At 31.5% G+C, this 252,714-nt stretch overlaps 4 protein-coding genes across 5 annotated transcripts; 1 reads left to right on the top strand and 3 right to left on the bottom strand.

Moving 5' to 3' along the window:
- The first annotated feature begins 22,452 nt into the window (after positions 1-22,452).
- LOC145319135 (protein C-ets-1-like) lies at positions 22,453-28,578 on the top strand. The gene is made up of 4 exons (XM_080160998.1): positions 22,453-23,208; positions 24,494-25,138; positions 27,507-27,740; positions 27,944-28,578. The coding sequence occupies exons 1-4, from the start codon at positions 22,645-22,647 to the stop codon at positions 28,166-28,168; spliced, it is 1,668 nt and encodes a 555-aa protein (XP_080017124.1). The 5' UTR covers positions 22,453-22,644; the 3' UTR covers positions 28,169-28,578.
- Positions 28,579-37,709: 9,131 nt separating this feature from the next.
- On the bottom strand, positions 37,710-51,873 carry LOC145319134 (uncharacterized). The gene is made up of 6 exons (XM_080160996.1): positions 51,734-51,873; positions 51,225-51,364; positions 39,677-41,332; positions 38,943-39,046; positions 38,434-38,573; positions 37,710-37,819 (listed from the first exon to the last, which is right to left on the bottom strand). The coding sequence occupies exon 3, from the start codon at positions 41,330-41,332 to the stop codon at positions 39,677-39,679; it is 1,656 nt and encodes a 551-aa protein (XP_080017122.1). The 5' UTR covers positions 51,225-51,364; positions 51,734-51,873; the 3' UTR covers positions 37,710-37,819; positions 38,434-38,573; positions 38,943-39,046.
- Positions 51,874-73,603: 21,730 nt separating this feature from the next.
- LOC145319133 (adenylate cyclase type 9-like) lies at positions 73,604-105,724 on the bottom strand. Its single transcript, XM_080160995.1, has 15 exons — positions 105,672-105,724; positions 104,346-104,436; positions 103,778-103,890; positions 103,449-103,488; positions 101,571-101,662; positions 101,316-101,373; positions 99,801-99,924; positions 98,826-98,916; positions 92,117-92,204; positions 89,058-89,141; positions 88,574-88,711; positions 87,348-87,452; positions 86,786-86,873; positions 84,182-84,306; positions 73,604-76,368 (listed from the first exon to the last, which is right to left on the bottom strand). Exons 2-15 carry the CDS (start codon positions 104,352-104,354, stop codon positions 76,231-76,233), a joined length of 1,293 nt encoding a protein of 430 aa, XP_080017121.1. The 5' UTR covers positions 104,355-104,436; positions 105,672-105,724; the 3' UTR covers positions 73,604-76,230.
- Positions 105,725-108,213: 2,489 nt separating this feature from the next.
- On the bottom strand, positions 108,214-232,106 carry LOC145319131 (adenylate cyclase type 9-like). Of its 2 annotated transcripts, none has more exons than XM_080160993.1 (33): positions 231,825-232,106; positions 227,562-227,662; positions 219,776-219,853; positions 202,322-202,384; positions 199,285-199,365; positions 190,979-191,074; positions 183,577-183,679; positions 182,328-182,376; positions 168,753-168,799; positions 160,524-160,636; positions 159,022-159,103; positions 150,818-150,931; positions 146,022-146,091; positions 145,282-145,325; positions 138,664-138,740; positions 137,944-138,024; positions 136,308-136,372; positions 124,165-124,229; positions 123,988-124,039; positions 121,490-121,580; positions 120,848-120,948; positions 120,343-120,394; positions 118,852-118,906; positions 116,091-116,142; positions 114,758-114,815; positions 112,526-112,623; positions 111,373-111,437; positions 110,876-110,943; positions 110,290-110,438; positions 109,483-109,581; positions 109,166-109,209; positions 108,797-108,858; positions 108,214-108,358 (listed from the first exon to the last, which is right to left on the bottom strand). In XM_080160993.1, the coding sequence occupies exons 1-33, from the start codon at positions 231,888-231,890 to the stop codon at positions 108,229-108,231; spliced, it is 2,571 nt and encodes an 856-aa protein (XP_080017119.1). In that variant the 5' UTR covers positions 231,891-232,106; the 3' UTR covers positions 108,214-108,228. The 2 variants fall into 2 exon arrangements, with proteins under 2 accessions (XP_080017119.1, XP_080017120.1); XM_080160994.1 differs by having other exon boundaries at positions 112,526-112,620.
- Between the last annotated feature and the right edge of the window lie 20,608 nt (positions 232,107-252,714).

The following is a 252,714-nucleotide window of genomic DNA, read 5'->3' as shown; positions in this document are numbered from 1 at the left end:
CAGTTTTTATGACATATTCGCTATACTTTAACAATTGGTCAAAAAAATTTATAATTTTAAAAATCATATAATCATTAGATTTTCATGTTTGGCAATTTAAGTGTTATTCTTACTTCTTCTTTGTATAATACCTACACATTACAGGACTGTTCTTCACAGTTTTACCTCACCAAAAAAAACCTGAACCGATCGTTCCGCAATTCAAAGTTCAAAGTTCAATATTGGTTCATTACAGGTTTTAGGCTATTATTTACGTTTACAAACTCTCCCCATAGAATAATTGATTTATATATTGATATTATGTTACAATTTTTTTCCCATAGTTTAAACAATAAAATTTGAACATTATTGTTGAGTATAAATAAACAACACCCATTTTGATATTTTTGTTATTTTCTTTCATACGCTTAAAAATGCAAACAAATACAAGGATAATCATGTACTAAGTTTATGAAATGAATTACAACCTGTCACTACAAGCGTTTCTCTTATAGCGTTTTTTAACAGTCGAGCCCCTTTCCGCACCCTAATCGGTCGGGAGGGGGGGGGGGGGACGTTCAACGCTCCCCCCCTATTATCTCAGTTTCTAATAGAGCTTGAGGGCTAATTTTTTTTGTGCAAGTCCCCTGTTTGATAATGAATTTCCGACCTTAAGTAAGTCAGGGTTAAGTTTAGCTTCCTTCACTCTTTTATCTAACAACCTTTGTTTTTAGGTCCCTTTTTACTTAAAAATTTCAAACGGCTGTAATTTTCTTATTTTTGAAGCTAGAAGAACAAATTTTTTTGTAGGAACTGTTTATCTTTATGTAAATTTTATATAAAAAATATCAGAATATAAATTTTAGCGGCTTCAGCTGTACATGACAGCTGCCAGCCGGCCCCCCCACCCGACCGTTAAGGGTTAAAAAGTATAAAAGCTATTAGCTAGGGACATTTTCAATATAGAATTATTTTTTAACAATTAGTAGAATTAATAAAATAACACATGCAAACTTTGATAAATTACCTCATCATGTTAATGCAAACAATTCTACTGATTATGTTGATAATTATGACAATTAAACCAAAAGCAAATACCATTATATTTAATCAGTTTGTCCACACAACCTAAAAGTACACTATTTAAATTAAAGCTACTCTATAACTCACAATGGCCACCCGAAAGTCATCCAGGGTAGATAAATATTTTCTATATTTTCTCTAAATCAAGGTTCATCTACTTTATAACTCATATCGTTCGTCTGTCCGTCCGAACGATTATAATGCTATGAAAGAGATTGGATACTTTTATGGGAACTTTTTCAGCCACTATTTAAGATAAACAACAGTGAAGATTTCTCTTATGTACTTATATTCTTAGTATTGTGCATATAATTATAATATATTGCTTCTTACATCTTATAGAATTTGTTATCCATGTTCATAATAAAATCAATATTCATTTAGTATTAAAAACGTATTTGATACGTGATTAAAAATATGATTATTTTGATCAGAGATAGATAATAAGTCAGTGAATAAATCTACTTTTCAAAGCTTAATATATGGAATCTTTTTATTTAAACAAAAATCATGCATTTTAATTTAAAGTTTAGGATATGCCATGTAAATGTCAAAACATTATTGTTTTTGACTCCGCTTGGTATTTGGAGGTGCGGCAGCCGTGACAGACACTCTGCCAGAAAGGTCAGCTTTATTCTGTTCATTCTGAACTAGTGCCAACAATTTCGCCTCTTTGACGGTATGTGAATATAATGTCAGCTATAACCACTAAAATTAGATGCCTCAAATATAATTAGATATTGTCAGCATAAATCCTCGAAATTGTCGACAGTGTTTTTAATCAATTTAAGTTTATAAAGACAAAATATTGTTCTTTTAGGATTAAGGGAGAATTAATTTATCTTTCATATCCCTATCCCAATATCCATAAAATTTGTGTGTGTGCAGTTTTGAACTGATAACATAATTTTGATTACTATCTTTTCTTGCATTAAAGTTTCAATAATAAAAATAACGTCTGAGTGTAGGAACAAGGAATAAGATAAAGCATAGCTTACGGGATATAATAAAACAAGGATTACAACATCCATAAAAGCGAAGCCAAAAACATTAACAAACAAACATTTACACGTGTAGTGTGTCAAAACTCAGTAAGCAAAATATTGCATAAGTCCAAACCAAATTGTAAGTAAATTTGTTGCAAAGCATCCTAAATACAGGATACGTACATTTTTATCCATAAAAGCGAAGCCAAAAACATTAACAAACAAACATTTACACGTGTAGTGTGTCAAAACTCAGTAAGCAAAATATTGCATAAGTCCAAACCAAATTGTAAGTAAATTTGTTGCAAAGCATCCTAAATACAGGATACGTACATTTTTATGACTTGATTTTAGAAATTTTTCGCTTATAACATTGTACCTTGTGCAAATAGGAATCAGTATTCCAAAAATCAGATGAATATGATAATTATAACACACAGAAAAACCTATGTTGTCAAAAAAAGTAAAAAATCAGCAAAAAGAGTTGCTATTCTTCCTAAATCGTACCTATTTGTTACAGAAATCACCGTGTAAAGTTTGAAATCGATGGGACAATTCTAACATGCATAAATTAACGAAAAAAGGTATCCGTCCTATTTCTATGTGTCTATCAAATATTTCATCAATGTACTTATTAGAACAAGGATGACAACATCCATAAAAGCGAAGCTCTAAAACGGTAGGACAAACGGACATTAACACTTGTATAATGTCAGAACTGAATAATCAGAATGCGAATGTATAAGAGTCAAAGCAAAATTGTAAGTAAATTTGTTAAAAAACTGCTTGATACAGGAAAATGATTATGGACATACTTACATTTTTAGGACTTAATTATCGAGTTGCTTCGCTTATAATATTGTACTTTGTTGTCCCAGGAATCAGTATACCAAAAATTAGACCAATCGGATAATTAGGTCACATACAAATTTGTTGTTAAAAATGTTAAAAAAATCAACATGTTTAAAATGGACGTACGGACATTTTGGTAATGATTATAGAGTTGAACGCTTTCTAACTCGTACCTAACTATTACAGGAATCACCATGCAAAATTTGAAATCGATAGGACAATTTTAACATGCCTTAATTAACGAAAAAAGCTATTTAAAAAAGTAAAAAAATCAACATGTTTAAAATGGACGTACGGACATTTTGGTAATGATTATAGAGTTGCTACGCTTTCTAACTCATACCTAACTACTAAAGGAATCACCATGCAAAATTTGAAATCGGTAGGACAATTCTAACATGTCTAAATTAACGAAAAAAGCTATCCGTGACGGACGGACGGACGTACGGACGGACGGACGTACGGACGGACCGACCCTAATTATAGAAAAGCTTCGCTTTTAATAAATATTAAGAATAAATATTATCTCACAGAATCAGGTCAAATGTCTTCGTCAGGTCATAAACTAAATTTTTCATATAAAATATATAGAAGGTAAAACAAAATATTTCTTTCAAATGATTTTTTTCTCACTTTTTAAATGTCACTTTCTAGAAATACTTCCTATTAGACAGACATTCTATTTTGTGCTGAACATTACCGTGGAAATTCGTTTACTAAACTGACAACTATTATATAAACTCTCTCTGTCATTACAGAATCTACTCTATTTCAATCTATCTCCTTCACTTTCTTACCACCTCTCAAACTCAAGTCCCCCGTCTTCTCTTTATATTTCTCTATGAATGTCAGCCTTTCCCTTTCCTTTAATACTGGGAGGGAGAGTGATTGGGTTAATGGGAAGATAAAAGAGCTTTCTTTTGCCGGCAAATATGTATATACATATATATGTTTATATTAGGACTTTTACAAAAAATTAACTTTAATTATAACTAGAGTAAATGTTTTTTAGTTACTCTGTAATTCGAAATTTCGTCTGTCCATCTGTTAGAGATCAAAAGGGGGAAACATGATTTTCTCGGCTCCTATAAAAGATAGAGAGCTGAAATTTTCAGGGATGAATCATGTTAAAATTTTTCATATTTTCACCAAGTTTTATTAAGATTCGTCAATTGGTTGGGGTTTAAGATCGATTCCTACATTTTAAAGTTTTTATGATTTTCTCAACTCCTATTCAAGATAGACGGCTGGAATTTTCAGGGTTTGAATACTTTTATCAAGTTTTATCAACATTTGCTTATTGCTTCAGGAGCTAGTTTGATTCTTAGATTTTTAAGTTTTCATGATTTTCTTTACTCCTATTTGTGATAGACGGCTGATATTTTTAGTAGATATCCGGTGTGGTTGTATATCCGAAATATAATCATTTATTTTTTACAACAAAAGTTTCTGCTTTTTTAAATTTTAAATGGCTGTAATTTTCTTATTATTGAAGGTAGAAGAACATTTTTTTTTTGAATATTTTTATCTTTATGTAAATTTTATATTAGAGATATCAAAACATAAATTTTGGCGGCGGCAGCCATAGCCGTACTTGGCAGCTGCCAGCCTCAAACCAATGGTCGGCAGGTAAATGGCAACGGATTTTATGAAATTGTGATATGTCATGAATACATACAAGGTGTTTCAGAAAAAACTGCATTTTCCGGTTTTGGGAAACAACCAGTAGGAGTATGAAAAAAAAAATTATATATTCGTATTCTCTATAGAAATATGGATAAATTTTATAAAAGGTGTTTTTTAATATCTCTTGAAACAATAGCGCCTTTTAGAGCTTAAAGAATTCAAAATGTATGTGTGCTGCTTTATTCTTATAGAATTTAGGGCTATAACGTTCAACTAATTTCTTTTTTTTTACTTGAAAACGACATTATAGCATACTCAAAGAAATATTCTAATAATTACATTTAAAATTTAACTTAAAAATGCTTATTTTTACAGAACAAATGACTAACTTTATTTTTGCTTTAATTATAATTAAATTTGATAGTATTAAAAATCTTCATGTTCGTTCCTCAGGCCTTTTTAGCGACAATTTGAACCAAGATAACTTGCTAATTTTTAAAGATATTGAAATGAAATAAAAAGTTACTTGTTTTATTCTTCAATGCGCACAGTATTAAAAGAGATTCCTTACTAAAAATGACTTTGCCATAGAGAAATAGAAAAAAGTTAATTCTGAAGAACCTAAAAAGCTCTTTGCATGTAGCCAAAAAAAGAAAATATGTAAAAAATCTCAAATGGGGACATTGATTTAACCTTTTGTTACTTTAATATTGCACTTTTCAACCTATATGTTGCACAATAAATGAGTTATTTGATTATAATTGTTTTCACAGTTTTAACATCAAGCATTTTTACCCTACATGTACCTATCAGTACAGCAGCATTTTTAGAGATATCAAAAAAACACCTGAAGTAAATGTTATGCACATTTTTACAGAGAATATGGACATATAATTTTTTTTTCATGCTCTATCTGGTTGATTCACAAAACTGAAAAACGCAGTTTTTTTTAAATACCTTGTATAATAAAACCTAAATTTAAAATTTAAGTTAAAAATTGCAGTCACAGGAACTGTTTAAAGATTTCTAGAGACCTGGAGGTTCAGGACTTGCAGGATTATACCTGGAACTTGAAATCAACTTGAACACCTATATTTTGTATGATGATGTACAACTATAGGATATTTTAGTATTTTAGTAACAGGAAATGCTTTGTTTAAGAAAAAAAAAATAATTTTACTTTTTACCTGAATGACCTTGCCTGGTTTGCTGGCATTATGTGCCCACCAGGAAAAAATTCCAACTCTCAGTTATATGTCATACCCATATTTTGCAAGTCACTCAGTTATAGCCCTCTACCTTTCACCAACAGAAAATGAGATAGAAAATAGGAGGGAGGGGGGGGGGGGGGGGCAGGCGTTCAATGCCACCTCCATGCCCATCCTCCAACTGCTAGGGGTTAATATTACAAGTAGTAGTTCATTAGATTAATTGCTTAGAAGAAAGATAACCTTTAGGTTTTAGCCTTTATTGTATTTAACAACACACCAGCTTATGAAAAAAATTGTATTTGCTACTTCAATATCCGGTTATCTGGCATTTGAAATCAGCCGGATATCTGGTATCTGGCCAAAAAAAGTATCCAGTCCAACTCTAATTTTTAGAGATCAAAGAAGTTCACAATTACATATCCTCACGAATTTTTATTAAGATTTGCTTAATGGTTGAGGTGCTAGATCGATTCCTAGATTTTCACATTATAAGTCTTTTGTGATTTTCTAGTTTAATGTTTTTTAATAAAACTGCTCTATAGTTTATTTTTTACAGATATTAATCCATAATTTTTGAGCTTTGCTAATTATGAATGTTGTCATCCTTGTTTTTTAATTTAATCTTTCAAATAATAACACAAAATAAAGCCAATTGTTTGGTTTGTACAATAAAGTTTAATAAGAAAAATGTTTTTTTTTCAAATTTTGATTTTATCTACAATAATTCACTAATAATAATGCAATGGAGGAAGAGCGATTTTGTTGGCTGCTATTTAAGATAGTTTGCTCAACCTACTTGATCCGTCAATATGTCGGCCAGGTACATAAAAATTAAAAACAAAAATATTCATTATCATATTCTATCTATCTTTTTTCTTTTGTTATGACCTCTAAACATCTGCTTTATCAGTTTCTCCATCTATGATTTTTTGTGTTTTTCTAATTATTGATGTTGTCATCCATTTTAATTGTGCTCATAATATCAGAGTAATGGACATTTTATTACTTGGATCTTACACCAGATATTCATGTTCTATGATAAAGTCAACTTTGTAGTGGGCTAAAATAACGATCTTCCCCATTCCCCTCCTTTATCCCCTTCCCTCCCCTCCTACTTGATAAATGGCCCGACCAGAAACAGAGTTGAAACATAGAAACATTGAAAAAGTAAATAATAGTATTTTAAAAAGTCCCTTATTTTGTAAACACTCTAATACAAATGTATACATATATGATATGTACAATGTACATGCATTTCTTGTCTATTTACTATCAATATACATTAATTTATAATTCAAGTCAATCAAACAATCATTTCTTACTTTCAATAAATTATGAATTGTCACGACTGGAAGCTTATAAAAGTTTTACCTGGTTATATAATCTGTGTAGCATAAGGTTCCTAGTTTCCATTATATAAAGATGTTTTATATAATGTTTTGGCCAGGTATAGATACATAGGTATACTTACAGGGCTCGTCAGAAAAATGGTCTTTACTTTAAAAACTTAGATAAAGCCATAAAATAAGGAAAATTTTTGAAGAGACAATGGAGAATAATTTGATGAAAATCCCTAATGATGATAAACAAAATTAACCCCATCTGTAGATTGAAATTATTGATTGAAAACTATTTCGGAAGCAACCAATTACGAGTCTCATAAATCAGAGGGACTAACAAAAATTGACAAGCATAGATAAAGTAGTTGATCAAAATGGACATGGGCTCTCTTAATATCACCTAACTGATATCATTCATTGAACGCTAGAGGACAATTCTAACATATCAAAATCAACGAGTAGAGCTTTCCGTTGCAGACGACCGGACAAACCTCCCCCAATTGTAGAAAATTTGGGGTTTAATGAATGGAACAATTTATGTGGTGTACCCTGTATATTTGAAGAGGCCACATAATTATATAATCTTTGTGTGGAGCACCCTGTATATTTGTGGAGGCCACATAATCATATAATCTTTTTATGGAGCACCCTGTATATTTGTGGAGGCCATAGAATTATATAATCTTTGACACTCTGCACATCATGCAAAGGAAATCATGCAGAGAAAGAGTAGCAGCTTATAGTGCCTAATAAAAATGACGTCATATACTATAAATGACCAATGATAGTTCATTTTATCATAGGTCAATAAAAATGTATCTAGGCCTATCCATGGTCATTTGTATAGTATGACGTCATTTTTTATTAGGCCCTATAAGAATCAATATATAGAAGAGCGCTGCAAATAAGATAAAATATTGTTGTACCTAAGCTGAAAATCTAGGACTCGATCTAGCACCTCAACCAATAAGCAAATCTTAATGAAACTTTGTGGGGTTATATAAATAGTGAACTTATTTAATCCCTAAAAATATAAGCCGTCTATCTCGAATAAGAGTAAAGAAAATTTTAAAAACTAAAAAATATAGGAATCGAACTAGCACCCAAACCAATATGCGAATCTCGATGAAACTTGATAAAAGTATGCAGAATATGAAAGTTTTTAATCCCTGAAAATTCCAGCTGTCTATTTTGAATAGGAGTTGAGAAAATCATGAAATCTTAAAAATGTAGAAATCGATCTAGCACCCCAACCAATTGACGAATCTTAATGAAACTTGGTAAAAAAGAATGTTAACATAATTAATCCCTGAAAATTTTAGCTCTAGATAACCAGCGAAAATTTTAAAATGTTGACTAATTTTGTCCTCCAAATAACCTCGAATATTTTGTTATTGACCGAAACAGATTATATTAATTTCTTTAGTAATACTTTTTTTATACGCATGATTTCCTTGTATGTAGGTCCGCTAAACCGCTAAATTTTCAGGGAAGATTAGTATTGGCCCAGAAGGGGAGAATCAACCCTAAGTTACTAATAAAAAATTACTCGCATAAAAGGAAAAACAAAAAGTTTGCGAATTCCTACAGACCTAGTTTCTAAAGGAATATTGCAACTTTTACCATTTCCTAATAAAATGACGCCACTGGAGACAGCTCCTAATAGGCTATCGCTCTATACCAATCAGGATCGGCTTGTTTTGTATCAACCAATAGACAACTGGAGGCAGCCGATATAAAAAGCGCGGCATGTGAACTTGAAGAAAATATTTGAAATGGTCTGCTTCTAAGAAACAATAATAAAAGGTGTTATATCATATCAGCTTAATTATCAAATCTGCCCAGAGTTTTACATTTAAAAAATACCATATAGGAAAATCAAAAATAGAGGGATTATCTTTTGGAAAGTGGGTAGCTACGAATTTTTCATTTGGTAGTTTGTAAATGAAATGTTGTATTTTAGATTTTAAAGTTTTATACGGAATTTATTGAAACCCCTCAATGTACTATTATAATAGTACAAAAGTACTATAAAGTACAAAAAACATTATTCTTCTATTAACATGAAACAAGAAGAATTGTTAGAATGTTACCCAAGTACTTTTTAAATTTTACTAAATTTATTTATTTATTATGAATTTTAACAAGCAGTGATAAAATAAAATTCTCAAATAAAATTTGTACTCAATAATAAAAATGCAAAAAAGCAAACCCAATGATAGCTTTCTGAACAATTCAATTTACTAGAGTAAAAGATAAAATTTGTTTTGGGAGACATCATAAAAAACATCATAACATGATTTTAACAAAAGCCATTAATATATTTGTTTTAATATGTTTATTTTTACTTTAGACTAGCTACCTGAATTTTATTCTATACTTCATATTCTTAACGCTTATTTAGCTATTTTATTAGAGTTGATAACGAACTACTGCACCATCCCATAACTGTTTTTTTAGGCCTAGGATGGAAATAGGCCTAAAATGATATTCTCTTACGTTTCCCATCCCTTATCCCTGTTACATACGTGCAATGCACATACATAAATCTTACAAAATAGAAAAATAAAATTTATATATGTAGAACTGGAAATAAAAATTAGATAGATAAGCTGAACAAAAATTATGTTACTTATAATCCAATAAACAGATATATTGAGGTTTTTTGCTTATTAACTGTTAACCTAGTCTACTTTTCTTTAAAAATTGGTGATATCCAGTTTACTTTTTTCATCGAAATTTTCTTTTTTTTCTCATTTTTCCATTCTCATTAATTTTTTAAATGCGCAGAAAAACCTTCGTTTCATTTTTCGTATCCCAATTCATGGTTTACAAATTAGATTAATGTCGGTATAATGGTTTTAAGCTATAATCCTCATTATAATTTTAAAAAATCCACAATCTAAATGTTGTTAGCTGCTTTTTTGCTGCGTTAATTATATATAAAATTTTCCTTGTTGTATAAGAAGCACACACAAAAACCCTCTGAAATAATAAGACAGGTTAGGTTGTAAATTTACTTGAGTATACCATTGAGTTCAGTGTAACATCATTTCACCAGAAATAGCAACAGCTCAAATTGATGTTGTTACAAACAAGTTGTAGCTCTATTACACCTTGATTTTGGCGACTGTAAACCATTTTAAAATAATTATTTTATCTTATTATTTTTTTGTTGATTAAATTTTGTCTAATATGATCTTGAGGTAATTGGATGTTTATTTAATAAAATATCCTAATAATCTGTGTCATTTAGACTAAAATGGAACCGAGATATATTTTTAGATTTTTTGAATTAAACACTTTTTTTTCACTCCAGTGAATGAAAATTAAAATAATCTTTGACATTACGATGTCTGCTAGTCTGATTTTTGAGGTTCTACAACCTTTTTTTTTGTACGGAAGCTAGAGCACACTCACAATTGTTATTGGTCGTAATTACTTAATTTCACGAGCTTTTATCTCTTAATTTCAAGGGAACCTTGAGACCTTAAGAATTTGAAATAACTTTTTCTTTTTGTTTTGCTATTGTGATTTTTCTAAATGTAAATAGAAATGTAATAAACTGGTGGCTTTTATTGAATCAATTGACCTAGCTTCATAAGTAATATTTAATATGTTTAAATATTTTTTATGAAAAGAATAAGAATGGGGGGAGGTTAGAGGGGCCATTTTTGATATCTTACTTTGTTTAGATAAAAAAAAAACATTTTCAGAGTACCTTTAGATTTACTTGTAAGTTTTAACAAATTGTTAAACAAGTAAATAAATTCAAGGCTACAAATTATTTTTAATTAGGTATCATAAAAATTAACTTTGATTTTTCTCATATTAAATTTGGTTTGGTAAGTTAGATACAAAAAGAAACTGACATATAATTTTCATCAAAATCAATCTTTAATAGCAGCTGAGGAAATAGATTTTTTTCTACACTATATCTTTTATCCATTGCATCGTAATGTACATACAGAGGGACAAGGTCAGATATAAAACAGATACTGAATAGTCATAGGAATCTTCAAAGTAATTTCAGACATCCATAATTTTGTGTCAGGCAATAATTTCGCCTCTTTCAAACATTACTGTTGGACAGGCGGACATTTGTAATTGTAGAGTAGATTGGCTACTATAGAAAGACATAGTTTAGTAGATAGATAAAACAAATTATTACCTGGCCTAAGAAACTTGTGTAAAAATAAGTGTTTAATGAATACCAACAAACCAAAATATCATAATTTGTTTATATTATTAACAAACGCGGGGCTGAACAAATCTGTTATTCGAACGAAGTTTTATTACGACATCTTGAAGAAATCGAAGCTTAATTAGAAATATGGTCAAGATTTATTGGACATGATTTTAGTGAAGACTTGAATGTATGATTTGTTGCTCTTAATATTGTTCCTTATTGTCATAGGGAGCATTCCTAAACCAAGTTACTATGCCTGAATTAGCATCCAGAACTATACAGACGGACTAATACAGCCTAAATGTAGAGGACTTCGCAAAAAAAACTTACTTCACATTAATGGAACACTAAACAATTTAGGTGGTCTTTAGTCAGTACTTTCAGCTTCTGTATACACTATACATTCTTAAAGTTATCTTTAAACCTATTCGTGTAACAGTAAACTTTGTACTAAAATAGTTGAATGTTTATGTGTCTGTCTGTGTGTCCGTGTATTCTCAAAAACCGGGATGTCCACAATATTCAGAGAGGCTTCTTTTGGTCAAGTATTTTTGCATTTTCAAAAGTAAAGCTTTTCTATTATTATGGTCGCTTTGTCAGGCCGTAACGAATAGCTCCTTTCATTTATTTAGACAAGTTAGAATTGTCCTATCGATTTCAATCTTTGCATGACGATTATATATAGTTAGGTACGATTTAGGAAGGGTAGCAACTCTATAATCGTTACCAGAAAGACCATTTAGAACATGCTGATTAAGAGATATAAGTTTTCCGGAATTTTAATGTAGGGAGTAGATTTGAAATCTGCATCAAATTTTAAAGATTTTTTATAAAATTCGTTTTTTGTAAAATTCTTTATCTAAAAGCGGAAATACATTTTAAGTTAATTAATTTTGACCAATAGGATAGGTGGATTTTAAACTACCTGCGCTCTAATTGGTTGAATGATGTACGACATCCAATCAGAGCGCAAATTTTTTAAATTCACCAATCACGGATGCCAAAATTAATTAACTTAATTTGTATTTCCGCTTTTAGATAAAGAATTATACAAAAAACGAATTTTATAAAAAATCCTTAAAATTTGATGCAGATTTTAAATCTACTCCCTACGGAAAACTTATATCTCTTAATGCTGATAATTAACTTTTTTGGCAACATTTTTTTCAGAAAACGATTGTATAATTTTATAACAAAAGTTTTCCTTTCTTTTGATTTTTTGATTCTATATACTTTGTATAATTTGGCACTTTTAAATGGTATTCAGTACATATTGAGTATCGTGCAACTTAGGCAATTTTACAAAAGTTGCTTAGAACTCTCAAAATATTCAATATCAGGACGTTCAAGCTTTTTAGGGGGGGGGGGCTACAGATCTCAATAGATTTTCCCGATAGAGGGGTAAGAAACCAAAAATTTACCCCGGGGGTAAAAACTCACATTATGGGTGTGAAATGTAACACTTTTTGTTTAGAGATCCAAACCCCACCCCACAACTTTTGGGGGTAAATAGTTTTTTAAAAATTTATCGGGGTACCATCAATTTGTTTGGACCTAAAAATGTGAAAAAATTAACGGACCGAGTGTGGGTGGGGCGTATGTATAACAATTTTTAAAGAAGGTGTCCTATCTTTTGTTATTTTTTTAACCAATTCGTGACGAGCTCTCAGAGTTGAAAGTTTTGATTAAACGGGGTTCAACAAAATAGATTTTTTCAATAATTACTCAACAAAATTCAAAATGTAAAGTGTCAAATTAAAGAGGTTACTTTTTTGTTCATAATAGCAATTGTTTTCTTTTTTTGTTGCGTTTTAGTACTTTAAAACCAAATTAATTTAAAAAAACTTAAATTACTTCAAAAATAAGAGGTCTACAAAAAAATCGATTGCGTATCTAAATTCATGGATCATTTTACATCTACTAATTATTAAAAACACCGACTAGAATGATTCTATATCTAAATTTTGTAGATCATTTTAAATCTGCTAATTTCTATAAAAGAAATCCCAAAAGGTTCAAAGTTTTTTTTCAACGTGGTTTAATAAAATAGATTTTTTTCTATAATTACTCAACAGAATTCAAAAAGTATGGTGTCAAATAAAAAATCTTACTATTTTTGTTCATAATGTTCTTCTTTTTTTGTTGTGTTTTAGTATCTTAAAACCAACTTAATTTAAAAAAAAAACTTAAATTGATTCAAAAATAAGAGGTCTACAAAAAAAACCGATTGCGTATCTAAATTCTATGGATCATTTTACATCTACTAATTACTAAAAACACCGACTAGCTATTTTAAAAAATCACAAAAGTAAGGACACATTCTTTGAAAAGAAAATCCTCAGTGGATAACGCACGTTTTCTTTTTTGTTTGCTTTTTTGGGGACTAATTAAACTTTGATTGGTTGGTTCATAAAGTTTTCTAACGTTTCAACTACTAATTGTAATCTACAAAACATTACTTTTGTAGGGATGTACAAAGTACATCAATTTATCGGCAATTGTATTATCCTTTTATATTGGTGAGAGAGTCTGAATGAAGCATAGAACCCGTCCATATCAATATTACTCCCCTAATTATGACCACTCATTATACCAACAAAGTATATCAACACTAATTGCTGCTAATCACCACGGCGAATTTTTTATTAAGATCTTTAAAGCTAGCTCTGCTATTCAATAAGAGAAAAAAATAGTTTAAGAACAAAATTGAAACTGTTTGACCGAAAAACACAGACAGGTAGAAATTACTTTAATTTCCTTTTTATCAGATGGAAAGAGAAACAATATACCCACTTATTTCATGGAATCGCCAATTTAATAAAATATGTTAATAACTGTTACAAAAATTAGTTGTCAATATCTACATACTTTTGACAAGATCGAGGATGTACGGATTTTCTGGTTCGCCAGTTTTTGACGATTTTTGCCTTTCCCGAGGTTTTAAAGGGCTTTTAGGGTGGGTAAGAATTGTTTTATTAGGGTTACTCTGAATTAAATACTTTTATGTAGGCAATGAAATGTTCTAAATATAATGTGTAGTATTCTATAGTTCTAAGTCCCATCTTTCCCCTAGAGGCTAGGGCGAAGCAATAAAAAGTTTTACAATCGTTTTATTGTTCAATGTAACTTTAATTTTTAATTTTTTAATTCTATAGGAAGATTCTAACATGATTAAATCTGTGACAAGCAGGGAAAGAAGAAAATACGGACAAACCTTAAATGTAGAAAAACTTTGATTTTAAAAAGCTGTCTTTTTGTGTAATGATATTATAAAATTAGGTAGATGGCTGCTGTCTATTGCCCTTAGGACAAGTTATGATTGTTACAATGGCTGGCTTATGGTTATTTCTTACTGCTTTGTACAATAGATTTATTTTTTAAGAAGGCAATTACGTGTATTAGTGGCCCAAATATCAAATGCTAATAATGTTGTTCAAATGGGGGTGTCTTGACAAGGAAGCTTTACGTGTTCCCGAGCCATAATTAATTTCCTTACTTTACTGATTGATTGAGCGGCAAAGATGATATTATATTTTAATGATTGTTTACAACGCCATATTGGATGCTATATGTGAGAAGTTTGGTGCAGCACTTTTTCTACAACTATACTAGAGTGAAGATATAATGAGACTAGTACGAAGCTTTTTGTAAGCTCAAGGATTTTTTCTTTATATTAGTGTGTCAGGGGCTTTACATTTAACAGAATACTCTTCAGGTACTTTTAAACCCCCTTTGGATGTTTTTGTGTGTGTTATAAGGCCTAAATGAGTTAGTTTTTATCAACGGCATTTAAGCCATGTGAAACAAATATTTACATTATTAAGTAGAGCTTTTTATGAGACTGATTTAATTCTTTTATGAATTTTCTTTATGTCACCAAAGTTTTTAAAGATTGAGCTTGAAAGTTATTTATTAATATAAATTAAAGTTTTTTTCTACAAGATAGTTCATTACATAAAAATAATTATTGTGTATGTTTTAAAATATAAATAATTCATGTTATTTCAGGATATCTTTGATAGAATAAATAAATCAATAAATCTATACTAAAACCTGTTGATTTCCTGGTCCTGACACTGGCTGCTTGTCTCGAATTTGATCTCTGACTTGGAAAAAGTCAATCATGACCCACAACCTTATCTGGTTATGATAGACGGCTTTCGTCCTTGTTTTAATAATGTCTTGGTATACTTTGTGTTTTTTAAAAAATTATAAAGTGGAGGAAATTTTTTTCCAGTATGGCTTCGAATCCGATTAATATCTGATGGATTAGAACTGGTTCTCAGCCATACTGAAAAATCATGTATAGCATCGTGATAATCTTACAACTTTTCATTTTAACATCTGCGGAAAGCTATTTATAATACGATGCAATTAATAACTATTCCAAACACCATATACCTTAGGTTTACATTTATATAACAAAAGAAATCTTTTTGACTTTATACTATGTCTATTATTTTTCTTATGACCATTGGTGGCAAGACGACTGAATCGTGTCAAAGTCATAGACTACAATCCTCCTCCCTCCCCCTCCCCCCTCATCTTCACATCATAAATTTTCACAAAGGAATCATTATGTCCATAAGTAGCGCAACTAGCACCTGGACTATATCATTACGATATTGTATTTAAATATTTACACTATTTTTAATCAAACTTGAAGTGTAAGGGTTGGTTTAGGTTCAATAAGGGTTAGGAAAACCACTGTGGGGCCATATTATCCATCCTTTTCTACTTTTAACAAGTTTCTAGCCACAGCGGGATGCCCTTTCCCCGTATGGGTATCCTAACTTAAACTTACCCCTACCAAACCATATGTAATCATCTATAATACAATTTTTCAAAAAGTTTTTTAAATTTATTTTTTGTACATTGTTATTAATTTTTGCATCGTATCATAGACTTTCCTCGGATAGTAAACTGAAAAATGATAAGATTGATTGCAGTTTGGTATACTTGAGGAGCAACTTATACTTTTAAATGTTGAAAGGCTTGCGTATATGATTAATAAAGACAGACATGCTATGAATGTAGTGTAGGTGCGCTTGTAATAATGTTAGTCTGAGCCACAAGAACACTAAATACAAGTGATTGTGGTTTTAATATGGGGTAATATTCTTTTTAATGACACAATTTCATTCATTTTCATTTATGCAAAGACCCTCTTTGATTCATTGTTTCTTCATTTTATATGTCGTTATAAGATTTATATATCATTTATTTATGCAGACCCTCATTGTTTCACTGCTTCTTGAAGTGTCTTAAATAGGATTATGGAAAGAAAACGAAGTAGTGGGTTTCGTCGTATTTTCCCAGTAGAGTTTTTCCTATTTCCTTGCGAGAACAATTTCCGAACCCTGTGCAATTATTTACCTAACCTAAAATAAAAAAAAACTTATTAAAAGCTACTGTGTAAATATGACGAAACCCGCTACTTCGTTTTCTTTCCATGATCCGATTTATTTACTAAGTATATTTGCGATTACTTTTATTTAATGAAATCTTCCAATTTTTAACATTTACAAAATGGCCTGCTTTATTGCATCAAGATCCATGACAGATCTATATAGGAAATAAACGTCTATAAATGAGCTCGAGTCTTCCAATGGTAAAGTGTTTAAAACTCATAGTGCTCCAATAATCTATAATAAACTCTCATTGACCAAAGCGATAAGACCTTTATTCTGTTTGTTTATGGAATGAATTAAGTTTTTCACTTCATGTAGATATTTGAATTACATTGAAGTATTTAATCCTTATTTCTTAAATATAAAGTATACGTTAAAGGACGCCTGCAAGAAATAACACGCTTTAACTGCTGAAAGACTGCCACAAGAAGACCCAATACCCCAAATTTAAAGCCTTTAGCTTCAATAACAAAAAAGTTCTAGGCATTTCAAAATAGCATTTTATGTACAATGGAATTTTTGAAAGATTTCCAATGCTCATAAAAGAAAAAACAATATTAAATTACGTCGCCTAGACACAAAATTCTAACCTTATCTTTGTCAGAAACTTAGATTTCCTGTAACTGATTACATTTTTACAATAAAAACAACACATTTCATAGTCAAAATCTATGAAAAAAATTCGATTTAAATTGCATTTTTAAACGAAAATCATAGCGGAAACAAAGGGATAAACTAATACAAGCTTAGCTGTGATTGGTTGTTAAGCTGATTCAGCCTTCTGATTGGCTACAGTACATTCGGTACAACGCAAGTAAAAACTAATTTTTTTTTAATGATTTTGACTATGAAAATGGGTATTTTTATTGTAAAAATATAATTAGTTACTGGAAACCTAAATTTATACCAAAAATAAGCTTATAATTTTGTTTCTAGGCCACGTAGTTTAATTTCAAAGTTTTCAACATGAGCATTGCAATTCTTTCAAAATTTTCATTGTACATAAAATGTCATTTTAAAATGCCTAGAACTTTTTTGTTATAGAAGCTGAAGGCTTCAAATTTGGGGTATTGGGTCTACTTGTGGCAGTCTTTCAGCAGTTAAAGCGTAGCATTTCTTGCAGGCTTCCTTTAATAATAGAGTAAATCTAAGAAAACTCTATTTTAAAAGAATTCGATTGTGGCGACCCTTCCTTTGTGTTAAAATATTAAAACAAAAATTTTAATCATATTAACCCTTTGGTGATGGTAATGTGGAAAAAATATAATTGAAAAAATCTTTTTAAAATCATTTAAATTAATAAATATTTACTTCTTTCTTTTAGATAGTAAGGGCGGGGGAGGAAAATTGATTTATTGAGAAATAGATAAATAGATATGCACTTATAGAAAACTAGCCAATAGCGATATAGTTATATTGAGCCAACTCTAGTATATTAATACTCGGCCATTTCCTTACTTGTTTGTTACCTTTCTGAAAAAAAATAATATTTAGTTTTGCTAGTTAATAGATTATATTATACTAGTGGCTGTGATTTCAGGGGCGTCCAAGCTTTTTTTTTGGGGGGGGGGTAAAAAATTTTAGGGGGGGGGGGGTAATTCGTGTTTGGGGGGGGGGGGTAAAATGGCGCGCGAAGCTCGCCGAAATTTTTTTTTACCCCCCCCAAAACTTTTACCCCGGGGGTAAAATTTGATTGGGGGGAGTAATTACCCCCCTAAAGTCTGTTGGGGGGGGTAAATACTCCCCCCAAATCTGTTGGGGGGAGGGGTAATTACCCCCCCCAAACTAATTTACCCCGGGGGTAAAATTTTTGGGGGGGGTAATTTAATTATGTAAAAAAAGCACCTACCTAATCTATTAAGTTAATAAGTACTATCCTATAACATAAAGTGTTGTTAAAATGATTTATTCAACTTATGGAAAAAAATCATAAAAAATAATAGGAAAAATACAAACAATTAACTAACAAAATGATACACAGATAGCAAATAATCATTAGTACAGTAAGTTAAGAACAATGTTTAACAATCTCACAGTGAGTTAGATAGGTTCAAAAACGATAAATATGATAAGTTAGTTATGAGATTATTAGCAACATAATGTTATAACATATATAATATAATGACACATAGGTTATAATATGGTTAATATCATGATATAATAGTTATTAGATGATAGAGGTTAAAGTTTTAGCAGCTAGATTCAAATTTCCTCATTTATTGTAGATATTTATCCACTGACAAATGAAGTTTACTATTGTCACTTTTTACACTATATACATAATCCACAAAGACAAATGTCATTGCTTCTCGGTGCTGATTTCTTCTGCAGTATTACCATGACTTGAAATTTGAAGAGGAAGGTGTCAGGAAACTGCAACTCGTCGACAGCAAGACGCCAAAGTTTCAATTAAGAAACCCTTCATCCATAAATAAAAACGGCTGACGCCTGGCATGGATGTAACCAAGAGATTCATACTGAAAAATCAGGAGTTATGTCATAATAAATTAGTCATCTCCAACCTAATTTATTTTAAATGTCCAAGATTTACCCATTGTGTGAGTTGTAGTGTTATGATGCTTGGTTTCAAATTGCACGCCAACTTTAATTGCGCGTAGGTCAGGCTGGAGAGGAGGAGAGTAGGCTCTGATTGAGGGGTGTAAGTGAAGGTAGAGTATTTCTGTAAGGGGAATATTTAATCCCTTCTCAGGTGGGAAACAAGGATTTTTTTTAGAAAATGATAGCATTTTAACTAAAGCTGACGTTCATTGAATGGTTTTGGTATGTGGAAATTTCTTCTTGGTGGTTTAAAAAGTCTCACAACTCTATGCTTCACTGGGCTCTTATACATTTATTCAACCCATATCAACTTTGAGCTGACTGCATAAGAAATACTGAAAAAAACTCAGCTTTCATTGGAAATTGTCGGTTAGATCCACACTCCACCACAGCTGCGACATAACTGTCCTATAACATAAAGTAGTAAGTAAGGTTTATTTGACTATAGCTTCAGATTTCATTACTTTTAATACTGAGTTCTCTTTTTTTAGGAAAGCTTCACATAGATCCCATGATGGTTCCACACTATTATAGGTCAATCCTTTGAGTGGTTTTAGGCTATTTTTCTTCTCCCTTTTTACCCTTTAGAAAACACGAGTTCTTAGATGCTAAGGGCGCCATTACTATTCAAATATATAGTAGTATCTCATTCTTTAGAACATAAAAATGCAATAATTAACTCACTAACCAATGAACCAATATGATTATACTTTAAAGTGAAGCGTCTTATAGGTCCTGGTAAGTTTTATAACTAGTTTTGAGACACCCTGACATCCTCCCAAAAGAAATCGCCTATAGAAATTCTTTTTCATTATTTAATGAAATATTTAATTTAGTTAGGTATATCTATTTTATGGAATCTTCAGTGCTTTACAATTACATCATAGATCCCCCCCCCAAAAAAAAGTTTTCAGTAAAATTTTTTTTTAAGAACATTCAATTTGGGGGGGGTAAATACCCCCCCCAAAAAATTTTTTTTAAAGAACATTTATTTTGGGGGGGGGTAATTACCCCCCCTTAAATGGTTTTGGAGGGGTAATTACCCCCCCTTGAATGGTTTGGGGGGGGTAAATACCCCCCCCCAAAAAAAATCGTTGGGGGTGCCTACGGCACCCCCAAGGTAGGGGTAATTTTTTTTTGGGGGGGGGGTATTGTTCAAAAAATTTTGGGGGTGCCAAATGGCCCATTACCCCCCCCCCCCCCTTGGACGCCTATGTGTGATTTACTTTGTTTTTTAAATGAATTAGAAATCTTATTTCTTGTGACTATTCCCTTGACCATCGAGCACCTACTCTTTACTCAGTCTGTCTAAAAGTAGCTAAAAACCTGCCTTAAAGCAGTCCGACATGGATGCTCCATATTGATGACAAAAGTTTCAGCCTTCTATTTTTTATAGGAGCCGAGAAATTTATTTTTTTCCCAAAACGTTTCGGACAGAAAGACATACGGATCATGTTACTTGTCGATGCAGCGCTTATCACATGTTACTTGTAGATGCAGCAAACTCATACATGTTACTTGTAGATGCAGCAATATCCCCGCCCCATTCCCTACAGAGATGCTAATATAATTATAAATAGAAACAATTAAGATTAATTCATTAGCTAAACATTTATTAGTAATGGTTTTAAATATATGCAAAAATATTATTAAATAATTACACATGATATTAAATAGCAATCTGGTTGCACAAATTGTAAAATACATTATCATTATAGCGATCCCTCCACATGTATTCATCCAAATAACTTTGTAAGAAGGTTCAAGATGAAGGACGAAGGAAGTTGTTTGGGGTTTTGAAGTTCTTTAGAAATGACTAAAAAGCTTATTTTCAATTTAAAATATAACTAACATTGTCTGCCTAAATCCTTTTTTAATCTCCCTTTAACATGTTACTTGTAAGTGCAGCAAAGTTAAACATGTTACTTGTAAGTGCAGCGCTGCATCGACAAGTAACATGATCCAGACATACAATATACATACATAGTACATACAGAGGGACATTTCAAATCATAGAGTAGCTTTGTTACTAATAAAAGAGAACAAAAAAATAATAGTATAAAAGAGCGATAGAATAGAATAGGGCGTAGGATAAAAAAAGGATGGTAACATCCATAATAGTTTTAGGAAAATTATATTAAAGCAACAAAAACTGCTAAAAAAACATTTACAAAAATAGGGGACTTTTGGGTAATGATTATAGAGTAAACGAAGAAGTTTGAACTTAATAGTACGATTATCTCGATCCTAAATAACATACAAATGACGACGGATGGACTCTTATCGTAGAAAAGCTTTACTATTAAAAATACCCTATTGTAGAAAATGATAATGGAAATAAAAAACTAAAGAAAAGGATGATTTTTATTTCATCAACAATATTTTATATGGGGAGGGTGTAATCCGTCAATAGTGAAATGGGTAAAAATAGGCAGTGCAAGGGGTGGGAACTAGGGAACTGGACGAGGGGGTGTAGATGAATGTCATGCTGCTGGGTGAATACAGGCCTAAAGTCCCGGTAGGAGATGAGTTCAAGTCCGGGCTTTATTGTACATTAGAGTGTTTACAAAAATTGTGCCCTTTCGATAAAAAAATTTTCTTCGCTCATTGTTAAAAATAATTATCATGATATAACCGTTTTCATTTAATTATAAAACAATTTTTCGTATTTCTACTATGATTCATTAATTTTTCTACCTCTCTCTCATTTGGCAGCATATTTTTTATTTTATTTCCGAGAAACTGGCATATTATCAACATAAAGGTAATGTAATGTCAATATAATACGTATGATGAATTTAAAAATACACGAAATTTCTATTTCAAGTAATTGTGAAATCCTCTGATGTATAATGGAATCCTTATTGCTCCGACATACAAGGTTTGGTGGTGTGTTTCTTTACAACAAACTTTCGGGGATTTAGTTCAACCCTTGTGGCGCGCTCAAACGACCCGTTTTATACCCCGCCCTCTCTGAGGCAAGTTACGAAAGTATAGGAGACCTTATTTAAGGAAGGGGATTGATCTATGGGGAGAGGTGATTATGGGGTGAGTGTAAGGTGGATTAACTTTGGAAAAGGGAAAAATTGAAGCAAAATTGGGGAGGTTTAAAGAAAAACGGTCAAAATTTGCCTAAATTTTCCCCCTGCTGCACCACCCCTGTGTTACCCCTCACCTCTAGCTGACACAAAACACAAATGAATTGAATGAACGCATCTTCATTTTTCATTCAACAAACTTCCAGTTGTCATCAAGCTCTTGTTCTGGAAACAACCCATCTCAGTAATTCTGGACGATCTCAGATTTAGTGAATTCTTATACACATGAAAAACAGACATTTTAAAATTTTAGTGAATTTATTTAATTAAAACTTATTTCTTTTAATTTTGAAGTCATTTTTTATTAAAAATGACAGACATAGTTGTGGGAGGAAGATCCCTTTACAATATTTCTCCAAATTCTGATTGTTCCTCTGGAAGTACCAGTGGCCTATCTATGGCTGACCGCCTGGAGACAATGTACAGCAATAGTCCGCCACCGCCGTCTATACACACAGCCGCTGACTGTCCGCCACCCAAAAAGCGCAAGGTTAACTTTTCTCTTACACTGGATATCAAGCAAGAATCTGACGGACAAGACGATGCTTGTGTGCCATCAGGCGGTGTTTCCTCAGCCGGCGGCGATAATACCAGCGAAGCTGATGTTGAAAGCTACTACAGTGACTTACCCGCAATGCCTACAACGCCTCATGGCGGGCCTCAAGTTCCACCGCTAACGCCGGGAACCAGCCTCAAAGTTGGCGAAGCCCTGAAACAGACATATGCCTCGTGGAATGATAAAACGCGGCAGCTTGGAATTCCGCGGGATCCGCGGCGGTGGGAGAATATTGAGGTTATTGCCTGGCTAGATTGGGCTGCCAGCGAGTTCCAGCTATACAGTCATAATGTTACACAGTTCATTAGTTCTTTTAAGGTAGGGCTTTTTTATTTAATTTTTACTTTAGTAAATTAGTAATAAATTCTAAATTAACCTTTTCCATAAATTGAAATTTAAAATTTTAAAAATCTAGAATGTCACTTAATTCTACTAAGAAAATAAAAGCTTAACCTTTTTTTACTTCTTAAAGTATTATCCTTTTTATAGAAGGTGTGAAAATTTAGGGTGTTTAAAAAATACCTATTCTTTGTGTAAATTATTTAATTACGAAATTTTCTTTTTTATGTTTTTTTATTCAAATTATGTTGAATAAATTTTAAAACATCCTAAAAAGTATAGGTCAACCTTTTTCAGATAATACTTTTTAAATCCTTTTTTTCTGTTAGATATTTGATATGATTTTTATAAAAAATCTATATTTAACAAATCCTTTACAATTGAACATAATTCTTATAGTATCGTAACTTTAAAGTAAATTTACAACAGTCAAAAAAGTTTATCTTATTTATTGATATAGTTTCCAGATATGAACTTTACAGATCAAGATATAACAAAAAATCCAAATTTTAAACTTTATTTCATTCATAAATAACGAATGACTATTAAGATTTTTAAGAGATATAGACACGGCTCCTATTTTTGAGTGCATAGTATTTTTTGTTTCTGTATTACCCCCCACCAATTCATTTTTCCCACCTTTAAAATTGTATCATTGTGGTGATATACCATAATTTTAAATTTGAAACACTTTATTTTGGAACAATTTTAAAGACGGGAGATTGAAATACCAGAAAATGTTTTTTCTATTGTATACTATTATTATAGAACAAGCTACATCTAGAATTAAGATCACACAAATATAAAATTGTTATTATTTAACAGCTTTAAACTTGTTAAATAAAAATAAAATCATTTTAAAAACATCTAATTTATAAGTAGGGCCTATCCGAGTAAGTTAGAGACATATTGTATGTTTGGTTATTTAATTTTCTTCTTTTACCATACCTAATCTATAGAAAGCTTGTTATAGCTGCGCTACTTATGAACAATTTTGTCCTCAGTTAAAAAAAATTCATTAACTAAAATACCCATAACCCTTATTTCATTTACAACTACAGAAATTTGATATTTTGACGTGAATAGTATTAAATATCTGGTCTATTATTAGAAATTCATTTATCTTACAGATCTATTCATTATTTTTAGTAAAATCTGTTGGGAATCTATTCATATTTTTAATACCTGTTCAGTTTTCATGTTTCAAATTTATAATCCCTCATATAAGCTTTAACACATTATTGAATTAAAATTATATTTTCAGTTAAATGGTGCTCAGATGTGCGCGCTTAAGAAGGATGACTTTTGTTCCAAGGCGCCTGTATTCGTTGGCGACATCTTGTGGGAGCATTTACTTCTTCTACAGGCGGAGTGCGACAAAGAAGAGCCCCGAAGTACGCTAAAAAATGCCGCCCCAAAAATCAGCGAAACAGCTGTTGCCGAACTGCCAGTTTCTGCTCCTCGCAGCTACACTCCATACTCCCCGCCGCGCAATTACACAAATCTTGACTCCAACAAAGTATATTCCTCGCCGATGAAGCCTCTATCCACCCAAGTTTCTTCTAATAATACATATTACCAGCATTCTACAGAATCAGATTTGTACCGTATCGACCAGCGCTATCAGCATCCTGCAGCCGGTGATATTACACATCGTCCGTCACCGCCGCCGATGCATTCCTCCCCATCGCCACCTATTAAAACTGAATTTGACCAAAGCCAACAATCCCCCTATGGTGCCTATCCTTATGGAGGCCACTACTTTGCTCCTTCCAGCCGTCTGTATAGCAGCCACCAGTACCCTACCTATCCACCTCAGACCTACCACCAAACACCATATTTTATGCCTCCATCTGCAGCTGCCCTGCACCAACAACAGTTTGAAAATATTGAAAACCAGTCTTTACAGGTAAATATATTAAATTTGTTAAATGAATTGAACGAACATGTTTTAGCTATAGATTAGCTATTAAAATAGAAGTTTTTTTACACTTGAGAATTTGGAAAATGTTTGTCTAATCTTTTTTTTCTCTACGGACAAATAAAAGAGAGAAAAATCGGTAACATGCTGCAGATTTTCTCATAGATGTCAGTAAAGGGACTTAGTTTTTCTTATTTAAAATTTCAAATGGCATCTTTGGACTAACTTTTCAAGAGACAATATTTAGAGTTGAAATGTGTCAAAATAAAAACATTTTTTTGTTAGTAAGTGAACACCTTCACAAGTAAATTGAAATTGTAACATTATAGTTTAGGTCTTTGATATGTCTTTTTCACTTTCTTAGGTAGAGTTTATAAACTCAAAAATTGTAGTTTATATATAATTTTATTAAAACAATAAACAATTTGTCTATAAGGGGAAAATGTAAATGAACAGAAGTAAAATTGTTCTAGTCAACAAGACTAAGGGAAAGGGGGTTAGTTTTGCTTATTTTTAAATGAATGAATTATATTAATCTTTATGAAGGTTAATGGGGAGGGGATGATTGTTTATAGATTTCATTCATTTTTTGGGGGGTGGGGGGATATAATTTAGTGTCCCAGCATGAAAGGTGTTATTATTGTCAACCCTGTGCCCTTGCATATATTTTTATTTTAAACTATAAATTAAATCACCAATAAATCATTGAACCCACAAAACATGAAAATTATAAATTCAAATTTTAAAATTTCTAGTAAAAACTTGTTGGACAATTTTTAGGGTAAATTAGAAAAATATTAACACATTTGATTCATTTATTTGTTTTACATTGTTCAAAAATTTAGTTTTTTAAAGACTTAAGAGGATCTTTTTTAGGGGAATCTAAAGTCATTCATGATTTTTCTAAAAATATCTCCACCCCCTAACCCCTCACTTAAGATCTCAAATATACAAAGTCTTAACTCTACAACCCCTCCCACTGCAGCCCTATATAAATACACATTTCCCAATATACCTATAACCTTGTAAAAGTCAGAGAATTATGCAACAAAATCGAAAAAAAAATAAGCAAAATTAGAATATAATTTTCAACAAAAAGCTTGTTGGGCAAGGTGTTCTTTTACCATGCAAATTCTTAAAGCAATAAGCATTTTTAAAGCTCTTATTTTGCTATACCAAACCCTAACCCTAACCCTAGACTGATTTAACAGATTTTCCCTATATCCAGTTTACATTTAAGAAATATTAAGGAAGGAGGAGGGGGATTTAAATATATTTTTTAAATGGGGAAACAAATATCAGCTTACAACTATCAGTCATATTTACTTAGTTAAAGCTTCAAATTTCATTTTTGCAAGTATTTTACTTCAACAAGGATGATTAGGTACGTTCGATAAAAAAAAAACTTATTGAAAATATTATATAAATGTAATTACGTAATATAAAAGTTATTAAAAGGAATACTAAATAAGTTGGTAATAGCAATAATTTTTTATATTCTCAAATTGGATTGTGTAAATGTTTTCTAGAACTCACAATTTGAATTCACCCCTTTCTAAATTCTATTTTTAAATGATAATAAGTTCTATTTTTAGCTCTCACAGATTTGTGTACTTATTAAGAATACAGAAGGAGGGGTAATTTTAGTTGGGAGAAGGGGGATAATGTAGTAATAGGATTTGAAATTTGAGGAAAAGGTAATGTAGGGGGAAGGGGATCTTAATTAGACACCAAAACTATGTCTTCACAACTTGGGAAAGAAATCTACTCAAATATAAATAAATACCTTTAATTGACATGAACACTAATATATAGGAAACTATAAAGATAAAACATCCCTGAAAATTCATTATCCAATATTTATCCCTGTAGTTTTTTTTCTGACTGTTAATACTTTGCTTTGTTGTATTTACGTCCAACACCTGACGTTTTCAAACACTGCAGGCTCAATGTTGTAAGTTGAAAGGTGACCATAATGACAAACCCACCCTCCTCATATAAAAATGTAGAAAAAAATTAAGCTAAATAAAAATGTTAAACATTAAAATTTTATATATTTTGTCTCCTTTTTACAAAGGCCTTTAGTACTTTTAATGCCTAGAGAGAAGAATCATTTTACTGCCCCCCTAACAATGAGTTTAATCATTGGTTGGAACAGAATAGAATACCCAATTTTTAGAACTTAAAACATGCTATTTTTAGCAGGCTTAATTATTTTCATTAGTCATAACCTAGATTTTATATATTTGATGCGCAGCTATCTTATAAGTTATGTATGTCCGTCTGTCAAAAAATGCAAATTTTTTTTCTTGATTATTGATTTTATAGACAATTATATAATTAAATTTTATTTTAGTCACACCTTATGAAGTCTTCCCCTACACATTCTCCGCCACACAGCAACCAGATGCACTACATGCCGACTATCCACCAACAACCTCCAGCAGCAGCTGTCACACCCAGCCTAACGCCCACAGGTCCTATCCAACTGTGGCAGTTCATCCTGGAGTTGTTGTCCGACAAGACTTGCCAGGATTTTGTCTGCTGGACAGGAGATGGATGGGAGTTTAAGATGATCGACCCTGATGAGGTAATTTGTCTTCTTTTTATTTTATAAAGATTACTGTCTTTTATTATTTGTGGAATATTGGCCCTTATTCTGTAATTAAAATTAAAACACTTTATTGCTAAGTTGAGTTGATATCAAATATATTTACTTTATCAAAATGATATTGATATGGAATTAATAATATTATTTCTTTTAAAATTATAAATTTTTTGTTAACTTTTTAGGTTGCTCGTAGATGGGGATTACGTAAGAATAAACCTAAAATGAATTATGAGAAGCTGAGCAGGGGTATCAGATACTACTATGACAAGAACATCATCCACAAGACAGCTGGCAAGAGGTATGTCTACAGATTTGTGTGTGACCTGCAGAACCTGCTGGGCTACAAGCCACATGACTTCTTTAACCTTATTGGTGTCGTACCACAGGGCGCTGATGAGGATGAGTAAATCTACAAATTTTATCATTTTTTTTCCAAATTTTTAAAGACTTTTTATACTTATGATCTCTTACAAAAAAAATCATGTTTGATTAAAACTATAATGTACCTAAAATGTTAATTTAGTGTCATATTAATATAAAAAAATATAATTTCCACAGAAATTCATTCTTTTCTTTTTAAAATCTTTTATTTGTATCATTTTATGACATTGTTATTTTATAATTTTGTTGTTGTTATGGCTGTGGCTAATAATTGTGATAAACCTCTGATGATTGAATTACGCTTCTTTCATTATTATTATTACAGTGGAATGTGTATATATATACCCTAGTTAAAGAGTAGCTGTCCTAATAATTATTCAATATTATCATAATTTAGAAATTGTATTAATAAAATTAATAAAAATTTGTAAAAATATTTGATTTGATTTATTATTATTGATATGCAATAACAAGGATGATAATTGATTAAAGTAGCTTAGCGAATAAACCAAAAATAGACTTGTAAAATTAAATGTAGTAAATTGTAAGTTTTTTTGGTCTAAAGGACTACTGAAATTGCTGTTCCGAATAGGTTTTACTTTTCAAGGAAACTTTATTGGTTGTCTTTGGGTAGTTTTAATCTTTTTTTTTCTGTTTTCGCCCTTCCTTTGAGGCTAGGAGTCAGGCAGCTAGTTTCATAAATCGAAACGCCAATGAAATAAGCCAGAAATGTAATGATTTTAAGGGATAAGACAATGGCCTATAAATTGATGTAAATTAACCCTTCTGTAGATTACAATTAATGGTTGAATCATTTGTACACTCAATTTTATGAACCAACAAATTAAAAGTCTTCAAACGAAATCGTTATTATAAAACTTTGGGGACTAGTTTATTAAACGGCCCATTATCCCTTCTCTCCCTGGGTTTATTTAGTCATTTTATAAATATTTACACTTTAATTCTTACCGTTCAAATTTATTTTATGGTCAAGTTTTTGTATAGTCAAGTCATGTTTCTCTGTAATTACAAAAGTCTGTCAGTTTGTAAGCAAATTCACAGGAGTTTCAATTGTTCGCTGAGTTTTTTTTTTATCTTTTCCCCTTTGTTCAATAAAAGTTCTGAGCCATACTAGAAATCATGTATTATTGAAAATTTTCCACAATTTTTTAGACATCATGAAAATTAATACCAGTTTAGTTTACTAGACCTTCGTCCCCTCGGGAACAACTTAACTGGAATTAATTTTATAATTTCTTATTTTACTATCTTTATGGAAAGCTGTCTATACTACGATGCAATAAATAGCCATTCTTGATATGAGCTTCGCTACTTATGAATGTTGTAATGATTATTATTTTTGTAAAGTCATGCTACACTTTAAATCATTATTAATCGTTTAACCAACTAAAATGTTTTCCCAGATTTTTTTACTTATACATAAAATGACATTTAGTAAAAAGCAAACATCTTCCATAGCTCTAAGACCAAAGATATAGAAGTAGTTGGTTAAAAATTAGATTATTACTGAAGAGTAGATGCTTACTATCTATCCTAGATAGCAGCTTAGAAAAATTAGTTTCTCATAAGAAACAAGTCTTTTTGAATAGCTAAACGTTTGGAGTGATTTGTAAAGTATAGCCTAAAACCGTCCCAGGTACAATGTAAAGATTTCCAAAAAACGAAGAATTCAATAATTTCAGTAGTTGTTGAAAGAACAGCTACAGAACAAAACATCTTACTACTTTATACAATAGGATTTGCTATATAGTTATAGGAATCTTAACAAAGAAAAAATTTTCTTTTATAAATAATAGAAAGCAAAATGTTTCTAATATGAATAACGCTGAGACAAGATAAAATGAACTTGCATGAAGATGAAGTTAGCTAACAAGTGACTAAGTTGAAGTTTTTATGGTCAAATAACAAATATTTACTCTTTAAACTGATATACCTTTACAAACTTACACATTTGTCTCAAATGGACATTTTGGGATATTTTTAATTTTGTATTTGATAAGCATTATAGGTTACCCTGTAGAAAAAGGCAGGGATCTGAAGGGATAAGACAACAGCAGATTAATCAATGATGATACACAAAATTACTCCTTACTCCTGTAGATTGCAATTACCGATTGAAACGTTTGGACACTTAATGAACCAACCAATAAAAATTACCAAAGTTTTTAAGCCAAAGAATAAATAAACCTTAGTATAAAACTTTGAAGACTAGTGTAATAAACAGCCCGATGTCCCCTCCCTCCTGGGGAATATGGAAGAAAAAATAATTTGTCTTCAAAGTAATCTAATTAACTTTAATTAAATAATGTTAACTCTTAGACGAAGTAAAAGTTTAAATTTTGTTCCTTTTAACCTGTTGTGAAAATGGTAAGGCTACTCTAATGTAAACCAGACCAAAATCAAACACAGGGTTTCCTAATTTTATAGTGCTTAGAACAACTTTAGTATATTTGCAGAAGCAGCTTATATAATATTTCTTTCTTGACAACCATGTTTTTAAAATCTATTTTTACTGTATTTAAAAATGTATTTGTAACCAACTAATTTACAAGAGTAGAATATAATATTTGTAACAAGACATCCATGCATTGGTTTACATAAGGTTTTACTATCTGTTTGTAGATATATTTGTATAACCAACTAATTTACAAGAGTAGAATATAATATTTGTAACTTGACAACCATGGTTTACATAAGGTTTTACTATCTGTTTGTAGATATATTTGTATAACCAACTAATTTACAAGAGCAGAATATAATATTTGTAACTTGACAACCATGGTTTACATAAGGTTTTACTATCTGTTTGTAGATATATTTGTATATCCAACTAATTTACAAGAGCAGAATATAATATTTGTAACTTGACAACCATGGTTTACATAAGGTTTTACTATCTGTTTGTAAATATATTTGTATAACCAACTAATTTACAAGAGTAGAATATAATATTTGTAACTTGACAACCATGGTTTACATAAGGTTTTACTATCTGTTTGTAAATATATTTGTATAACCAACTAATTTACAAGAGCAGAATATAATATTTGTAACTTGACAACCATGGTTTACATAAGGTTTTACTATCTGTTTGTAAATATATTTGTATACCCAACTAATTTACAAGAGTAGAATATAATATTTGTAACTTGACAACCATGGTTTACATAAGGTTTTACTATCTGTTTGTAGATATATTTGTATAACCAACTAATTTACAAGAGCAGAATATAATATTTGTAACTTGACAACCATGGTTTACATAAGGTTTTACTATCTGTTTGTAAATATATTTGTATACCCAACTAATTTACAGGCGCTTAACATACAAAATTTAGAAAGATGAGTGGCAGCCAACCCAAGGTAGGGATAAGACAACCCAAGGTAGGGATAAGACAACCCAAGGTAGGGATAAGACAACCCAAGGTAGGGATAAGACAACCCAAGGAAGGGATAAGACAACCCAAGGAAGGGATAAGACAACCCAAGGTAGGAATAAGACAACCCAAGGTAGGGATAAGACAACCCAAAGTAGGGATAAGACAACCCAAGGTAGGGATAAGACAACCCAAGGTAGGGATAAGACAACCCAAGGTAGGGATAAGACAACCCAAGGTAGGGATAAGACAACCCAAGGTAGGGATAATAAAACCCAAGAATTTTTTTTTCATCTTTGATGATAAAAAATATTTAATTAGAGAAGAATATTATTAAAAATATCATAATATTTTCTCAATATATATAACGTAGAAAATGAAATCAAAATAGTTTTTTTTCTTTGGGTGCCTAGCGCCTGGCCTTTCAGAACTAAATTTGAATAAATTTTGTGTAAACTATATTAATAAAACAAACTAGAATTAAATAAAATATTAATTCTTTCAAGAATTATGGGAAAAACTAATTATGATTAGTGATAAAGACGGGTTTTATTTATAGTGAGATTTTAATTTTTAGTATGAGTTCTATAGAGATATCCTTTTCTAAAAGGAATTAGTTTTTTTGTCTACACCTTAAGATTTTGATATTTGTTTAACCGATTGAGTTCTCTATTTTAGAGAAGCTTCACATAAGTATCAGGATGACTTAAGGCTGTTTTATTTTATATTGAAGTCCTGGGATGGTTTCAGGGTTTATCGCTGACCCTCCCTTCACCTTCAATACAGATCCCCTAAATGTTATGGGAGCAACCACTAAAAAATCATATATAGCGGTGGGATTCAAACCCTTAGAGCGCTCTAAACTTAACAGACTGTATTGTATATAGCAGGTATTATAACTAATTTTTGGTGTTGTTGTTGTAGCTATCAGGAACTAATTTTCCACTTGCAACTCAAAAATATTTCACCACTTGTTTAGGCTTCCTCCAGAATTTTTATTTATGAATGTTATACCTTCCAGAGAGAGAGAGAGAGAGAGAGAGAGAGAGAGAGAGAGAGAGAGAGAGAGAGAGAGAGAGAGAGAGAGAGAGAGAGAGAGAGAGAGAGAGAGAGAAAGAACAATGGGGACTGGGAGTTTATTACACTAGTCCCCAAAGTTTTATAATAACGTTTTCTTATTTGTTGCCTGAAAAACTTTTGTGACTTTTATTGAAGGTTGGTTTTTTTTAATTGAGTGTCCAACCGCTTCAACCAATAATTGTAATCTACAGAAGAATTAATTTTGTGAGTATTTATTTGGGATGTACGTCAATTTATCGGCGAGTGTTAACCCTGCTCAGGACCACACATACCATAAGAAAGTAAAATTAACTATTCATGAAAATAAAGGACTATAGCATCCATATAAGCGAACCTCAACAAACGAGATAACAGGAATAATAGATATTTAAGAAAGTATATTAGGAGTAAAGTGTGTTGAGATGTCTAAAAAAACACTTAGATTTTAAACGAAAATATAAAAAGGCCTTACTTTTTGCCTTATTGTGTATGAATCATTGGTTTAAAAATTAAATCATTATAATAATGTAAATCATTATAATACATAGAAAATCTGCATTGACACTTTTTTCTGTGATTATAGAATTACATCGTATTTAAAATTAATGTTTATTATTACAGGTTTTATTATTAAAGGTGAAAAATTATAATTACTCTCATTAATGGCCTCCGTTATGAGGAGAGGTATTACGGACAACATCTACTTATATAAGGCGAAGGATACTGTATCATAATCAATGGCAAAGTAGGGTATTATAATATAACCTTTGAAATTAAGTTAAACAGATATAAGCAGAGATAAAGCCATTATGTAGATAGCAGGTTAAATCCAACCACACGGATAGAATATATGTATATAAGTTTTTTGAGTCATGTTTGTGCCTCATTTTCAATGAGATATTCGTAACAATCTTTAGATGAAAGTACTAGGATGTGTGTGTTTGTCTCTTTGTCTGTCTGTACCGAAGGAACTCAATTACCTCTGAACTGATATGGTTCTCTTTTACAATGTAGCTCAGAAGGACTCTTAAATTTAGTCTTTGTGGTTATTCAATATCAAAGCACAATTAATATGAATTTGTTAATGTTCGTTTGTCCTATCATCTGATTTGTCAGGATTCTCATTTATGGATATTTTCATATATGTTTTACATTCCTTTGTTGATAGTTCATGATAAAATTGATTGAATAAATATCTCTATTCTGAGTTATATGTTATCAAGACCAAAGTCAATAGAGATATAAACTAACAGTTAGGCTAGTCAAAATATTTCTCTTCTCTTAGGTAACTAAGATTAATATTTTAAGTCAAATAAAAAATCTTAGAATATGTCTTGGGTTATTTTTTTGTCTGCTTTAAACATACACAGTGAAATAAGAGAACTTCTCGTTTGAGTTGTACTCAGACGTCTATGTACTTAAAAGATTTTTTTTATGTGGGAATTTAAATACGTTCTGCCACCGTACCTTGTACATTTTTCAGTTTTGATCTGGAACAGATTATAGTTAATATGAAAATTCTCTGGACCGACATTAAAAAAAAATATTAACACATATAAACATACAACTTACTACTTTGTAAACAATTCTTATTGAATAAAATTTTAATGAATTTTAGGAAAGGAAAACTATTTTTATTTTCTCAACCTCCAAACAGACACAAACAAATATATACACAAGAATATAAAAACATATAAAGATTTTTTTTTGATTAAAAGGTACCCTTATCTCATTTTAAAGTTAGTCTTTCCGGACAGTGTAAGTAATTTATCAGATTTTGTCAGCCTGTTTATTCTATAATATAAAGTATTTTTAATAACTATAAAAACCGACTGAGTTCTCCATTTAGGGAAAGTTTGGCTTTGGTCATCTGGAAATGTTTTAAGCTATTTTAGAATTAAAACCTAAGTCTTTGGATGATTTTAGGCTATATTATACTGTTCTTTACTCTTTTAAAAATATAATTTCTAGATGCTAGATCCTGTTATATAAAGTTGTAAGGTTTCAAGCTTTTAAGATTTCGATAACATCTGAGTGGATTCCTAAAAAGCTTTTTGGTTCACTGCCTCACTACAATAAGTGAGACTCGTTTAAATTTTTTTGTGTGAAGAATCCTCCAAATTCGCTTTAAAAATGCTGTTTTAGTTCTACTTTTAGAAAAGCTTCATATAGGCCACGGGATGTGTTAAGGCTTGTGGTTGGTTTTAGATATTTTTTTATACCCCTGCCTTTCCCTTTCATGCCAGGGACGCTACCTTTATTATTTTTGAAGGGGCTCTATATTCAAAGGTGTATGGTGAGGCTTTAAAAATAGCCTAAAAACATTCCAAAAACTTAAATTTAGAACAAAAAGAGCGAAGATGATTAAAGTCCCTTAACAGACTATGACGTTATACGATAAAATAACCATTAAGAGGCCAGCATAAATTTTACCATTGTTCAATTACAGTGTATATATACTGGCCTCTCATTGACTATTCCATCGTGTGACGTCATAATCTGTTCAGGGACTTTAATCATCTTCAAAAAGAGCATATATATAAAATCTATAACAAATTTAATCGGTTCAGTATTTATAAAAATCTTACTTTTTATTTTAGAAAAGAATGTTTAGTATTCTAGAGTAGCCTCGCCAATAAATAATTGAATGAGAATCCCCAAGGAATAATTTCTCAAAAGGTAAATACAAAATTATATTAAATTAAATTAACATTATTAAATATTTCAAAACTCATCACATACAACCAAACCTTAAATTATGAACAGCGAAGTTTCTTGCATTAAGTGTAAGTCTGTTCGTTCGTCCGTCATATATATCTAAAACCGTTATTCAGACCTTACAGGATCTTCCCGGCAATCGATATTTGCATAAAGATATTAAAAACAATTCATAATACTTTTAAGTGTAGCAACTCTATAAAGATTACCTGTCCACGTACGTCTACAAGCGGAACATATCCTACAGCATGTTTAAAAATGTAATACGTCCTTAGTAAATCTTAATTTATTTTATGTACTTCTCAATACATTTTATTTTAACAATATAAAAAACCGCTATCGATCTAAACTTACTTTGTCTGTTTAAAGGACTGCCTGGTTTTATAAGTCTTATTGCAATAGTGGTTGTGATCCTTGTTAATATTACTACTCCCCTCCCTCAGACTACTAAACTTTACCTATTGTTTTTAAGTTTATGCCTTAACCCCTTCTCTTTTAGTAGCAATACCTCCCCCCCATTGCTATTAACCCTAACTTGACAGACTTTATTTTTTGTTCTCACGAAAAAGTAAGGTTGAATTACTCATTTAAATTTGGCCAAGGGTTAATTATGGTTTATAATCAATAAAATGGAAAGTTATAGTTAATGATTTTAAACATAAATTACCACGATCAATATTGAAAGATTTCAAATCTATCCAAATTATGAAACTTTTATAAAACAAGGAAGACAAAATACATGCCTATCTATGGAATCTTCACCAGAAAGTTTATACCTAAGATGAGTGAATCTTACTGTTAAATAAAATCTAAAAAAAATAAGAAGAATGGACTCCCACTTCCCAATTTTGTACTTTAATAGTTTCATCATCTTTCATTGATCTATTCATATTTCTCAATCTATTAGGATTAAGTTTAGTTAGTTCATTCCTCTGCCATTGAATTATCCCTGTTTCTCTGGTCAATTGGGATTAAGTTTTGTTGTTTTAAAATCTATTGTCACATAGGGATAAGATTTATTCAAAAGGACTGTCCTTACGTTATATTTGTTCATAGACTTGTAGTTGTTCGCGAATATGAATTATAAAACTATAGTATCATTTAATATGTTTGATCTGGCAGTATAAAGTTCAACTACTATTCATTTCATTGATGTTTCTGTGGGCAATAAAACTACTGAATATATTCTTAAAGGTTCAAAACTGGTTTTCAGCCAGCAGAAATTAATCGAATTTCCATAGAAATCGTAGCAAAAATATGTGATAGTTATTATAACAAGATTTTAAAACCAAAAAGTATAACTTAAGAGTAAAATAAAAATAACTCAAACCTTTCCTGGCCCCCACCAAACTTCCCTGAAAATTGTAGAAAGGTCTGTCTGTTATATAATCTTTCTTGATAAACACCCATACAATTTACTTCTTTATAATATGGGATATTATAAATATTTTTTTATGAAGACAGTCCGTTTACAACCTGTAAGTACCTGTAAAGAACCATAAAGCCCATTCATTTCACTTAATCCCTCTTTTATTCAATAAATATTGTTGAGGACGAAGCTCTGTACAATTAGGGCGTGTCTGCTCGTAGGTCTGTAACGACTAGCTTTGATGCTAAAATAGTCCTATCGATTCCATCATTTTTATGAGGAATACTGTTAAAATTAGGTAAAATCTTTTTAATTTTAATTTTAATCATCCTGTATTTACATTAATTTAGAAAGATTTCGTTCAGATTTTTAAATTATATTCTATTTATCAATATTTCCTTGTTGGTATTCTATATTTGGTATTTGTTTGATATATTCTTCTGTCTTTCTGGTATGTTAAGCTTCGCTTATATAAATGTTGTCATGATGTCATCCTTGTTGAGAGTATAGAATGAATAATATCGTAAATCAAACCGACGACTCTTATTTCTAAGGACCTTATTGTGATTATCATTAAGGTCGTTTTTATTGTTTTGATCGCAAATTATTTTTTTATTGCCTCATAAAATTATTCATGCATATGTTTATTATTATCTGTACTATGCGGCTGCGTTGCTATGCTCAGGGGAATTGTCCTAAAAGGCTGAATTGAATTTTAGATTGAAATAAAAAATCTTATGTCGATCAATCTACCTTTCTGAAAGTATAGCTTACCCATTTGATTCTTATAAAACCTTTGTGTTGATATTTAATCTACATAAACATAATTCTATTTTATTAATTCTTTAGATGGTTATAAAACCTACACAAACATCTCGTATTATAATGTAATAATTTCAATACAGCGATTGCCACTTTTCTTTAATGCATATTGTTGGGTTCTCTAAGCAGACGTTACTGAGAGTTTATATCAATGCAATTTAAAATGGGGTGGATACATAAAAATAATCAATAAGTTACAAATTCATATTAAAATACAATTTTATTCAATAAAGCATATAATAATAAACATATAAAATAAACGATAAAATGGTGAAGCTTCAGCAAGTGTGTTCCAACCAGTGGTGTTCGAACTAGACATAAAAGACCGTTTTAAGTATTAGACTAGTGGTGAAGCTGCTCTACAATTAATCATATATAACAAAATATGATAATTGGTAATAGCTAGAGATCTTAATTTTCGATTAGAACAAGGTGAATTAAACTTTTGGGATTACTGTTAGGTTTACAGATAAATTTAAGTATTGGACTCTTAGCAGCTTACAGAAACGGAGCTACTCTACAATAATTTAAAATGTAATAATCATAGACTAAACGAAGCGATTATTGTCTTTAGACTACACATGCTAAAGAGTAAAAACAACACAAAGCTGATGAATTTAAGTATTGACCTTATTAACAGCTTGTAGGAGCAAATCTACTCTATATTAAGTTAAATGTACTAGACATAGAATAAACGAGATATTATGGTCTTTAGACTATATATGCTAAAGAGGAAAGAAACAAGTTGTAAAGAAAAAAAACTAAGTAATGATTTCCTTAACAGCTTATAGGAGCGGACCTACTCTAGAATAATTTAAATGTGGTAAACACAAATAAACATGGAACTTGTTAAATATGTCTACCATACAAATCTGAGTACTATCCTTTAATGATGTTATAACATCACACTACTATCCTTTTTTACCTTCAATATGCTGGTTGCCTGTCGAGTATTAGAAAACAAGAGTTGAAGAGCAAATCTTCTTTATTAGACCAATGATGGTTTACCATGAGCCGTAGGGGTGAGAAGCAGTGCTTTCTGGTTATTCTTGCTTGGGTACAATCCTTAAAATATATTTAATTATAATAGAGTCATTTAAATAGATTATTCCTCTGGAGGCCATATCTAAATAAAATAATATAAAACCACAGAGTATCTCTCTGTCTAAACTGGCCTCGCCTGAATAAAGTTTATTAGGACTCCATACTACTGTGAAAGTTATTGTTTGACAACATGATTTTGTATTCTGTTAAAACAGCATGGAATACAAATTAAACCGGAAGAAAAAAAACTGTTATTTTGGGTTTCTATCCAACAAGCTTGAGACAGACCATAGCAGGGAAAATACTATACTTGAAATAACATGAAGAACTAAAATCTGTACTTGTTTAAGTCAGGATTAATCCATAAATTTTAAAATGTATTAATACTACCTCAAGACAGGCTTGCAATGTTGATAGAGAGGGTGTTGATAGAATCAGTCACTTTATACTGACCAATTATGCCTTTGCATGATCACAGTTAGAACAGAAATATTCTGAAATGATAGTAGCAATTATATCTTTAAAAATAAGAATAAAGCTACAAACAATATCCTATATTATAAAGTAATAAGGTTCTTAGTTTCAAGTTAAAAGATCTCAACAATACTGATCCTAATTGGTTGAACTTTCCAGGGAAGCAATATAAAAGCCATCGGTGGATTTAGACTATTTTCTCAAGTGCCCCTGGAGGCTTCTAGGGGCGTAGCCACTAATTTATATGTTTATATGAATCACTGATTTTTGTACGCTAATATGAAAATGACGATATAACAATATGTGTATAGCCAACGAAGGTGTAATATATACTCAATAAAAATTTCTGATTTTGAACTCCCTTGAAATTCCTGTTTCCCTGTTAACATTAGCGAACTTTTCCTTGCTTTTAATGAAATGTTTACCAACTTTTTAAAGAAATAACATTCTTTATATCCATTTGGATTTTAATCCATAATAATTGGTTTCTATAAAATGATAAAACATTTTTTAGGTATTTAAGTTTTAAAAAGTTTACAGGGTATCAATTATTCAACCCTTTACATCAAAACTATAAGAATATTTTTAAGATTTATGTAATACTTCTAGATTCACAAAACATTCCCCCAGCACAAGTTGCAAAATCTTACCTAAATATCATGTAGATCATGATGGGGGTTAATAAAAACCTGATTTGGGTGGACTTCTTCAGCTAGTTTCATAATTTTGTTAAAATTTCGAAAACTTCCAAATTTGAAGGCTTCAGGGTCATATCCATCAAGTGGGCTTGAATTAGTAATCCATCTTAGTATTATATCTGGCATCTTTGTCAGCTGTCTATTCAAAACTTTCCAGGCCAGACGTCTATCAGGGGAAATATAGTTTAGTATTTCAACCAAACTTTTAGACTCCCTTATGACAGAGTGTGAGGATTGTTCATTAACAACTGGCTTATCAAAAGGGGATTCCAGAACACACAGCTGCTTTACAAGTTCAGGATCAGGTTTATTATGAGATGACCAATCTCCTCTTGTGATGTAGTACAGGTAGCTAGGCCAAACCCTCTGTAGACTACTGGCAAGATTCGTCCTGAACTGTGCACATTCCAGTCTGAAACCATTTATGGATTTTTTTAAATCCAGACCTGATTCATCCCCACCACAACAGAATCTAAGTTTTGGTGGTGACAGAATGTACCTGATGGAGTCGAAATCTATGGTTGAACAGGCTTCTGTGATGATATTTATGGCATGTTGCAGAAAATATTTTGGTGGTAATTTAATTACATTGTCTAATGTGTCTACCTTTGAAGGAAACAATGAGGGTATGACAACAATGAAGAATAGTCTATACAGGTTTAAGAGGACCAAAAGTTCTGCCAATCCATTTGCAATTACATAATCTTGGCATTTCTCATATGGTAAGAAATATAAGTCAGACTTAACTGCTTCTTGTAGGTCTAGGGATAGATGAATTCCACCGACCAGGAACCTATATAAGAATTGTAGTGATATTTCACTCCGAGCATAACGTCCATATCTTACCCATAGAAGACTTATATCCAGAAATTTACCAATGTAGAAATCTTTTCCATTCTTCATGTTTCTAAATATTACCTGGATCTTATAGATAGTTTTTGTGCTGTCATAAACTAAGAATAGTTTTCTGGTTTCATCAGTTTTGAATAGGCTAGCTAGTGACTTTTTGAGTTCTATAGTAGTGTCCAGAACTACTTTACCTTCAACAGCTTTCAAGGGTATCAAAATCTCTAGACAAGAGCTGGCATTGCCAAGAATAATCTTTCCTGGAAGGCTTGGTACTCCTGGTGTTGTGTGAATGTCAGCTGGTATTTCACCTTGAAGGGAGAGGGGTATAACCTCTGGGTTGAAACCAGTACAAGCCTTAAAGTTATTTAAAAACTTGCTTATTTTTTCTTGAATTACTTCATCAGACATTTTCTTTAAATCGACAGAAAAGATTTCCACATTTTTGAAGGTTTCATAGGAGGGATTTCGTGTTTCTTTGATTTCTGCTAGAGTAGATTCAAATTCCAACCCCCAAGAGGTTTCAGCTGCTTCAGTGAGCTCAATTTCTGTCTGATCTAACAAAGGCTTCCAATTAGGAATATAAGTTCTCATGAATTTAGTGTCCACCAAACGTTTTGGAATTGATGAATAAAAGTAGTCTAAACAGACTTTTTTGTTTCCAGTGTAGGTACATCCTTCTTGGCAGTAGTGCCCATTGATTACTTCATTCTCAGGAATGAATCCATCTACAGGGTGAGATAAGTAGGTACCCAACTCCATCTAAGAAAAAATTTAAAATTTTATTAAGTGGCCCAACTAAAGGGTTAGATACTATTTACTAATCTATACAAATAAGACAAATTATCAAGAACATATATTTCAAAAATAATATTAATATTTTAGTATAAATATTTCAGCTGTAGGTCTTTCAACAGCTGCTGATGCATAGTGTCAAACTTAAGATCTTCCAAGGACATGATGATTGAGACTTCATCTATTGTACGATCAACTTGTCTAAAAACCTTCTCGGTAGCATTTCTGTACTTTATGGTGATTTTGTTGCATCTACCATCCACAAAATTTGAAAGAACTCTTCCAAACTTATAAACTACATTACGAGCCCTCTGATTTTCCTTTGCAACAAAGACTACTATTTCTCCAATAAGAGGTGGGGATCCGTCACAGACCTTTCTACCTGGCACATATTTGTGAACCATTGCTGCTAAGTTGGATTGCAATATACTTGTAATCTCATTGATGTTTTGAAATTGGGAATTCACTTCACAGTCTTGTAACTCAATAGGTCCAGCCGCAGATCTATTTTGATTCTTACCCATTAGCAAAGAATTAGGTGTAACTAGAAATATTGGATCATCAATACTATTTCTGTCAGAACAATGAGCTATAGGTAGATTATTGAGCATGTTTGCAACTGTTGAACCTACAGTCTCCCACATCAGAAAAGAGTGTTTCTTACCATTCTGAGCTGTTCTGTTTAACAATTCCCTAAGGAGTTTCACACGAATTTCGACTTTTCCATGGCTATGGTGGTTTAATGGAGTTCCAATTTCTAGAATTAATCTCTGATCTTTCCACAGATTACCCTGTAAGTCTTGAAACTGTACTCTTGCTTGTTTTAGACACAAAAAGGATGATTCATTGTCTAGAATAAGAAACTTTGGAATTGAATATCTATTTGAATGTCTTGTAATTGCTTGGATTATTGATTCAGTAGTTTTATCCTCTAACACACAAATATTTGTTGAGGCTGAGGTCAAACAGACAATCACTAAAAAATATGCTTCCTTTGACTTAGCATTTCTAGTCTCCTTTGCCATTATTTCATATGCAGTGAATGGACCGCAAATGTCCAGCATTGCTGCAAAAAAAGGAGGGCATTTTAACATTGCTAGTTTGGATTGATTTCCAGTGGCAGGATTGAGTCTTTTCTTGATAAGAAATCTGCATCTAGGGCATTGATTTCTTATTTTTTTGATAAGGAATCTCAAGTTTTCTACGTGCAAAATTTTAAGCATAAAGCTTAATTGCTGTTCTACACCTGGGTGATATAACACTTCCCAATGTATAAATACAGCAATAGCAATTGTAAGGGGACTGTTTACCAATGCAACAGGTGATGTAAAGTTTAATCTTGGGAAATATGGCAACTCAGGATTGTCAACAATAAGCTCATCATACATCATTCTACCACCTGAAACAAGAATACCATGTTCATCTTTATAAGCTGCGATTTTTTTCTGGGTCAGAGCAATCCTGACCTGGATTGTTTCTTGTCTGCAAAGCATATTCCATGCTAAATGAATCTCATAAGAGGTAGGTATAAATCCATGGTTTAATGGCAAGGTTTCAAGGTTATCCCTTGATTTTACAACATTGCACAGCTGACAATTAACTTTTGTTCCATTTCCAGTACCATGTGAGGCATGTTTTAACCTTGTTATGAATCTAAATAGTAGACCTAGTAAACGAATTGACTTTTCAAAGCCATAATATTTGAGATTGAGTAAGTCTGTAAGCAGATCTCTTTTCTCAGTATTAACAGTCAGGATGTGAGTATTTGCATCTTGGTTTGTTAATAGATCTAATTCATAATCAGCATCTAATAAAAGAGGATCATAACTGCAGATGCAGCAGGCACTAGTCTTGTTGCAATGACAATTCTGGTTAATGTCAAAGCTTTCACAACAGATCAATCCTAAAGAGTTTAGACTTGCATTTATCTCTGATTTAGATGGAAATTCTTCACCTAATATGTTAGGGACTGACTCACGAGATACTAATGCTTTCTGCTCTTTTGTCAAAGATTTTCTTATGTCTGCAGGTGACCGCATGGGAAATGTAGACATGTTACCTTTTAACCAAATTGGACCGGATTGCCAAGAACTTCCTAATTCCATATCTTTCATAGTTACTATGCCTCTAGTAAGGATATCACTTGCATTGTCTGCAGAGGAGATATGGAAGAATTTGTCCTTTTCAAGAAGACGGTGTATGTTACGGACTCTGTTAAAGATATAACTTTTCAGTCGGTTCTCAGGATTTGTAATCCAGAACAGAGAAATTTCTGAGTCTGTCAGGATTATGTAGTCTTGTACTTTGTCTCTCAACCTATTCAGTACCATGTGTAATGTTTGTGCGCCCATTAGTGCACTTTCCATTTCATTACGTGGTATTGTACTGGAGACGGTCCTAGACTTTGCAGTTAACAGCTGTGAGTCATAGGATCCGTCTTTGCATAAGAATCTTGTATATATGCAAGTCCCTGACATGTGAGTAGCAGCATCAACAAAGCAAACTAAATCAAATTTGTTGGGGTCAACTGCATTTGCAGGTACTACAGATCTATTCCATGTTAAATACCTAGAATGTTGGATCATCTTCAAGTTATCTTCCCATATATCCTTTAGGTACGGAGGGATTTCTTGGTCATAATCATAACCTGATAAGTTGGCAAGATTGATTTTAAGCTTTGCTTTAAGGGGTTCTACAATGCCCAGAATGTCAAACACTTGGAGTGTTTGAGATAGGAGATTTCTTCTAGTTAGTTTAATTTTGGTCAATAAGCCAGTCAAATCTTCATCGGTTTCAATAGACGTTGGGTTTGGTTTCTTTGCCCCTCTGATTTTCTTATTGAAGTTTATTTCTCCATGATTTAGAGATAGTAAGTCATCCTTCTGTCTCCATTCATAGCCAGCAAAACTTGTAGAACAACCATCTTTGCTAGCATCTTTATCGGGGTCTTCGCCACTGACATTTACCACCTTAATCTTAAAGCCACCACGTGGAAATACAGTTTTTAGCTCCTCAATCATTTTGGTTCTTTCTTCCACTGTGTTTGCTCCTGAACCACTGTCATCCATGTAGGTGGATTTCTGGGCAATAGTATTTGCTCTTGGGTATTCTTCTTTATTGAGTACAGCAACATTTCTAAGAGCTGTTGTGGCTTGGTTAGAAGCAGGTTTAAGGCCATAAATTATAGTAGTCATAACATAGACTTCTGGGGTCTCATTTGGATGAAGTGATGGAGAGAAAAGATATAATGAGTAACGATATTCAGATTCAACTAAGCGTAAGCTGTTATACATTTTCGAGATATCTGTAGCAAAGGCGTACAAAAATGTACGCCATTCTATACAGATATCATATAGCGAGTTCAAACAGTTAGTACCCTTTGCAAGTGTTAGATTAAAATCTGACATTTGAGGGTCACACACCATTCTTATAGGTGTCGAGGTAGAACCTGGTTTCATCACTACACGCCATGGAAAGTAGTGCTTAAGTTTAGCATCCTTTAGCTCAGCTTGTATTTTCTCACTCAGATCACACAACTTTACTGCATAGTTGTTCTTTAATAATTCGGAGTGAAATTTTAATATTCCTGATTTAATGTCTTGTGGTTTATTCCTTATTGTATCCAAAGTTCTTAGCGCCATGAAATAGTTGTTGTCTCGACCATTCCACCTTTCTTTTAAAAATGTATCTGGATCTACTATAAATGGGTATCTAGCCCAAGTAGTACTATTGTTTTGATCAACTTTTACACTTTCCTTGATAATGTTGTCTTCCAGATATTCCTTTATAGATATATCACGAGTTCGCTCTGAACTTTTGCAAGCCAGACAACCTTGACATGATGGGCAACGGTAATCAACTACTGAACCAATTTCTTCCTGGCATTTCAGCCCATTCTCTGCTTGGTTGGGGACTCTTTTTTTTGTTTTAAGTACCTGAATTTCAGTAAGATTCTTCCAGCTATCATTATGGTTGCTATAGCTTTCCTTTAATGGACAGGCACATTGGAATAAAGCGCATGCATGCTTTGAATCATTTAGTTTGACTTGATTTGCTTTTTCTTTGAATTGTATAACTTGGGGAAAAACAACATTTTCTTCAAAAGTAGGGATCATTTCATCATAACTTGCATAACATAGTTGTCTGACAGATTGTGCAAACATCAAATTGATAGAACTAGGTTCACTTACTTGGCTAGCTAAGCTGTGATGTGGTCCTGAAATGATAAGATTACTACCATGTATATCAGTGAATCTTGAGCGCCACACACTTACTCCACTAGGGAGAACAAGTAACAAGGTTGGAAGTAGTGCACTTTGTTTGACACCTATTATCATCTGAACTTCTCCCCCTCCAATGTAGGGGGGGAAGATCTCCTTACTCAATGGAGTACTAGATTGGTTTATTTTAATTTCCTCTATGATCTCATTTAGATTATAATGATTAATCTTGTTTGTGATCTTAGTCATTCCAGTTATTGATATCTCATGGAAATGACCATTACTATCTGGTCCTAAAGTGGCTGAATATATGCAGCCACCTGTTGACACAACCTTACCGGATGCTACTCTTATAAACTGTTCCTGGGGATTTTTTATCTCAAACTTTAATTTCTCTGCCAGGTCAATTGTACATACTTCACCACTTGCACCAGAGTCAAACATCAAGGTGATAATCTCACCTCCTATATTTAAGGACTGTAAAACAAATAGTGGATTGTCAAAATGAGTTTCTTTGTTTATTTTGTGTAGAATGTCAGTCTTTTCCAACAATGATCCATCAGTAACATTAAATGCGTTAAAATTTTTTCTATCCTTCTCAAGTGCTACTACTTTAGCTGTAGCATTAATATCTAGCTTAAGTACTTCTATGTTCTTAAGCTGGATAAATACATCATTTTTGTAACCAGCTAAGAACTTCTCTAAATCCTCCCTTCTTACTACAGATGTAGAATCGTGTTGGTCACACAGAAGGATGTTTCTTTTGTCTCCAATAGCAAGACATGCCTTACAGATTAAACTTTGTTGAATTGATGATTGGAATTGACAGCTGGTTCCAGATGTTTTCTTTTTACATTTTTTCATGAAGCACAGATTACAACGCTTTTTTTCTTCTGCTTTTAAAGACCTTTCAGCAGGCTTAGCAGTTAAAAATTTGGAACAAGCTCCCATTTGACAATCCTTAACACGTGTAAATGTTTGATCATGCATGAAACATGTAGCTTGGTGCCAGAGTCCATCATCAGAATATTTAAAGGCAGGCTTATTGTCTTTTGTTGTGGGTTTATCCTGTGCTCTTGCCGTAGTTGCAACTACAGTCATAGTACCTTCTTCTTCATCAGTAGAGTGATATTCATCATAGCATTGCTCATCATCATCAATAGGTTCATTTGAAATGGTATTGATAGCTTTGGTATTCAATCCTTTTTTATCAATGCTGGGGTCTACTTGAATTGTTGTAGCTATGGACAGATCTAATTTCCTTGACTGGCCTTTCATATATTTTAGGAGTAATGGAAATATTTTGTCTCCAGGAAGATCATCATTGTCATAATACTTACTGCTATGTTTGATGTATTCTCCAAGGAATCCTCCTTTGTATGGTTCTGCTACATATGAAACCAAGTCCATGATAGTATCATAGTTATATACTTCATTCTCTAATGTAGGTCTTCTATCTTTATTGTTGAGAACTAGGGACTCAAGCTGTTGTAAGATTTCTATTACTCTATTTAGGTAGCTTAATTTAACTGGTTTGGGAGATTTTGATGTTGGGAGTTGTAATTCCTTTAGAATTTGTTTTTTATCCTTTAAGAGTCTGTTAATTTTTCCATATTTTCCCAACAGAAAAATTCGCATTTCAACAAAATTGTGTCTGATATGTTTCATTTCCTGTTGTAATGTAGGAGAAATGTAATTGCAATATAAATATTCAGCCAATTCACTCTGTTTCATACCTTTACATACGAGATTCAATTGATGGAGAAACTCAAATACATCTGTATTTACAGAGTCAAATCCATCAAACCTTTCCAATATCAGTGGGGCTGCTACAGCATTCTCTGATACTATATGAAGCTCCTTTGAACGGATAAGTTTATCTATGGTAGCTATATATCTATAGGCAGCTTTCAGGGCATGGCCTGCGTCTATGACCATAGTTTTGTATTCTCTTCGCCCTGAAATTTTGTCTGCATTTTTGATAATTGTTGAAGTTAAATCTTTTAATTGTGGTACATCTCTATTGTCCATTGCTTTTAGGACACATTCTTCAGTCCAGGTACCTATCTCATGCTTAGTGATAAATGCTATATTCATCATAGCATCATGGATTGTTATTCCATGGATATCGGTTCCTGTATACTGATTTAATCTCCATGAACCATCAAAGGTACATTCAGAAAGTGTATCCGCTAGAGAATTACGACTTGCTACACTGCAATCGTCATCTTCCCTATGTATTTGATGAGTATTCATTCTTGCTAAGATAGATTCATGATGGGTTGGAAAATTTGGGTGGGGTGATGGGCGTTCCCTGTGATCTTGTCCTTGCCCAGGTGATAATGTATATCTATTTCTTTCTGTCAAAGTATCTTGGACCCTGTTTTCATCCTGTACAGGTAGAACAGAACTTATTCTGGAACTAGTTCTCTGAATAGGATTCCCACTCTGTTGGGGTGGTTGAGTTGGGCAGGTGGACATGAAATTTGTAAACATGGATCTGCTCTGACCTCCTGCCTTGTTTTTTATAATAACTCTGTCGGTAGTACTTATAAGTAATTCAAACTTTACTTTTAAGTCTGTCAAACTTGTGTCGAGCAACCCTTGGCTATCACTTGAGTCATCAATAACTTCTAATAGCCGTATTGTTTGGGCTTTAAAATTATCAAGGTTTAACAGTGTGTCAGGTTCTGGGTTCGATTCTTGCTCAATACCTTCTATTTCAGTGGTGGCATTTCTTAGGAATTCCGTAGTTAACGCATGAAAATCATTTGTGTGTCGGATTAGAAAATTGTGGTATGATTCTTTTGATATTTTAAAAAGTTCCCCCCATGTCACAGGTTTTATGGAAGTATTATGGGCCTCATTATCAGTTGGGTTTTCATTGGTGGGTGGATTATCAGTAGGAGCCATTGTTCCCCTTGGTAATTGGGGTGTTCTTGGGTTTGGTACGAAGGGGGGTATTCCAAGCCTTACATTTCTTCTGGCATCTGTCTCGTTATAATTTAAGGTATATTTATTCCTCAAATCCATAAATAAGTTTTCTTTTACTTACATACGCTAGTTTAATTTCATCTACACATTTTTTTTTTATTATCACTTTATTAGATTCTAACAAGCTTTTTATTTATGATCACTTTTTAAAAAAATAAAAAAAATTCTCTCATTCATGATCACTTTAAGACATTCTAATAATGTTCTTTGTTCATAATCACTTTAAGGAATCTTGTCTACGATTTCATAAACAAGTTTTGGATATACAAATGAAATATTATGTAGATTTTTAAAGGTCCATAAATAAGTTTTCTTTTACTTACATACGCTAGTTTAATTTCATCTACACATTTTTTTTTATTATCACTTTATTAGATTCTAACAAGCTTTTTATTTATGATCACTTTTTAAAAAAATAAAAAAAAATTCTCTCATTCATGATCACTTTAAGACATTCTAATAATTTTCTTTGTTCATAATCACTTTAAGGGATCTTGTCTACGATTTCATAAACAAGTTTTGAATATACAAATGAAATATTATGTGGATTTTTAAAGGTGTACTGCTACATAATTACATGAAATATTATATAAAATATCACTCCTTTTATACAAGGCTTTGATGTACCTTTCGTTTGTTTTAAATTTTAAACTATTAGTTTACAATTGTAAAGTAGTATAATCACTTTCCCACATAAATATATTAATTTTATAGAAAGGGTTTTCTAAGATTTTCTATTTTGTTCTTTATGATATGGCCAATCAGTAATGTCTAATATTGGTGCTTTAACTGCGTGCAAATATTAATACTTTAGATAGGAGTATTTTAATCGTTTTTTTTAGAAACAACTATAGTCCTTGATTATATAAAAATCTAAGAGGTTTTCAACGCTTTATGGAAGTTTCACATAGGTAGGAATATTTAGAATGTTTTTTCTCAAAAACAAACACAGTTCTCGATTATATAAAAATCTCTTAGGTTCTCAAGGGCTTATGGAATTTTCACATAAATAAGAATATTTAAATTGTTATGAAACAAAAGACAGTTCTCGATTATATTAAAATCTAAGAGGTGTTTTTAAAGCTTTATGGAAGCTTCGCATAGGTTTGGGTATGGTTTTAGGCCATTCTATCCGTAAACTATATGGATTTAAACTATTTTTCAATTACTTACCTTCGCCTTAGCGTAGCATGTCTCTAGATTTTAGAGGCGCAGCCGCTAATATTTATTCTAACAAATACTCAGTATTTAATAGGTTAATAGCTTTAATGTAGTTAAACAAGCAGAATCATTTTCGTGAGGACAGAGAGTGTATTTATACTATGTATAAGTTACGGAAATAATACACTTAGTTAATATGCTTATAGAAACCCTGCAACTATATAATTAGTTTTAACACAGAGGGGTGTTTTATATAAGCTTCGCCTATTTGAGTTAAGGATCTATTTACTTTGTGTGAAGATTAAGAATGAATTATAAACCAATTGATTTTCTAAATAGATTGTAAATAGACAGATGTTTTAAATATCACATTTACCCAATGATATTCGCTCCTTGCCAATATCTAGAATATCAATTAAAGCTACTCATAAAATCATATTTATCAAATGGTAATCGCGCTGTTATTTAGCACGCGCAAGGCGCTCTACACAACTATTCTTCCCTTACTATTTAGGAGAAATTTTATACTTATCAAATGATAATGGTTATATATTCATAGAGAGTTGGATACTTAAAACGTCCTATAATTTACGTTTTGTTTAGGTTATTTATATAGCTTTGAACACTAATATTTCTTTTTAAACTCTCAGTTTAAAAATTGAAGTTCGAATGTTGGGTTCTCTAAGCAGACGTTACTGAGAGTTTATATCAATGCAATTTAAAATGGGGTGGATACATAAAAATAATCAATAAGTTACAAATTCATATTAAAATACAATTTTATTCAATAAAGCATATAATAATAAACATATAAAATAAACGATAAAATGGTGAAGCTTCAGCAAGTGTGTTCCAACCAGTGGTGTTCGAACTAGACATAAAAGACCGTTTTAAGTATTAGACTAGTGGTGAAGCTGCTCTACAATTAATCATATATAACAAAATATGATAATTGGTAATAGCTAGAGATCTTAATTTTCGATTAGAACAAGGTGAATTAAACTTTTGGGATTACTGTTAGGTTTACAGATAAATTTAAGTATTGGACTCTTAGCAGCTTACAGAAACGGAGCTACTCTACAATAATTTAAAATGTAATAATCATAGACTAAACGAAGCGATTATTGTCTTTAGACTACACATGCTAAAGAGTAAAAACAACACAAAGCTGATGAATTTAAGTATTGACCTTATTAACAGCTTGTAGGAGCAAATCTACTCTATATTAAGTTAAATGTACTAGACATAGAATAAACGAGATATTATGGTCTTTAGACTATATATGCTAAAGAGGAAAGAAACAAGTTGTAAAGAAAAAAACTAAGTAATGATTTCCTTAACAGCTTATAGGAGCGGACCTACTCTAGAATAATTTAAATGTGGTAAACACAAATAAACATGGAACTTGTTAAATATGTCTACCATACAAATCTGAGTACTATCCTTTAATGATGTTATAACATCACACTACTATCCTTTTTTACCTTCAATATGCTGGTTGCCTGTCGAGTATTAGAAAACAAGAGTTGAAGAGCAAATCTTCTTTATTAGACCAATGATGGTTTACCATGAGCCGTAGGGGTGAGAAGCAGTGCTTTCTGGTTATTCTTGCTTGGGTACAATCCTTAAAATATATTTAATTATAATAGAGTCATTTAAATAGATTATTCCTCTGGAGGCCATATCTAAATAAAATAATATAAAACCACAGAGTATCTCTCTGTCTAAACTGGCCTCGCCTGAATAAAGTTTATTAGGACTCCATACTACTGTGAAAGTTATTGTTTGACAACATGATTTTGTATTCTGTTAAAACAGCATGGAATACAAATTAAACCGGAAGAAAAAAAACTGTTATTTTGGGTTTCTATCCAACAAGCTTGAGACAGACCATAGCAGGGAAAATACTATACTTGAAATAACATGAAGAACTAAAATCTGTACTTGTTTAAGTCAGGATTAATCCATAAATTTTAAAATGTATTAATACTACCTCAAGACAGGCTTGCAATGTTGATAGAGAGGGTGTTGATAGAATCAGTCACTTTATACTGACCAATTATGCCTTTGCATGATCACAGTTAGAACAGAAATATTCTGAAATGATAGTAGCAATTATATCTTTAAAAATAAGAATAAAGCTACAAACAATATCCTATATTATAAAGTAATAAGGTTCTTAGTTTCAAGTTAAAAGATCTCAACAATACTGATCCTAATTGGTTGAACTTTCCAGGGAAGCAATATAAAAGCCATCGGTGGATTTAGACTATTTTCTCAAGTGCCCCTGGAGGCTTCTAGGGGCGTAGCCACTAATTTATATGTTTATATGAATCACTGATTTTTGTACGCTAATATGAAAATGACGATATAACAATATGTGTATAGCCAACGAAGGTGTAATATATACTCAATAAAAATTTCTGATTTTGAACTCCCTTGAAATTCCTGTTTCCCTGTTAACATTAGCGAACTTTTCCTTGCTTTTAATGAAATGTTTACCAACTTTTTAAAGAAATAACATTCTTTATATCCATTTGGATTTTAATCCATAATAATTGGTTTCTATAAAATGATAAAACATTTTTTAGGTATTTAAGTTTTAAAAAGTTTACAGGGTATCAATTATTCAACCCTTTACATCAAAACTATAAGAATATTTTTAAGATTTATGTAATACTTCTAGATTCACAAAACACATATAGTGAAGATTTAAGATAATACGAAAATTGATGTCGATAAATGTTTCCAGTTTTGAAATTTTATCAGATTAAAATTTACACAAAAAGTTCAATATGTCCCTCATAGTCACCCATTTTGTTATTTTTTGTTTCTTAATGATTTTAACATAATTAAATTATAAAACTGTTTTGTTTATTTCTTTGAAAGTGATCATAAATCAACACTTGTTATTTCAAAACAAGATGATGGGGGGGGGGGGGTGTGATGAGTTGAAACCATGAGAATATTTTATTTCATTTAACTCTAATTTGCCCATTTAATTGGACATGAAAGCCCAACCCCCTTTCACAACTCTCCTCCCACTCTATGGCTCACACACACACATGCATAGATGGGAAGCCATACTATTCAACAAAACAACCTTTTAATAACGGCAAAACTTTAATTCTGTTACTGTGTCTTTCTTTCCTTTCTTCTGTCTGTTCCTTTTTTCTGTCCTTCATCTGTCCGTCTGCCCTTATTCTGTCTGTTCTTCCCTCTGTTTATACTTACTTTTGTCTGTAAGTCTTCCTTTTTTGTAGCAGCAAAGCTTTAATTCTGTTACTGGACATTTCTATCCTTTCTTCTGTCTGTTCTTCCCTCTTTCAGTCTATATTTCATTTTGTCTGTCCTTACCTCTTTGTTTGTACTTATTCTGTCTATTCTTCCTGTTGTCTGTCCTTTCCTATACTTTCATTTGCCTGTCCTTTCTTCTGTCTATACTTTCTTTTGTCTGTTTTTTCATCTAAAAGTTCCTCCTGCTTAATTTTTTTTGTTTGTTTCTCCTTCTTTCTGTCATGATGCCATAATGATGTCCTTATGTCGAAGACATTTAGGGTAACTTATATATAAGGGATCCTACCAAATTTGGTTTGACTGTATGATTTTAAAAATATTTTACATTGTTTGTATGTACACTTTATATATAATGAAAACAATACTCTCATCTCACCTCTCTCTGTCTCTCTACTCTGGAGTTAATGTCCCCACCTCGTTATTAATTAGGGTGCATCATAAAATAAGAATTATTTATTTCGACCTAAAATATTTGACAAAAGTGTTCATAGTTAACACACTAACAACATTTTCTTAAGAGCCGATTTCATTCATTCATGAAAATGACTTTAAATGTATGGTTTCAAAGGATTAGTTGTCTGTTGGAAGTTAGTTATCAAGAGCTCATAGGTAATAAAGTAACACGTTCAAGTTAAATTGAATGCTACACTATGCGAATACGTGAAGTCGGATACTAGATGGTCCATAATAACTATTTGAAGCCCCCTAACCACAAACAAATTAAATGGTAACCCCATAGATTTTGAAAACAATAATAATGATCATGTTATGAATTATATTCCCATTCATTCTCTCTCATAGCTACTATGGAGTGTGTACAACGTACTAATAGTAATATATTCCAGTATGGTTTCGAAACCGATTGATATCTGCTGGATTAGAACCGGTTCTTAGTCATAATGAAAAATTTTTATATCATCGTATTACAGTCAATTTTCTACGAATATTAAAATAAAACTCATAAAATTAATACCATTTTTGTTAGCCCAGGCCTTTGGCCCCTAGCATTTAACAAAACTGGTTTTAATATTAAAATTTTTGCTTTGATATTAGCGGAAAGGTATCTATGATATGATGCGATAAATAACTATTCTCTCATAACTACTATAGAGTGTGTACTAATAGTAAATACATCCAAACAATTTGGTACAAGCACAATTGGAACACAGTAATAGTATCTGACTGATTATGACGTAACAAAAAAATTAGCCAATGAGAGGCCGTTATTGACCAATGGTAAAATTTATAGTGGCCTCTCATTGGCTAATTTTTTTTTGTTACGTCATAATCAGTCAGACACTATTACTGTGTTCGCACAATTGTTGGAATATATCCGTATTTTAAAGAAAAAAAATACAGACATCACGAGTTATTGTATTTTATAGTTAGTGGGGTGATCGCGGGTTATCACTAGTGGGGTGATAACCTGCGATCGTGACTTAACACGTAGCGCATCCACTCGTCGCCGGGGCCGGAGGTGATAGGTTCGATTCTCGGGCCGACACTGCGTCATAACTAAAGACGTTAAAAGTGGTTCCTACTGCTGCTATGTCAGGTGCGCGACATAAATAGCATGAGTGGGGGAATGCCTTGGCCCATTAACAGGCGCTACCATGCACAGTTAGGACTTCTCAGATAAAGGTCGTGCAATCAAAGGGTTGGTTGTCTGATGGATGTTACTAAACCTAGTATCCTTGTGTTTTGGAGTATCGCATCCCATTACACTTGGATGATGCTCTGGATCCTCTAGATGATCACATAAATCGAAGGAGAATCCCGCCCTTACGCAGTAATGTAATGTAGAGGGGTGATATCCTTAGGGTGATTTGATGTAAATTGCTGCAAAAACATGTCTTTTGGTTAATTTAAATTTTGCCAAAGTGTTGGATATACAGCTTCTACACGCCTCTGAATTGATCTAATGATGGCACTGGAGAAATACTTGGCATCTATTCAATGGAATTCTTTAAAAGCTATAAAAAGCATAGTTCAATTGTTTAATACATCTTTCAGAACTTCCTATATTATCACCGACATTTCTCAAATTGAAACATAAAAAATTAAGATTCTTGTATTAGCTGATATAGAACAAGGGTCTGTACATTCTTCTCCTTTTCAATGTATAGATCTGATAGAAAATTTAGCTAGGTCAGAATCGTCCTATTAATTTCAAACATTACATGAAGATTTCTATAACAATGATGTATGTTGTTCAACAAAAGAAAGAAGCAAAATATTTCAAAATTTATTTTGTAGCATATTTTTAAATGCTATAGTTGTGAATTTTCATTATGAGATGATGATTCTCATGGCAATTTCGCATAATGTTTTTTCAAACGAATCAACTCTTTAATCACACCCTACATCTTAAAAAAAATGAACTACGTCACATAATGCATCCTTGTTTTACTATCATGCTCCCTTATGTGTAATAAAAGCTCAAAAGTCTCGCTTTCTTGTATTTTGTTCTTTTTTATTACTTTTTATGTCATCAAGTTTATTGAGATGGGGGTAATTAGACAATTACAATGCGGGGTAAAGTAAAATATATTTGAAAGGGGTAGGTATTACAGTAGTGGTGACGACATAATAACGTATATTATGGAGAGACCGAAATTTTTTGAGTTTTTTTTCTAGACTTTAATTTTCTAGATTTAATTAGATATTTCTCACTTTTTTTAATGAAAAAATAATGATAATAAGTCTTTAGTGTGAAAAAAGTCCTTTTTAATATCATTGCACTCCAAATATTCTGTCAAAAAAAAAACACCTAACCATAGAAAAACAAAAAATACTTTCATCTAACACAAATTAACTAAGACATTATGACCAAAATCCTTGCATTTAAAAAGATGAATCGATAAAAGTAATTTAGTTGTTGCCCTCACCAGAATGACCAATAAAAACTAATCCCTTTCAAGAACTGACCGCACGAGAGCTCAATTTTGTCACAATAAAACTAAACATAAAAAAATAACTGGTTGTCATTCATCCAAAGACGTACAGCTAAAAAAATGTTTTGGACAATGCAACAAGATAATATATTTTGTGTTTAAATCATCACTTTTTAAGATCTTTCTTCAAAATGTACAAGACAATTTATATTGATATTTTTATTTCTAATAATCTTTCTTTTTATTATATGAAGTAGTAAAGTTTTTTTTGTGTTTGAAGCTTAAGATCTCAATAACTACTGAACCGTTTGGGTTATCTTTTTTAGAAATGCTTTATATAGGCCCTGTGATGGTTTTAGGCCACTTTTCAGATTTAAATGGTTTTAAGCTATTTTTCTGGTACCTCTCTGTCCTTCAGACCCCCTAGATACTAGAGGCGTATCTGCTAGTATAATATAACGTAGTAAGGTTTTATTTGTCGTATCTTGATTTCAATAACTACTAAACTGTTTCAGTTCTCCAATTTAGAGAAGCTTCACATAGGTCCCAGGAAGGTTTTTAGCATCAAATCTTATGGTGGTTCCTTGGAATAGAATCCCTAGATGCAAGAGGCGCAGACGCTTGTGTTGAATACAATAAAACTAGGTAAGCTGTTATATGCCTTATTTTTTGAAACTTTTTTTGTATCTTGCTCCGGGGAGAAAACTGTTAGCTTATGATCGATTAATTTCTGCAAAAAATCTAATTTTGATTGATGGTGCTTCAGAATATTTTTGTAAATTTAAAGAAAACTTCATGAATAGGTCTAAAAATAATAATACCATTTGAACCTTATCATTTCTTATTAAGTTCGTTATTTTTTACGTAGCAAGGCTACTTTATGATTCCAGATTTCCGTATTTCAGAAACATGTTTGGGGAAACATGATCGATTATCTCGGCCGCTTTTAAGGATAGATGTCTGAAATTTCTTTTTGGTAATCCCAATACCTTTATAAAAAATTTGTTATTGTCTCTTGATTCTATTAAGAATAATTCGCAATTTTCAAAGAAACCAATAATAAAGTTTGTCAACTGCGGTTAAGATTTTAATCGTAATAGGTCATCTTATTCTTGGTTTATCCCACTTTTCTACAAAGAACAGAACGACTCTTTTCTACAATAGGTACAGAGTACATACATTCGATATTATATGAAGCGTAACAAATAGCTTACTGATTTGGGCATGTTAGAATTGTACTATTTTCTTCTTACAGCGTCAAAATTTCATTTTTTTGTCGTGTTATTTTATTTTATAGTAGTTACTTCGCCTCTAGCCTCTAGGGGTAGGCGAGGGGGGGGGGTCAGCAAAAAATCCTAAAATCGACCCAAAACATAGATAAAGCTTCCTAGAAAATTCAAATAATTTGGATCAGAGATCTTACTGTTATGTTACTTTAGAATCTAAAAAAAATTTTAAAAAAGGACAAGTAGCTATAAAAAGATTTGATTAAGCATGGTTAGAGAAATAATAAACAAATCCTGAAAAATTATAGCTAACAAGTACTTGTAATCCTGATAAAAATAAATAAATCTTCATAGGAACCAGCAATTATTAATTAGTAATTTCCTTCATTTATAATTATTTCCTCACCTCCCCCCCATTCCCTTCCTTCTCTGACCATTCTCTTTAGATAATCTTAACCTCAACCCTTCTTATCATCAAATCTATTTAAAGGGTCGATCCAAGGGTTGGAGGGATAAGTAATACAAAAGTAAAGATTCAAAATTGATTATTTCATTTTTTCTTTAAAATGCCATTAACTGCTAAGTATTACCTAAAGTTAAACTATGTTTGAGAAGAAAAAAATTAATTTTAACTTATATAGTACTTTCGGATCATGAAAAGAAAACGAAGTTTTGGGTTTCGTCGTATTTTCACAGTAACTTTTGATAGGTTATTTTAGGTTAGGTTAGGCAAATGTTTAATATTACCCCGCAGGATTAGAGAATCCGCAGAGACTTGAAAGCTACTGTAAAAATACGATGAAACCCGCTACTTCGTTTTCTTTCCATGCTCCGTCCTTTCTTTGATTGATATTATTTTCTAAATCCTAAAATATAATAATTTTCGTCTCAAAAAGGATAATTTTCCATTAGAATGAGGAGAAAACAATCCCTACATCTCTGGAAACTGAATCACTTTTTTGTTCTCAAACTCAGTCATCATATACTTTAACCCAAAGGAGGTAGGGGCAATGGGAAGTTTATTACACTAGTCCCCAAAGTTTTCCTATTCGTTGCCTTAACAACTTTTGGGACTTTTATTGAATTTTGATCGGCCATTGTCTTATCCCTTTAGAGATCCCTGCTTTAACCCTCAAGTCCAATCTCCAAATTGAACTCTTTCCCCTTTTTTTATCCCCCTCCTCTTTAAAAAGAGGATTATTTAAGATCTCCATCAGGATTCTCACGCTTTTTCAAAAAAAAAAAGATAAAACAACCCCTCTCCACTTATTGGCCTTGGATACCGGCAACCCCCTCCCTCACCTCCCTCCCTCCCCCTTTACATTTTCCTTTGTATTTGACCTGGTGACGGACGGTCACCTGAACCCAGTTGATGAGACTTATGATGATAATTCTTTGTATTTCAGAATTTATTATTTGCCCATAAAATAAAAATAATCACATGTCTTCTTTGTCGATAAAACATGCATTAGTACTAAATGTTTTCGAAATTACTTAATTTAGGAATTATTCATTTTGGTTGCAAAATGATTAATTTTGAAATTGAATATTGTGTCATCACTGGGACAAGGTTCTCTCTCTTCATGGTATGGTGTGCATTCAATTCTGTAAACATATTTTCCAGTATATGAAAATGTACAATAATAAGATTAAAACCAGTTTTTTAGCCCGCGCCTTCGGCATCTGGGAGGTAAAAATCTGGTTTTAATCTTATAATTGTACATTTTAATATCCGCAGAAGCTAATTGTAATACGATGCAATAAATAACTAATAAAAGTCATTTCTTTGTGATTTTCTTCAATATAACTTATTTGCTATTGTGTCTAATATACAACAAAAACAAGAATGAGAATGGTATAATTTGCGGGAGTTCATGCACACCATAAAAAAGAACAGGTCACTACTCTCCCTTGTCTGGCCAATTCCCACAACTCAGCCCCACAATACTACGCAAGGATAATTAGATAAGATTTAAAGTTTAAAAATTCAATAGTTGTTATATTATCCAAAAACCCTTAAATGAAGAATAAATGCGTTCTCTTCCAATCAATAAAAACAGTTCCCAATTCTGAATGACTTTAGACCAAACAGGAATAACTTGTTACCAATACCATTTGGAACATACAGATATGGTTCGATCAATCAAAGGGTTGATACGTATGCATTTGCTACGTTGTATACCCTTTCTACGTCCTGGGTGTTATAATAAAGTATCTGAGCTTTGTGCCAACTAGAGGGTATAATGTAAAAAAATAGCCTTGGCTGACTTTTAATTGACATAAAATCATTCTAATAAAATTATAACTACTCTCCTTAGTAGACAACACGACAATGCAAATATTTCTTTTTCATTATCCCCTCCCTGTACCCCTGCATGCCTAAATTCAGTGAATTAGGCTCACTGTTGTTAAAAAATAAAATTTTCCTTTCAAATCCTTTTTTAGCAATTTCCTCTTTTGTAAGCTAATATAAACAAATACATCCTGTGGACATTACAATCTATATAAACAGGTACTACACTACTAAATAACAAGGATCGCAACATTCATACAAGTAGCAAACCACATATTAAGAACAAAATTAATAAAAAAAACGAAGTTCCGCAAATGAAACGGAGGGTTAAACGAGAATTTTCAGGGGCTTCTAAACTTCTAAACTAATTTTATCTTCCAATTTCCAATAGAAGCCGAGTAAAGGCTCGCTGGCGATGCAAATGTTCACATAATGTTAGTACATTTATAAAATAACAGCGAAGGAAACCCCACAAAGCATTACGGGAGGAATATTATATTAAGTGAGCAGGAACAAGATATAGCCAACAAGCGAAATAAATCTAAATAATATTTTGGGGGCAGATAAAAAGGTCATCAACTTTATTAAGTATTGTCTCCTAACGACAGCTGAAAATCACGTATAGGTTTCGTAAATTTTTCGTTGTTGGTATAAGCTGTGAAGTGAGTTTTAGAGTAGCTTTACTATTTACAAATAACTTAAGCTTTGTCTTTCAACATTATTTATTCTATCTTAAATACATAAACAGTTTTCTAGTATATCTCCGAATTAATTTTTGGACCAAAACCGGCGCTGAGCCAAACTGGAAAAATTATATCGCCCAAATTTCCATATCAGTTAAAAGCTGTATAAAAAGTTAAAATAGTTATTTATCGCATCGCACTATGAACAGCTTTCTGTGGATATAAGATATAAAAATATAATACCAAGCATAGAAACTAGATCTTTATTTAAAAAAATCTTTATTTTCTACAATACTAAATTCTAAATAGAGAGGTTGTGTGATTTTATTATCTACATTATTATTATTATGTCCACATTTGTCGGTCCGTCCGTTGAGGCAGTTTTGCAACAAATTTACTTACAAATTTGTTTAAGATTAAACATTTACATTCTGCTTATTAAATACTTACACTCTACAATTGTTAATGTTCGTTTGTCCTACCATTTCAGAGCTTCACATTTATGGATGTTGACATCCTTGTTCTTCTTAAAATTATAAAAATGCATTTTAATAGTTAATTAGGTTTATCTCAAATAAAGGCAAAATATGATGTAATCCAAAAATATTATTGTTTTTTTTTTTAAGTTTTTCTTTTATTGTCTTGCCTTTAAAAATCGACTGGAATGAATTATTCTACTGTTCACCGCTATCTTTGTTTGCTGCAGATTAAGATCTTCAAACGAAATTATGCTTAGCATCCGTTTGTTATTATTATAGCGGCAGTGGCTACAACTGCAGATTTTAGCAAATTTTCCCTTCGACTGCGATAAACGGATTGCGTCAAAAAAGGTTGACTTAATGCGGCTACCGAGCATAAAGTTTTTACTTCTATTTTTTGTTATGCTATTTATGCAATTAATGCTTTTACTTTTAGACTAAATTACTTGTCATAGATTTAAATGTTTTTTTTTTGAGAAAAATATCCTTTATAATACGTTACCAGCTAATTTCGTTCAAATCTGCAACTTTGACGCGAGCTACATAATTAAATTTTCTTTACTTTTACTATAAAAATATTATAATTATATATGAAATTTCAACTGTATGTCTAAGAAGCATCATCATGTATATTTATAACAAGGATGACAATATCATATGTAAAGTATTTTAATATTAAAAGAAGGTGTATCAACTATTTTTTTTATAGCTAGCCGGTTCTTTTAGTAAGTAGTAGATGTAAAATTTTTCATAGAATTCAGATATGCAATCGGTTTTTTTGTAGACCTCTTATTTTTTAAGTAATTTAAGTTTAAAAAAAAAAAATTAAGTCGATTTTAAGGTACTAAAATGCAACAAAAAAAAGAAAGAAAATGGTCATTATGAACAAAAATAGTAAGATCTTTAATTTGACACCTTACTTTTTCAATTCTGTCAGGTAATTATTGAAAAAATCGATTTTTTTAAACCCACGAGAATAAAAACTTTGAACTTAATTTTATTATTTCACAAATAAAAAAATATGGGTTCATATATACCATTAGAATCAGAAAAATATTACGAATCCATTGTAAGCAAAATTGAAAAAAAAAGTTTACAATATAGTATATAAACTACAATAAAAGGAATTATATGAAAATATCATATTATGTTGTACAGGCAACGTCTTAATTCTTCAATTGAGTATAAAAATGGGAAGGGGGTAAAGAGGGGGTAAAGAGGGGGTAAAAAAGGGAAGACAATAGTGTTGTCTGAACAAAAAAAATAATTGGCCATTTCTGTAATTTTTTAATTTTTTAATTTTTTTCAATTTTGCTTACAATGGATTCGTAATATTTTTCTGATTCTAATGGTATATATGAACCCATGTTTTTTATGTCTGTTTGAGAAAATATTTAGGTCTAAAGTTTTTATTATACCGAGGTTAAAAAAATAGATTTTTTCAATAATTACTCAACAGAATTTTAAAAGTAAGGTGTCAAATTAAAGATCTTACTATTTTTGTTCTTACTGACCATTTTCTTCTTTTATTTTGTTGCGTTTTAGTACCTTAAAACCAACTTAATTATTTTTTTTAAAAACTTAAATTACTTAAAAAATAAGAGGTCTACAAAAAAACCGATTGCATATTTGAATTCTATGAAAAATTTTACATCTACTACTTACTAAAAGAACCGGCTAGCTATAAAAAAAAAAGTTGATACAACTTCTTTCAAGAAAATGTAGAAAAACAGAAAAACAAAGTAAGATGTGTAGTATTTGAATTATTTCTAAGGCCCTAAGAAGCTTCTTTTTATGTGCTAGCCCAAAAAGTTACATTATCAGAAGGGAATTATATAAACGAGAAATGTAAGTTGTAGAATAGACGTCGAACGGTCAGAAGAATATTCACGAAAAATCTCATCAGTTAATGAAAACAGAGGAACAAATTAAGTTACCGTCTAAAAAAATCTAAAAAAAAATTTCATCCGTTTCTTTATAATAGCAACAGAGAAATCTTGGTCTCCACAACAACCTTACAGACAAACGAACATGCGGAATTATAGAGTAGCTTTGCTACTAATACTTAGATGTTATAAAAAGGGCAATTTCTTGTGTTAGATGTGTATAATTAAGCATCTTTAACAGACTAAAATTACCGGGTTTCTCGTCTTACTCGATATGTAAATACAAAAGAGTTAACATTCATAGAGTTAACATTCGTAGAGTTAACATTCGTGGAGTTAACATTCATAGAGTTAACATTCGTGGAGTTAACATTCATAGAGTTAACATTCGTGGAGTTAACATAATCTAGCTGCTGTCTACCGTTAGTGAAATTATTACTAAGAGAAGGGTGAATGTCTAGTCCCTAACGCAGGTACAACTCATTATCATGCTCATTTCTTCTAGATAAACTGATATTTTTTGAGTTACCTAACTATTAATTCATTTTTAAACAATTTCATTTATATTTATATACAATATACATTACTGAACATGAGCCTTATTTTTCAATAAGCCTTATTTAGTTTCCTCTGGCAAATCAGATTCTACTGTACAACTCACTTTTTGTCCGTTGATCTAAAACGCTGAGCAATTGATTTGAAATAGAATCCCCTTAATTTTTGACGATTCTACTAACCCATGAGGCACAACTATGTAACTTACTTTGTCCTTCCATCTACTTATTTGCATAGATATAAAATTTTATTTTCATTTCATGTGTTTTGCTACTTTTATATGTTGTCATCCCTATGTTTTATCATAATTTTATTATGCTCTATTTAATTTTTGTTAACTCTAATATAAATAATATCTTAATTGTTGTTCATTTTTTTGTGTAAAAAAATGAAGTAATTACCCACTCTCTTTCAACATTATAGTTGTGAATTTAAATTGGCATGTATGTCTGTATGTAAAAACCTTTTCTTACATTATTTTTGGACACGCGATAAATGAATGAAGAACACAGGACAATTATGTCAAAAAGAAGTGTAGAAATTACTTTTAATAACAAGTGTATTCCTAGTTTTAATAACAAGTGTATTCCTAGTTTTAAGACAATAATCAAAACCTTGAACCATAATTTAGATAAAACATTTGAATATATTGTTAATACATAATTCATCTATGTAGTATGTCAGCAAAAAAGTAAATTAGCACTTAAAATGTGAAAAAGGCCTCTATTTAACTTTTTTCCATCCTACATCGTAACATGAGTGGGTGACATTCAGTCCCCTACATTTAATATTTGTACATTTATGCACATCAAATCAGGGATATAAGGGATAGGTCATGGAAAAAGCACAAAAGCTTATATTAAATGAAAATAAAGTTAAAACCTATCACATACAGTTAATGGCTTGTATAATATAACATACTAGCGGCTACGCCCCTAGAGGCCTCTAGTGGCACTTTAAATGTTGTTGTTTGTTAAAGTTAATTTTTTATGTACGAAACCACCTTATTTGACGTTGAAGTCTCCTCTAAATTTGAATTTTTTTGATTTTTTTGTCATTTCTCTTGGGAGGGTGGTGGTACCCTCTCCCAAAATAGTTATAAACCTTCCCGGGACTTATGAGAAGCTACCCTGTTAAGGAGAACCCGATCGGTTCATTGGTTAGCGAGATCCTTCGGTACAGACACACAGACATCCTGTTACTTTAGTATATGGATTATGCACATATTATTGTGATTCTTGATAAGAAAAATGTCCCCAGAACTAACCTACTCAAATAGTTAAAAATTCAAAATTTCTAATTCAATTCATTTTGGAGAGAAAAATTTTTTAGCACTGACTTATACCTCAATTATAACTTATTATAACTTTTAGGTCTTATTAAGGTGATTACGATTAATATACATAGTTTTTCAACAATATCATACAGGGCTCGGCAACCGCGCGTCAGCCGTGTCTAAGCCACAAATTTAGATCCATTTTGATGTTTTAAAAAAATTTCTTTATAAGAGGGAATGCCAAGTTGGGTCAAGTTTAAACTTTCAGTTGATTTTTAAAATTGTAAAGGGGTTTCCTGAGGCATACAGGCTGCCGAGCCCTATTATGCCATGAAAATAGAAAAAAATAGGTGATGCTGTTTATGATTTTACTTACGTTCTCAAATCGATAAACTGATTTTAATTCATGGTGTTTATAGTAAGAATATTCTTCAAATCAAATGAATCTACTTTAAATTAAGTGCTAGTGGCTGCGCCCCTTGAGTCAAGGGGCTTTGTATTAAAAGAGACAGAGAAGGGCTAGAAAAATACCCTAAAGTCTTAAATCTAAAAATGAAATAGCATGAAACCAACGAGGTACTAATTTAGAGAACCTAATTTCAGTATTTATTGAGATCTTAAGCTTCAGACAAAAAAAACTTTAGGTTATATTATAGGATATCTAAGAGTGTTGTTCTAGATCATATTATCAACAAAAAGTATTATAGCTTATGTATGTATATTATTATGATTTCTACCTAACGTTTTTTTTTATATATATGACTTTTTAAACATCTTAAAAAATATAACATATCAGTCCGTAACGCCATAGAAGAAATGTGATTTTCACAGCTGTAGTGAAGATTTATATACATTATTTTGTCCGTTTAACTGTCGGCCATTCTTCAAAAGACATAAGTCTCATTTTTTAGAGGTTTTGTGATTTTTTTTGAGTTTTTCCATAATCCCTCTCTCTCTCTTTTGTTATGACTGAGAGCTGGATCTTTAAAAGCGTAGCCGTGGCCGTAGTCGTGGTCAGAGTTACAGCCACCAACCTAATAGCGATCTTTAAATCATATTAACCACGCGTAATCGTGGCCACAAAAAAAAATGCGATCTTTAAATCATATTGACAACGCGTAGTTGTAATCGTAGCGTGGTTAACCACGCTAAAAGTGACCACAGTCCGTTGGTGTGGCTAAAGCGTTGCTAAAGCCACGAAGACAGCTGCTTTTGATAATTTTAACGTAAAACTATTGAAAACGTAAATTATAATTGTTAAATGAATGTATGAATAATTGTACGGGCATGGAATATTTTATTTAAAAACTATCATAAAAATATTTTAATTGTGGTTTTTATAAATAATAAAATAAAATTATAAAAGTTAGGATGTAGTTTATTTATATGATGTATAAAATAACGTACGGGCATGGAATGATTTGTTAATATTGAACCGTCACGTTTGGGTATTGGGTAATACTAATAAAGTATGTTGCCTGTGTTACATAAAGAGACAGTTTTTAGGAAATTAATATGATAAAACTATAAATATACTTAAATTAAATTAAATTCTTTTGGGGATTTATTACTGCAATATTATTGATAAGGTTGGAATATGATTACATTTTTTAAATTTTAGTAATTGAATGTATTTTTTTATTTATATTGAATTTATTGGACTCTCCCTTTGTCTTGTGTGTAGTGGCTGTCTGTCCAGCCGTGCTGGGCAATTGGCCGGGCGTGCAATGTCGTGCTGTGCCTTGCCCCGGCACGATATAGGCCATACCAGCCGTAGTACCAACTACATTGGCTCATGCCCTTAATAATATGTAAATATTACAAACATTTAAAATGTGTTATTAAAATAGTAATTTTGTATAAAATATAATTTCATTTCTTTGATGAAAATAATTTATTTTTAGGTGGGCCATAAAAGATTTTAGATATCCATAATTCTAGGATAGCCGGCATTGCACTTCTGTAAAATCATTTAAAAATCCATGTTTTATTAGCAGCACTGTGGCGACGACTACGGCTACAGCTACAACCACAGCTACGCCTACGACAACGACTACAACTACAACTACAGCCATGACTACGGCCACGGCTACAGCCACGCCAACGGCTACACATTTAAAGATCCAGCTGAACACCTGAGCTGGATCTTTAAATGTGTAGCCGTTGGCGTGGCTGTAGCCGTGGCCGTAGTCATGGCTGTAGTTGTAGCCACACTTTAGCCACACTAACGGACTGTGGTCACTTTTAGCGTGGTTAACCACGCTACGACTACGACCACGCGTTGTCAATATGATTTAAAGATCGCATTTTTTTTTGTGACCACGGCAACGCGTGGTTAATATGATTTAAAGATCGCTATTAGGTTGGTGGCTGTAACTCTGACCACGACTACGGCCACGGCTACGCTTTTAAAGATCCAGCTCTGCTCCACCATCCCATTTTGCCCGTTTGTATATTCCATTTTTTTTGTGCTTCGCTACTTATGCATGGATATTGTCATTCTTGTTATATTGTAAACTTTTAAAATTTTTCAAATCTTTTAAATGTTAAGAATATAAAAAGTTGGACGAACATTGAGGTAATAGAGTAAATGAAAGTGGATTATAAGATTAATTCCATTACATTTAGAGACCAATAGCACTTGATAGTTGAAAATTTTACCTTTAATATAATTAAATATTTTACACAGAGCTATATAAGAACAGACGGACAAAAAATGTAGAAAAAAGCTAGTTTGTCAGGCTTAGAAACCATGTATACCATAACAATTTCAGATAGGCAGGCAGCATGACCTTCATGTATATATATTAAGCTTGGCTCAAAAAGTATCATATAAAAATTATTCTAAACCTACTAAGACTAGCACAAAAATTTTATCTAATTGTCAAGCCATTTTATGAAAGATGACCGCTAGAGCATTACAGACATACTGACGTACCAATCAAGATATAGATATGAGGAAAATTATTATTATAAAAAAATCAGCTGTTTATTTAAAATAACAGCCGAGTAAATGAAATTTTAAAATACAAATCAATTGTCTGTCAGAGAATTAACAATAGACTGACAGACTAATTTTATTATAAACTGGCTGCTCATTAGTGTAGGGAATATTCACATTCATTTTCAGATGTCTCTTGAATAGCTGCTGAGAAATTCATGTTTCCGCCAATAACATTTCTTGCGTACAAATGGACAGATTTACAGACATACGGACATTATGATTTTTAGATTAGTTGTGCTAAAAATAGGTTTTTATCTTATTATATAAAGTAGTAAGTTTTTAAGTCTTAAGCTTAAAATTTCAATAATTACCTAACTGATTGAGTTCTTCATTTTAAGAAAGATTTACATAGGTCCTAGGAAGGTTTTAAGGTATTTTAAAACCTCTTCTCACTCCTTTATTACGAGCCATTAATTGATAGGGATGCAGCCTCTAGTAAAATATATATATTATATTAAACGCTTTCAAAGATGGTATTTTGACTTTATAATAGCACTTGATATATATAAATAAGATTAAGAATTGTTCATTTTTAAAGCTAATTTCCCATTTTGGGGCTACGAGGTGCCAAAAGTTATGAACTAATCTTGAATTATGAATACTTGAATTTAATCAGGGACTAAATAACTTTTGGCACCTCGTAGCCCAAAGTTAGAAAAACCTTTAAACGTAAAAAATACATGTTATTTTAAGATGCAATTTGAGGTGTTCTTGGATTTTAAATTACAGATTTATGACAACTTTTCTTATTTTTCTTGGCATTTTGAAGTAGAAACATCTGTCTATATCAATGAAATATTGTTACATATCATTTAATCAGATTTTTACACCAATTTATTCTAGGAAAAAGTAGGAAAAGCAATGTATGATGATTTTAATGAAAAAAATCACTTTTTAAAAATATTCCTTTGACCACGTTCAGCAAAACGGCTGTATTTTGCCTAATTTTGTAGTATATAAAAAAATCTGTTGTAAGGCAACTTTTGAATGGTAATACTAGCCTTTGGGACATTTAACTCAAATTTGAGGAAATTTTAAAATGACCAAAAATCCTACTGTGCCCCCCCCCCCCATTGGACGTCCTTGAAAGCTTCTCTATATATTTTGTGGATATCGTGATATAAAAAACTTTCTACTTTAAATACTAGGATATGTATCTTTTAATAACGTTTTAATGTTGGTTTATTCTTTATTAAAATCCTTAGAAATACAATAAAAAACTAAAATTAAAGGCAAATAATGCAACATTAAAGAAGCGAAACCGCATGTGTTTTATAAACCCGCCTGTGGAATTGGAAATATCCTTATAAAGAAGTAACATTATCTCTTTGCATCTGTATTCTGTGTGTCTCTTTGTTGCTAAATAAAAATGTGCCATTTCTTGCAACTCTGCCAGAAGGTCGTGTGGCGTCTAAACTTGCAGCTAGGCTGCATATCTAGATGCGCCTGCCAATCCCTGTCAAGACTCATAGTTATAATTTACAACTATCTATTAAAAATATTCTTTTGAATATGGGCACAATTATGGAATGGATTAAATACAATTTAACTAAATTATATCAATGTAAAGGCTATAGAAAAAAAATCAATAATAGTGTTGAAAAAAAATAAACAAAAAAAGGGAAAATTTTTTAAATATCAGGCTACAAATAATCTTACAATAAAGGTGAATACCTCTTAACCCTTACAGATCGGGGGGGGGGGGGGGGCTCTAAGAGCCCCCCTTCTAGTTTTTTCAATCTCACTTTTTTGTAGGTAAGATGGAGAGCTGTGACTTCATGACTTTTTAAATTTATTAATTATACACCTGGGCCGCCAAAGAGAAGTCACTTAGTTCATCATAATCTTTAATTATGTTTACTCGTAATAATAAAAACATACTAATATATAATATATTCATTATCATGTAATATTAATGTAATAATTAACATGTCTATGTGATTTGCTCATAACAGGATTGAAAGAGTTTGAATAAAAGTTCTTATTATTATTATTATTATGACCGTTTGACCGCTCCCTGACCGACTTTATGACCGATTTTTTGTCCGGCTTTTACTATAGACATATATCATGAATATCGTGGCTTCTATTACAGCTAGAGACCTATAAGTTTTTTGGTAAATCCTTGAGCAACAATAAACAGATACAAATATTAATTGGCGCCGCTAACCGCCGTTTTACCGCCGTAAGCGCCGAAAATGGCGGTTTCCGTTATTTGCCGTTTTTCGGCGATGATAAGAAAGTAATTTTTTTATTATGAAAAATAAAAGTTCGTCCTAAAATTTGGTTATCATTGCTGCAAAATTGGCCGCTCTATAGCTGTTTTAAAATTTAGCGGCTGGTTGCTAAAAAGCGGCTAAGGAGCAGTCTGACCGCTATGACTAGAAACAGTAATTTTCTCTAAAAATACACATAAACCACCAGAAAAAATTTTACGTCTTTATCTGTAACAGGAGCCGAGATAGAGGGGAATTGGGGCCCGAGCTGTAATGGTTAACTACTTGGTTTCTAACTGAGCTAGAGGGTTAAAAAAAATTTCATAAAGTTTTTATTACTATAAAATAGCCGGGTCCATTTTTTTTGGCTAAACTCAAGAACGCATAATCTTTAAAAACGTCTATCATAGAAAAACTTACCACTTTAAAGGCACGCCCTTCTTTATTGCCATATATGATTATTTTTTAAAATATGCGTTTTAATTTAGATGGCCTCATTTTAGTTCCATACTTTCTTGAAATTATCAGCATTTGTATTTTGGCGTTTTATTGCTAAAAACACAAACCAGTTATAAAATCTTAATGTTTTAGCCAACGATATTTTTTTAGGAAATTTTAAAGTAAATTTTGATATTTCGACAATATCCTATTGTTGCTAAGCTACTAAATTTGCATTATACTTTGAAGGTTCAGTTTGTAATTTACAATATATAATTATACTTGTCTCATAAACAACCGAATTATCTTTCAAGATGAAAGTCTTTGAATCAGGAATGAAACTTTTCCATGTTCTTGCTGTGGCAATCTTTATTTTGAAATGCAAAACTCCATAAGAAAATATATTGGTGAGCCAATAATTCAACAAACTTCAAGCAAAACGTTCAACAAAATACCTGCGCCAATCATTTACATGTGCCAAGACGGTCAGTTTCAATCATTCAAAAGCCAGAATGAATGGATATGGATCTATAACTAAATTGACCTTTGGGATGTTTAGCTTTGAAAATATTACAAATATAACTTGGAAAAGAAAACATGGAAATGAATCGTTCAATGATTTACAAAAGTTGTTCTTTGTTTCAAACTATTCTAACAATTATCAATTCCAAAGCCCTGATTTTAGTGGAAGTTATAAATAAAGATGTTGGGTATTGTCCTCTTAGAAATTTTTTTTTCAATTTTGAAAATTTGAGTACCTGGCTGTTTACCTCCTTGGTTTCTAAATTCTGAATGGTTCCTGTGTCAGCCAGACAAACATATCCAGCTACACCGACCAAAAACAAATGGAAAGAGTCCGCAATGATTTTGTCAACTTTGCATTTGAACTTTATTTGAAGTTATTTATAACTTGTTTGCCCCCGTGTGTTACAATTGGACTGGATTTCATTGATACAGGCAAAGCTACCTTCAATAATTTTACTTTTCTTGTCTAATGAAAATATAAATGTCAATTGTAAAATAATGTTAATGCCCATTTTTCTTGTTAAATTCTGAGAGGGGCTATTTATTGACCTTTAAGTTATACTGGACCCATAGTTTAATAGCCACGTAACTTACTTATTGTCTCAAAACTTTGGGAACCTCTATTGTATTGTAATTGGTAAAATCCAAATTAGAAGTGTCCAAACTTTTCAACCAATATATCTAATCTACCGAAGGGGGAAATTATTTATCAGCATTCATAATGAGCTTTGATTTATCGTTCATTGTCTTATCGCTTCAGGTCCCTGTGTTAAATTAATTTCTTAAGAAACTAGTAAATTGGTATATTCTGCCATTTTTATAAGAGCCTTGTGTTCTTTGATATCATCAAAAAGTCTTAAAGTGTAGTTTTTTTTATTTTTTTTGTCTAATACCCAATTTAGGGTCCTAGTAGTTTGAATTATTCTAGGTAATTTATAAATGAAGGTCATATATCAACCAGACAATTTCAATTTTCAATTTTCAAGATGAAATAATTCTTTATACAGATGTATATGCTTATGATATGTTTGCTCTGATAGTTGATCTTGGTTCTGCTCTTTGTCTCTGGCTAGGTCTCTGGCTAGGTCTCTCTGCTTTCACTATTATCACCACAACAGTTCAGTTTGTTAGTGAGATTAAAGAAAAAGCAATAAAGTTTAATGTAAGTTAGATAGGGATTTCAGTTGCCCCGGGCCTGAGATGCAAAGTAAAAGGGAATTTAAAATAACCCACTGGTTATCTGTAGCCAGGTTTTTTTTGTTAACCCATGATATAAAATAGAACCATGTCTGTCCGTCGAAAGCTTAAGATCTTAAGGTAACCACATAATCGATTGAACTCTACTCTTCAGGGTATAAAAAGCTACTGATCATATGGTGATTTTAAGCTATTTAATTCGGGATGGGACAAACCCACCCTTAAAAAAAGAAAAAAACACCTCAAAATATATAGTTTTTAATTTTTTTGTAACAAAAATAAATAAAGGGGGTAGGGAAACCCCGTGATTTTTTTCAAACGAACAAAAAAGGCTAGGGGCGAAGACTTAAATCTAAAATTAAAATAGCCTAGAAACCATCCTGGGACCTATGTGAAGCTTCCGTTTAATGGAAAACTCAATCGGTTCAGTAGTTATTAAATCCTTAAATTATAGACGAAAAACCTTACTACTTTGCATGGAAAAGTGTTGGTAGTTAACTTAGTATCTGTAAATATCTAAATGTCGTCTGATATGAATATATTTTAAAATTTCTATAACAATAAAGTATTTAGTAATCCTTCAGCATTAGTTTTGTTGTTAACCAGACATGAAATAAAACTAGGCAAACAATATTTTTCTGCTCCTACAGCCGCCATTATTTTATTATAATATTAGCCGGCAACACGTAGTGCATCTGCTCATTGTTGGGTAGCGGATATGTTCTACTCTTGGCTTAACACCGACATAAATAGTTTAAGTAGGGGAAAGGATTGACCCATAATAGGCGCAACTCATTACCATGCAAATTTAGACTTCTAAGACAAAGGCCGTATAAGGGTTGGTTGTCTATAAGGCGAATGGACACTTTACAGCGCAATTAAGACCTGGAGAGGTGCGTGGAGAGGTCTGAAAAGCTCGAAGCGACACCAAGCCCCTCATAAATCAAGGTCATCATCAACACAATTTTGTCACTTAATGGAGCGTATACAAAATTTTGTAAAAACAGACCTTATAATACATAGTAGCAGAGTTTTTGTGCACAAAGTTACTCTTTATGTAGATCAATATTATTTGTTTAAACGTTTGAACACTCAACTTAATGAATCAACCAATGAAAATTCACTAGAGTCCTCAAAGTTATTAAGCTAACGAGTAAGAAAACGTTATTATGAGTAAAATAAAAAGTCCATTGTCTCACCTCTTTCTCTGGTGCCAATTTTTATGATAAAAGTTTTATAAAGCAATGTACTTCAGTAGATTTTTAAAAATAATCATAAGCTACAAAGTTTCCTAGTTGAATAAATGAGTAGTCACTTACAAGATAAGAGCAAAATGTCAACGTGGAGGTGGCTCTGGTGGCTTTACACACACATTAGATAAAATTTGAAGTTGTTAACGAAAGTAGTATAATTCCATTTTGTTTCTAGATATAAAGGCAAAGCTTTATAGTACGGTGGAAAGTCCCAATTTTAGGCTAACTGCGCTCGCTCTAACTGTGCTAATGTTAATTAATATTTGTTGAATATAAATGTAGAAAAAATTCTTTTTAAAAATACAAAATGACAGGAATATCTCAATTTAGCCTGCTTAACCCACTAACCCGTGTAATTTGTAAGTTAAGCAGGACTACAGGTTCAGCCCTTAACCCTGGTTAAGGAAAAAGACTACTATATATGCCGTGTAATCTAACTTTTTACCTGTATATTAATTTGATATTTGCTAAATAAACTTATAAACTAAATAAATACTTAAAACCTAGTGTGCTTTATACTTTGGGAGTAGAGCACAAGTGACGCTATTCTTTTACTCGCAATCGTCTGCCTTACGTTTCCGCAGGATTCACGTCTCAGCAATGCAATAGATCACGTTTTAATTATTTTTAATAAATCATCATTTAGGATAACATTTATTTACTCTCTGACACTAGTTTTCAGCGTCGACAATCTCAATATAGAATATTAATACAAATCTTTTACATAATTTAATAATTAACAAAAATTATTGTCAAGCACAGGTAATAATTATTCACCATATCTGGGAAAACCAGTTTGTAAACTGTAAAATAAACTGTTAGTGTTGAAACATTTTATTGATATCAATTTTTGCAAAACTACTTCATAGCAAACTGAATTCGTTTTTTAAAACAAGCAAATTTGCTTTTTAACAACTTAAAATTTTAAAATCTAACATATCTCATTGGTATATTTTTTGTCAGATAGATCATTTATTATTAATTAATAAGAAATAAATCTTACTATGTCCAAACTCATTGTTACAGTTTCCAAACAGGTTTCACATGGAAAAGTGATTTTTTAACAAAAAATAAATTGACTAACAAACATCTCATGCACAACATCAAAATATTACAAAAATCCAATGTCAATTTGGGAAATCTTGTGGTAGTATTTTAGAACCATATTGCAAAAAAAATTCTGTTTGTATTAGTTTTTCATAAATTGAAGATTTTACCTTAAAAATATTGCTTTGTTTGAGTTTCAAAAACACAAATACTTCAAAAATTCATTTATATTTTTACTCTTTTGACATAAATACAACATTTAATCAATTTTTATTAAACATAAAATTTCATTTGATTTTATGAAAATGCAAAAACATGTAGGAGATTCTTTTAATGATTGTTTAAAAATAACAATTTGGTATCCAAGAAAAATGTGAACTTTAGTTGTGCATGTAATATCGAAGATGTTAACGTTTAAGAGTAGCAAAGAACAATTTAATTTTTTTGAGACTCATGTGAGAAGTACCTAATAAAAATGACGTCATACAATACAAATGACCTATGATAGGCCAGTATGGTCATTTTTTTTGTATGACGTAATTTTTTATTAGGCACTATGAGAGCTTACATATGATTACTGAATGACCAATATTTAGACTTGTAAAATGGCATTGCTTTAAGATATATGTATTTAGTTAATATTTATAAAAACTTTAAATGGTCATGATCTTCAGGGCACTTTTTCTTTCTTAAATCAATAAAAAAATACTTTATACAAATATAACTTATTCTAAAACCTTCTGTAAATAAAACTTAACTTAATTTATTATATATTGCATGATTTGGTTATTTCTATGTAAATTTGACTGACCCTTATACTATGACGTTAATAATTTGTCTTTTTTGAATTCATGATGCTTTTGCTTCTCTAGTAAGATTTTATATCCGGACCATTAAAGTAAAACTAATTGATTTGTGTATCTTTTAGATTTGTGAACATATTAAATTTTGTAATTCTATCTATCAAAGGTATAAAAAAAATTAAATTCTAGTGATAATTTAACGGCCTACTTTCGTAACTCGAGAAAGAATTACAAAATAATCATATAAATAAAATTTATCAAAAATTTTTTTCCATAATTTTAAGGATTGATATTTTCTATAAAATATATAAATTTAGTTTCATGGAATAAATAATTAATATTTTAACAATAATCTTAATTAACTTATTTTAAATTTCTATTAAACAATGAAAACAAAATTTAAAAACAGAATCTCAATAGAAATCTCTATCAACGTTTAAAGATATAAATAATTTTATTTATTAAATATGGATGAAAACAAATATTTTGTAAAATAAAGAAGAACAGGACAAATAAAATTATTAGTTATTTTCATCTTTTTATTTTTGTTGTGTTCTTCAAAATTTACAAAAAAAAACTTATCTCTACTTTTAATTGTATTAAAATCTTAAAGCAACAATTAGTAACAACATGTATCAAACATCTTTATCAAATAATAAAAATAAATAATCTCCATTCTTGAAAATATTATTTGTTATAACGAGTAAACAGACTAGCTTCAAATTATAAGATAATAATGATTATACTATTTTTAAAAATCTATAATTTTAAAATGTAAAAATAAAGAAAAAACAAATCCAGGCAAAGCTGCAAAAGTTTTAAAATTAAAAAATGGTAGACAAAGAATTATTCCAAATTTAGGATAATCTGCCCATTTTACATTTATAATAATAGCCATATTTTCTAAAACTAAATGAAAAATGGAGACATTTTTTGTGCGGATTTTCCGTAAAAGTGTGTGTTCAAAGACTTTAAAACATCAGAACACTAAAATTTTAATAGGATTAAACGTTCCCGTCAAAATTTTTTTTGCTTTTTCTCTTGTTATTTTTTTTGAAGAGTTCGTAAATTTTTGTATTATCCAAATTTAAAAAAGTGTCAAGGGCAAATTAAAGGTCAACTTTAATTGAAAATAATTATATTTTTCTTATATGATTCAAATAGATCTACTTTAACGAGAAAGGGCACAACAATTGTATAACGGTTATTGTTGTCAGCGGCGGTTTTGCCACCTTTTCTTCACAGTTCAAAATTACTATATTAAAGCAAGTGCTATGCCAAACTTTATTGTTCTACTCCTGTTTAAAGTCTTTAAAAAACACACACCTTTACGGAAAATCCGCGCAAAAAATGAATAACAAGGTAACTGTAAGCTGTCTTTTAGCGCGAATAATGTCATTTTCAAATTAAAATAAAACTTAGAACATTCTGATAGCATTTTCTTTTGGCCGTGTGAATAGGAAGACAGTCATGTTGTCCTTTCCTTTGACAAATATCTGTCCTCTCTCCTGGAACTCATACCATTGCTTTAGCACGTCCTTGGTACGCTCGTTTACCTGAATAAATTAACAAATAAATACCTAAAACAAAAGAAGCGCTTGAAAGTATTATGTATGACGTCATAAAAATACGTCTAAAAAGGAGGGATGAGAGGAGTATTGGGAAAGGAATTTCTTAAAAAAGAGATGGATTTAGACGTATTTTTTTGACGTCACACATGACACTTTCCAGCGCTTCAAACAAAAGCTTCTCTTTTCGGTCAGTCTGTCGTCCTGTCCGTAAAATCATTGTCGTATGTCAGGGAAAATTAAAATAAATTACTAATCAAATTTATAGATCTTATTGGTTGATTAAATTTGCGTTAGCTTCAGGGATAAAGGTATAAGACAATTCATAGTTAATTCAATTTTAATGGTCTACATCAAATATCTTGAAATCCTTATAATAAAGTAACATGGTGTGCAGTGGCGTGCGAAGCACTTTGTCTAGGGGGGGGCATTTTGAAGATTTTGTAAAATTTTGATTATATATACTAATTTTAAATAAGGGCGTTTTAAGGGGTGGGATTTTTTGATTATGGGCCTTCTAGTTCTTATCCCTTCTTCCCCATCCATTCCCCCATCCCTATTTCCCATTTATATCCCTCATCTCTTCCCCCCCCCCCATCTCTTCTCTCCATCCCTTCTTCCCACCCTGTAATGACCGAAGGGAAGGGAGCTAGAAAGCATCTTTGAAAAAAAAGTACAGAAGATAATTTAACCTTCCCCCCCCCCCCCCCCCACCACAAAACATTTTTTATGGGTGAAAGGAGAAGGAGATGTTATAAAATCTCAGCAGAAAGGATGAATAACCCCATTAAAAAAAATGTGGGGGGGTGGGGATATCAAAACACTCATTTTGGAAATAATTTACCAAAAATTAACCTAATATGTAAAACTGATTTTAAATATTTCTTTATTGTATAACAACAAGGATGACAACATCTTTAAGTAGCAAAGCACAAAAAATCATTAATAAGAATACAGACAAGTAGATTTAAAGAGCATCTGTTGAAATAAATATATATTTTAGGTAGAAAAAGTCACAAATCCTTTTTCCTGTATGTTGAGTGATGACAGTCAAAGTAAATTACATACTGGATGCTCGAAACAGCGAGAAAGTTTATTTTTTTTAATATTATAATCCACAAAAATTTATCGTACCATAAAAACCAAAGATATAAAGAACTATGTAAAAAATTACTTGTCCTTTCATCTACAGATATAAAAATCTCTTAGAAATATGAAAACTTTGGGGTATAGTCTCTTTTGTGGCAAGGCCTCTTAAGGGACATTTCGTCTTATTTTCATAGTAGCTTTTAATAGGTTATTCTAGGTTAAGTTAGGTCAGGTGATTTCCCCTCAGGGTTAGGCAATTGGCCCCGCAGGAGCTATAAATAGGGTAAAAACTACTGTGAAAATACGACAAAATGCACCTTAAGAGGCAATGTCACAAAAGGGACTATACCCGAAATTTAGAAGATACAAAAATGTCCTAAAAAGCAGTCTGACATCCATGAATTTTTAATAGTTAATTATACTCCATAATGATGGGAATGTTGACATTAAGTTTTTGCCTTCTATCTTTAATTGCAGTTGAAAAAATCACATTTCCCCCTTAGCATTACGTACTGACAGCCATAGTGAATTATAGAGAAGCTAAAAAGTTATATCAACATATCCTACCCTCTTTAAATGGCACTTTAAAACTCTGTTAATTTTTCATTAAGTGGTGTTTCCAAGGATTTATAAGGGCGGTGCGTGAAGCGCACCTAAAAATATTTACTCCCCCTTTGAACTAAAATCAATTAAAGACAACAAGAGTGGCGTATTTTATCAAGTTATGATAAAAAAATGATAAACTTATCCTGAAAATAATATGACACCATATATAGTTATTCATTTAGACAGACATACAGTGTTGAGAAAAAGGCTTAGATAAATATCAACGCTGTTTCTTTTTTATATAAAATAATTTTTTGATTAAATATTTGTTGTTTCCAAATGTTTTTATAGAAATAAAAACAAAATTTACAATGTGATAAAAAGCAGAAACCATTTGGAAGTGCGCGAAGCGCAAATTTTTTTTCTTCAAATATGCAGGAAGGGAGGGGTTTTTGGGCTATTTATTACACTAGTCCCCAATATTTCATATAAAATTTTCTTATTCGTTGGCTCAACAACGTTGGGGACTTTAATAGAATTTTGATTGGTTGGTTAGTTAAGTCGAGTTTCCATACATTTCATCCACTAATTGTAATCAATATAAGGGGTAATTTTGTGTATCATTATTGGGGATGTACAAAATTTCTTTGGTAAAAAGATTATATTATACAAAATAAAATACTTCCTATAACCTAGTTTGTTATGTTCAGTGAAAAAAGATTATAACCTAATTTATACACTAATTAAATAATTTGGTAAGGTTAAATGAATACCTAGTAACTGTGTGTTTGGCGCGAAGCGCCAAAATTTTTTTTTTAGTATTTCTTGATCTTTTTTTTGGAAACTGGGATAGTTTTGCTTTTTGTAGGGTAGGGGGCAAAAAGGGGCATTTTTTTGACCAGAGGGGGGCCAAAGTGTGTGTTTGTCTGTGTGTCTGTACCAAAGGATCTCGCTAACCGCTGAACCGGTCGGGTTCTCATTAACAGGGTAGCTTCTCATAGGTCCCGGGAAGGTTTATAACTATTTTGGGGGAGGGTACCACTACCTTCCCAAGAGAAATCACCAAAAAATCGAAAAAAAATAAAGAAATGAGAGACTTGCATGCAACATAAAGAGGTATCTTAGAAACTTGAACGCAACATAAAGAGTTATTGTAGAGACTTGGACAAAAATACTTTTAAAGTGCCACTAGAGGCCTCTAGGGACGTAGCCGCTAGATTTAAAGGTTTTGCAAGGGCAAATTTTATCTACTTCTAATAATCACTCTTATGTCCTCTATTATTAAAATATTTTTTTTTATACAAACTTAAAGCCTAGAACAACTTTTCATTTAGACTTGTATTACAACTTCATTTTAACTCTAATGCCTGCTAAATTACTCTTTTGTAGTAGAGATATATAAATATTATTCTATATACTTCTAATGATATAATTACATTTTTACCTTTGCGTGTTGTTACCGTTTTCGGCCTTGTTTAAATGTTTATATGCCCATTTAAGTGAGTAAAAGGTGATTAATAGCTGGGTAATTATCAAATCTCTTGTGGGAATAATAAATGTATACAAAGTTGTTCCGCTGGGGGGTATTTGTTCAAAACTAAAAAAGACTGTATCCTCCTTGTTTATTGATTTATTCAATAGTTGATATGAATTACAACAAATTGTATAAAATATGTGTAAGGAAAGTGTCCTGTGGGACGTCTTAAAAAAACGTCTAAAAAGGAGGAAAGAGAAGAGAAGTTGGAAACTCCTAAAAAAGAGATGGATGAGATGACAGTACCCGATATTTCGATTTTTTTCACAAAATTAAAAAAAAAACTATAAATATTTTTGCTAAAATGTTGAAACCTAAAACTGCTTCCCAAGTGAATTCATACACAGACATATTAAAATTATCATTTTCCATGTAAAATGTATTAATCTAAAATTTTAAAAAGACTCGGCAGCTGTAGTTGTCATGTATTTTTTTTTTCTAGGAAACCACTGCTTGGGAATGGAGGTAAGAAATCCGCAACCATGACTCAACTCGAGGCGCATCCATCGGGGAGGTGAAAGGTTCGAATCCCCGTCCAACAAATAGGGACGTTAAGAAGGTTTCTACTGCTGCTATGTCAGATGCACGACATAAGTAGATAGAGGAGGGAGAATGCCTTGGCCCGAAACAGGCGCAACTCATTACCATGCGCTGTCAGGGCTTCTCAGACAAAGATCATGGAATCAAAGAGTTGTTTGTATGGTCGGTGTTACCTTGTGCGATTGAGCACGTTACACTGCAATTCAAAATCATTATCAACAGCAGCTGTACTTTCATTTACATCAACTGGCCGCCTTTGTCACTCTTAACCTATTCGTCGCTACAACATGATTTACATAGAAACTGAGCATCAGCAAAAGAACCATTCAATTTCTTTTTATTTGATTTACAGACAATAATACTTATGACTAAAAAGTTTATAATCTTACAAAATTTTATTACTTTACCCTTACAGATGGAGGGGGGGGGGCTAAATATCCCTCTAGTTTTTTTTAATGTCATCTTTTTGTAGGTAAGATAAAGAGCTGTTACAATCATTAAGTTTAGTTACTATAAGTCGGCAAGAGTTAAATATATAAGGATATCTGGTCTGTGTCGGTCGTGGTGTCCGGTCAAAAACGGTTAGGTGGCACCAAAACTAGAAAAAATTCTAAATATATCTATATTATGACTTTCGTGTACAAGATAGAGACTTAAAATTTGTTTGGTGAATACTTAGATACCAATGAACACCTGAGAAAAGTAGTGTTATGACCGTTTGACCTCTCCTTGACCAATTTTATGACCGATTTATTTTCCGGCTTTACTTTATACTTATATCATGAATATCGTGGCTTCTATTACAGCTAGAGACCTAATTTTTTTTTTATGAATCCTTGGGCAATAAGGAACTTCCGTGATAAGGAAGGTCATGACCGTTTGACCGATTTTCTAAATAACAATCTGACAAATATGACTGGAAATAGATATTTTTTGTTATGAAAAGCACCTAAAATTTTGTAATCTTAGCTTAAAAATTGGCCGCTCTACAGTCTACGACTAGAAAAAACAAATTTCTCTAAAAATGCACATGAACCTGTAACAGGAGCGGAGATAAGATAAATAGTCAGACAGCTTTTTATGATAATATATATACGTTATCCAGTTTCTAAAAAATAAGGACTGTATATCAAAGTTTTTATTCAAAGTAAAATATCAAATTGAAAATGTATTCTATATCTTTTTTTCCATTGAGTTCATATTGGAGTTTCTGACCTTGGAATATATTAGCTACATAAATTCATAATATTTCAGACACAGAAAAACTTACAGAAAACTAGAACGGGACTGTAAAGGAATTAAGCGTAGAATAATGAATCAAATGTTATAAAGACGACAACCAAATTAAATTGAATCTACATCCATTTCTTGATACAAAGCATGATCCATGCTACTCAAGGAAGAATTTAATCATACAATACAAAAATGGGAATTGATGAAGACAACTGCATTGCACATCTTTCTTGAAGTGTAAATGGAAATCAAAAATGTGTGTCCTATAAGAAGAAAATAAAAGTTTTAGACATTTATATCAAGATTAAATCCTGAAATTTTCAAAATACTCCAACGAGGGTTTTTTGAGAAAATTAGATATGAAAATCTTAAATTCAATTTTCATCCCCTAGGAGTTACTGCATAATCATGACAAGAAAAACAAAGATTATTTATTAAAAATTTTGAACAAGTTTGCTTTATACAGTTCTTCATAAAACCACTCCTAAAGGGAGTTAATTATTGGCCATTTTTATCAGTTGCTTTGCTAAGATCACGGAAATTCAGCCTTAAATAAATCATATATAGAGAGGTTTTATGAAAGACTTCATAAAAGCAAAGCTGTTCAAAATTTAAAATAAATAATCTTTGCTTTCCTTGTCATGATTATGCGGTAACTCCTAGTGGATGAAGTGAATTGAACTTGAAATTTTCAAATCTAATTTTCTCAAAAAAACCCTCGTTAGAATATTTGAAAATTTCAGAATTTATTCTTGATATAAATGTCTAAAACTCTTGTTTTTTTCTTATAGGGCACACATTTTGGTTTCCATTTACACTTCAAGAAAAATGTGATTAAAATTCAATCGAGGTCAAGAATCAAGAAAAACAGAGTTCGACAGCTGTGCGCGTCAGCCATGGCTAAGTTTCAAATTTAAACCCTTTGATGCTTTGAAATGAGGGATTTCCATATTTGGATCATGTGTAGACATCCAGCTGAACTGTAAAAGATTGATTTAAAAATGAAAAATATATGTTAGTCTTCAATTGAATCAGATAAAGAAAAGTTAAGGAACTTTCATTATGAATAGTATAAAAATTGGACGCAAAATAAGCTTTTTCAGGAGCAATATCCCAGCCATGATGGAATGTACATATAGAGAAAGTTTTCTAATTTGTATGTTATGTGAGTAAATATAACAATTACAAACTTTTTTTTGATGTAGCAAAACTTTGCTACATTTTTTGTGTGTCGGCTTGTCAGTCACTACGTCCTATGTGACACACATTTGTTAGATGAAAAAATACTTTTTTTTGTACACCAGAGCTGGATCTTTAAATCACCGATCTGCCCGAGCCGAGCCACAGCGAGCAGATTTTGAAAGTGGCTCTCCTCATATCAATCTTTAAATCGAAATGGCATTGGTGATCCGGCTCACTAAGCGGCTCGCCCACGGCTCACTGGCAACACTCGTATTGTAATGCCACCGAGCCGGGAAGTGATCCGTATTTAACATTTTTCAATTAATTCTAATATTTTATCGCAAAACTATCGTGAAAACATTTTTATAATTATTGATTAAATAAATTATATATTGTTATGTATAAAATGTTATGGAGATTTATTGAGCTAGCGATCTGGCCACACCGAGCCGTAAATCTTTTAAAGATCAATGTTTTTTTAGCAGTAGCTGTGGCTCTCCTGTGGCTCACCTCGAGGCAGATGTGGCTCATCTCCCCACTAAATGATTTAAAGATCCAGCGCAGAATGGCAAGGAAGCGAAAAAATGGCGTCAAACTGGCTTTCCATTGGTAATTTAATATGGGTAAAGGCCTCTCATTGGTCATTTGTAATGTATGACGTCATTTTTTTTATAGGCCCTAGCTTGATATGTAATACAACAAAACAAAATTCAATGATATATAAAGTAGTGAAATTTTTTGCAGACAGGAGAAAATGAACTGTATATTACACTAGTTCCCAAAAATTTTTATTAACATTTGTCGTTATTCTCTTGAAAATATTTTTTTTTTACAATAAGGCTGTTATTTTATAGGCTATGGAGCCGAGACCCGCTGCGGCTAGGCAGACAAGGATGTTCAAACGTTTCAACCACTAATTTTATCTACAAAAGGGGTAATTTTATGTATCATCATTGGGGATGTACAACAATTTATCGGCCATTGCATTATCGCTTTAGATCCCTGGCTTTTTGTTCTGTCTGTTAAGATGTCGCTAACCGCAAGACCAATATGGCCACGCTATTACTGGAACTATTTTCTTGTTACTTATAGTTCACTTGTGAGTGAATTATATACTTAAACTACAATTAAAAGTTTCTTCATTTCTTTCTCTATCTTGGAAAATAAACATTTTATTTAAATGCAAACGATACTAATGTATTGATTATTAAGTTTGTTAACATACATAGATATAAAAATTTCTGATTATGGAAAGAAAATGAAGTAGCAGGTTTCGTCATATTTTCACAGTAGCTTTTGATAGGTTATTTTAAGTTAGGTTAAGAAAATGTTTATGATTGCCCCGCAGGGTTAGGAAATTGGTCCCACAGGGTTAGAGAATCTAATGAGCCGATTTTGAAAGCGACTTACCTAAATCAATATAGCGATCTTTATATGAAAACAGCAGTGGTGAGCCAGGAAACACTTTGAAAACACCCATTGGCTCACTGGCATCGAAAATGACCACTGTCAATGAGTTGGTGGATGTCTCCTTAGTTTTTTTTTCCCGGCTCACATTGACATTTGATTTAAAGATACATGTTTTATTGGCAGCACTGGCAGTGGCAACGGCAGTTACAGTGGGCAGTGGTAAATGATTTAGAGATCCAGCTCTGGTAATCCTGGACAAAACATTACCTGGATCCTTCCATTGACACCAGTAGTCTCCATCCTGCTGGCAATATTGACTGCATCACCCCAGATATCATAATACAGCTTGGTTGTTCCTATCACACCACTAGTTACATCACCATAATTCACTCCTTAAATATAATGTATTAAGGGTCGGACACTTAAAACAAGATATCAAAGTAAACAAAATAATTTCAAAAAAGCAAAACAAACTTTTGTTATCCCAATCGCACTAATAGTCACATTACCTTAGTTCACAAATTAAACAATACAATAAAAAAAATCTATGTTGTACCCCTATAATAGCACCAGTAACAAAAGAGAGAGAGGATATTGGGCGGTTTATTACACTAGTCCCCAAGTCTTAAAATAACTTTTTCGTATTCGTTGGCTTGACAACAATTAGGACTTTTATTGAATTTTGATTGATTGGTTCATTAAGTTGAGTGTCCCATCGTTTTAATCACTAGCTGTAATATACAGAAGAGGTAATTTAGTGTATCATCATTGGGAATGTACATCAATTTTCCTATCCCTTTAGATCCCAGACTAGTAACTTAAAAGTATTGTGTTTATAGTCAGATACTTAAAACTTCATATTTAGTTTACACCTAAAAAAATTACAGGGTGATTTAAGAGAAATGTCTTTTTTTTTAATCTTAATTATGCATAAAAGATAGATTAATTATATAAAATGCTTTATATATTTGGAAAACCTGTTCTTTGACATTTATGTTTCAAACATTTCAAAATGATTTATTCACATATGCCTTTAAAGCCGGGTTTTCCAAAGGCCTTTTTTGAAGATTTATAAATTTAAAGGTTGTGCAAAAATGCGCACATTCCTAAAATTCAAAATGCGCGACTTGTGTTAATAGTAGAAAAACTTTATGCATACCGTTAGAATCGTCATAAGCTCTAGTTTTTTAGATATATAAAAATCATTCCTGTGCTATGTATAGTATAGGACCTACTTAAAACTTTGAAACTTTTTTCTCGTATTCATTCAAATCCGGTGGATAGGAACCGGTTCTCATCCATACGAAAAAACTATGTCTAGCATCGTATTATATTCAGCTTTCTACGAATATAAAAATGTACAATCATAAGATTAAAACCAGTTTTTTAGCCCCTAGGTGCCGTACATTCTATATCCGCGGAAAGCCGTTTATAATACGATGCGAGAAATAACTATTCTCAGATTTTTCGACGTAGCTTCTCAACTACAAATATCGTAAAAACTAGAGTTTATAACAATTTTAACGGGATGCAAAATGATTTTCTATTATTAATAAAAGCCGCGCAACTTGAATTTAAAAAAATGTGCGAATTTTTTGAACAACCTTTAAATCCATAAATCTTAAAAAATAAGGACTTTGGAAAAATAGGTTTTAAGGCATAATTTGTTAAAAAAAACATTTTGACATATTTAAAACATAAATGTCCAAGAACAGGTTTTCTAAATATATAAAGCATTTTATATAATTGTTGGGTAATGGTATAGTCCCTTAGACTTAATTATGCATAGAAAATAAAACAATTAAGGAATAGTCCCTTTCGTGGCAATGCACCTTAAGGGGCGATTCTTCGTATTTTTCACAGTAGCTTTTCTCCTACTTCTAGCCCCTGCGGGGCCGATTACCTAACCCTGTGGGGCAAACACCTAACCCAAAATAACCTAACCTAACTAAAATAACCTAAAAAAAGCCATTTTAAAAATACGACGTTATCGCCCCTTAAGGGCGTTGCAACGAAAGGGACTATTCCTTAATTGTTTTATTTTCTATGCATAATTAAGTTTTAAAAAAAGACATTTCTGATGAAACACCCTGTATTATATAAAAAATCTGGTACTTGCTTACATGTGGTAGACTGGAGCACCGAAAACCCCCCCCCCCGCTTAGTTTTGACAAAAATCAAAAATAAGGGGGGGGTAGTTTTTTAATGTCTGGAAAATGGCAAGGAGGAAAAGTGCAGGGAAAGGCAAAGACTTTTTGTTCAAAACCCCCCCCTTAATTTTGAAGAAAATCAAAAATAAGGGGGGGGTAGTTTTTTCACTGTACATTACGCCAGAAAGTTGAGTGAGGTAAATCAAGTAAATCTAGTATACCAGAAGGGAAACCTTATTACAGGGATATTCATGTTTTGGGGCATAATTTCCTTATTTATTTATTTATTTTCCCAGTAAAAGGTTTTAATTTTGTGCGCACAAAATTAAAACCTTTTACTGGGAAAATAAATAAATAAATAAGGAAATTATGCCCCAAAACATGAATATCCCTGTAATAAGGTTTCCCCTCTGGTATACTGGATTTACTTGATTTACCTCACTCAACTTTCTGGCGTGTTGTACAGTGAAAAAACTACCCCCCCCCTTATTTTTGATTTTCATCAAAATTAAGGGGGGGGTTAAAAACTACCCCCCCCTTATTTTTGATTTTTGTCAAAACTAAGCGGGGGGTTAAAAAACTACCCCCCCCTTATTTTTGATTTTTGTCAAAACTAAGCGGGGGGGGGGGTTTTCGGTGCTCCGGTCTTCACATGTAAGCAAGCACCAAAAATCTTGTTAACAAGATTCTTTCTCTTGTGTGTGTGTGTGTGTGTACTTACCTACTCTAAGTATGAGATCAAATTCAATGAGAGATTGGTTGAAATCATCTACTACTCTGTTTAGACTGAAGGCAAACTCCATCAGTTCCTAAATTGGACAAAACATTAATTTGTTTCATAAATTGTTAATAATGCACATTATGCTTATCCAGTGGCGTGCACAGGGTTTAGTCACAGGGGGGCACTTAATAAAATGTACACACACCCCTTAAACTAAAATCAAACACACTTATAAATTATAAGTTGGTGTGACTTTTTTTAACTCGACACCTCTTGGCTGTTTAACGGAGTGTAGCCCCTCTCCAGTGGAATGTAGAGTGTTGGACTTAGAGGGGGACTATACACCCCCTACTGCACGCTTCTTTGTCCCTTCTAATTTCATTTAATTATTAAAACTTTCTAACTTATTTAAAAAATGATCTTTGGAACGGATCGCAAGCTCCTATTTTTGAATCACTTTTTGTCTGCCTTTTTCATCGTAAGCTTGATAAGCACATAAAAGAGAAAATCCCTCATAATACAGCGGCTGGGTAATCTACCTTCCAGTTTGCATGTTACTAACCTGTAAGTGCTGGTATTTGTGTTGATTTTCTCCTCGGATAAAGGGATTCAAACCCGAGGCCGCCATGAAGGTTGCACCGATTGTTTTAATTTTCTCCACATTTCTAAATGATGTATGACATTCTTTTTTATCAAAAAAGTAGCCCAAGCCTCTAAATTCTTGAGGGGGCTTATTCAGCTTTATTCACCACCTATCTTCCAAAGAAGAAAGGCTTATAACCATAATAGATTAAGATTACAAAAGAACAAAAAACTCTAATACAGTAATAATAATGAATATCAAACAATCAAGACAGATATTGTATGGTTTTTATGGAACCTTTGACATTATGATAATCAATAAATATAGTATAACCTATAGAATAGCTATGCAACATATTACTTGGATCAAGTCAAGCTGAGTGTGCCAATGGCAACAAGTAAAACAGAGCGTGCCAATATTCCCCCTAGTCAAGTAGAGTATGCCAATATTCCCCCAAGTAAAACATAGTATGCCAATATTTCATTAAGTAAAGCATAGTATGCCAATAGTTTAGCAAACAAAGCAGCATGACAAAAAATAAAAAAAAAGAAAAATTTAACATATTTTCCGATTTATGTTATAATAATTCAACCTACAAATTTGCTACTTTATGTACGTAAAATATATAAACTAGCAGTTGCGTCCCTAGCATCTAGGAGCTTTCTATTCCAAGTAGTAGAAAAGTTAGCCTAAAACCATTAAAATTTCAAAATAAAAGATCTCACTAATCGATGGACTGTTATGGTTCTTCTTTCAATGAAGCTTCTTATTGGTCCTTTAAAATACCATGATTTTGTTACAATAGTTTTTTTTTAAAACTTAAATGTAAAGGATATTTTCAGCTCTCTCCCTCCCTTAAATGCCCCTAGAGACATCGAGGGGGGGGGGGGGGGGTCGGGGATAAAGCCGCTAGTATATATACATAAATTATTTCAAAACTTTAGAAAAAACATATCTTGACAAGTAAAGCAGAGTATGCCAATATTACGCCAAGTAAAGCAGAGTGTGCCAATATTCCCTCTAGTCAAGTAGAGTATGCCAATATTCCCCCAAGTCAAGTAGCGTGTGCCAAAACAGGCTATTGGCATACTCAGCTTGACTTGATCCTATTACTTAATAATGAATCTATCTAATAGCTTTGACTTAATTAAATTCCTAATAAAAAATAAGATTTATATCCAAATTAATGAATGTTCTGCGTTCCTGAATTCATGTTTGTCCAACAATTCATCAAAGTCACTGATAAGCTCATTCAAGACGCGCAAATACTCCTTGCCACCGTTGTAAGACTCATCATACAACTCGTTAAAGTTCACCAGGTTCGCAAATAAGATCCCGACATCCTAAAAGAAATAAACATATATTGGAACCTAATCATCATGTGTGACTAAATAAAAACAAAAGTATATTTCTGCTAAAAGATCCTATTCAAGTTGGACGGATAATTATGACTAAAAGCAGGGATCTAAAGAGATAACACAATGTACAATGTAAATTACCCCTTCTGAAGAAAAGTACAATTGGTGGTTGAAACGTTTGGACACTCTACTTAATAAACCAGTCAATAAAAATTTAATAAAATTCCCCAAAGTTGTCATAAATTGGAAAAGTAACTTTAAGCAGCTACTAATACATGATTCTCATATTCAACAACTATTATTAATTTCTTAAATTATATCAGACAATTACCTTATGATTTTCTGAATAATGTGCTGATTTTTTTAGTTGATCTGACACATGTTTAGGTATGATATTATGTAGCAGCCAGTCAGCCTAGGATAGATAGATAGATAGATTTGACACATGTTTAGGTATGATATTATGTAGCAGCCTAGGATAGATAGATAGATAGATTTGACACATGTTTAGTTGTGATATTATGTAGCAGCCTAGGATAGATAGATAGATAGATTTGACACATGTTTACTGTTTAGGTATGATATTATGTAGCAGCCTAGGATAGATAGATAGATAGATATGACACATGTTTAGGTATGATATTATGTAGCAGCCTAGGATAGATAGATAGAGAGATAGATATGACACATGTTTAGGTGTGATATTATGTAGCAGCCTAGGATAGATAGATATGACACATGATAAGGTATGATATTATCTAGCAGGCTAGGATAGATAGATATGACACAAGATAAGGTATGATATTATGTAGCAGCCTAGGATAGATAGATAGATAGATATGACACATGATAAGGTATGATATATGTAGCAGCCAGTCAGCCTAGGATAGATAGATATGACACAAGATAAGGTATGATATTATCTAGCAGCCTAGGATAGATAGATAGATAGATATGACACATGTTTAGGTATGATATTATGTAGCAGCCAGTCAGCCTAGGATAGATAGATATGACACATGTTTAGGTATGATATTATGTAGCAGCCTAGGATAGATAGATAGATAGATATGACACATGATAAGGTATGATATTATGTATCAGCCTAGGATAGATAGATAGATAGATAGATATGACACATGATAAGGTATGATATTATGTATCAGCCTAGGATAGATAGATAGATAGATATGACACAAGATAAGGTATGATATTATGTATCAGCCTAGGATAGATAGATAGATATGACACATGTTTAGGTATGATATTATGTAGCAGCCTAGGATAGATAGATAGATAGATATGACACATGATAAGGTATGATATTATGTATCAGCCTAGGATAGATAGATATGACACATGTTTAGGTGTGATATTATGTATCAGCCTAGGATAGATAGATAGATATGACACATGATAAGGTATGATATTATGTATCAGCCTAGGATAGATAGATAGATAGATATGACACATGTTTAGGTGTGATATTATGTATCAGCCTAGGATAGATAGATATGACACATGTTTAGGTGTGATATTATGTATCAGCCTAGGATAGATAGATAGATATGACACATGATAAGGTGTGATATTATGTAGCAGCCTAGGATAGATAGATAGATATGACACATGTTAAGTGTGATATTATGTAGCAGCCTAGGATAGATAGATAGATAGATAGATATGACACATGATAAGGTATGATATTATGTAGCAGCCTAGGATAGATAGATAGATAGATATGACACATGATAAGGTATGATATTATGTAGCAGCCTAGGATAGATAGATAGATAGATATGACACATGTTTAGGTATGATATTATGTAGCAGCCTGGGATAGATAGATAGATAGATTTGACACATGTTTAGGTATGATATTATGTAGCAGCCTAGGATAGATAGATAGATAGATATGACATATGTTTAGTTGTGATATTATGTAGCAGCCTAGGATAGATAGATAGATAGATTTGACACATGTTTAGGTATGATATTATGTAGCAGCCTAGGATAGATAGATAGATAGATATGACACATGTTTAGGTATGATATTATCTAGCAGCCTGGGATAGATAGATAGAGACATAGATATGACACATGTTTAGGTATGATATTATGTAGCAGCCTAGGATAGATAGATAGATAGATTTGACACATGTTTAGGTATGATATTATCTAGCAGCCTGGGATAGATAGATAGATAGATATGACACATGTTTAGGTATGATATTATCTAGCAGGCTAGGATAGATAGATAGATAGATATGACACATGTTTAGGTATGATATTATGTAGCAGCCAGTCAGCCTAGGATATGTAGATTCATTTTTTTATTGCCGCGAGACAAAGATTTCCAAACATTTATTTCCAGTGTAAAATAATGGATTTTACGCATCCGCGATGGAATTACAATAATCTTTGCTGAATTTTAAATATTTGCATTCTTTTAAAAACTGGAAAAAATACTTCTTGGAACATTTTTTTAGGTGTTTTTAATATATTATTTGTGATGTTTAGGAAAGATAGCACTTTTAAATCTTGTGGAGCTATTTTAATCCACCTCCGCCCCCCCCCCCCTCCCCAAAAAAAATATTTTGCATAAAAGACCTGATAAGACTGACATAAAACTGTAAATGTAAAGTAGCTGCGCTTACAAAATTGTAAAAAATTGTATAAGAGTAAATACTACCTAAATATGTTTAAGAGTTAAGTTACCATAAAGCACCGTTTAAGCAAAACTAATACTTTTTATTACACATTTTAATGGCATAAAATAGAACTTACAAAAAAGCCAAACATTTATAAAAAAAATGTCATATATAGTATATACCCTTGCATAAAGGTTCTCACAAACTGTAGAAGCGATATGGTTCTCCCAAAATATCCCTTAGAAAACCCCCTCTATTTTTTCTCTTCCTTTTTTTAAATTCAAAATTGAAAATTGGTTGAGGTTGACTTCCATCCCCACTCAAGTTTTTATAAATAAAGAGTTGACTGTCATTAAGGTGTACCACTGTACATTACACATTAAACTTGTAAACAAATGTTCTTTTATTTTAGTTACAATTAAGAACTTTGATGAAACAAAAAAAAAACAATAAAATGTCTTTTTTTTACTTTTGGAGGATTATTTGCATTTTTTTTTTGCATTAAATCAACTTTCATATCTTACTAGAATGCATAAATGTCTTTCTGTTTATTCGCAGATTTGATTTTATATTCATAAATGGCTAAAAATGTAACACAATCAAATTATTGTAAAAATATTGCTTGCTTGTTACTGCTGATGTGCTTATGGACTTGATTATCTTTTTACTAAATCTTCCTAAAACCTTAACAAATATCTTTTCTTTCTCTTACCCCGATCTTTTTCTTTAAAAAAATTACCTGATTTTTTAGGTTAGCCATTTTCTTTTTATCCTTGGCAGCCAGCAAAGAACAATGGAAACTCAGCCTGTAGTTTATCTCAAACTCCCTAAAATAAGGTACAAGTCTCTTTGGGTTCAAGCCTTCAGTACGCGGATTCATGTATCATTATCTTGAAAGTTTTACATTGTAAAAATATAAAAAAAAGTTTATTTGCCATAAAAAATAATATATCTATTATTCTATTTGTTCTTAATATTTTATGCAATCTTCCATGTTTATAAATATAACATAATGTGATCAACACAGTTTAGTTAAACATGTTATTTACATTAAAACTTTGGGCTGTTTATAAAAATATCTCTATTAAGTTGTTGAAGGCTAGAAAGTACAATAATATGATTATATTATTAGAAGCATGTAAACTTGTTCGTCGTGGACTTTAAAAAAACAAGGATGACAAAATATATATAAATGTAAGGCTCAACAAATTAGATTGATAGACGAACGTAGACTAACAAATATAGATTATTATGACAAACTCAATACATTATTGAAATTATATAAAAGTTTAAACTAAAATTCAGAATATATCTAATATATTCCAAAATTACTTATACAGGCTTAATATGGATTAAATACTTATATTTTAAGAATTAATTTTATCATGCCTATATTAACGATAAATGCTAACCGTTACGGACGGATGTAGGGATAGACCTACCATAATATAGAAAAGCTTCTATTTTAAAACATCATTAAAATGCAGTGCGATTGTTTTTTTTTCATCCAAATATATAAAAAGATGTCTTTTTAATTACTTCGCATTGGCCTAGCCACTCCTTGACAAAGTTGTTCTTGTTATTTGTGAGAGATAAATATCTGTCTCTGACAGCGTATCAAAAAAGTTTTAGAGTTAATGAAAAGCAGCTAGAGATAATGGGCCGGTTTAGCTGATTTATACTTGGTTATTGATGTATTTTGGTAATGCCTTTCTTTAGATGAAATAATAAATAGTTTGATGGTGTCAATAAGAACCAACACATTATGAAAAAGGTTACAAATCTCAAGTAACAAGATGTCTAGCTTCGTGTTTGTCTGTCTTTGAGTCTGTGTGGTTTTGCCTTAAAAATCTGGGTATATTTAGGAGTAGTTGGTGGTTTCTATTATTTCACTGGGGCCTTTTTGTGTTTTTTCTTCTTCAAATAATACTAAATTTTAAGTGGCTTACTAATTTGTTTAGACCTCGACAAAGTATTTGATACTTACCTTACCACGTAAGGGCGGGATAATTCTTGGATTTTTAAGTGATCATCTAGAGAATCCAGAGCACCATCCACTTGTAATGGGATGCGATACTCTAACACCCAAGTATATTAGGTTAGGTAACATCCAAGAGACAACCAACTATTTAATAGCACGGTCTTTGTCTGAAAGTCCTATCCGTGCATGGTAATAAGTTGCGCCTGTTTATGGGCCAAGGCATTCCCTCGACTATAACTATCTTGTCGCGCACCTGAAATACTGCAGTAGGAATCATTTTTAACGTCTTTAGTTGTGACGCAGTTAAAAATAACATTAAAAACATGCACAATTATTTTGAAAATACACTAGAAAAGCTAACATGTTAAAATATATAATTGCTACACTAAATAAACATATAAAAAGTTATTTTTTTTTTATAAAAATGTTATTAAAGCAAATAGTATTAATATATTCAATTACAATGGTTGGAAAAAACATCTAGAGTTTTTTTTATGGTTCATTTCTATATAGTTTTCCTATATTAGAGTTTATGCTAAGGGCCAGAAACTAATTTATGATGGTTCGACTTAAATTTTGATTTGATTTTATCAAGTTTCTGTCAAACAAGGTAGCTTTTCGTTTGTTTATTTCTTTAGGTCAGGTATGTTAGGATACATTATGTACTTTAGGTCAGGTATGTTAGGATACATTATGTACTTTAGGTCAGGTATGTTAGGATACATTATGTACTTTAGGTCAGGTATGTCAGGATACATTATGTACTTTAGGTCAGGTATGTTAGGATACATTATGTACTTTAGGTCAGGTATGTTAGGATACATTATGTACTTTATAGCCCAGGAAAAAAACTTTACAAACGCTAATGTTAAAATCATCATTTTTTTGGCTTAGTAATTTTTGTCATAAATTCACTTCTCATAAATACACTTGGCATGAATATATTTGTCATAAAACATTTGTCATAAAGGTACGTTTGTCATACAAACATTTGTCATAAAAGTACATTTGTCATAAAGGTACATTTGTCTTAATGGTACGTTTGTCATAAAAACATTTGTCATAAAAGTACATTTGTCATAAAGGTACATTTGTCATAAAGGTGCGTTTGTCATAAAGGTACATTTGTCATAAATGATGGTACCCAAAGTTTTATACTAGTACCTAAATTTTATACTTATACCCAAAGTTTTATACTGGTATCCAAAGTTTCATACTGGTACCCAAAGTTTTATACTGGTACCCAAAGTTTTATACTGTTACCCAAAATTTTATTCTGGTATCCAAAGTTTTATACTGGTACCCAAAGTTTTATACTGTACCTAAATTTTATACTGGTACCCAAAGTTTTATACTGGTACCAAAAGTTTCATACTGGTACTTAAAGTTTTATACTTGTACCCAAAGTTTTATACTGGTAACCAAAGTTTTATACTGGTACCCAAAGTTTTATACTGGTACCCAAAGTTTCATACTATTACTCAAAGTTTTATACTAATACCCAAAATTTTATACTAGTATTCAAAGTTTTATACTGGTAACTTTTATAATAAATGGTTTTATGACAAATGTAATTTATGACAAACGTACCTTTATGACAAATGTATTATATGACAAACGTACCTTTATGACAAATGTGTTTTATGACAAACATACCTTTATGACAAATGTAATTTATAACAAATGTACCTTTATGACAAATGTACCATTATGACAAATGTTTTTATGACAAGTGTACCTTTTATGACAAACGTACCTTTATGACAAATGTTTTTATGACAAATATATTTATGACAAGTGAATTTTTGACAAAAATTACTGAGCCCATTTTTTGTATTAATATTTCTGTAACAATGAGACATTATCTGGCAAACGAAGTAAATCCCCGAAGAAATAGTTCTTAGTTTGTTAATTCAAAACATGTTTTTTTCTTCATGGTAACTTGAAAGCATATTCAAACATTTACTTTAATTTATTTGGTTTATTTATCTGATTTATTTAGCTTTGCTATTGTAAATGTTGTCATCCTCGTTAAAAGCGAAGCTTTTCTATAATTGGAGTCTGTCCGTCCGTCCGTCACGGACAGTTAGCTTTATTCGTTTTTTAAACAGATTAGAATTGTACCATCGATTTCAATTTTTGAGTGATGATTCCTATAACAATTAGGTACGATTTAGGAAACGTAGCTATAATTGTTATCAGAAAGTCCGTACGTCCCTGCCGTTTTTAATTTAAAAAAAAAATTTTAGTAGGTTATATTTATCATATTCATCTAAATTTTGTAATACTAATTCCTAATACCACTAGGTAGAATGATTGAATCATCTCTATAATCAAGTACTAAAAATATAAGTATGTCCTCAAACAGTTTTAATGTTTGTTTGTCCTACCATTTCAGAGGTTCGATTTTATGGATGCTGTCATTTTGTTTTCTTAAATATATGTCAGTCAGAAGCTTCTCTATTTCCAGATTTATAGTTTTCAATCTAGAAATGTGAAAAGAATGTTATGAAAATATATCAGAATTGAAATCAGGTGTAAAATTCAATTATGGATTTTATTCCACGGACAGTTTTTAGAAAAAAAGATTAAAGTTGAAAATATGATTCAAGGGCAAAATAGTAAATATATATATCGCATCGTAACAAAGACATTTTTTCTCTAATAATGAATTAAAAAAATAAAATATTATTTCCAGTTTTGTTTACACCGAGGGGCCAAACGCCCAAGTCAATAAAATTGGTATTGGTTATATGATATGATTTTATCATTCGTGGAAAATTGTTTATAATGCGATACAAAAATTATTTTTCAATAAGGCTCATAACTGGTTCTAATCCAGCGGATATTATTCTGATTCTGAACCATTGTACATATATTTATATATATGTACAATGGTTTGTAAGAGCATGATTATTACCTACACACAAAAACAAGAGGAAATCATGATGATTAATAATCACTTTATGACAAAGGCCATGTTAAAAGTTGTAAGGTATAGACTATATAAGAAATAATTGTGTATCTACTCTTTCCTCCTATTATAATAATTTTCAAATATAAAATGGTATTAATGAAATCTACAACATAACTTTTTCTTCTAATTCGCTTCTCATTGAAATAAACTTTGTTATACAAGTTTTAAGAAGAAATGTCCTTCCCTTGTATTTCTTTCTACTTTTAAACTATTTTATTTAAATAAATTTAGAGTAAATAAAAACTAACTTTTTTTTACACAAATTGTACCTAAAATGTCTATTTCAATAATTCTTTTCATTTTATGTTATACAAGCGGTTTCGCCCCTAGCCTCTAGGGGCTTTTCCCCAAGAGGTTTGATCAAACCAATTTTTCGTATTTTAGATTTAAAGGAAAATTTTTAAAAAATTTGGGGGGGAGGGAGAATTTTTTTTTTTTGGGGGGGGGATAGTCGACCCCACTATTTTTAGTTTTAAAAAGATTTTTTTTATTTTTTTTTGGGGGGGGGGGTTGGGGTTGTCCCACCCCCAAGAAAATAGTTATAAACCTTCCCGGGACCTATGAGAAGCTACACTGTAAAGGAGAACCCGATCGGTTCAACGGTTAGCGAGATTCTTCCCTACAAACAAACCTACAGACAGACAAACAAACAGACATACTTTGTATTATAGATGTAATAGAAGAAAAGAGAGGAAATTAAATTTTGACAGAAAAAATAATAATCATTAGATTGAATTTCTAACATCTATTTATTTTTGACATCTTTCAATAACATATATTCAGTTGAAACAAGGATGAAAACACCAATAAAAGCGAAGCTCAGAAACGGTAGGACAAACTAACATTAACTCTTGTAGAGTGTCAGAACTGAATAAGCGAAACATAAATGAATGAGTTTTGACAAAATTGTACGTTTTGTTGCTAAACTTCTTAAATACAGAATACTGTTGAAGAACATACTTATATTTTTGGACATAATTATAGAGATGCCTCGCTTATGATATTGTACCTTGTTGTAACAGGAATTGGATAAAAGTTGCTCTCAAAAAAATTTAAAAATCAGTATGTTTAAAATGTACGTACGGACTTTCTGGCAATGATTATAAAGTTGCTACGCTTTCTAAATCGTACCCAACTGTTGAAGGAATCACCGTGCAAAGTTTCAACTCGATAGAACAATTGTAATATGTCTAACGAAAAAGACTAACCGTTACGGACGGACGGACTGATCCTAATTATAGAAAATCTTTGCTTATAAAACGGTTCGAAGTAAAGAAAATAATCTACAAATAGAGAAAATTAAAGTAGCCTTAACAATGATTAAAGCAACCATAAACAACATTTTAAACAAAGGAACAAAAAATACTAAGTCCTAAGAACTCCATGTTAAAATGTCGTAAACTGGATTAACGTAAAATTTAATATTAACGAACTCTTATACAGAAATATATCAGATATTTAAAAAATAAATAAAAAAGTTTTCCCATTTTTTTTTCTCTTAAAAATAGCTAAAAAACAAAACATCCCTAAACTTAACGGACGACCCGCAGATATGGCTTAGTGGTTTAACGTCCGCTTATCTGTTGGGGAGGTGTCAGGTTCGAGTCCCCAGACCGCATCAATACTAAAAATGTAAAATTAGTACCTACTGCTGCTCTTTCAGGCGTTAGAGATTTGGAGTAAGAGTAGGGGGGAAGCCTTAGCCCTAAATCAGGTATGCATGGGTGGTCCTTGGCATGGTCCACTAGTGATCGAAAAACGCTGTAAGGTCATAGGTTGATTGAAAAGTCCTTGTCGACTAACATTGTGTAGTAGCTCACTAGTGTATTAGTGGCGTTTGTTAGTTCAACGACTAGGAGTCACGCTTAGATCCTAGGTTGCATTGAAAAGTTCCTAGGATTTGACGTGGCTTCAGTCATTGCTGATACAGCGTCATGTTCATGATGTAGTTGCATTAATTGTCGCAATGATATCGTGACCAAAAAATCACGAAACCTTAACTATCCACCCTTAAGGTTGAAGTGTAAATTACCCACAAGTCCTAGTTAAAGTGCAAAGGAAATTGATGGGTAGGATGCAACTCGAATCCGCGTCATACCAAAGACGTTAATAATGGTACCTACCTGCTTTGTTCGGCACAGGACATCAAAAAGTAGAGTAGGGGGAATGCCTTGGCCCCAAACAGGCGCAACTTATTACCATGCACAGTTAGGATCTCCAGACAAAGATCGTGCAATCAAAAGGTTGGTTGTCTGTAATGTACTATACCACGGGTATGAGGTGAAGGACCAAGAGTCTGGCCTTGAGTTGACAAGTTGACTATTCAGTCCAGGTGCAACTCACCCACACGACATTAACATTAACAATAACGGACGGCCTTAATTGTATTTTTTTTAAAAAGTTGTAATACTTTCAAGATTAAACCTAATTGTAACAGGAATGCTGAATCAAATGCAACCCACCTTTAAGAATAATCTTTTTAATTGTTACCTGTTTAGGAGCCAGAGAAGTATAAGGAGAAGAGTGAGATTGAGTGACAGCTCTCCAAGAAAATTATTGTATACTGGCTCACATGCCAACCCTTAAATTGATAAATAAGTATAGCAATGTCCACACAACCATGATATGATTTAAGGTAAAAACCCGACAGACTAAAGACCCTTTCATTTCAGGACCTTTGTCTGGAAGTCCTCACTGTCCATGGTAATACGTTGCGTCTATTTTTGGGCGATGACATTTCTCCCATAGTGTACGTGCTAGCGGTTGGTGCAATTTTTAATGCCTCTAGTATGTTTTTTGTTTATATTTTGACTAATCGGAGACAGCTGTTTTAGAGGGTCTTTGGTTCATGCAAAGGATGAAAAAGCGCTAACAATTATCTGAATTGGTAAAAAGGGTAAAAATGCATAAAAAAGTTTATAATATATCTTCTATAATACAAAGTAGTACGATGTCTGTCTGTCTGAAACTTAAGAGCTCAGTAACCACTGAACCGATTGGGCTCTATTCTTCAAGTAATATACCTACTGGTCCTGTTTTAAGCTATTTCCTTAGGGGGTGAGACACACCCCCCTAAAAAATGTAGAATATCCCCCCAAAAAATAAATTTTCGACTAACCTCCCCCTCCCCAATTTTTTTTTACTTTTTCTTTTTAAATCTGAATAACGAAAAATTAGGTTTGGAAAAAGTATTATATAAAGTTGTAAGCTTTTTTGTCTGGATCTTGCTTACTGCTGAACCGATATGTTCCTCCTTTACAGTGAAGCTTCTTATAGGTCCAGGTAAGGTTTTTAACTATTAGAGGAAGGGTTTCTCGACCTTCCCAATAGAAAATACCCCCCCCCCCTCTAAAAAATATTTTACTTTTTCTTTTAAAGCTCAAAATAAGAATGAGGGATCAGTCCACCTTTCCCCTCCCACTAGCCCCTACAGGCTTCCAAGGGCGTAATAAATACATATATTACCTTGACTAGAAGTAGTAATATTTTGAACAGTATGGTGAATACAGGAACATCCGGGGTAGACTAGATACGCCAGGAAGCTCACAGCAAATATTGTCGCCAGTATGCTCTTTACATACCAGTATACCTAGATACATATATATACATAGAAATATTGTAACCAGTATGCTCTTTACATACCAGTATACCTAGATACATATATATACATAGAAATATTGTTACCAGTATGCTCTTTACATACCAGTATACCTAGATACATATATATACATAGAAATATTTTAACCAGTATGCTCTTTACATACCAGTATACCTAGATACATATATATACATAGAAATATTGTTACCAGTATGCTCTTTACATACCAGTATACCTAGATACATATATATACATAGAAATATTTTAACCAGTATGCTCTTTACATACCAGTATACCTAGATACATATATATACATAGAAATATTGTTACCAGTATGCTCTTTACATACCAGTATACCTAGATACATATATATACATAGAAATATTTTAACCAGTATGCTCTTTACATACCAGTATACCTAGATACATATATATACATAGAAATATTGTTACCAGTATGCTCCTAACATACCAGTATACCTAGATACATATATATATACAGTATGACCCTCGAAAAAGTATTTTTTAGCATCTGCAGCCCATATTTATCAACGAATTATTAAAAAATGTATATGTTCTTGTTCTCTATAGATTTCCACATAAGTAGATATAAAAATACTTTTTTTACCTCCAATAACACCGGAGATTTTTAGAGCTAAAGTTTTGAAAAAGTATATATATATATCCATAAACTCAGTGTTTCGCGTTTTTAGGGCTCATCAGTATAGCTCAATTCATCAGAGGTAATTTTGCACGTGGCAGGGCTTGAACCGGGAACCCTTAGATTACCAGGTCAACACCCTACCCATTGCGCCATTACCCCATGACGCGTAAGGAATAAAATTTCGACCAGAGACCTCAACCAACTTTCAATAGAAATATTGTAACCAGTATGCTCTTTACTGGTTAAAATACCAGTATACCTAGATACATATATATATATATATATATACAGATACACAAACTAGGCTCCTAATCAAAATATTGAGAAAAAATCAAAAGTAAGCAGACAAAGTATGTAGATAAAAGTTTTGTAGTCTGAACTGCTTTAGGCCTACTTGTTCGTGTGTGTGTATGTTTTGTGAAATATTTTTGTGTGAGTTTAAACTGTACTAAAGGCCTCTTTAAAAGTTAAAAAGTTAAAGTTTTAAAGTTAAAATTTTTTTTTTTTTTTTGGGGGGGGGGGGAGAGGATGGAAAGACAATTTTCAATTGCAGAAGTTAAAGTAGCCTACCCCAAGAGGGTTTTGTTAAAATTTAAATTACAAAGAAAAAGCCAAATAGAAAGATATACAGACAGGCCAAATAGGTAATGAATCAACTTCCCTATTAACAAGAACAATCACGTACAAAGAGATAACATAACATAACAAATTAAATTTACCTGAGTAAAATTACAGAAGTGTATGATTGAAACTGTCACCAGGTTTAGATAATAATTTCTAAAAGAAAATAATATAATTAATATCATGAACTTAAAGAACTTTAGAATTCAAAATATAAATAATTACAGAAAATATAAAATGCATACAGGATGTGATTTTTATGTTACTTTTAGACAAAAAGAACGAGTAATGAAAAACATACTTGTTTTTTAAACTAAAAAAGAAACATTTGATTTTGTATTATGACTATTTACCTAGGTATATCTGTATAAATATGAATATTATTACAAGTCAGGTTCCCAATAACTGCCAACACAGGCAGAGAGACTAGAAGAGCACCAAATACCTAAGAACAAATAACTTGTTAATATTATTAAAATGCGTTGCTTTCTCTTTAAAAATATCTGCCAAGCACTGATTTCAACCCCTCTCCTTTTAGTTTTGAAAAAAAATTGTTCATATGCTGAACCCCCAGCCCATGCATGGCTATCCAGTGTCTAATATAACCTAATCTAACCTGTCTGTCCTATAGTAATAAACAAACAAAGGGAAAATAAACTACACTGATTTAGTGTTGCCGGTTCAGTTATTTATCTTTTAAACCCAGGCTCGGCGCGTATACACCTCAAGGAAATCGATCTTTAACAATGTTAAAATCAGCTAGAAGTCTACACCTGACCCAAATATGACAACACCTCTTTTTTAATAAAAGCACTTAAATTGGTTTAAATTTTATGCTTAGTCGCGGATGATGCGCGGCTGCCAAGGCCTGATTAAACCTGACTCAATATTAAACGCGATCCTTTAGGTTAGAAACAAAGAGACTTCAAAGATGGATCTTTAAATCATTTTATTGGTGGGCCGGATCGGGGTGCGCCAAAGGTGGTCCAGATTGGCGCACCTTATATCAATCTTTAAATCAAAATGGCATTGGCGATCCGGCCCACCGAGTGGCGCACCTCTGGCGCACCAGTTACACTTGTTTGGTGTAGCCACTGTGCCGGATCGGGGTGAGCCGTATTTCATTAATTAATATTTTTTCAACTAGTTTTAATATTTTCTTGGAAAACTATGGTGAAAACTTTTTATAATTATTTTTATATTATACATTGTTTTATATATAATACCGTACTGACCCGGTTTAGTTATAAAGTTGTACCAGCGCGGATTCATATTTCATTGAGTGTCCCCAGCAATCTGGCAACACTGTGCCAAAATTCTTTTAAAGATCAATGTTTTTTGGCCGTTGCTGTGGCTCACATTCGGCCCACCTCCGGACCAACTCTGGCGCACCCTGATCCGGTTCACTACTAAAATGATTTAAAGATCCAGCTCAAGTCTCTAGGATGATAAGCAACTACAACATTACAAAACCTTTGACAACTTATACCTAGCAATAATTTTATGGTTACTGTAATTCTGTTTTAATTTGGAAAGAAATGTAAGACATACATTCTTTTTAAATTTTCATATGTCTGTTGGAAATTTTGAATTTAATATCATTCAATGTCAGGGCAATTTCACTGTCAGACTAAAAAATATTTATTTTCACAAAAGGGTTTAATATTTTTTAACCATAGTTGGAATAAATCTTTTTTTTTAATTTTTACTAGCGGCTACGCTCCTATCATCAAGGGGCTATATATCCTAAGATATATGGAAGGTCAGAAAAATCGCCTAAAACCATACTTACCCATATTTATAAAATTTAATAGTTTAAAACCATCTCAAGACCTATCAGAAGCTTTACTGTAAAGGAGAACCATATCGGTTCAGCGGTTATTGAGATCCTTCGCTACAGATAAAAAAGCTACTACTATAAAATATGATGTCTGTGAGTAATGCTCTGACATTATCCACGTTCCCACAAAATTAAATGAACATAATTAAATTTAAATGAACAGTAGGTTGATTAAAATCAAGAACAGGACCAAAAACAGTAAAAAAATATTTTAAAAAATAAGATTTTGCTAAACGTTTTCTTGGCAAGATCGTATAGTAAATATAAAGTAAAAAATACTTGAAAAATGTAATTGTCTTTCAGTCAGCTTGAATTTTCACACAGGAAAACCTTTTTTAAAATTGAACTGCAATTGAGCTTGTACTATCTTTACTGCTGCCAAGGTGTTTACCTGTGAAGGATACCAACTTCTGCACCAGTTGTACAATTTTCTGAACAAAATAATAAGAATAGAAGCTATTATTAGGTATTCTTATGCTTTAATTTTCACCGCTTCACGTAAACGCAAAAAACAGTATAGAGTAATTTTTTTTGTGGGTTAAGAAAAAAAGATGAAATGACCTCTTAATTTGTTCTCTTCTCATTTCCCCCCTAAATAATCTTTTTCTAATTTAAGTTTAAAGTAATTTTAACTTGTCCCTAAATTATCTTTTTTTGTAATCCGCCGAATATCGTAAAATTTAGAAAAGCTATCCTACTAAATGATACCATTGTACTTACTTAAAAGTTGATCTATTTTGACTTGGGTGAAGAATTTGTTTGATACAGACAGCCACCACGACAAGGTGATACAATGCTGACACACTACAGATACACAGCCAGATTTTTCCAGGCTAAATATAGATAGATAGATATATAGACAGATAGACAGATAGATAGATAGATAGATAGATAGATAGATAGATAGATAGATAGATAGATAGATAGATAGATAGATAGATAGATAGATAGATAGATAGATAGATAGATAGATAGATAGATAGATAGATAGATAGATAGATAGATAGATAGATAGATAGATAGATAGATAGATAGATAGATAGATAGATAGATAGATAGATAGATAGATAGATAGATAGATAGATAGATAGATAGATAGATAGATAGATAGATAGATAGATAGATAGATAGATAGATAGATAGATAGATAGATAGATAGATAGATAGATAGATAGATAGATAGATAGATAGATAGATAGATAGATAGATAGATAGATAGATAGATAGATAGATATATAGATAGATAGATAGATAGATAGATAGATAGATAGAAAGATAGATAGTATACCTGATACATGATAAAGCAAGCTAGACAGGTAGTAAGAAATACCAGTCCAGATACCAGGATATCAAAATAAGCATTGAAGGATGAGGAAGCTGGATAGAATATATAATCAATATTTTTAAATAGAATATTTGAGAGGTTTCAGTTTCTATTCATAACTATCAATAGTATTAAATCATTCTTTATGTATTAAAACATCAGGATTATTTTATGTTTAAATTAACATTATAATTTTATATAATTTATAAAACGTAAGTATTAGCTTAGAGAAACAATTTTGTTATTTTTCAAAACATTGTTAAATTTATTTTGAGTGTTTAAATGTATCATTTATCATAAAATTTTCTTTTATTTTACTCTTTCTTAAATTTTAACCTTTTTAAAAAATTAGCAAAACATAATCATTAGCTCTACAGTATCTCTATAAAAAGAAATGATAGTTCTCTCTATTCATAGGAGATGATTTTTTGTTATTTTTAACCAGAATCATATAATTATTATATTATTTAGAATTTTTGTTTCTTTTCAAATAATATGAACATTATTATTAACCAAATCCCTGAATAATTCGTCAGACTGTCAGATGTTAAAAATACTTCTCTTCATTATGGATCTTTGGGGTAAAGTCCAGGTTTGATATTTTGAAGTTCATTCTTAATAACGATAAACAAGTACCCCTTTTTGTTGATAAAATCTATTAGTGAAAAAATTTAGACATTGTTAGTTTAAACCAGACCATTAAGATTAAATAAATGTACCCAAAATTAAAGCCAACATATGAAATAACGTGTTTTAAAACTTTGGCTATCATTATAAATTCAACTGAAAAATCAAATCCTATCATAAATTAAAATACTTTATGAAAAGAAGGTTAAAAATGAGTTGATTGATTAGCTAATGCTTCTCAGGGCAACTTCATTGTTTGTATTCTTTTTATTAACTTGTACAAAATATTAGACTTTGCTACATCTTTAATAAAATTTAATCATTGCTTTTGTGAATTTTGTGTAACTTGTTTCTATAGAATTTAGAAAGATTGGATTTTCTTATTAAAAGTAAAAAAAATCTATTGCTCTTGTATATTATGCACCTAGATATTTTTATTAAAAATAGACATCTACATAATTTCAAATTCTTTACATTAAATTAAATTCACGTAGCTTTCACATTATTTGAATGATGTCATCTAAACAAATAATATTTCAATCCTATTTTAAAAGTAACTGTATGTCTATCAGTGTGTCTTTATTGAAGGATCTCGTTTACAGCTGGATCATAAGGTTCTCCTTTACAGTGAAGCTTGTCATAGATTCTTGACTATAATTTCCTAGAGTGGTTTCTTCATGTTCACAAAGGTTATGGTTAGATTTCCACGCTGTCCTCCTATACACACAAAAAAAACTCATTTTTTTATTCATTTTTAAACTCAATTTTAAGTTCCTTTCGTGACATGGCCTCTTAATGGGCGTTTCGTCATATTTTCACAGTAGCTTAAATTGTGATAGGTTATTTTAGGTTAGGTTAGGTGATTGCCCCCCAGTGTTAGGCAATTGGCCCCGCAGGCGCAGAGCCCCCCGCAAGGACTATAATTATAAGAAAAGCTAGTGTTAAAATACGAGGAATGGGGCTTTCCTTAAAAGCGATGTCACGAAAGAAATTATTTCTTTTTATTTGATGTCTGATATAAAATGTTTACTTAGAATACCTAACTTTCAAACCTTGATATCTGATATCGGCCTAGGGGTGTTACACAAATATATAATATTTATTGGTTAGCAAATTTAAAACTTGTATGATCTTATAATCATAAAATAGTTTAAATAGATGATTATATTATCATCATGGACCGTGCATTATAATAGAGTAATAAAAAATGGTACACCATGCTGATATTAAGAAATTTCAATAGTAATAATATGAGAAATGTCATTGCTCTTAAACAGACTCAGTTCATTACCATGCCCAGTTAGGAATTCCAGAAGGAGGTCTTAGATTATCTAATCATCTAAAGTTTTACGCTAGATCTTTAAAGCTACAACGACATAATACCCATGGAAAGTGTCATGTGTGACGTCATAAAAATGCATCTATTATCCATTTCTTTTTGGGGGTTTCCTTTCCCACTTCTCCTATCACCATTCCTTTTAAGACGTCTTTTTTGACGTTACACATGACACTTTCCGCTGTATTTGTATTTGTATGATTGTATGGTACCCTCCAGGTTTGTTTACAGTTTTGCCAGGATCATGATAAATGGTTTTGTCTATCCTATATAAAAATATTTACAAATAGTTCCAACAGACAGGAACAAATATTTTAAGACTTTATTAATTGAAATCATACTAGCGGCTATACCCCTATCATCTAGGGGATCTATATTTGAAGAATATGGATAATCAGAAAAATAGCATAAAACCATACAATGACTTAGTTATAAGAATAGAATAGCCTGAAACCATCTCAGGATCTATAAAAAGCTTCACTGTAAATGAGAACCATATATGTTAGCAAGATACTTCGCTACAGACAAAAAAGCTTGCTACTTAAAATGATGAATAGTATTAGGTTATTTCTTTTTTATTCTGATATTTAAAATATTTTTATGGTGTTGAGGGGGGGACAACACATATTCTGTTATTTAATTTAAAGTAAATCCTAAGATTATAATCCCTTTAAAAAACAAAGTTTTTTTAAGCGCTCCTTAATTAAATATGTACAATCATATACATTTCATAATAACAGCTTAGTCCCTAGCCTCTATCTCTTTTTGCCTTTTAGATTAAAAAACATAATTTCTTCAAAGAATTGGCCCACCTTCAACAAAATGGGAAAAAAACTTCTGTGACCCATCGCAAGCTCTGGAATACAAAAATCAAACCTCTTTTAAGTAACAAGGGAGCTAACAAATAGCAACTAACAAAATGTGCAAATAAATTAAGAGGTTTTATTTAATATCCGCGGGTAAACCCGCGACCGTGGCTCAACACGTAGCGCATTCGCTCGTCGTCGGGAAGGTGATAGGTTCGAATCTCGGTCCGACACCGCGTCAAAAACTAAAGACGTTAAAAATGGTTCCCACTGCTACTATGTCAAATGTGCGACGTAAATAGTTAGAGTGGGGGGAATGCCTTGGCCCAAAACAGGCGCAACTCGTTACCATGCACAGTTAGGACTTCTCAGACAAAGGTCGTGCATCACAGAGAGTTGGTTGTCTGTAATGTACTGTACTACGGGTATTAGGTGAAGGACCAAGAGTCTGGCCTTGAGTTGACAAGTTGACTGTTCAGTCCAGGTGCAACTCACCCAAACGACATTAGCAACATAATATCCGCGGGTAACTGCGAGATATTTTATATTAGTTAGATATGAATATCTTTTTTCTTTTCTATTCATTCATTTGTCTTTAGTAATGTAAAGATTGATACAACATTTCCGCACAATTAAAAGCAACATATATTAATTTAAAATCAGAAAATCAACAGATTGGTAATATTATCAAAAGGGATAGTTGTATGAAGTGCATTTGAAAAACTGATTTTAAGCATAAGTTCCAAGTAAACCTTCAAACATATATAATTTTGTGTTACAATAAATACAAAATATGCAGTTCACAAAATTCAAGTTTTAATGCATTTTGTGCAACTACCCCTTTGTTTTTTTTAACAAATTTTTTAAACTTAATTTATACTTTCAATTGTTAAATTATTGAAAATTCAACCAAATCAACTGTCACGAGTAAGTGGGTTAATTTAAGCAATATATAAATAAATAACCTCAGTCAAACTGATATTATAATCAATCACAAATAAGAAATCGAAGTATATTATCTAGGAATCAAACAAACTTAATATATTAGTATTACCACAAATAGAATTATAACTGTGAATTACGAAGAGACAGATACTAAATATAAATAACTCGTTCGGAATCTATTTAAAAAGATCATATCTATATTTTTAATAAAAATTGAGTTTTTCCTGTATTCAGTTTCGACGCCTCTGTCTAGAAAGAACAAACTGAAAAAAAAGAAAAATTTGTATAGTACTTTTCCATTTGACAAATAAATAGAAAAAAATGAAGAAACTTTTTTGGCAATTTTGGAAAGATGATTTAATCCAAATGGTTTTATTTCTAAGTTTCCTATTAAACACTGAAAGCCTTTATGTTTGAAAAGGTCGAAAATAGGGTATTTTTCTATGCCTAACCCCTACTGGAAAAATAACCAGTCGGTGCTTATACCTGCATTGTCCTAAACATTCGGGGCCAACCAGTACCCAATATAATTATACCTAGCCTGGCTTAACTTAACAAACAAACAAACCAAAAACTACCCACCCTTCATTTCAATTTGTTTTAAAATATGCCGATCATGCCTTTCAACAGCCAAATTACCAGAAACTACATTAATGTAGTGGCAAGCGACTGAGCTAGATGCATGAGGAACTAATTAATACCTGATGGGGTGTAAAGGTGGCTTGGTGAAATAATGATGATGAGACGCGTCCTCTTGCACACTCTACAGTTCAGTAGTTTTTATCTTTAGTTACATATTTAGATCAATAGATAGATACACGTTGTTACGTTGTTGTATTTACAGGGGATAGGAGGGTGAGGGGACATTGGACTGTAAATCATACTAATATCTAAAGTATGATAAACAATAAACATGCTCTCTTATTAGTTGGCTTTAATAATTAGTGTAGTGATATAGAACCTGATTGGTTGGTTGATACAAACTACCAGTGTCCAAACTTTTAAACCAGGTAGACAGATATATCTATAGAGAAAGATAGATGGATAAAAATAGAAAAACTACAGGAAACCTTTATCATAACAAGATCAGATTGTTTTCTTAACTGCTCAAACTAGAAAATAAAATATTCTCAATTTCTCAATTTTTTACTTTTTTATTTTATTGCCATAAGATCACTGCTAATAAAACAAATTGACGAAGATATTATGTAATAATCCCTAGAATTTATGAAAGGACCATAAACCCTACATGAGTCTTCTTACTTTATGCAAACCTGCACTCGTCCAGAACCTAGCCTCTTGGCTAAAACATATTTTATGACTGATATAAATATTAAATTAAAAATTCATGAAAATAAAAGGATAATGTTGAGAATTTTATGTTCCTTTGATATGGATTGTGATATGCCCGGTTGTCCACCATTCTCACCAACGTCGCCTGACAGACCAGTAAAACTTACTGACGGACCATCTTCCAATTTGTGGACTAAATTTAGAGAAATTATAACATACAACATTTTATGAAACAAAAAACCACTAAAAATATCCTATTATATAAATATTTATATTTAAACACCAGGAATGAAATCTTCAGCAAGTGTCCACATAGAGACAAGTTCCTTTTTCCAAAGTACATGACATATAATATGTATTCATTGCAACTGCTAATGATAAATTATGACCTATTTTTTCTCTTTAAAGATTCCCTTTACACACCTCCCCCTTTTTATATAAGAATGCTAATCCCCCCCAAGCCCATATAGGATATAATTTGTAAAAAAAACCTGCAGGGGGTACAATTTTCTTACACATACTTCTTTCTTATTATTTAGTCTTTTAAAAGGATTCAAAATGCAAGGACATATATTTTTTTAACTCTTATTTTATACATCTTAATTGGAACTGATGATTTATTTTATAGTGAAACAATTGTATTCCATCAATAAAAAGTTAAAGAAATGGCCTGTGTTTATATTTATTATAATTATTATATAAAGTTTCTATAACTTAAGATTTTATTAATACATAATTTTATTAATACATAATTGATTGAGTTCTCCATTTTAGGGAAGCTACACATAGGTCCTGGGATGTTTTAAGGATTCATATTTCTTTATATTAAAGTATTTTTTGTTGTTAGACCAAATTAAAATTTATTGCTTAATATTTAATGAGAATTATCATGCTGTTCTACCTTGTGGATTAAGCTCATTATGATTGTCAGGTACTAACTGAGAATCCTCAGTGCAAGCTGCTTCGTGACAGCCGTCAGCCGCTGAGTAGCTACCGTAGGCGGCTCCATCATCCATACTTCTCTCTCCATTAATATAGTGGGCTGGCGTTCTAAACAAACAAATATAGTCACATATTTAACTATTTTTTTAATTGTTAAGAAGAAAAACACTCTTTATCGATTGTTCTTCTATTTGGTTATGATAATTATAATATTAAACATTTTAAAGGGGGGGGGGGAGGGGTGAGAATCCATAAGCTTTTATCTTTTCTATAATTGATTTTTTTATAACTAATACTTAATATATGGTTTTGATAATTTTTCTATAATCTTTAATACCACCAATAATGGAAAATTGTGTCTGTAATGGATAATGGATAATTCTAACAATTTATATGTGAGCTCCAGCTTTGGATAATTCACCAAAAAAAGGAATTTTTTTAATCAAAAAAATTTATAACACAATTCAATAGTAGAAACCATTTTAGTTTTAACTCTTTTGGAAAAACTGCACATACTCCAGATAGATAATAAGATAAATAGATACCTATGACCAGGAACTATTTCAAGTTCTGACTCTAAGTGAGCCAACGGACAGCTTTGATCATTCTCAGCCTAAATAATGTCTTTTGATTATATTTTATTATTTAAGCCAAAAATTACATGCATAAAAACTCAGAAAATGCGCATTTTCAGGATTTTGCAAGATTTAAGTGTGAAGCGCCCTAAAATTCTTTTAAACTCCCTAAAATATAAATTTTAAAGTGTTTGTTAATGTAAACTAAACTTATTTGGAATGTTTATCATACAAACATTGAAATTTTTAAATATTTTAAATATTTATTCATTATCTATTTTTTAAATTTTACATAAATATGGAGCTTTGCTTTCCTTACTTTTAAACTATAAAAGTTGCTATACTTACATAACCGTAAAAGGATGCATGTCTGCGTGTTTGTTTGTTTATATCAAGTGAAGCTTTTAATAAAAAAGTATATTTGATGATTTTATTTCACGTTTGACCGTATGTACGCTGTTTTCTACCTGTAAAAGCTCTTTTGCTTCCTCTTTGTTGAGACTATCATTGAGATCTCTAGCTGGCGTTGATCCTAGAGATAGATATATTGAATTCTTTGTTGATTTGAGATATTTGTACTAGCGGCTACGTCTGTGGGGGAAGGAAGGTAAGCCCCCAATTTTGAAATTAAGTTTTAAAAAGAAATAGTTTAAAATTTCTTTTCTATGAGTGATTTCTCTTACTAGGGTGGAGATTACCTCCCCCAAAATAGTTATAAACCTTCCCTGGACCTATAAAAAGCTTTACTGTAAAGGAGAAACATACAGGTTCAGCGGTTAGCGATATCATTCACTACAGACATAAAAGGTTACTACTTTATATGATAGAATAGATAGAAAGTTAATTAGAAATATCACAGGTGGATAGACGACATATCTATGTAAAAATGCACATTTAACATTTTCCTCTATCTAACAAATAGCTTTTTGCTTTTTTTCTATTTTATATATTGCCACTTTTAGTGTAAAGTGGATCTTATGTGAAATGAATTATTGGAAATTTGTTTATTGAAAATTCTATACTACACAAAATACCAGGGCTCGGCAGCCGCGTCTCAGCTGCGCACAAGCCTCAACTTAAAACCCGTTAGTGTGGGTAAAAAAAAAAGATGAATTGTTTGTGTGGGAACAGGATAAGTTATTCAGCTGAATTTTAAAGTTATAATTTAACGATTTCACTGAGGCTTACACGCGGCAAACGCAGACGGCTGCTGAACCCTGTGCAACAAACCCTATACAAAAAAAGAAAATTCCATAAACTTGCAGTCAGTTTTCCTTGTATTTGACATGCTAACAATAAACAACATGGATATTTTAAAAAAAAAATAGTTAGAGTTTTAATGATTTTTATTTTGGTGTTTTAACATTTTTCATATTTTACAAATAGTTTTTATGTTTGAAATAAATTGAAAAGACGGGGGAGGGGGGTGTTATGTCAGGTTAGGTTAGGTTATATTCTGTACTGGATAGACAGCCAGAGGTATAACAACCATACCCACGTATTTTCAATCCACTTCAAACATATGGGGAAAGTGGGGAGTGGATTCCTTGCTTACAGTTAATCAGATAGAAAGAACCATTTGTTCTAATTTGTTTGGTGGATGTCAATACATCTCCTTACCTTCACTCTTACTAAGCTCTGGTATGGGAAGGTACTTGTCAGAATTTGTGGAGTGGTTGAGAACTGGTGTACTGCTCCCATCTGTCGGCGCTGACCTACTTTAAATTCATTTCCGATCATTCCTTAAGGTCATTATACAGTATGTGGTTAGTTGATACAGTTAGTATCGATGCATAAGGGCTAAACAGATATGGGAGTTATCTTTTACACAGGCGCATTCTAGTACGAGTTGTGTTTCATATTTAAGGGTATATTATGGTATGCATTCACTTCCGCACATGAATTACAAGAAATACTCAATCAAAATTAGAATTTTAAAAAAATATTTAAATTAGTTTTGCTATAATGTATTGTTGCGAATACGTGCAACCATGCGGGTATGATATGATGCAGGAGTGAAGGCACACTCATTGGAGAACAGTTATAAAACTAAAACATCCAACAAAAAAAAACATTGAAAAATCAATTGAAAATATTTTGGAATATATAATTATTGTACTGTTTAAGTTCTCCGTTTTTTGGAAGCTTTACAAGAAATATTGGGTTTTTAACTTTTTGATACATTTTTTTATGTGATATGATTATCCAATATATATATGAGTTTTGGATTACTGATTCGAAGGACAACAAATTACCATATTATAAGCGAAGCATCTCTTTAATGAAGTCCTAAAAATGTAAGTATTTCCAATAGTATCCTGTATTTAACAGTTTGCAACAAATTTACTTGCAAATTTGTCAAAACTTAACATTTATATTATGCTTATTCAGTTCTGAAAAGTTAATGTTCGTTTGTCCTACCGTTTCAGAGCTTCACTATTATGGATGTTGTCATCTTGTTATCTACAAAAAACTTTAGGCATTTCTCAAATTATTTTTCGTTCACCCTGAACAAAATCTAAACCCTTGTATGAGCTAAAATAATAAAACTCTTCCAAAACAATAAGTTTAAATTTATATAAAAGCTGCGCTGTCGATAAGATAAATTAGAAAATGAAATAAAAGAAAAGAAAAGGGTAGAGATTTATTATTAAGACAGAAGGTCAAACTAATTTATATATAATTCAGTTATATGGACAATACGGGCAGGATATTGTAACCTTTATATAATTGTATGGGTCTCACATTAGATACTACAATTAGCCTCAACTAACCAATTCAACCTATCCCAATAATAAATTGAAATAAATTTAATAGGAAATATATGATAACAATTTCTCATAAGTATTATGTTATTTTTCATTCCCTCGACCCTTTGTAAGCAAAGAGGCTATGGACAAAGAATAAATATTTCTCATAGAGTCCTTTATATATTTATCCCTGATGATATAAGGGTCTAGTCTGGTATAAAATGCATTCAAATTAAATCAGAAGAACCAGTTCCCAAGAGATGCGAAGCTTTTCTATAAAGAAAGCTGTCTATAACTGTCCGTTACATATGCTTTAAACTTTCATAATAATTTTTATAGGTATTTAGGATTAAGTTAAGAATAAAAAACATTTTTTTATCCCAATAAATTACAAACGCTAAATAGAATGGGTCCCTTTCCTTCCTTTCCTATAAACTTAAAAAAATTACTCCCCCCCTCTTTGCAATTTTAATTATAGAAACATAAATCTTTGATTGTCCCATGTCTCTTTATTTTCATTATTCTAAACCCAAAATGGAAAACCATGCAAAATGTTGTTAGTTTACAAACACAGTGATACAAAGCAAAAAAATACACATTATAAAATACAAAAGAAGTAAAAGATCTTTCAGGTATTGTCGGTTTCGTGTCATTCCCTCTTAAGGGGCGTTTCGTATTATTTTTACTGTAGCTCTTGATATGTATTTTAGGTTAGTTAATGTTACGATTGCCCAGCAGGGGCTAGAAATAGGAGAATAACTACTGTGAAAATAAGTCGAAACGCTCCTTAATAGGCGATGTCAAGAAACCGGCAATTTTTGTTTGAATAGTAAAAAGTAGTGCACAGTTATATTAAATTTAAAATCTTATGCCGTTTTAAATATACAATTTCATAGTTTAAATTCTAACAAGAAGAAATATTTTGGACCATTTTATACATACATATACCATAGATTTTTTTCTCATATAAACACAATTTAATAATAAGACAATATAGTTTCTCAATCTATATTAAACTTTTCTATTTAACTATTTGATTAACTTTTTTTATATTCTATCATAGTAAGGTAAAATGACAAAAAGATATAATTAAATAAATTACCTTTGCCGCATAAATTTGTACAATTTGTTGATCACTTTTCCTTCCCCCTCTCCTTCTTCTAAATAGGAAAATTTTTACAATTTAATTAGCAGATTTTTTAATTTGTCTTTAAGATTTTTTAAAATTTGGGCTTGCAGGTGAAAAAATAGAAAATGTTACTATTGTCATAGGAATCACCATTTGATGAATCTGAGTACTGAGATAGATTTAAAAAAGGCAAATGATGGTTTTAAATGGGGTATTCCTGTCCAGTTTTTTGTTCAGGAATAAATATTTCTTACCCGAGGGAATAAATGATGGACCGATAGGTCATCAATTAAACCACATTTTAGCATAAAAAAATGAGTTTTTTTGTTTAAATGAATAAATGATGACCTATCGGTCCATCATTTATTCCCTCGGGTAAGAAATATTCATTTCTAAACAAAAAACTGGACAAGAAGATCATTCTCATTTAAACAAAAAACTCATTTTTTTATGCTAAAATGTGGTTTAATTTTGGTTTTTAATTTTCATTTATTTCCCGGCTATGATAATTTATATCCCTGATATCAAGTTTCTTTTAATAATTAATAAAAATTCTAAAATCTTCCCAAAAAAAATTAAAAATCTTCTAAAAATGACTACCTCCAGGAAATAAATGACTACCTCCGGTAAATAAATGAATATTTACATCCACTATTTAAGGGGTTGTCAAATCAATAAGGTGTGAATATATGATGACCTATCGGTCCATCATTTATTCCCTCGGGTAAGAAATATTCATTCCTAAACAAAAAACTGGACAGGAATACCCCATTTTAATTTTTATAAAAAGTGTAATGGCTAAATTTGACTAAATTAACAAACAATTACGTACCGCCAGACTTACCCTTATAATAGGAAAGCGTCGTATTTGAAAAATGTGTTGGTATCATTGATAAATTGATTCTATTATGAATATAAAATTGGAGTAATGATGAAACTCAAATGGAAAGGAATAACTCAGACTAAAGCAAAGGAACTACAAAAATTAAAAACAAAACAAAATCAAGAAAAGATAATGTAATTAATGATTTTATATTTATTTTTAAAAATGGGTCCTTAATTAGCAACCAATAAATTAGATTGAAGAGAACAGTGGAGTAGAACTATATTATATGCTTTATTTTCAAATATTTTTGCCTTTTTAAGTTGATAAATATTTTGAAATATTGTAAATAGATACCTTTAAATTCAATAATTATCATATCATTTTTAAACAATCTTTTTGAAATGCATCGGAAAGTACAGTACATCATAGTTATCTACACAACCATTTTTTATATTTTGTGGAACTGTAAAGTTTTGTTACCTAAGATTGGGAGTGATTTGGTTCCATTTGGCTGAATGTCCTTCATATACATCTAAAAGGAAACCATGAATAATAAAAAAGACTATATATTTCATATACATTAAAATAGAAAATTACATACTAAGATATTTTTCTTATAGGTATATGATAATGAAATATATCTAAAAATGGAAAAAAATACGAAAAATAAAATCTTATAATATGCCTAAAATTCTATTCAGATGAAAACCTTTATTCAATTATTGAATATGTATGTTTGGGCCAGGTTATTTACCTTTTTATCTCATAATATATTGGGAAATGAGAATCAATATAGTCAGTTATATATTTAATTCGATGAGCTCCCACATTAATTGGCCCTAGAGGATTCTAGGTGGTAGCCGCTAGTTTAAAATTATTTCAATACTACATACAGTTTTTCCGTACAGTTAAGTTGCCATAACTTTTCAACCAGTTATCGATATTATTATTCTAAAAATTATGTAGTCTGTTTGGCGTTTTTATAGACATTTGATTTATTGGGATTTGTAATACTACCGTCTTGGAAGCTATGTAAGAATTCTATGGATTATATCTTTTAGTGGATAATTCAAAGAGAGAGGGGACAATGGGCTATATATTACACTAGTCCCAAAGTTTTATAATAACGTTTCAACCACCAATCTAAAGCCACAAAAATGATAATTTTGTGTATAATCATTGGGGAATGTACATGATTTATTGACCATTTTCTTATCTTTTTAGATCCCTGGCATGATATATATTTTCTATAATAATATTAATATTTCCCTTTAAATTTCATATTTATATGTAGTTTGACTAAAGAGTAGCATTGAATAATATTTCAATTACATAATTGTAACTCTTCATTTCATAGATTTTTGTAACATAAGCATTTTTAATAAAAGTACAAGTATTCAACAAAAATATTATTGGTAAGGAAAATTAATTAAACTAAGTCAAATAACCCGAATTGTCTCGATGAAAAAGTGATACTCAAGTCTACACAACACCACGTCACAACAAAGATAATAAGAATATTGTCTACTTCTTCAGAAGTGTCACCATAATAGTAAGAATATGAAAAAATACGTTAACTCCTAAACAAGCGGAACTTGTTTCCAATTCATACAGATACATTTCTAATTCATACAGATACATTTCCAATTCATACAGATACATTTCCAATTCATACAGATACATTTCCAATTCATACAGATACATTTCCATTTCATACAGATACATTTCCAATTCATACAGATACATTTCCAATTCATACAGATACATTTCCAATTCATACAGATACATTTCCAATTCATACAGATACATTTCCATTTCATACAGATACATTTCCAATTCATACAGATACATTTCCAATTCATACAGATACATTTTCAATTCATACAGATACATTTTCAATTCATACAGATACATTTCCAATTCATACAGATACATTTCCAATTCATACAGATACATTTCCAGTTCATACAGATACATTTCCAATTCATACAGATACATTTCCAATTCATACAGATACATTTTCATTTCATACAGATACATTTTCAATTCATACAGATACATTTCCAATTAATACAGATACATTTCCAATTCATACAGATACATTTCCAATTCATTCAGATATATTTCCAATTCATACAGATACATTTCCAATTCATACAGATACATTTCCAATTCATACAGATACATTTCCAATTCATACAGATACATTTCCAATTCATACAGATACATTTCCAATTCATACAGATACATTTCGATTCATACAGATACATTTCCAATTCATTCAGATATATTTCCACACAAAGGTCGTACAATAAAAATGTTGTATGTGGGATGTTCAACATTCTTACAAGCTCTTTATGGTGCCTATAAAAATGACGTCATACAATACATATGACCAGTGATAGATCATTACATATTTTAATTGTCCAATGGCCAGCCAGTATTACGTCATTTTTTTATAGGAACTTTACGTTTTTAAAAAAAGACCTAAGAGGTTAATGCTAAAACCCATATGAGTAGCGTAATACATCTGCTCATTGTTGGGTAAGTAATGGGTTCGAATCTCGTCCTAACCCGAGTTTAAAGTTGTATCTGATATGTCAGGCGCACGACATCAATAGTGAGAGAAGGTGGAATAACTTGGCGTAACTAATCACCAGTTAGGACTTCCAGACAAAGGTTGTGCAATCAAGATATTTGCTGTATGCATTAGTTGGGATTGGGAAGTAAGTTTTTTGTGTTATGTTTATTATCAACAGTCCCAACAGATAATAGACAGGTATAACATATTAAAAGTGATCCCTGTTTCTCAAGTTTTTTTTGCAGTTCTTTGCAATTTGTGAATAATATAATATCGATTGAACAAACATTATCAGTAAAAATATTTAAATTTAGAATTCTCTTTTATACCTATAGAGAACTTTTTAATCAATACAAGAGCAACTGTATCCACGAGTAGGGGACAGCGGAAAGTTTCATGTGTGACGTTTTAAAAATGCGTCTAAAAGAAAAGGATTAGAGAAGAAGTGGGGAATTAAACCCCTAAAAAAGAGATAGATAATAGACGTATTTTTATGCAGTCAAACATGATACTTTCCGCTGTCCCCACGGTTAGCGAAGCAAATCAACGTCACAAAAAATAAAAGTTACAAATAAACACGCGTATGCAGTAATAATACTATTAAATATATGCAAGTTTTTAAATTAGGATAAATGAACAAGTTTTTTATTTTATTTTTACCTTTCTAGAATTATTATTTTCTGTCACTTTCTTTGGCTTCTTTAATTTCTCCTCCCTAAAAATAGAGAAAAAAATGATTTAAGTAACTTTTTTGTATTAATATCCAGTGTATAATTTTGTTTTTCTTTCAGTTAATTTCTCATCATTGGCGTGCGATATTTCATTTTGTTGTCCTTTATTTACAACAATTTGCCTAAGTTTACTTATTTTTAAAGAAATATACCTTTCATAACAAAACGTTTATACGTTTTAACTAATAATACATTCTTGGTATAGATTAGCTGTGCTACTAATAATCCTTATAATAGGGTACCACCACCCTCCCCAGAGAAATCAACAAAAAAACCGGACATTTTTGCAATTGGCTAAAACATAACTAATACCATCTATTAGAGAAAAAAAAAAATATTTTTTTTGCAAATAGATGATTTTAAAATAGATTGAAGAAGAAACAATTTTACGTGTCCCTAGAGGCCTCTAGGGGGCGTAGCCGCTAGTATTGATTAAAAGAAACTGTTTTTGTCAGGCGAATCTTTTTAAAAAAATTTTATCCTCTTTCCCTGGTCGATATATTGAGAGGTTTTCAATATATCTTACACAAATATCTCATTAACGTTAAACACACGTACAAGAGTTAACAAGGATTATAATATTCAAAAGATCGCAACTGTAATTGGTTAAATTTTGTAATAATACAAAATACTGTAGAGTCTAGACTTTGCTTATATCATTAAGAGTCTAGAATGTATAGAATATAGATAGTAAATAATCTAAAGGGACTACCTCACACTACAAGCGTACCTATAGTAGCTTAGACTAGCATGAGTCCAACTGACAGGAAGGTCTGTCAGAAGTACCAGAGGACGAACATACATACATTTATCCGTACCTTTGTTATAAAGGAGCTTCGCTACTAATATGAAAATGAGAGATGGGGGCTATGAAAAAGATAAAATTTGACAGATGAGTATCTAATGAGAAAAGTATGGAAACAAACTATAGTAAAGGGAAGACGAAGATCAAAAAGCTACCATCAAGTAGATGATCCAAACCTTTTCATCTACTTGATATTTCCCGAACATTTATATCTATTCCCTGTGAAGGACAGTTACATTGCCTATGACGTAAAAACTAGGGGGAAAGAGATAGGTCATTACAACATATTTTTTGTTCGAATACATATTATAAAATAAATTAGATAGGAAAGATGAAAAAAGAGGAAATGTTGATTTATAGCTCAATTGACTTTTTCGCCGTGTCCTTACTGAAACAAATTTACTTTTTGATTTCTGCAGCAAAAGAGAAAAAATACATTACGTTCAATATTTGAAATAAAATGAATGTAAAGGTTTCGAAAAAGTAATGTAAAAAAGAGGAATAATGCTGGAAAAATAAAAGAGGGAGAAAGAAAAAGAAAGAAAGAAAAGAAAAAAGAGAGAGGGATAGAACATTCCCTAGTTATAGAGTAGCTGCGGTACACAAATAACAAACCTTAATTGAACAGCAGAAGGTTTTCTTCCAGTTATAAAATATGTTTTCATTTCTAAATAATTAGAAAATACCTTAGAAATTAATTATTTTCTATAATTAAATTTTATTTTATATTTTCGTAGATATATGGCTGCTAAGAGGCTAAAAAAAATCAATTATTTTCTGTGCCAAGATCATTCAATCTTTTTTTTGGAATGGGGGGGGGGGTGAAGGGGGGGTTATAATTAAAGTTGGAGGGAGGGCGAAATATTTTCCCGGTTTGAAATTTATATGGGATGGTAATTAATCCCCCATCTAGACGTTTTACCCAAATTAATAGTATGAAATGACAAAAAAAAATTAAAGGGATTAGTTAAAAATATAAAGGCTTTCAACTACTTTTGTTTAAGTTTATACTTGTAATGAATAGACCAGTCTCAAAGTCGTCAGTGCAACTTCAAATTAGCACCTGCATCTTCTATTTCGGTTGAGTATTCCACCTCAAAAATTATACTAAAAAACTTACCTTTATATTCTTCTGCCTGTTCAACATAGTAATCATCTTTTAGGAAAGCATAGGTAGCATTACTTATATGTACCCGTCCGGGCTCTCCAGTAGACTCCATTCTAGATAGATAGATAGATATAGATAGATAGATAGATAGATAGATAGATAGATAGATAGATAGATAGATAGATAGATAGATAGATAGATAGATAGATAGATAGATAGATAGATAGATAGATAGATAGATAGATAGATAGATAGATAGATAGATAGATAGATAGATAGATAGATAGATAGATAGATAGATAGATAGATAGATAGATAGATAGATAGATAGATAGATAGATAGATAGATAGATAGATAGATAGATAGATAGATAGATAGATAGATAGATAGATAGATAGATAGATAGATAGATAGATAGATAGATAGATAGATAGATAGATAGATAGATAGATAGATAGATAGATAGATAGATAGATAGATAGATAGATAGATAGATAGATAGATAGATAGATAGATAGATAGATAGATAGATAGATAGATAGATAGATAGATAGATAGATAGATAGATAGATAGATAGATAGATAGGTAGATAAATAGATAGACAGATAGATAAATAGTTTTAAAAGCTGAGTTACAATGAAAATAAACTTACTTGTTTGCTAGTGTTACATCATTTGACCATACGTCAAATTTAAATATTTTCTTTCCAACTATTCCACAGAGAACTGTACCAGTATGAATACCTAGATAGAAAGATAGATAGATAGTTGAACCAAATATAAAAATAAAACCAACCATTAAGAATACCTACAGATATATAGTAGATAGGTAAATAATGAGTAAGATAAATGTATAAACAGAAAACCTGTTGTGGAAAGCTTACATTATATAAATATACATATTTTCATCTTTTAAATCTTCCTAAATATCTATGAATATTATTTCTATAGCTCCAAAATATTTGTAAAAATCCTTTTAATTATACAATTTCATTTTAAACTTAAGTTTTACATTGACATCTGAAAAGAGCAAACATGCTTCAAACAATTTGTAATGTCCAAATATACAAAAAAAACATCATATTTTGTTTGTGAGTTAACTTCTTATATTTTCGTATAATGTATAAAGTTAAATTTTGATTAAAATTATTGATTTAAAATGTAAATTACCAATGTAATGTTGAGATTATACCTTCTAAATATGTCATTTACTCACACAAAATTTACATACATTTAAATGACAGGAAAACAGGAAAAAATTTAGTTGTAAATGAACAATTATTCTATTTATTAATCTACTCATTACCAGCGATCGTGGTTTAACACGTTGCGCATCCGCTTGTTGTCGGAGAGGTGATAGGTTTAAAAATTGGATTAACACCGAATCATAACTAAAGACGTTAAAAATTGTTCCTACTGCTACTATATATGTCAGGTGCGCAACATTAATAGTTAGAGTAAGGGGAATGCCTTGGCCTAAAACAGGCGCAGCTCATTACCATGCACAGTTTTTACTTCTCAGACAAAGGTCGTGCAATCAAAAAGTTGGCAGTTTGTTTAATATTGCTTAATACCTAATATCCACCAGTAGGCAAAAGATTATTGCATCCCATTAAAAGAGGATGATGCATTTGGTTTCTCTAGGTCATTACTTGAAATCGAAGAAGAATCCCGCCCAAAATAGGTAATAGGTAATTAACGAATCTACTCTATTAGATATCGTGTCTGTGTGACTTTTAAAACTTTCCTCTGCCTTTCTTTTCTAATCTAATTATGTTTTTAAGTGGTGAATTTATTTTTTCTACAAGTGCAATATTCCTTGATTGCTGCATTTTAATATATTCAAAAAATAACCTTTCATGAATAATTTGGATTTTAATTATGGATAAAGGGGGGAGGCGGAAGTGACACTTTTTGAAACCAAAACTAAAAGTCAAAGAAACTCAACTAAATAAAGAGTTACAGCTCTGAGATTTGACATGAGAGTTGCTTTAAATAGGTATACTATGGAACTGTGAAGAAACGGCGGCGAAACCGCCGCTTCCGCCGATTTTTTTCGCCTTTTCTCGCCGAATGCAAATATAAGGAACGACATGAAAGTGGAAGGCTGCTAATGCAGAAGAAAAGTGTGGTTTTACTAGAAGTATGAGGCCAGTCAATATATTTGCACTTGGCACTTGCGATTTTGATATTGACATATTGACATATGAAATATTTCAAGTGTCAAGTGAAAATATAAGGGAGATTTAAAAAAAAATATCTCAGATATCATAAATCATAGCATACTTTTTAAAAATAATGTTCATTTATTTTTTGTAACTGACACACGATAAGATTCGCATTATCGCAATCTATAAAAGAAAAGAGTTTTTTGATATATTATTAAAGATTTAAAAGATAAAATATCATTAATCAAGTTTTGAAAGCATTTGTGAAACAAAATTAAAATCTTTCCCAAATCTTTTTTGTTCATTTTTTACAAAAATTAATGTACGTGTTTAATGGCGAAATTAAGCATGCAATTCTTAAGATCGAAACAAAATATTATGTCCCTTCGAAGCCGATTAATATCCGGTGGATTAGAACCGGTTCTCGTCCATAATGAAAAATTATGTCTAACTTCGTGTTATATTAAATTTTCTAAGAATTTAAAAATGTACAATTATTCGATTAAAACCAGTTTTTTAGCCCGTGCCTTTGGCATTATTTACAAATGAACCAAATCTTATAATATGAATCATTTGCTCGAAATTAAATTACTGAAAATATAACAATATATAATAGAGTTACTAAAGAGACAAACTGTCAGATTCCACCAATAGCAGGAGGATAAAGGAACACTTGTCATTGGTTATGGTAAACTGATATTTTCTACTTTCAAATTAATGTTATTATGGATATATTCTTTCAGTCCCTTATTTACGTCGTCACCCCCATAATTCATTCATAATTATTAGTTATTAATCGCTTCGTATTATAAACAGCCTTCCGTGGATATAAAATGTACAATTATACCAATAAAATAAGCCCCGAGATGCCGAAAAGTTGTTAATAATACGATGCTTTACATAATTTTTCAGTATGACTGAGAACCGGTGGTTCTAATCCATCGGATATTAATCGGTTTCGAAGCGATACTAAAAAAACTTACCAACTCTCATATTAACACTTTCATTACAGTCTTCATCAAAATCTTTGATTGCCTAAAATAATTCATATAAATGTTAGTTTGATTTTATAAAAGCATTTGATAATAGTTTTCTAAATAATGATTACCCGATGACTACTAAATATTTGCTTGAGAGAAAATGTTTTAAAAATAATTTACCTTTATCATTTCTAGTCCCATCTCTACACAGTTGGACGCGTGTCTTACAGTCGGCTCTGGGCATCCTAAATAAATACAAAAAAATGATTACACAAATTTTTTTACTAGTTAACCAAAGAAAAAAAATTGTTTATAGATTAGAAATATTTTTAAAACCTAACTAATTGCTTTTTTATGTTATCATTTTCATTTACGAATCTTTTCTACAATTATTTATTATCAAATTTACATCGCTAACATTTTGACAATGTATGAGTCTGATACTCCAATTTTATATGTATAAAAATATTAAGAATCCTGAAAGAAAATACTCCACATTATGATTCAAAATTTGTTATTAGATCTCTATCTGTCTATTCTATTATTAAAGTATTTTTTTTACTTTAGAATTTCAAGAACTAATGGAATGATCGAGTTCCCGATTTTAGGGAAGTTTCACAATATTATAAATTTTCTTTAAAATCCACTTCTAGTTTATATTTATATCCAATATATTGAAAAGTAAAATATTTTGTTTTCAAACAAAATTGTTTTGGCCGGAAGCAAAATATTTCCATAAGATTTTCTATCATATTTTCTGTAGTTTCAAATAAATAAAGGTTGTAAAATAAATAATTTCTTTTTAACTTTGTGTATGATTCTATTTGTCAAAATCAATTTCTGTTCATTCGAATGATGATTGTGGCTTCTGTTTGTCTGTTTGTTTGTATCGTTTTATGTCAATATGCAAAAATATCTCTAAGAGGATAATACCCAGAGTGTCTTATATTTCTCCAGTAAGATTTTATTCTTAACACTAATAAACTATGGATTATGAGTCATGCCCCGCGACCCTAGCCAGACAGGTGTGTGTGTGTGTGTGTGTAGCCCGACAGGTAGCGCATCCGCTCCAAGTTAGGGAGGTCATATGTTAAATTCTCGGCCCGACACTGCGTCATAATTAAAGAAGTTAAAAAATGGTTCCTATTGCTGCTTTGTAAGGTGCGTAAGTAGGGGGAATGCCTGGTCCCTAAACAGGCGCAACTTATTACAATTCACAGTTACAACTTCTCAGACAAAGGACGTGCATTCAAAGATCTGTCTGATGTGTGTTACTTAGTTTAATACCCCAGATTTTGAACAGAAAATGAGAGATTTGGCTCCTCTGAACTATGGATAATCATACCTGAGACACAGTAGTAACAACTATAGATAATCATACCTGAGACACAGTAGTAACAACTATGGATAATCATACCTGAGACACAGTAGTAACAACTATGGATAATCATACCTAAAACACAGTAGTAACAACTATGAATAATCATACCTGAGACACAGTAGTAACAACTATGGATAATCATACCTGAGACACAGTAGTAACAACTATAGATAATCATACCTGAGACACAGTAGTAACAACTATGAATAATCATACCTGAGACACAGTAGTAACAACTATGGATAATCATACCTGAGACACAGTAGTAACAACTATAGATAATCATACCTGAGACACAGTAGTAACAAGTATGAATAATATTACCTGAGACACAGTAGTAACAACTATAGATAATCATACCTGAGACACAGTAGTAACAACTATGAATAATCATACCTGAGAAACAGTAGTAACAACTATGGATAATCATACCTGAGACACAGTAGTAACAACTATAGATAATCATACCTGAGACACAGTAGTAACAACTATGAATAATCATACCTGAGACACAGTAGTAACAACTATGGATAATCATACCTGAGACACAGTAGTAACAACTATGGATAATCATACCTAAGACACAGTAGTAACAACTATGAATAATCATACCTGAGACACAGTAGTAACAACTATGGATAATCATACCTGAGACACAGTAGTAACAACTATGAATAATCATACCTGAGACACAGTAGTAACAACTATGGATAATCATACCTGAGACACAGTAGTAACAACTATGGATAATCATACCTGAGACACAGTAGTAACAACTATAGATAATCATACCTGAGACACAGTAGTAACAACTATGAATAATCATACCTGAGACACAGTAGTAACAACTATGGATAATCATACCTGAGACACAGTAGTAACAACTATGGATAATCATACCTAAGACACAGTAGTAAAAACTATGAATAATCATACCTGAGACACAGTAGTAACAACTATGAATAATCATACCTGAGACACAGTAGTAACAACTATGGATAATCATACCTGAGACACAGTAGTAACAACTATGGATAATCATACCTGAGACACAGTAGTAACAACTATAGATAATCATACCTGAGACACAGTAGTAACAACTATGAATAATCATACCTGAGACACAGTAGTAACAACTATGGATAATCATACCTGAGACACAGTAGTAACAACTATGGATAATCATACCTAAGACACAGTAGTAACAACTATGAATAATCATACCTGAGACACAGTAGTAACAACTATGGATAATCATACCTGAGACACAGTAGTAACAACTATGAATAATCATACCTGAGACACAGTAGTAACAACTATGAATAATCATACCTGAGACACAGTAGTAACAACTATGAATAATCATACCTGAGACACAGTAGTAACAACTATAGATAATCATACCTGAGACACAGTAGTAACAACTATGAATAATCATACCTGAGACACAGTAGTAACAACTATGGATAATCATACCTGAGACACAGTAGTAACAACTATGGATAATCATACCTGAGACACAGTAGTAACAACTATGAATAATCATACCTGAGACACAGTAGTAACAACTATAGATAATCATACCTGAGACACAGTAGTAACAACTATGAATAATCATACCTGAGACACAGTAGTAACAACTATGAATAATCATACCTGAGACACAGTAGTAACAACTATGGATAATCATACCTAAGACACAGTAGTAACAACTATGAATAATCATACCTGAGACACAGTAGTAACTGTTAAGTTTTATATAATGTCTTTTTATAGGACTTATGATACCAAGTATGAACCATTCCAAAGTGAGGTGTGTAGGAAGAGTTTCACCGTGACCAGTAGGAGGCTTCCCTATGAAGAACACATATGAAACTATACCAAGCACCGATACCAAATATTACTATTATTGTTTATTTATTATATTTTGTGTAAATAAGAGTTTAAAGATATGTCTTTCTATTTGCAGATTATAAATATAGTCTGGGGTTTAAAATATTACTTAATCTGTTCTTATTTTTTAGAGTGTGTGAAATGTCATTATGTGTACTGCTAAGGGTGCTTCCATAGCTGCGCTATTGTCTTAGGTAACTTTTTCAATGGCAGCAGATCTTCTGTAACGATCTACCCTCCCCTAAGCACACATTTCAGGACATAGAATCACATCTCATTAATACTTCCAAGGACGTTTGGATCTCAGTTAAGATCTCAATAACGGCAGTTAAAAACGTTAAATATACCAAACAAAAACGCTAAAACATACTAAGGGTAGAGCGAAGAAAAAAAGTATATGGATAAGGAAGAGAGAGATAGCGGTCTCGATGATAAGAAAAACAGTAAAGATAGCGGTCTTATAAATAAAAGTAATATTGAAGATAGCGGTCTTAACAACGATATCAAAACAGATAGCGGTCTTAACGATATCAAAAACAAAACCCCAGATATAAAAATGTCAGATGAAAGAGGTGAAAGAGAGAAAAACGTGGGGCGTAATTCGATACCACTCCCTTATATAGAGGATTTTCAAGATTTTGAATGTTGGTTAGATGCAGTCCGCGCGTGGTCGGATATAACAGATATACCAAAATCTAAACAGGGATATGTCTTGGCGTGTGATATTCCTGTCTCTTCGAAGCGTTTTGGGGCGACATTAAGAGAAGATCTTTACAAAGAAGTAAAACTAAGCACTTTAACAAACAATGAAGCGGGGGTTGAAGAAGTGCTCAAATTTTTAAAAGGGCGAATTTTTATAGATACGGACGAACAACTATATCAAACGTATAGCGATATCAAAACAATACGCCGAAAACCAGGGCAAACAGTTCATGAGTACGTCATTGAATATGATAAAATGCTACAAAAAGCCAAACAACTAGGCATAAATAATCCAAATGATAAGGTTTTAGCAATGGACTTAATGATTACGGCGGATTTATCCAGTACAGAATTTATGATGATTCGAACCGTAGCAAACGTTACAGAAGGCGATAACAAAAGATATTCAACCGTTAAGCAGAAAATGCGTGAAATTTTCTCAAAATTAGAGAATAATAATACCAATAAAGATGTATTATTAACAAATTCCAAAACCGAAGACGACATTCAAAAACAAGATGAAGCGTACATAGCGAAAGGCTGGAAGCCACCAAAGCATAACAAACAATACCAAAAAGGGCAAAATCGATACCAAAATAAGAAAAAGTACAAGAATACGCAAAATACACACAGCAACACTGGAAACCAAGATAAGAAGATGAAGATGAAGAAAAGAACGAATCCTCCAGGACCAAATGGAAAACCAATGAAATGCAAAGGATGTAAAGCTATCACACACCTTATAATAGATTGTCCAGATGCTATTGAAAATAGACAAAAGCAAAAATACCAAACTGTATATGTAACAAATCAAGAAACAAAACAACAAGAAAAAGTATTGTTAGAGATGCCAAGCGATGTATCTGATACAGAAACCGAGTCTAGCCAAGAAGGAGAAGGGGTATTCTGTTCAATTTACTGTGCGGATAATCAAGAAGATTTGAGTACATTTACAGCTGAAGCATTAAACAAGGGTGCACTAGACACTTGTTGTACAGCGAATGTAGCAGGTGAAAAATGGGTAAAAATATACCTGGAAACATTACCGAAAGAGTTGAAAAATAAAACAATTGGACCAATGGAAAGCAAAAGACAGTTCATTTTTGGCAATCAAGGAAAGTTGAAAGCAACAACAAAGTACAAATTACCAGTGAGGATTGCAGGTGAAGAAAATCTAATAGAGGTCGACATAATCAGTTCTGATATCCCCCTACTGATTTCAAAAGGAGAAATGAAAAGGCTTGGTATAGCTTTAGATATGAAAAACGACAAGGGAACCATAAACGGAAAACCTCTCACCTTAAACACAACTGCAGCAGGACATTACACAATAGATCTGATCAGTGAGGTTAAGGGTAACGATGAAATCCACATTACAGAACTAGAAAATGATGATGAAAAGGCACTGTACAAAGCCTTGAACAAATTGCATTTGCAATTCGCACATCGTAATAAGAAACAATTTGTGACCATTCTTAAAGAGGCTGGCAAATGGAAAGAGAATTTTTCACAAATAATTGATAAAATCATGGACAAGTGTGAGGGATGCATATTGAGGCGCAGGACGCCAGACAGACCAGCAGTAGCTCCACCTATATCAAGTGATTTTGGAGAAGTACTAGGCCTAGATCTCAAAGTATGGGATAAAAACAAAGGCATTTACATACTTTACATGATAGACACCTTCACAAGATACCAAGTAGCCACAGTGATCCATAACAAAGAACCTGAGACAATTGTCAAAGCAATGACAACCAAATGGTTTCCAATATTTGGAAAAGTAAACAAAATTATCACTGACAATGGCACAGAGTTCTGTAATGACAAAATGAGAGAGCTATTAGCAGCTTTTGACATCGTCCATCTGACAACAGGGGCTAACTCCCCCTATCAGAATGGGACAATAGAAAAGAATCATGGAACTACAGATTCTGTCGTAGTAATAGTCAAAAGAGATTTCCCTAACATGAGTTTAGAGGTAGCACTAGCGTGGGCAGTGACAGCAGTCAATGCAATGTCAAATGTACGAGGATTCTCACCCCACCAACTAGTTTTTGGAAGACAATCAAGACTTCCAAATATACTTGAAGATCCTCCAGCTGCGCTAGAAGAACCGACCAAGAGTAAGTCCTTGTTGGAAACACTTGAAGCCATGCATGCTGCTAGAGTAGCCTATACCAAGAATGAGCGTTGTGATAGACTGAGAAGAGCTCTCAGAGCAAAAATCAGAGTAGCAGACCAACTATATGAGAAAGGTGACATAGTTTACTTTAAGAAAGAGGGTGAAGACACATGGAGAGGTCCAGCAAAGGTTATATTCCAAGATAGCAAGGTAATATTCATAAGAATGGGCTCAGCATATTACAGAGTGAGTGCTAACAGGATAACAAAAGCTGGAGATGGATTAGCAAATGACATCAGAGAAAGAGAAAAGGCAGAAGAACAGCATGATAACAACAATGAGAAAAACGAGATTTCAAATATCAAGACTAGGAGACAGATCAGAGATCAAGTGGAAAAACAAGCAAATGAAGTCAATACTGAAAAAGATCCTCAACCAGACATAAATTCGTTAAGAATGGATGAGAATATACAAGAAGATGACGAGAACAACGACATTGATGATAATATGGAAGGAATGTTGAACGAGATAGACAACAATCAACCTAACAATATAGAAGCGACACCAAATGTGAATATAAGAATGGAAACACAAAACATGAACACAATGGAGAATGATCACAGACAAGGTGGAGTCAAGAGAAAGAAAGCTTACCAAAAACCAGAACCGGAGATTAATCAAGACGGAACAATAGCAAATGCAGCCATGGTTCTGAAGAAAAATGACCGAATAGAAATCCTAGAAAACGGAAAATGGGAAAAGGGAATAGTACTGGGTCATGGAGGTAAGGTTGGAGGTAAGCACGCAGGATGGTATAACATTCAGCTTGACAATGGGCAGGTATCTCATGATGAAATGTCGAGGAGAGAAGTGAAATATGATAATGACAGAACTGAAGAGGACGAAGCACTCATAACAATAAAGTTAGATTATGGCAAAACAATCTTTATCAAGGAAAATGATAACAAGAAGATACGATATGAAGATGAAGAAGAAAGCATTGCATTACTAGTCACTGAAGAAGTGCTTGCTGTACTGATACCAAAAGAGCTAAGAGACTCACCAGCATGTTTAGCAGCAAAACTAGTGGAGCTTGATAAACTTAAAGCTTTCGATACATACGACGTTGTGGATGACAATGGTCAAGATAGGATTACTACAACATGGGTGCTTACAGAGAAAGGAGATGAAGTAAGAGCAAGGCTAACAGCAAGAGGATTTCAAGAAGAGGGAGACTTTCCAACTGATAGCCCTACAGTACAAAAACATTCAGTAAGACTACTTCTTGCATTAGCTTGTAAATATGGTTGGGATATTTCAACAACAGATATAACTTCAGCGTTCTTACAAGGTAACCAACTAGATAGAGACGTATACATAAAACCACCAAAAGAAGCAAATATGCCTGGAAAACTCATGAAATTGAACAAGTGTTTGTATGGGCTAAAGGATGCCAGTAGACAGTGGTACTTCAAAGTACTCAACAAATTGAAAGCAATGGGCTTCAAAAAGTCTTTCTGTGACAAAGGAGTATTTTATTTTATAAAAGATAACAAGTTAATTGGATTCATAGCTTTGCATGTTGATGATTTCCTGCATGCAGGAGATCAGTTTTTCACAAACACTATCATGCCACAAATACTATCAATATTCAAAGTAGGAAAGTCAGAGTCAAGAAACTTTCTTTACACAGGTTTCAGGATAAGGCAAGAAAGAGACTGCATTAAGGTAGACCAAGAGAAGTACACCCAGAATGTACAAATACCAAGTGTTGATCTAAAACAACTTAAGGACAGAAAGAGAGAGATGAACCAAGAGGAGTTGACGCTATTACGCCAACTGACAGGGATAGTCAACTGGGCTCAGCGATCTACAAGACCAGATCTTAGTTTCGAAACAATCGAACTATCAACCAAATTCAAAGGAGGCCTGGTAGCAGATCTAATACAAGCAAAAAATGTAGCAGCTAGACTTAAGAAGCTAAACGTCGAAGTCAAAACATCAGATATAGGAGATTACAAGGACTGTGAAGTATGGGTTTTTACTGATGCAGCATTTAGAAACCTGAACAACAATACCGATAGCTGTGGAGGATACTTTGTGCTTATAGTCAATATAAGATCTGGCAATTGCGCTCCTATAGAGTGGAGAAGTGGAAAGATTAAAAGGAAAGTGCATAGCACCTTAGGAGCGGAAACATTGAGTCTATACTCAGGTATTGATGCAGCTCTGGCTATAAAAACTATGATCAAGGAGATGACTAACGGCGAAGCTGACATGCCTGTGAAAGCCATAACAGACAATGAATCAGCTAGGAAAGCTGTTTACTCTGAGTCGGAAGTTGGAGAGAGAATGCTAAGGGCTGACATAGCAATGATTAAAGACATGATAGAGGATGGAAGAGTAACACAGGTCATTTGGGTTCCTGGTAAGAGCATGTTGGCGGACATACTCACGAAACGATCAGTTAATAAGATACCTATCATGGATGTACTTGAGAACGGAAAAATTCCAAGAGAATTGATGAACTCAATCATAAATGCAAGATAAATATGAGGAATACATAAAAAGAGCAATTAAAATTGTCATCAATACCAAAATTTTGTACATATTTAGTATATAAGTAATAAAAATTCAATAAAAAATCACAAAAACAACACAAAACATGTAGAAAAATTCAAATAAAAATCATAAAAATCAAGAAAATGACAAACAAACTCATCATCAAATTAAAAAGCAATTTATTGTAGAAAAATGCAACAAGGCAAAAACAAAGAATTCAAAATCGCAAACAGAAGCGCCGTGAATTAGTGTGGTATAGTGTTCATTGAAGTTTTGGCAACTTTGTTTCAAGAAATTTCCAAGATGGCGCGTATAGCGGGTGAATTCAAGAAAGGCCATATTACGTTCAATGTGCAGACAATTTTCATTTTCTCACATTTTTTATTTCCATAAAAGTCTATAAAGACACAGTGAAAATCATAAATAATTAGTAAAAATAGTTTTAAAATACATGTACGTAGTGACAATTTAAGTTTTTATCGACGTTAATATAGTTAATTGTACTTAAAGTTACTCGTAAAAAGTTTTTTTTTACAGCAATACCAAAGTTGATTTTAATTTCTAATAAGTTTGTTTTGCATATCTTTAAACATACCAAAAATATTTTTTAACCGCATATAACATTCACTAAACATATCAAAAATTAATTTAATTCTTATTAAACATATCAAAAAGGCTTGCTTACTATAAGAAACGACATCGATAGGGCCTCGTTTTTAAAGAAGCAGAAAAGTAATTAGTTTTTATTATTAGCCCAAACATTGCAAACAGTTTTAAAAATTTTTTTTTGATTTGTAGATAAATCAATAAAAATACCAAAAGGAGATTTTTTTATTTCAGACCAATTCGAAATTAATCATGCCGTCTGTTAACTCCAAGTTCAACCACAAAGTGCTGGATCTAATGATCTCTAGCTTCAAAGTTCTAGAAGAGCTGTGGGATGAGGAAAAGTTGGGTAAGCGTTGGCTTAGCCTTGCCAATTATGATCTAGCCACCGCCGTGCAGGTGATTAAAGATGCAGTGATTGACCAAAATGTGGAGAAGCACATAATTGTGCAAGTCTTTCAAAAATTTATTGGGCACGTTGATGTCCAAGTACTTATCCAGCATATGAGAGACATAAGAGATTTAGTCGCCAAGCAATCACTCAACAAGCTGGCGTTTTCAACATGCTGGTTTCCTCCTGCAGAGGAAAGAGTATGGGGAGCCATTGGAATCTTCAACCGGGAGGCGCACAGGATCAACGAGGACATGCAGATACCTCGTGTAAATCTGCATCGAAGTGTAATGAGTCAAAAATCGAAACTAGACCAATCTTTGAGAACAAGACCAGGGATGTGGGCTGATCACCAGTTGGGAATAGGACTAGGGAAAGTTCTTAGCTACGAAGGCCAGGAGCACGTGGTGAAAACGGTGATAAAGGTATTTGATACAGCATTCGGAGCTCATTCTTACAAAGGGAGAGGAAGAACCACTCAAAAAGTGGTGCCGCCACCATTGGATCAAACAGTTGGTTATTATGACGACGAGTTTATGTACCAACTAATTGAAGAAAATAGGGGGAGACCGAGATCTACAGGAGGAGAAAGAAGGACAAGAAGGCTTCAGTACTCAAACCTAAGGATGCCAGGATGGAGAAAATGGCATGTTTTTAGAGAACATGGGGATCTTTGGAATATTGGCTGCAGGGAAGGAATATTCGAATCACTCAAGTTTTTGACAAACAGGTCAGATGAGAAACCAGTCTGGAGCACGGATGCTGAAGGAAAGGACAATGGGAATGAATACCTTATTGACCAAGTGGAAGAAGGAATTAGAGAAATTGAAGTAGTTGAGGCCAGCGATGAGGAATCCGTCTTTGAGGATGCTGAGGCAATGGAGGCAGATACTGATGATGATCCTATCTTCAAGGAAGAGGCTAAACCAGTGCCAATCTGGCGGAAATTAAAGGAGAGCAACAAAGAAAGCAAGGATTCTGTTGAAAAAGTTAAAGAAACATCCAAAGAGAAGGCTGAAGAGAAAGAAAATTCTATTGAGAGTGATACTGATGATGATGACAAGACTACAGAATTGTTAGAGCTAGCGAGAGATAAGATAAAAGAGAGTGAGAGGATGTTGACTGTTGCTGATGAAAAAATCAAGGCACTAAAGAAGGAAAGAGCTAAGAAAGATGAGACCATTATCAAGGAAAGAGCAGCCACTCGTTATTGGAAGGACATCGCTACTAATAAACAGGAGGAGTGTGAACAGTTACTTGATAAGCTGGAACAAGTGAATGACAAGTATGAGAATGAGAAAGCTGAGGTACAGAGGGTAAACAAGTTGTACAACAATGTACTGAAAGCGTGTGAACTGGCTAGGAATGAAAAGAAGCTCAAGAAACTCAGCAAGCGCAAACATTAAATCTCAGTTGGGCAAATGAAAACAATCACAAACACAGAAATCAAGAGATAATTTTATATTAGTGTTAAGTTTTATATAATGTCTTTTTATAGGACTTATGATACCAAGTATGAACCATTCCAAAGTGAGGTGTGTAGGAAGAGTTTCACCGTGACCAGTAGGAGGCTTCCCTATGAAGAACACATATGAAACTATACCAAGCACCGATACCAAATATTACTATTATTGTTTATTTATTATATTTTGTGTAAATAAGAGTTTAAAGATATGTCTTTCTATTTGCAGATTATAAATATAGTCTGGGGTTTAAAATATTACTTAATCTGTTCTTATTTTTTAGAGTGTGTGAAATGTCATTATGTGTACTGCTAAGGGTGCTTCCATAGCTGCGCTATTGTCTTAGGTAACTTTTTCAGTAACAACTATGGATAATCATACCTGAGACACAGTAGTAACAACTATGAATAATCATACCTGAGACACAGTAGTAACAACTATGGATAATCATACCTGAGACACAGTAGTAACAACTATGAATAATCATACCTGAGACACAGTAGTAACAACTATGAATAATCATACCTGAGACACAGTAGTAACAACTATGGATAATCATACCTGAGACACAGTAGTAACAACTATGAATAATCATACCTGAGACACAGTAGTAACAACTATGAATAATTATACCTGAGACACAGTAGTAACAACTATAGATAATCATACCTGAGACACAGTAGTAACAACTATGAATAATCATACCTGAGACACAGTAGTAACAACTATGAATAATCATACCTGAGACACAGTAGTAACAACTATGAATAATCATACCTGAGACACAGTAGTAACAACTATGGATAATCATACCTGAGACACAGTAGTAACAACTATGAATAATCATACCTGAGACACAGTAGTAACAACTATGAATAATCATACCTGAGACACAGTAGTAACAACTATAGATAATCATACCTGAGACACAGTAGTAACAACTATGAATAATCATACCTGAGACACAGTAGTAACAACTATGGATAATCATACCTGAGACACAGTAGTAACAATCTCCAAGAGTACTGATCATACCTGAGACACAGTAGTAACAATCTCCAAGAGTACTGATCATACCTGAGACACAGTAGTAACAATCTCCAAGAGTACTGATCATACCTGAGACACAGTAGTAACAATCTCCAAGAGTACTGATCATACCTGAGACACAGTAGTAACAATCTCCAAGAGTACTGATCATACCTGAGACACAGTAGTAACAATCTCCAAGAGTACTGATCTTCTCACACTGACACTGTATGCACATTCTAAAATAAAAACAAAATGAATCAAAACTGAAACAAATAATTCCACATACAATTTTTAACGATCACTATTTTGACATCATTTACTTTCTAATTATATGGCATGAAATGTTGAGAAATAAATGACAATTTTTATTTGAAAAGATATTATCGTTAAAATATATTGAATTTTCAGCATGAAATGAAAGTGGTCTTTGTTATTATATTATCGACATCACATGTCATTATTCAAATAGCTTGAATGATATTGATCATTTCTTAAAGTTAAAATCATAACTATTTCAAACTTTACCTCCCCCCCCCCCAAAAAAAAAGGGGTTTACATATGGTAACAGATATAATGATACATTTAAACTTATATTTTAAAATAATTTTCCAATTCTGGTTTTGCTCTAATCATGATAATTGAAGAAAAAAACTAACCAATTACATTTATGTATTTTGAACTCATCAAAGTCAATATAAAATATTATGTATAAATTATTGATACTTACAAGGAAACGGGCGTTTACGAAAAAATCATCAACAATCAAATTCAAACCTTCAAAATACCTTTATAAATGAAACGATTTCAATAGATTAAAATATTTATTTGTCAATTTGCGCAAGCATATTTTATAAATATCAAGGGATAAGACAATGGCCGGTAAATTGATGTACATCCCCGAAGATGATATACAATTTGTGGTTTGGACATTCACTTTACTGAATCAACCAATCCAAATTCCTAAATAGTTATTGAGCCAACGAATAAGGAAAACGTTATTAAAAACTTTGGGGACTAGTGTAATAAACAGCACATATGTTCCCCTTCCTTCCTGAATATCAAGTAATATCGAAATTGCAAATATCAGGGATCAATGGATAAGACAATAGACAATACATTTATACATCCGTAATGATTATAAACAAAAACACCTCTACTTTAGATCAAAATTATTGGTTGAATAGTTGGGACACAAATTTGGAACGGAAATAATTTTACAAAAGTAGCCACATTTTTTAGCCAACGAACAAGATAGTAAGATGATTAAACTTTGGGTACCAGTGTAATTTACAGTACAATGTCCCTTCCCTCTCTGCATAATATTTCAACATTTCTAACTTTACAAGGTAATTAATTTGGTTTTTTTATTTACCAGAAATATTTTTCCTTACTCGGTGCTGGAGATGATTTAGAGCAAGGAATCGAACTCATATCTTCGCCAAAAATGTATAAAGAAAACAGCAAAATTTGTAAAAATTCAATTTTCTTCTATTTTCATATCCCAGTATTTCTTTAATACAATTCTTTTTGATCTTGTTAACTTTGAAAAAAAAGAAATGTTCAAAATTGAAGTGGCTGTACATTTATACAAACAAACTATAAAGTTGATATTAAAGGTTAAATTTCCTTTTTTTAGATATCAAAATTGTCAAAACGATAATTTAAAAGTTGTTTTACATTATATATAAACAAAAATCATATCATATATGTATATAATATTACCTCCCTATCTTTTCTATCTGTCTACTTATTTGGCTATCTATCTATCCTACTTTCTATCTAACTATCTATTTATCTGTCAGCATACCTGTCAAACCTGCCAAAGAGATCATTGAGAAGACCTACAAGCTGACTGGCAGTCTTATTACTCGACATCTTTGTAAAACCTGGGTTCCAATAAATGCTCTTTAATCAATAAAACAAAAAGAAAAAAAGCATCATCACATCATACCTCGGGAATCATCTTTAAAAATCGGCTAGTATTCAATAAAATTATTTTCTATTTCACTTTTTTATATATCTTAATTATAATTTTATTATACAAGCTATTTTAAAGCTAATATAATCACTTTGAATTAAGAATATTTAAAAATAGAAAATGATTAGTTTCATTTTTGTGCAAAAAAAAGTTTATTTTGTGGTATTTTTGTTTTTCCCCTGGGCAAACAACTTTAACTTTCCAATCTTTAAGGTTTTTCAGTTTTTACAATTTTTATTTAGCTTTACTTACATTGGACAACATATAACCAAGGAATAAGACATAACCAACAAGCCAAATAAATATAAAATAATATTTTGGGGCAGATGAAGAGAATTCTACTACTTGTTGCCCCCAACGACAAATGAAATTCACGTATAGGTTTCCTGATTTTTTCCGAAATAATCTCGTTGTTGGTATAAGCTGCATTTAACCAACCAACAAATTTTAAATTCCCTACAAAGGAAATGATATTTTTACTAATTTTCTGATAACTTATTATTGTTGCGCTTTATTTTCAAATAATCATTTAAGAGCATTTTCTTTCCTACGATGTCAGCGAACAGGATTGAAACATTTTCCATTGCGTTCATGTTAAATGGGCGGAACATGGTTCGTATATCACCCTGAAATATAGAGATTGTTAGCTAATGAATTGTTACATAGCTAGATGGATAGATAACATTTTTTAATGTAGATTAAAAAGCAGGTATGAGGGTATATAAGTAGATAAAGGGACGCGTTGATAGATGTTAAGGTATTCATTCAGCTGTACAATTCATTAGGTGGCAAATAATTAGATAGAAAGATAAAAATTAAAATAGGTAGATAGTTAGTGGTCAGATGGAGCATGTTCAATATTGTAAGTTTGAATATCTGCTGGGAAATCAAATAGAGGTATCTGGTTTGCCGATAGACAAATATCAAAGAATAGATTAGATAGATTTTTTAAGAACAAGATGAATGTATTCATAATGATTGCTTTTCAATATTTAGATATTTTTAGAAGTTGACCTTTTTAAAAAAGTATAATAAATAATTTGTATGTTGCTCTTTACTTTTGAACCAATGCTCCCACGGATAACTGAATAAATGGAGCATTGTTTTAAATTTTAAATTTAATTATTGTAAAAAAAATTTAAATTGAATTTGGAAAAAAGGTTTTTGGTTGTAAACTAGAGGTAGTGAGTTGGGAAGAAAGATTTGAATTAAAGGAAATCTTCAATTTTAATAGCTGAACTTTTGCTTTGAGTTAGTCAAGATATGACCTTTCACCTCCCCAACGACGAGCATTTACAATTAACTTTGAAAAATCTTAAGATGATAGATTTAATTCTGGATGTTTTCATTTTAAATTTAATTTAATGTAATTGTGAAATGTTGTAACTCCACAGAGCGACTTAGTAGTTAGTTTAATGTTATTAGCTAATTATTTAGGCTAAAGAAAGATATATTTCGTCAATATTCATTTCATTAAAATGCCGATGAATTTTAAAGAGCTATTGTCCTCTCCCTACACTATATAATCTCTTCATGCGCTTATCAAATAAAATAACAGACAGATAAGATATTTAGAATATTTTGATAAAAAATCTCTTGTAATCCAATGAAATCTCCTTTTTTATGTTGTGTTTTTGTAATGTGATAAAATTATTTTTTTTTATCAACTAATTCTTCTTATAGTCATATGATGGTTTTGTTTGTGTCTGAAGTGAAGGATCTCGCTAACTGATATGGTTCTTATTTTTAGTGAAGCTTCTCATATGTGCGGTTTTATAACTATTTTAGAGATAGGCACAACCAACACTATTTTAGAGAAAGACACAACCAACACTATTTTAGAGATAGGCACAACCAACACTATTTTAGAGATAGGCACAACCAACACTATTTTAGAGATAGGAACAACCAACACTATTTTAGAGATAGGTACAACCAACACTATTTTAGAGATAGGAACAACCAACACTATTTTAGAGAAAGGAACAACCAACCTCCTAAAAGAAATCGGCCCTAGAAAAATTTTTCTTCTTACTTTTCTTTTTAAAACTAAAATTTGAATTGGAGGATCGACTCCCTCCAACTCCCCCTCCCCCCTCTCTTGCTTAACGCTGAATCGATATGGTTCTCCTTTACAGAGTAACATCTCTGGGAAGTACCACTACTAGGGGGCGTAGCCACTAGTACAGTCCGATACTATCCTGCCTACTACTATTTCTGAAAGCGAAGCTTTTCTATAATTAGGGTCGGTCAGTCCGTCCGTCCGTCCGCCAGTCCGTCCGTCCGTCCGTCCGTCAGTCCGTAACGGATAGGTTTTTTCGTTAATTTAGACATTGTCCTATCGATTTCAAACTTTGCATGATGATTCCTGTAGTAGTTAGGTACGATTTAGAAAGCGTAGCAACTCTATAATCATTACCAGAATGTCCGTACGTCCATTTTAAACATGTTATTTTTTTATTTTTTTAACAACAATTTTTTATATGAAAAAGACATCCGATTGATCTGATTTTTGGATTACTGATTCCAATTACAAAAAGGTACAATATTATGAGCGAAGCATCTCTATAATCAAGTCCTAAAAATGTCAGTATGTCTTTAAACAGAATTCTGTATTTAAGAAATTTTGGAACAAATTTACGTATATTTTTGTCAAAACTTACAGATTGACCCTCGAAAAAGTATTTTTTAGCATCTGCAGCCCTTATTTCTCAATGAATTATTAAAAAATGTATATGTCCTTATTCTCTATAGATTTCCACATAAGTAGATATAAAATATTTTTGTGAAGTTGTGAAAAAGTGACTGAGGAAAAAGTAACTTTTAACATGAAACAACTTTTTTAGCAAAATTAAGGTAGAAATCCTTTTATTTTTGTAACTAGCAGAAATTATATACAAAAATGAAATAAAAAATTTAGGTTTTGAGTAAAAAGCATTTTTTTACACATATTTATTGAGCCTTTTTAGTTTAATGATATTTTGAAAAACTTACTTATTAGGCAAAATTGTTTAAGATTAAAAAACCAAATAAATCTTTATGAATATAGCAGGAAAATTGTTTTTGTTTCATAATCCTAACTTAAATAACAAAAAAGTTAAAAAGAAAATAAAATTACAACTTAATGATTTTTTAGTCTAAAAAGCTTAATTAACCCCCTATAAAATGGTTGAGATGTCAGAAAAGGGGGCGGAGCAACTGTCATAATTAATCCTTTTCATAAATAAGGGTAAATAAATAACCTAAAATTTGCAAATAATCAATTCATTCAGTAGTATTTTTTGCCATTAGAAATTGCTGTTTCTTGGTGGAATAAAAAAGAAATAATTAGTTAACTTGTTTTTCTTTGTGTATCATTATTCAGTTGCCAGAAAAACATATTATAACCATCCAAAAATTATGAGAAACAAAAAAAAAATTTTCTCAGTCACTTTTTCAAAACTTTAGCTCTAAAAATCTCCGGTGTTAATGGAGGTAAAATTAAAATTTTTATATATACTTGTGTGGAAATATACAGGGATTTTTTAATAATTCATTGAGAAATAAGGGCTGCATATGCTAAAAAATACTTTTTCGAGGGTCAATCTGTATATATTCTTATTTTGTATATTCAGTTCCGACACTCCACAAGAGTTAATGTTCGTCTGTCATACCGTTTCAGAGCTTCGCTTTTATGGATGTTGTCATCCTTGTTTAGTATAATTTTGTCCATTTTGCAGGAGCACCGAGATTTTATTTCTATTTTAACAGTTGGAAAGTTGAATCCATTTTCATAGAAGCAGAAATATAATCTATGATTACGGTTTTGATACGATTTTTGAAATGTACCATTCCACTTTCAATAGAGGCGAAACTGGAATGGTGGTTTACACTTTTAACATCGACATAATTGAAATCATATATACTATTTTTAAATTATGTTAATCGTAGGAATGTATAAAATACTATTTATAATTTTAAAAAATTTATGTAAAATAAAAATAATAACTAGAATATACCATTACTATTATGTCGATTTAAATTAGGAAATCAATGTTTATGAATAGGCTGATATGTAAACATAAATGTACCATTCCAGTTTCGCCTCTATTGAAAGTAGAATGGTACATTTCAAAAATCGTATCGGCGTTGATGATATCATCACTAAGAGAGGGGAAAGTGGAATGGTAGATTACGTTTTTTAGATGGTCAAAACCATAATCATAGATTATATTTCTGCTTCTATAAAAATAGATTCAACTCCCCAACTGTATAAATAAAAGAAATATGATATGAAATACATGAAACAAAAATATAATACATAAATCTTTTCAGATTATAATTTTTTAGTTATTCTTTTTATTTTCGTAAATTATATTAGAAAAAGGGATCTTGGACAAAGTAACTTCGGACAAAGTATTTAGCTTCGGACAAAGTAGCTTCAGGACAAAGTAGCTTCAGGACAAAGTAGCTTCAGGACATTTACTTAAGAAAAGTAGCTTCCTAAGAAAAATAGTCTCCAATATGCCTGCCTAGCCGCGGGCGCTCGGCCTCTAGCCTATAACCTAACCTATGTTAGCCTCAGAACATTTATTTAAGAAAAATATCATCAACTGATAATACATAGGTGGTTTAGAATTTCGTGGATTTTGCAAAAAGTGGTTGATAGATTTTTACAATTTTTAATATTGTTTTTACAATTTTTAATAATGTGTTTACAATTTTTTTGTTAGGCTAGGTTAGGTTATAGACTAGGGAGCCGAGCGCCCGCGGCTAGGCAGGCCAGGGGGCCGAGCGCTGCGGCCATGACCTTTATTAACAGTGGAGGCTACTTTCCTTAGGAGGCTACTTTGTCCTGAAGCTACTTTGTCCTGAAGCTACTTTGTCCGAAGCTACTTTGTCTGAAGCTACTTTGTCCAAAGCTACTTTGTCCGAAGCTACTTTGTCCATGATCCAGAAAAAGAAGTATTTTAGCAGTACATCTAATTTCACTTGATATAATTAACTAGATACTTTTTTCCTATTTTGTTAGAAAAATAAAAAGGAAAATATAGAAACAATTCAATCTTACTATTATTTTGATTACATAGTAATATTTTATCCATTTTTCAAATTCAATTTCAGTTTGTCTATTTTTTTAAGTTCATTTTTTAGTCCATGGCTTAAAAAAAATGTTCTTTCCACTATTAACCATTTAACATAATTTAATAATGTCAAATCATCTTTTTTAACGATAACTTAAAAGAAGTTGTATCAACTTTTTTTTATAGCTAGCCGGTCCTTTTAGTAAGTAGTAGATGTAAAATTTTTCATAGAATTCAGATATGCAATCGGTTTTTTTGTAGACTTCTTATTTTTTAAGTAATTTAAGTTTAAAAAAAAAAAATTAAGTCGATTTTAAGGTACTAAAATGCAACAAAAAAAAGAAAGAAAATGGCCATTATGAACAAAAATAGTAAGATCTTTAATTTGACACCTTACTTTTTCAATTCTGTCAGGTAATTATTGAAAAAATCGATTTTTTTAAACCCACGAGAATAAAAACTTTGAACTCAATTTTATCATTTCACAAGTAAAAAAATATGGGTTCATATATACCTTTAGAATCAGAAAAATATTACGAATCCATTGTAAGCAAAATTGAAAAAAAAAGTTTACAATATAGTATATAAACTACAATAAAAGGAATTATATGAAAATATCATATTATATTGTACAGGCAACGTCTTAACTTTTGAATTGGGTATAAAAATGGGAAGGGGGTATAGAGGGGGTAAAGAGGGGGTAAAAAAGGGAAGACAATAGTGTTGCCAGAACAAAAAATACAATTGGCCATTTTTATATTTTTTTATTTTTTTACTTTTTTTCAATTTTGCTTACAATGGATTCGTAATATTTTTCTGATTCTAAAGGTATATATGAACCCATGTTTTTTATGTCTGTTTGAGAAAATATTTAGGTCTAGAGTTTTTATTAAACCGAGGTTAAAAAAATAGATTTTTTCAATAATTACTCAACAGAATTTTAAAAGTAAGGTGTCAAATTAAAGATCTTACTATTTTTGTTCTTACTGGCCATTTTCTTCTTTTATTTTGTTGCGTTTTAGTACCTTAAAACCGACTTAATTATTTTTTTAAAAAACTTAAATTACTTAAAAAATAAGAGGTCTACAAAAAAACCGATTGCATATCTGAATTCTATGAAAAATTTTACATCTACTACTTACTAAAAGAACCGGCTAGCCATAAAAAAAAGTTGATACACCTTCTTTCAACCATTTTAATCAAATTTTCTTTTAATTTATTATGAAATGTAATATGAACATAGATGTTTATTGTTTAAAAACAATACTCTTTTTTTAAAGACATGTCCTGTTATAATTTAGCCCAAATCTTATATTAAATAGTACATTTCTATGTTCTGTTTAAATATTTGAATTCTATCATTCTAAAGTTTGTTAAGAACGCTTATAAAGAATGAAAAATTAATTACAATTTTATCAATAGCTTTTGTTCTCTTTCTTCTATACTCACAAATAATAAATAACATATTTTCTATGAAAGAGATTTTTCTTAATTACATTTTTTTAACAAGAACAATTTTTTTTATAAAAATAAAGCTTTGGAAATAACTAATATTTTTATTCTGATTAAATCTTATTAGTTAGAACAATAATGTCAATAAGTTGCGCAGCAATAAAACTAGTAAAAAGTAATTTAATTTTTGATGGTCATTGGTCATTGTCAAAAAATTACTAAATATGATTTGTTTATAATATATGGATCTTATAAATATCTAAAATCAGTTGACAAATAAAAAGATATTATAGAGAAGCTTTGTTACAAAAAGTGTTTTTAAAAATATTATTTCTAAAAACTAATAATTTAGAATATCCAAAACATGTATGGCATTTTGTAATTATCAAATTAATTGATTTTTAACAATCCTAGTTACTATAAATCTATAGAAAGTATTTATTTTTTATCTACAATCATATAGAAATTATAAGGTAAGATTTCAAAATTTGTACTTTAAAAAATTCAGAGTAAAATATATCTGACCCAAAACTGATAAATTAAAACAATCAAATGAAAAACTCTAGTTGTTTTCTTTAGTGTTGATGTCTTACTTATCGTAGATTACCAACACAACCACACACGCCTTAAAATGCTAAAATGTTTCAATTACCTGATTTGAAGATCTTGGACTTGAAACTTTTCGCATCATTGAACCTAATTAAAAAGGATTAAATTCAAACCAAGAATAAAAACCCATCATTTTTCTGGAGTCTAAATAGGGGTACCCATCCCTGAGGCACCTCAAATTAGTAACACACAGACACACAAACATATTAGAGATTACTGTTTTGGTGGTTCTAGAGGGTATACAAATAACTAAAAAGTATTACATTTTTTTATTTGGTAGAAGAAGTGATAACTATATGCCTTTTTTTTACAAAGAGTTATAAAAAGTAATAGTTGAGTGGTTTTAATCCATTTGAATGCTGTAATATTTGTAATTTTTAATTACCTGTTTCTGGATCTATATCCATATCTTCATATCCTCTCCTACACCTGTAATATTACCTGTTTCTGAATCTATATCCATATCTTCATCCTCCTCTCCTACAGCTGTAATATTACCTGTTTCTGAATCTATATCCATATCTTCATCCTCCTCTCCTACACCTGTAATATTACCTGTTTCTGAATCTATATCCATATCTTCATCCTCCTCTCCTACAGCTGTAATATTACCTGTTTCTGAATCTATATCCATATCTTCATCCTCCTCTCCTACACCTGTAATATTACCTGTTTCTGAATCTATATCCATATCTTCATCCTCCTCTCCTACACCTGTAATATTACCTGTTTCTGAATCTATATCCATATCTTCATCCTCCTCTCCTACACCTGTAATATTACCTGTTTCTGAATCTATATCCATATCTTCATCCTCCTCTCCTACGCCTCCTTTCATTAGCCAGTCTGCCACCTAAACATTAACAGAAATAGATAGATAGATTCATGTATATATGATAATGGAATAGTTATAAATCGACTCATATTTTAAAAGCTTGTATATATGAAAATACAAGGTGGAAAATGGTCGGATGAAAGGTATTCTGATCTTTTTTTTTAGGAATTTATCCAAATTAACAATTTTCAGCCTTAAAGAAATGTTTTTTTTTATGATCGTGTATTAATACTTATCCTATAATAGTAAGGTATATTTATTGTAGCTATATATTTCAGGGTAGGTTTATATATATTCTTGAAATATCCGTCCTCTCTAGAAGCTAGGGGCGTAGAAACCACTAGTATGTAACCGCTAGACAAATATGATTCTACTTTACAGAGAATATACTTAAAGGAAATGTGAAGGAGTATTGGGTTCATAAAAAACTAAGATGGTTCTACTGAAATCAACTCCCCCCTTTCTTAATGGCCTTATAGGCCTCTTGGAGGCGTGGTCGCTAGTTTATTTATAAGAAGTCATTTGACCAGACCAAGGCTTAAAGTAATATTGTATTTAATATTAATTTCTTACATTAAAATTTATACTCATTACGTTCTACTTTCTTTCCTTGGGGATATTTGTCCTTGTTCTAGCATGAAGCTTAGATGCAAAAGTTTTGGACAAAATTAAGTTTCCCTTCATTAATAACCTACGCATTTCAGGAGAGTTTTTCTTAAACAACAAAAGATAAATATAATTTTAATGTGGCTTGTATTAAACTTTGAAAGCTTTTAGAATTATTTATAAAAATGATCTAGAAAGATCAAAGCCGAAAATGTCACAGTATAACTCTGAAATTTAGCTGGATGCCTGAACATGTTCCTACTGTTGCAATCCGTCTTTTTAAAAAAGCAAAAATGGCTTTAAATTTAAGGCCAATTCACGGAAGAGGTGCACCTGCCATGCCCTGATACTTCGAAAGCATTGGATTTTAGATAAAATGAAGCAATAACTTTGAAATTCAGCTGGATGCCTAACCATGTTCCTAATGTTGTAATCCATCTTTTCAGTAAAAAAAAAAGCACAAAAGTGCGGAAGTGATGCGGCTGTGAAGCCCTGATAAATCCTTAACATAAAAATTTTGATATTAGGAACAAAATTTATTCCTATTTTTACTGTTTAATACAAGCACCGAACAAACAATGAAAACAACTCTATTCTCTTACATATATGTATAATGTATGTATATACCTTTAAGTAGCACTGTTTTTCTGTCAATAACGGTTTCTGTCCATTGCAACCACGTCGGAGTATACTTGCTATATCTTACGAATTCCTTCTTATCAATTCCAAAAAAGGTATGACATCCATAATAGCAAAGATCTAAAATCAGAAGGAAGGACAAACAAACAAAAACTCTTACAGGGTATCTGAACTTATTAAGAACATTAATTTCTAAGTCTAAACAAAATTGTATATAAATTTGTTGCAGAGTTGCGTAAATTGTGGTCAAATAGTAGCAGTAGAAACCATTTTTAAAGTCTTTAGTTATGACGCGGAGTCGGTACTAGTACATGCAATTATTATAACATATTTAAACAGTGGCTGTGCTTATAATTGGTTTTAGCTACACTACCAACGAATATGGTTATCCTTTTTTTATAGTTTTAGCATTGTGTCGTTCTAAAATTAACACCATATAAAAGTTTTAATTTAATCAAAAGACTGCAGAACTTTTATTAAACCTTTATAAACCAGAAATATATTGTGATTTAGATTAAGAAGGTAGCTTTACATATTTTTGTGCTAGACAGGTTATTATTTACCTATTTACGAAGGAGGTTAACCAGTTGATTTGACCTTTGAAAAATATTAACCCCCACCACTAAATTATAAAAAGGTGTAGAGGGTTTCTCCACTTAAATTGGCAAGGCAAGCCTCTGAAAAGTGAGGCAAAGCCAATATATAAAATAATTTTTTTTCTAATTTCTTTAGTATTTGATTGTTGTGCCAATATATCAAACCCCAAAATTATATATTAGCCTCCTGTAATTGTTCACAAGTGGCTACGCCCTTAGAGGCCTCTAGGGGCACTTGAGGAGAGGGGGGAGGGGGGTTGAATTTAACTACCCAATTTTTAAAATTAAATTTAAAAAGAAAAATTAAACTTTTTTTGGAATGGGGGAGGGTTTATTCGCCTCCTCCCATTTTCAATTTTAGTTATTTCAAAAATATTAATTTTTTTGGAAGGGGGGAGGGGCAATTTTTCAAGGGGCGATTTTTCTTGAAAGGGTGGTGGTACATTCCCCAAAAATAGTTATAAACCTTACCGGAACCAATGAGAAGCTACACTGCAAAGGAGAACAAACAAACACACAGACAAACAGACTGACATCCTGTTACTTTATCAATTTTATATAATAGGTAAATACAAAACCTAATCGGTTCGGGTACAAAGAGATCAATGTATAGAAGTACATATTTAGAATTATAATGTATGTTATTAGAATATCAGTCTGTCTATAATATGTTAGCTCTTCTTATCATGGTATAAAAATAGTCAATGTAGTGATATAAAAACTAGCTTGTCAATATTTTGTCATTTATTATCAGAACCATTATATTGGAAGCGCTTGAGAAAGTCATAAGTGACGTCATAAAAATACGTCTAAATCCATCTCTTTTTTTAGAATTTCCTTTCCCACTTCTCCTCCATTTTAGACGTATTTTAATGACGTCACACATGACACTTTCCAGCACTTCTTGATATTATTTCCAGTTTTTTTCCTTTCTAGCCTCTAGGGGCTCTGTAACAAGTTTTGATTGCACCCCCCCCCCCCCTACTAATACATTTTAATTTTTGTGTTAGAGTTTCAGAGATTTCGAACCCCACCTACCAAATAACAGATTAAACGATCGCTTCATCAGTTTACGAGATTCTTCGGGACACACACAAACAACATAATACTTTAAAGAAAGACAAAATTATGTCAATTTTGACAGGGAACAATATATTATTTTTAGAGGGAAATGTTCCTAATTAAATTATCTTTCTATTAGTAATCTGATAATAGCTAATTTATTAGTGATTAGTTACCAGGGAAAAGAAGAGATATGTAGTTTGGAGAATATAATAATTAACAATAACTTTATAGTAAAATAAAGTTATTTTACTTCAATTTTAATAACATTCAATACAGGAGCTGCTTTCAAATAAATGATTGATTTATCAAAATGCTAATCAATAATAAATGCAGGGTGTTTATCTGTGTGTCTGTTTGTTTGAACAAAAAGTTCTCGCTAACTAATCATCTGATTTGATTGCTATCTACAGTGAAGCTTGAAGGTCCTTATCTAATTTGGTGGAGTGTACAACATCCATCCTCCTAGAAGAAATTGCCTCTAGAACTAATTCCCTCTACTAGAGGCACTTGAGGAGGAAAATTAGAATTCGATCACCCAATCCTTTATTTCAGATTTTTGAAGAATTATAAAAAATGTTGGGGGAGGGAAGATTTCTCTTTGGAGGGTGGTGGTAGTCTAGGGTTGGCAATCCGTATCCGAATCCAGAATCCGGAATCCGCCCAATTTTTATCCAATTTTGGAATCCAAATCCGGATCCGGAATCCGTATTTTAATAGCGGATTCGGATTCTTAATTAGTAAGCTTAAATTAGCGTCTTGAGTTTTTTTTTCAACTCCGCCATTTTGAAGGCAAAGATTATCATCATTATATATAATATCTTTTAAAATCTGGTTCGATTCTCTGAAGTGAATTATAGAGAACACCAAGAACATTAATTTTTAGGACATGTGTAGCACTTAATTTTTTTATTTTAAAAAAAAACTTAATATATTGCTAGAATCCGGAATCCGCCAAAAATAAGAATCCGGAATCCGCGGGAATCTGCCTTTTTTTGGCGGATTCTTGTTAGAATCCTAATCCGTATCCGGTCAAAAAATTTGACGGATTGCCATCCCTAGGTGGTACCCTCCCCCAAAATAGTAATAAGCCTTCCCAGGACCTATGAGAAGCTACCGTGTGAGGAGAACCATATCTGTACAGCGGTTAGCGAGACCCTACGGAATAGACAGACAGGAAACAAACCTACAGACATCCTGTTACTTTATTATAAGGATTTATTTGTTGTCAAATATCCCTTTAGTTCCCGTTTATTTTCTACAGAAATACATTATATTCTAATAAGTATCAAGAGAGAACAAATAAGTAAAACACACTGTATATTTTCTTTTTTAACAAGAAGATTTTCTATAGTTCGGGTTTTTCCGTACATTCGTACGTAATGAATGACTCTTAGTTTCATCAATAATTTGAGCATCGATTTATTCTTTCTATTTCAATTTTTGCATAATGATTTCTTTAACAGTTCTACCTTCTTTTCAAAACAATATCTTATAGAATATAATCATACTATTCGCGTGATTTATGAAATATGGATTCCTAGCACTATTAGGTATAATTTTAAAAGCGAAGCGTGTAATATTTTTCAAGTCCTTAAAATTCAAGTATGCTCATAAAGAATATTATATGTTTATGCAATATGATAACAAATTTACAAATCATTTGTTTAAACTGTTAATTATGGCACCTTGCAAGTTTTTTTTTCTAATTTTAGATCGTCGTTTTATGGATGTTGCCATCCTTGTTATTTTGAAAAATAATAACTATGTTGAACGCTACAAGAAAATGTGACTGAGACATGAATTGTAGAGCAGACCAACTAATACAAAGAAAAACTAACCTTGGGTGGCATGACACTGTGAATCATCTTCTCTTTTAATTGTTTCTCCATGGCGAGTTGGCGCTTTACTAACAATGACTGCCCTACCTTCATAAAGGTATCTCTCATCCGCACCTGAATAATATAAAAGTAGTTTATACAAGACAAAAGAAAAAGATAATAGCTTATCCACGCATAGTTGGATACGTAATAGGTAGGAATGTTTGTCTAAACTAAAGACAATTGTCCGCATTTAAGTGAGATGCATGACCTCTATGTTCAGAGTAGATAGAATTTCTAAAACCGAAACAGAAACTACTCATGTTGGCTGACATTTATAGTTAGATTTTATATATTACAGAGGTCTGAATAAACGTTCTATCAGCTCTTTGATCAATTAATTTGAACATAAAACACTTTAAAATACATTACTAGCAGAGTAAATAGCACTAATTAAACTAATTAATAGATAACATTAACTAAAGTAGCGCAATCTTTTGAATAGAGAGACTTTCCTAACCAAATGCCATCCTAAACATGCACAAATATACAAGTTGACTTCTTAAATAAAATTAAAATATAAACTATTGAAATAGTTATATAAATTGAGTTTAAGATGCAGAAAATAAAAATAAATTAGTACAGAAGATCTTTACTGACTGGAAACTCTAGTTAACTATTTCTACTACCTACAGCTTTCTAATGATACAGTTACACTGGAACATATAGCTTACTAATGATACAGTTACACTGGAACATAGATAACTATTTCTACTACCTACAGCTTACTAATGATACAGTTACACTGGAACATAGATAACTATTTCTACTACCTACAGCTTACTAATGATACAGTTACACTGGAACATAGATAACTATTTCTACTACCTACAGCTTAATAATGATACAGTTACACTGGAACATAGATAAGTATTTCTTCTACCTACAGCTTACTAATGATACAGTTACACTGGAACATTAATAAGTATTTCTACTACCTACAGCTTACTAATGATACAGTTACACTGGAACATAGATAAGTATTTCTACTACCTACAGCTTACTAATGATACAGTTACACTGGAACATAGATAAGTATTTCTACTACCTACAGCTTACTAATGATACAGTTACACTGGAACATAGATAACTATTTCTACTACCTACAGCTTACTAATGATACAGTTACACTGGAACATAGATAAGTATTTCTACTACCTACAGCTTACTAATGATACAGTTACACTGGAACATAGATAAGTATTTCTACTACCTACAGCTTACTAATGATACAGTTACACTGGAACATAGTTAACTATTTCTACTACCTACAGCTTACTAATGATACAGTTACACTGGAACATAGATAACTATTTCTACTACCTACAGCTTACTAATGATACAGTTACACTGGAACATAGTTAACTATTTCTACTACCTACAGCTTACTAATGATACAGTTACACTGGAACATAGATAACTATTTCTACTACCTACAGCTTACTAATGATACAGTTACACTGGAACATAGATAACTATTTCTACTACCTACAGCTTACTAATGATACAGTTACTCTGGAACATAGATAACTATTTCTACTACCTACAGCTTACTAATGATACAGTTACACTGGAACATAGATAACTATTTCTACTACCTACAGCTTACTAATGATACAGTTACACTGGAACATAGATAACTATTTCTACTACCTACAGCTTACTAATGATACAGTTACACTGGAACATAGATAACTATTTCTACTACCTACAGCTTAATAATGATACAGTTACACTGGAACATAGATAAGTATTTCTTCTACCTACAGCTTACTAATGATACAGTTACACTGGAACATTAATAAGTATTTCTACTACCTACAGCTTACTAATGATACAGTTACACTGGAACATAGATAACTATTTCTACTACCTACAGCTTACTAATGATACAGTTACACTGGAACATAGATAACTATTTCTACTACCTACAGCTTACTAATGATACAGTTACACTGGAACATAGATAACTATTTCTACTACCTACAGCTTACTAATGATACAGTTACACTGGAACATAGATAACTATTTCTACTACCTACAGCTTACTAATGATACAGTTACACTGGAACATAGATAACTATTTCTACTACCTACAGCTTAATAATGATACAGTTACACTGGAACATAGATAAGTATTTCTTCTACCTACAGCTTACTGATGATACAGTTACACTGGAACATAGATAACTATTTCTACTACCTACAGCTTACTAATGATACAGTTACACTGGAACATAGATAAGTATTTCTTCTACCTACAGCTTACTAATGATACAGTTACACTGGAACATAGATAACTATTTCTACTACCTACAGCTTACTAATGATACAGTTACACTGGAACATAGATAACTATTTCTACTACCTACAGCTTACTAATGATACAGTTACACTGGAACATAGATAACTATTTCTACTACCTACAGCTTAATAATGATACAGTTACACTGGAACATAGATAAGTATTTCTTCTACCTACAGCTTACTGATGATACAGTTACACTGGAACATTAATAAGTATTGGGGAAGAAACAAAACTGGTAAATTGGGATAAGATATAAAATCTTTAACTCTTTTTGAGACTAAACTTATCCTAAATCTGTATACCAGGATATGTGACTGTCCGTCTCTATGTCTGTCAGTCTGAGGGAAGGGGTTAAATAACCAAGGACCATGTGCCGACAACCAATAGTGTTGGGGATATTAACACAACCAAACCGCTACAAAAGAGAAGAAAGCAATTTGCTAGCAGACGAAAATGGTCCTCAATAGGGGGATTCGGGCAGTTGTCTAGTTATACATCTATATTCATAGATTTATTGTCCGAGTTACCTCACAAAAAGCTTGACAACTATGAAGCCTCTTATCGGAATTTTCGATATATTTTTAATCTGTTATCAGTTCCCCCGTCTTGAAAAGTTATTGGACACGCTCACAAAAAAAACATTTGACTTACCTACTTATTGCTTTAAAATACCAATATTTTAAGAACTAATGCATGTGACTGTTTGTTAACAGAGATTTTTGTTGTATAATATAAAAGATTACATTGCCAGATATCCGGCCGGATAGTTTCAATATCCGGTATCCGGTATAAACTTAGTTTTTAGTTTATGCTATCTATGCTTTATCCACAAACAAATGTTTATTTAGAGTTTTGTTCTCTGCTGAAAGAAACCATAATGGAAACAGTAATGAATGTTTTAAGAAGGTTTATTGTTTATACAAGAATTCCTACAGGAGAAGAAGAGCAAAACTTAAAGTACAACACGGGGCAGTTTGTCTGCCATTTTAAGTCTAAGTGTATATCTTTCTAATTTTCTGTTTGTTTGTTTGTAAGAAAAATGTTTTCTTTTTGTATGTATGTCAGTCTATCTTTTTTGTATATACATTTTGAAAATTGATTATATCTAATTGTAAATCTATATAGTTATTTTTTGTCTACATTTATATATTTTTGTATGATTTGACCTTTACAACAATTTCCTTTATTGATTATTTGGATCTGGTGCTGTTTACAGTCAAATGTTTCTGGGAAATTTTTTTAGAGACTTTCTTATGTCTCGTATAAAAATTTAAATAAAAACTGGCAGCTTGTAGGAGACGTTTAAATTTATAGTTTTTTTTAAAGGTAATTGATGCCAGGAATAATTTACCATGAACTTCACAAGTTATTTATTTGCAAATATACAAAAGGAACAATTTTTGCAAATTAAATAAATTAGAAATATTCTAATATTAATATTATGAGTTACTTAAAAACGAAGAATATCTATTTAATAAGAAGTTAGAAGAATAAAATAAACAGAAATACTACGCATGTAGAAAAAATTATATTTGATGTATAATGGATAAATTGACACAATGCAATGGAGCTAATTGATAAATTTCTAATAAAATTTTTAATAACCCCTTTTCAAAACTTTTGATGCGAGGATTTTCTATGATGCAACTATTACTCAACTTTTACAACTAACATGTTGTTAGTATGCTTGAATGCCTAATTATCAAGTGTATAATACCAACACATCCCCTAATTCCAGGCTCACTGAGGAGAGTGTCATTAACGAGGAGCTCCCATGAGACAGAGTTTCAAGTTATGCTCAAAAGTGGAGCTTGGGCTGGCCCTGTTAGCTATACAAAAAAGGTACTCGTCATACTCCAGAGGTAGATTCTTCAAAAAAAATTTGGATCGCTGCATCACTGTTGAGGTAAAATTGTTTTTGTGAAAAATCCTCCAAAATCACATAAAAAATCTACATAAATTCTATAAAATTATAGAAGGATTATTAACATAAGATTTTATTTAATTTTTGTAGATTTTTTTTTATGTGATTTTAAAGGATTTTTCACAAAAACATTGTGAATTACCAGCGATCTAAATTATGTTTAAAAATCCACCACAGGAGTTTTAGGTCCAAACCAGCTTATAACAATAACGAAATTAATTCGGTAAAAAAATCACGAAACCTATACGTGGTTTTCACCTTTCGTTGGGGGGCAAAATATAGTAAAATTGACGAACTCTTCATTTGCCCCCCAAATATTATTTAAGATTTATTTCACTTGTTACCTTATACCTGGGTCCCAACTCTAAGAAACTATGGCTAATCAAACAAAAAAAATGTATGGAGATTTTTTTGGTAACATTTTCAGAAGAAATTACTTATTTACTTTTTAATGAATGTTAATGTTATTGATATATTCGACCTTGTTATTTCTTACTATTAGATCCTATTTATAATTCATTGATTTCTTATGAATCCTGTTTTATAACGGATGTAGTTAAGTAAAATGGTCGGAATATTAGGGATATTAAAATTTAAAAATTGAGAGAATGAAAAAAACGATAAATTATGCAGTTAATAATAACAAAATTAAATGCTTAAAGTAACGGACGGACGTATCCTAATTACCGAAAATCTGTGTAACTATACTAGATATTGAAGCATTCGATGGAATTAGTTTATATGTAAAAGATAGTGCCCTTCATACAAACCATTTCATTTAAAAACTAAATATCAGTTTCCAATATCTTAGAAAAACAAAGTTTAAATCCAAAGAAATATATAAATATAAATATATGTATATAGCTGACCAAAATCAGGAAAGAGGGCGTTTTAAAGAAAAAGGTTTTTTTATATGTCTTGGGTTGTTTTTAACCGAATTTTTATGTTGTAGATAAAGTTAAGTTTATATGTCAAATGTAAATTAATTTGTATATTTAGGAAGCGATGAAAAAAACGATATGAAATAGGAAATAGGGCTAATGTCTGATATAGGTTACATATATAATATCTATATTGATTCAGATGTCTAGCGTTTGTCGCATCTACTGTTTGACATATCTAGTATTCGACGTATAGTTCCAAATTTACTTATAATTTTGTTTAGACTTATGCATTGATATTGTGCTTATCTAGTTCTGACAATCTACAAGTATTAATGTTCGTTTGTCCTACCGTTTCAGGGCTTCGCTTTAATGGATGTTGTCATCCTAGTTTCATAGTTATTGATAATTCTTATACAAGTAATCCTTATACATACTGGATAGAAATATATATTTAAATTCTAAGCATGTAAAGCTTAAAAAAGAAAAATGGTAAAACTTAGAAAGATTATCAAGTATTTATACAATGTTGTACGAAAATTTACAGCTATTTTGCAGGGATCTAAAGGGATGAGACAATGGCCAATAGATATGTGTATTCCATTCCAAAATGATAAACAAAATTACCACTTCTGTAGATGAAAATTAGTAGCTAAAAACACTCAACTAAATAAATCAACCAATCAAATTTACTGAAGCCCCCAAAGTTGTAAGCCTAGTAGAAGGAAAGCGTTTTTATAAACTATTTTAATAAACACCCCATTGTCCCCTCTCTATCTCTGACCATTTTGTGTCCATTTATAGAAAAAGTCTCTATGTACCGAAACATCTCGCTAACCGTAAACCAGTTAGGTTCTCTTCAACAGAGAAGTTTCATTAATTTTAAGTGAGGGTTGGGTGATTGATCCACTTACTCCCCCCCCCCCCCCCCCCACAAGAAAAATTGTAAACTCCAATCCTACCAAACATTTTTAAAAGGCCCCAAAGGCTTGTGACGAATCTACAAGTAAATTATTTTAATGGAGTGGGGACAAACACAATTTAAAAATGCCTAATTAAAAATACCTAGTTTTAAAAATAGCTAATATCAAAAATACCTACTATAAAAACGCCTAATTAGAAATATATAATTTTAAAAATGTCTAATGCTAAAAACGCTTAATTTAAATATACATAATTTAAGAATATCTAATTTTTTCACTAAAATACCTAAAATTCTTAATAACATAAATCAAATTGGCAAAGAAGTAAAAAATCATCCTTCCACCCTTAATAGTACTAGTGGCATCTGAAGGTGTGGGTTGGAATTTGACACATTCCATTTCTTTTAGTTTTAAAAAGTAAAAGTAATTACAAAATGTGTTGGAATTTTTTTTGTGAGGAGGAAGGTCAATCATCTTCAATTTTAATTTTAGTTTTAAAAGAAAAAAAAATAGAGAGGGAGGCGGGTGGAATTTCTTTCTAATGATGATTTTTCTTGGAATGGGGGGGGGGGGTGGTGTTTTATTTAAAGGCAACTTCTTTTGAGGGGTATAAAGTATAAGCCTTCCCAGGACCTATTAGAAGCTACATCGTAAGGCAGAACCATATCGGTTAAGCAGTTAGCTAGATCCTTTGGTACAGACAAGCTTACATATCTTATTTTAGTTTTTAGTAGAACATTTTTTTTTGAAGGGGGGAGTCGCCCAACACCCTATTTTTAATTTTAAAGGCGATTTCTCTTGAGAAGGTTTTACCTTCATCAAAAATAGTTATTGGTTTAGCGGTTAGCAAGATGCTATGATAAAGAGAGACACAGATCATGTTACTTTACTAAAAGGAAGTTAACAACACTTAGGATATGCTTAAGATTAGGTGTTTTTAAATTAGGAATTTTAAAATTAGGTATTTTTAAAGTTAGGTATTTTTAGTAGACATTTTTAAATTAGGTATTTCTAAATTAGGTGTTTTGTCCCCACTCCATTTTAATATATTGGTATCATATGCATATAGTAGGAATTATGCCTGTCTAATTTGAAATTATGAATTATGCCTGTCTAATATGAAATTATGAATTATGCCTGTCTAATATGAAATGACTGATCAGGTTCTCCTAACAACCGGCGTCTGGCGTAGTTTATTTTAAATAACATTGTTGTACTCTACAGGATTTTATCGTTAAAATATTCTTTTCTCTTTTAACTGAATGTTTTAAATATGCTTTTAAAATTATTTTGCTTTTATGTAGCAGCACTAGATTATCTTTTCATGAGAAAACTTTGAACCAAGGCAAATCAAAATGTTTTTACAATGTTTTATTAAATCTTAATTTATACATTCTCTTTCTTTTTTTCAATTTGTCAGTCTGTCTCTCTCTCTCTCTTTCTCACTCTTTGTAAAATTTATTTTTACCATAGCTATTTTTGGCGGCTGATGGCATGAAAAAAACAAGTTGCTGTTACCAAAATTGCACAGCTTAACGAACACAGTAATAGTGTCTGACTGATTATGACGTAACAAAAAAAATTAGCCAATGAGAGGCAACTATAAATTTTACCATTGGTCAATAACGGCCTCTCATTGGCTAATTGTTTTTTGTTACGTCATAATCAGTCAGACACTATTACTGTGTTCAGCTTAACTAGTGTTAAGCCTTGATAGTTGATAGATTATTTAGTTATTGAGCCTATAATATTTAGCTAATTTATAGATATTTTTTATGTTGTACTATAATCCCACCCAAATCAAAGAGAATCGGAAACAGCTAAAGAAATTTAGTTGTCGGCCAAACTTTTCATCAATTTTACAATTTTTATTTTAAATATTCTTATAATTTATAATCTTATTAATGTAAAATAAAATGAATCACTTGACTTTCAATTAACTAAAACACTAAAAAACCTTTTACACCTTATAATTTGTATGATTTATGATTTATAAGGGAGACTTCTAAAATTTACATAATAAGCAGAAATAAAGCTTTGCTACAACAATCTCGCTAAAAAAACTGCTAGAATGACAGACCAACAAACATGAGCATTTTGGAGGAAGCGTAGCCACTAAAAATTTTTACCTGTGTCATAATTAGAATCTGACAGCCGAGCACGTGGACACAGATATGCAGAGTTATTTGTACAAACATAGTCCAGTAGTCACTAGATAGATAGATAGATAGATAGATAAGCAAGATAAACAAGATAAACAAGATAAACATTCTGATTGATAGATAACTAGGATGAAAAATTCACAGATAAATGTGCGTATCCATATATAAAAATAAAGTAATAGAATGTGTATCTGTCTCTGTGTCTGTATAAAAGGATCTCGCGCTGGACTGATATGTTTCTCCTTTACAGTTAAGTTTTTCAGGTAAGAATTTTACCTCCAACTTTCCAAGAGAACTTTTCCCTGGAAATAAAGTTTCCCCTTCCAAAAAAAACTAATATCTTATTACTTTTTCTTTTCTAACTAAAATAAACAGTGGAAGGTTGACTCCCCCCTCCCTCCCTCGAGAGCTCCCTCAAGATTAATAAATAAATTTATAAAAAAATTGAGAAAAATTTAAATATATTAAATATATTTTTTCTTTTTCTGAACAATGTTTAATTGAATAAAAATCAATAATTTCTATAATTAAAGTGAAACGCAAAATAATTGATTTAGAAAAGAAAATTACGAGGGTTTAAAAATATCGATTAAAATATTATATAGATATAATAAAAAAAAACTATTCTGCATTTTGAGGCGCGACTGTCCGTCAATGGATTCATTTAATAATAAGGTATATTCTAGTAAGTAAGGCCGCTCAATTTATAATAGAGATTTCTGTGTTCATATTCATATCTTAAACTAGACAAACAAACATCTTACTATCATAATATATTGATTTAAGAATCCACCCCCCCCCCCTTTAGGATCATTGAACGAAAACGAAGTAGCAGGTTTCGTCGTAGCTTTTCTCCTATTTCAAGCCCTTGCGGGGCCTATTTTCTATCACTTCGGGGCATGTTACTAACATGTAACTAACCTAACATAAATTAACCTATCAAAAGCTCCTGTGAAAATATGACGAAACCCGCTACTTTTTTTCCATGGTCCAACTTAAAAAGCCAAAAAGAGAAAGCATTAAAAAATATCATGGATAGGTAAAAGCTAAATTTTATTCTCAAAACCCAAAACAAATAAAGGTAAAGGGTGATCAAAAAATGCGTAGATTTTTAAAATTCAAATTGCGCGGCTTGTCTTAATAGTAGAAAAATATTACGCATACCGTTAGAACTGTTATAAACTCTATTTTTTAGAAATATAAAAACGGTGCCTGTGCTACACATAATATATGAGCTAGGTGGTAAAACGTTCCAAATTTTACTCGCAAGTCAAGTTTTTAGTCAGTTGGGACAATTAACCACGTAGCTCCCTAACTATATGCAGCAGAGGAATCGTTCTTATATTTCCAAAAAATACACTTCATAGCGGTTCTAACAATATGCGTAACATTTTTCTACTATTAGTACAAGCCGCGCAATTTGAATTTTAAAAATCTACGCATTTTTTTTGCTCACCCTTTATATTTACCGTGGTGCTAGACGAGTGAGGGCAACTATTTCAAACAAGAAGGTGAAGGAGAAACCAACAATTATGGTTAGATAGAGGGGTAGCGGGATTACTGTGTATACCAACAATAATACCTAGATACATAGATAGATAGATTAATTAGAGAACCCCATAATAATGGTTAGATAGAGGGGTAGCGGGATTACTGTGTATACCAACAATAATACCTAGATACATAGATAGATAGATTAATTAGAGAACCCCATAATAATGGTTAGATAGAGGGGTAGCGGGATTACTGTGTATACCAACAATAGTACCTAGATACATAGATAGATAGATTAATTAGAGAACCCCATAATAATGGTTAGATAGAGGGGTAGCGGGATTACTGTGTATACCAACAATAGTACCTAGATACATAGATTAGATTAGATTTTAGATTAGATTTATTATTCTTGGGTGTACATACATAGAAAAAAAAACTACAATAATAAATGAATTAAATGAATATTATATACATTTATATATACAGAAAATTTTATTGATATAGTTAATTTATAAAAATATTTTCTTCCCAAATGGCAGTTTCCTAAAAAATAGGAGTATGCAGTAATGTGTATTCACACATTGTTTTCATACAGGCCATATAAATAAGACAAAAAAAAAGATAATAAGCAATAAATGAAATCATATTGGAGAGGAAAGAATGATAATAGGAAGGATTGATTAGGGCATACAAGTCTCACACCATTATTGCAATAATAGAAATTTAAAAAATTTTAAACAAATAAATTTTGATTAATTTATCAGATTTCAAACAATATTGAAAAGAAATATAAATTTATCTACATTCTTGACATAATGGGTTGTTACACACTAGAATTAAGCTTGATAACAAAGATTCTTTTAGATTTTTAATAAATTTTTTACTTGGTTGATTGTGGGTTAATAAATCATTATTACAATGGTTATTCCATAATTCTTGAAAATGATACTTAGGAAATCTTTCAATAGATTTAAACTTCGGCTTTTTAACATCAAACATATTTGAGTTTCTAAGATTTCTGGTATGTAATTGGTTACGGCGAAGCCATGTACCTTGAAAGGAACTTGGTAGCTTACTGTTTATAAAATCATACATAAATAATAATTTCAAATAATTAGCTGATTCATGTAAAGGAAGGACATTCATTTTTTTAAATAAAGGCATCGTGTGTGAGATGTGTTTCTTACTAAAAACAATTCTTATTGCCCTTTTTTGCAATTTAATTAATGGTTCCATAGTAGATTTAAGACCACAACTCCAGGCAGGTAAACAGTAAAGTAAATGACTATTTATAAGGGAATGAAAAAGCATTTTTTTGCTATCTAAATTCAGTATATGTTTAGCTCTATTTATAAGAAATAAGGAACTAAAAATTTTTTTACGTAAATGTTCTACATGATATTTAAAATTTAAAGAAGGATCTATAAATACACCTAGGAATTTAATTGCAGGAATATTGCTACTTGAATTGACATAATTTAAGATTTTTATTTTCTCAGGATCAAACTCATTTTCATTGTTAAAGTTTAGCTTAATATTAAGAGCATTCCAATCAATAGTATTTTCGTTTTTATTAAATATCATAATTTTAGTTTTATCAGGATTTAAGCTCATTTGATTACTCCTAAACCAATCAGATATCTTTTTAAGTTCATTGTTTAATTTCAGTTTTATCTCTGTAAAGTTTTTACCAGAAATTAAAAAATTACTGTCATCAGCAAATAATAGGGTAAATAAATCAGTACAGTTTTTAAGATCATTTATGTAGATTAAAAATAGAATTGGTCCTAAAATAGAGCCCTGTGGGACGCCTCTATCTATTTTCAGCTTTGTTGAGTCAGTGTTGTTTACATGTACAAATTGCTGTCTATTACTTAAATAATTTTTAAACCATTCAAGTTCAATGCCATTAATGCCAATTTTTGACAACTTTTTAATTAAAATATGGTGTGGAATTGTATCAAAACATTTTGCAAGATCACAGAAGACTCCAATTACAGTTTTATTATCGTTTTTTGCTTCGGCTATATAATTTAAGAGGTGTACCACAGGGTGTATTGTAGACTTTTTTGATTGAAATCCATACTGATGTTCAAAAATGATATTATTACTAATCAAATAACAAGAAAGTTGTTGATAAATGACTTTTTCTAAAACTTTTGAGAAAATAGCTAATAAACTTATTGGCCTATAGTTTGATGGATCAGCTTTTTCATTAGAATTATTCCCTTTTAACTTAAAAATAGGTATAACTTTTGCGATTTTTAATTCAGAAGGTATTTTTCCAGTTAAAATAGTTTGGTTAATGACATGAGAGAGAGGAAGAGCAATAACAGAAATTATTTTCTTTAAAAAAGAATTTGACAGGCCAAAAATGTCCATACTTTGTTTATTTCCCATTTTTTTAACAATATCTATAACTATATTTGGGTTTATTGTATGCATTTTAAAACTGGAATTATAATTAGGTATATAGCTACACGGATCAATGTTAGAAGGATTTATTTTAGATGATATCTTGCTTGCTACAGAAGTGAAGTGTTCATTCAATTTCTCAGAAATTTCTGCATTATCCAAATATATAGAATCATTAAACTTCAATTCATTGATACATGTTGCTTTATCTTTTGTTTTTCGGATTGCATCTCTAATAATATCCCAAGTTTTCCTCAAGTCAGATTTACATTTTTTTAGCTCATTACAATAATACAATTTTTTAGCTGTTTTTATTGCACGATTATAGACATTTCTATATCTATTATATATCCTAATATTTTCAGCAGTTGGTTCATTAATACTTAACGTTGACAATTCAAATTTTTTATCTCTACATCTCATTAAACCATCAGTCATAAATTTTTCAATTTTATGTATGTTCTTATTAATTCTTATCTTTTGTAAAGGAAAAGAAAGTTCATAAAATTCATTAAAAAGCTCATAAAATTTATTAAAGCAATGTTGGGGTTCCATACTGTTAGTTACATTTTCCCAATTAACATTTCTTAATAGATTGATAAACTCAGTAATTTTTTCTTCATTAATATTTCTTGTAAAAATAAAAGATTCTTTACTTGCTTTATATGAATAAGGTGTTATTGTGAAAATTGGAAAATGATCAGATATATCATTTAATAAAATTCCTGAATGAAAACTATTATCTTTTGCGTTAGTAAAAATTTGGTCAATACATGTTGCTGTTGTTCTAGAAATTCTTGTTGGTCTTGTTATCAAAGATAAAAAACCATTTGCAATGCAATTTTCAAGAAAATCATTTGTTTTTTCATGACAATAGTATTTTAGAATATCAAAATTAGAATCTGTGAAAATGTAAGAGGCACATTTAAAAGACATTAATTTACTTTGTAGGTTAGAAAAATTATCAATAAAAAAATCCATTTGTTGAGATTCTGTAAATCCAATTTTAGTAGTATTAGGCCGGTAGACATTACTTAAAACAAATTTCTCTCTGTTATATTCAAGTTGAATTGTGAGTGACTCAAATAAACCTTCTTCAAATGTTGACAATTCATTCAATATTTTGAATTTTAGATTTTTATGAATATAATAGGCTATCCCGCCGCCCCCTTTATTCTTTCTACACTTATAGATAAAGATATAATCATCTATTTTAAAAATATCTTGGTCATAGATAGTCCAGACTTCTTGCAATGATATTACATCTATTATGACTTTATTTTCTTTTAAATAATCTATATATTCTTTAAGCTGAATAAATTTACTATTGAGACTTTGTATGTTCCAAGAGAGAAATTTTAATGTTTTAAATTGTTTACATTTTTCAATAAATTGTTTGTTATTAAAGTATGCACATGATAAATCAATTTCATAATACGGATTTTCATAATTATTACCATTTAATGTAGAATCTTTATATCTAGATAAGAAATCATATTCAATATTATTTAAAATCTGACAGATACTGCCCACCCTATCGAAAATCATTACATAAATATAGTGTGAGACATATACATAAAAGGTATAATGAAGAAAGGAAGTTGGGGCTGTAAGGGGAAAATAGGGAGAAGTTTTTAATGAATGAAAGATATGGAAATTGGGTATAATTTAACATATAAACAAAGATCACTAACAAGGGTATAAAATTATATTTACATGAAGCAATTTTTAGTTGCGAAGCTACTCTATAATTAAAATATTGTAAAATATAATGTAAGAGGATAAAACTTAATCAAAGTATTACATATAATAGAATAATAATATTTATCTCTTAACAATATTTCTCAATTATTTGATTGGGTGTGATTTCAAACATTTTTACTTTAAATACTTTCTCACTCTTTTTAGTAATAAATTTGACAATTTTGCCATCTAAATGCCAAACTTTTTCAAATTTCTCAGATTGAATCAATTTTTGCATGACAGCATAACGGCGTTTAGTAAGATCAGCAGCAATACGATAGCTTTTTGTGCCTTTTTCACTATCAATTTTCCGAACCTTAGCAAAATTTTTGTTGGCAAGAATTAGATTTCGAAGGTTGCGGTTTTTGAAACGCACAAAAATAGGTGGGCACATATAATTACCACTCTTTGGGATGGGCAATACATGAGAACCCCATAATAATGGTTAGGTAGAGGGGTAGCGGGATTACTGTGTATACCAACAATAGTACCTAGATACATAGATAGATATAGTCCACATAGAATGAACAAAAGTTTATTTGTAAAACATCATGTTTCATGCATTAAGCAATCTTCAGTTACAATTTAATACTGACGATAATATAAGAATTAATAGATTTTTTCAATTAAATTTAGAGGATTTTAAAAAAATATTGAAATTACAAATAAACATAATTTTTAAAAAAAACTATCTTGAAACGGCAGTATCAGGTATCATTAGCAGCCAGGTGTTCAATCAGAAGGAACTTATCTCTGTGTCTGCACTTGCTGTTGATCTCAGACCTCTTGTTGAGCATGGTGACGTCATTGTTGAACATGATCTTCACCTTCTCTAGGTTGCAGAGTTTGCATGCACCGGAGCTAGGGTTGTAGGTTGGTGCTTGCTGCAGGATGGACCATCTAACATCAAAATTAGTTTGATTTCGTTTTAATGACCAAATGAAGGATGATAGGCTGGTTTTGTGCTCTGCATTGGCATTGTTAAAGGATGACTTGTGACCAGTAAATCTTTCTTTAAAAGTGTTACCAGTCAGGCCAATGTATGTGGCAGGTTTGACTGCATTGATGACTTCTGCTTTGTAGACCAAGGAAGACTTCAAGCACTGGCCTCCAACGGGACACACAGCTTGGCCACCACGGCAGTTGCACAATCTTGCAGGTTGAGTGTTTGCAGCAGCTGTATCTTTAAGTAAGAATTTGTTATGTCCAGCTATGATGGCTTTGATGCTAGGCATACAACAATAAGACACTTTAACTGTAGAACGGTTGAAGTACTGTTGAAGAGGTGTGTTCTTAAAATGTTTATCAATCAGTAGTAAGAATTTCCTTGCAACATTAGTTTTCACTGTTTGACAGAAAGGAGGGTTAAACCAAATAACCTTTCTTCTCCTGCACCTTGTAGTAGGATGACGTTGTTGGTTGGGTGAGTAGGTGAAGTCATCATTGTAGCCAGCTGAATTCAATGCATTTTTGAAAGGTGTTTTCTCAGCTTCAAAGATCTCTCTTGAACTTGAAAGTTTGGAAATTCTACTTGAAACCATTTTGGGAATTTCTTTCTTGATGTTAGCAGGATGGTTAGATTTCGAGTTTATGTAGCTGAGATCAGTATTTGGTTTCTTAAAAGGTCGAAAAGTGTTGGCTTTCAGGTCAAAAAAGGCATCCAAAAATTCGGTGCTTGTGATATTGCATTCTATTGTTACTTTCAGTCCTAAATCTTTAAAAAGTTGAAAAACTCGTTTTCTTACTTGTTCAACCTGTGGACCAGAACCATCAAGGACAGCAAGACCATCATCTCGGTACAGACCAATTTGAGGTTGTTCAATGATGTCACCCAGCTTACTAAGGATGTAGAGACCAACCAGTTCACAACATTCAGCACCATCAAAACTTCCCATGGTTATGTCAAAGTTTGATTGTGATTTTTTGATCCAAGGATCTTCATTCAGGTACAAAAATGATTTCCTAGTGTTTTGTAAAGCTTTGAGTTCCACAGATGTAAAATTATGGTACTGCTTTGACCAGTTGATAACAATATCAAAAAGTTCCTTGCTGATTGAAGGGTAAAAAGAGACAACATCAAATTTGAAAAATGTTAGCTTTGTCTTATTTCGTAGGCCACTGAACCATTCAATAACCTGATCAGAATTTTGCCAAAGGTTGAGATTTGTTGCTGTTTTAACTTTGCTGACTGCAGTTTCAAGGATCGTTTTACTGACTTTACCAACATTTGACTTAGCAGGATTGAGAAGTCTGTACTGCTTTCTGTCAGGAAAATTCGGTTTGTGATCTTTAACAGTTACAAAGGCTTCTTGTTTTATGTATTCATCAACCCTATCAGCTATACCCAACGTAGATGTAAGTTCAGCAGCTTCTTTATTTACATTGTCAACATCAGATTCGTCAGCTTTCTTGTATTCACTTGTCACATTGTTATGAAGAATTGTTTTGTATTCATTAATAGGTACTGTGTACAAGTTTCCAGTTTTATCAGATTCAATGATGATGTCTTTAGAATCTTTAATTGTTTTGATTGTTCTTTGTAAAGATGTTTGGAATTCATTGTTGACTTGCCTGAATTCAATTGATGTAATAAGCTTGTAAACATCTTCCTCAAAGGCTTTCAGCTCGTCCATCTGGGGAGCCCTGTTGGTAGTTTTGAATCCATAGTTGTTGTTGTTGTTGGTAGGTTTTTCTTTGACAGCAAATAGCTTCCATCTCATTCTTTGAATAAAACTTTCTACCTTGGCGATGATGATAGACTGATACTGCTTCTTGTTACCCAAGGGAATGTTCTTCAGGGAGTGGTTAAAATGAAACTTTTGCATTTTAGTTTCTATGCTTTGATTTTCCACGTAAAAAGATCTCAACTGTAAAACCAGGAGAATACTCACGTAATAGATGTATTTTAGATACATCAGCAACGGAGAAAATGCAGAGTTCTCGACACACTATTAGAACTAATAAGTATGGAGATATATATAGTCCACATAGAATGAACAAAAGTTTATTTGTAAAACATCATGTTTCATGCATTAAGCAATCTTCAGTTACAATTTAATACTGACGAATAAGATAGATAGATAGATATATTAGAGAACCCCATAATTATGGTTAGATAGAGGGGTAGCGGGATTACTGTGTATACCAACAATAGTACCTAGATACATAGATAGATAGATTAATTAGAGAACCCCATAATAATGGTTAGATAGAGGGGTAGCGGGATTACTGTGTATACCAACAATAATACCTAGATACATAGATAGATAGATTAATTAGAGAACCCCATAATAATGGTTAGATAGAGGGGTAGCGGGATTACTGTGTATACCAACAATAGTACCTAGATACATAGATAGATAGATTAATTAGAGAACCCCATAATAATGGTTAGATAGAGGGGTAGCGGGATTACTGTGTATACCAACAATAATACCTAGATACATAGATAGATAGATTAATTAGAGAACCCCATAATAATGGTTAGATAGAGGGGTAGCGGGATTACTGTGTATACCAACAATAATACCTAGATACATAGATAGATAGATTAATTAGAGAACCCCATAATAATGGTTAGATAGAGGGGTAGCGGGATTACTGTGTATACCAACAATAATACCTAGATACATAGATAGATAGATTAATTAGAGAACCCCATAATAATGGTTAGATAGAGGGGTAGCGGGATTACTGTGTATACCAACAATAATACCTAGATACATAGATAGATAGATTAATTAGAGAACCCCATAATAATGGTTAGATAGAGGGGTAGCGGGATTACTCTGTATACCAACAAAAATACCTATATACATAGATAGATAGATAGATAGATTTACAGATTCGGGAGATAGATAAAATTAGGAAGGAAAAACAAAAGTAAGGCCAAAAAATTTATAATAAAAATAGGAATAAACAATGATATAGATAGATAGAGAGAAAGAGAGAAGGCAAGGCAGAGAATGAAATGGATAAGAATTTATTTCATTTTCTAATATTCAATTATGTTTATAAAATTTAAAAAAAACACTACAACTAACCTCAACATATAAAGCAAACAATCCTGCCTCGCTAATATCAGTTGTACCTAAAACAGTCAAAGAATATAAATCTATTATGCCAATTTAATTTTTTTAAAATTTTACTCATTTTCTGTTTTGTCCCATTGAATCATTAATAGTCCTCTTTACTGGATGTAACTATTGATGTTTCTCTCTATTTTTAAATATATAAAAACAAGGATTAAATAATGAATATTTGAATATTTATGTGTGGAGCAGGGATAGGTAGCCCTACTTTTCTAGCTGGATCTTGATTCCAAAATTTAAACAATTATGGCAAGTTTAACAACGCTTTATTAACCTAATACCTTACTACTATAGCATCTGGGGGCTTAGCATTCTAAGGAGGAGGGGAGGTATAAGATAGCCTAAATTTTTCCTAAGATTTTCAATTTGAAAATGAATATCATAAAACCATCTAAGAACCTACGAGAAGCTTTCATAAAAAAGAGAACTCAATCAGTTCAATAGTTAAAGAAATTTTAACGACCAAACAGATATTTTACTATTTTATAAAAGAGGATATTTCGGCTCAGTAGCAGCTTTTTAAAATTAATATTTAAGCAGCAAAAACTACATAAATTATAACCGCATTGAAAAGCTGCTCTATTTTCAACAATCAATAACCGTTGTCGTGTAATATTTATTAACCTTCCGTAACGGCTGTCGAGCTCTGATTTTTAGTTGCATTAATACTCTCTAAAATTACATTTAATCTTCTTATAGTTATATTCATTAGAATATGCACTCAAATATCATCAGAAAAGTTCAGAAACACTGTATCCTTATACTAAAGTAACAGGATGTTTGTGTGTTTGTACTGAAGGATCTCGCTAACCGCTAAACCGATCGGGTTCTCCTTAACAGGGTAGCTTTTCATAGGTCCCGGGAAGGTTTATAACTATTTTGGTGGAGGGTACCACCACCCCCCCCCAAGAGAAATCAAATAAAATCGAAAAAAAACTAAATATTCCCGCCACATAGTGTCGCTAGCGTAGTGGCGCTGCGTAGAGACATGAATTTAACAGCTGATTTAACATAGACAAATTATTTCTCAAATTAGATATTTTAAATAAAATAAAAACATTTTAATGCCACTAGAGGCCTCTAGGGGCGTAGCCGCTAGTTATTATATATACTTAAACTATGGGAGGGAGGTGACAGTAAATTACACTGATTCGTTACAATCAGCAAATTAATTCCATTTGAAATTGCTGAAAATTTTGATATTCGGTTTATTATGCGTAAAACTTGTTTTTTTTTATCTAAAAGGAAGGGAAGTGGTAAGATGGGGGAAAGGAAGGAAAATTGTTCCGGGAAATTTTCACTTACAATTGCTTGTCAGAATCCGGGTTTCTGGTCCCTGGTTATAATGTAGATAATATTCTTTTGAAGTGCACTTTCACTATCCCTGCATATTCAAATGAGTTCCTTATAAATATGAAGATCCTTTCCAAGGATGCAAATTTAAGATACTTTAGATAACCCAGAAATTTTATTTAACAGTCCTTATAATAAAGTAAAAAAATCTCTGTCTGTATGTCAGTCTGTCTGTCTGTGTGTACCGAAGGATCTCGTTAACCACGGAAACAATATGGTTCTCCTTTACAGGATAGGCCCTGAGAAGGTTTTTAACTATTTTTTGGGAAGGTTCAACCACTTTACAAGGGCCTTCTAGAGGCCTTTAGGGGCGTAGCAGCTAGCAAATAAGTATAACATTTTGAAGTTAAAAATAGCAGGGTAGCTTTTTAATTCCATATAGCCTGGAAAAAAAAAAACTTTTTTTAGTGTTTATTACAAATTTCGGGTATAGTCCCTTTCGTGGCAACGCCTCTTAAGGGTCGATTCGTCGTATTTTCAAAATGGCTTTTTATAGGTTACTTTAGGTAATACTGGGTTAGATGATTGCCCCGCAGGGTTTGAGCCCTCCGCAGGGGCTAGAAATGGAGAAAAGCTACTGTGAAAATACAAAGAAACGCCCGTTAAGAGGCGTTGCCACGAAAGGGACTATACCACAAATTTCCATAATAAAAAATGTATGAAATATGCATAAAAAAGCGGAATGCAGTTATGTTAAACACATTTTTTCATTATGATGATGGTTTTGTATATGAAAATTCTTGAATGTTTTCAAGCAAACTCTTTAAAATAACTTGTTTATACATATGTAAATTTGCTTATAATCTTTACTAAAATACATATGAGATTCGATATTGGGAGCCAGAAAAATAAGGAGCCGACTCGCGGAATTTGTATGTATTATTATGTCTCTTATTTTAGTTTCTTTCACTTTTTAGTAAAACACAATAGATTAATTTTTTAGAAGCTTTTACTATTTAATGTAATAAAAAGTAAAAGTGTCGTGGTTACAACATGCTTTTAATATTAAAAATCGCCTTTGAAGACATGAATTGGCTCCCAAAATTCTGGGATTATATATGTAAATTTGCTTATAATCTTTACTATAATACATATGAGATTCGATATTGGGAGCCAGAAAAAAATAGGAGCCGACTTGCGAATTTTGTATGAAATAATATTAGAATAATTTTATGTGAATATGTAAGCCTAATCATAAATGTTATTAGAATGATGCTATGTTGATAATATGCCAGCCACGACCACTTTTATTTAAGGCTGTATAGCATACTAACGGCTAAGCCCTGAGATGTTTCTAGGGACACTTAAATGAAGCGAAGTCGATCCTCCACTTTTGTTTTAACAATAAAATTAATATTTAGTTTTTTTCAAGGGCCGTTTTCTATAAGCAGGCTGGAGGTACTCTTCCCAAAAATAGTTGTAACGCCTTACCAGGACCTAAAAGAAGCTTTACCGTAGAATAGAACCATTTCGGTTCAGCTGTTTCAAGATCTTAAGGTACAGGTACACAGATAAACATCCTGTTGCTTTCACATGAAACGTATAATTTTAACTAAGTTCATAAAAAATAGAATTTTGAGGTTATTTTTATGTTAAATGCACTCGTGAAGAATTTGATTAATTAGGATGATCTATTTTTTACTTTTACATATATAAAACTTTTCTATTTGCTCTTGGTTTTAGGGGTTTATACCTTTGGGATTCAATTTTTAATAAAAAAGACAATTATGTCTAAAAGTAACACTTACAAAAATGAATCTTATTGTCGATATTCTTTAAATGATACAATTTATACAACTACTAGCAGCTACGCCCATAGAGGTCCCTAAGAGAACTTAAGAGGGGGCGGGAAGAGGTACATTTCGACAACCCATATTTTTTATTATAGATTTAAAACGAAAAAGTAAAAAAAAATATTTTTGCTAGCGTTAAGATGAATCTTTATTTTCTTTTTTGCTATTTCAAATAGATGGTTTATTTTCTCAAATGACTTCACTGACCAGTGAACATCGATCTACTCCATATTTGAATTTGTCTGTCGCCCTGTCCTTAACAATGCAAAGTGGGTAAATAATACGTCAATAATAAGCTCCTGCTTTCAAAGTGTGAGTTAGAGTTTGACCGCCAGAAAACCTGTTGTGACCAGCGTGAGTTGAGTGTTTCAACAAACCAACAATATCATCAAGTTTTCTAGATAAGTTTTTTTTTATTATTATAATATATTAAACTATCTAGTTACCCTTTATATTCATTTTTAGCATTTGTCATTGTCTCTTTTTCCAATAAGTCATGGCACAGAACACCTTTGCTGAAATTGTTAATAATGGAACATTTAGGCCTAGGGCTAATTCAAAAAGGATTAGAGAGGGAAGTGATAGTGATTTTCAACCTCCTAGTGACATTGTTGAGAGGGCTATGATAAATTGGCAAAACGTCACGTCTACCATGGAAAGTTTAGAAAAAAAAGCAGATAATATGGGGTCTGACCAAGAAACAGCTAAAAGTTTAGTCAGCAAACTGTCGCCTATTTTGAATGATACAGCAGAACTGCTTATGCTTCTAGCCAGAAAGGTTGGGGGGCTAGAAAAAGCAGCTGACTCTACCAAGGCAACCTTGACCAAAAACGTAGTATGTGGGAATTTAGTAAGCTCTGTTGAAACTTCGGTTGCCTATAAAAAGTGCTGTGAAGACTTAAAGGCAACTGCCACTCAATGTAAGATTATTGATTTGGACTTTGGGGCAAGTCTAAAAGAGCACGGGGAAATTGTTAAAAAGGCTAAGGAATCTTTGGAAGAAATTGCTGAATTGAAAGATATCATCGCTAGAGCACAGATCATACCACTTGCTAAACAAACAACTTTGCGCAATGGTAAGAACACCATTCCTTTTATTGTTAAGACTAAAAGTAAGGAAGATAGGGCAATGGTAGTTAAAGAAGTAAGCAAAAGTGGTCTAAAAACCCCTTTTCATTGGCCTAAATCAATTGTTGACGATATTACAAAAATACGTGTTCAACTATCTAACTATAAGAATGAGAAAATTGACCTGACAGACAAACACATTCTTATTAGACCCAATACTGAAACTGGTAGATCTTTATTTATTTCCTATCGTGAAAAAGATTCTAATAAACCATGGATACATCTCCAAAATGTTAAAGTACCAGCAGATTCTAAACTTGTTTCACAATTTAAGCAACAGCCATGCTATTCTGAATACTTCAAGCTTTAAAAATACCTTTATTTCAATTGAATGTTTTTGTTTTTGCTATGGTTTGCATAGTTCTAGTTAGATTGAACAGAAGTTCTAATAAAATAAAGATTACTGTTTTTCAAACAATTTATCCCCTCTTTTTCTCTACCCCCCTACTAATTAATATGTATTCAAACCTCTATTTTGAAACATCTTCTAACAATTATACAAGGTTTAGTCTTATCTACAACAGATTAAATTCAGTTAATTTTTATTTAGTTACTTGCTCATCTTTTATTAAGATTTATAAATTTATGTTTAATGAATAATTTAAGTTTCGTTGAAAAGATTTATATTCAAAACGTTAATTCAACACAAGATGTTTCTTTACTTAAGGATATTAATTTTAGTTCTCTTAATTGCAATTCAATCAACATAAGCACTTACAATGTAGGTAAAGCATCATTAAACAAGTTTAAACTTAAGATTAACGCAATGATTAAAACTAAACCTGATATACTGTTCATTCAGGATATTAGATTAAATAATAAAGAAAGTATTTTTAGTAAAGAAGCACGTTTTAATATGGCTGGCAGTTATATATCTTATTGCAATAGTTCAAAGGCAGATAGGGGTGTAGCGATTTTAATCAAACAAACACTAAAATATGAAATAATTAAAAGCTTTTGTTCCACTGATGAAAATATTTTGATTCTAGATTTAAAAATTAATGAATGTAGAATTTCATTGATATCGTGCTATGGGCCAATTCAAAATAACAACAAAAATTTCTTTAAACAATTAAGGGAGAAAATAATGAGCATTGGAAATACATTTTACATAATTGCAGGGGATTTAAATGCAATACCTACAACTATTCAACCAGAACAAGGTCTCGAACACTTAGACTTGATAAATACAAATTCATTGCCAAATTTTGAACATTGTAAAGAACTTTCTTTGTGGATAGAAGAAAATTTTTGTGTGGACTTATTTAGATTGCTTCATCCGACTAAATTAGAATTTAGTTATGTTCCTTTTTCAAATACTAAAACAAACAGAAGTAGAATTGATCATGTTCTTATCAGTCCACAGCTTTCAACAATTTTTAACTCATGCAATTATGAGCCATTTAAAGCGTATATCTTTGACCACAAGCAAGTTTTTTTCAACACATATGAAAATATTTCTAAACGTGTATGTACAATAAATTCTTCTTTATTAGATATTGATGGATTGAGTGAGTACGTTAGAATCAAAGTCTACGAGATAGCTCTACAACACTGTGAAGTTCCTAACAAGTTTCATCTACGAGACATCATTTCTCAGATAAGTTTAGCATTTAGATTAAAGAATGACCTAAGTTTGACAGACTTTAAAAATGATAGACTAGTATTGTTCTGGATTGAACAAAAAGATAGGGCTATAAATTATCTCTTTGATTTACTTCCCCCTTTAAATGACTTGTATGAAATGCCTTTAAATATTAGTCATGATGCTTTCCTTGAAGTATTGTTAAATTGCATTAAAAATTCTATAATAAGCTTTCAATCAAACTTTCTTAAGAGCAGTAGAAAAATACAAAAAGATTTGTCTAAGTCATTAAATGCGTTGAAGTGTGGAAATGTCAAAGATGAAACTGTACTTAAGAAAATCATTGATATTGAAAACAGTCTATGTAAAATGGAGGATGAAGAAAATTATCGTAGGTTAGAGACTTCTGGGTATTTCCACATTTTAAATGCAGAAAAGGCTTCAAAAGCATTTAGTAGTTTGCTAAAAAACTCAAAAAAAGCTGACTCTATCTCACAAATTAAGAATGACTTAGGTGAATCTTTTACATGCGAGAAAGAAAGAAATGAGTTTTTAACAAATCACTTTAAAAATAAATTTGGTATAGCCTTTATTTCCAACTCTTCTCTCGTTGATTTTTTAGGCAATAATGTAAATCACCCAAAAATATTAGAACATAAATTAAATAACACAGATAGAGAAAAATTAGAGGCAGACATTTCTATTAATGAATTAAAAGAGTCACTTAAGTCAGCCAATTTAAATTCTAGTGTAGGACCAGATGGTATTCCTTATAGAATGTTGGTTAAGTTTTGGGACATTTTAAGCTTACCTTTACTACGAGGCTTTAAAGAAATGATTAATAAAAAACAGTTAAAAGGCATGCTAAGATGTGGTAAAATTAGACTTATAGCCAAAAAAAATTCTGACCTTTCAAAAATTAAATCTTGGAGGACAATTTTTTGTTTGTCTACTGTGTACAAAATTTTCTCTGGGGTTATTGACAATAGGTTAAAAAAAGTAATTGACAAAATAAATATCAGATCTCAAAAAGCCTATTCTTCTAAATACACTATTCAGGAAAATTTGATTCAAATTTATGAACTAATTTCTAAAACTTTAGCTTCTAACTCGTCTCTAGCAATTGCTTTAATTGACTTTCACTCAGCCTTTGACTGTATTGGACATGAATATTTAAAAGATGTATTAGAATTTATGAATTTTGGCCCTAATATGATAAACATGATTTTAACATGCATGAATGATAGATTTGCCCACATTCTTACTGACACTGGAATAACACCTAACTTTCCCATGAAAGTTGGTTATATGCAAGGTGATAGGCCAAGTCCTAACATTTTTAAAATTGCCTTAACCCCATTATTACTTATGTTATCAATTAACAATGAAATTGTAATACCAAGAGCTATACCTTTTAAATTGACTGACACTGACAAACAGCCTGACCCTGAATCAGCATTTGCTGATGATTGCAATGTTGCATTTAATCCAACTGCCATTGCTTTGAAAACTATTTTTCAAATTCTTACTTTCTTTGCTCAAGTTTCTAATTTAAGAACAAATGTTAACAAAACTAAAATTTGTATAATAGGTAGGAAGCCATCAAATGATTTTTTTCGGGAGTTGGATGTAATTAGAATTGACGTGGTTGATGAATTTGATATTTTAGGTTTACATTTTGATTCAAAACTTTTAAATATGCAATATAATTGGAACAAAATTGTTACTAAAATGTCAAAAATTAGAAATTTTTGGGCACTTTTCTACCTTACTACACCTGGTAAAATTGCTATTATAAAGGGATTCATGTTACCTTTACTGAATTATGTAGGGGCAGTTGTCTATCCATCTGAAGAAATAATTTCTCAAATTGAAAAACTTATTATTTCTTTCTTATGTCAAAGTAGACCAATAGCTAAATCCAAAATCTTTTCAAGTGCCGAAAATGGAGGTTTAGGAATACCAAAAGTAACAGATTTTTTACGATCTCTAGATATTTTAATGTATAAAAAATCTTTATCCATAGTTGATACTTGGTCTTCAGAATTAAAAAATACAAGATGCCAAGCAAATGATCCATTTTATTTTTATGAAAAATTAGATAAGAATATTAATCCCATTTTATCAAGAATTATTGAATCATATACAATATTTTCAAATTCATTTTGGCTAAAACATGACAATATAAAAGACATGAGAATTTTTAAAAATGATTATTTTTGTAATAGTGATAAACAAATGGTAAGCAGGGCTATTTTTACAGAAACAACATGGTTACGTTATGAAAATGATATTAAGTTAATTTGCTTTGGAGACCTTTTAAATACTGATAATGTATGTCTAGATTATAGAAACTTTAACATCAAATCAAAGGTCAATTTTAATTACATGGAATATCTGAGACTTAGGGGATTTGTTCAGCACAATATTGCTATATATAGGTGTAAACTTTCAAAACCCCAAACTAAAATTAGTTCCCTGTTTTTAAAGCCAAAAGTAAAGTCAAAACATTTTCGTTACTTCTTATCAAATGATGAACAGAGGATAGAAAAGTGTAAGACTTATTTAAATAGGTATAACTGGGCGAAAATCAGAGAATTTGACATAGAGAGAGAGCGTAAATGGCAAAAAGTTTGGAATTTGTCCTTTATTCCTATAAACATAAGAGATTTCTCGTTTAAATCAATAAACAATTTTCACTATTTTAATGCCAATATCGCTAATTTTAGGCCAGAGTCTCCAGAATGTACACTTTGTAGACTGGACAGGAATCTACCCGCACCAAAGAAACTGCCCAGCACTTTTATCTGGACTGTCCTGTCACCACTAGTATTACTGCCAACTACTTCACAAACCTTCTACAAAATATTGAACATAATTTTGAGTCAAGCTGGCTGTTAGTAGGAGTTCCAAAAACGCTCACCAGTAACCTCATAACTGTATTGAATATCGAAATTATTCTTGTGTTATTTTTCATCTTTCAGTCAAGACTGAAAAAAAAGCTTCCATTAAATTCAAATCTACTTGAATTCATTTCCTTTCAAAGGAAATTTTTGCTTAAAAATAAAAGTTATAAGCTAGGATATGAAAAATTAACAACAATACAATTTGACCCTGGATAAAATTTATTTCTACTCTGTCGGTTAGTCAGCTCAAGTATGCTATACAGGGTAAATACCTAGGTAAGGGACCAGTCGATAATGATCCTCTGGCGACTCTTAAACCTAACAGGGTCAGAGCTGTCTATTATCAGAATACCTGTCCCTGCCCCTCTCATCTTAATTCAGTCTGCTAAACACATCTTTTATGTGATACACTATTTTTTTTTTTTGGAGGCTTTATTGATGACTGGGCTAGGGGAATACCACAGGATCTGTGACTTGAGTTATAGGGGCAATACCAAGGTAAGGGACCAGTCGAAAACTATCCTCTGGCGACCCTTGTACCTAACAATGTTAGAGCATTCTGCTCTTAATAAAACTGTCCCTGCCCAGGATCTGTGACTTGAGTTATAGGGGCAATAATAAGGTAAGGGACCAGTCGAAAATTATCCTTAATTCATCCTCTGGCGACCCTTGTACTTAACAGTTTTAGAGCATTCTGCTCTTAATAAAACTGTCCCTGCCCCTCCTTTCTTTATTCAGTCTGCCAATCACACCTTAAATGTGATCCATTATAATCTGAGGAATTAAAATATGACTGAACGAAGGGAATGTCACAGATTGTAAAAATCTTTTTTATTTAACCAATGTAATTTTGAAATGCTATTCTTTTATATATGTGTACATAAACAATTTTTACCCAACTTGAATATTTTAAATGAGTTTTAAATTAATATTGTTATACTTTTAATGTAATCTTTGTAAGTAAATGATAAAGACAAATAAAGAATCAAATAAATAATAATAATATATTTTGTTTATTAAATAGTGGGATATTATTAGATTTTTATTGTTTATCATTTATTCTTTAGCCTTATTTCTAAGGTACATTGGTGTACTTGTTTTAAAATGAAAAAAGAAAACATAAAATTGATTTGCTGAAAAATTTATATTTACTGTTTTGAGTGGTACCATGGTTTATTTTTTTTTGCAAAAACTTTGATGCTAGATGGCATTGCATTTCTATTAATACATAGAAACATAGAATAATAACAAATGGTTAGGTAGTTGATATTAAGATATGAATATTATGCTTGGAGTTATTTTAATTCATAGAATGATAGTTAATTAGTTAAGTATATTATCATTTGTAGTCTCTAGGGGTACTTGAGGGGGGAGTCAACCCCTGGCTATTTTCAATTTTAGTTACAAAGAAACGTTTTGAGATTTTGGACTTTGGATAAAGTGCAGTTCCTGGTAACGGTTATCGCCAAATATGCATACACATTAAAAGCTGCTAGCTGCCAAACAGCTGAATGTAAATGATCTGCTCGTGTTAAGAGGCATAAGATTGCCTATAAATAATCTTGAATAGCCAAGATCCAATGATACCAAGGGAAAGCTTCACAAAAGAAAAGACGCATAAATTTAGTCTTTTTTTGCGCATTAAAGTGCTCTGCAAGATAACTCTGCAATACTCTACCCTAGAATACTATAAATAACACCCAATATAAGGTCAGCTGTATGAATTTGAGCATAAGCAACCCATTATTAAACACAAAATAATTATTTTAAAAAATATACTAGATTAAACGCAAATACAGTTCTCGTTTTCAGAAAAATTTGACAAAAGTTAGTTTTTTACTTTTTATTTCCAAAACAAAACAGATAGTAAACAAATGAGAAAATTTACAATATAAAAAGATTCCAGTGTTCTTTTTATCAATTCTTTTTTTAAACCTTCCTTTAACGGAAGTAAGAGCCCATGCAGTTAAGCCTTAAAAAAGCTTATCCAAATGTTCTTTCTTTCAACAAAAATGTTCATATGGAGCAGCATATTAAGTTACTTATAACTAAATTGTATACCAATCCAGATATAAGGTATAACCAACAAGGGAAATAATATTTGGGGGGCAGATGGAGAAGTCATCAATTCTACTTTGTGTTGCCCCCCAGCGACAGCTGAAAATACGTGAAAGTTTTGTGATTTTTATTATAATGAATTTCGTTGTTGGTATAAGCTGATACAAATTTTTCAAACAATAACCATTAAAAGCATGCTATCGACATACAATCATTATGTCAACATATTAGTAATTAAGAAAATTAGTCGTTCTGATTTAATAATAACATCAGGGATCTAAAGGGATAAGACAATGGCTGATAAATTAAAGTACATCCTAAATAATGACCCAAAACTTACCACTTCTGTAGATTATACTTAGTGGCTGAAACGCTTGAACACTGAACTTAATTAACCAACCAATTAAAATTCACTAAAGCATTCAAAATTATTAAACTGACGAATAAAAAACATTTTTTTGAAGCTTTGAGGACTAGTGTAATAAACAGCCCATTGACATCTCTCTCTCTATAGAATAACATGCTATTGTAATTATCGAATAGAATTCACTGCTCTTTTGCCTTGCGATTATAAACAAAACAACTTCAAAAATCCAAATATTACTCCAATATCATTTTGATAGAATAACAGCAAAAATTTGACTTAAATCATTATTTGAATATTTGCAAAAACTGTTTTAGTTGCAATGTAGAAATACTTTTTATTCTTAACAATTCAGGCAAAATGATGCATTTTTATCAAAGAAAAGAAATATTATTCAACAAAACAAATTTTAAACTTGTTACATGATCTAAGAATATTTTGGTACATACAGAAATACAAAGATTAACAGAAATCTTATATCTCTAGGTATCTAAACTTAAAATGTCAGCATTTCATTTATTTATGTCTTCCAAGTGTTTTCAAAAGTTTTTCAGTGTTTTCAATGTATTTTTCAATTTTTTCAAAAATATTGCATAAAAAAATCTTCGATCCAAAAAAAAAAACAATTAAAATGCCAGCAAATTTCAGGACTGACTATTCCACAATTTTAAGAGAATCTTGGGTTCAGCTCAAAGTTGATTTTATCTTTTTATGTGAATTACATGAAAATCAAATGTCAGAATCGCACTGATAACCAGGGCTTAGCAGCAGCCTAACACAATTTATACTATAGCTGCAGAACAATTTTTACCCCCGAAAAAGTTATAGTTTTTCATCAATAATTCAATTATAAGTTGGGATGTTACCCTACCTTACCTCGTAAGAGCGGCATTCTCTTTCGATTTTAAAATGATCATCTAGAGAATACAGTGCATCATCCACTTGTAATGGGATGCCATACTCTAACACCCAAATATATTAGGTTAAGTAACATCCAACAAATAACCAACCCTTTTATTAAACGACTTTTGTTTGAGAAGCCCTAACTGTGAATGGTAATGAGTTGCACCTGTTTATGGGCAAGGACATGCATCCTACTCTAACTATTTAAGTTGCACACCTGACATAGCAGCAATAGGAATCATTTTAAACGTTCTTTAGTTATGACGCGGATCGAACCTACCACCTTCCTGACGGCGAGCGGATGCGCTACGTGTTGATCCATGGTCGCGGGTTTAGTTCGGATGTTAAATGCCCTTGACAAATGAAAGCTGTGGTACAAAAATTTATTTAATTAAATTAAAATATTATCAAGCATTTTGTTACATTAAAAAAATGCGTTGTTGTTATAAATATTTAAAAAGTTATGAATTTTGTCTGAGGAGATGGTCGAAAGTTTCAAATTACGGTGGGAAGCATTTTATTTAGTTTAATTTTCTAATTTTGCCACAAACTTTGACAAAATTTATTACACAGAAACCTGAGTTACAATTTATTACATTTTGATACGAGTTTCCTTTTTTTTCTCTTCATATTCTTGTATATGCAAAATAGGATATAATTAAAGAATAAATATAGTCTGGAGTGATTAAGTTCTACCTTATAGGTTCTTTGCAAGTTTTTTTTAAAACAATAAAAATGCTCCTTTATTTTAGTAACACAAAAGTTAGGGTGTCTTAATGGCTAGTTATCTGTTTAGATCTCACTAAATAGATTTAGCATTTTTTTAGGGAAGTTCATGTAGGTAATGGGATCTTGAACAAAGTAGCCTTTGACAAAGTAGTCTCGGACAAAGTAGCCTCGGACAAAGTAGCCTCCGGACAAAGTAGCATCTAGGACAAAGTAGCCTCGGACAAAGTAGCCCCCGGACAAAGTAGCCTCCACCGTTAATAAAGGTCATGTCTGCAGCGCTCGGCCCCCTGGTCTATAACCTAACCTAACCTATATATGAAAGTTTAATGTAAATTGAAAATAGCATCAACTGTTATTACATAAGTGGTTTAGAAATTTGTGGATTTTACATCAAGAATTTGTAGATTTTTACAACTTTTAATATTCTATTTTACAATTTTTAGGTAAGGTTAGTATGGTTATATGAATAGGGGGCCGAGCACCCACGGCTAGGCAGACCAGGGGGCTACTTGGTCCGAGGCTACTTTGTCCAAGATCCAGGTAATTGGTATGTTTTTATCTAAATTTTGGAATATCACCACCCTCAATAAAATGGTGACTGAAATGTATTCCACCTTCGAAGTATGTAAGTATAGGCCAAGCAAGCAGACCAATCGACATAGCTGAGTTGTAAAGACGTTATATTGCTACAATAAAATAATTTCTCACCTAGTGTACTTCCATAAACATGGCTAGAAAAACTATCATCGTTATTATCCTGAAAATATAACATTTCTTGCAGGTATTGTCAATATAAAAATTATAAAATAGATGTTATCGTTAGATTTTTTATTCATGTCATAAGATAATTGTACTCAAGCAAACAAATAAGATAAGATTGCGATATTTACTGCTATTACTACACTATGGGGACATTCTATGACCTACACATGTTGCTGGTTATGCAGAGCAACATACAGATATACCCTGTAACTAATTCTATCACCTACACATGTTGCTGGTTATGCAAAGCAACATACAGATATACCCTGTAACTAATTCTATCACCTACACATGTTGCTGGTTATGCAAAGCAACATACAGATATACCCTGTAACTAATTCTATCACCTACACATGTTGCTGGTTATGCAGAGCAACGTACAGATATACCCTGTAACTAATTCTATCACCTACACATGTTGCTGGTTATGCAGAGCAACATACAGATATACCCTGTAACTAATTCTATGACCTACACATGTTGCTGGTTATGCAAAGCAACATACAGATATACCCTGTAACTAATTCTATCACCTACACATGTTGCTGGTTATGCAGAGCAACGTACAGATATACCCTGTAACTAATTCTATCACCTAAACATGTTGCTGGTTATGCAGAGCAACGTACAGATATACCCTGTAACTAATTCTATCACCTACACATGTTGCTGGTTATGCAGAGCAACGTACAGATATACCCTGTAACTAATTCTATCACCTAAACATGTTGCTGGTTATGCAGAGCAACGTACAGATATACCCTGTAACTAATTCTATCACCTACACATGTTGCTGGTTATGCAGAGCAACATACAGATATACCCTGTAACTAATTCTATCACCTAAACATGTTGCTGGTTATGCAGAGCAACATACAGATATACCCTGTAACTAATTCTATCACCTACACATGTTGCTGGTTATGAAGAGCAACATACAGATATACCCTGTAACTAATTCTATCACCTACACATATTGCTGCTTATGCAGAGCAACATACAGATATACCCTGTAACTAATTCTATGACCTACACATGTTGCTGGTTATGCAGAGCAACATACAAATATGCCCTGCAACTAATTCTATCACCTACACATGTTGCTGGTTATGCAGAGCAACGTACAGATATACCCTGCAACTAATTAAAATACTGTACCTATACTTGGGGACAAAAGGAATAAAAGTTGACCTACCTTACTTGACATGGAGGGTGGGGGCGGAGCTTTGGCAATAGGAAGATTTAGGTAAACCAGCAAGGACAGAGAACACAACAGTAAACACAACAGCATCGACACTACACACAGTTTCGGTTTCATAAACATTCACCTTTTTTATTCCTTTGCTTCATTCTATTACAAAAATGTTTGTATGTTTGTTAAGATCTTGCTAGCCTCTGAACTGATTGACTAAATCTTATTAGGGATTACATGGGTCTTAGATATATTTTAGGCCTTATTTTTTATTCTAAGTTTTGGATGGTATTAGGCTATTTTTTACCTTCTTGCTTCCCCTTCAAATGCAGAGCCCCTAGATACTAGAGGCATAAACGCTAGTACAATAAATAGCAGCTACGGCTTTTGAGGTCGCTATTAATGGGGTAAAGGCATTTTTCTTGAGTGATTTTCCATAGAATAGTGGAGGTATTATCTCTCAAAAGAACCTGAAACTAAAAGAAGCTCCCTGTTAAGAAGAGCTATTAGATATAAGCAATTACCGAGATATTTTGTTACACACAGACAAATCAATATTTTACAATATTTTTTATACGATGCAAAAAAAATTTAAATATTTTTCTGGTATTTCTAACCTTATTAATAGAAATTCGAATGGAAATTATTAACAATTCTATCTACATTGTAATTTTGTATATAAAATCTGCAGTACTTTTTTTTGTTTCAACAGCTTAGAACATTAACAAAAGAATCTGATAAAAATGCATCATAAAAAGTAAACAAATTAAAAAAAACTGTTTCCGAAGTAACCCGATTGATGTCATAATCCCTTCAAATATGACGTCATTTGGAAAAGGCTAAAACCACAGTGGGTATGAAGGTGCTTTGACTTTAGTGTCAGAACCTAAATTGGGACATAGTGCATTTCATTACCCTAGGTTAGGTAACTTCATTTCACTTATCAATAAAATCTAAAATGCAGCCGTTTTTGAGAAATTTAGATTTGAAAATTTCAAGTTCAATTTTCCCCCACTAGGAGTTATCGCATAACCATGACAAGAAAAGCAAAGATTATTTATTTAAAATTTTGAACAAGTTTGTTGTTATAAAGTTCTTCATAAAACCACTCCTGAAGTGAGTTGATTCATGGCCATTTTTTTCAGTTGCTTTCCTAAGGTCACGGAAATTCAGCCTGAAATAAATCATAATGAATAAACGCCTGCATTTTGGATTTTATTGAAAAGTGAAATGAAGTTACCTAACCTAGGGTAATGAAATGCACTATGTCCAAATTTAGGTTCTGACACCAAAGTCAAAGCACCTTCATACGCCCTGTGAAAACATTTGTCCACTTTTCACAGGGCCTTTTTACCAGCTTCCTTTAACCCTTAACAGTCGGGCCCCTTGCCGCACCTTAATCGGTCAAGGGAAGGGGGGGGGCCTTGAACGCCCCCCCCCCTCTATTATCTCAGTTCCTATTAAAGCTAGAGGGCTAAAATTTTATGTGCAAGTCCTCTGTTTGATAATAAATTTCCGACCTAAATTAAGTCAAAGTCAATTTTCGCTTTCTTTCACCCTTTTATTTAACTACCTTTGTTTTTAGGTCCTCTTTACTTAAAATGTCAAACTGCTGTAATTTTCTTATTTTTTAAGCTAGAAGAATTTTTTTGTAAAAATGTTTATCTTTATGTAAATTTTATATTAGAAATATCAAAATATAAATTTTTAGCGGCCGCTTGAACTTGAGCACCTGTATTTAAGTTTGCACTTTATTTTTATTCTTAATCGTATTTCGAAAGTCCAACAAATTTTAGAGCTCAACACAGACGCTAACAACAAAACATTATAAAAAAAGAAAACCAGCCAAATCAAAACACCTGGCCCTTAGTCTATAATGATAAATGGCAGAGAAAATTTAAGTTCCTTTATAAGTTTGACTATAAGTATAACCATAAGAAAATATATCTAGATTTATGTAAAAAAAATGTTTTAAATATCTCTGTGGATAGTATGTAGATGCTAAAATATAATGACCAATTGTTACACCCCTAGTATCTAGGGACTCTGAATTCCAAGGGAGACGAGGGCGGAGGGGGGGGGGGGGGTTGCTAAAAAAATACCTTAAACAAATTCCAAGGTTGAAATGTAAAGAAATAGCGAAGATGATTAAAATCCCTCCACAGATTATGATGTCATACAATAGAATATCCAATGATAGGCCAGTATACACTGCAATTGACCAATGGTAAAATTTATGCTGGCCTCTCATTGGTTATTCTATCGCAAAGTGCGATCTTTTGCCAAAAATTGGGACATTAATAGTTGACAAAAGTAAACTTCAATAAATTATCTTGTATGTGAAGAAAAGATGTAATTTTTTTGCTTTAGATAGGAATAACTTAAGTTTTGCCTCTGTTAACTTCTAATGTACATTTGGTATGTACGTCTGGCTGTTTTGGAGGAGCAAAGCTACCCTATTTCTAAAAAATCTATAAACTTTCATAACTTTAGTTAGGATAGTAATATTTTAGCAAAATAAACGTCTATGTGAATATTTCTTCAATGTAAACAAAGTTTGTGTTCAAGAATATAGCGTCAGGTGCACCCAGTTTGAGTCCCAGCATTTTTAGGAAGGTCTAGTTTAAGTAAAATAGGACACTTAAAAGGCATGTTTTCAAATATTTTTTTTTACAGATATAAACAACAGTTACATAATTTTTTTAAAAACTTTTGATTTTGTATTTGCAGGAGGCAAATGATGCATAAGTCAAAAAAGATCCGCCTCAAAAACTTTGAAAGCATTGCAGAGATGACTTTGGGCTCTAATATGACTCCTACTCTCTCTAATGGGGGAAAATTTGAAATTAACAAGAACAAAATTGTTCAAGCCATGCAATGTAAAATGCTCAATTACTCAAAAACGGGCGAGAGGGAGCACATTGTGAAAACTGTTTTATACACATTACATGTTGCATATTGATACTATTATTGCAAAACCCACGCCCTCCTTGCCGTTTTTGGGTAAAATGGAGAAAACTGATTTTTTAGTAGCGAAGCTACTCTATAATTCACAATGTCCGTCCGTCCGTCCGTCTGTCCGTCCGTCTGTCCGTCCGTCCGTCTGTCCGTCCGTCCGTAATTAATGAATTGGGGGAAACGTGATTTTCTCGGCTCCTATAAAAGATAGAGAGCTGAAATTTTTTGACAACATTCCTATCATTAAGGAGCACAATTAACTATAAAACATTAATGGCGGTCGGACCGCTTTTTAGCAGGTTTTAGGCTATTTTTATATTTTTTCTAATTTTCCTCATAACTTGGGTGTTTGTGGTCCGATTTTCAAAATTTTTTCAGTTAAAGATATCAAAATTAGATTTCCCGTCATTTGATGAAAACAACAATGACGGTCAGACTTCCTTTTTGCAGGTTTTTGGCTATTTTTATATTTTTTACATTTTTCCCCATATCTTTGATGTTTATGGTCTAATTTTCGAAATTTTTTCACTTATAGATATCAAAATTAAATTTCCTGTCATTTGAAGAAAACAACAATGACAGTCAGACTTCCTTTTTGCAGGTTTTTGGCTATTTTTATATTTTTCACATTTTTCCCCATATCTTTGGTGTTTATGGTCTAATTTTCAAAAAAATTTCAGTTAAAGATATTAAAATTAAATTTCTGTTGTTTTAAGCAAAGAAACAATGGCGGCCAAACTGCCTTTTAGCAGGTTTTTGGCTATTTTTATATGTTTGACACATTTCCCCATATCTTTGGTATTTTTGGTTCAATTTTAAAACTTTTTTGCATTAACAGTTTCAAAGTATTTTTTCCCATTGTTATGTGCATCTAGTATGTAATTTACCTTAACCGTTTTCATCATGCAAAATAAAACAAGGTTTTGTGTTTATTTTCTCCAATAAATCTATTCTTGATTTTAATAAATAAACTTTAAATCTACTCCTACGTATTCCCATCCACAATTTTTTGTGCTTCGCTACTTATGGATGTTGTCATCCTTGTTTGGATTAAAAATCTTAATATTTTTTTGTGAAATTTTCTCACAAAATGCTATTTTACACCCCCCAAAAAATATTTTTTAAAAAATTTCTTTAATTATACATTGGTACAGGTATCTGAAAAGTACCTCAATCAAAAATTATTTTCTTAAGCTGAACATAAATGTATTTTTTGTTTCTTTGAAAAAATTGGGTAAAAAAATCTGGAAAATTATCAAAACTGAAAAGAAGTTTTTCACTACCTTTTTATAAAATGGCATAAATCCGCCAAAAATTAATATTTTAAAAAAAATTCTTTTCTAGCTGTCTACTTACAGGAACACAGTAATAGTGTCTGACTGATTATGACGTAACAAAAAAAATTAGCCAATGAGAGGCCACTATAAATTTTACCATTGGTCAATAACGGCCTCTCATTGGCTATTTTTTTTTGTTACGTCATAATCAGTCAGACATTATTACTGTGTTCTACTTACAGCCATTATTAATTCCTAGGATAGATAAAAGTCGATTTTAAATTTTTTGGATGTCCCACTGGATTGCACTTAATTTGAAGTAAGATATTAACGGACACACAAAAAAGAACCTTGTTTATTTGTATATTAGAATAAAAGTAATTTTGTAATATGATTGTTTATTTATTAGATAAAATACGTAATTTAAGCAGTTAATCGGTATAGCAATCAATATAATGTAGTTGTATGTAAATTATGACAGGTGTTACGAATATATCCTTGTTTTAAATATAGACGATACAAAAGGTTTAATAACTTATTTTTCTAAATTCTTTATAGTTTGAAACCATCCGGTAGGCAGCATGTTGAAAATTAATCTTTGTTTTATGTATTAAAGGTTTATTTACTGGCTGACCTCAACCATTTGTCTTCCACAACTTTTTACTTATTTTCAGATAAGGTAAATAAATTCGGACCAATCCTTCTCTAAAAGTAAGAGGATGTTTGTCTGTGTCTCTGTTATAAAAGATCTCGCTAACCCCTAAAATGATATACAATAAAACTTTATTTTGGTTAGTATTTTATTGTACTACTTTGTTTAAGGGTGCCACCTCACTCCGAAGAGAAATAAATATCACCTTTAAAAAATATATGTTACTTTTTTTAAAATGCAAACTCAAGAGTCGAAATAATTTGTTTGCTGAAGATTTTTCAGAACAAAGAGCACCAACTCTACTCTATAACTTTTCTTTGTTGGTACACAAGATTTGTTACTCAAATTACTAGGGAGCTTATAATCTAAAATTTGTCCGTTTGTCTGTTCATCTTTATTGATGCAGCTTGTAAAGCCTAATAAAAAATGACGTTATACAATACAAATGATCAATACATTTTGCCATTAGTCAATTACAATGTATGTATACTGGCCAATCATTGGTCATTTATATTATTGTATGACTTCATTATTTATTAGGCACTATAAGCTACTTCATCTTTATTTGATATTTGTTTGGAATGCTTTACTTCACTACGTATGAAAGTTTTTATCTTTCTGCCTTACACCTTAATATAAAGATAATATTATATATAAAGTTTAGGATAAGTTTTATAAGGATGACAACATCCAATAAATAGTACATAAATCTTTATACTCATGTCTTTATGTTTTCTTTAGAAGTAAAATACAATAAACAAAATAAAGATAAAACCATCCAAAAAAAAATGTAATACTAAAAAAGGCACTAGCGACATTTACATATTAGTATATTCAGTATATTATCGTAATATCTATTTTAAAAAAATATGTGATGGTTTCTTTGGGGTAAGTTAAGAATATAGTTTTCAAACCCACTTATTATTTGTCAATTTGTGTACTTTGAACCTAAACAACGCGTTTGACAATAATGAAGTTAAGTAGAAAACATATGTACTTTGATTTCTCTAAGGATCATAAGGGGAAAGACAATGGACGTTAAATTAAGATAAAAAATAACCAAATATATAGATTACAAAGCCTATGAATGACAGACCTTTTGAGGTATGTTTATTTTTCAATTCAATGTCCACTTCTCCCTGAATTGCACAGAAAAACTAACCAAATCTGAACTTGTATAATAAAGTTCCTTTCTTAATAGTTTTCATATTTCAACAAATAGATATGTCTGAATGGGATAATTATAGGGAAAATCAATTAATATGAATTATAACAATGATAAACAATATTATCTGTATATCTTTAATATCAGCTGTAAAAAACGCACTTCCTTTCTTGAAAATTAGAACAATGAAGTTGACTTGCCTATTTAACTGCGGAATCATCACAACACAAGACAGACGCATATCGTAAAAAGCGGATAAGAAAAATAATTTGATTTTAAACCAAATTCTTTTGTGTTAAGTTTCACACGAAAGATATGTGATTAAAATTAATTTATCGTCTTGTGTCCTTTAGTTTAGTTTCACTCCTCTTTGAGAATTTTTGCAATAAAAAATTGCGGGGAAAAAAACTAGATAGAAATGATGTAATATAAAAATGCACAATATGACAAAAATGCAATTACGATTTGAGTTTAGAATCAAGTTAGCAATAGTTTCAAGACTATTATGTTCACAGATTGCGAAAAAATGATTAAATTAAAAACCAATAAACAAGAAAGTAGTTATTTTAAACTTTTAACTTTTGAAATATGATAAATTATCTTTTTTAACATAAAACTAAAAAGTTTGATTTTTGGATAATTTTGGATAATTTCCAGAAACAATTCACCGTGAAGTGCACTAGATCCAAATGTTATATTTAGCTATTCTGATATTTTTGTTGTATTAAAGGAAAGCCAAAAATATGATTTAAATTTAGTGATTGTTTATGTAATATTTATACTAGAAAACATTACTTGACATAACTACGACGTTTAATAGTACATATTTTCTCATTCAAATTATTCTAAATTCATGTGATTTTTATAGGTAACAATTTATCAATTTAGAACAAAGATTGTTGAACACTAGAAAACCACACGTTTAAAAAAATAGTCTACCTTTGATAGGAGCTAATAGATTAAGAACCCAACTATAATAAGATTTTAGTTGTTGCTTAGTAATTCTTTTGAGGACCTTAATTGATTGGTACAAGCTAGCAGCAATGTACAAAATTTCTGCTTATAATTTTAATCTACAAAAGGTAATTTTGTAAAACATAATTAAGGGAATTCATAAAGGTAATAAATTTAACGTCCATTGTCTTTCCTTAATATTTCTGATAGACTTAAACAATACATATCTAATATTGAAAGAAAACGGGATCGTTGCAATTCAACCACTGAACTTCATGATGCCAAATAATTGATTTTTATTAAAGAATATTGGAGAACCATTGTGCGTGGCCTATGCTCTCAAAGAGGAGATAATTGGCTATGATGATAATGATGGTTGATGTTTATAAAACTTTTCCTTTAAAGCAATGTTTAGTGTATAGTGGAGTGACAGTAACCAAAAACATGAGGAATATCATCGTTCCAGCTGATAAGGAACACGCTAGGAACATATACCTGAAATAAATATAATTAAAATTAATAACTATAAGAAAAATAAATAAGCGCTTACGGCCGATAGTACCGAAGCTTCTTCAAAAGCAAGGCTTAGCACAAGATCGATTATTTCTTCATAGCGGGGCGACCATCCCCTCCGGCACGACCTCTGTAACTTTTGTTTAAGGGGGATAGCGTTTGCAATTATTTATTTTCACCCAGGGGTTATTCTCACAAGCGACCCTAAAATAAAAGCCACTGTATTTGAAATGAGTAGATTTTGATAATACAATCTCTTATTCTTTTTATTATCTATTATGTAAATAATAGAAGCATATCAGTCAAGTGGTTGCTGAAATCTTAAGCTACAGACAGACATAGTGAAAATGAAATTATAATTTAATTGAAAACAATATTTTGATTGTTATGTTTCTAATTTTGTTCATGGTTCTATTTAAACTTATATAATTTTCATACAACATTTATTTTAATTACTCTAATTTATTTCACATACTTTTGAAATGACAAAAATTGTTCAAATTTGAAATCCCAGTTAATTTTGACAATAAGAAAAATATTTATAATGCTATGTCAGCCACGTGTTAATATAAACCATCAATGTCCCTCATTGTTGGTCAGTAACGCTCAGCTGCTGTTAAAGATAGTTGGCTAGAAACTATGTGTTAACTCACATTGTCAGAACAACTGTCCATAAGTATATTGCTAATTATGATCATATGTCAAAAAGCCCAAAATGATATGCACATTCTGGTTGTATATTTTCCATCAACCACTTTAAAGTCTTAATTAGATGTCTCCCCATGTTTCTCTCAGATCCTAAGAGGTATAATGGGGTAGGTATAATAGCTAAAAATTATTCTTATTACAATTATTTTAGGTTGTTTTCCACTTCCCATTACGAGTATAAGGGGGTGGGCTAGGTCCATAAACAGTTACAGCTCGTTTCATTGCAGAGTTAAGACTTTTAGACAAAAGTTGTGAAATGGTATGGTTGGTTGCTTGGGGCTTAGTGATAGAAAAGGAGAAACTAATCGTTTAGGTCATCCTATGATAATGGATATGACATTGTTGGGAACAACAGCCTTGCCTTTGACAAATAATTTGCTAATGCCTCTAGTGAGTAGATTATGAATACGGCTCACCTAATAGCGATCTTCAAATCAAAACGGGTGTGGTGAACCAGAAACACTTTGGAAACATCGCTCGGCTCAATGGCAGTAGTCATTTAGCGATGCCAGTAAGCCGCTAGTGTGTTCATCATTTTGATTTAAAGATCACTATTAAATTTCGGCAGTGGTAGCACTAAATCATTTACCAGCTATGTTTCTCTGTCTAAACTAGACCAGCAACAATTATAATATTCTCTATAGAATACCTCATCGTAATTTAAACAATTTAACATTTGAGTGTGCCAACAATACCTCACCAAAAGTGTTTTTTAGAATCGTCAAATAACAATAACACCCCTGAGTTCATTATTCATCTCAAAGAAAACTTTTAACTTTATAATGTTTTGTACCCTTTTTTTTTGCTAAAAATAAAATATTTTTTCAACTATATCATTGCTAATTCTAATTGCCAAAGATGAATGTTTATCAAGATGGCCTATTTTAAATTGTTTCTCTCAATCATTGTTTGTTGTAAAATCTGCTATAACAATTCTAGATAACATAAGGTCTAAATTCCGATTTTTAAAATAATTTTTTTGTGTTTCTATTAAAAAAAAATATATCTCATACTTTTATATTCTTTAATTCGTAATTCGTATCTATTATACTTTTTTAATTATTTGTCATTTAATACCTATATTTGCGACAACTTTTATTTAATGAAATCTTCCAATTTTTAACATGTACAAAATGCCTGGCCCTCTCGGACGGGGTTCGAACTCGCGACATGCGAATAAGGAAGGAAGACTTCTATATTCAAGCTAATCTTCAATCCAATTTTCATTACTTAAAATAAACAAGATAGCAAAAAATATATTACTCACGAAACCTCCCTATACTTTTTTATCCTTGAAAATTGTATCACGAAACCTCCGTGTTTTTCTTACCAAACCAAATATTTTTCTCACGAAACCTCCCAACTTTTTAATTTCGAGGTTTTGGTCAAAAAGTACATGGACAAAATTTCCCATATAAAAGATTTAAAATTTAGCAATGTTTCGTATAAATTAAGCTCAAACTGACCTAATATTAATTAAAACTATTTAAAACATTATATCTAATGTACATACGCATATAAAAATCCTAAAAACGATATTCTTTTAACAATTTACATCAAAATTAAGTTTTTGTAAAAAAAACTATACTATTATAATAAATCCATCCCACTTCATATGTTCTTCCTTCCCTATTTCCTCCTTATGTCTCCCCCCACCTCCCAAAATGAAATTCACGAAACCTCCGTGATTTTTTTATCTATCTATCTATCTCTCATCGCTAAACTACAAAGGCCATGTGATGCTGGTTCAGTAAACCCCTCCTCCCCCCCCCCCCCACCACTATTGTAATTAATTTCACACATTTATACTGGCGTTCTTGGTATTGTGGTTATCGTACTTGATTATTATCGGAACCATTGCGTGTTCAAATCTCTGCGATTGATCTATAAATTTTTAACTAAGACTAATTTAAATATTTTTTGTTTAACTTCGATTCAAGTCGGAAGGTTGTCAGTTCAAAACTACCCAAACACTAAATATCATTTTCACTCTCTGATATAATAAGTAATATTTGGTAAAAGTTTACTTATTTACATTGTATTAACAGTCACTTAAAATATCAAAAAGCTATTTTTTAAAATTTGTTTTTCGTAAGTCTTGAACTCGCATCCAAGGTAGACAAGGAAACGAACTGAAAAAAAACATATCAAATCCGGGAATTGAACGCTCGATCATGATAACCAGTCACCCCAACTTTCCCACTGAGCTATGGAAAACACTGAAATATATTTTCAAAATTTGACAATGTATAAAAAATTTATGTCTTAATTTTTAAAAATTTGACGCGGCAAGAAATTACACATGATGGGGTGTTGATTCAACAATCAACATGTTTAAAAATTATACCTATTTAATGTCGTCTTTGTAAAAATTATTAGATTAATTTAAATTAAAACAAAAGAGTATTTAAATGTCGGCGGAGCGTTTTTTAGCTCTTATAACAATATTTTTAACAAAAATTTGGTGTAATTTAATATCGGCGTAATAGTTTTAGCTATTATAATAATTTCAATTTCTATCCCCTTAATATTCAGAGATTAATAGTCGGGGATTGGAAAATGGAAGAAAAAGATTAATAGTAGGGTAAAAGACAATTGAAGAAAAATATTAATATTCAAGGAAAGTTCAAGGAAAGAACAATGGAAGAAAAAGAAGGGTTGATTAATCCCCATTATTAATTTTGTTTTGGGTTGTAAAAAGATGACCAATTTTTGTTTGACATTTATGCGGCTTTTGTGGCATAGGGGTATGTTGTAAGGCTAAGGTCGTGGTTATTCAAGATCGACTCCAGGCGGGGACATTTATTTAAAAAATTTTTTTTGTTTAACATAACAGACTGAAAAATATATTTAACATCTTATTATATCCAGTTTTCTATGAATATAAAAATGCACAATCATTTCAGATTAAAGCCAGTGTTATATAATAATAGTTAATAATACGATGCTTTAAATAACTATTATATTACTCGCCCTACCCTCCAAACATACAAACACACAGACAAATATCCTGTTACTTTATAAATTTTTGATTTTTATATCCGTTTAAACGGTCGCTGATGATTGAAAATTACGCAACCTACGAATTTCTTTCTCTCTCTCTCTCTCTCTCTCTCTCTCTCTCTCTCTTTCCTCCTATAATATTAAGTATCCCTCAAAGCTTATAGGTCGCCGGTTCAAAACCCCCCAAGTAACTTATCAAGAATTCCAGTTCTATTGCCCGCATGTATAATAAACTATTAAAGCTATCATCCATATAATAAAGTAACAGAATGTTTATTTGTCTGTCTGTTTGTTTGTGACAAAGGATCTCGCTAACCCCTGAACCCATATGGTTCTCCTTTACAGGGTAGCTTATCATAGGTTCTGGGAAGGTTTCTAACTATTTTGGAAGAGGGTAACACCACCCACCCAAGAGAAATCGTTCTGGAAAAAAATTACCCCCCCCCCCCCTCCACACAACAATATCTTTCTTTCTCTTTCTCTCTCTATACAGATAAAAATATTTTTTAAATACCCGAAGAGGTTTCGATCTTAGGTGCTTCAGACTGCTTGGATAAAATATTAACAATAAAACTTATCCACTGAGCTAAAGAGGAAAGCTTTAAAGGTCTATTAATTTAAACAATTACTATAAAGTATTCTTTAAAATATTTAGGGCCATGGAAGTCGGTTCGAGGCTTGGCGATAATTTTTTTTTTAATTACCTTTTTAAATATATTAAGGGACTTCAAAATTAGTTTTATTTTATTAATTACTGATATTGTTTACAATGTCATAAAAAGAAATATTCTTTAGAATATTTAGGGCCAAGGAAGTCGGTTCGAGGCTTGGCAACATTTTTTTTAAATTGCTTTTTTAAAGATTTTAAGTGACTTTTCAAAATAAGTTTTAGTTTTATTTTATTTATTTAATAAAAAATTAATTTTTTTTTAAAGGAAATAAAATATGTTTATTCTAACAACAATAATTGAACCACTGATCTTCGTACCCCATTCTCTCATATCATACCACTACGCTATGAAAGAATAGCTATAAGATGCAATACCAATAATGTATTATAAGAGAAGGAAACAATAATTTTCACTAATTTATCTAAACCTGGATGGTACATCCAGGCATTTCTAGTAAATACTATATACATAATACAATATTATGATATTTTTATATAGTTGTAAAGTAGCGAGCATATATGTACTGTTTCGTTAAACACTTTTTAAAAGCGAAGCTTTTCTATAATTAGGGTCGGTCCGTCCGTACGTCCGTAACGGATAGCTTTTTTCGTTAATTTAGACATGTTAGAATTGTCCTATCGATTTCAAATTTTGCATGATGATTCCTTTAGTAGTTAGGTACGATTTAGAAAGCGTAGCAACTCTATAATCATTACCAAAATGTCCGTACGTCCATTTTAAACATGTTGATTTTTTTTAAAATTTTTTAATTAGTTTTTTTCGTTAATTTAGGCATGTTAGAATTGTCCTATCGATTTCAAATTTTGCATGGTGATTCCTTTAGTAGTTAGGTACGATTTAGAAAGCGTAGCAACTCTATAATCATTACCAAAATGTCGGTACGTCCATTTTAAATATGTTGATTTTTTTACTTTTTTAAATAGTTTTTTTCGTTAATTTAGGCATGTTAGAATTGTCCTATCGATTTCAAATTTTGCATGGTGATTCCTTTAGTAGTTAGGTACGAGTTAGAAAGCGTAGCAACTTTATAATTATTACCAGAATGTCCGTACGTCCATTTTAAACATGTTGATTTCTTTTTACATTTTTAACAACAAATTTGTATGTGACCTAATTATCCGATTGGTCTGATTTTTGGTATACTGATTCCTGAGATAACAAAGTACAATATTATAAGCGAAGCAACTCTATAATCAAGTCCTAAAAATGTAAGTATGTCCATAATCATTATCCTGTATCAAGCAGTTTTTCAACAAATTTACTTACAATTTTGCTTTGACTCTTATACATTTGCATTCTGATTATTCAGTTCTGACATTATACAAGTGTTAATTTCCGTTTGTCCTACCGTTACAGAGCTTCGCTTTTATGGATGTTGTCATCCTTGTTTAGTAGCGAAGCTACTCTATAATTTGGAATATCCGTTTTTAAAAAGAAATATTTTGATATTATTATATAGTTGTTAAATAGCGAGCATATATGTACTGTTTAGTTAAACACTTTTTTAGTAGGGACACCGCAACCCCCCAAGATTAAAAAAAAATCCCCACTTTTTCGCTTAAAGTAAAAACGATGACATTTTATATACTACGCTGATAATGACACACAAAACAACAATAAGGGGAGGGGATTGGACTTTCATATGTGTCTTGGGATGAAGCCCCTATGATGCTAGTGTCGAATCCGCTAGTATATTCTATAGCAATAATTTGACCACATGCGCAAATGTATCAATGATGTTTTGTTGGGAGCATCTTGAGAAAAAGGGAAGTAAATAGGGGGAGAGTAACTAAAATAGGGTAAAAAGTTTAAAACCTATACAGACTGTACAAAATCTAATTAATTGTATACAAATATTCATATAAATTAATCTAGATGTGTATTTGCCAGTGTTGGATGTATTTATGACATATAATTGAAAAAGTATGGATGTGTAAATGCCAGTGTCAGATGTATTTATGGCATGAGAAAAAGGAAGAAAACATTTTGCCAAAAATACATCAACTGTAAATTTGCTGGATGTGTAAGTGCTATAGCCCCATAATAAACATTAAAAAATACTTAAATTCATATTTTGTTTTATGTTTACCTCAAATGAATTATATAAAAACAACAAATTATATACTAGCGGCTGCGCTTTAGCATCCACAAGGAAAGGTTAGAAAATAGCCAAAAACCAATTCAAGACTTGAATCTGAAAGCAAATTAGCCTAAAACAATCCCAGGACCTATGTGAAGCTACCCTAATATGGAAAACCCATAGAAATCTTCAGCTACAGACAAAAAATTTTACTACTTTAGGATACTCTTAAAATTACTTTGTTAATGTATCCTTATAATAAAGTAACAGGATGTCCGTTTGTCTGTGTGTTTGTTTGTCTGTACCGAAGGATCACATTAACCGCTAAACCGATCGGGTTTTCCTCAATAGGGTAGCTTCTCATAGGTCCCTGAAGGTTTATAACTATTTTGGGGGATGTTACCCCCTCTTCCCTTTTTTTTACTTTTTTAAACAAATTTAAATTTAAAAAAAAATAGGTTTTGTAATTCAACTCCCTCCTACTCAGCTTAAGTGCCCCTAGAGGCCTCTAAGCGTAGCCGCTAGTTTTGATATTTTTTTGATATTTACTCTATATGCTTTGCTACTTGTGGATGTTGTCATTCATGTTGCAATTTTAAGAGTATATGAATGATTATTTGATCAATAAATTAAAACATTTTTATAATAATGATATTACTTGTTATCAAAAATTTCTATAATTTCCCGAATGCGTAACAGATTATTTATAGGCCTTCTTATGCCGCTTAAAACGGTATGCGGAAATGTCATGTACGTTTAGCATTTTGGCAGCTAACCGCCTTTTAAAAGATAATCGTTAATAGGAACATCTACTAGATCCAAAAGTTTATGTAATAATTTTGGATGTTGAGGGTTGGGGGTATATAAAGCACACTAACCAATCAATCTGGATCTAATATTTTTTTTCTGATGGCAGATATCTTACATCCCTGGTATTAAAACTTTTTCAAACAGATTTAAAGTTTCCCACTGGGGCTGGGCTGGCAACAAAGAATTTAATTAAAATTGTTTTAATCATGAAAAAACATCTATTAAAATTGTTTAATTTTTTAAATATTATTATAATTTAATCTAAATTTGTTGTAAAAATTTATCCTTTTTAATTTCCTTCTCTCCTTAGTTTATAATTTGACTGACACCTATCAGCATGTTATTGTTCCTTTACTTATTTATATAGACGCTTAACTAGAAGCGCTGGAAATTGTCATGCGTGACGTCATAAAAATGCGTCAAAAAAGGAGGAGAAGTTTGAAAGGACATCTCGATAAAAAGAGATGGATAAGAGACTATTTTTATGACGTAACACATGACACTAATTCTAATTAGGTTCAATCAAATGGTTGATTGTCTGTCCTGCTATATCTCGAAAACTAACTTGATAAGATACATTTTCGGCGTGTGATCAAGATAACTCAACAAGTAAATCTGCTTATCATTTCAATTACCCCACCCCACACACACACTTTTGATGTTTGTTTTAAAAAATGGCCACTACTTGGCAAAAATGTATGATATTGTTAATGGTGACATATATTCAGGAGGTGGTTGTTCTACCTCCAAGAAAAAAGCTTTTCACCAAATTATGACTAGTAGTTATATTTCCCGAAATCAAGAACCCAACCTGGTCAGCAGATATCATACGAATTGACGGACGGATAAACATAAAGACAGTGTTCTACTTTTGTAATATTGACATATAAAGAACTTACCAATGAGGTGTTGAAAGAACAGGAAAATAGATTGCCCAGGTGAGACAGAGCAGCAGTAAGTACGCCAAACCAAATTGAAACCTTAATAAAAAGATTATTGGTGTGCTAACACTTTACTATAAGATTGTTTGTCAAAGGATGAGATAAGATGTAATCATTACTTGTATCTATATTAATTTATTAATTCTAAAGTAATTCAAAGTTGTTTTTATTCGAAATACAAGAAACTTTTTTAAAAATCTAGATAAATATTTATTTTTACTTTGAAGTTATTCTGTTAAAAAGCCTTCTAATAGATATGTAGCGGGAGTGTAAATATGTTTAAAATGTCAAAAAAGTTTATAGGACGATTGAGAATGATAACCTTAGTTATTGAAATATATATATGGCCTGTACAAAGATGTTAGTTTGATAAAGTAGTCTTGGGTTGAGATGGATCAATAGCTTTTAAAACTTCTAAATAATGTTACCTATTTCCTAAAGCAAAATAGTTTTTCTACAAACAAAATAAATCTTTATAAAAATTGTCCACGTTTGTTTGCTTAAATATTTCCAAATAAAAAACAACCTACGTCAGAAAATCTTAAGAAAAATATTCTTGTTCTTTCTGACTTTACAAATTTGAAATTACGATGAAAAAGTGGAATATTTTGAAGAACAAGACACACTTATATTTTATTTGCTGTTGGAGAAATATATTTAGAAATTTTTTTTATCGACATCAAATAATGAATTTCAAAACTTGCAACCGTGTCTCATCACGTAGCGTAACCGCACGTCGACGAGGAAGTGATAGATTATAATCTCGGTCCGATACCGCGTCATAACTAAAGACATTAAAAATGGTTCCTAGTGCTGCTATGTCAAGGGCGCGACATAAATAGTTAGAGTACAGGGAATGCCTTGGCCCATAAACAGGCGAAATTCATAACAATACTAAGGAAGTACATCTCAAAGGGTTAGTTTTCTGTTGGATGTTACTAAGCCCTTGGTTTCTCTAAATGATCACTTGAAATCGAAGGAGAATTCCGCCCCAATTATGTAATAGGGTAGTAATACTGAATTGCAATTAATTAATATGATATACTTTAATTTACTTGAAAAAATAAAAAAAAAATATAGTTGATTTGTTTAACTTACTTTAACGCAGTCAAAGACGCAGGGATGGACCAACATATAGTCATTTATCCATCCATCAGGGATCTTCTTATCATTACTTTACCTAACCTATCTTTATCCAAAAAATTACAGGAAATCAGGGAAGGGGGGGACATAAGTTTGTTATTCAAAGTGGAAACCAAAGTTTCATAAACACTCTCCCATTCGTTAGCTTCACAAGTTTGGACATTTTGATTAAAACTTGATTAATTGTTACAACATACAAGTAGTGTCCAATTACTACTAATAGTCTTAATCTACAGAAGGGGTAATTTGTTTATCATAATTTTGGGCTTACTGTACATCATATTATCGTCTATTGGCTCACTGATTATTATCATTATCACAAATAGAAATATATAGGAATATTTGATGGTTAGGGGGTATTTTATAAATAGCAATCGTCAATATTCACCCCAAAATATGATTTAAACCTTTTAAAATTGCAGTTTATACAAAAATATATGTTTACAATTAATGAAAAAAAGGTAAAGCTAAAAAGTATTTGTGTTTTGTACTTGAAATTGTTTTCATCTACCTATCTATTTCTATTTTGGTTGAAAGAACCACGAAAATTATGGTTTTATCGAGAAATAGATTGCGTGCAGCAAGACTTGTATCCATCTTTCTTTATTTGATTTAATATTAATCTATCTATTTTTTGTTTTCTATTTTATTTTAGTTATTTGATTATCTATTTTTCTGCCTGTTATAATTAGCTATCCGTCTGTATATTTATGCGGTAATTCAAATTATTTGAATATTTAAGATTACTAAAATTGGTTATAATTTTTATAGTAATATACTGGCCAATGTCCCTCCCCCCTGATATTTTATCTTATCTATTCATATCGTTTCTCAATTTAAAATAAACTCAAACCATGCAGGGATCTAAGGGGATAGGAGATTTGCCGACAAATTCATGTACATCCCCAACGTTTGGACACTCAACTTAATGAACAAACTAATCAAGCCAACAAACAAGAAAACGTTATTATAAGAATTTGGGGACTAGTGTAATAATAGTCTCCTCCCTTCCTGACAAACCATGGTATAAAATGAACACAAAAATTACAGAACTTTATTTACACAACACTTTAATTCTTGGAATAATGATTAAGAATATATTCTTACAATTTATATAATAATATTCATCTTATTTAGTATGGTAAATCTTGAAATAAAAGTAAAGGTATCGAATAATCTCCAACATATAATGAAACATAAACGAATATATATCCAAAAGTTAAAGAATGTTATTTAGTTAAAATGCTGAACATATTGTATTTGTCTGTCTGTGTTTGCGTGTTTGTCATTTAAATAGAGTAACGGGATCAATTATATTGACCGCACGACCTTTCAATAAAAGTCCTCTTGTGTCAGGTAATATGATGCTCCTGTTTGTAGTTTAATGTATTACTCCTGTGCTTAATATCTATGATGTTGTTTAATCTAAAAACGTCAACAATATTGTGGATTTTATGATACTGCTCTATAGTTTATTTTTTTTTCGATGTCCATCCATAATTCTTGAGCTTTGCTTCTTATGGATGTTGTCATCCTTGTTTATCTTACTATTGAACAAAGTTAAGAATGATTTAAATTTTCATCAAGGTTACATTAATAAGAAATACAAAAATAAAATAATATTTTGTAACTTTTATTTACTTGTCTGTCTTTTGTGTGTTTTACATTAATCCATCCATCCGTCATACATCCATTCATCCATCTTTCTAACTATATAACTGTCTATCTATCTATATATCTATCCATTTAACTTTATAATGTATATCACAATCTCTCTATCCGACTATTTTTTATCTATCTATCTTTGTATTCAACTATCTATCTGTATTTTTATATCTATGTTTCTATGTACCTCCTAGTTGTTCTTGGAAAGGTACTCTGCCAGAATTGTCCCTCCAGGATGTCAGAATCAAACCTGAAAAAAAATCATATCATTATCGAGAATTTTTAAATAAATTGACCAGAGGAAGCAGCTTATAGTGCCTAATAGAAAATGACGTTACACAATACAGATGACCGATGAAAGTCCAGTATACATTTTACCATTGGTCAATTCCTGCTTTTGACTCGAGAATAAATCAAGATTCTTATTGTATTTTATCGTTTAATTTCTTCATTAAATATTGTTAGGCAGGCAAAAGTTTGATGAAATTTTTCTTTATCACGTTCAATACATTTTCTATGATTAAAACTAAATTAAAAAATTGATATATAAGAATACATACACGTAATTATTATATTATCCTCAACATCAATTTTGTAAAAGTATAATTTTTTACTGTAATTATAGATATATTAACATACTCTATATTTGGAAAAGAAATTGAGTATTAGCCAAGGTAAGTATTAAAAGTATCACAAGATAAGATTTATTAATGAAGGCCCGCATAATCGTAACAGAACGAGGGACTGCCATTTACACACCCAGCAAATTTACAGTGGATGTATTTTCGCCAGTGCAGTGGTATTAAAAAGGTGTTGATGTATTTAAGGCAAACTGAATTTTGACTGTATAAATGACAAAAAGTTATAAATAAGAATGACTATACCCATAAGCTGCACTGAAGCGATGTACAAAAATCCTTGATACCTTTTCAAAATCTATCTTAGGCAAAGTAGACTTATCAATAGTGATCTATTCAGGGTTACCCTGGCAGAACTGATTAGAACTGTACCATAATTTTTTTAATTTCTATGTCTTTGTTTAAATTTTAATGCCTAAACAAATATGTTTATGAAAAAATAAAAGCATTTATTAAAAAAAAACACATTGATGGTAGTCTTCTACATCTCAATATTTGTAATAGTTAATACCATTCCTTTTCATCATGCATTACACCGTAATTACAGATATTAGACAGACAAAGTAGATTTGATTTTACGGATGTATTATTGTATAAAAACAGTAGAGAAATGTTCATTACAGGCATAACAACAAACAAATTGATTAATCCTGAAACTTTAGCTTTCCCAATATAAATTTACGACTTTTATATGTAAACTTTTCTCAAATTGCATGATCAATAAGAAGTAAGTAGTATATGGATTAGTGCTATTTCCATGTGGGTTATTTATACAAGTATAAGGATAAATCGATCTTGACTAAATTCAATTTTCGTAGTCTGATTGAATATGTTAAAAATACCAAATATAAATCTAAACAAATCCTACAATTTGACACAGGCAAATTCTGTAAAAAAATTTAAATTGGTCTTTTAAATCATATTAAAAATTTGACATTCATGCACCAAAACCCCAAATATTTTTTAATAAATCAAGAAAGAGTTCTCCCTCCACAATAGTCAAGACAACAAAGAAATTTTTGGTCCATTGTCAATTTCCTTTATCCTTGATGTTTTATATATTTATACTCAGATTTATGTCTGTCTGTATTTTGTTTTGGTTTATGTTATGTAGGATTATGTAGCACCTAAGTTTAAGTTTATTCTGTCTGTATCAGATTACAGCTTATACCAACAACGAAATTCAAGAAATTTTATTACAAGATTTGAAATTGATAGGCCTTTTCTAACATGCTTAGATTCATGATCAACTCTAAACATTATAAAAAACTAAACACTGAATTACTGCAGAGAGAGAGATAGGATATTGGGCTCTTTATTACACTAGTCCCCAAAGTTGTATAATAACGTTTTCGCATTAGTTGACTTTGGGGGCTATCATTGAATTTTGGTTGGTTGGTTCATAAGTTTGATTGTCTAAGAGTTCAACCACTTGAAGCCTTTAGATCCCTGGAAATAATGTAAAAGATTACAAAAATGGATGCATTGTATTGATGTTATAATATATTTCTGTGGAAAAGGATATCATTTTATAATGGGATTAACAAATACATTTTCCTTTTTAAAAGCTTTTCTATAATTAGGGTCGGTCCGTCCGTCTGGTACGGATAGCTTTTTTCGTCTATTTAAGCATGTTAGAATTGTCCTATCGATTTCAATTTTTGCCTGATGATTCCTGTTAGAAGCGACTAAGAAAGAGTAGTTACTCTATCATCGTTACCAGAATGTCCGTAAGTCCATTTTAAACATGTTGATTTTTGAATAACAATCTTTTATGTGATATAAACATCCGATTGATCTGATTTTCGGAGTACTGAATCCTATTACAATAAGGTACAATATTATAAGCAAAGCATCTCTATAAATAAGTCCTGAAAATGTCAGTATGTCCTTAAACAGAATTCTGTGTTTAAGAAGCAACAAATTTACGTATAATTTTGTCGAAACTTATATATCTATATGTTTCGGAACGCATGCCTAGCCGTTCTCGAAATCTTATCTCCAAGCCCTCCGAATGACCAACATAGCGAAGTTTACAAATGTGTATTTATTACCATGAAAACAGTAAGTCTAAAACAAAAATATAAAAATTAATTACATAAAATTAATGGTTTATTATTTTTGTAAGATCGAGGTTGCGTGATTTCAATTAAATTAAAAATATAAAATTTCTAAAAAACTTTAAATTGGCACGAAACATATTAAATCGCATCAGAAATTGATAATTTTAGATTCAAATGATCAATAAAATTAAGGAAAATATTCGTATGTCAAAAGTTAGCAATTAAATGGTCTATTTGTTGAAAAATTAATGTTTTAAATTTCTTCATAAAATTATACCATTCTACGCTTATTATTAAGAATTAAAGATAAATTCTTACCACATATGATGTCAAACTAAGCAGGAAGGCTTATTTGAGATCTTCCACGGATTAGAGCGCATGTATATTCAACCAATACATTATTTTCATTCACGTAGCTCTTCACATGGGAATCATTAAAGGAAAAGTGCGCGTCTTTTTGTTTGTTTACAAGCGACGCGCGGAGATAGTTAGGAATGCCGCGTTACACACTCATTCTCTGGTGTAAGGAAAAGGGAATTAATGGGTTCGAACTTGCCAGGGAATACAAGAAAATACATTCCAACACACACCCGTCTAGTCACTGGGAATCGAACACAATAACTCATCTTAGCATCATGCGTACAGACAGTGTCCACAAAATCACAATCTCATAACGCATAAATTACAAGAGTTTAAAATGGCATGGCCATCAGGCCTAAAATTAATTATGGTAACTTACGAACACCACAATAACTCAAACCGACTCCACTACCACATAAGGATAGGAATAAGGAATGGGAAAAGCATTCAACATTCATGAAATGCACATTTACCACTCACACATCTCATTATATCATGGCCTCATAATCTCAATTAAAATTAGAATTACAGACCATGTAATTGCGAATACATGAATTAATATCAATAGTACCTAAACTTTGATTAGGTACCTACATAATAATAGGCAAATGATTTTTATATTAAAAATCGCATCAATAATTAGATAATCAACTCAAACTTTTTCATCAAAAGAAAGAAAGATTAAATAATGACATTTTTTCTACTAAATCTTTTTGCTAGAAAAGAAAAGTAAAATTTCATAAAAAACTTCTCAATAATTAGAAATTTTCTCCGGTGGAAAAATACTCGTGCTTACATCTAAACATTTTTCAGATAAGATAAGTAAGATCCTTAAATCTAAACGTGTTTTAATAGAATAGATACTTAAATCTAAATAATATGACTGTAAAAAATCATCAAACATCGGAAAATTAAAATTTCATAATTTTAAATCTTCGTGAATCAAAATTGCGTAAAATAAAATTGCAATTGAAATATGCAAATTAAATTTACCAAAATAAAACAAAAGCTCAATATAAGAAAAGAACTTCTCTAAATGCTGAGTTTGCAATTTCTCTCTGTTTTGAAAAGAAAGCAACTTATACGTATTCAAACAGTCATAATTAAGGCAATTTGGGGCCTCAGTTAGAATGAATCCCTCAAGATACAAACTAACAAATCCATCAAATATAAATAATTGCCATGTTCCAGCTATCCTGTCGGACGTTATGTCTTTCCATCACAATTTTTGATACCGCATAATTTCCAACAGGATTTCTGGCGCAGGGCTGCATCAACTGAAAATAAACATAATTAGTGATGTTAATTCAAATAAAAAATAAAAAAGAATCATGAAATAATTCAAAGAAACTTTAAAATCATCAATCAAAGCAATCGAAATAAAATTATCTTATGCTTTAGTTTTGCCGTTCTGCGGTATGTCTGGCCGAGGAAACAGAGCTAAGATACACCGTAGAGCGGTCTTATTAAGCTTAAATCTTCGAAACTCAAAGAATCTACTTAATTCAAGGCGAAAAAAATCTGCATTTTTTCTTTAGGTACATCGGTTAAAAGGTAATTAGTAATAATTTTAATATGCATGTAATATTAAATTATTTATGTGATTATAATAAATCTTAAAGAAATATTTGTATGATGTAAAAAAAATCTCATTGTGTTAATTTTTTATCATATCGAATTTCAATCAAACAAGGATAAAAATGTTCGTATTTGCGTAGGTACCTAGGAAAATTTCCGCGAAAAAATCCCTGGTCCCGGAAAGACTTAAATCATTGAAAAAACTTGCGTGAACGTATAAAAAACTTAAGCTTGCATTTCAAATGAAAAAATCTTGCGTCGATTTGAAAGTTTAAACGAAATTGCGTCAAAAATTGCGTTTTTTGTCTTTCGAAAAAAATATCTGATAAATCTACCGTAAAAATAAATTCAAAGTTAAACAAGAACGATACTTATACTAAACTTTGAGTAGATTGATCTTGAGCAGACGTCTTGCGGAAGTCTCGTTACTCGTGGCGGCTGCGTCATCTGATAATTTGTACTTGCAAACCACGGTCCTCCCACCTGGGCACACTTCTTCTACACGCCCCAATCTGAACTTCTTCATCAAACTTGTGCTATCGTCGATCAGCACCACATCTCCCGGCTCGAGCAGCACCTCGTTGCGGCGCCACTTGACGGACTTGAGTAGCTCAGGCATGAGCTGCTCCTTGTACACCTGATGGAACTGACGGGTCAACTCCTCCAAGTTCTCCAGCCTCCTGGTGATGGGCTCCTTGCAACCTGTCTCGAAGGTGCAGATTGCATCATTGGTCCTGCCGCCTAACAGATCAGCAGGTGAAATTATTCTCCAGCAATTGACGTCATCTCCTTGGGTGGCATACGTCAATGGTTTAGAGTTTAAGACTCTTGCAGTCTCAGCACACAACACCAATAAATCATTGAAGGTTACAGTAGCACCAGCCAACTTCTTGTTCAACACACGCTTGACCAGCCCAACCTGCCTCTCCACAGTACCTACGAACGAGTGTGCTGCAGTGGGCACAAGATGCCATTCAAAATGCATCCTGGTATCCTTCAAAAGTTCATCTAAAATGCGCTTGGCACCAGCCATATTGGTGCCTCTATCTGTAGTAACCCTTCTAGGCATATTGTAAAACGCCTGAAGTTTTCTCATGCCGACCAGCACGGCTTCAGTTGAATAATCGGTCAACACGTCAACAAACACAGCCTGTGTGAATCTACAGGCCACAATCAACAACCAGACTTTGTACTTGGTCTTGGAACTCCTGGTGCCAACGCCAGGCTTCACAACTTCTATCGGCCCCGCAAGGTCCATATGCACCTCCTTGAAGGGCATTGAGGGCTCAACACGATCTGGCAGAATATTAGCAATTGCGGGACTCGAACGCTTGGCATATTCAATGGAACATGCAGCACAACTCTTGACCACCTTCATAGCCTCCATGCGGCCATGTGTGATCCATGCATACCTGCGGCTTTGCGCCAATGTTTTACGATGGCCTCCATGTCCCAATTCATCGTGGGACTGTTGAAGGATGAGCCTCGCCAGCCTGTTGTGGCGGCTGAGCAAGACAACACCTGGGCTGTCCTTCATAACTTTCCTGGGGCCTCCAGCAGCGGCCTCAAGAGCCTCATCTCCCCTCCCGGCCATTTTCAATATTGTGAATGACCTAAGCGGAAAACATCCATCATGACCCACTATGGGCCAACAAACCTGGACCTTGTGATGATAGGGTTGAAGGGAGTCGAATTTCCCCTCGGCGTCCATGGTCATCTCCTTCTCTTGGTTGAAGGAAGTCAAAAACATGTCACAAACAGAATCCATGTATGTATTTGTAAAAGTATAGTTCTCATAATACCTAGAACTATTATTGTTGCTAACACCATCCTCATTTGTTGCAACACCACGTTTCTTGACAAGCAACATTTTAAAGCAGTTGGCAGCCTTAAGAACTGCGGCCACAGTCCTCCTTGCCTGCCTGTAGGTCCTTCTTGCCAGGGACCTCCAGAAATCATTGTCCACCACCTGTGTGAACATTACCTTGAGCTTCGCCATCTTGGGATTTAGCTCGCTCTCGGGAATGGATGCATTTACCTCACCCGCCGTCTTAACGGGCCACTGGTCCTGTTCCAGGCGCAACCAGCTTGGACCTTCCTGGTATGTAGATCCAGGTTGTACATCCTCAATCGTACACAAACCACGCGTCGCCAGGTCGGCGATGTTGTGTTGGGTTGGAACCCATCTCCAATCTTCAGGGCTCGTCAACTGTTGTATCTCGGAAACACGATGACTGTTGAAAACATTTAGCATAACACTGTCACTGGATAGCTGAGCCAGGGCACAGCTGCTATCACTAAAAAATACTTTGCCAGAAATGTTGAAAGGTAGAGCTCTGACAACTGTATCCACAAGCCTTGCCAAAATTAGACAACTAAGCATTTCTAACCTTGGTATAGACTCAATCTTCACTGGTGCGACACGTGACTTGGCGCAACACAAAATTACATCAAATCCTCCAGGAACTGGCCATCTCAGGTAGGTGATGGCTGCATAGGCCTGGTTAGATGCATCACAGAAACCAACAACCATTGGAAGCCCCAACGGCTTATCAGGAACCATCGAACGTCTGAACGACACATTTCCGAGTGCCGAACGGTCCTGGAGGCTGCTCACGAACTCTGACCTCAACTCTCCAGGTATGACATCATCCCAGTTGCATCCATGTATGCAAACTGAGCGCAGACAAAGCTTGGATTTAAGCAGCAATGGCGCTGCTAGACCCATTGGGTCATACAATTGTTGCACAATTCTCCAAACTTCTCGTTTAGTTATCAACTCAGGTAGACTTCTCCAGAGATCCTCCAGATCCAGATCCTCTAGTAGCTTTCTACCCTTAATCTTCTCGCCGTGGTTGGCTCTGACAGGTAGGAACAACTTATCCTGTTTAGGGTCCCAAACAAGGCCCAAAACTTTTACACTGTCAACATCATCTCCAGAATAAACAACAGATTTAAATCTGAAATTGCCAGGTGCAATCATATCTTCCAGCTCTTGGACCAGCTGGACAGCTTCAGGTTTACTGTTATGACCGCTCAAACAGTCATCCACATAAGTACAAGTCTCCAATTTGACCGAAGGAGGATCTTGATACAAAACAAATTCAGGACTGAGTGGTTGCTGAACATCTCTCCACACCTCTTGCTGGGCTACAACGTCACAACCTCTAATCTTCTCAGATCCATAAACATCTTGAACATCCTGCTGGGAACGTCCACCAAAAATACGACCAGTGAGTCTGAGGGCGGTCACGGCCATATCGCCGGCCAAGGCCTCACCAAAGTTGATGGTTTTAGTGAGATAAACCTCCGGCTCTCCATCAACTGTATCAGCGAAAAAAACACGTTTCAGCTGAGAATCTTCATAGGTAGCTAACAATGAATTGTAGAACTTCTGAATGTCAGCCACGAATGCACACTTATAACTTCTGAACCGAATAAGATTGTGCATCAGGGTATATAATGGAACTGGCCCGTCCATCATAATACTATTGAGGCTTAGCCCCTTGCAGCAGAGGCTAGAATTGGCGCATATCCTCAACGGCGTGGAAATAGACTCTTTATATGCGCTGACTAGGCTCGAATAATACACGGGCTTAGTATAAGCTAGATCTTCTGGCGAAGCTTTTGAATACACTCCACGAGACACAGCTTCTTGGAACACTTGGCAGAAGGTGTCATATTCACCTTTTTTGACCATCCTCTGCCGGTCACGTAAGCAGATCTTGTACGCCTGCTCAGAATTATCAAACAACACACTTGGCGGCTGCTTGTAAGGATATGAGGCCGTCCAGATACGGTTCTCAAGATCCAACGTCAAACCTTCTTCAATCAGCTGCCGCTTACGCACGTCCAAGGCGGACTGCCCGGCGGCAATGGCGGCGCAATGACGGCAGTTCTTACAACCGCTGCACATTGATGGCGGCTGTATCCCCAAACTTTCTGTACTCAGGAACTCCATCTTGCTGACCTCCAACTTAACAGCTTTACAAGCGACAGGATTAGTAACAGTCCTGCCGTCTGCAGACACAACTAAATAGCCTGTACCAAATAAGCTTCTGTACAGTCTAGAATCACCAACCATTTTATCTGCACACGGGAACATAGCTGGTGTTAAATGGCCGATAAGAACATCAATCTTACCGTCGACCATAGAAAAATTATCAGGCTTCATGTTGAAAATTTCGGCGGCGGCTGCAGGATCAATAGAACGCAACCCTTCTTCAGTACCAATGCTGGGCACTACCGCCGCCTCCAGAATATGGGAATTCCGGTTGCGGTCAACCAAACAAATCTTGACTGTAGGACATGCTTGGCTCTTTCCATCTGCCAGAGAAATAGTAGCTGTGCGACCAGTTGATGGCAACTCTAACTTCTTGGCAATACTTCTAGAAATCAACGTCAAATTTGCTCCAGAGTCCCATATAGCATTGACGTTGACTTGACGTTTGTCAGCCGCCAATGCTGGGAGCTGCTGCAACATCAGCATAAAATTGTTCTTGCTAAACAATTGTGATTCATAAACTGCCGCAACTTGTCCAGCCACAGTCTCATGAATCAAGCTATTATGGGGTTGATTGCAGCTGTCTATGGTACAGCTGCCAAGTTTATCGGCTCTAGGACAGTCGGCAACCCTATGCCCCTTTTGCAAGCAGAGCAAACAGGCGCCTATCTTCTTGATGAAGATTTTACGTTCAGGAACAGACATATCCCTAAACTTGGAGCACTTAAACAACAGGTGATCAGAACTACAACCTTCCGACGGGCAAGGCTGTTTCTTCTTGGTCTTAGCTGGAGACCCAGGTTTACCAACGGCTGTAGCTGCGGCCGCAGGATTACCTTTCTTCTTGGAGGGGGTGTCTACATCAGTCGAGCACCGCATCAAAATGGCGCCCCTCTGTTCCTCTATAATCTTCAACAGCTTAGGAACATTTGGGGTATCCATCGAGCCCAACGCTAGGTTGAGCTTATCTTGAAAATCACGTGGCAACTTCTTGGATAACATCTCCAGAAGGATCACGGTCAACCACTGGCTTGTGGTAACTTCATCATCATCATCATCTTTAGTCAGCTGCTCGAGCTGGCTAACTGCACCACCAAACTCTGCTAAGACTGTCACAATCTGGTTGGAGTCCGACGGTTTAGACTTCTTCTCCCATTGGTTGAAAAGGCAGAGCATCTGACGTGTTTTGGACTTAAAACGTGCATCAAGGTAAGCCCATTGAGATTCATGCGATTGAATCTGAATTAACTGAAGTCTCAACTCTTTATTTTTACAGACCTTTTCACTGCTCAATAATAACTGTAAATATGACGGGTCCTGTCCTACGGTAAGCTTTTTAAAATTGTCCTTGAAACTTACGTAGGCTGCCTCTTGGCCGTCAAAGCTGGGAAGAAGGCGTTCGTCGACACGATTCATATATCCTGGCGTGAATATAGAACCGGTGCCGAACTGTGGTGTGCCAAACGGTGACACAAATGGCGATGCTGTCGAGGCACCCGCCGTCATTGTGGGCGGCTTCACAGGTTCAAGCTTAACCTCAGCCAGCCGTTTCATCAAAGCAGACAAAGTGTTTATAATTGGTTCAGGTAGGGGAAAGTATGACCCTTTAATAACTTTCACAATCTTTAAGCATCGATCATATAGTTCAGCCTTATGGTCAGGCAAATTATCACCAACTAAATCAACAACACTTTGAATGTCACTAAGCTCTTCTATAGCATCTAGAGCATCTTTCAGAGCACTATAATCTTTTTGCACAGTAACTATATCAGAATAAATGTCACTAAACTCCTCAAGCTCTTGGATTCTCACACCAAGCTTGCTAAAACCGACCATAATGCTATCGAATGTCTCGAACTTGTCATGGACAAGGATTGAATCCTTAGTGAAATGTCTAACGTCAAGCTCTGAAGATTCACTGATCAACTTCATCACTTTACTTAGTTCACTGGTTAGGGCCTCGACGGCTGGGCGCAGCCGCAATCCCAATTGAGCGCCTTTATTCTTTTTAGGACCCATGATTGTCACTAAAGTTAACTGTACTGATTACGATTATAATAATGCGTGGTAAGGTATCACAACCAACACATTCACAAAACTTCACAGATATTTTCTTAGCCGCATCTGTTCTGTCTTGTTTTCATTGTTTCGGAACGCATGCCTAGCCGTTCTCGAAATCTTATCTCCAAGCCCTCCGAATGACCAACATAGCGAAGTTTACAAATGTGTATTTATTACCATGAAAACAGTAAGTCTAAAACAAAAATATAAAAATTAATTACATAAAATTAATGGTTTATTATTTTTGTAAGATCGAGGTTGCGTGATTTCAATTTAATTAAAAATATAAAATTTCTAAAAAACTTTAAATTGGCACGAAACATATTAAATCGCATCAGAAATTGATAATTTTAGATTCAAATGATCAATAAAATTAAGGAAAATATTCGTATGTCAAAAGTTAGCAATTAAATGGTCTATTTGTTGAAAAATTAATGTTTTAAATTTCTTCATAAAATTATACCATTCTACGCTTATTATTAAGAATTAAAGATAAATTCTTACCACATATGATGTCAAACTAAGCAGGAAGGCTTATTTGAGATCTTCCACGGATTAGAGCGCATGTATATTCAACCAATACATTATTTTCATTCACGTAGCTCTTCACATGGGAATCATTAAAGGAAAAGTGCGCGTCTTTTTGGAAAAGGGAATTAATGGGTTCGAACTTGCCAGGGAATACAAGAAAATACATTCCAACACACTATATTTTGGATATTTAGTTCTGACACTCTACAAGAGGTAATGTTCGCCTGTCATACCGTATGGATTTTGTCATCCCTGTCCAGATAAAATCCTATTAATAATATAGTTTTTTATGTTGTTGATATAAATAAAGTTACAAAAGCAAAAATATCAGGTAAATTTAAAAGTTAATTCAAGAGAAATTTTAGATCATGGAAAGAAAACGAAGTAGCGGGTTTCGTCGTATTTTCACAATAGGTTTTCTACCATTTGTAGTCCTTGCGGGGGGCTCTAACCATGCAGGGCAATCATTAACATTTATATACCCTAACCTAAAATAACCTTAAAAGCTACTGTAAAAATATGATGAAAAACCCGATACTTCTTTTTCTTTCCATGATCCGAAATTTTAATAGTTTTCGCCGTTGGACTTTTTATTTCTCTTTGTAGAGGGGTGAGAGTTAGAAACCTTGGTCTAAACTAAAAGGAAAAATGTCAATATAACTAAAATATCATCTCCAGGAAAACCTAAAAAAGTACAAAAACTTCTGAGAATACTTAATGTACAATATGATTAATCTCAAAAGTTGGGTATACACTAATAAAAAATGTAATTAAACAAACATTTCAAAACTATCTTAGCCACGACCACCAGTCATTAAAGTCAAATAAACCTAAAGTTTTCTTTGTCTGATGTTTATAAGAGCAAAATAAGCTACATTACGATGCATCTATATCAATATATGCTGGGAATAAACATCTTTTTGAGGAAAACCCTAAGTAAGCAAAAAGTACATAAGTATATATTGTTCAAATAAGACCTTGGCATTCAGACAAATAGAAACTGGTGTCCATCACTTCAACATAAAAATGAGTAGCACAAATTGCTACTGGTAAAAACAAGGAACACAACAATCATAAAGACGAAGCTCTCAAATCAGACTATGGGACAAAAAAAACACTTAAGTGTCATAACTGAATAATTATATAAAAAGGTTGTCATTATTTGCGAATTTATCGTAGAGTTGGGTACAAGCTTCCAGTCAAATGCGCTTAAAGGTCTTACTTATGCTTTTAATTATACTATGCATTTGGTTAAAAGTAGGAACAGTTTGACATAATAAGTGCATTTGAATTATTTTGATTCTAGCAGTTGTTATAAAGAGGTTAATTTTTTCGTGTAATACTGTAAAGTTGGGTGTAGGGTAGTAGTCAAATGCTCTTATTAAGTTAAACTGTTCTTAATTATGGGCCATTTCAAATATATAAATTTTGTTACAATTAAGAATACTTTGACTTAATAAGCGCATTTGATTATTACCTAACATCCAACTTTATGGAATTAAGCAAAAAAATTATCCTCTTTCTTTTATGCGGGTGAGATGTTCAAAAAATCTTATTATGTAGATATTTCTTTCATTTATATTTCCTGTACAGAAAAACAGGAAGGAGTAAATAAGGAATTTGATATTTTGATCATGAACATCTTTATTATTATTTTTTAAAGCAAAGCTTTTCATTATGTAGTATCGGTCCATCTGTTCGCACATCTGGAACAGATAGCTCTTTACGTTAATTTAGACATGTTAAAATTGTCCTATCAATTTTAAATTTATATTATGATTAAATTTGTATTTTAATTATAAATTTTTGTATGTTATAATTATATTTTTTATCTGATTTTTAGAATTATGATTTCTATGTAACAATGTTATAAGCGAAGCATCTCTTTAACCAAGTCATAAAAATTTTATTATGTCCTGAAATAAAGTCTGTAAGTTTTTTATATGTTCGATCATGTACTTTTGCAATAACTCTATCAAAAATGCTTTCAAAACAGACCTTTTAAGACCTAAGTTACTGAAACAGTGCCTTTATAAGCCCAAGTAATCAGTTTTAAAATATTTTTCTATTTCATGGAAAACTAATAAAAATACTAAAAATATGCAAATTTGGATTTAAGTTTTTTTTTGTATGGAAAACATAAAATCAATCTCAGTTTTAGACTTTTCCTAATTTCTAAATTTTGATTCTGTTCAATTAACTTTTTTTAAGGGATTTGTGCCTTGATTATAACATGGCATAATTTTAGGTGGAAATTAATGTTTTTCAAAGATCTCTTGCTTTCCGTATGTAGATAAATACCTGTCAGAGATAATAATTAGCCCTCCCCCCCCCAAAAAAAAAAAGTATTTTGATATGGTAAAAAATGATTATCTTAGATTTGGGGATGAAGATCTTAAAGATGCTCGTACTGACGGTGATGATGACCAAGATGGTATCTAAGCACATAAACATTATGACAACTTATCCATTTTTGCATTTGGAGCATCCTCCAATCAAGAGAAATACATAAATATACAATCATGGATTTTTTTAAATTAAGAATTAAATAATAATTTTTTACCATATCAAATCAGTCCTTTAAGTAGATAGAGGTCGGATTTCTTGTTTTCTAAATTTTCTTTCTTTGAAAATATCTACATAAAATTATGTCATGTTATAATCAATGCATAAATCTAGTTTAAAAAGTTAATTGAACAGAACCAAACTGTAAAAATTAAAGAAAAGTCTAAAAAAGAGATTTTCCTATTGATTTTATGGTTTCCATACATATAAAAACTTAAACCAAAATTTCTTATTTTTAGTATTTTTTTTTAATTTTCCATGAAATAGAAAGATATTACCTACAAAACTGATTACTTGGGCTTACACAGTGCGATCTTTTGCCAATAATCGGGAAATTAAGAGAAGAAAAAAAGAATCTACAATAAATAAGCTTATATTTAAAGAAATGATGTAATTTTTTTTTGCTTTAGCTAGAAAATAACTTACATTTTGCCTCTGTTAACTTCTAATGTGCATATGGTATGTATGTCTGGCTGTTTTAGAGGAGTGAAGCTAACTTATTTTTTAAAAATCTATAAACCTTCTTAACTTTAGTTAGGATAGGAATATTTTAGCAAAATAAATGTCTATGTTAATATTTCTTTAATGCAAACAAAGTTTGTGAACAAGAATATAGTGTAAGGTGCACCCAGTTCGAGTCCCGGCATTTTTAGGTATTCCCAGAATAAGTAAAATAGGACACTGATAAGGCATGTTTTTAAATGTTTTTTTTACAGATATAAACAACAATAACATATTTTTTAAAAACTTTTGATTTTGTGTTAATACCTTTATTCTAAGTCTAGTTATGTTCATATAAAGTTTTTGTAAAAATATAAATATAAGTACTTATATTATTTTCTCTCTTTAACGCATATTGCTCTCTTTCCCTCTAACGCATATATAAGGTTTTTGCAAATATTATAATATTATAATTAATCCTCAAATTTGAATTTCTGCTGGACCAAAACCGGTTAGAAATACAAATGTTTTTAGAAAACATGAAATTTAGCAAATTTATAAGTCATCTTTACTTAACGACTCCTTTCACCCTTAAATGTCCATTAAAACCGAGAGAACGGCAAAAATCATTAAAAATCACGCCAACGGTGGCAAATAAAGGCGAAATGGTTCACCAAAGGCAAATAATCCTTAAGTCAAGAAGGATTCGCCTTAAAAGTTTGAAAACATTGCAGAGATGACTTTGGGCTCTAAAATGACTCCTTCCCTTCTCATGAGGGAAAATTTGAAACTAACAAGAACAAAGTTGTTCAAATGTAAAATGCTCAATTACTCAAAAACGGCTGGGAAGCCACAGAAGCTGAACATAAATGATTTTGTTTGCTTTGAAAAAATTGGGTAAAAAAATCTGGAAAATCATTAAACCTAAAAAGAAGTTTTTCACTACCTTTTTTAAAAATAGCATAAATCCGCCAATAATTAATATTTTTTTAAAATTTCTTTTCTAGCTGTCTACTTACAGCAATTATTGATTCCTAGGATAGATAAAAGTCGATTTTAATTTTTTTGGATGTCCCACTGGATCGCACTGTGGCTTATCAAGGAACTATTTCAGTATCTTAGGTCGAAAAAGGTCTGTTTTGAAAGCATTGTTGACAGAGTTATGGCCAAATACATGATCAAACATATAAAAAACTTACAGACTTTAGTATCCTGTATTTAAGAAGTTTTGCAACAAATTTACTTACAATTTTGTTTTAACCTATGCATTAATATTCTGATTATTCAGTTCTGAAACTCTATAAGTGTTAATGTTTGTTTGTCCTACCGTTTCATAGATTCGCTTTTTTTGGATGTTGTCATCTTTTTTTTATATATTTTTATACTATTCTATAATTCTTTCTCATTATTTTGTTGATACTAACATCCGTATTTGAATTATCATATAATATTGTTATCTGTTTATTCTGTGGTACCCCTATCTATTCTGTTGTTGTCTCTGTGTGAAGCTATCATTAGTTTATCATTATGTATTATGTGCTACTCAGGAATCAAAAGGAATATACCTTGAGACACATTTTTTTATCATAAAGAAAAATTGACTACTAAAGACAAAGACGATAATTTTTTTCATGGGAGTGATTCAGTTTTATCATCCCCTAAAAATATCTTCTTTTTTCGGGGGGGGGGGGGGGGGGCTATGGCTTTTAATCTAGGCGCGAGACACCAAAAAAAAACAAATATTATCATACTTTAAAAATTTAATAAATTTAGTGAATAGTTCTTATATTTCTGAATAAAAATATGGGAACATACTGGGAATATAATGAAATAATCAATTTATTATGATTCTACATCATAGAATAATACGGAATGTAGAATTTACGTAGATATTATGGCAAGTTACGTTGTAATTTCCCCTCGCATGTATTGGTCGGGACGTTTATCCAGTTGGAAGGGAGGGGATGGGTGAGATCGGTTTTTTAGCCCGCTACAGAGTTCACTTTATAATAGAACATGAACATCTTGTGTAAGATCCAATTAATAATAAATCCATTAGAATAATATAATAAAATAAATAATTTTAATTTAAAATAAATTTAAAACTAGATGAAGTTTTAAAAGATAAAAAAATTATTTCTAAAAAATAAAATAAGTTATTTAACATTTAAAAGTTGGCATAAAACGACTAAAGTGAAATAATTGTTATTTCTCTCGTCGTATTACAGTTAGGGAGTTGAATCAATTTTTATAGAAGCAGAAATATAATCTATGATTATGGTTTGGACCCTCTAAAACTGTAATCTACCTTTCCACTTTCCCCTCTCTTCTTGAAGATATCTTCAACGCCGATACGATTTTTGAAATGTAAGATTCTACTTTCCCTTCTCTTGGTGAAGATATCTTCAACGCCGATACGATTTTTGAAATGTAAGATTCCACTTTCCCCTCTCTTGGTGAAGATATCTTCACCAAGAGAGGGGAAAGTGGAAGGGTAGATTACAGTTTTAGAGGGTCCAAACCATAATCATAGATTATATTTCTGCTTCTATAAAAATGGATTCAACTCCCTAACTGTATTATATACAGCTTTTCGATGATATAAAAATGTACAATTGTATCTGTAGATATCTGGATAAAATTCGATGCTATACATAATATTTATGTATGCATGAGAACCAGTACTAATCCATCGGATAAAATGAACCAACCACGTTTCCCCTTCCAATGATGAAAGGAGACATCTGATTGGTTTATTTTAGCGGCAAAAAAGATTTTTCATAATGTGAAGAATGTTGTATATTCTTGTATATCTATTGTTATACTTCCAATAATACAAGAATACATGTTATTGGTTCATTTTAGTGGCAATAAAATAGTATCTTGAATTTTTTATATTCTTCATGGTGTCCGAAACTTCAGCATACGTGTTTTAACGTCAAAGTGTTCCATCTTCGCAAAAATACATAATAACAAATTAATTATGAACGGATGTTATATGATAGGCAATTTTGTTAATAACTTATGCAACTGAAGGCTCTTGGCAACATTAAAAATGAAGATTTAATGCAGAAATGATTTCTAACCATATTTTGCATAATATTAAATGTGTTTGTAAACTTTATATGCTTACAGTACATATACTAGAGTAATCATATGTAGACTAACCATAGAAGTATATTGTGTATGCTATATATACAGTTAAGGGAAAATATGTTTTATCACAGATTTTCATGGTTACAATGTGGCTTCGCTACTCTAATGTAAATCCGATATCTAGGATGGTTTAATTGAATTATTGGACAATTCCTAAACAAACTTTACTACATACAAAACAATTTTCTTTTTCAAACTTTAAACCTTTTCTACCCATCTATCTACCTGTCTATCTATCTATTTACCTCGGATTCCACCAAGATTTAGCCGCTCTATCAAAAAGAGATGGACAGCATCTACTCCCTTCATCCTCTGACATAGATCTAAATAAAAAGATTAGTGTTTTAAATTAACTTTCTGGTAACGATTATAAAGTTGCTGCGCTTTCAAAGTCGTACATAACCTTTATTGTAATTACCATCCAAAGTTTGAAATCGTTAGGACAATTCTATTCTTTTTAAAAAGAGCTAACCGTTACAGACGTACGGACCTAAAAAAAGCTTCGCTTGTAAAAAGTTATGTATGTGAAGAAATAATGTGAGTAATAATTACTTCTAATCCCCGACTATCACTCCTTTTCATTATTCTCTAGGAGTACAAATATATAGTTAACTTATCAAAGATAGAGAGGAGACAATAGGCTAATTAGTAAAATAATCCCAAAAGTTTTTTAATAACGTTTTCTTAATCGTTGGCTCAACAAATTTGGGGACTTCGGTGTATTTTGATTTGCTATTTTATTAAGTAGAGTGTTCAAACGTTTCAATTACTAATTTTAATCTAGAGAAAGGGGAATTTTGTGTATCATCATAGGGGATGTACATCAATTTATCAGCCATTGACTTATCTCTTTAGATCCCTGGTAACTTATACAGTTAGGGAGTTGAATCCATTTTTATAGAAGCAGAAATATAATCTATGATTATGGTTTGGACCCTCTAAAACTGTAATCTACCCTTCCACTTTCCCCTCTCTTGGTGAAGATATCTTCAACGCCGATACGATTTTTGAAATATAAGATTCCACTTTTGTCTCTCTTGTTAAAGATATCTTCACCAAGATAGGCAAAAGTGGAATCTTAAATTTCAAAAATCATATCGGCGTTGAAGATATCTTCACCAAGAGAGGGGAAAGTGGAATCTTACATTTCAAAAATCGTATCGGCGTTGAAGATATCTTCACCAAGAGAGGGGAAAGTAGAATCTTACATTTCAAAAATCGTATCGGCGTTGAGAGGGGAAAGTGGAAGGGTAGATTATAGTTTTAGAGGGTCCAAACCATAATCATAGATTATATTTCTGCTTCTATAAAAATGGATTCAACTCCCTAACTGTTATACTTTTATTCTTCATCTACATTAGAGTTTTATGATGAACTAGTTGTAAGCATAAAATACAAATATAAATACATGAAAGTTAATATTACTTCAAAAAAAAAAAATCAAATCAAATTTTGTTGATCTTATCTGAAATAGTAACTGGTTTGTAAAAGACATACCTATACTCCCCAAATATTGAATATTTTCAGTTTTAAACAATAATATTTTTTCTCGTATTCATTCGAATCCGGTGGATAGGAACCGGTTCTCATCCATACGAAAAAACTATGTCTAGCATCGTATTATATCCAGCTTTCTACGAATATAGAAATGTACAATCATAAGATTAAAACTAGTTTTTTTAGCCGGTGACTTCGTCACCTCAGGGCTAAAAAAACTAGTTTTAATCTCATAATTGTACATTCTATATCCGCGGAAAGCCGTTTATCATACGATGCGAGAAATAACTATTAACTTATTTTTGTGTTATTTGTATAGGTTTTATTTTTTACATTTTTCACAACCTTGTAGAAACTAAAATAATATTTACATTTTCAAAGCTTATTTGTCAATCATTTTCCTGGAATTTTTACTTTTTATTTTTCTAACAAAAATATCAGAAAAGTATTTTAGTAAAAGTTTCCAACAACAAATACGAAATTACAAATAAAACATTAACTTAAATTCTAGAAAATAATAGATTTAAACCCTTCAGAGGACTAATAAAAAGCTTTCGTTTGTTTTTGATTAGCAAAGGATCGCAAACCGCTGAACATACACAGTGATTCAGAAAAAAAAATGTGTTTTCCGTTTTCTGATTCAACCAAAAGGAATACAGAAAAAATGATTGTATGTCATAGTTCTCTGTAAACAAGTACATCAAATTTGTAAAAGGTGTTTTTTATTATCTCTAAAAATGCGGCTTCTATGATAGGTACTTAGTTTCACAAAATGCTTTATGTGAAAAATGTTGTGCAAGAAAAATTAAGATAACTCTTCTATTTTGTATATAAAAATCGTAAAATTTCAATATTAATTTAGAAAAAGGTCTAAGAAAAGTTCCTTTTAAAGTTTTAAAGGTGAAATGCTTTTTAGCTTCCCACAAAAGCATTTTTAAGAAAGAGAAAGACTAAACTACATAACTTTTGTGTCAATTTTGAGGAAGACGATTCCTGTACTAAAATTTTCATAATTGAAAAAAAAAATTTCTAAGAGGATAACGCCGAATTTTTAATAAAATTTTTAGTGTAATTGGTAGAATATTTTAATGGCCATGTTAAGATGTTGTTTTCAAGTAAATATTTTTTTAAAAAACTAATCTTAAAGCACAAAATTCTACCAGAAAAAAAGCATCATACACACCTTTCAAAATGTTTATGCTCTAAAATACACCGCTATTTTCAGATAAATTGAAAAACACCTATTTTAAGTTTAATGTATTTTTTGACAGAGAACAAGGATGTATAATTATTTTTCTGTATTCCTTTTGGTTGTATCAGAAAATCGGAAAACGCAGTTTATTCTGAATCACCATGTATATGTTTTTTTCAAGCTTTATATAAGTCCATATATATCGTCCATAGAAGAAAAAAAATAGCGTTACCGCTAGTTTTTAATGAAGATAAACATTTAAATTCTTATATTAAATAAAATACATAAAGAAATAGTAAGAGAAGTTTTTACCCTTTAAATATGAATTTAATGCAAATAAAATAGTTAAATTGTATAAAAGTATATATGAAAATGAATTATTTTAAGGTTTAAGAAATAGTTTGATAATTAAATCTTTTTAATTAAAAAAAATAGAAGCAGAAAAAAAAGTCGATTTTGTCAAAGATTAAACATATTAAACAATCACGAAAATCTACAAAAATATTCAGGGCAATAATCTTTAAAGAAGCTTATAAATATTAAAGTAGGTTCACTAATTAAAATATTATAATTTGTGCAGTTTGACTGAAACAAAGTGTTTAATTACATCACAGCATCAATGACTTTGTAATAGTTCAGAACCCGCGACCTTGGCTCAACACGTAACGCATCCGCTCGTCGTTTACAATCTTTGCTTATAAATCATTTATCTACACTAGCGGCTACAACCATAGAGGCCTTTAGAGGCACTTTAGGAAGGGAAGGTTGAATTCGATGATCTATTTTTTTGTTTCAGATTTGAAGAGAAAAAAAAAATCTATTTGGGTAAGGGATTTTGTTCCCCAAACCTTTTTAATTTTTAAAAAATTTTTGGGGTTGATAAAAGTTATGAACATTCCTAGGACCTAGGAGAACCCTTTCAGTTCATTGGTTAGTGAGATCCTTTGGTACAAACAAACAATAGACAATCAGACATCGTATTACTTTATTAAAAGGATAGGGCTTAAAAAATAGGACTTAAAAAACACCATAGTGACATTCTTTTTAATGGTAAAAAATTTGGCTGTGTTTGTTCCGAAGGTTCTTGACCGATATGGTTCTCCTTTACAGTGAATGGTTTAAAGAAATCTACAATATCAGTTAATTTATCCTTCTTTAACTACACTGTAACTGTAAATTAAGCGTGGTTTGATAGAAATCAATTATTCAGAAGTAACTGTATAAAAAATTCAAACATCTTTTTAGATAAATAAACACCGTTTACCTTTTCCACTTTTCTTAAAGTAAACATTTTTGACAGCTTAGCTACTCTAAATGTGTCGTCTGTCCGTTTGTCTATCAGTATGTCACAATCAGGAAAATCAGGACTTTTTTGCTTCTCTGAGTGTTGGTTGTCTGATTTTTTCTGTGAAGATTTTCAGGACCATTGAACATGGTGTAGTGGGTATCATAACTTTAACTTATTAATAAATAGCAGATAGGCCAATACGAAATCTTAACCTTCAAACAGAAAATTATGTTGTTTGGTATCAAATTAAAGCATTTTTCGTCGTATTTCCAAATATGCAAAATTCATAACAGAATATACTTTTATTATTGATCACTGGATAGATAGGATCGATACGAATTGACTTGTAGTGCGTCCAATATCACCGGATACGAATCTACTTATACGTTACCAGTAGCTAAGCAGCGAAGTGCTTCACTCCGAAAAGTGAAGCTGAAGATTCTTTTTTTAAAATACTCTTTTGCGAACGAGCACATGGGACAGCAGAAAATGTCATTAGTGACGTCATAAATATCCATCTCTTTTTTAGGGATTTCCTTTTTTACTTCTCTTCTTATCCTTCCTTTTTAGGTGCATTTTTATGACGTCACAAACGACACTCTCCGCTTTCCCATTGAACATCTACTTCCTTAATCAGCCTTCGCTTCTTAAGGATATTTCATTCTTTGTTGCTTCAATTATTCATCACGTAAAATTGTAAAAAAAAAAATTACACAAAAACGTTAAAAGATATAAAGAAAGGGCAATCTTAAATATTGTTCTTTTTAGTGCTGAGAATCATCTCTTCAAAATTTAGCTAAACAGGTAATTACATTTATATAAAAAAAAAATTCAAGAAATGTACGGTTCGAATGACTCATGGTTTGAATTTAACTGTTATAAGAATCTTTATACAAACTGTAAAATCATTTGAACAAAGTCTTAATAATGAATAATACGGATACGGGCGTACAAACGGACAGGCTCTAATATAAAAATAGGTACAATGAAGGTTGCGTTAACAAAATTTAAAAGCATAAAGAAAAGCTTCACAATTACGGATGCTATTAATGAAAAAAGTATGAAAATTATGATAAATATTCTAGAAGAGTTGACATAGCAGTATTCCAGACATTAAATGATAGATACAAAGATAGATTAGCCTTCGCGGATGCGAACCATCTCTACACAAAGTCCCTTCACCTAACTTTCTTGCATATCCACTTTAAACAAAAAAACAAAATTATATTTTACACACATTTCATCTTGTATAATCAATCTCATTATCTTTTAACTTTGTAAAGCTGGTTTGGAGATCATAAGTAGTATATATAATGACAGATTTCAAACTATTTGGTATACAGAATATTATATTATATTCTATTCAATGATATCTTAATAAACTTTTGTACTTGTTAACCTTTATCTACATAAAGAATATATATAAAAAAAAATATAAAAAGAGAAAGGAGAAAAAATGAATAAAAAAAGAGGTTTTCATGTATTTACAATTTACATATATTAATCCATTTATAGAATATGTAGTTTTACTTATTAATCTTTCCTTTTTATACATAAAGGATATACACAAAGTATCTGTGTTTGTGCATAAAGAATAAATAACGGATGTTTTAATAAAGTAGATGATCATTGGTCATAAAAATATTATTTTATTTGGGGCAGTTAGATTAAAATTAAAATTCATAATTAAAATGTCTGTCAGTAAAAGTAAATATGTCATATTGATCTAGAGGATTAGATAAGAACTACAAACAAGACTTGTAGAGTACCTGTGCTTCTAAAAGGAATATAAAAAAACTTTTATTACATAAGCTTAGATAATTTAAAATTCTGTTTGAAATAAAAAATATATTTCTAGATTTTACTTTCTTCTTTTGGTAAAAAAATATACAAGCGGCTACGCTTCTAGCATCTAGATCTAAAAAACTTTAAAAATCCTTTGCTAAAAATAAAAAAAACTTACTACTTTATATAAGCCTCTCTTTTTTATTAAAAAAAAAATTTGGGGGGATAATTTTTATCGGGAAATGGGTTTTCTAGAACCCAACCCCTCGAAAATCGCTTAAAAACACATAACCAGTAGATATATGCCTTTTTGGTTCTGCGGTTACCGAGATCTTAAGCTTTTGACAGACAGACAGTCAGAAATTCATGTTTAAATATGTTTCTTTACAACTATAAAAAATCTACTTTTAATAAATGCTTTAAAATTTTTTTTAAAACCTAGAAAACCACATAAACATCGTAGAGTGTATTATGCGATTTATAAAAGATTACTATATATGTAGAATATGTTTGCATGTATTAGGTAACAAATATGTTTGTTTTGTGGGGGGGGGGGGGTTGATGCTAATTTAATGGCTAATTAATATCATCTTTGTGCCCTGCTGAGAATTAGATCCTTGTGTTTATTAGATATAGGGTTATTTATGCATGGAGGAAGGGGACTGTTTATTACACTAGTACCTAAAGTTTTATAATAACTTTTTTCTTTTAGAGTGCTTAACAATTTGGGGACTTTTAATTGGTTGCTTCATTAAGTTTAGTGTACAAACGTTCCAAACACTAATTGTAATCTACAGAAGAGGAAATTTTGTGTATTATCATTGGGGATAAACGTCAATTTATCGGCCATTACATTATCTCTTTAGATCCCTGATATTTATGTCATTATGTAGTAATCAGTACCTACAGTATTTATGTATAAACCATAACCCGCTAGTTTTCATTATACAAATATAAAAGGGGGTCTATTTGTTCGAATGACTGTCTATTTTTCTGTACCAAAAGATCTCTCTAACTGCTGGACCAATCTGGAACAAAAAGACTTTAGGGGCACAGTTCCTGGTCATTGCTATAATACGTACTCTGTAGCTAATTATATACATACACATATTTTCATCTAAATTTATGAAGTGCATAATTTATGTTTTAATAAATATTTATGTGTATTAGTATGTTAATCATATTTTTACAAGATTAATAGTATTTATCCAATGTTCAGCCATTTAGCCATCTTAATGTGTTTTTATTTTATTTGTTTGTGTATCAACAAATCTGTATAGGTAATAAAGAATATTGTATTGTCGACAATACATCAGTTAAACTATTTATCTATTGGAATAGAATATCGACATAGGGCCGGGACGTGCAGCTAATGACCCTATCTTGAAAACGTATAAAATTTACCGAAAGCCTAAAATGTAAAGAGTAGCTGCTCCATTTTACATATATATTTATAATAATATATTATTGTGGTACCTAGCCAAAATATTCTAATAAATATGGTAATAACTACGTTTGTAAACATAATCACATTACTTAGATTACAAAATGCGAATGATTAAAAAGCAATGGTAGCCTATAATTTTTTATATATATGCCTGGATAACCTCTAGAGGAAAGGATACACCGTAAGGACTTATCTGTATACTTAATATTGATAATTAAAGGCACTATTACTCGGCTACAATCAACCCACTCTTTTTATGCACGAATTTTGTCAGGAAGTACTATCTATACATTGTAATAAGTTTATCCTTTTTGTTCCAAAGCATTCCACTACTCTAACAATTAATTATAAAAAATCTGCCTTAACAGAAGTTCAATTACTTATAACGTCTTTAATTATGACGATGTTTTCGGCGAGATTAGAAAATTTACTAAAGTTGCCAAGCCAACGAATAAGAAAACGTTATTATAAACTTTGGGGACTAGCTTAATACGCCCCTCTCTCTGAAGATATTAGTGTATACACAATTTTTATTTTTCTAACTATCTTCTTTTTGGAGTACAGTCATCCACAAAAAAAACATTAAATAAAAAAAAGATGAGACTATGAGTGTTGTGTCTTTAAGAAAGCTTCATTTTGGTCGATTATGAAGCAGCTTACAGTGCCTAATAAAAAATGACGCCACACAATACATATGACCAATTTGATAGGCCAGGATACATTGTGATTGAACACTGGTAAAATGTATACTGGCCTATCATTGGTAATTTGTATTGCATGACGTCATCTATAAGCTGCTTCTCGATTACATGAGATTATTACCTTAATGTCTTCTGTAGTTCTTGAATATCAGTTAGTTGGAAGTCCAGACTTATTGTTCTTTTTATATCAGATTTCTCCATAGTCGCTTCCTTTTCTAGAGCCTAAACAATAATAGGTTTTATTTGATAAAAAAAACAAGGATTAGAACATCCATACAAGTGTTTTAGCAAAACACATTTGCTAAAACACTTCTTAATAATAAGCAAGAACAAAAGTTTGTTGCAAATTGCTTAAGAAAAGGATAATGTTTAAGGACATTGTGTTGTTACATTTTTAGGACTTGATTGTTGAGATATCTTGCTTATAATTGTGTAACTTGTTGTCTGGGGAATTATTATTTCAAAAATCAGATGAATAGAATAAAATAGATTAAATATACAATAGCTTCAAATATAAAAATATAAAATATAAAAAAGTAAAAAAAAAACGACATGTTTTCAATGAACCTATAGCCTTTCTGTTACAGGAATCATCATGGCAGTTGAAAATAGATAGGGCAATTCTAATATACCTATATTAACAATAAAAGCTAAATACAGATGAATTCGGCTTCGACGAGATTATATTTAGTGGATGTGCAACTGATTCAGACATGATAAAGAGAAGAAAGCCTCGCAGTGGCTGCAAAACCTTGCAAGCTTAAAACACACAAAAATCTAGTTTACAAATAAACAAAAATAAATTTCCATTTTAAACCATTTTTCTTTTCTATAAAATAAAGAAATCCAAAACTAAAAGCTAAAAATATGTTTTGTATGTGTTTACAGTTTTTGTTACCGTGCAAATATACATTCATACACAATAGGGCACAGACTTTTTCTTTTATTTTCTTAAAAAGACAACAAACATATGCAACGCCCCTAGAGACCTAGAGGGTGTACCGCCTCCCCAATATCAATTAAAATTGCTTTATATTTTGTTTTGGTGGGAGTTATTTTTTTCTAGGCGCGATTTCTCTTGGGAGGGTGGTGTTACCCTCCCCCAAATGTAAAGGAGAACCATATCAGTTCAGCGGTTAGTGAGATCCATCGGTACAAAATCGGTACAAACAGACAGACAGACATCTCTATTACTTGATTATAAGTATAAAAGAAACAATTCTGTAAATCTAAATTTACTTAATTTATTTTGACATCATTAGGTAAACTTCTATGAACATTTATTAAATTATCAATTTATCAAATTATGTGTCTCTAAACGGAAGATAATCAAGCTAAAAGAAACATTTCATTGTCTCTTAAGATAAGAAAATTTCATCTACTCCACTGATACAGAATAGTTGGGCGACGTGCAAAATCTACAATGAATGTGAAGCTAGTGTTATATTTTTATAATTCATTGAGTAAACATTATAGTAGATAAGATATATACATGTTTCTACAACATTTAAGCAATTGACTTCAGTTATGAATATTTTCGACCTATAGTTCTAATAGTAGCTGAGGTAGAAGGGGAGGAGGCCAGGAATAAGGTACAGCCAACAAGCATAATAAATTTAAAATAATATTTTGAGGCAGATAAAAAGGCTGTCAATTTTACTGTGTGTTGCCCCCCTATAATAGCTAAAAATCATGTATAGGTTTTGTGATTTTTTCTAAATTATTTTCGTTGTTGGTATAAGATGGGAGGAGTCATTTATTCCCTTCTAATATCTTAAAACTTGATGAGGGCCATATCTTTTAGAATTCATTGTAAATAATAAAAATGAATTAAATTAATATATGAATTGGCTGGGCAGTCACATTTTCTTGGGAAAAGGGACAACCTTAATTTCCTAAAACTTATTAAGTTCCAATTACCAGAGATAACTTAAAACAACAAAAGCACAGCCAATTGATTACAAATCTTACAAGATTTTATAATATCTATTACCACATTTTTAAAAGTGAAAAAGCATGAAATTCTTAGCCTGAGTAAACTATTTGTTTTTACTAAAATCCAGATATTGTAAAGTAAACAACACTTTAACTAAAACTTTTAGGGAGTTTATTGTTTTATTTTCATCTTATCTTATATCTAAAAATTGTTGATTTAATATATTAAATCTGCATCATATTTGAATATATCTTGTACGGCTTCATGAAAGCATTATTTAGAACAAATATTATTACATAAATATTTAAATCTTATGTTTATTCAAATAATCTGTTTATTGTTTGATTATTAACCCTTACAGATCGGGCCTCAATTTGCACCTTAATAGATAGGGAAGGGGCTAATTAAGCCCCTGCTCTATCTCGGCTCCTGTTACAGATAGATATATAAACTTTTTCTGTTGGTTCATGTGCATTTATAGAGAAAATTTCTTTTTCTAGTCATGGCTGTCAGACTGCTTCCTAGCCACTTTTTAGCTGTCAGCTGCTAAATATTAAAACAGCTGTAGAGCGGTCAATTTTAAGGCTAAGATTACCAAATTTTAGGTGGAGCTTTTATTTTTCATATCAAATAAATATCTATTTCTAGTCATATGTATAGCTATTTAGAAAATTGGTCAAGGAGCGGTCAAACAGTCATGAACTTACTAATCATGGAAGTTCCTTATTGTTCAAGATTTCACCAAAAATAGTTAAGGTCTCTTGTTGTAATAAAAGCCACAATATTCGTGATTATATATGTCTCTAGTAAAAGCCAGACATAAAAAATTGGTCATAATATTGGTCAGGGAGTGGTTAAATGGTCATAACACCACTTTTCTCAGATGTTCATTGATATCTAAGTATTCAATAAAAAAATAAGGACTCTATCTTATACACAAAAGTCACAATGCAGATTTATTTAGATTTTTTTCTAATTTTGGTGCCACCTAACCGACTTTGACTGGATACCATGACCGACACAGACCAGATATCCTTGTAAAATCAACTATTGTCAACGTATAATTACTAAACTTAAAAAGTCATGAAGTCACAGCTCTCTATCTTACCTATAAAAAAATGACATTGCAAAAACTAGAAAGGGAGGGGCTTATTTAGCCCCCAAACTTCCAATCTTTAGGGGTTAATAAAAAAGAAATCCAAAATGAGTTTATTTCAGTTGAAATTGAAATGAAATCTGTCTAATTTTCTTAAAAATTGTAGATTAGAAAAAAAAATTATTTTCCTTTTTCAATAATTTATTCCTTAATTGGATCTGAACTTTAGAAATTAGTCTCATTATTTCTGAACTAAAAGTTCTTCTATATAAAGCACTGATTGATGTAATCTCATAATATTTTATATTCTAAAATATTTAATATAAAGTTGTTGTCCATGAATTTAAATTTAAAGAAGGTTAAGTTTTATTTAAACTTATGCCTTTTGAAAAGGAAACAAATGCGCTACGTGTAACCTCAACTGTTACACAATTTCTGATCTATTTCATAATAATTAGTCCTAGACAGGGCATGTCCCAAAGAATGTTTGAATTGGGACATCAGACATGTGACTAAAACAAGAAAAAGAATGGTAGACAGATAGGTAGAGAAGTAATAAAATATTTAGAAATATGTGATGTGATGTCATATATGGGATATAAAACAAGGATGACAACATCCATAAAAGCGAAGCTCTGAAATGGTAGGACAAACGAACATTAACATTGGTAAAGTGTCAGAACTTAATAATCAGAATATAAATTTATAAAAGTCGTAATAAATTTGTTTTAAAAACTGCTTAAATAAATGATAATGTTTAAGTACACATACTTACATTTTTAGGATTTGAAAATATAGATGGTCCACTTATAACATTGTACTTTGTTGTCCTAGGAATCGGTAAGCTAAAAATCAGATCAAATCATATTACGTAAAAATTTGCTGTTAAAAAAAAGTTAAAAATCAACATGTTTAAAATGGACGTACGGACATTCTGGTAACGATTATAGAGTTAGAGTTGCTACGTTTTCTAAATTGTACCTAACTACTACAGGAATAACCATGCAAAGTTTGTAATCGATAGGACAATTCTAACATGCCTAAATTAACGTAAAGCTAACCGTTAAGGACTGACGGACGGACGGACCTACCCTACTGATAGAAAAGCTGACAACATACATAAAAACGAAGCTCTGAAACAACAACAAGACAAACGATCATTAACAATAAGCAGAACATAAATGTATAATTATAAACAAAAATGTAATTATATTTGTTGCAAAACTGCTAAAATAGAGGACAATGTTTGTACATTGTACTTTGTTGTAATAAGGAATCAGAATTAATTTCGTTGTTGGTATAAGCTAGTTAATATTAGTCAAATCTTCTGTTGTAATATGTTACAAACTGACCTTTTCTGAAGCTGGGTCAATAGGTTGAATAACACAATCTGTCGGACCATCAGAGGCTCCGCCCATTTTCAACAAGTTGTTCTTGTTACCAGATATCTTTTAAATCACATACTTTAACTTTTAAAAATATATTTTTTTATCACTTTATAATTGCTTGTCTACATTTTTATCATGTATTTTCACTATTATTTAATTCCTTTTAAATTCTTATTTAAATCACATATCGTTATCCTTTCAGGCCATCCTTTTAATGTTTAATGTTAAATTTTGTGCATTTTATCTAAAAAATCATTAGAAATTATTATTTCATAAGTCTGAGTTAAAGAATATGTTATTGTTATCAAAGATTTGAATTTTGTAATAGGAAACGCAGCTACTCTGTGCAAGAATAGGACATGATTGCTTACAATCATTTCGAGCCTAAATTGACACATTTTAAAATAAAACTAAATTGTTTTCTTATTAAAACTATCAATAAAATATATGTTTGATTATGATTGGTTTATAGAAGAAAATGATTTAACTTAACTTGCTGTTTGCTCGTCATTGATATAAATAATTGACCATGCTTTAACACTGAAAATTCTTTTGCTCGATTTAAGATTATGATTGAATGTAAAAGATTTTAATCAGAAATTACGGTCAGGTGTCTAACATTTTTATACTTACAAGGAAATGACCTAGTTTAGAAATATTACATCAAATAAATCCTACTATCTTTCTTAAGAGGGAGTGTTGAAACCCCCTTGTATTCTCTTCCGAACGCCACTAAATCCATTTGCATAGTTATTACAAAGAAACCCCTACAGGCAAACAAACCTTTGACTACACGACCTTGATATGTTGTTAGAACATTGTTACTTACAGCGCCTGCTTTTATCCATGGCCCGACTTCCAATCTTGCAGTTGATGTGGCCATTTTGATATTTCTTGTGTAAAGCAGTGTTGTCATGTACAGAGTACTTCAAGAAATAAAATTCAATTTTGAATTATGTCCGTGTATATTAGCGCCATATTCAATTTGATTGTTAAATTGTTTTACTGTTGGTGGATTTTGTCCTCACTTCCTATACTAAATAATTATTTTGTATTGCTATTCCTTACTTCCCTGTCTCAAATATAATATCAATCAACTTTATGTCTAAATTTACACGTTATATGTCTTGAAATTATCTCATCTTTAACTAGCGAAGCGTTTATACATTTATGATTTGTCCGTCTGAACCACCGTACATCCGCAATGGATAAAACAAAGTGTCTGAAGTTAGACTTAATGAGTTGTTGTTATATGAGAATCTTCACACAAAATTCCAGCCTTCTATCTTGGATAACTGTTGAGAAAAAGACAAATTTGGGATAAAAATTCTATTTATTCCAGAGCAGTACAGATACACTCTAAGGTAACTAATTATTGTTAAGGTAAATTCTGTAATATCAATGCTCATTGGTATTGCAAATATTTACAAGCAAATTTCAAAAAAAGAATCACATTTTCCCATAAAAGTAGCTTACAGACGGACAGACAGATACGAACACCTACAGAATAACGTGGCTACTAACAATGTGTCATCTAAAGAACCTTATTAAAATTGCAATTTTGAGTTTACTTGTAGTTCTAACGACACTAACAACCTGTCATAAACACAAGCGAAAACTTATCTAGGCCTAGATGTATTAAATTTTGATTGGTTGGTTAATTTAGTTGAATGTTCAAACGTATCAACCACTAAATTTAATCTACAGAAGTGGTTATTTTTTGTCATCATTGGGGAAGTACATAAATTAAAAATTTATCGGCAATTGCCTTAGCCCTTTAGATCCCTTGTAATGAGTCATTTAATTAGCGCAATAAAGTTGTAAAACTCTAAGGATTTGTTAAAAGCGAAGCTTTTCTATAATAAGGGACGGTCCTTCCGTCTGTACGTCCGTAACGAATAGCTTTTTGCGCTAAATTATGCATGTCAGAATTGTCTTAACCATTGTTGTTTTTTTAAACTTTTTTAACATATTTTTTTTATGTGATATAATCATCCGATTGATCTGATTTTTGGAGTGCTGATTCCTATAACATAAGATACAATACTATTAGCATCTTTGAAATCAAGTCCTAAAAATGTCAGTATGCCCTTAAACAGTATTCTGTATTTTGCAAGAAGTTTTGCAACAAATTTACGTATAATTGTGTCAAAACTTAGATATTTATATTTTGTATATTCAGTTCTGACGCTCTACAAGAGTTAATGTAAGTCTGTCATACCGTTTTAGAGCTTCACTTTCATGGATGTTGTCATCCTTGTTTTAAATAACATTTAGAAGGAATCGTTAGCTGAAGCAACAGTAGTCTAGCGGCCAAAGGCCAGAATGTTTGCATCTCGTTTTAGCCGGCATAAGATCGATTAAATTTTTTTGAAACAGCCTGAAATGGGATATTATAAAGTTTATTTAGACACAATACCATACTTTACAAATTAGGAAAAGAGATTTTTATCTTGCATATACCTATCCATGTAATTCCTGGTGATTATAACTTTGTTATCTGAATATTGTCAGAGCTAACCAGGGAGGGGGACAAATGTTATAAAAATTATTTGATTTCTAATTTCTAACTACTCTAATAAGATTTTTAGTCCAGTCAGTCAGAGTCCTTATGTTACTCTGGAACAACATTAAAGTACCTTAGCTTATAATATTTCGTAATTCTTATATCTTTTCTGTTTTTAAATGAGAACTTTCACTATTTTTTCATCAAAACTATAGTTAAAATGCTGGCAATAATACTTTTTAAAATTCTAGGCAGATTCGATTTTTTCTCTTGAAATTTCGGCGTTATCCTCTTTTTTTTCAATTTTTTTCAATTTTGTACACCCCCCCCCCCCGCCCCCCGACTACCGACAAACAACTATTTTAGGTTAGGTTAGGTTTTAGACTAGGTAGCCGAGCGCTGCGGCTAGGCAGACAAGGGGGCCGAGCGCTGCGGCTAGGCAGGCAAGGGGGCCGAGCGCTGCGGCTAGGCAGGCTAGGGAGCCGAGCGCTGCGGCCAGAGTTCATAGTTCGCTGTCGGGGGGGTACTCAAATTTTCAATATTGAAAAAAAAATTTCTAAGAGGATAATACCGAAATTTCATTAAGTGTCAGAATTCAAATTTGAAAATGGGAGATAAGTACAAAATTTATTTTTTTATATAAATATTTTTAAAAATGTTTGTAATCTGCAAAGTTTTTTTTGTTAACTTTATCTCTCCCCGAAAGTTTTGAAGTTTAATTAAGTTTGAAAAGCCTTTGCCTAGCTTCAGTGCTAAGTGTTTTTAGAAAAATTAGATATATATACTTGAAATTATTTTCCAGTGAAGACAATTGTATCCATATGTGGGAGCCTTTCCTAATTAGCTACATAGGTGAATATGTTATAGGAGACAACTTTAAAATCTACAAAACTAAAAGCCTAAAATGAAGGATAAAATTGGGCATTGAGTAATAATACTTTAGAAAATAATTGAGTTACTCTACTAAGAAATATTCAAAGAAGGTGTCTTAACTTTTATTTTTATAGCTAGTCGGTGTTTTTAGTTGATGTAAAATTTTCCATAGAATTTAGATATGCAATCGTTTTTTTTTGTAGACCTCTTATTTTTTAAGTAATCTAAGTTTTTTTTTAATTAAGTCGGTTTTAAGGTACTAAAACGCAAAAAAAAATTGCTATTATGAACAAAAATAGTAAGATCTTTAGTTTGACACCTTACTTTTTGAATTCTGTCAGGTAATTATTGCAAAAATCAATTTTTTAAAACCTCGGTTTAATCAAAACTTTAAACATAAATATATTCTAACACAGGCATAAAAAATATGGGTTCATATATACTTTTAGAATCAGAAAAACATTATGAATCAATTGTAAGCAAAATTGAAAAAAAGTAAAAAAAAAAATAAAGCCTAACATATTATATTGTACAGGCAACACTTTTTTCACCCCCTCTTTACCCCCTTCCCATTTTTACTCTCAAACATGGATTTGAGATGGTTGCCTGTATAATATAATATAATATTTTTGTATAATTTCTTTTATTGTAGTTTATTTTCTATTTTGTAAACTTTTTATTTCAATTTTGTTTAGAATCAATTTGTAATGTTTTTATCATTCTAAAAGTTTATATAAACACCTATTTCTTATGCCTGTGTAATTATATATTTAAGTTCAAAGTTTTTATTCTCATGGGTTAAAAAAATAGATTTTTTCAATAATTACTCATCAGAATTTAAAAAAGTAAGGTGTCAAATTAAAGATCTTACTATTTTTGTACATAATGGCAATTTTCTTCTTTTTTTTGTTGCGTTTTAGTACCTTAAAAGAGACTTAATTAAAAAAAACTTAAATTACTTTAAAAATAAGAGGTCTACAAAAAAAAAAACGATTGCATATCTAAATTCTATGGAAAATTTTACATCTACTACTTACAAAAACACCGACTAGCTATAAAAATAAAAGTTAAGACACCTTCTTTAATAAATATGCAATTAGATATTTGAAATATTCTTCATTCACTTTCCTTACTTTTGAAGTAAATTATCAGAATATTTGAATATGGCTATAAATATTTTTCTTATGTTTGTTAAATCAAAGAAACATCTTTTTAGATAAACTTTAATATTGTAAAGTCATACAGAGAATTTATAATCATAACTGAATAAAAATTTAATATATTAATTTACCCAAGCTACTCTACAATTAAGGTATATTAAAGATCATTCAATCGCTTGCACTCGCTATTATTTACTTATACGCCTTGCTCTTTCTTGTCTCCTTAATAACAATCTCTCACAAAAACAATCAAGAGTAAAAAAAAATATAATGGTTCAGCAGCCAAACCTTCAGCTAAGGCTTTATTAGATGGCTTAAAAAGCCTCGAGGCTGACGGATAGGATTAATTAGCGACTATTAAAAAACAGCATTGCTGGTGGTAATGATTTTGTATGCCGCAAGGCTGCTACTACCCTTTATATATTTACAATACTATTTAAATGCCAAAAAAATCATATATGATATGAAATTTTGTCAAAAATAATAATTTGTTTTAAAAATGCTGATGAAATAAAAGCGGAATATAAGAAAAAGAGTTTAAGGTAGTTTTTAAATTAAAAATTTTCGTTATTATAATTATCAGAGACAGAGTCCATTGTCAGGAGAAAAGTACAGACAGACTAACCTACAGAGGAGATTTGCCAATGAAAGAAAAAAAAATATTTCAAACATATAATTTCAGTATGATAATGTTTCCTTTATGTATAGTTAATCCGGATATAAAAATATAAATATATATGATTAGTTATTCTATACACATGTTTTAGGTTATATTATTGATAAAAACAGCAATAATTTTCTAAAATAAGTCGGACCAAACCGTCCGTCAGTTTTACAAAGACATAGTCATTGTAAGTATGGATCTTAAGGGATAAGACAACGTCCGATAAATTAAGGTACAGCCCTAATAATGATACACAAAATTATCCCTTCTGTAGATTAGAATTAGTAGTTGGAACTTTTAAACACATAGCTTTATAAACCAATGAATCAAAATTCAGCCCAAATATTGTTAAGCCAACAAATAAGAAAACATTATTATAAAACTTTGGGGACTAATGTAATAGACAGCCCATTGTTCCCTCTCTCTCTCTCTCTACATTGTAAGTCGTGTTGATTTTATAAATTTGTCATGCTTCTTTTAATATATGTTTTTAATACATCTATCTATTTTACTAGTTTGAATTGAATTATGTTAGTATCTATCCCAAAACTTTTCAAATACAAGATGTTTATTATGGACACACCTACATTATCTAAATTCTTTAATTAGAATGTTTAATGATCTTAGGAATCCATATTCACAAACAAAGGTTAACATACTTACAAACTCTTAATGTAGAAAATATTCGCATGTAAATTCCGAATTCAAGAAATTGAAAGCTTGTAGTAAAATATTTTAAAAAGGGAATGAGGGCTGTGTTGATGGGAGAAAATTACATTTAAACTTCTTATGATAAATGTTTCCAGACAAAATTTATGAATGAAATACATAGAAATTTCACTGCTTCATGTTGATTTATGCTTTCCCTGAATTTTAATTTTCACAAAGATTTTAAGTAAGAAATTTCTATTTATTGTAAATTTTTACTTAAAACGAGTACAATATAAAGTAGTTATTTATCTCCTAAGATTGCTCCAAATGTCCTTATTAAAAATATACTTTAACAATAGCTGTACGTGAGTAATATGTACAGCAGTCTGTATATAAGTACGTCTGTACATCTCTTCAACTTAAACATAAAGTATATTATAAATTTTATAGATAATAGATCTTGAAGAGTATTATAAGTTATTATTGAGGTACATCACCTTTAATTTTATCTCAACCATACTTTAAGTTTTGAATTTTTGGGAAAAAATGTTAATTATTTGAGATATTCTAGGCTGTCATTGATGCGGTGTAATTTTTTACTCATATTATCCTATCTACTTACATCATATATGATTATGATAATTTATCATCTTAAGTGTCAGAAACACTTTGGGATTAATAGAACATCTATAATTATTAATTATCCATTCTGTAGTCATCAGCCATCATTTATGCTGTAGTAGAAATTTGAACAAATTCAAGTTCCCCAATTGCTTTAAAAGAATTAGGTTTAAAATTCCAAACTAAGGAATTTATTCTATTTTTTATTTTGTTTTGATATCTTTTTGGCTGTTGCAATCTTTGTTTAAAATTACAAAAATTTTAATAATTATCCTGTTTATAATTATTTTAAAAATTAAGAATTAAGTTTAAAATATTGGAATTAATTCTATGTTTGGCCGTTTTGATATCAAATCAAATTTATGAGCCAAAAAATTAAAGTTGTGTTGTCATCCTTGTTTATAAATACAAAATTTTAAAAATATTCCTCATTTGAAAATATTTTTTTGTTTATTTATCTTCTCATTGCATGAACAAAAGTAAAGTATAAACTAACTTGAATTCTATCAAACCTTGATATTTAGATACAGAATGGATAAAAACACGCAAATTTTACAAGGCAGCATTACAATCGATTTTAAAACAAATATTATCAAGTGAGGGTTTTGTTAAAATAAATTTCTAGACGGTGTTAAAAAAACGGCAATTGTTTGTAAAATTATTCTCAAAATGTAAATAAAGCTGCAAAAAGAATTGATTTTTTTTTTAATTGGGTTAGTTACTTTTACATTTTTTATACATTGTGCACCATAGGAGGGGGAGGGGCTTGGATTATTACTATCCATTATAGGGTCTTAACTAAAAAGTACAATCAATCGCTGAACTGAAAATAATTAAAACATATTTAAAATATTCCATGAATTAAGTTTATATTGTTATGACTTAATATTTTTGCAACTATTGTTAAATATAAGAACAATTAAGTCCATGAGTTGAGTAAGAAGCTGTTAACAACAGTTTTGCAGAAAGGGAGAAAGGACAATGGAATGTTTATTATACTCGTCCCCAAAGTTTTATTATAACGTTTTCTTATTCGTTGGCTTGACAACTTTAGGTACTTGAGTGAATTTTGATTGGTTGGCTCATGAATGTTTGAACGTTTCAACCTCTAATTTTAAATTACAGAAGGGGTGTTTTTGTATATCATTAATGGGTTTTACACCATTTTATCGGCCATTGCCTATACCTGACAGTTTTGTGTAAAGTAAAACATTAATGATTTATTGAGAAAAAAAACCAGTAAGAAAACTTGCTTAATCTGGACAGGAAGAATTTAATAGTTATTTCTCGCATCGTATTATAAACAGCTTTCCGCGGATATAAAATGTACAATTGTAAGATTAAAACCAGTTTTTTAGCCCCGAGGGCTGAGATGCCGAAAGTACGGGCTAAAAATCTTATGATTGTACATTTTTTATTCGTAGAAAACTGGATATAATACGATCCTAGACAAAGTTTTTTGATGAGAACCGGTTCTAATCCACCGGTTTCCAATGAATACGAGAAAAAATTTCTAGTAACTATTGTTATCAAATCACCAAATACGCTCAGTTGGACTTATGTACTTAAAGAAAACCGTATAGTTAATAGTTATAGAGTAGCTATAACACTAATAACTTTGACAAGCATGTACTCCAAAAAATGACTGAATTGTTTTTTAAATATTATTTTGTTTCATGAATTTGCTAAATATAGAATTATTATGGAAGTCAGCAATTATAGAATAATAAAATACACATTAGGATTATTATTTTTGTTTTTAAAATTTGTATTTATTTAAGCTTAACAAACAAAACATATTTGATCAAATATTAATTAATTATTCAATAATGTTTATTTGGAATTTCGCTTTTGTTGATAAAATCATCCATGTTTTAGAGTGCATATGTTTACATCTGTTTAAATAGTATGTCCTTGAATATTTAATAACAATGATAAACAGTTAGGGAGTTGAATCCATTGGAAGGGTAGATTACAGTTTTAGAGGGTCAAAACCATAATCATAGATTATATTTCTGCTTCTATAAAAATGGATTCAACTCCCTAACTGATAAATAAACACGGATTGTGCAAAACCTTCCTTAAGAAAATACTAACAATTCACAGTGCCTAATTTTCCTAAGCATCATCACTACAAGTATTAAATTGATATATTGATTTGTTTTTTTTGTATGCCGTATTGATCAAAGAAGGTTTGATATAATTCTTAGAATATAGTTATATTTGTTCGGGCTGACAAAATGATAAGACTTAACAAAAGAAAAGGTTTATTATTTTTTAAATCTTTATATGTCCTGATATTTCATTATTTTTCTCTTCAAAAGAATGAAATATTTTGATTATAAATTTAGAACAAAAGCTTTACACAAATTTATTTCATAATAAATGAATTTGTTTCATTATAATGAATAGCAATTTTTTTAATTAGTTTCTGGAGTTGAAGAAAGTATTTTATAAAAATTTTAATTAATTTGTGGGTAACTAGTTTATAGTACTAGTAGTCTCCGTAATAAAAATAAAACATTTATATTTGTATGAAATGTATGACAACCATCTTTATCTAAATAGAGTCTTTCTTTAAGTTGTCTACTGCTTTGCCAAAGTCATCGTTTGAATTTTGAATATCTAATGTGTTTTATTAAATTCGTAGATTTCCAGTTAATTGAGCTATTTTCAAATATTTTTCGGTTATCTAATGTAAGCTTTTACAAACTGACCAAAAAATTATATTATTTAAAAAGCAAAATATTTATGTGAGCTTTTATATTATAATGGTCTGTATGAAAGTAATAAAACAAATTAACGATTATTTTTTTTTATTAGATCTTGATTGGTCGGTTCAAACAAACTATTGGTATCAAAACTTTCAACTAATCTATAATTCGGGGTGTACATTAAATATATCGTCCATTGCTTTAAGGTCCCTGGACATTAATATAAATAGTACGAATTCATCTGCTTAGAGTTCGAATCTAATTTTAGCGAAGTAAGAAGGGTAAAAACGTATTATACCTTTTTTGGTTAATATCTTTTGGCTAAAATGATATTTTTTTCTGAAAACATTACTAGGACATTCAGATTTCTCAGATATTTGTCTTTCAGTCAATCAAACTAAAGTTGTAAACAAACATATACATTATTTTCCTAATATTTTAATTTTAAATTATCAAATTAGAAATAAAATTATGAATTGATTCAATCGTTCTATCATTTTATAGCTTATTTGATGATTTAAGTGTAGCTTTTATATAAACAAAGGCTATTCTTTTAAAGCAAAGTCTTTCTATAATTATGATAAGTTTGTATCCGTTGGAACGTAAAAGAGATTACTTATTTTTAATTAAGACATGTCATGATTGTCATACAGATTTCAAACTTTGCATTTTTATCTTATGATCTTGTAATAGTAAAATTTAGAAAGCAAAGCAAAGCTAACCAAAAAGACGTCAGTATGTTCATTTAAAACATGCTAATTTTAGATTTTTTAAGTTGCCACTCAACCGATTGACTTCTCCATTTTAGGGAAGCTGGACATGAAACCCAAATAGTGTTAGTTACCCTTTTACACTACAAAGACTTAAGTTAAAATATTTCTATTATTCGTCTAAAAGCCTTGTAATACATTCATTAACTTTACCAAATCTTTAAACTATTACAGTTCTCTGTTGTTTTCTTTTAAAGACAGTCCAATGTTGTTATATTTCTGCGCTTGTTACAAACATAATTTGCCGTTTCACATACATGATCTCATTCCTGGAATATAATGCAAGATAAATTAATCTTTCCCTAATTCATTTTTGTAAAGTTATAACTTTTCTATTAAACAATTATTCAGGGAAAGAAAGAAGTAAATTTAAGTGCCTGTCTATCTATCTCACTTTTAATTATCCGACTCTATATTCAGTTGTTTGATTAGTGGCTTAGGCAAACAAAAACATACATATCATACAGGGAGGGAGGGGACATTGGGCTGTTTATAACACTTGTCCCCAAAGTTTTAAAACAATGTTTTTAATCGTTGGCTTATCTTTAGGGATTTTTTGAATTTTGATTAGCTGGTTCTTTAAGTTTAACTTTTTAACTATCTATTGTAACCGACAGAAGAAGTAATTTTGTGCATCATCGTTGGGGGATTTTACATAAATTTATCGGCCTTTGTCTTATCCCTTTAGATCCCTGAATATTATTTATAGTTAGGCAAAGCAAGTAGTGATAACTATAGATTATTAATAAAATAGCTAAAAAAAATTAAAATCTTGCTATAAATATAGGTATAGTAGAAAAAAATTAGGACTAGGCTGGCACAGACAAATTCCGTTGCAATTTTCAAACAGTTTATTTTTTCTTATTTGATCCGAAATTGAAGCCGCAAACACTTTTCCAGCCGCAAAAATTATATGTTACAAAACAATGGAGGCTTATTTAGTCAAATATCGAAGCTTCAGTCGACATTTTTGATATCGCATCCAAGTCATCCTTTCCATAAGATATTCAGATAAATATCCTATGTCTAGCCCTCATAATAAAAATATCCTATGTCTAGCCCTCATAATGAAAATATCCTATGTCTAGCCCTCATAATAAAAATATCCTATGTCTAGCCCTCATAATAAAAATATCATATGTCTAGCCCTCATAATAAAAATATCCTATGTCTAGCCCTCATAATAAAAATATCCTATGTCTAGCCCTCATAATAAAAATATCCTATGTCTAGCCCTCATAATAAAAATATCCTATGTCTAGCCCTCATAATAAAAATATCCTATGTCTAGCCCTCATAATAAAAATATCCTATGTCTAGCCCTCATAATAAAAATATCCTATGTCTAGCCCTCATAATAAAAATATCATATGACTAGCCCTCATAATAAAAATATCCTATGTCTAGCCCTCATAATAAAAAGAAGAAATCATTTCTTTTATACTGGAACATTTCTATCAAATTTATGTTGGATGGGGGGGGGGGGTGAATGCATCCCTAAAAAAATAGCCTCAAACCTGTCAATGTCCCCCATGTGACTATCTCTTTAGCAAAAATATGTAATATTTTTTTATGATATTTGTTCAAAATAAGAAAAAAATGCAACGCATTTGCAGTACTAATTGGGTGGTTTTATGCTTTTTGCCTGACACACCCCTCCCTTGTCTGGATGTTAGAGCCCTATCCATGATACCAATAGTTTATAAATAATGAAACTCAATAAATATTCGAAGGCTATAATTCAACTTACATTAATCTTATCAGCAACTGTTTTAACTTCAATAAAACGAATAAAAAAATGTTGTTTTTATGAGAAGAACATATCAAACTTTTAGTAGAAAAGCTATTCTATAACAGTCAATGTCCTTCTGTCGGTGATGCTAGGATTGTTCAATTTTTGGTACTAACCCTTCAAGATCTATAAAATATGATTGTTAAAGAAAAGGATAGCGAGGAATGGCCAAGGACCCATCTATTATTACCTCCTTCTTTTTAAACTATAAGTTTTTATTTCTTATTCCTTTACCAATATCAATGGTTGCTTACATTTTTGTATTCTTAAATTATTTTATAACATAAAACTCGATTTTACTTTTATCTCATTATAAGATATTGTAGGAAAAATTCTACCGATCAAAAAATATCTTAAACAAGGATGACAGCATCCATAAAAGCGAAGCTCTTAAACGGTAGGACAAACGAACATTAACTTTAGTAGAGCGTAAGAACTGAATAATCAGAATATAAATTGATAAAAGTGGAAAAAAAATGTAATTGGAAAAAATCTTGCAAAATTTAAAATCGATATGTTTAAATTAACGGAAAAAGCAAACTGTCCCTGACGGACGGACCGAGCCTAATTATAGAATAGCTTCGCTTTTAATAAATTCTAGATATGTGTATATGTATCAATTTGACATGATAAAAGCGTTTGATTCAACAAAAAAAGTAAAGAGAAATTTAGTTTTTATAAAAATATAAAATTCTAACTGTACATATATAAAATCTCACGATAATATTTAATCTGTTATATACCTAAATACTTTTTAAAGGCGAAGCTTTTCTATAATTAGGGTCGGTCCGTCCGTACGTCCGTCCGTACGTCCGTCCGTACGTCCGTAACGGATAGCTTTTTTCGTTAATTTAGACATGTTAGAATTGTCCTATCGATTTCAAATTTTGCATGGTGTTTCCTTTAGCAGTTAGGTACGATTTAGAAAGCGTAGCAACTCTATAATCATTACCAAAATGTCCGTACGTCCATTTAAAACATGTTGACTTTTTTACTTTTTTAAATAGCTTTTTTTCGTTAATTTAGGCATGTTAGAATTGTCCTATCGATTTCAAATTTTGCATGTTGATTCCTGTAGTAGTTAGGTACAAGTTAGAAAGCGTAGCAACTCTATAATCATTACCAGAATGTTGATTTTTTTACATTTTTAACAACAAATTTGTATGTGGCCTAATTATCCGATTGGTCTGATTTTTGGTATACTGATTCCTGGGACAACAAAGTACAATATTATAAGCGAGGCAACTCTATAATCAAGTCCTAAAAATGTAAGTATGTCCATAATCATTATCCTGTATCAAGTAGTTTTTCTACCAATTTACTTACAATTTTGCTTTGACTCTTATACATTCGCATTCTGATTATTCAGTTCTGACATTATACAAGTGTTAATGTCCGTTTGTCCTACCGTTTCAGAGCTTCGCTTTTATGGATGTTGTCATCCTTGTTCTTTTATAAATTCTTAAATCCTTTAAAGAAGTGAGTAAATTGACTCTATAAGGAAAAAATTCCCTAAATGTGATAAGTTATCTGTACCCTCTTCCCATACAGTTCACATTAAAACAATTTGAGAAATGTAATTTTACAAGATTTCTCTGTCTGAAATGTAAATATTTATTCTTGTTATATCTAGTAAATATATACAGGGTGCGGCACATAAATCGGGACATTTTGTAATTTTTGAAATGAAAATAAAATCGTCAATTTTAAAGATTTTATTGAATTTTAAAAACTGGGAAGCAAAATAGGTATATAACTAGTAGATCATTCAATAAAATCGCCGCCAGCCTCAATCACAGCCTCTACCCGCCTCCTCAACCGCCGGCAGGTCCAAGTCAAAATGTACCTGTCCAAGCTGGCGTAGTTCTCCCTGATAGTGGCAATGAGGGAGGTCTTTGTGGCATGGGCACGTCTATTGGTGAATGCTTCAAAGTAGCCCCAGGCCCAAAAGTCCATTGAATTAAGATCGGGCTGCTGGGAGGCCACATTTCCTTAGGAACATGAGTGACCGCAGGATCCAAATTCGCCCATCTTTCAAGCTACCCTTAGACACGGAGGCTCTTATTTGGACCACAGTTGAGATAGAACGACTTTCTTTACCTTTTTGGAAATGGCATGAAGTTTCAGCTAGGGTTGTTAGCGTAACCCATAGTCTAAAATGAGTTTCAAAGTTCAATATGGGTCCCTAAAGTCAAGAACCGAGAAATTTTCACGAATTTTCACGGTTTTTGACGTTTTTTAACATCTCAAAATCTGCCCCGTTTCACTTTAGCCAAGCCATTTCAGATAGAGATCCCTAGTCTTTTCTAGTGTCTTACATATGTATCTAACAGTATCCCCAGCAAGTTGCATAACTCTACCTCACATACAGAGGGGCTGAGGTCAGATTTAGTGGGCCCTAGTCGAGAATCCAGATTAAACCACCGGCGCATTTGGAATCTGCCTTGTTGAAATTATGCGCGGCCAGCTCGGTGTACACGTCCATCTTCGTCCAAAGATATTTTTGTGCTAAAAGGTCATTACCTAAGCTTTCTATAGTGGGGTCAGACGTCCTGATTGGTCAAATAGTTTTCGCGCCATGTCCCGATTTAAGTGCCGCACCCTGTAGTATATATAGAAAATGCAAATGTATTATCTACTTATTCAATTACGTGTATCTTCTACCTATCTAGGGAATTGCCACAAAATAATGAGATATGTAAATACTTTAAACAATAAACATGCCTTAACCCTAGCAACTAAAGAGTAAGTCGTGTTGATATACGTTCCTATCCAAAATTTAATTTAACAGTTATCTAGACTATAAGAAGCATTCCTCAAAAGTAGAAACATTAGATATATTACTAGTTCTCATTAAAAATCATTCATTCATGACAAAAAGAATTAATACAAAGTGAAAAGTATTTAAAAATACAAAAAATATCATAATTTCTTTATATATACTAAACTTAAATAAGTCAAACAAATGTAATACTTTTTGATTTCACAGCGCAACTTCTTTTTCAAAATAGTAAGTACATAAGTATCTTTGAAAGAAAATAGAGGTGTAATATAACAACCTTTTACGTAGTGATGTGTTCAAGTATTTCTGTATTTTTCTCTGAAATTCCAGGGCAGCCAGATTTTTAGTACTAACCCATCAACACATAACCATTTGTAAAAAAACCCTAAAATTACGTTGGCTTCCCTAAAAGAAAGCGTTTAAAGTTACACTCTGCAAAATGACTCACTAACTGATAAGTATCTTTTTCATATTAATAATAAATAGAAGCTACGCTCCTAGAGGTCTCTAGGGGGATCCATTTCAACATAAAAGTTAAAAGTCTGGACCTACAATAATCTTTACTTTAAAAGGGAACCATATCAGTTCTACAGTTAGCGAGATCTTTTTTTTTTTTAACTGTAACTCTTTTCTGTATTTGTTTTCTGAAACTCATCGGTTAACTATTATTTTGCTTATGATTTTAAATATCTACTATTAGATATAATAGTCCAAATCACTGATTGTAAATTAACCATGAAATAATGTACATGTAAAGGAAAGTCCCAATATGAAATCTGTATAGGTTGCTGAGTTTGGTTATGTGAAAAAGTTTTCTAACAAAAATAGGTTGATATCTTTAAAAATAAGTCCAGAACTCATATTTTTAGTTTTTGGGGGTCTTTAGCCAAACAAGCCCCTAGAAGGAAAGTCCCAAAATGAAATCTGTAAATGTTACTGAGTTCGATTATGTTAACAAAGTTTTTTAAAAAATCAGGTTGATATCTTTAAAAATAAGCTCAGAACTCATATTTTTTGTGTTTTGGGTGGTCTTTTGCTCCTTAAGCCCCTAAAAGGAAAGTCCCAAAATGAAATGTGTAATGGTTACTTAGTTCAGATTTATTTAAAAAGTTTTCTTTCTGTGTGTTGATATCTCTTTTACTTCTTGAGATAACTACTGTTGCCCGAAAAGGGGGGCAAGTAGAGGCACAGAAGTTTAACTGCCAGTTTTTGCCGGTTTTGGTTCTGGAGGCGCCGATTTTTTTTTTAATTGAGCATAATATCTTAATAAGTTGTAACTATATGCAGTAAAAGAAGTGACAAAAAAAGGTATTTTTAGGCCTTTTCAAAGGGCAGTTTTGAAATCCCGTTATTTCTTTAAAAAATAAAATGCTTAGAGAATGGCTTTGAATATGAATTTAGGTGTTCTGCATATTTCAATTTAAACACATAAGGACAAAGATATAATGTCCCAAAAATCTTTTGTCAAAGTCTACTCTACACCTAGCGCTGGCGATTTCTATTTCTAGGTATAAAATGCATGATTTTAGAAAACTGACTGGCGCTAGGTGTAGAGTAGACTTTGACAAAAGATTTTTGGGATATTATATCTTTAGCCTTATGTGTTTAAATTGAAATATGCAGAAGAGATTAAAACCTGCACATTGCTGAGATATTGTTAAAACCGCTGTGCTACCGTTATCTGTTGATATTTTACATGCCTGGCGCTAGGTAGCCAGTAGAGATAGAGAGCTGAAATTTTGTACATGTATTTCTAGGCTTCTAACTAAAGTAACTAAAGACTAAAATTCGGTGCATTATTTGCCAAGTGTACCACTTTTCTGCACTACCTCTCCGATTTTGTTAATACTCTATTCCATAAAAAGTTTCAGAGTCCCTGGATGTCTAGATATCTAGCTATCTATGAAGGTAGGTAACAAAAATAAAAAAAACACCCATTTTTTCACAATTTTAAAAATTAATCCTTGAATCACCCAATGGACCAAAATATAGAGTATTAACAAAATCGGAGAGGTAGTGCAGAAAAGTGGTACACTTGGCAAATAATGCACCAGTTTATAAGTCTTTGAATCTTAATACTAAAATTTGGAGTCAAGTGTGCATGTCACGGTAAAATATTTCTGGTCAATAATATCTCAAAAAATGTATGAATTTTAAAGGCTGCTAGCTGCCAAACGGCTAAACGTACACATTGCACACACTGTTTTAGGCGGCATAAGAAGGCCTAAAAGTAATCTGGAATAGATAAGAGTCATTGATGTACAGGGAAAGCTTCACTGAAGAAAAAACGCGTAAAATTAGTCTTTTTGCGCATTTATGTGCACTGCGAGATAACTGTGCTGCATTATTGATTAATGAGTATTGCAGATTATTTGTAGACCTTCTTTTGTCGGTTGAATTTTTGTACGAGCATTCTATACGTTCCACCGTTTGGCCGTTAGATGCCTTTAAAGTTCATAGACTTACCAGGAACATTTTACCGTAAACTGCAGTCAAGCCAAGTTTTTTTATAAGTTGGTTGTTGCTGCGTTACTTATTTATGAACAGGACATCCTTGTTCAAATACTTTTGTATATTGTAAAATAAAATAAAAGTTGGAACAAGATTGCACAAGTCAATTACAAAAATATTCAAAGTCGCGAAGTGTAATTTCAAGTTCAAAATACAACTAAAAGATTTATAATGAGGGTTAAACATAGAAATGGGGCTAATCTTTATTTCATTTATTTGGCCTGTGAAGCATTAAAAATCCCTAACCCCATTTATTTCACATGGCATGATTCTGGGCTTTACTAACTTAACGTTAATTAACTTACAAGAATCTTAACAAAACAAACACTTGTAGAGTGTCGGGACTGAATAATCAGAATATAAATGTATAAAAATCGAAACAAATTGTAAATAAATTTGTTAAAAAACTGCTTACGTACAGGATATTGTTTAAGGACATACTTTCATTTTTAGAACTTGATTATAGAGATGCTACGGTTATAGAATTGTTCTTTGTTGTCCTAGGAATCGGTTTGCTAAAAATCATATCAATAGGATAATTTTATCGCATAAAAATTTAATGTTAAAAAGTTAAAAAATCAACATGTTTAAAATGGACTTACGGACATTCTGGTAACGATTATAGAGTTGTTACGCTTTATAAATCGTAACTAACTGCCACAGGAATCACCAAGCAAATTTGGAATCGATAGGAAAATTCTAACCTGTTTAAATTAACGAAAAGAACTAATTGTCCGTGACGTACAGACCGACCTTAATTATAGAAAAGCTTCGCTTTAAAAAATTAAATTTGAAAAGAAGGTCGGGTGAAAATGGGTTTGAAGTAATCATGTCTATAATTTCAATACAATTCGATGTTAATAAAATTATAATAGCATTTTTAAAGATAATTTCAAACCGATATCGCAAATAGATTAAAGCATTGAGGGTAGAATATACTTTTGTTGATACAAGTTGGTAAAGGAAAGCTAGTTACTAGCAAGGTACAATACACGCTGTTCTATCAATTACACCAAATGTATCTCTTTTGTTTTACAACCTTCGATATTGTATCTTTGCGAGAATATGATACACTTTGTGGATATAAGAAAATGTTGCAATGATTGTACAACACAATACACAACTATAATACATTGTAACGATTGCAGTACACAATTTTATATTGTCAAAAAACAAGGAATTAATGCTCCATTTTTGCAGCCCAGGAAACAAATTTTCATAAATATTAAAAAATCTTACATGTTTTAACGAGCACAGTTCTATATAATTTTATTAGGTACTTAAAATCGCACCACACATAGATGGGACTATGCCAAAATTATGCCATATAGTTTTACTGGATTATTTTCAAACTAATATGACTTTCTTTAAACGCTTTCAAAGTTTTAGTACTTGTAGTTTTATATTTAATTTCGATTTGTACAAACCGAATTAAATTTCAATTTAAAAATACTATAATAATTGGCTCTAAAATAACTCAATCGGTCAACCAATGTTATTAAGTGCAAGGACACTCTATAATTCACTTTGTCTATCCGTCCACTAGTCCTTTTTTTGATTTAACTATATTTTACATGAATTTTAAATCAAATTGAAAATACACCTGGATTTTTGTTGACACTCTCTTTCTAGACAACTCTCCTTTTTCTAATATAATCACCACCCTACACCCCCCAGCTGCACCCCCCAGCTGCACCCCCCTGGTTGTACAACAATTGTATTGTATGAAATTACTGCATTATCAAGTATAAAATGATTGATTATTAGTAGCTAAGCTACTATATAATTATACTTGTATAGTCTTTAGGCTTAAGGGAAAGCAAAGCTATTGTAAAATTATAATCAAAATGTCAGTGCTTTTATGATACTTTACCTTGTTGTCTTTATTATAAAATCAAATGAATAGTATAATCAAATCACACAAAAAAATGTTGACAAAAAGTTAAAAATTAGCATGTTTTAAATGAACGTACCGACTTTCTGGTAAAAATTATAGAGTTGCTGAGCTTTCTAAATTGTACCTAACCGCATAGTAATCACCATGCACAGTCTGACATCTATCTAACATGCCTAAATTAACGAAAAGAGCTAACCGTTGCAGACGGACGTACGGACGGACCGACCCTTATTATAAAAAAGCTAAGCTTTTAAATTATAGGATTAATACTATGTTGGCCTAACATTAATACTGTCAAACTTGTTATAATTGTATGAGTTTTGATTAAAGATTAAATATGTATGATATGTATATTTCTCGTATTCATTCGAATCCGGTGGATTGGAACCGGTTCTCATCCATACGAAAAAACTATGTCTAGCATCGTATTATATCCGCGTAAAGCTGTTTATAATACGATGCGAGAAATAACTATTCTATATACTTTAATATCCGCTTCGCCCCTGAAGGTCTCTTTACTTTACATTTTATTTTATTTTTAATTGAGGGGGGGGGGGTTCTTTAAGTAAATAAACATTATCTGACTTAAATTAAAATTTTCAATTAAAAAAAGAAAAAAAATGTCTTAATAAAAGAAATTAATCTATTTGAAGTGTATAAAAATCAATTATAACGTTATTTTATTCGTTTGCTAAAAAACTTACGATACTTTTATTGATTCTTATTTGGTTGATTCTAGAACTTATTATTCAAACATGTTTAGAGGGGAGAAGTAAAAGTTAGAAGAAATAAAATTTTAGTATAAAATTTTGCACTGGCTATTTGGTCTTGTTGTTATAGTTATCAACCTAATTTTGTAAAACTTTAAAAATTGAATTTTGGTACTTTTCATCTGAAAGCTAGTGGGTAACCCATCCTTCCCCCCCCTAACATTAATATTTTAAGTTCTGAGCTTATTTTTAAAGATATCGAGCAGATTTTTTTAATGGACCATTTATTAAATAAATGAGTTAAACAGCCACTATAGATTTCATTTTGATACTTTTCTTCTACGGGCTAGTAAGCTCAGGACTAATATTTTTAAATTTGGGGAGCAAGGTGTTTTACCCCAAAAGCCCCCAGATGGAAAGCGCAAAACGAACGCATGGACAGACACTATTTTCATGGCAGCCCCGCAGAAAATATACAAAGTATAAATCCTTTTTTTATATGGAAAAGCCAGGACTTAGCTACCTGAATCTTTGTCTACAATAATCTATGACTAAATACTTTACTCCTACTACAAAATAAACCAGGAACCGAAATCAATGTTTTAGAAATACACACATTTTAATTTCACTTAGAAACAGTTCTTTTTACTCTAATTTCACAGTTTATCTAATGTTGTTTATAGAGTAAATTTCTCTTTAAAAGTTAAAGATTTTTAGCATGATGTTTATAACATATATTTTGTAAATATGTTTAAATTACTGCATATGTTTATACTGCTAAACATATGTATGTCTGTATGTATGAACAGAAATGTATATCTAACTAAAATTTCTCCCCTTTGTAATTCTCCCTTTCTTCTCTCTGTAATTTCTCCTCTTTTACACCTTCTCTTTTTTAACTTTCCTCAATTATTTTACTCTGAAAATGCACTCTCTCATTACCCCCTTCCCCTCCTTACAAATATTTACCCATCGTCTGAATGTTGAGAGAATACCGGAGTATGGAAGGATACTCTCTTGATCAGGCCTGAGTAGGATGGTGTCTATACTCGCAATGCGAGGGGTTTCCTGTTGTCGGAGTATGGGGGGGTATCCTATCGGAGTAAGGGGGTGTCTTTCGGAGTGCCTAGGGTAAGGTCAGAAATTTCAAGGTCCTCGCGAGTAAATATTGGAGGCCGAACATTTTGCTCACTAATTCTCTCT

Source organism: Acartia tonsa, chromosome 5 (assembly GCF_053477335.1).
Source record: "Acartia tonsa isolate MP-2025a chromosome 5, ASM5347733v1, whole genome shotgun sequence".
NCBI lineage: Eukaryota > Metazoa > Arthropoda > Copepoda > Calanoida > Acartiidae > Acartia > Acartia tonsa.
This window is presented reverse-complemented; position numbering and strand designations above follow the sequence as displayed.

What these genes read in the sequence shown, in the direction of transcription:
- LOC145319134 (XM_080160996.1), bottom strand. Translation starts at nt 41,332, where the DNA reads ATGGAGTTGGGTACCTACTTATCTCACCCTGTAGATGGATTCATTCCT.
- LOC145319131 (XM_080160993.1), bottom strand. Translation starts at nt 231,890, where the DNA reads ATGGGCGGAGCCTCTGATGGTCCGACAGATTGTGTTATTCAACCTATT. An exon ending in AAATCTTGGTGGAATCCGAG is followed by an intron (nt 202,385 to 219,775) that starts GTAAATAGATAG and finishes ATTTTTTTTCAG; the next exon opens with GTTTGATTCTGACATCCTGG. An exon ending in TTGTTACTACTGTGTCTCAG is followed by an intron (nt 124,230 to 136,307) that starts GTATGATCAGTA and finishes GTATTTATTTAG; the next exon opens with GATGCCCAGAGCCGACTGTA.
- LOC145319135 (XM_080160998.1), top strand. Translation starts at nt 22,645, where the DNA reads ATGACAGACATAGTTGTGGGAGGAAGATCCCTTTACAATATTTCTCCA. An exon ending in TTGAAAACCAGTCTTTACAG is followed by an intron (nt 25,139 to 27,506) that starts GTAAATATATTA and finishes ATTTTATTTTAG; the next exon opens with TCACACCTTATGAAGTCTTC. An exon ending in AGATGATCGACCCTGATGAG is followed by an intron (nt 27,741 to 27,943) that starts GTAATTTGTCTT and finishes TTAACTTTTTAG; the next exon opens with GTTGCTCGTAGATGGGGATT.
- LOC145319133 (XM_080160995.1), bottom strand. An exon ending in ATTTATACAGATATACCTAG is followed by an intron (nt 101,374 to 101,570) that starts GTAAATAGTCAT and finishes ATTTTCTTTTAG; the next exon opens with AAATTATTATCTAAACCTGG. An exon ending in TGGCTAACCTAAAAAATCAG is followed by an intron (nt 89,142 to 92,116) that starts GTAATTTTTTTA and finishes TATCTATCCTAG; the next exon opens with GCTGACTGGCTGCTACATAA.